Source organism: Mesoplodon densirostris, chromosome 11, assembly GCF_025265405.1.
Source record: "Mesoplodon densirostris isolate mMesDen1 chromosome 11, mMesDen1 primary haplotype, whole genome shotgun sequence".
Lineage (NCBI taxonomy): Eukaryota > Metazoa > Chordata > Mammalia > Artiodactyla > Ziphiidae > Mesoplodon > Mesoplodon densirostris.
The window spans coordinates 28,598,414-28,843,868 of record NC_082671.1 but is presented as its reverse complement, the minus strand read 5'-3'; the positions used below and the strand labels follow the sequence as shown (position 1 = coordinate 28,843,868).

General features: G+C 39.0%; 4 protein-coding genes, 2 non-coding genes and 2 pseudogenes across 8 annotated transcripts; 3 read left to right on the top strand and 5 right to left on the bottom strand.

The window, feature by feature from the left end:
• Window positions 1-3,247: 3,247 nt before the first annotated feature.
• Window positions 3,248-3,354, bottom strand: LOC132499684 (U6 spliceosomal RNA). Its single transcript, XR_009533913.1, has one exon. It is a non-coding gene; the product is annotated as a U6 spliceosomal RNA (small nuclear RNA).
• A 7,915-nt stretch (window positions 3,355-11,269) lies between these two features.
• LOC132499310 (large ribosomal subunit protein uL1-like) lies at window positions 11,270-11,916 on the bottom strand (annotated as a pseudogene).
• An 11,713-nt stretch (window positions 11,917-23,629) lies between these two features.
• On the bottom strand, window positions 23,630-224,289 carry FGD4 (FYVE, RhoGEF and PH domain containing 4). Of its 3 annotated transcripts, none has more exons than XM_060112402.1 (17): window positions 224,109-224,289; window positions 89,296-89,448; window positions 80,724-80,907; window positions 75,659-76,166; window positions 59,161-59,250; window positions 57,038-57,183; window positions 56,432-56,588; window positions 47,170-47,308; window positions 44,427-44,485; window positions 43,968-44,114; window positions 37,639-37,811; window positions 34,368-34,398; window positions 34,038-34,130; window positions 33,551-33,676; window positions 29,239-29,379; window positions 26,383-26,523; window positions 23,630-24,276 (listed from the first exon to the last, which is right to left on the bottom strand). In XM_060112402.1, exons 1-17 carry the CDS (start codon window positions 224,272-224,274, stop codon window positions 24,019-24,021), a joined length of 2,712 nt encoding a protein of 903 aa, XP_059968385.1. In that variant the 5' UTR covers window positions 224,275-224,289; the 3' UTR covers window positions 23,630-24,018. The 3 variants fall into 3 exon arrangements, with proteins under 3 accessions (XP_059968385.1, XP_059968386.1, XP_059968387.1); XM_060112403.1 differs by lacking the exon at window positions 224,109-224,289 and adding an exon at window positions 111,154-111,275; XM_060112404.1 differs by lacking the exons at window positions 23,630-24,276; window positions 26,383-26,523; window positions 29,239-29,379; ... (9 more) ...; window positions 59,161-59,250; window positions 224,109-224,289 and adding an exon at window positions 111,154-111,275 and having other exon boundaries at window positions 75,644-76,166.
• Window positions 138,925-139,639, top strand: LOC132498506 (14-3-3 protein zeta/delta-like). Its single transcript, XM_060112252.1, has one exon. The coding sequence runs from the start codon at window positions 138,977-138,979 to the stop codon at window positions 139,637-139,639; it is 663 nt and encodes a 220-aa protein (XP_059968235.1). The 5' UTR covers window positions 138,925-138,976.
• On the bottom strand, window positions 148,181-148,514 carry LOC132499170 (small nuclear ribonucleoprotein E-like). Its single transcript, XM_060113569.1, has one exon. The coding sequence runs from the start codon at window positions 148,457-148,459 to the stop codon at window positions 148,181-148,183; it is 279 nt and encodes a 92-aa protein (XP_059969552.1). The 5' UTR covers window positions 148,460-148,514.
• On the top strand, window positions 166,133-166,516 carry LOC132499114 (small ribosomal subunit protein eS12-like; annotated as a pseudogene).
• On the top strand, window positions 218,911-218,983 carry TRNAE-UUC (transfer RNA glutamic acid (anticodon UUC)). Its single transcript has one exon. It is a non-coding gene; the product is annotated as a tRNA-Glu (tRNA).
• Window positions 224,290-228,647: 4,358 nt separating the features above from the next.
• Window positions 228,648-229,592, bottom strand: LOC132499487 (uroporphyrinogen-III synthase-like). The gene has a single exon (XM_060114163.1). The coding sequence runs from the start codon at window positions 229,569-229,571 to the stop codon at window positions 228,648-228,650; it is 924 nt and encodes a 307-aa protein (XP_059970146.1). The 5' UTR covers window positions 229,572-229,592.
• Between the last annotated feature and the right edge of the window lie 15,863 nt (window positions 229,593-245,455).

Here is a 245,455-nt window from a genome sequence, read left to right as displayed (position 1 = left end):
ACTGAATGTTTGACTAAATGGATAAATGGATGTATGAATGAATGAATGAATAAATGTTTTGCATATTAAATATACTTCATCTGGGCTAGTCAGGAACTAAGAAGTGTTGTTTTAGACTTAGTATAGCATGAGGGAAGAAGTTCTGAATTTTTTTTAGAGGATATTGGGGGTAGGAGTTTATTAATTAATTAATTTATTTTTGCTGCGTTGGGTCTTCGTTTCCGTGCGAGGGCTTTCTCTAGTTGTGGCAAGCGGGGGCCACTCTTCATCGCGGTGCGTGGGCCTCTCACTATCGCGGCCTCTCTTGTTGCGGAGCACAGGCTGCAGACACGCAGGCTCAGCAGTTGTGGCTCACGGGCCCAGTCGCTCTGCAGCACGTGGGATCCTCCCAGACCAGGGCTCGAACCCGTGTCTCCTGCACCAGCAGGCAGACTCTCAACCACTGCGCCACCAGGGAAGCCCCTAGAAGTTCTGAATTAATTACCCTCTTTAAGAAGCTGTGACCTTACTCCCAACCTCAATCTATGAAATGGGAATAGTAACATAACTACTAAGGATGTGACCTACTACCAAAACAAAAGTAAGTTTTTAAGCAGCATTAGCAGTACTAGTAAACTAATGCAAAGGTAGAAAATTTTATACATCCAAATCCCTACAGCAGTCTTAAATGTGTGCCTCTGTTCACACCACTGGCAAAAACAAAAGCAAACAGAACAAAAATGAAAACAAAAGAATTAATTACTATATTAAATACTAAAGATAGAAAGGTGAACAAAACACATTCATTGACATTCCTCAAAACCCCTCAAATCTCTTCTCTTCTCATTCTTTCCTTTCAGGAAGAAAATCATCAAGTAACCAGAATTAATATGTAAGTCAGCACATAGGAGATGAACCTAGCCTGGGCTTCCTAGATTAAAGGATGAATAGGAGTTGACCTGTCAAAAAGAAGGGAAAGAACTTCCAGACCAGACAGAGGGAGCAGCCTGTGCAAAAGTGAAGAGAAAGGAAAGGACGTGAGACATTCTGGATGCTTTAAACAGTTTCATGTGGCTAAGTATAGGGCATGAGGTCTGCAAGGAAATGGTGAGTGGCAAGGCTAATAGCCGGTCAGATGGAGATGAACTCATAAGAGTGAGAAGCTAGAGATGTATCCTGAAGGTAATGAAGAAAATCAGAAGAGTGACCAAAGAGAGACATAATCTTATGAATTTTACAAAGATCACCCCCATCCCACTGAATTGGGATGAAGTAAGGGAGAACAGGAAACCAGATAGGGAGTATTGCGGTAATTCAAGTCAGAGATGATCGTAATGTATCCTGTGGATATAATATATCCGTAATATATCCTAGGGTGGTAATGATGGAGATGGAGAAACCTGAACAAATTTAGAATAGATGCACTTGTCCAGAGGACATAAAGAAGAAGAAAAACTACCAAGGGCAGAATGGGCAATAGTATTATTTAAGAGGAGACAGAAGAAGGATGTTAAAGAAATAAATCATAAAATAGTGACCAAAAAGATAAAAGGAAAAGTAAAGGAGAATAGCTTGTTCAAAATGTATTTCAACCTCTTTCTCGTGGGCTTTTTCTTTAATTTTTTTCTTTTGCTTCAGAAGCTAAAAACTAAAAGCTACATTTCCCAATATATTTGCAACAAAGTGCTCCAGATTAATTTTAGCTCCATAAAACAGATGTATTCACTTATGGCTTAAATTCTGAACTAAATCATGAGAGGATGGAGGAGTTACACAAGGCATTCATTTTGCTTGTGCAGACCCTGGGAAGCATGACGTGGCTCTGGAGTTGATGGTTCTGATACTGCTTTCCTGATTCTCAGATACTGGCTGAAGTGTAGAGATCCTGAGAGACAGCTCCTGATTGTGGTAAATATATCAGTAACCCTAGGTGTCCCAATTGTTCTGGGAGTAATTCCTGGATGTCTAGACTAGAGCCTGTTTTTCCAGTCATTCTAACAGATTCTTAAGCATCTAATTCCATGTATTAAGTCTCTTTCTGCATAAATTTGATAGATAAGTGTACTCATTCCCTAGGGCTGTTGTGGCAAAGTACCACAAACTGGTTGCTTTATGACAACAGAAATTTATTGTCTCACAGTCCTGGAAGCTAGAGTCCAAAATCAAGATGTCAGCAGGATTGGTCTCTTGTAAGGGTTGTGAGGGAGAATCTGTTCTATTCTTCTCCACTAGCTTTTAGCAACCCCAAGCATTTCTTGTTTTGTGGCAGCATAACTCCAATCTCTGCCTCTGTCTTCACATGGCAATCTGCTCCCTGCATGTGTTCACATCATCTCCCTTCTGTGCGTCTGTCTCTGTGTCCAAATGCCCTCCTTTTATAAAAGCACCAGCCTTGGGCTTCTCTGGTGGCGCAGTGGTTAAGAATCCTCCTGCCAATGCAGGGGACACAGGTTCAAGCCCTAGTCCAGGAAGATCCCACATGCCGCAGAGCAACTAAGCCTGTGTGCCACAACTACTGAGCTTGTGCTCTAGAGCCTGTGAGCCACAACTACTGAGCCTACATGCCACAACTACTGAATCCCGCACACCTAGAGCCCATGCTCCGCAGCAAGAGAAGCCACTGCAATGAGGAGCCCGTGCACCACAACGAAGAGTAGCCCCCACTCACTGCAACTAGAGAAAGCCCACGCGCAGCAACAAAGACCCAACGCAGCCTAAATAAATAAATAAATAAATAAATAAATAAATTTATTTTAAAAAAAGAAAAACTACCAGTCTTATTGAATTAGGGTTCACTCTAATGCCCCCATTTTAAGGGGAGACAGATAAAGGATTTTAACTTGAAGGCATTTTTAACTTGATTACCTCTGTAAACATTCAATTTCCAAATAAAATTATTTTCTGAGGTACTGGTAGAATAACGTTCAATCCATAACAAGGAGTATGACAGGAATATTTGGTATTCTTTAAATGTTCATGTAGTTCTCATAGTTCCCAGCTTCCTTTGCAGCTTGGTTGGGGTCACGTGACTAGCTCTGCAATAACTATGAGCAGAGGTGTTGTGTGTTTCTTCTGAGCTGGTACCTTGAACATGGACTTCTTGCCTCCAGAACTGTAAGAAAGTAAATGTCTGTTGCTCGAGCCAACCAGTCTGTGGTATCTTGTTATAACAGCTTGAGCTGGTTTCTGGTAAGACCCCTCTTTCTACATTGCAGATAGCTGTCTTCTTCATTTTGTGTGTGTGTGTTTAAGTGTTGGTCTTGTTTAAAAAAATATGGAACGCTTCACAAATTTGTGTGTTATCTTTGTGCAGGGGCCATGCTAATCTTCTCTGTATCATTCCAATTTGAGTATATGTGCTGTCAAAGTGAGCACAATGGCTGCTTTCTCAGTGTGTTCTCACGTAGCCTTTCCTCTGTACACATGTGGAAAGAGAGCTCTCTGGTGTCCCTTCCTCTTCTTATAAGGATACCAGTCCTATCGGATAAGGGCCCCACGTGTATGACCATTTAACTTTAATCAACTCTTTATAGGCCCTATCTCCAGTTACATCACACTGGGGGTTAGGGTTTCAATATATGAATTTAGAGGAGGCACAGTTCAGCCCATAACAATGTCATTAAATGAATGATAAAAAATATAAAAAAGCTCACTGCAGATCGTACTCTCCAGATGAGAACCACTGTTAATAGCTTCTTTCTGTTCATACTTTTCACTGTCCAGATGCAAACATATAATATAAATTAGATCATACTACACATACAGTTCTATTTTTTCACTTAGAGTGAAAAAGTTCCTTTTATTATAGTTTTTCTTCACTTATTACTGTATTACAGATGTTTTCCATACCAGTACATAAAAATATCAAAATATTCTTCCCAATGGCTGCATAGTAGTCTCTTATAAGGATTATTATAATTTATTTAATAGTTTTTCTCTTAGTAGATGATAGATCACTTTGAATTTTTTATTATGGACAATGTTGCAGAAAATATCCCTATACATTTGTGTATTCGTAATTATGTTAATATTTCTGCAAAGTAGACTCCTAGAAATGAAATTGCTAAGTCAAAGGCTATGCATCTTTAAAATCTAAATAGATATTATGTGCTAGTTTAAGTACGTAGGAGTACCCATTTCCTCATACTCACCCTTGGGTAGTATCAATAATTTTACTTTTGCTAATTTAATCAGGTTAAAAAAGATTAATCTCCAAAATATACAGGCAGCTTATGCAGCTCAATATCAAAAAACCAACCAACCAAAAAAAAAAACCAAACAACCAAAGAAGATGTGGCACATATATACAATGGAATATTACTCAGCCATAAAAAGAAATGAAATTGAGTTATTTGTAGTGAGGTGGATGGACCTAGAGACTGTCATACAGAGTGACGTGAGTCAGAAAGAGAAAAACAAATACCGTATGCTAACACATATATATATGGAATCTAATAAAATAAAATAAAAATGTTCTGAAGAACCGAGGGGCAAGACAGGAATAAAGATGCAGATGTAGAGAATGGACTTGAGGACACGGGGAGGGGGAACGGTAAGCTGGGACGAAGTGAGAGAATGGCATGGACATACATACACTACCAAGTGTAAAATAGATAGCTAGTGGGAAGCAGTCGCATAGCACAGGGAAATCATCTCGGTGCTTTGTGTCCACCTAGAGGGGTGGGATAGGGAGGGTGGGAAGGAGACGCAAGAGGGAAGATATATGGGGATATATGTATATGTATAGCTGATTCACTTTGTTATAAAGCAAAAAGTAACATACTATTGTAAAGCAGTTATACTCCAATAAAGATGTTAAAAAAAAAAACAAGGAAATTTTCTGTTCTTTATGTGTTTGATTAAAAATCTATCTAAAAAAGTCTTGATGCCAATAACACTATCTCCATCCCACTTGTGACAAAATGTCTCCAGACTTTGCCAAATGTCCCTGGGGAGGGAGGAGAAAGGAGATAAAAAACCAGGTTGAGAACCACTGTTCTGGAGTGTGTGGAGGCAAAGAATAGGAATACACCCTGGCCACCCTCAAATTTCCTTTCTCCTTTACAAATATTTTGCTGCTTTGGAAAGGCTTTTTATGGATACCTTAATTCCTTTCTCTCTTCCAACTGGATAGCTGTTTCTGTTTTCATTCTAGTCACCCCAGGACAGGCTGAAGACATACCCTAGAGACACTTGGTGAAGTCTGCAGCTGGGAGGAGAGCAGGAGGGTGTGAGGTCATGGGAGCAGCCCAGAGACGGAAGTCTCCTCTGGACAGCGCTTGTGGTGTCTGGCCTGAGCACAGCACTGAAGACTAATGTTCATCCCTCAATTTTGACTGTTACAGTGGTTCATAAAAGGGGGGTGGGCAGGTACAGGAAGAAGGGGAAGAATCAAAATCATTTGGGAGAAAATTATACATCCTTGTCCACCTGCCGGCACGTAGCATCAGGCACATCAAAATTGCAGCAAGGTGTGGGATAGGTGTGCATGTTTTCAACTCCACACAGAGTAGCAGTTAGGTGTTACTTCCTCCCACTCGAACCACCTGCCTAAGAAGTTTTCTGTGATAGACGAATGGATAAAGAAGATGCGGTACATATATGCGATTGAATATTGCTCAGCCATAAAAAGGAACAAAACTGGGTCATTTGTTGAGATATGGATGGATCTAGAGACTGTCATACAGAGTGAAGTAAGTCAGAAAGAGAGAAACAAATATCGTATATGTGGACCTAGAAAAATGGTACAGATGAACCAGTTTGCAGGGCAGAAATAGAGACACAGATGTAGAGAACAAACGTATGGACACCAAGTGGGGAAAGCGGCGGGGTGTGGGGGGTGTGTGTGTGTGATGAATTGGGCGATTGGGATTTACATGTATACACTGATGTGTATAAAATTGATTTAAAAAAAGAAGTTTTCTGTGATATTTAACCTATTGAGGTGTAACCCTCAATAACAAGTTAAAGATGTTTTTTGAAGCATTATTCAAACTAGTGAAAAATGATGAAAACACTAATTTGAAAAGATATAGGCACCCCTATGTTCATTGCAACATTATTTATGATAGCCAAAATATGGAAGCAACCTAAGTGCCCACTGATAAATGAATGGGTAAAGAACGTGTGGTATGATATAGATAATGGAATATTACTCAGCCATATATGCCAGTGCTTAGAGCATGATGTTAAATGAAACGAATAAAATCTCAGACTACAAACAGTGGGTCCCTATTTTATAAACAGATACCTATAATTGGGGATCAAGAATGAGTTGTGAAGGTCTATACCTTGGATTCAGGGTGGACATATTTGAGGAATTTACTCTGGTGTTTTTAAGGGAAGGAGAATAAGGGGACAGAATTGAGGGGGCAAAGGCAACTGGGAGGACCATAGAGCAGCTGCACTGTCAACTGTTATTCCCAGCAGAGCTGGATTAAGGGGTGGACCAGCAGGGGAGCTGTCCATGTTGCCACTGTAGGGGAAGCTAAGGTATCAGTGAGCACTGTTGTGGTGGAAAACAGTGATATGGAGAAAACTGTATTTACCAGAATTCCTCTTAGGAACGGAATGTGGTTAAAATCACTTGTCATGGTTCGAAACCCCCAGGGGGCACTCTTGAACAACAGTACATGGTCTCTAAGCTGCTTTTAGCGAAACTGGGTCCAGCTGATTTCCATCTTTTTATTTTGTGAATAGTAAGTATTGGGTTGGCCAGAAAGTTTGTTCGGGTTTCTGTAAGATGTTACGAAAAACCTGAACGAACTTTTTGGCCAACCCAATATATACAACTCTCTTGCCAAAACTGAAGAACCCAGAATACAGTAGAAGAGTTTGCCAGCTGCCCCAAAAGTCTTATTACTCAGCTCTTCCTTCTCTAAGTAAATGTTAAGCAAGCATTTCAGTAGCACTAATTTTAAGAGGCACGAAATTATTACTGTACCTGGGAACCTGTATATCCCATTGGGCCTTCATCCCTGGCCTCCTTCAGAGCTCATAAAGATCAGGATTATTGGCAGAAACTGGAAGAATTTTTCTTTGCTGTAAGTTGGTTGTTATGTTGGCCAAGGAAACTCTTGAATTCTAAGATCTAAGCAGCCTATGTTGTATAATTGGGGCTCAGGTGACAAATAGTGATGCAAAATGCGGGAGCTGGGGATGCTCTCTTCTGTGTGGAGCCAAGCTTAACTGCCAGATAACACCCTGCAGCTAAGAGGAAGTTTGAATCTGCCCTGCTGGCACCACGACTAGTAAATGATGGCAGGAGGTGAATGTCAGTAGTTCCTTAATAATGGCATGTTTCTTCTTAACTTCTAAATATAGTTTTTAGGCTTCAGAAAAGATGGAAAATACAGAGAAGAAAAGTTAGGAAAAAATCACCCAGGATTCCACTATTTTATTTTTAAATTTCAGACATTGATCTTTGCTTTGGCTGCTTGAAGTCTGATTTTCTGCTCTAATCTCATACTGGTTTCATGGTTTTCTTGCTTTGGGTTCTGAATTGTGAAATGTATAACTTGTTCTATTGCACCTTTTCTATTGTTGTTTGAAAACAGTAGAAGCTCAGGTCCTCTGTGGAATTTAGGACTTTTAAAATACATGAAGGTCTTCCCTGGTGGTGCAGTGGTTAAGAATCCACCTGTCAATGAAAGGGACATGGGATCAAGCCCTGGTCCGGGAAGATCCCACATGCCGTGGAACAACTAAGCCTGTGCACCACAACTACTGAGCCTGTGCTCTAGAGCCCGCAAGCCACAACTACTGAAGCCCGCGCTCCTAGAGCCCATGCTCCGCAACAAGAGAAGCCACTGCAAAGAGAAGCCTGCGCACCGTAATGAAGAGTAGACCCAGCTCGCCGCAATTAGAGAAAGCCCACAGCAACAAAGACCCAAAACAGCCAAAAATAAATAAACAAAAAATATATAAATTAAAAAAATAATAAAATAAATGAAAATACATTAATGAAGGTCACTGATGCAGACCTTGGTCTCTCTGTGAGAACACCAAATGCATGAAGGAGCTCTGGAAGTTGGAAAGGTCAGAGATTTTATCAGCTTATTATCTCTTTTATTCTCACATGATTTTTTCCTACTCGAATTCCATTAGCATATCTTGATCTCTTAAATAAACCAATCATTAATAAATATTAAAATAACCAGGAACAATCATAATACCTTTAATAAATTTGAAACAATGCGTCACTTTATAACGTTTTAGATATTGATTTGTTCAAAATTCCACTCTGATTAAAACAGGATGCTTCTCCTGTTTTTATTTCATTTTATAAGTCGTACATTAGGTTGAATCACAGATGACAAGTGTGGGATGGGTCAGAAATTCTCCTTGTGAATGTTGACATACACATATTTTGTGACAGTATGGCTAATATATTTTAAAATATCCAGAGTATTTTGTTTACAAAGAACATATCTTCTGATTAGAGGAATGACAAAATATGGGGATAGAATTATTTGTATGCTAAGAGAAATTTTAAAAGAAATTTAAAAGGAAACCTACTGTCAGCATATTCAAAGTAATCCTAGACCTTAAATATTGATACAATAAGCAACTAGCATATATACCCTGATACCAAAACCAGACAAAGATGTCACAAAAAAAGAAAACTACAGGCCAATATCACTGATGAACATAGATGCAAAAATCCTCAACAGAATACTAGCAAACAGAATCCAACAGCACATTAAAAGGATCATGTGGGGTTTATCCCAGGAGTGCAAGGATTCTTCAGTATATGCAAATCAATCAATGTGATACACCACATTAACAAATTGAAGGATAAAAACCAAATGATAGTCTCAACAGATGCAGAAAAAGCTTTTTACACTCATTTATGATAAAAACCCTCTAGAAAGTAGGCATAGAGGGAACTTACCTCAACATAATAAAGGCCATATATGACAAACCCACAGCCAATGTCATTCTCAATGGGGTAAAACTAAAACCATTTCCACTAAGATCAGGAACAAGACAAGGTTGCCCACTCTCACCACTACTATTCAACATAATTTTGGAAGTTTTAGCCACAGCAATCAAAGAAGAAAAAGAAATAAAAGGAATCTAAATTGGAAAAGAAGTAAAACTGTCACTGTTTGCAGATGATGTGATACTATACATAGAGAATCCTAAAGATGCTACCAGAAAACTACTAGAGCTAATCAGTGAATTTGGTAGAGTAGCAGGATACAAAATTAATGCACAGAAATCTCTTGCATTCCTATACACTAATGATGAAAAATCTGAAAGAGAAATTAAGGAAACACTCCCATTTACCACTGCAACAAAAAGAATAAAATACCTAGGAATAAACCTACCTAAGGAGACAAAAGACCTGTATGCAGAAAACTATAAGACACTGATGAAAACATTAAAGATGATACGAACAGATGGAGAGATATACCACGTTCTTGGATTGCAAGAATCAACATTGTGGAAATGACTATACAACACAAAGCAATCTACAGATTCATTGCAATCCCTATCAAATTACCAATGGCATTTTTCACAGAAACAAAAATTTCACAATTTGTATGGAAACACAAAAGACCCCGAATAGCCAAAGCAATCTTGAGAAAGAAAGACAGAGCTGTAGGAATCAGGGTCCCTGACTTCAGACTATACTACAAAGCTACAGTAATCAAGACAGTATGGTACTGGCACAAAAACAGAAATATAGATCAATGGAACAGGATAGAAAGCCCAGAGATAAACCCACGCACCTATGGTCAACTAATCTATGACAAAAGAGGCAAGGATTTACAGTAAGGAAAAGACAGCCTCTTCAATAAGTGGTGCTGGGAAAACTGGAGAGCTACATGTACAAGAATGAAACTAGAACACTCCCTAACACCATACACAAAAATAAAATAAAAATGGATTAAAGACCTAAATGAAAGGCCAGACACTATAAAACTCTTAGAGGAATACATAGGCAAAACACTCTGTGACATAAATCACAGCAAGATCCTTTATGACCCACCTCCTAGAGAAATGGAAATAAAAACAAAAATAAACAAATGGGACCTAATGAAACTTAAAAGCTTTTGCAAAGCAAAGGAAACCATAAACAAGACAAAAAGACAACCCTCAGAATGGGAGAAAATAAACGAAGCAACTGACAAAGGATTAATCTCCAAAATACACAAGAAGCTCATGCAGCTCAATATCAAAAGAACAAAAAACCCAATCCAAAAATGGGCAAAAGACCTAAATAGACATTTCTCCAAAGAAGATATACAGTTTGCCAACAAACACATGAAAGTATGTTCAACCTCACTAATCATTAGAGGAATGCAAATCAAAACTACAATGAGGTGTCACCTCACACCAGTCAGAATGGTTGTCATCAAAAAATCTACAAACAATAAATGCTGGAGAGGGTGTGGAGAAGAGGAAACCCTCTCGCACTGTTGGTGGGAATGTAAATTGATACAGCCACTATGGAGAACAGTATGGAGGTTCCTTAAAAAACTAAAAATAGAACTACCATACAACCCAGCAATCCCACTACTGGGCATTTACCCCGAGAAAACCATAATTCAAAAAGAGACATGTACCACAATGTTCACTGAAGCTCTATTTACAATAGCCAGGACATGGAAGCAACCTAAATGTCCATTGACAGATGAATGGATAAAGAAGATGTGGCACATACATACAATGGAATATTACTCAGCCATAAAAAGCAACAAAATTGAGTTATTTGTAGTGAGGTGGATGGACCTAGAGTCTGTCATACAGAGTGAAGTAAGTCAGAAAGAGAAAAACAAATACTGTATGCTAACACATATATATGAAATCTAAAAAAAAAAAAAAAAAGGTTCTAAAGAACCTAGGGGCAGGACAGGAATAAAACCTGGGACGAAGTGAGAGGGTGGCATTGACATAGCTAATGGGAAGGAGCCTCATAGCACAGGGAGATCAGCTCCATGCTTTGTGACTACCTAGAGGGGTGGGATAGGGAGGGTGGGAGGGAGACACATGAGGGAGGGGATATGGGGATATATGTATACGTATAGCTGATTCACTTTGTTATACAACAGAAACTAACACAACATTGTAAAGCAGTTATACTCCAACACAGATGTTAAAAATAAATAAATGCTGTAGTGCTTTACAATTTTCAAAAAAAAAACGAAACCTACTCTCAGTTTATTCAAAGTAATCCTAGACCTTAAATATTGATACAATAAGCAACCAGTATATAGGAAACACTCAATATTTATTTATTTATTTATTTTAATGGTGGGAATATGGCTTAGTAAGCTGTTCCTTAGTAAAGGCACTGGGGCTTGCCCATGGTGCTCTTAATGTACAAAGCCTGGACGTTCTGCCAAATTTTTCTTGAGCAATGACACCAGGAAGTTGACAACTAAGTGGATGCTGTACACACGCTCATCTGTCATCTTCACGTGGCCAACAGCCACTGCCAGACACAGTACCTCCTTCATCTGGAGCTTGATCATGGACTTCATCAACTTTGACCACCATGTTCTCATTGCGGGTCAGCAAGGAAGGGAACTTGCCAGCCTTTTTCAGGCCTGGGCCCAGTATTCATGGGATCTGCTTGATCAGAGACTCTGAAGCCAAAGAGGCATCGTACTTCTTGGCCAGCTTCTTGACCAGTTTCTTATACTTGTTGAGTTTCTTCAGCACCTCGATGTCCATTTGGGGGATATCCACAGTTTTGGCCTGATCACAATGCTGCTGGTCCCCCAGAACACATACGGAGAACTTGAGGCAAGGAGTGGACTTAAGCCTGACGGTGCCTGAGAAGCGTTCGTCTTACTGAGAGTCACAGTTCTTCAGGCTGATTTGAAGGGCCACTGTCTCCAAAACCTTCTGGCGCTTGCATTGGTTCCCGTGAAGGACTTCCAGCACCGCCTCGTAGAGGGCGTCGTGGGAGACTTTGCTGCTCATGGTGCCTTGTGCCACAATAACCAGAAAAGAGCAACACTCAATATTTAGATGTTGAATGAGTGAACGACTCAAGACAAACTATTTCTTTATACTATTGTTTTGTCCTGGGACAATTTAAGTTGCTTTTCTTTATATATCTTTATGAAATAATTTTTATTTGTATGAAGAGAGATGAAGTAAAGGAAAGTTGCAATTGGCTTACAAAACATCTCAGGAAAATAGCTAGGTTAAACTCCATAAAAACATTAAAAAATTTTATTTGAAATACCTGTACATGTTTTGTGGGGTTTGTTTGTTTTGTTTTTCTCGGCCACGCTGAGCGGCATGCGGGAATCTTAGTTCCCCCACCAGGGATGGAACCAGTGCCCATTTCACTGGGAGCACAGATGTACATGTAGACCTAAACAAAAGTTAGAAATATATTACAAAAACTCTAGTTTACCTTTCGTCCAGTTTCTCTATTAACATTTTACTTCATTAGCTTAATTATTCTCTCTCCCTCTTTCATCTCTGAACCATTTGACAGTAAATTGAAGATATGATGCATTTTTACCCTGAAATACTTGAATATTTTCAAGAACAAGGATATTCTCTTACATAACTACATTGCAACTGCTGAAACAAGAAAATTAACAGATACAATGTGATGCTCTAATCCAGATGTTATTAATTTCTCACCAATGGTCTCAATAAAAACTTTATAGTAGAAAAAAAATATTCTGGCTTAGGTTCGATCCAGGATTACATACACATTGCATTTAGCTGTAATGTCTCTTTAGTCATTTATTCTGGAAAAGTTCCTCAGTCTGTCTTTGTATTTCATGACCTTAACATTTTTGACGAATATAGACCAGGTATTCCGTAGAATAGTTCTCAGTTTGGGTTTGTCTGTTATTTCCTCATGATTAGGTTGAGGTTCTGCACTTTGGGCAGGATTACCCCAGAAGTGATGCTGTGTTCTTAGTGCTTCAGATCAAGAGGCCCAGGATACCAGTTTGTCCTTACTGATGATATTAACTTGGTTAAGGTGCTGTCCACCAAGTTTTTCCATTGTAAAGTTATTTTTTTCCCTTCTGTAATTAATAAGAAGTTTGTGGGTACAACTTTGAGACTATGTAGATATACTCGTCTTCAAGAATTTTTTACCCATTAGTTATAGTATCCATTGATGATTCTTACCTGAATTATTACAATGTTTTGTCAAATGCTATTTTTTTAACTTTATTATTCCTTCTACATTTACTTGTTTGCATTCTATTATAAGGAAGAGTTTTTCTTTTTAAATTTTTTTTTACTTATTGAGTGACTGATTGACTGATTTTTGGCCACCCCATGCCGCATGCGGGATCTTAGTTCCCCAACCTGGGATCGAAGCCGTGCCCCCTGCAGTGGAAGCACGGAGTCCTAACCACTGGACTGTCAGGGAATTCCAGGGAAGAGTTTTTCATTTTTCCTCATTCATTCATTCATTATCAGTTTGAATCCATGTGTTCCTATTTTATTCAACGGATTTTAATCCATTACCATCGTCCTTTCTCCTCACCCCCACTTCAGTGACATATAATTAACATATAACTACCATTTTTTTAATTTTCATGTTCAACTGTCCCAGATTTTGCCAGCTGGAGCCTCTTCAAGCTCTTTTGACATGTCCCCATCATTCTTTGGGTACTTTTTCACTTTCTGGCACAATATGATATCCCAGGCTTATCTTGAATTTTCTCTGCTCTAGCTCTAGAATCAGCTAGTTTTTCAGGGAGCTCTGGTTCCTTTTAGTGGAAATGGTATTTAGAAACCAACATAGGTATGCTCATTGCTACAGGGCTGTCATTGCTTCTAGACCCTCACAGCAGTCAGCTAGGAAATATATGCTCATGTACACACACAAACACACACACATACACATATGTCTATAAATGTATTATAACTATCTATACCCAGTTAGCTAACTTTATAAAATCATGTTTTCATACTGATACCTGTATTTCTAGTCCAACAACACAGAATTTAGTATCACGTTCCTCCTTTTCCATATTGAAACTGCCTTCTCTGACACTGAGAAATTTGGCTCCCATTATGCTCAACCTATTATTTGCTCAGTTGAACTCAGTAAAAGTAATGTTAGAAATGCTAAGTCATACCACTGGGTAAAACAAACCAATGACCTAGAATTCAGTATTTATAATTCTATTTGCCTTTAGTTTAAGCATGTATAGTCAACATATACATGCTGTGTTCAGAAGTGTGCATTAGTTCTTCTAATTTTTATCTTCAGAGTGGTTATGTTATTCATTTGCTATTATTTGACATATGTTCATTTGTATTTATATTCCATTTCAGATTTTTTTTTTTTTTTTTTTTTTTTTTTTTGGTGGAACGCGGGCCTCTCACTGCTGTGGCCTCTCCCGTTGCGGAGCACAGGCTCCAGACGCGCAGGCTCAGCGGCCATGGCTCACGGGCCTAGCCGCTCCGCGGCATGTGGGATCTTCCCGGACCGGGGCACGAACCCGTGTCCCCTGCATCGGCAGGCAGACTCAACCACTGCGCCACCAGGGAAGCCCCCATTTCAGATTTTTTCATCATTTTTTATTATGTGTGTTTGTGTCAATAAAACACTAAGATGGCTCAAAAGTCAAAACTTAACAAAAAAGGTATACTCAGAAAAGTATCAAGATTTTTTAGCAAATATTTTTTTCTTTATTGATTGTCCCTTCTCCTATATTTACAACTATGAGCCTGGACCCTTTGGTTCATTCTCCCTGTAGTCTGTGCCTGCCTGCCTTCCACTCCCGAAGCACACACACAGACATACATATACACATAATGATGGAAAAGATATTGACAAACTACAAGATGATCTTTAGGATGAGGTATGTTTCTTCCACCTTTGGACATGATTCTATATAGAAATAATATACTTAATTTTGGTCAGTGTATGATAACCATATATGTAAGCGATCTAAAAATATTTTTTCTTGTGAAAACACCATAATGGACTACATGGTCCAATCTCACTGTATAAAAGCAGAGTTTCCTTTATTAAGACAAAGCAACCTGGATTTGTTTCTACTTAAATACAAGACCAAAACAACACATGAATCATTTCCTCTATAAGAGAGTGACTCCAGACTGGGAGCTCATTATCCAAACCCTGTCAGGTCCACTCTACAGCCCCACTTCCTCAGGACGTGTATCCTTCATCACCTCTGACTCCTTCTGGAACAGTAACCAGCTGCCTCTAATTGCCTCATAGACCAGGTGTGGTGGTGGTAGTGGTGGTGAGAGTGGGCTGAGACTGATTTTTTAAAAAACAAGAATCCGGGGCTTCCCTGGTGGCGCAGTGGTTGAGAATCTGCCTGCCAATGCAGGGGACATGGGTTTGAGCCCTGGTCTGGGAAGATCCCACATGCCTCGGAGCAACTAGGCCCGAGAGCCACAGCTACTGAGCCTGCGCGTCTGGAGCCTGTGCTCCGCAACGAGAGGCCGCGATAGTGGGAGGCCCGCGCACCGCGATGAAGAGTGGCCCCCACTTGCCGCAAATAGAGAAAGCAGTCGCACAGAAATGAAGACCCAACACAGCCAAAAAAAAATTAATTAATTAATTAATTAAAAAAAAAAACAAGAATCCGTCGTGCGAAGGTTAACTAAGATTTTCACCATTGTATTTTGAAGTCCTTGACTGTTTTAAACACTATCAGGAATCTGGCTTTGTTATTAAAACAATTTAGCTATATAAAATGTTGATTTCTTTTCCTCTCAGCCTCCATTCCAAAGGTCTATACCCATAACAATTTGATGTTTTGGAAGAACAGTTCTGTTCATTTTTGTAATTTTATATAACCTAGCTTTTGTGCAGCATGCGGGATCTTAGCTCCCCGACCAGGGATGGAACCCATGCCCCCTGCAGTGGGAGCGCAGAGTCTTAACCACTGGACTGCCTGGGAAGTCCCACCACGTAAGTATTCACTGAGTGCCTACAATGTGCCAAGCAACCCCAAGTACTGGGGACTGGGGACATCAGTGGTCAAAACAGGTAAAAATCCTTACCTTTATGGAGCTTATGTTCTAGCAGGTGTAGACAGACAATAAAAAATAAACAGCTAATTATCTAATTTGTAACAAGATGTTAAGTGCTACGGGAAAAAAACAGATCAGATTAGGGCAGCATGGGGTGCTGTTGTAGCGGAGGCAGTTAAGTGAGGTGGTGGTGAGATCCGAGCAGGCTTTAATTTGCAAAAGGTGTTCATTATGCAGACATCTGGGGAAGGAGCACTGCAGGAAGAAGGAACAGTGTCTGTGATGTAAGGCTGAAGTGTACTTGGCTTGCTTCAGGAAAAGCAAAATGTATGGTATGGGGTGGGAGGGTGGGGGGCGGCAGAGATATAGAACCATGTGAGGGCAAAGTACTTTGGCTTTTATTCTGAGTGAAATGGGAGCCCCTGGAGGGACTGGGGTAAAGAAGCAACATAATTTGATTTCTGTTTTAACAGACTCCCCTGGCTGCCTATTTAATAATGGAAGGGTGGAGGGAGGACTGGAAGACTTGAGACTAATTAGAAAGCTACTGAAATAATGTAGCAAGAGATGATGATGGTTTAGGCCAGAAAAGTAGGTAGCGGTGGAACTGATGAAAGAGAATCTGATTCTAGGTATATTTTGAAGGTGAGCTAATATAAATTCCTGATGTACTGGCTGTGTAGTCTCAGAAAGAGAGGAGTCAAAGATGAAAGCTTTTGGCCTAAGCAACTTGAAAAGCAGAGTTGCAATTAACTGAGATGGAGAAAATTATGGACAGAGTAGGTTTTATGGGGAAAGATCAGTTGTTCAGCCTGACTGGGGTACATTCAGGAAAGGATGGGAAGAGAGGAACTGGAAACAGGTATAGAAAACTCAACTATTGCTCCAAAAGGGAGGGGAATATGGCTGGTAGCTGCCAGGGGAAGTGAAGTGAAGAGGTTTATTTAGGTTGGGAAAAATTATAACAGATGTGTTTGCTGATAGGCATATTTAGTTAAGAGGGAAAACTGATATCGTATAAGAAAAGGCTAATGGCTGGAGCAGCATCCTTGAGAAGGTGCATGGGGGCAGGATATGGCACACAAGTAGAGACCAGGTTTAAGCAGGAACATGGATGGGCAGGAAGATAGACTATGTGGAACCTGTGCTGGTAGATGGGTAGATTCGGTTGTGGGAGGCTGTGGAAGTCCCCTGCCAATTTAATTTTCTGAGTAAAGTAGGGAAGAAGGTCATCAGCTGGGTGGAGGATGAGGGAGAAGGTGTTGGAGGTTTGAGGAGAAAGGAGGTGTGAAATGGTAATCTAGTAATGAATTTAAAATGAGACCAATCAGTATAGTTGTTCATTTTGTCTGGCTGCGTGGCTGTAGGCATGGAGAAGACAGAGTTGAGTCAACCAGGTTTTGGTTTTGCCAAACAAGACAAAGCTAGAGAGTGAATTGAACACAAAGGAGTGACTATAATGACTGAACTGTAAGGGAGGGTAAGGGAGGAAGAGAGGACATCAAGAGCTGAGTGACAAATTACTTAACCTCTCTAAACCTGCTTACTTATATGAAAATGTTAAGAGTGCTGTTGTGAGGCTTATGTGGAATAATGTGTTTATAGAATGCTTAACATAGGACCAAGCACTGAGTAAATATGCAATCAGTTTCTCAAGTGAGGTTTCCCATCAGGATCACCTGGGGAATTTTTGAAAATACTCAAGCCCACAGCCCAACCCCCACAAATAGAATTTCTGAGGGTGAGGCTGGAGCATGGCTTGGTTTAACTACTCCCCAAGTGATTCTAATGTATAGTCAGGGTGGCAGACTTCCCTGTTAACTAAATGATCTCTATTAATAATACTAACAATCACTTACTGAATGTCTCCTATGGGCCAGACAATATACTATAGTATTATCTCATTTAAGGGCCACAACTTTTCAAGGAGTTCGTGCCTGAAGTGACAAAGAGTAAGTGACAGAGCCAGGGATTTCTAGCCAGTTGTCTATGACTAAGTCCCTTCCACTATAAGCCTGCTACTCCAAGAATGGCTTGAGGAGCATCAACACCACCAGAGACCTTGTTAACAACAAATGCCTCATCACTGACCTTGCTAAATCAGAATCTGCATTTGAGTAAGATCTTCAGGTGATTCCTATGTATATTAAAGTTTGAGAAGCTCTGAAATAGGCCACACTGGCTCTCTCCGCCACAATTTCCATTCTGGTGTAAGGTGGACACAAACAAGTCATATCGATGGACCAAGGGCAACAGCTGATGCCAACTGCTTGGAAGTATCAATAAATAGTTCTTCAAGGCCTGAAAAAGGTAATGAATGTCTAAAGAGGATTATCTCTGGAAATATTTTACTTATGAAATAATACTGAATAATATTATTCTTGAAATATTTACACAGGTTTTGGTGGGATTGGAGGTGGAAAGGAACATCAGTACATTAAGGAGTAACTTTTTTTCTGAATCAACCAAAATTTCTGACAACCAAAATCATTGTGAACTGAACATACATAATCCTAGCTCAAATAACATCTAAGTCTTTAGAATTCATTTAAAGATGTATTTATTTACAAGATACAAGTGTTTAATATTTAATAGGAATTAAAGTGCTTAATTTTACAATGTTTCCAATTCTCTGCCTTTATGACCAAATATACATATGTTACACAATATATACACTATCTGCAAGTATTTTACAGTCATATAGCTAGAAGAGAAAAATTACTTTTTGTGTACACTTTCTCACATTTGAGTTAACTCTAAAATTTTGCTAATACACATTTCAAACTGATCAGTCAACAATTCAAAAACCCAGATAACACTTATTCAAGAATATCAGTCAATTGTCACTCATAAAATGAAATGCTAGTTTGGTACAACAAACAAAAGCTTCCAAAGTTTTATATACAGACATGATTGCTAATGAAGGGAGACCACCCCCAAGCGATACATTTCAACATCCGTATAATGTGTAATATATAATGTAATTGTTATCATAATGGTCCCCATAGACTATTATCTCTCTTCCCAAACCCATATATATATATATATATATATATATATCACTCTATGTATTTGGTATTCACTTATTCAAATATGCTACAATATTTCTTGATTTAATTTCTCACTAAATCTACCTAATCTCACTAATTCAATCTATAATGAATTTTAGGAAGGGGTAAACATCATGTAACTCTGTGACCCCCAATGAGTTAAAAACTATCTTGTAGAAGCCATGTGCTATTTCATCTCAAAAGACAGAAAAGACACTATTTTCTGCCAAATGTTCAGTCCAGAAAGTAGAATACAGACCATGATTGACTTTAGAGGGATTTTTTATGTCAGTAAACAGTGCAGAAAATAGTCCAATAGAATTAATTCTTTTTTTTAGGTCTAAAGAAAAAGTCATGACAAGATACTAGTGGTATAATTTAGAGGCCAAGGTGAAAGGCCCAGGTATAATGGATCCCATCAGTGTGCAATTACATAGATTTACATCTTGTAGTTTATATCCCTCTGCAGTTTAAGTGTTTTTCATTTATCTTAGCATATATTGCTCTGATTTGGAGACCAAGGGACTCTTTCTGTCCACCTCTCTGTCTGTTCTTGCTTGTTTCAGTTCCTAATCTTATTCCTCTCTACCACATCAGTAAAGAAAGCAAAGTTACCCTTTCATGACAACATGATTACAGGGCATACATAAGAATGAATTATACTAAAAATCCATGTATATACTAAAAATCCATGTATATAATTTATGTTAAAATATTTAAGTTAAAAAGAATACTTTCTATAAAAATTTCATTCCTATGGAAAAACAGAATTGGAAATCAACAGTGCTTTTACATATATACATGTATGCATAAATTCATAGAAAGGGTTTTAAAAGTATATCTAGTGGTCTTTTATATATCATACTCCTATTTTCTAAATCTGGAGACTCTATAGTAGATAGTAATATGAAAATAAAAAGCAATCTGATTTTAGTAAAATTGGATGAGAATGAAAAAGTAACATGATCCACTACAGATGTCCAGTATAGTCCTAAGAATAAGAACAGGTTAGCCACAGATTTTATATTAATATATTCTTGAAGAATACAAAAGTTAAGAATGATGACATTACAACATTCTTGCCTTTTGAATTAATTTTAGCTTATAAATACCATGTGATTAATCTTAGACCCGCTAACAGGAACATTATGTGATGTAGAAAAATTTAATGTATGTTCTACTGTGCATTATAGCAAGGATACCTGAAAAAAAAGAAAAAAAAGAAAAAAAGAAAAAAAGACCTTTGTTCCCTAGAAGTTTATTTGCTCCTGTTGGTGTCTTTTCCTCAGGATATATCCAGCTCAGAAAGATCATTATTACATATGCTCAGAATAAGAACTTAAGGCTTTGAGTATAATCAGAAATGAGATCTAAAATTTAAAGGGGAATTTAGATCTGTTTCCTGTTTCCACAAAGAAGACAATAAAAAGTGTGGTAATTAAAAAAAACTGTTGTGGGCCTCCCTGGTGGCACAGTGGTTGAGAGTCCACCTGCCGATGCAGGGGATACGGGTTCGTGCCCCAGTCCGGGAGGATCCCATATGCCGCGGAGCGGCTGGGCCCGTGAGCCATGGCCGCTGAGCCTGCGCATCCGGAGCCTGTGCTCCGCAACGGGAGAGGGCACAACAGTGAGAGGCCCGCGTACCGCAAAAAAAAAAAAAAAAAAAACCTGTTGTTGTTTTAATTTGGGTAGCTTACCCAGTGAATATAAGTACACCAAGCTATATTAAACTTCATGGAAAATGAAATGTAACTTGATAAAGTAGTGCAGATGTGCTTTAACTGTTTTTAACCACTCATACATACCCTTTGCAAAAAAAAAAAAAAAAGGCTTTAAAAAAATTTAAAAAGAAAAAAATAAAAAGGCTTTTGATGGTTACTTGAATCCAAGGAATAATGTTGTCCCTCCCCCCCCCACCCCCCGGCCACACATACGTTCTTTTCCCTATACTGAGCAATTTGAATCACAGTATCACTCCTAGGAGTTAATTCTCTATATCCTTTTGGCTAGGAACGTTCACATTAAAAGTTCAGTGTAAAACCTACCCTGTAGAGTTTTATTGCTTGCATACATGATGGCATTATAGATGCCGTTATTACAAAAGTGGCTGGTGGCATTTTTCATTATTGGGTACCACTTAAAACCTGGAGATAAGTCTGCACTACATTTCATTGGTAGACTTTCAATAAAGCAAAATTTATGTTGAGGAAACTGGAATGTTTTATAAAAAATAGCAGTTTTATCAAAGAAGTATTTTGTTAAGTTTAGAGAAAGGGCAATTTAAAGAAAAGATGATTTAGAGAAAATAAAGACCAGAATGGAATGTTGGTTTTAATAGTAAAACAACCAATTATTTTTCTAGGTTCAATTTGTCATGACTGCTCAGGTGTCTCAGAAAGCAAAAGACAGATTATTCTTGTAACCAGCCAATCACATTTTGAGGTCTTTTGGTTGAGTGTTTCTAAATGGCTAAGAGTATTCCTTTGCCTTTCTCCAAGTAAAAGCATTCAGGATTCTTTAATAAGAAACAGGTAAGGCTGCTTCATTGCTTCTCTTTGTGCTTGGCAAAAGAACATGTGGAATGTGAAGATGGTGACTGGACAAGCAGAAATTCTCTTCTAATACTAATATTTCTATTTTTTTAAAATTAAAGATAATGTTAAGAGCATGATAATAAATATTCTCTTTACATGAGTCTTCTTTAAATAATCTAAATTAAATAACATTTGATATTTATTGAGCCAAAGCTTGAATGTGTTCATGTTACTTCCATTCCAGCAGAACTTATTTGTAGGGAAAGTGTAATCTTCTTGTTGTTGAAAATAGTTTTCAAAAATAATCTGGCTTGTAAATCTTCTAATTGGCTCTTATATTTCCATTTTTCTATCCACATTTACAGAAGTCACCTTCTCCTGATAATCATTCTACATTTTTATTGCTTCTCTTTTCTTGAGATTAAGAAAACCAAAGCATCACCTAGAGCCGTAGTTCAACTTCAATAGCCACCCCTGAACACAAACACACACACGGTTGGCAACTAGAAAAGAGAAGCAATGTAAAAAATTAAAAATTTGTCCTTAATTTAAGGGCCTAAGAAGCTACCTTTATCTCTTTTTGGCTCTAAGTATTTGGTTTAATGTTGATGGATCATGGCTGGTGTTCCTTTTACAGAGGACGGCAACCTAATCATGCCCACTATAATTAGTTTATCTGCTCCTTAGGGGTGTTGGGGGGAAAAAAAGAGATACTTCAAATATTTCTTAAAAAAAACAGGGCCTGAATAGATGTGTGGCAATCTCAAATTCTGAGTGAAGCTAATCTACATTTAAGGTGTAATACTCAAAGGCCGAGGATAGTGGGGCCATTCTTGTCGATTTCTAGCATACAGATGCATTAAAAAGTGACAATGTTTGGAAAATGACAGAGTAAATGAGAAAAAAAAAAGACAGATCCAATTTTGAGGAAAGGATTAACTTAAATAGCCAACTTAATGTGAGATTTTAATCACAATTACAATATAATAAAAAGCAGCCTTTGTGACAAGGAATCACATTTTGTCTATTAAAATTCCCCAGAGGATAAAATGGAAAAGAATGCTCAAACTCTTGTCAATCATCTTGTACCCCCCCGAAAAACCTGCCATTAAAATATTGCTTTTTTATATTGTATTTTTCCCCACTCTTCTTTAATGAGGTGGTTTAAAGAGTTGAGGATAAACTTTCTTAATTACCTATCTATCCCCCTCAATCATAGGTTATCCCATGTGAATTTTATTTCATATCTGACAAACAAATAGGCCCAAACAGTTATCTTAAGTGTTAATTATATATAGTCCTCATTTAACCACAATTAACAGTCTTATGGGAAAGAAAAACATAACAATAAATGCAGTTTCCATATGTCCCAGTTCTGTGTAAGGTCAGGTATCTTGTACATGCTGATATTAACTGCTGCAACAATTAGAGGATTGTAAAAGGTAAAATAACCTGTATGACTTGACCATCCCAGTGACCAAAATGCACTTTATCTCAGAATAATCAAGACTGAAGCATTAATTAAACCCTCATCTTATATTTAAGTAGGTATTATTAGCACCTTCAAAGAGAGGCACTGTTTTAAATAGGCACAGAACAAAGAAAAATAGTACTTTAAAAATACTGTTGGAATTCACTAATATATCCCATGCCACATAAATTACAGCTTTTTATTATAAAAATATCAAGACCCTTAGATGTCAATCAGTTAAACATAAATCACCAAAAACATTTCTTAAGTTTAGAACACTGGTCAATTCCAAGATAAAACATGCTGTATATTTAAAAAATAAATTAGAGACAAATATGAACCTAAAGCTGAAGAGAAAAGCATGTATAATGTGTGTATATATATATATATATATATTCATATTTAATACTATATATACATAATTGCTATATACTTAAGATTCTTATTTTATTCTTAGAAGTATTTCTACAAAAACAAGTATTATCTTAATAAGTTGAAAGTTTGAATACCAACAATTTTTTCTTTTTCTTTTGTTTTAAAAGAATGTACATCATATATGCAGCTTGAACTTTATAAACTAAATTAAATAAGTTAATAGCCTAAACTGTCCCTGTATTTTTTATTTTTAACGTGGATCTATTTTGGCAACATGGAGGTATATCTTTCAAACTGTTATAAATCCTACATGTGTAAGTGAAGACATTAAAGGATTTCTTAAATGAAAGTAGCCTTTTCTAACCTGAAGTGATAGAATTGATACCAGTTCTTTCCAAGACAAAAGTACATATTCAAGGAATAGCTCATTAAAAAATGCTCCATTTTTCACATTATTTCAAACTTTATGGGTAGAATGGCTCTACACATTAATTTCAGTAAGAGTACATAAACATAGGAAAATAGTCCCCCCAAAGATGCATTTATGAGCCTGTATTTTTCAACATAAAGTGCTAAGAGATGAATAAAGAGAGCTGAGAATGTCTTGAGCTGTAAATCTTGAGACCCCCCTCCATACCGCAGTAGGCCCTGGAACTCAGCATTCTGATTTTCTCTTAGGTTCAGGATGATCGTCCAAAGTGGCTGGATGCTTACTAGGACCATCTGGCGTCTCACCTGTGACAGCTAAAAGGATGATTTTCAGCCACTTCTGTTTCAGTTCCTCACTGTCTGCAGCAAAGCTGTGCACAGACTTGGACTGGGTCAGTTTGAAACTGTGTGGCAGGTCTGCACTCCTCGGCATATCATCCACAATGTAGCCCAGGAGTGGAATGGTGGCCTGGGCTCTGACATCCTAAGAAAAAAGCATGGTACATAAAGAAAAAACATGGTGAGATGTGATCCGGCGCCCACTAAACCCCCTTTCCTACCACCATTCCACAGACTTGCACTGTGAACTCTCCATGGAGAGATGGGGATCCAGTGCTTTTAGCACAGTGCTTGTGTATGAGGCCACCCGTAATGTCACCTGAGTGAACTGATGAATGAGTGCTGACACCTAAATCAGCTAGAGTTCATTGACCCCACACCTCTTTCCTTGTGAGGGAGCCCATTCAGCTCTTCATTCAGTGTAAAAGGGAAGAATAGTCATCTTATTGTACAAAACCAGCAAATGTTAATGATGATTTCATTATCAAATGCAGTTCTATTTGGTGTTTCATTTATTCATGCATCAATTTACTTATGGACAGAAAAAGAATGTAGGAAAAACAATGAAACAGAATAAAAAACCAAACAACCCAATCAAAAAATGGGCAGAAGACCTAAACAGACATTTCTTCAAAGAAGACATACAGATGGCCAAAAGGCACATGAAAAGATGCTCAACATCGCTAATTTTTAAAGAAATGTAAATCAAAATTACAATGAGGTATCACCTCACACTGGGCAGAATGGCCATCATCAAAAAGTCTACAAATAATAAATGCTGGAGAGGGTATGGAGAAATAGGAACCCACCTACACTGTTGGTAGGAATGTAAATTGGTGCAGCCACTATGGAAAACAGTACGGAGAACAGCTCTAAAAATAGAGCTACCATATGATCCAGCAATCCCACTCCTGGGCATGTATCCAGAGAAAACCACAATTCAAAAAGATACATGCACCTCAATGTTCACTGCAGCACTATTTACAGTAGCCAAGACATGGAAGCAACCTAAATGTCCATCAACAGATGAATGGATAAAGAAGATGTGGTATATATACATATAATTGAATATTACTTAGCCATAAAAAAGAACGAAATAATGCCATTTGCAGCAACATGGATGGACCTAGAGATTATCGTACTAAGTGAAATAAGCCATACAAAGACATATATCATACGATATCGCTTATGATATATATGGAATCTAAAAGAAAAAAAAAGACACTAATGAACTTATTTCCAAAACAGAAAGAGACTCACAGACACAGAAAACAAACTTTGGTTACCAAAGGGGAAAAGGGGGTGGGAGGAGGGATAAATTAGGAGGCTGGGATTAACATATATACACTACTATGTATAAAATAGATAAGCAACAAGGATCTGTATAACACAGGGAACTATACTCAATATTATGTAATAACCTATAAGGGAAAATAATCTAAAAAAGAAATATATATATATATATTCAGATATATATATATATATATATACATATATATATGAATAGCTGTGCTTTATACCTGAAACTTACCCAATATTGTAAATCAACTATACTTCAATTAAAAATACACACACACACACACCTCGGCACTTTTAGTCTATTTCTAAAATAAAGTTTTACTAGCACTTAATGTAGATATAGGCTAAAACACAACAGGTACATTAAAATTTTTATATGTTTCCAGGTGAGTGCACAATTGATTTAAGTGTTGTTGGTTTTTTAAGCACAACACAATCCATAGTGCCTGGTGCATGTCTGCTGTTCCCATATATTTATCTCAGATCCATTCACATAAGGTCTCAAAAAATTGTTATTGGATAATGTTAATCCAAGGTTGATTTAAATTCACCTTCTCACATTCCTTTCTTTTTCAAGTATCCCTCCGTGCAGGAAAAAAAAAAAAAGGCTTACTAATATTTCCCATCATTAAAAAGGCTCCTTCTTCTTGCCTCTCCCTCTGATTCAACCTCTTCTCCCCATGCCCTTTCCTAATTCAACTCACATTTTCTCAAACCCACTAAATAGGAATGAGAGAAGGGGGCAAAAGATCCACAGGCTGAAGAAATTATTGGCTATAGAAGGAATCAGTCTAAATAAACTTGAATTTTAGTTACTTATTATTTTTCAATTATAATGAAAAACAGTGAAACTGTGTGAATTTTCTTGTTTTATACAGAAGTAATGGAAGGATTTTAAGTTCAGTGTCCACTGGCCTCCCTCTGTTCCTTCAGAAAGATGAAGTTTAGATACCTGGGGGGCACCATACATGTACAGCACAAGAGGGTCTTGTTTGGGGATCACACACCAAGCTTTCTGCCAAGGTTTTGACTTTTCCATATATTGAAGAAAACTGCACACCACGCTGTTTCCAGATACTTCTGCAGATTCAATCTAGAAAATACAGTGGAAAGAAACAGTGAGAGAGAGCGAATGAACACAAAATGAACCAGATAGAGAGGTAATTCAACTTAAGGTAACATTCATAAATTACAATGTGTTTATATAAAATGTCTCCCGGGATTGTCTAGAGACGGTTCATCTGCAATTATTATTTAAACATTCATCTAGATCTATGATGAATTAAGTCAATTTTAACTGTATTACCAGACCTGTAATTTAAATAAAATTAAACATTTATTGACTGCTTACTATGAAGGCACTTTTCTTAGCTCACTACTTATATCATTTAATCCTCACACCAACACCAAAAAGTTATTACTTGCATTATTATGAGGTTTAGAGATGAAATAGCTTTCCTAAGATTTAGGAATTGGTGTGCTAGGATTTGAGTCTGGACCCAGAGTCTGAACTCTTAGCCACAATGCTATAACAATGTCACTGTGTAAGAAGAATGCAATAGCAAAAAGGCAAATACTTACCAGCAACCTTTGTCCTATACCTGAGATAATTTTAGTTTTTTAAATTGCAATAACTCTTTGTGGAGCCATGTACGGTTTTCTGCTTTGTCTCCTAATACATAAATCACTGGCTAAAAAGGGAACAAAACCCTGTGACTAAATGATGGTTTTTATTACACATATTATGGAAAGCAACTGGTTTGCATCTATTTTCTATCTCTCAAATCCAGTGTCATCCACTGAACAGTGCTGGTTTGTAAACTGCTTTGCTACCAGTTCGAGATAAGCACAGAAAGCAAGAGTAAGCATTTAGAAACTTTTATAGCAATCTGACTTGTGATGATACCCAAGCACATAATTGTCTATTTTACAAAAATACTGAGCCGTGATGGTTTAGAGAGTAAAACTGGCCCTTCATCACAGATAGTTTAAGAAGCATTGACCGGCAAACAATGGACTGCTAGTCCACCACCTGTTTTTATATGGCCTGTGAGCTAAGCAGAGTTTTTACAGATGAACAATTAAAATCAATCTGATGATTTAGAATACGAAAACTTTGGACTCCAACTAAGTGAAATGTTATCTATCTCCCCTCCCCCAAAGGAATTCCATACTTCTTATTACCATATTACAAAAATTATACTAAATTATTACTTTTAATTTTGTCAATAAAAATTTGAGAAAATTTGTTTTCTCTCTTGCTTTAGAAGTAATATTCTCAGTTTTGCCTTTCAGCCTGCAAAGACTAAAATAGTTTCTCTCTGCCCTTTTACAGAAAAAATTTGTTGATCCTTGGTCTAGAGGACATAACAAACTAGTTGGCATGAGTAAGTTTCAAATATATATGTATGTTGTGTGTGCATATGCACACATCCACACTTATCTTCTACTTATGGACTTCACACTACAAATATATTTGATTAAATGTATTAACCTAGTAAGTAATTGATTAATTTTCCTCCAAGTACAGGTTTTTCTAGAAAACTACCTAGAGAATTTTATTTCATAGATACAGCCTGAAATGCACCCCTTAAAACAAGTTATTTGACTCATTATTCTATGCCAGTCTCATCCATTGCTGCTGTTCAGTCTTTCGAGACTGTGTTTCTGGAAGCTACTGAAGCATGTCTTTCCACCCTCCCTGCCAGAGAAAGTCACTCTGGTCTGCCATACAAGCAACATCTATACCCTAGAAGAATGCAGAGTTATAGTTTGTGGGCCTGTACTTTAACCTCAAGTGGACCTTGAAGTTTATGATCCTTCTTCAGTTAACAGAAATGACTTTTTGTATGTTTATACAGTGTAGAGTTCAATAAACACTCACTGATTCTTAAATAAATTGTAGAAATTCTTAATAAACCAAGTATGTCTATGATTTTAGATACATAAGAATTTTGATCATGAGTCTATTCTTCACATATTTCCAGGCTATCTTGAACTTTCTGTCACAAAGCCCTTATTATGTAGTTTATTACTTATGTTGTTAATATCTTTGGGTATAAAACTTATTTCAGATACTAGTCGCATTACAGTTCCTAGGTTTAGGAGGTCTGAATTTATCTAAAACATGAATCAAACTTACTTGTGAGACATTTCAGTAATATTTCAACGCAGTTCTCAGATGACTGTCACTGGCCATTAAATGATTCTTTTAATACAATAAGTTGGAAGAGTTTTTCAGGTAATAAGACTTTAATCTAAATTTTAATAATATCATACAGTATTTTCAAAGCCAATATGATGAAACTGAGAGAAAAGCTTTCCTCTTAAAAAATATATATAGTATTAAGTTGGGCATTAGAAGAGATGTCAATTAACACTCTAATATTTGACCACATCTACCTTCACAAAATCAATACACAATCAGCCCTCCATATCTGTGGATGCAGAACCTGAGGATATGGAGGGCTGGCTGTATCACACCACTGTATATAAGAAACTTGAGCATCCATGGATTTTGGTATCTGTGGGGGTTCCTGGAACCAATCCCCCGCAGATGCCAAGGAAGGACTGGATTTACTCTCAAATGCACATTGGTTAACATAGCACTGTCCCTCTTCTTTCTGTACAACTGAGCATGACCCCAAGAGTCAGCTATAGAACAAAAGTATAAATCTTGCTCATCATAGTCCAAATTGTTAAATACTAAGAGAAATAACAAAATATATTATTTGTATTCTTCAGAGTTAAAAAAATTCTGTTTCTAGTATAAAAATCTGAAAGATATCCAATATTTAATATTTCATACCTCTAAAATTCCTTTTCTTTTCTTTTCTTCACTGTCTGTGAATCCACTTATTATCTGATAACAGTCTTTACAAACTTTGCTCAATTTACCACCATCATACTCAAGTTGAGCTTTATAATCAGAACACTTCCAACAAACCACCTTAAATTAAGAAAAAATAAAGAAGAGTGAATAATCATATTTAAAAAATAACAAGATTTAAGCAATAATCAGTTATAGGTAATAATAAATGAGAAAAAGTTAAATGTAAAAGGCAAATTTTTATCAGACTAACAATATCCCCATGAACACTTGGAGTATTTGTCATGTATTATAATGCTGTTTGTGATGGGCTCTGCTTGCTCAACCTTCTCTTCCTGGCCCTAAAGGTAGGAGCTCTTCAAAGGCTTGGTCTAGACCATTACACTTCATACCTCTGGACGTTTTATATCTTCCCCAAATGAATTCATGGTCTACCTTGCTCCCAGCTTTCTCCTTATCACACTTGGTCCCTCCCAACCTGTTCCCCTCTCAGAGTACTCTCTATTGCTGGAAATAGCACAGCCTTCTAAACAGTTATGGCAAGTCAGAAACCTAGGAGTCATCCCGATACCTCTCTCTACCTCACCCCATAGATTCACCATGTTATAAAGTCCTGCTGATTTTATCTCCTAGATATTTTTTCAATCTGTCCATTTTTCTACATCTTCCTTGCAAGTACCTGAGTCCAAGCTATCAATGTCCTGATTTGGACCATTATAGCCTCATGACTGGTCCTTGTTTTAGAAGATGTTGGGGGTAGGAGTTTATTAATTTTTATTTATTTATTTTTGCTGTGTTGGGTCTTCGTTTCTGTGCGAGGGCTTTCTCTAGCTGTGGCAAGTGGAGGCCACTCTTCATCGCGGTGCGTGGGCCTCTCTTGTTGAGGAGCACAGGCTTCAGACGCGCAGGCTTGGTAGTTGTGGCTCATGGGCCTAGTTGCTCCACGGCATGTGGGATCCTCCCAGACCAGGGCTCGAACCCGTGTCCCCTGCATTAGCAGGCAGATTCTCAACCACTGCGCCACCAGGGAAGACCTCCATGTGCTTTTTGCATGCACTGATCACAATTTTTAATCATATACTTGTGTGATTTTTCGATTAATGTTTGTCACCCTCACTAGGCTGTAAGCTCTATGAGAAATTGTCCTTGTGTATTTTGCTCACTATTTACAGTCACTGTTTAAAAAATAACCTTGCAGTTTAAAAAATTATCTTCTTGGGGACTTCCCTGGTAGTCCAGTGGTTAAGAATCTGCCTTCCAATACAGGGGACGTGGGTTCAATCTCTGGTGGGGGAACTACGGTTTCACCTGCTGCAGGGTGACTAAGCCTGCATGCTGCAACTACAGAACTCGCGCACTCTAGAGCCCGTGTGCCACAACTAGAGAGCCCGTGCACCGCAACTACTGAGCCTGCATGCTCTGGAGCCCACATGCCACAACTAGAGAGAAGTCTGCGTGCTGCAATGAAACATCCCACATGCCACAACAAGGATCCCGCATGGTGCAACTAAGACCTGATGCAGCCAAATAAATAAATAAATAAATAAAATTATCTTCTTGCTTCTAGAAGAATATTTTCCCTCATTTATAGTGGACAAACTATATTTAAGAAACATAAATATTAGTAAAACTTTTGGTTTAGATTCACATAATGTAAAATTCATAATAAAACATTGTTCATTGTTTTCTCATAATTTCAATGAAATTACCCTAGGATTTAAAATTAGACATGTCTGTATCTGCAAATTCATATCAACTAATATTTATTTTCAAAGTATGTCATAGTACATTCACATTTTTGTTTGTTTACTGAAAGCAAGTATGTCAATATCTGAAATCATTTCAAGCAAATTCAATGAAAGATTTTAAAAAGTTTTACACTGAGGGGGAAAAAAAAAGATGTTTGCTATCAATTTGATTTTGATTATAAAACTGTCTCACTGAGTCAAAACTTAGGTAAAAAGGAAGGGCTGCCCTGGTGGCGCAGGGGTTGAGAGTCCACCTGCCAATGCAGGGGACACGGGTTCGTGCCCCGGTCCGGGAGGATCCTACATGCCGCGGAGTGGCTGGGCCCGTGAGCCATGGCTGCTGAGCCTGCGCGTCCAGAGCCTGTGCTCCGCAATGGGAGAGGCCACAACAGTGAGAGGCCCGCGTACCATAAAAAACAAAACAAAACAAAAAACCAAAAAAACTTAGGTAAAAAGGAAGAATAAATCTGCAATGTAATTGAGAATAATCTGAAAGTACTATCAATAAAAACTGTTGCACGAAAGCATACTAATAATACATTCAGTCATGACACTACAATGCCTACCCTTCTCTATGCTTATGTATTGTTTTTTAGAAGAAAGTATTAATCTTCAACTTGGTTTACAAGGCCCTCCAAAACCTGCTGCTACTTCTCTCCAACTTCAGGTCATGCTTTGTTCCTTCTCACTCTTTCCATATGAAACAATTCAATCCCTGAAAACCTGTCAACTGCCTTAGATGGCTTGAGTTGCTGAATCTTGTGAGAGATATTTCATTCCATTAAATGGACTACTGTGTCCTTTTAAATTTATAACCATAAACCTCTAATGGGTATCTTTGTTTCGTTGGTAGGTTCACTTTTCCTGCCCAGAGACAACTATTACATACTTAGCTCTCTTTCTCAAATGTCCCCCCCCCCCTTACTTCCCCCTTCACTTTCAGATGATGACTCTTCCTCATACTTCAATGAATATGTAGATATTATCAGACCTATATTCCCTCATTTCCCACCACTAAATCAAAAACACACCTACATTTCCACTCATCTTTCCCTTTATCCTTTCCGTTATAATGGAGGGAAGTTTCCCTCTCCCCACCAAAAGTCTGAACTTCGGGGCTTCCCTGGTGGCACAGTGGTTGAGAGTCCACCTGCCGATGCAGGGGACACGGGTTCGTGCCCCAGTCCGGGAAGATCCCACAGGTCGCGGAGCGGCTGGGCCTGTGAGCCATGGCCGCTGAGCCTGCGCGTCCGGAGCCTGTGCTCCGCAACGGGAGAGGCTACAACAGTAAGAGGCCCGTGCACCGCAAAAAAAAAAAAAAAAAAAAAGTCTGAACTTCTACTTAAGCTATAGGTTCCATCTCATATTTTCTCAAAGTCATTGACTCCTTTGGTTATTATTTATCTTTCTATTTCTTAGATTGCTCATTATGCTCCAGCTACATGACCTTTTGGCAGTCTCAAGAATAGATCAGGGCTTCCCTGGTGGCACAGGGGTTGAGAATCTGCCTGCCAATGCAGGGGATACGGGTTTGAGCCCTAGCCCGGGAAGATCCCACATGCCGTGGAGCAACTAAGCCCGTGGGCCACAACTACTGAGCCTGTGCTCTAGAGCCCGTGGGCCACAACGAGTGAGCCTGCGTGCCACAACTACTGAAGCCCGCATGCCTAGAGCCCATGCTCTGCAACAAGAGAAGCCACTGCAGCGAGAAGCCCATGCACCACAACGAAGAGTAGCCCCCACTCGCTGCAAATAAATAGAAAGCCTGTGTTCAGCAATGAAGACCCAATGCAGCCAAAATTAAATAAATAAATTTATTTTAAAAAATAAAAAAAATTGGGCTTCCCTGGTGGCGCACTGGTTGAGAGTCCGCCTGCCGATGCTGGGGACATGGGTTCATGCCCCCGTCCGGGAAGATACCACATGCCACGGAGCAGCTGGGCTCGTGAGCCACGGCCACTGAGCCTGCGCGTCCGGAGCCTGTGCTCCACAACGGGAGAGGGCACAACAGTGAGAGGCCCACGTACCGCAAAATTAATTAATTAATTAATTAATAAATTAAAAAGAATAGATGAAGCTCTTTTCTACCTCAGGGCTTTTGACATACAACTCTCACTGCCTGAACGCTCTTCCTGCCTTCTTTCTTATGGTTAGCTCTTTCTCACCTTTTAGGCATCAGCTTAAATATCAACACCTCAGATAGGTCTTCATTTTTCTAACTAAAATTGGTTCCAAATCCTCTTCCATTACCATTATTCCCCATTTTAACTTCTTGATTTCTTATTGCATTTATAGTATTTGAAATGCTTGCCTGTTAATTTGGTCTGTTTTCTCCATTAGAATGTGAGCTCTGTGAAGCTGGCTACCATTTTACTTACCAGTTTTTCTCCAGGACCCAGCACAGTGTTTTGCATAAAGTTATCACCAACAAGTTTATCAACTAAGTGATTTATTGAATGATTTCTTTGTTTTTTTCCAAGTTAATGATTTTACAACACTTATATAATGACTAACAATCTTAATGACCAAGAAAGCTCACATACATGTCCACATGCTCGACAATGATGCCTTCTCCTTGTCAGGGCATTAAAAGGCTCCTTGCATTTCATACACATTGTAACTTCATTATCTCGGATCCATCTTGGGGCTCTTTTTCCTAGCTCAGCAGTCTAAAAAGGAAAGAGAGATTCAATTTTAATGGCAAAAACTGTCATTTCCATCCATCCATCCATCCATCCATCCATCCATCCATCCATCCATCCATTCATTTATTTTAAAAAGAATTTTAACAACATTGCTCATACCATGTTCTGAAACTCAAGATCCAGAAAAAGAGAAAAAAAAAAAAGGTTCAAAGACATTTAAGCAGCATGAAAAGGCACTCTATTGTATTCATCAAAGAAGAAATGAGATTCTGTCCAAATAGCCAATTTTGGCAATGCAAAGGGAAAAGACTGGGTAACAAAATAACTAGATAGATCTTCTGCAACTGCAAAGAGAAAAGAACTTAAAGAATTTAATTCAACTTACAGAAACCTCTGAGTGAATGTCATTATCCTTGGCAATTGCATTTCTGAAGGTTTCATGCCTCTGATGGAAAGCATCAATAGTCTCTTGAAGTGCCTAAAATATACATGAAATTCAAAGCACTTACTAAAGTATCACATGCAAATTAATAAAAACATTTTATTAAACAAATATCTAGGATGGAAATCACCTTAAAAATTAAATGACCGTATTCTGATGACTACAATATGTTCTGATGACTACAATATGTGTATAATACAACAATATGTGCACATCTGGGTACACATACAGAGGTTACCACAAAACAAAAATGAAAATAGAAATCAGGTTTACCTTGATCCATTCTTCTTTGTCTTGCTCAGAACTAAAACAAACAACAACAAAAAATTAAAGTGAATAAAGAGAACATTAATGAGTTATACCTGGTGCATGCAACTGTATTTACGTTATTCCAACTTTCTGGAAAATTCAGGGATGTCCAAGAAGGAGTTATAAGATATAGGCCTAGTCTTCCAATTCACCTTTATGAAAACACATGAGGCTTTGAAAGGCTGCTAGTCACAACCCATCTTAGAAAAGATTGCAATTATCCTTGAGACTATAAATTATCTGTGTAAGGCCTTAGGGAGCTACGTAACATTTCCTTTGGTAAACAATTTAATTCTATTTTGCTAGGCTTCAGGCAATACCATACCTAATTCATTACAGATAAAACACAACGAAGATTTAAATGCCTGTAGGAAGGTGGTTTCACAGATTAATGAACCCCAGTATTTAATAATTTTCTGTTGGGAAAAAATTTCCCTTTTAGTAGACTTTGGACTCAGTAAGATCTCCAAACTGAGGGACTGTGAAGAGTAGGCTCTATTTGTTTGCATGTATTTGGTAGGCTAGGGCTAAGTCTGAGTCCCTGTCCCAGCCTGAATGTCACATGCCAGAGTCCCACAGGTCTCACATATGTATAAGTCTGTGATCATACCATCCGTGTGACACCATCCATCTTTCTCACAAAAACTGAGTATCATGATGTGCCAGGAATACTGCTGGAATCCGTGCATGTCAAATGTAAGATTCTGCTTATATTTCACCTGGGGATCCTGAACCAAGAACCTTGGTGGGGGCAGGGGTTTTAATCTTGCCCCTCAAAAAAAGGTTTCTCCCGGGCTTCCCTGGTGGCACAGTGGTTGAGAGTCTGCCTGCTGATGCGGGGGACATGGGTTCGTGCCCCGGTCCGGGATGATCCCACGTGCCGTGGAGCGGCTGGGCCCGTGAGCCATGGCCGCTGGGCCTGCGCGTCCGGAGCCTGTGCTCTGCAGTGGGGGAGGCCGCAGCGGTGGGGGGCCCACGTACCGCAAAAAGAAAAAAAAAAAAAAAAAAAAGGTTTCTCCCTAATGCTATGCCCCACCCCCACAAAATCAGCTCTATTGCTCTGGAAGCATAGTTATTTGCTAGCTGCTTTTAAATGCAAAGTAACTTGACAAGTCTTTAATGCCTTTTGTTTTACTTTCTCAATCATGGCAGATTTTTAAACCATGAACCATGAGAGGCCCGCGTTCCACACACAAAAAAAAGTTTATGTTCCTTTGAATATGGAAGCGGAAGCAGAGTGTGAGAGGTCAGTCTTCAGGCTGACTTATTTAATAAGAAAAGCAGAACATTTTTTTCTGTGTTGGCTTCAGAAGTGAATTCTCTTTAAATATCACCAAATATATACCCAATTTGGGGTTCCATGTAATCCTTCAGACTTTCTGAGAATTTCAGTGTTTGTCTACATTCTTGAGAGAGACCAGAAGATAAATTATAGACCAGAAGATAAATAATCACACTTCATTCAGATCTTCAATTCATCATATAATCATAAATACAACTAAAGCAATGAGATTAGGGGAATAAGAAATTTAAGGAAAAATGAATGTGTTTTCAGTACTAACTGGAATGTATCCAATAGTGCATATTGGAACTCTACAAAATGATAACTGCCTGTACTTAAGAAAATTTTTCATGAATCAGCCCCATCCTGAAGCAAAAACAGCCCAACCTGCTAATGGAGGGGGGCTGGAGTCCCTCTCAACTCAGGCAACCCAAGAATCCTTGATAATCTCTCTTCTGCTATTCAGACACATCTCTCGGGTTTGCAGATTTGGAACTATGCTGATATTCAGAGCCAGCAGAACCTTCATTCATCTGTAATGAAGACTTCTATGATGATCAGAACAATTGATGAGTTTTCTCTGTGGCCAGGGCCAATCATTCAGGGAGTCAACCACTGAGTGAGGACTTAGGTCAGGAGCTTCCAAGTACAGTAACATAAGTTGTTCTCTTGGGTTTGATGGCTGGGGTCCAAATCCCACCATGATAAAGTAGGGAAACCATAACATCCAAAGCCAAGTCCTCCACCATTTTAACTCATGCTTGAAATGCTGCCTCCTAATCCTCAGGGCAGTCTCCTGGCAGCTCCCTAAGTAATGCAGGTTCATTATATATTTTCTGTGGGAAATCAAAGAACTGGCTAGGTATTTCTTCAAACTTTCCTAACCTGCCACATGTTCCATATCTATAATCACCAATTCCCTGGCTCCCTGGGTACAGATTCCTATTAAAATAATTTATTCTATTTTGAAAATGTGAAGTTTAAGCTTGTATATAGTTACTAAACACAAATATCCAGGATGACTTCACCTAAGCAGTCAGAACCACATGCTATTGGTGCAAAGGAATAGAAAGGAACAGAAGGGCTCTCTGATTCTCCATGGATTCTAGGGTATGAAAACCATCAGAGCTGGGATCAGTAGTTAACCTCTGATCTGTGAACTTTTGGTGTATCTCAATTTTCACCATGTTAGGTTTTTTTTTTTAATAGGATAAATGGATGACAGTTTCTTAAAGCAGATATTTTAAAACCTGACAGCACTCTGTCTTCTAGAGGTTCACGCATGAGGTAGCTGTGATCTACTACAGTGGTTCTCATGTTTTGTTTTGTTTTTTTCTTTCCAAACATGGTTATGCTAGGGGGGTGGATGCTAGGCCTCCAGCTCTTTCTCTCCCACTCAATAAACATATAAGAAGAGCCACCCCTTCCAGAAGTCCTGGTTGCTAGAGGCTACTAGAGCCCCAAATGGCCCCCTTCATGTATCCTCAACTGTGGCAGAAGAATCATCTTTTCCAAAATGCCTCCAAAATGATTGATTTCCAAAATCATCCTTTCCATCAAAGTGCCATTAAGTCCTATGAATGCAGAGTCTCTGAAGGACAGATAGTTAAAGCTTCAACATTTATCATGAAATAATAAACATCAACAAACATTTGTGGACCAAAAGGAAGGATGGCGGAAAAAAGGTTAGAGAACTTTTTCCTAGAAGACTCAAAACTTTGGCTTGAATGCAAAAATTCGGTCACTTTAATTTACTGAATGCTTACTGTCTGAAAAACCACTATCCTAGGCACTACAGAGGAACCAAAAGGGGAGACATAATTCTTGACTTTCAGGAGCTTACCTCTTTCCATTTATGTCCAACCAGACATGGGATAGATCCTCAGAATTATTTTGTCCTACAATTTATTCTGATTCTTTTGTAAAGTTGTGAGAGAGGAATGGTTCTCTTACCTGGCTTGCAGTTCCAGTGTTCTCTCTTTCCCGGATACCTGGAAAGTGTGTGGATATTCCTCATTGTGAGTCTCTACAATTTTCATTCCATCAATGCCAACCCTGGTTCGAACTGTGAATTTAGAGCCCACCAAGCTGAATCTTGGCACACAGTACAGCAACATGTTGTTGAACTGCAAGAAGGCAGAACACGTGTCAAAAAACAGGAAAACAAAGAAGACAGAGGAAAGTGACCAATATTGAAAGTAGCCCTAGACAAAAATTCCAGGGAATACCATACTTTCTATGTGAGAAAAATTACTTAAATACCAGAGAGCTTTTATGCTTGTATCAAAATTGTCATATTTTAAAATTTGTAACATATATTTCCCCCCTGTGTTGGTTCATAAATATTTTATTAATATTTAAGTAAACCAATCATCATTTTGTACTAGTAAGGAAATTAGTTAAGGAAGTTAAGCTCAGCAACAATTTTTAAGGACCTCTATATACCAGAAACTGAAGTTCTCAACCACGTAAGTTGAAGCCCTTAGAGAATAAAATTTCTAACTGTTGTGTCAGGCAACAAGTCTACAATAGCTGTTAGAGCAAAAGATTAATATTTAGCAATTATTTTTACCAATATGTTTAATGTTAAGTTTAAAAAAGTAGGCAGGGCTTCCCTGGTGGCGTAGTGGTTGAGAGTCCGCCTGCCGATGCAGGGGACACGGGTTCGTGCCCTGGTCCGGGAGGATCCCACATGCCGCGGGGCGGCTGGTCCCGTGAGCCATGGCCGCTGAGCCTGCGCGTCCGGAGCCTGTGCTCCGCAGCGGGAGAGGCCACAGCAGTGAGAGGCCCGCGTACCGCAAAAAAAAAAAAAAAAAAAAAAGTAGGCAAATTATAAGTTCAAATTTCATTAGAACATGGGTTAGCACACTAAATCCTCTGTAGAAAAACAGTCACTGTTTTATACTGTCCCACATCTTGCTTAAGAATTCATCATGTATGAATTAACAGAAAAGTCATTTATTTTAGCAAAAAGTCTTTATTTAAAATGAAGAACCTTATTTTGAAACTGAATCAAATTAGTGCCTCATTTCTAGTCAACCATGAACAGCTCCTGGACTTCCCTGGTGGTGCAGTGGTTAAGAATCCGCCTGCCAATGCAGGGGACACAGGTTCGAGCCCTGGTCCAGGAAGATCCCACATGCCACGGAGCAACTGGGCACGTGCGCCACAGCTACAGAACCTGCGCTCTAGAGCCGGTGAGCCACAACTAGTGAAGCCCGCGTGGCTAGAGCCCACGCTTGCAACAAGAGAAGCTACTGCAGTGAGAAGCCTGTACACCACAATGAAGAGCAGCCCCTGCTCAACACAACTAGAGAAAGCCCGTGCGCAGCAACAAAGGCCCAATGCAGCCCAAAGTAAATAAATAAAAAATAAGTAAATTTATAACATAACAAAACAAAACAAAACAATGAACAGCTCCTGCTAATCAGTACCAAGCAATGATTTGGGGAAGGCATTTAATTAACTTATAAATATATTAAAACATGCAAAAGGATGAAACTCAGTATGGGGGTTAATTTGTAGGCAGATTCCTAAAGAAGGTCCATATTTATCTTTCTACTTCATATTTATTGTTTCTAACACTGTTTCTAGGCTTAAATATATTTTTGTAAGACAAAAGCAACTGGGAACTTAAAACACTTATGTAACCTCTCATGTCTCAGGATCATTATCTGTAAAAGTCACAGGTTGTTGAGAGGATTAAGTGAGGAATAATGTCCTGTTTTGTCAGGTCCTCTTTTTAGCTCCAACCATGAAAGAAACGTTGATGGATATTTAAAACATTTCAACATGTTTATGTGACAATGTCCACTGTACTCATTCTGAAAGTGAATTTTTTACCAGTTTGTTCCTCATACATTATTTTGCAACTTCCTATAACCAACATCATAAATTTCATTTCCACACTAGATAATGTAGAAATAAAAGGGCACTAAATACATTTTTATCATATATATCTGAGCACCACATTTCACATTTACATTTCTAGAAGGGAACATAATCAATGCTTTATCATTAATTGTCCACTGTATTCTAAGTATGGCAATCACAGCCTCATTGTAGTACACAGAATTTAGAGATCTGAAAATACTCTTAAAGGTTCTCATCACCATCCCAACTTGATTAAGGCAACAGCTTGCTAACTGTTCATGTTAATATTTCTTCCTCTCTTCTATAAGGCCTTCTCAGGAGGGGATTTGGCCATGTCTGAACGGTACTGCAGGAGGTGCAAAGCGCCACCAAAATGGACAGGACTAGCCAATAAATACCCTTTTTCTTCTACTTAGAGGTGAAGGTGATAATGCTTACAAAGAAGATGCCATATACGTAAAGGAATTAAGTAGCTAGTCCTGTTCCCTCTGTGAACCTTGCTCCTGCGGCAAAAGCCACCATCACCTTCTCTGGGTTTTGCTGGTACTAAAAGAGGGAGTTATAACAACTGTAGCACCAAGTAGACTGACTTTCCCTTTCAGTGAAAGAAACTCCTTTTATATTCCATGCCCACTGCTCAGAAGTAGTTATTAACAAAGGAGTCTCTGGGTGGCAAGCTCTAGAAGTGCTAGGCTGTGCCAAACCCTAGAAGAAAGTCTCAACTTTATTATAAGTGTAGGGAGGTTCCTGCTTCTTGATCTCCAGGGTTCCTCGACTAGTTATTTCAAGTCTCTTTAAAATATATTATTTGATTGAAATAATTCAATTTCATGTCTCACAAGTGACAGTTCATTCAAGTTTGTTTTAGAAGGTAAAAATACATTGTTGGAGAAAATTTCCAGTGCCCAGCCTGTATTCAAAGTTTAAATAAGTCAAGAGAAAAATATATATATAACTCTGTTAAAAGGTATAAGGAAATAAGGACTAGAACTCCAAAGAGCCAAGAATAAAACCTCCTATCATGCTACGGGATAATTCAGTGATTTTTTTTTTAACTTTCAGATGTCAGGTGTGGTTATTGACTTACTCAACAGAGTACCCTACATAACATAAAAAGCATGACGTGGAGGCGAGTAAATATGCAAACACATGATGATCATCTGAAAGCTGAAATCAAATTCTAAATATAACTTGGTTTTTCAGATTTATACGTGTAATATCCCCAGAATAGGAAATAGAAAACTAGCACTCATTTTACTTCTAGAGAGAAAGGAGAAAAAATAAAAGGTACTTCTGAAGTTTCTACATATAAGAAAAAAAAAGATGCTCCATGGGAATAAATGTGTGCTGGGGAGAGGAGAGATTCTGTGACAAGTACAGTACTAGAGGGGAAGGACTGAAAGAATGAACACTACAGGAACTGCTTCTAAGATGGTCTTCAAAAGATGAATAAGGCTTTCCTAAAATTTCTGCTGTATGACTCCATTCTCCTGGAAGGCAATGACACGATATGTTTGATAGCTTATAATAACTGGAACAAGATGGGTACTTTTCTCAAAGTCACTACTGTTGTATTCCCCCAAGGCTCTTTGCCATCTGTCCTGCAAATAGCTGTTTAATTTGGCTCTGAATTAAGGCATTCAATCCAAAACTATTTCCAGAATAATTCTCAAACGTGAAAATTAAACCAAGGCCATTGGTTAGACACAGAGCTGAAAGTTTAACTACAGAAACTGTAACACTGACGTTGAAGAGGGGAAAGGAAAATTACCTAAGCACCTACAGGTAAAGACAAAGGGAAGACACTGACTCCCAGGCATTTTGCCCAGAACAGTATATTAAGCATGACTTTTTTTTTTTTTTTTTTTTTTTTTTTTTTTTCTGTATGCGGGCCTCTCACTGTTGTGGCCTCTCCCGTTGCGGAGCACAGGCCCTGGATGCGCAGGCCCAGCGGCCATGGCTCACGGGCCCAGCCGCTCCGCGGCATATGGGATCCTCCCAGACCGGGGCACGAACCCGTATCCCCTGCATCGGCAGGCGGACTCTCAACCACTGCGCCACCAGGGGGGCCCTAAGCATGACTTTTTAATCTGAATTTTTGATGCTTTGACATCTTGGGGCCTTGCTGACACTGGAGGACTGCCCCCTCTCAGGACTACTCAATTCTTTGAGATACTGAGTGGCTCACCTGCAAGCATGACTTTCATATGGAAACCAACAGATCCGGAACTCACACCCCAAGCACCTCCTCTTTTGAGCGCTTTCACTCTGAGTCAGTATTCCCCTTCCGTAAGAACCCTAAGGCTACGTGCCAGGCAACAGTCCCTGTGTGCCAGAGCCTGATGAAATTATTTAAACTAGCAAATTCTAAGCTGGTTTTCTCTGCCTTGCCTATTCCTTCTCGCAGAAACCACAGTACAGGCTCCTGCCCACATTTGCGGCTTGCTTCCTCTGCCTTCTGACCAACTCTGGTGCTTTCTCATGTAGCTCTTCCATGGTGTGGCATGCCCCCTCCTTTGGGAATCTGCGAGTATAACTATCTTTTCAGTGGCAATCATCTCCTGATGTGTTGGCCTCACCATATTTGAATAACAAAACCTACATTTCAAAATAAACAGCCCTCTGGACCCTAACATGACATCACATGTCCCTGATTTACATTTAGGTCTCTGTAAAGCTTCTGAAAGGTGAAGTTCTTCTGTTGGGCTCCAATGAAGATTTTTTTTTTTTTTTTTTTTTTTTTTTTTGCGGTACGCGGGCCTCTCACTGTTGTGGCCTCTCTCGTTGCAGAGCACAGGCTCCGGACGCACAGGCCCAGCGGCCATGGCTCATGGGCCCAGCCGCTCCGTGGCACGTGGGATCCTCCCGGACTGGGGCACGAACCCACGTCCCCTGAATTGGCAGGGGGACTCTCAACCACTGCACCACCAGGGAAGCCCTCCAATGAAGATTTTTTTATAGTTAATTTGTAAAATATCTATAAATTTTTTGAGTTACTGAGATATAATTCATATACCCTTTTAAAATGTATAATTCATGTTTTTTATATAGTTGTAAATTGTGCAGCCATCACTACTATCTAATTTTAGAACATTTCCTGACTCTAAATAGAAATCCTGTACCCATTTCCTCCTCCCCACCAGCCCTAGGCTACCACTACTTACTTCCTGCCTCTATGCATTTGCCTATTCTAGACATTTCATATAAATGGAATCATATCACACAGTGTGGCTTTTTGTGAATGGCTTCTTTCACTTTATACAACGTTTTCAAAATTCATCCACATAGCATGTATCAGTATTTTATTCCTTTTTACTGCCATATAATATTCCAGTGCATGGTTATACCACATTTTGTTTATCCATTCATCAATTGATGGACATTGATGAATGTTTGTTTGTTTCCACTTTTTGGCTATAATGAATAATTTTGCTATGAACATTCATGTATAAATTTTGTGTGGACATGTTTTCAATTTTCTTGAGTTATACAAACTTGAGGTAGAAACGCTTCAAGAGAGATACTGAACACCCTTCTGCATGACAATTAGTTCCTGTAAATCTTCCTTTCAAAGGAAGCTGTAACCAGACAACAGAAACCTCTAAGCCCCCAACAACTCATACTAAGGCTGGTGAGATGACTGCCTTGTAGCAGAAAAGTCAGATGTGAATAACATCCTGAGAATGTGTCATGTGCCAGTTACCGGGTAGCCTCTTTACCAATGTGTCTGTTTCTTTGCCTATAATAATAATCATAGTAATAGCTAACATTTACTGAGCTATTACTCAATGTTAGCTTATTGTTACTCACTGTTAGCTATTATGATTATTATCATATCATTAGATATAGAAAGGAACTGGAATTAACAGAGACTAAAATATAATGGCCTGGATGCCCCAAGGAGAGCTCCTATATTTTCGATAAGTTCTAGACTAACTGTCATTTCCCGGAAGTTAAGGAAGGGATGGAGATTGATTGCAGTGAAAAGGAACTATGTAGTAAACTCATGTACTTTTACATAGATATTTGAGGCACAAGTTTTACAACTTTGTCTATATATTTCTTCAACTAGAAGAATTAAAAATAGTGGTCCCCACATATACACTGATGGCTACGATCATCATGGAAAGGTTAAATCATCTTTACTACGTGCTACTGAAGTAAATTATACATGGTAAGTACACAGAAAAATTATAGAAAAAAATACTTCAAAAAAAGATTTGTGTCCTAGAAAGAACAAGTTTCAGTTACTAAGGACATTCCCTGATGTGGAATCCTGACAGTACTGACTAAACCAGGTTAGATATAATTGTTTTGGTGAGAGCAAGCAAGCATCCTACTTTTCCAAGATGCATATAACAATGTTTATGGGTTATTCTTATGTGACTTGCTCATACTACAAAACTCACTAAGAAAAGGTAGCGTTCTTGTGCCGATGTGTTCCGAGCAGCTAGTTTGAGGATCTGTCCTTCTTTTATTAGCTCATTTGAAGGATTTACAATGTCTTCTTCTTCTCCCAACATTTCATAAATCTCTAAGAGTTTCTTTAGGTTCTCCTAGGACATTAAAACAAAACACAGCAAGATCATATATAAGGAGGTTTCATCTTAGTTCCTTTAATCAATGACCTTAGCTAAAATATACATAATTCAGAAGGGATTGGAACTAAGCATAAATTTTGGTATAAAGTATGTCAGTTATGATCAAATTAAAACCTGGGAGAAGAGGGATAACACTAAACATTTTATAAACAATCTTTTTGTTCACTTGTGTCAATTCATATGGGTCCAAACCTGTAGATAATATCAGACTATATTATTGGCAATTATCTAACTAGAATATTCCCATTTCCTCTGGAAATCACTTACCATTTTTCTTATTGCACTATTAGAATGACTTGCTGCTGTAGATATAATTTCAAGTGACTCTAAATGGAAAAAAAGAAAAGTAAATACATTTTGTCCTTACTATGTTACTAGATAGCTGAATAATATACAGTACAACAAGAAGAAATCTGGGATGGAAGATACATGATAAAAGCAGGGGGCAATTTGCATTTACAAGCTGGATACTTTCAAAAGTTCATTTGTAAGCAGATTATTTGGAACTTGAAGGGTATTTCCTCATTAAAAGTCATATACAGTGAGTAGGCTCTCAGGTACATTTAATTGATAAGGGACCTTCAAAATAACAAACACCCTGACACTAGCTTGGTACAAGGAACTTTGTCAGGGGCTTTCATATATATTAGGTCAATTCATTCTTATGCAACCTTAAATGGAAAGTATATTAGCTTCATTTGGCAGATGAAAGACGTAGAGAGTGATGTGGCTTGGCTAAGGTCACAGATTATGATACTGAAGGGCTACATTAGAACCTAAGTCTTCTGACTCAAAGTTCTACAACATTTCAGCAGTAGTAAGTATTTCACTAGTTTTATGAGCAAATTAACCACCAAGCATAATCAGTTTTCCTTGGGAAAACACACTCACGTTTCTAGTCTAGGTGAAAGGGAATTTTCTGATGCCAATGTTGATGGAGAGTTTTGTTGCTGGGGCAGGTGGTAGCGAGAGATGGGAATGGGAACTCTGATATGGGCAAGGTAGGAGCTTAGGGACTACTGGTGAAGAGATGTGGAAGCTAAGGCTTCCTGCTGGATTAACCTGAGGGAATGTTCTCTCCTACATCATGTCCTGCTCTCTTCCTTTCTTTCCTATCTTATGAATCCTGTTTGGGTTAATTCTGTTACCACAACAACCTCATTATTCTGAACCAACTTTTCTGTCTTCTTCATTCTACTGCTGAACAAAATGCACTTTTGTTGCTTTCCCCTCTACTTTTAGGTCTCTAAAAGTACTTCTGTGATTTCCTTAGAATTTTAGTGTAAGTAGTAATGGGAAACCAAAAAGAGTAATAAAATACCCTATTATGTTGCTGACTCTCTCATTTTTGACATAGCTACCCTAGCAGGAGTCAAAGTCTTTTGAGTATAGAAGAAGCAGAATTTTTATTTATATTTTATTTTTTTTTAATTTTTATTTTTTTTTGCGGTACGTGGGCCTCTCACCGTTGTGGCCTCTCCCGTTGCAAAGCACAGGCTCCGGATGCACAGGCTCAGCGGCCATGGCTCACGGGCCCAACTGCTCCGTGGCATGTGGGATCTTCCCGGACCGGGGCACGAACCTGTGTCCCCTGCATCGGCAGGCAGACTCTCAACCACTGAGCCACCAGGGAAGCCCTTTTATTTATATTTTAGAGAAATATCCTGATTTTGGCAATTCTTTGCATTCCACATAGGATCCAAAGTAGAGGGAGACAAATTAAGATGGGCTGGGGCCACTGCCCAAGAGACTAGTTTGAAAAGTAGCAATGGTGATCCAAGCTCCAACCCTACCACTACTAAAACCAAGCACTCAGGCCAGTTGAGTGGAAAGTGGGGATAAAGTGGAAAGTGGAAGAAGACAAGTTAGGATAATTCTAAACTTTAGAGGAAGAAAGGGGAGATGAGAAGTTCCTGTGGTCACCAACTCACTTGGATGGTGGGAGAAACATCACAGATAGCCTATGTTCAGAAAAAGACCCAGTCTCTAAGACCAAAGATTGTGTTTTGTGTTCATCTCTCAACAAGGTTCACTTACAACAGCAGACAAAAAATTATTAGAGAAAGTAGCAATGCTTTAAGATTGTACACCAGTATTGTTTGTACATGTTGATTACTAATCCAAGTTAAATTTTCTCTTCACAGTTAACTGATTTTTTTTTTTTTTTTTTTTTTGGCAGTACGCAGGCCTCTCACTGTTCTGGCCTCTCCCGTTGTGGAGCACAAGCTCCGGACGCGCAGGCTCAGCGGCCAGCCGCTCCGCGGCATGTGGGATCTTCCCGGACCGGGGCACGAACCCATGTTCTCTGCATCGGCAGGCGGACTCTCAACCATTGCGCCACCAGGGAAGCCCTAACTGATTTTTTTTAAAGTACACAAGAAAACAAAATTCTTATTGAAACTTGAGCCCTAAGAAGTCTTCCAATATGATCTAATGAAAAAATAAAAGATTTTTTATTTTTTCATAAAAAAAAAAGGAGTACAGGAGTAGAGCAGGAATAAAGTTTTCTCAGGGAAAATGTTAACTAACACCAAACAGCACCACTGTCTCTTCTGTCTTACAGCAGAGAAAGGTAGAGAGATATCACTTTGCTTAGGTTATTTTTACATAGTAAATGTCATCTTAGTTTTCTTGGTATGTATCAACCTACCTAATTAACCAGCAGCACTAGTAATTCTGAATGGTTGTATTCTTCCTGTGAGAAGGTAACTGTGTATTGCTATTCCAGATGTCTCTAAGACTACAGTTTTATATTTCAGAGTTAATGATTAACATGAAACCAGCATGAGAAATGTGATTTGCATTGCTCCAAGCCTATGATTTGGGCTCAAAAGTGCTTGCCTAACTGAGGTGCTGATGACAATTTCCAGTGAGGTTATTTTCTGGCACCAATATTTTACTAAAGTGGCTATAAGACCTATCTCACTTTGAAATCACAAGCCTACTTGGCCACTAAATTATCCCATAATGGAAAGCAGGGGCGGGGCCTGGGGTGTGTGTGAGTATTTACTTTTAGCATCATTCCAGTCCGGAGAACCAGGGGGCAATTTCCTTAGGTAGTCCTTAAGGAGCATCTCATACCGGGGAATCCGCTGAACAGGTTCTAGCATGTGATGCTGCAAAGTCAAGCTCCCACAGATCTTCTGTTTCTGTAATGAGAAAGGTTTTTTAAAAAAGATTTAAAAATTAGGTTAGCCAGTCTAAAAAAATTCAACGTAACATAGAATTTTCATTAAGGGCAGCATTTCCCTACAAAGTGTGGTCTGTGCATCACCTGCATTAGATATACCTGGGATGCTATTAAAAATGGAAATTCTGGGCTTCCCTGGTGGTGCAGTGGTTAAGAATCCGCCTGCCAACGCAGGGGACACGGGTTTAAACCCTGGTCCGGGAAGATCCCACATGCCACGGAGCAACTAAGTCCATGCGCCACAACTACCGAGCCTGTGCTCTAGAGCCCGCGAGCCACAACTGCTGAGCCTGTGCGCCTAGAGTCCGTGCTCTGCAACAAGAGAAGCCACCGCAGTGAGAAGCCCACACACCTCAACAAAGAGTAGCCCCCGCTCCCCCCAACTAGAGAAAGACCGCACGCAGCAACAAAGAACCAATGCAGCCAAAAATAAATAAATAAAATAAATAAATTTATTTTAAGAAAGGGAAATTCTGAATCCCATCGCAATCTATGAAACCACAATTTTGAGGCCACAGCCTGGGCATATGCATAAAAACACCTCCAATTCTTCCATTAAAGTTTGAGGACCACCAATCTAGCGTTTAGAACAGAAAGAAAAATCAAGCAGAATTTTAAGCAAGAAAGTTCCAGATTGATGCCATCCACTTCAGTTAGTCACTACAAGGGTTTGTCAGATCACATTATTAAATCATACTCCAGAGATTTTCAAAAGAAGCATCTATTTAATGAGGTTCACTAAGTAACACTGCATTAAATGACTCTGGACTCAGCAGAAACTATTTCATAATAAGGCTACCATAAATGTCATTTCCTTTGAACTTAAAAAAGACTCCACATGTAGAAAAGTGACAAGATAAGAAATTTTTAATTTTTCATTAGGTCATGGCATTCTTTTCCACTAGAAATTAAACTCTAAACAGATCTCCTTTGCTTAGGGCAAAATTGAGTCTATAGAACATGCTTTCAGTAAGCTGTCAATGTGGAAGGAGAGAAAAAAGATTACTTGAAAAATAAGATGTGTTCCTGTTCATATTAAACAAAGCAGAAACCCCCTTACTATATTTATTGATGACCATGATCAGGGCACTGCAGGGTAAAAAATGTTGTATTAAGACATGATGTTTGCATTCAAAGCAAACAAGAAACTAAAAGCTTCATAGAGAATGGAATATTTACACATGAACTCAGGTGAGGTCAGGCTTTGGGCAGGGAAATGAGGAATACCAGGGGGTAAGTGCAGGAAGAGGGACCTTGGAGAACAGGCCCAAGACAGTGGGGCATGAAGCACGTTTAGTGAAAGGGGGCAGTTGAGTTCTGCTCAGAAATAAGATATTTATAGGGAAGTAGGGGATGAGGAAGAAAAGGTAATCTGGGGCAATAATGTTAAGCTGGGTTTAGATTTACTTCATCTAATGCAGGTTTTCATGCAGGGGAGTGACATCATTAGATATGACAGCTATTAAGATTAACCTACAGCAATGTGCCTTTAGGCAGATGTGGGGAAACTAGTTTGGAAGTTATTGTAGACCAGGAGAAAAGTAAAAAGAGCCTGAAATTAGCATGGAAGCTGAGGGTTAATGGCTTTCCTTAATAAAGTGTAAGATAGATATTAATATTATAAGTTTAGTTATTGCATTTGATTTTCTCCAGCAAGCCTATGGTATATATATATATATATATATATATATATACACACACATGTATATATATATATATATATATATATATATATATATATATATATATATATATATATATATCCAGGAAAATATTACTGATCCCCAAATTTTTACACAAAGAAACTTGCTCAGAAAAGTTAGGGGAGTTTTCTAAGGTCAAGTGGCTCTAAGTGGCAGACTAGAATCCTAAACTAGGTTAGTTGATTCTCAATCTACCATTCCTTTCACAACTCCATCCTTTCCTCATAATATGGAGAAGACAGACATTGCTGAGATAGTTTTAATATTTGATGAAACAACAATAATGACCACCATCGTGTAGTGAGCACTTACTATGCAACAAGCTCCGTGCTAAGTCCCTTGAAAATATTATCTAACGGGCAAATGAACACATACAGAGAATGAGGAAAAGTGACAAATCAAAGATAAAGCCAAGTGGTCAAATTCTGGTGAATAAAAGAATATTGGTGCTATGTGATAAATCCAATCACATAACCACAAGCTACTCTATGCAAGGCACAAAAGGTCAAGTGGAAAAAATGTTTGTAAGCTAAAGACAGGAATGGAACATGTTGACTTTGTATTGACAACAATATGTTCATACAGAATTGTGTAGCCAGCACTCAGCATTTTGTTAACTGGAGTTCAGGGGTAGAGGAGTACACTAGAAATAATGACCCGATAAGCATCTGTATGACATGATGGTTAAAGGCTTGGGAAACTATGATGTCATTGAGAGTGTGGAGAGAAAGAAGACTATGAAGGGCAAAAACCTTGTATTCTGCCCACATTTCAATATTAGCAAAAGGGGTTAGTGAAAGAACCAAAGAAGGAGCCAGTGTTCAGAAAGGTAGATGAGTGCTTAATCATGAGAGAAAAGAGATGTTCAAAAAAAGGAGTGAAGGGGAAGAGCAGGACTTTTGGCTACGGCTGAGTGAGGAGACTGGCAAAATCCTCCCTTTAAACAGCGACTTTATAATGAGAACCTACTATAGCTCTGGGAACTCTACTCAGTGCTCCGTGGTGACCTAAACGGGAAGGAAATCCAAAAAAGAGGGTATATATGTATACATATAGCTGATTCACTTTGCTGCACAGTAGAAACTAACACAATGTTGTAAAGCAACTATATTCCAATAAAAATTAAAAGAAAAATAAAAAGCAACTTTAAAGCTGGATAAAATTGATTTTAACAACAACAACAATCATTTCAGCACTTTGGAAATTGACCAAAGGCACAAAACAATCTGAAAAGTGTTTCTTTTAAAAACTGCTGAACTTTGGGTAAGAACAGCAAGAAGTTGTGGTATTCTGGCCTGGGGCTGCACCTCTTCCTCCCCCAGCTCAGTCAACGTGAAGATTCTGCAAGGGTGGGGCAGGCTGTGAGGACTGGCAGTTTCTCTGCTGAAGTTGAAGAGGGCTCATTTGATTTAGAGCGGTGAACCATATGCTCAGCAACACTGTCCGTGGAAGTGATGGTCTCTGAGGTGGGCAAGTGGGGAAGACCAATGACTTTAATAGCCTGAAGCTGTGTTGTGGTCGGACAATCATTTCCTTGGCTGAGGCTGTGTGAATAACCAGCAGAGGCAGAAGAGAGCCCAAGCCAGCAAACTCCTGGCCACTCTGAGGTTGTGGAGATGCAGAGAAAAGATACAGATAGGAGATGTGAAAGGGCCACAAGGACTTGGAAATGGCCTGATCTTTAAATAAGTGTGTGCCCCTCCACATACAATTATAGGGACATCAGCAGAGGAGAGAAGCTAACTGGATCTAGGTAGTTAAGCACCTGTGTTTAATAACTGTTTGATCTTTAACCTACACAGGTTAAAGGGGCAACCCCTATAAAGCCAAGATCACATACAAACGCAAGAATATTCAACAAAAAACTGAATAAAGACATTAGTGTCTGCATACCAGAGGAGAGATAAAGTTCATACATTTAGTCTAAGCAAGTTAATAAACAAACAAACAAAAAAACAAAAGTAACCGCAGCCACTCTCAGTAGGGAAAATCCGAATCTAGAGTTCCCACAAAATAGGTTATCTAAAATGTCCAGGGTTTCCCTGGTGGCGCAGTGGTTAAGAACCTGCCTGCCAATGCAGGGGACATGGGTTTGAGCCCTGGTCCGGGAAGATGCCACATGCAGCAGAGCAACTAAGCCCATGCACCACAACTACTGAAGCCCGCGCGCCTAGAGCCCGTGCTCTGCAACAAGAGAAGCCACCACAATGAGAAGCCCACGCACCTCAACAAAGAGTAGCTCCCGCTTGCCACAACTAGAGAAAGCCCATGCGCAGCAACAAAGACCCAACGCAACCAAAATAAAAAAATAAACAAATAAATAAATAAATACATAAATTATAATGTCCAGTATTCAGCAAAAAAAAGAGATATTCAAATAAATAGTGAAGTATTAACCTACGCTGAAGAAAAAAGGCAGTCAAATAAAATTGTTTCTGAGTGAGCTTATATATTGGATATAGCAAAGATTTCAACATAGCTATTATATGTATGTTCAAAGAAATAAAGGTAATCATATTTGAAGAACGTGAAACGTATAACAACAATACATGCATACATAGCAATTTTCAAGGAGGAATCAGACAGTATAAAAAAGAACCAAATGAAAATTCTGGAGCTGAAAAGTACAATAACTGAAATGAAAAATTCACCCCAGAGACTCAACAGCAGAAACAAGATGGCAGAAAAATCAATGAACTTGAAGGAATATTAATTGAAATTATACAGTCTAAAAAACAAAGAGAAAAAAGGAAGAAAATTGAACAGGTCTCAGAAACTTGCATAATGGGTCCTCCCTGGTGGAGCAGTGGTTAAGAATCCGCCTGCCAATGCAGGGGACACGGGTTTGAGCCCTGCTCTGGGAAGGACCCACATGCCGTGGAGCAACTAAGCCCGTGTGCCACAACTACTGAGCCTGCACTCTAGAGCCCACGAGCCACAACTACTGAGCCCACGCACCGAAGCCTGCTACTGAAGTCTGCATGCCTAGAGTCCGTGCTCCACAACGAGAAGCCACCACAATGAGAAGCCCGTGTACCTCAACGAAGAGTAGCCCCCACTCGCCACAACTAGAGAAAACCTACACACAGCAACAAAGACCCAGTGCAGCCAAAAATAAATTAAAAATTAATTAATTTTTAAAAAAAGAAAGAAACTTGGGTAATGAAAATACGAAATGCAAAGAAACAATGGCTGAAAACTTCCCAAACTGATTTTTTAAAATCTACACAATCAAGAAGCTCAATTTACTCCGAGCAGGATAAATACAAAAAAGATCCACATCATTTTCAAACTGTTAAAAGCCAAAAACAAAGAGAAAACTTTGAAAGCAGCAAGAGAAAAGTGATTCATTACATACAGGGGACTGTCAATACAATTAAGGGCTAACTTCTCATCTGACACAAGGGAGGGCAGAAAACAGTGAAATGACATTCAAAATGCTGAAAGAAAAAAGCTATCAGCCAAGAATTCTGTGTCTAGTAATGCTATCATTCAATAGTGAAGAAAAAAATATTTTCCAAATAAACAAAGCCCAAGAAAATTCATTGCTATTCACTCTGCCTCACAAGAAACACATCATTTTCATGCTGAAAGGAACTTATTCCAGAAATGGTAAATATATGGGTTAAAAACATATTTGTAGACATTTTTCTTTTTTCAAATTGAAGAATAGTTGATTTACAATGTTGTGTTAGTTTCTGGTGTACAGAAAAGTGATTCAGTTATACATATATATTCTCTGTCCATATTCTTTTCCATTATGGTTTATCACAGGATATTGAATATATTTCCTGGTGCTATACAGTAGGACCTTGTTGCTTATCTATTTTATACATAGTAGCTTGTATCTGCTAATCCTAAACTCCTAATGTATCCCTCCCACACCCCCCTTTCCTCTTTGGTAACCATAAACTTGTTTCCTATGTCTTTGAGTCTGTTTCTGTTTGTAAATAGTTCATTTGTGTCACATTTTAGATTCCACATATAAATGATGTCAGATGGTATTTGTCTTTCTCTTTCTGACTTAGTTCACTTAGTATGATAATCTCTAGGTCCATCCATGTTGTTACAAATGACATTATTTCATTCACTTTTATGGCTGAGTAGTATTCCACTGTGTATATATACTACATCCTCCTTATCCATTCAACTGTCAATGGACATTTAAGTTGCTTCCATGCCTTGGCTATTGTAAATAGTGTTGCTATGAATATTGGGGTGCATGTATCTTTTCGAATTAGAGTTTTCTCTGGATATATGCCCAGGAGTGGGATTGCTGGATCATATGGTTACTCTAAGTTTTTTAAGGAACCTCCATACTATTCTCCATAGTGGCTGCACCAATTTACATTCCCACCAACAGTGTTGGAGGGTTCCCTTTTTTCCCCATCCTCTCCAGCATTTATTTGTAGACTTTTAAATGATGGCCATTCTGACTGGTGTGAGATGATACCTCACTGTAATTTTGATTTGCATTTCTCTAATAATTAGTGATGTTGATCATCTTTTTATGTGCCTTTTGGCCATCTGTATGTCTTCTTTGGAGAAATGTCTATTTAGGTCATCTGCCCATTTTTTAATTGGGTTGTTTGCTTTTTTGTTATTGAGTTGTATGAGCCATTTGTATATTTTGGAAATTAAGCCCTTGTTGGTTGTACCATTTGCAAATATTTTCTCCCAGTCCATAGGCTGTCTCTTCCTTTTGCTTATGGTTTCCTTTGCTGTGCAAAAGCTTATGTTTGACTAGGTCCCATTTGTTTATTTTTGCTTTTATTTTTATTGCCTCAGGAGACTGACCTAAGAAAACATTGGTACAATTTCTGTCAGAGAATGTTTTGCTATATTCTCTTCTAGGAGTTTTATGGTGTCATGTCTTATATTTAAGTCTTTAAGCCATTTTGAATTTACTTTTGTGTATTGTGTGAGGGTGTGTTCTAATTTCATTGATTTACATGCAGCTGTTCAGGTTCCCCAACACCAATTGCTGAAGAGACTGTTTTTTCTCCATTGTATATTTTTGTCTCCTTTGTCGAAGATTAACTGACCACAGGTGTGTGAGTTTATTTCTGGGCTCTCTATTCTGTTCCATTGATCCACATGTCTGTTTTTATACCAATATCACACTGTTTTGATTATTGTAGCTTTACAGTATTGTCTGGAGTCTCGGAGGGTTATGCCCCCAGCTTTGTTCTTTTTCCTCAGGATTACTTTGGCAATTCTGGGTCTTTTATGGTTCCATATAAATTTTAGGATTATTTATTCTAGTTCTGTAACAAATGTCATGGGTATTTTGACAGGGATTGTATTAAACCTGTACATTACTTCCGGTAGTATGGCTATTTTAACAATATTAATTCTTCCAATCCAAGAGCATGGGATAGTTTTCCATTTCTTTGAATCATCTTCAATTTCCTTTATCAATGTTTTATAATTCTCAGCATATAAGTCTTTTACCTCCTTTGTCAGGTTTTACTCCTAAATATATATATTTTTTGCTGCAATTTTAAAAGGGATTGTTTTTTTACTTTCCCTTTTTGATATTTCATTGTTAGTGTAAAGAAATGCAACAGATTTATGTATATTAATCTTGTATCCTGCTATGTTGCTGAATTCGTTTATCAGTTTCTAGTAGTTTCTTTGTGGAGTCTTTAAGGGTTTTCTATATATAGTATCATGCCATCTGCATATAATGACAATTTTACCACTTCTCTTCCAATTTGGATACCTTCTATTTCTTTTTCTTGTCTGACTGCTGTGGCTAGGACTTCCAATACTATGTTGAATAGAAGTGGTGAGAATGGGCATCATTGTCTTGCTCCAGATTTTAGTGGGAAGGCTTTCAAGCTTTTCACTGTTGAGTGTTATGCTGGCTGTGGGTTTTTCATAAATAGTTTTTATTATGTTGAGATATGTTCCTTCAATACCCGTTTTGGTAAGAGTTTTTATCATGAATCGATGTTGCATTTTATCAAATGCTTTTTCTGCATCTATTGAGATGATCATGTGGTTTTTGTCTTTTCTTTTGTTGATGTTGTCAGCATCACATTGATCTGCATATAGATATTTTTTTAATATTCTCTTAACTTCTTTAAAAGACATAAAATTGTACAAAAAAGTAATCATATCACTATATTAATGAATTTAAAACACATAAAAATATTTATGTAACACAGGGTCTTCCCTGGTGGTGCAGTGGTTGGGATTCCGCCTGCCAATGCAGAGGACACAGGTTTGAGCCATGGTGCAGGAAGATCCCACATGCCATGGAGCAGCTGGGCCTGTGTGCTACAACTGCTGAGCCGGCACTCTAGAGCCCGCGAGCCACAACTACTAAAGCCTGTGCTCCTGGAGTCCATGCTCTGCAACAGTAGAAGCCACCGCAATGAGAAGCCCACAACCTCAACCTCAACAAAGAGTTGCCCCTGCTCACTGCAACTAGAGAAAGCCCGCGCACAGCAACGAAGACCCAATGCAGCCAAAAATAAATAAATAAAAAAAATAGATTTATAAAAAATAAATATATATATATTTATGTAACACAAAAGAAGGCAGTCAAGGAGCAAAAGAATCCCCATCCAAATAACCTTATGTGATCTAAAGAATTCCTTTTCAATATTTAAACTTCAGCAAAGAAGAAGTGATCAACAGTTTTGACTAGAGAATCAAACAGAAATTACTATGATATTATTAAAATGTATTATCCAGGTTTGATGAAATTTTAAAAGTCAGGACACATATATAACATGACCAAAAAAAAAAAAAAACCCAAAATGAAATAAAATAGAATACAGTTGATCCTTGAACATGGGTTTGAACTGCACAGGTCAACTTATATGCACATTTTTTTTTTCAGTAAATGTGTACTACAGTACTACATAATCCATGGTTGGTTGAATCCATGATGCATAACCACAGATATGGAGGGCTGACAGTAAAGTTATACTGGGATTTTCAAACACATGGGGGATCAGCACCCATAACCCTTAGGTTGTTGAAAGGTCAACTGTAATTATATTTCTAAAATGTCAGGGTTTATAGCAATCATTCTTTATATTCATTTATAGTCATTCCAACATCTCAACCTCTGAAAGCAAGCAAGGGAGACACAGAGCTGAATGGGAACTTACTTTGTAAATTAATGTGGACCCTGATAAAGCCAGGCTCTCCTTGCCTCAAAAGCAAATGGAGAATTCACTGTTCAGTATATTGCATGTGCTCAATAAATATTTTAACTTTGCAGAGATGATTTCTGCATAATTCAGACCAGAATGGAATTTGGCCAGGTGTCTCACATCTCTCAATCTAAATTTTAAATCTAGAAGACCTTATGATTTGTACAGAAAAAGTAATTACAGCCTTGAACAAAATAGTCCTATTACCTGAATTTCTTCAATTATTGATTTGAACTGGGGAATACGCTCTGTCATGTTTTTAACCAATTCCATTGCGTTATCAAATCCCTTCACATATTCTCCATACATCTTAAGGAATGGGGCCAATTTCTGAAGGATGTCACCAATTCTAGGGGTAGTTTCCCTGTATAAAACATAGAAACAAGTTGTTAAGATTTCTTATAGAATGAGTGAATTAACAGGACTCCAAATGAAGTAATCACTTTCTACACGTACCCTGCGCTTTGCAGATCCACTTTGCTGTGAGACTGATAGACAGCGAGTTTTTACAGGGAGTTTAGGAATGACACAGTAAAGAGAGATGCTTTACTCTTGGAATTCTTGAAGCTCCAGATTACCCTTAATATCTTGCCTCCACTAATCAAACTATAGTTTGGAAAGGAGAGATGAAACCTTTTTCAACTAAAGACAAAAATGTACCACAAGGGTCTTTCAGTGATCTTTAACATTGAATCTTTGTGTAAATGTTTGTTTACAGCTCTGTGTAGCATTATTATTTCAATTTAACAGCTGAATAACACAGCTTCTAGTATGACTGCCTTAGATATATTATTTGCTATCTATGCCTCTTACCATTCTTGCATTCTTTTCTCCAGCTCTGGCAATAGGAATTTACTATGGAAGGCATTTATTGATGAAATATTAGAAAAGATTTTATTCACCATCTCTGCTGGAAATGAGCCTCGATTTGCTTCTTCCAGTAGTTTGCAATAAAATACCTGAATAAGAGAATTAATGCAAACATTACTTCAAATTTATTGGTTAACCATCTAACACTGTGCTAAGGCACATAGTGGGCTCTTAGTAACCTTTTGTTGAATAAATGGAAAAGTTTGTGATTCAAGAAATCAATCATTTTTGAGATGTAGGAGTGAGTATATGCTTTAAGAAGAACCAGGAATTAGAATTAGGAAGCTTTGACTCTAACCTAGGCTATGCCTCTATCTGTGGGATGTTAATCGTTTCTGTTCCAGAGAATTTCCAGTTGAGGGTAACAGGATTTACCCTTCCTATCCATAGGTAGAGTTAAAAGATGGGAAACTACACAGGTGCATAATAACTGTGGTATTTTCCACTCCTCTTTATATTTTGAATGACTTCTATGGCACATATTACATATTGCCCTTTATTATATATGGCATGTATTTCATTTTCCCTATTAAAACTGTACACTCCTTGGGGAGGTAGAACATTGTGATTTACTTCTCACAGTAGAAAAGGTGCTTAAAAAATATGTGGTCAATGCATGAACAAAAGAGTATTTCAGTTCTCACATGTTTTTCTGCTTTAGTAAATAATAATGCATGGTAACTTAAAACTCAGAAATGAGGATAAAAAGATCTTCCCTTGTACATAATAACAGGTATCTTAAAGACAGTAAAAAACAGTTTTGCAGTCTTAGCTCTACTCCAGTAGGGCTACTATACCTCTTAATTGCCACTCTGTTAAATGTAGGCAGAAGGAGGTCTTGTTCTTTCATAATGTCCAGATGGTTGTTTATTTTCTAAATTCACCTGCATTGCATTTTCTTGAGAGGCAAAAGAATACAAAATTATGTCCTTAGAGACTGCAATAGGATATTTTAGTAATTAAGACTAAATTCTAAAAGGTCAGCAACAGTAGCTGACAAGATAATATGGCTGAAAAAAAGAAAGAAAGAAAGAAGAAAAAAAGTGTAACTTGGTAAGAGGAAAAAACACATTTCCACTATGGGAATACCTAAAAGTTTCAGGTCTGTAATCACCATGAGGAGAAACATTGTTTCAAAGGCACAAACCAACATGAATTGATTGACTTATGGTGCAATTCTTTGGAAAGTGAGTATTTGAGTCACAAACACATTATCTCAGAGAACACAAGTCTTAATCTGGCCCTTTAAGGGTCACCCTAACAGGCATGTAATCTACTCTAGGAACTGATAAAGAGGTGTGCCCAGGATGGCCTGCTCCCACAAAGTTCCATTTTTCCAACTGCAATAGCGGAACATCTTCTTGCAACTGATTTACTCAAAGTTGGCAACTTTATCTTTTAATAAGAGGAGTCTGTATTAGCAGACAATCTACCAATTATCTTGATCTTTTATCACTGAAACAGGATTAAGAAGCCATCGCGTTTAACAGTTATTCTTAATGATGCATTTTAAAACTTTCTTTGCAAATGTATATTTGAGATGATTCACAAGCATCCACCATGATTAAAGTACAAAATATTATTCACATATTCAACAAATATTTACACCTGGCACTGTTTTGAACGTTTTATGCAAGGCTGAACACGTGAACTCAAAATTCCTTCTGGCCCTATGACTGCAGCAATTCAGATCATTCACAACAGCAAGTGAGACAAGAATAAGTGATGTATTCGTGTCAACATCAGAATCTCCTATTTACTAACATGGCCTTCAGGGTCACAATAAGTGGGCAAGAAACAGAGTAGTGTTTAGGATTGAAAGACACAGATAAAGGCATTTTGCAAGTCATACAGACAGTCCTTCAATCTGTTTTTTATGAATTATGGAACCTTTATACCTAATGAATTCACTGACAGAGCTGAAAATGTTAGAGATCTCCTTGAGGAAGTAGCTTTCACTTGCCAAAAATGGCTAGGTCCTTCTTGCAGTTTCTAAAACACTTAAATTACTAAGTTAAAATGATGTTTGATGCCATAAAATAAAATACTGAAAGGGAAAATATTACCTGATCTAAGAGGTCAAGTCGGCTGACGTAAGCTCTTTCTGTAAGCAAAAGTTCATTGGCTATTTTGTGAAGTTTTTGCTCATTAGTCTCCTGAAAACAGAACAGATATTCACATATCAGGAAATAAAGCATGGACAGTATTTCTCAAGTAATAAATATTATCAAATGGTTTCATCAAGGACTTCCCTGGTGGTGCAGTGGTTAAGAATCCGACTGCCGGTGCAAGGGACACGGGTACAAGTCCTGGTCCGGGAAGATCCCACATGCCGCAGAGCAACTATGCCCGTGTGCCACCACTACTGAGCCTGCTCTCTAGAGCCCGCGATCCACAACTACTGAGCCCACGTGTCACAACTACTGAAGCCCGTGCACCTAGAGCCTGTGCTCTGCAACAAGAGAAGCCACCACAATGAGAAGCCCGGGTAACGCAATGAAGAGTAGCCCTCACTCACCGCAACTAGAGAAAGCCCGCTTGTAGCAACGAAGACCCAATGCAGCCAAAATCAAGCAAATAAATAAATAAATAAAAATTTTTAAAAATTGATTTAAAAAAATGGTTTCATCAGAAGTTTTCTTAAGCTTCTCAGGTACCCAATTCCTTTCGGTCATCAAGGAACATCCAACCAGAAATGAACAAAATTAGAAATCAGCTAGATTTAATCTATGATAACTTCTTTGATCTCTGTATAATTAACACTATCTTCCACCTTTTCTTTGAAACATCTTTTATCTTTTTACTTCCCAGACACTTTTCTTTCCTCATTTTCCCCCTACCTCTCTCAGGCTACTCTTTGGACATGTTTTTATCACACTCTCAAAGATCTTGTTTAATTACTAGCTCTATGCACAGAACTTTTTACCTTAAAAAATGTTTTTATTATGGAAAATTTCAATCATATATAAAAGTAAAGAAAATAGTAAAAACAAACCCCCATGTGTCCATCACCAAGATCCAACATCAACTCATCGTTAATCTTCTTTCACCTATGCTCGTACCCACCTCCCTCTATCTATATTATTTTTAATTAAATCTAGACTTTAATATTTCTTCAGTTTATATTTACTTAACTCTTAAATATCTTTGTATAACCTTGCTAGTGCCATGAGGATAGGAACATTTTTTCCTTGTTAACTGCTCCATCTCTTGTATCTACTGCAGTGCTTCAATAAAACACTGGCACTCAATAAAATATCACTGAATGAATGAATGAGAAGCAGTCTCACATGACTAACTATTGCTGGACATTTATTACCACTTTGACATGTTGTCAATCTAAGACCAAACTCATCATTTCTGTAAAATCTCCATTCTACCACCACCCTCCAACCTTACCATCCTAGCAATGGTTCCATTCCTTTCCAGTTAGCTGACTTAAATTACTTTAAGCTTAGTTCCCTACCACAAAATCCAGTCAGCCACCAACTCCTATTCATGGCATTTTGTCTTTAGCATCCATCTTTTAAGCTCTCATCACTGCCACCCTGTTTTGTTCATACCTTATCTCAAGCCCAGGCCAATCAATAGTTGCCCAATTAACTGAGTCCATTATTTTTTTTGGCTCTAACCCACCTTGAATACTATCGTATGAGGAATTTTTCTGAAACTCTGCTCTGGGGACTGCCCTGGTGGCACAGCAGTGGTTAAGAATCCGACTGCCAATGCAGGGGACACAGGGTCGATCCCTGGTCCAGGAAGATCCCATGTGCTGCGGAGCAGCTAAGCCTGTGCACCACAACTAATGAGCCTGCGCTCTAGAGCCCCCAAGCCACAACTACTGAAGCAAGCATGCCTAGAGCCTGTGCTCCGTAATGAAGAGTAGCCCCTGCTCGCCACAACTAGAGAAAGCCTGGGCACAGCAACGAAGACCCAACTCAGCCAAAAAATAAATAAATAAAATAAACAAAACAAAACAAAAACTCTGCTCTGCTCACCTAATCCTAATTCCCATAGGAAAAACCAAATTCTTCAATAGTCCTCTTCTCACTGACAGGATAAAATCCAGACTCTGTGCACCATCCAGAGTTGTTTCTACCTAGTTACTTTACTGAAATACTTTACTGAAGTACTTTTCTCATTCTAGGAGTCTATGAAATATAATAAGAGTTTAGTAAAAACTTTAGTACCAAAGCAGACCAAAGTGTACTTTAAACCAGTGTCTGATTTGTGTAAATGCTACATTTTAAACTATGTATAAAATGCTATTAAGTTGTATAAATGCTTCATTGTGTTAAACACATATGACATCTACTTTATGCTTTATATGCAATATATGTTCTAACATGGTAAATTACCATGTTGCTCCTTACAGAACTGAGGTATTTTTATGTGAAGTCTTTAGGGTAAAGTAACATAATAAGTTTAAATAATTTGTGGTCTCAGAAACACTGAAATAGGAACTATGTAGTAATCGGGACTTCCCTGGTGGTCCAGTGGTTAAGACTCCTCGATCTCATTGCAGAGGGCCCAGGTTTGATCCCTGGTTAGGGAACTAGATACCGCATGCCACAATTAAGAGCCCACATGCCGCAACTAAAAGATCCCGCACGCAGCAACGAAGATCCCGTGTGCCACAACTAAGACCCGGCGCAGCCAAATAAATATTAAAAAAAAAACAACTATGTAGTAGTCAAATTCCATAATTAGTTAAAGTTTTGGTTTAACTTAACCTCAGAGTAAAGTACTAGCATTGTTGCTTGCCTACCTGGCATCCCTTCCCCGCTATCTCTTAATGGTATCCAGATTTGGTTAGTGTGTCTACCCCACTACTATGTAGCCTTTCCTTAAGGAAACTGACCTTATCCACAGATCAAAAGGGGAGCCCTGAATGGTGTCACAATCAGGAGTACACAGCGATAGGTTCAGGGGCCAATGAGACACGAGGGAATATGCACTGGCAGCTTTGGAAAAGGAGGCTCCCTACTCTTAAGGAAGAACCATGAAAAAAGAGATCTCTCTTTGCTGCTCCATGTAAATGAGGGTACATGTAGTCTTGAGTGCTATAAGCAGCCATCCCATAACCACAGAGATGAAGTCAATAAACTTCCTTATTGTTTAAGCCAGGTCGAGTAATATTGGTGTTATTTGTAGCATCCTGATTAATATAAAAAACTTAAAATACTAAGAAACATATGTAGTATATTCCATGAAACTGATAAACTTTCAAGAAATTTTTAGACAATCACTATTTATAGAGAAGAAAGTAAAATACTTAATGAACTAAAAATGTGACTTTCAAAGATGTAATTAAGTGTAATAAGTAAATACATAAGAACTCTATCAACATTTCAGAAAAAGTGATATGCTGTTCTACACACTCACAGGAAATACTGACCTGCACCAACACTACAGCCATTTGTTTTGTTTTGTTTTGTTTTTGCGGTACACGGGCCTCTCACTGCTGCGGCCTCTCCCATTGCAGAGCACAGGCTCCGGACGCGCAGGCTCACCGGCCATGGCTCACGGGCCCAGCCGCTCCACGGCATGTGGGATCTTCCCGGAGCAGGGCACGAACCCACGTCCCCTGCATCGGCAGGCAGACGCTCAACGACTGCGCCACCAGGGAAGCCCTTGTTTTGGTTTTTTAAGCCAGATTTACTGAGATGAAATTTACAATTAGTAAAATTCACCCTTTTGGTGAATAGTTCTAGGAGTTTTGACAAATGGTTACAATCATGTCACCACCAGCACAATCAAGATACAGAACATTTCTATCGAAACTTTTCTTAGGTCTCTGCAGTCAACCCCACTCCTCTTCCACCACCAGCTCCTAGTAATTGTTGATCTGGCTTGCTCCAGAATGTCATGTAAATGGAATCACACAGCATGTGCCTTTTGAGTCTTGCTTTATCAAAATGCATTTGAGATATATCCAAGTTGTTATTAGTATCAGTAGTTCATTCTTTTCAAGCCCTTCATTTTATTCTAATAGTGGAGGTATCTTTTTTGACCCACTATACTCTTTTGTATATTCTAATTCTAGTTCTAGCTAATATCTCTAAAGAAAACAATCCAGCAGAATTTGTGCCGTGATAAAATAATACATCTTTTGTCAGTCAGAGAATTCATTAAACAACAAGTCATAATGTCTTTTATTGCTATGCAATGAAGTCACCCCTGAGGTCTTCCATATCCTACGAGATTTTAAATAGGAAGCTTCTAAGAAACAATCTTTTTTGCTGACCGCAAATTATACTTTAGCTGAACGTGGCAAATTGTGGGTATCCTGGTCATATTTTGCAAAATCCAAGGGTATGCCAGCAGTTATTAGTAAAAGCTATATTCCTTCCACACAGATGGTCTTCTAACATTAGGTCCCTGACCTTGCCAAAGTCAACACAAAGTAAACTTGCTGACATATGGTTTAATCACTCACATATAAGAGTTGTGAAAAGTTACTAGGGATTTTGTGGTGGAAGTGAGGACATCACAGACTCATGGAGCCTTTCTTTAGGTTAATCACAACAATAATAGCATCACCATAATGAGAACAGCTAACAATTATTCACTCATTGCTTGTTATATGCCAGACTGTTAAAAGTATTTTACACAGATTGACTGGTCCTTACAACAAGTCTATAAAATGGGTGCCATTATTATTCTTATTTTATAGGTAGTATACACACACAACAAAACAAAATTCCAGAGCTTAAAAAAAAATTCAAGGCTCAAAGAGGCCAGGAAACTTGCCCAAGGTCACACAGAACCCAAATGAATCAGATTTTATTCACATAAGAGAGTATGTGATTTTTGAGTAACTCTTCAGTAAATAGTTGGCTCTCACTCTAACCCTTCTTTGCAACAAAAAACAAGATTGTACTAAGTGCCTACAAGTGAACAGACTAACAAAATACCAACTATCCACTTAAAAATGGAATGTGCATTTTAATTTATATACTGATTAGTTTTCCAACATAAATTTTATTTAAAGCAGACTTTATAGCATTTAATAGTAATTATCAGGTATAAAAAATTCAGTCATATTTGATGTAACAATATGATGGCTTCCAAATTTTAAAAAATTAGTTTAGTTTCTGAAACTTACCTATAAGTACATTTAGGGAGAAATATATGATCTCTCTGCATGTACAGGATTCAATTACTCTATCAGACTTATGCTTAAATAATGCACAAAGTAGTTTTAAAGCTGCTGGTACATTGGGGCTGTAGCCTGATATTTTTTTAAATAGCACTTTACTAAGAAGTCATTTATTTTTGTGATTCTTTGGAAAACAATAATAGTTACCCAATACTGATTTGATGAGTAATCCCATTTGATTCTTTTGGAGCTGAATACACAGGCTTGACTTTTCCAAATAATTATAAATATGCTATTTAAAAAGTATCTTACTTTTGACATTCCTCTATAAAAGAAAGGGATTGGTTTTCTTTCTTTTTTTTACCTGCAAATATATACTATATTGAAAGCTGATTCTCAGAGTATTGCCTCAAACAAAAATACACTAGAATATACCTAAACTATCAGAACTGAAAAAGTAAGATACACTCCTCTTACACTAATAGACTATACAATTTATTTTCCCCTGCTCCTCTCTGCTTAATGCATTCCTAGGCTATTACTGTGTACCTTTACACCTCTGAGAACCTTTTCGTAGAGACCTACTCCATTTTCACTTGGGTTAGGGTCAGCCTAGTTATTAGTCACTGTACCCACTGGCACACGAAGTGTTGCATTGCCAGTTCTGCTTCCTTCCTTGCAGATGTCACCAGCTCCTGCAGGTCGTTTCAGACCTTTCGGCATGACTCTTCCATATGGCGGGAGCCGGGACAAAGAGCAGCTCTCAGAGTTCATTAACTGGATAGGCAGAAAATGCTTGTGTGGAGCCAGCAATTCACTCCTCAGAATCTTAGTGCCATACGCCCTGCACATGTCTCAAAAACCCAAGCAGGGGAGTAGATATTTTGAAAAGAATTTCACAAATGCCAATGAGTAACTGTTTCCTGAAAGATGCTTTAAGGGCAGAATCTTAAACTGTTTAAAAAGGAATCAGATATTGATCCTATGCTTTATAACTCTTCAATCCATGTTCTCATGTGATCTCATTTTAAGCAGGAAGATTTTTTCCCCTAAAAACACTGAATCAAAACTACTAAAAGTTCTTATAGCCTTTTCCATATGTATATTTAGAACATATTCCATATGTTACATTTAAAATAATATCTATATAAATTATCATGTTTTATAGGACCAGAATGGATGGTTTCTTGCTCGTGCAGAATTTCTATCCAAATCTGTCATCAGTTAATTGTATTCTACCATGCAGAAGGAAGATGTGGTTTTGTGTATGTATGTGTCTCTGCATTCCCTAAAGTCCATTCTCTCATAGCAAGATGAGTCAACTTAGGAAATAAACACTTGATTTTGTAACACAATTCATGAGATGCATCAACATTTTGATATGTCTTTTTTTTTTTTTTTTTTGCGGTTCGTGGGCCTCTCACTGTTGTGGCCTCTCCCGTTGCGGAGCACAGGCTCCAGACGCGCAGGCTCAGTGGCCATGGCTCACAGGCCCAGCCGCTCCGTGGCATGTGGGATCTTCCCGGACCGGGGCACGAACCCGTGTCCCCTGCATTGGCAGGCGGACTCTCAACCACTGCGTCACCAGGGAAGCCCCTGATATGTCATTTCTTAATGTATTTACAGACATCAAAATCTTCAGTGTGGTTCCAGGTGATAATTAAAAATTAGATCACAATGATATTTAAATGTCACATAATTAGTCTATCATCTCAAAACACAACTTAAAATCTTTAATTTTGTGTTAGACACCTTCATTCCAGTATTCTTTCTCGGTATACTAAAGAGCAAGGTAATCAAGGGAAGTTATATCATAAGTGAGTGACAGGGGCAACTCCCACTATTTATTGGCACTATTCTACGTTCTTCACATGAATTATCTAACATAACCCTCTTAATACTCCTGTGAAGCAGGTAGCGTTATCCCCTCATTTTATAGACGAGGAAGCTGTGTCCTAGTGAGGCTGGGTAACCTGCCCAAAGTCACACAGCTAGTAAGTGACTAAGCTAGGATTCAATGCAGGTCTGTGAAAACAAAGTTTGTACTCTGCTACCACCTTTTAACTAAGAGAACTCCCCCTGGATCTGGGGAACAAGAAAAAGAGAAGGTAAGGGAACAAAACACAGATTTTGTGTTCTATTAAGATCATGCAATAATGCCACAAGTAAGGTCATGTGGTCTCAGGGAAGAGTTGTAATCAGGAAGAAATTTATCACCAGGTTCACATTACAAGAAAAAGTGAACACCCACTATGACATGCAGGCATTATTCCTTTCCCTGCTGCATAATATAGTGTCACAAGCATAAACAGTCTGGTACTTTAACATGATCCTTCAGGAAGCTTTGGGAGCAAAATCCAAGCCTAATTGTGACCAGCACCAATATTTTTCGAATCTATGTCCTCTATACTGTTTATCCAATTCGAAAGAGGAGAAGAGGGAAGTGAGAGCTTTTAATCTGAAGGTTTAAATTACATCCTTTTAAGAGAGGGTGGGGAGGAGGGAGAAAGAGCCTGCACTGAGAAGGACAGTTTGGATACTTGCACAAGATCAAACAGGAAGTGACAGCAAAGAGAGAAGAACTTTGCTCTTCTTACACCCAATTTAGTATACATTAGACTAAACTGTCCTTTGGGTTTAGCAGAAATTAAAGATCAGACACCAAGAAAATGTAATATATACTCACAATCAATAACTGAATTAAACTATCCCAAGCCTAGGCAGAATATCAAAGTAATAAGGTCACATAAATATTTCTGGTGATGATTCCCCAGAGTTAAAACTTTGTACACAGGAGTGAGTGCCTCACATGGCATGAGGCATGCAAACTTATCTCTGTGTATCCTGTAAGGGAGCACCTTAGTTTAAAATAGAACTGAGAGAGAGGGGCTGGGATCTTCAGCAGGTAAGCTGTGTTGAATTTTGGTTTATTAAGGGACATCTCAGGTCATGAATCTATTCATCTAGATTTACAAATGAGGAAACAGGATTTTTATTTTATGTTTTATTTAACAAACACAGCTCACATTGTTTCAAGGCACTGTTCTATGTACTTTACAACTATTTAATGACCTACGCCTTGTAAAAATGTTATGAGGTAGGTAATATTACCTCCATTTTACAGATGAGGAAACTGAGATACAGAGATGTTTAAGTGACCTGCTCAAGGCCACATAGCTGGTAAGTAGCTGAGCTGGGATTCAAACACAGAGAGTCTGGCTCTTGAGCCTATCTTCCTGACCACCAGGTTATGGTGTATCACTCTCTGTTTTGTTTTTGTTTTTTTTTATGCCACATACAACAACCACTGTGTTTTCAAGATCTGACCTTTCCTTTTCTCTCACACCCATACTGAATCTTTGTGTACCCTGTGACCTCCAGGCACCTGACTTTCCAGATTCTGACTGAGTTCTCCATTTCTGCTAACAACAGGTAATTCATCCTCTCAGCCATGCTCCAAACCTTGGCTTTATCTTTGAGCTCTCCTTTCCCCTTTATCCCATGATATCTTAAGTAATGGTCATTTATTTATCTTAGTCTTCCTTCTTGACTGGTAGTTTCCTCTTTGAATTTACTGCAGTGACTTGAACACAGTATATGTGCAATATAGATTCACTGTATTTAATCTGAATACCCAGGTTTACTGACCTACTTAGCTCTAAGGTCACAGGGTACACAAAGATTCAGTATGGGTGTGAGAGAAAAGGAAAGGTCATAGCTTGAAAACACAGTGGTTGTTGTATGTGGCGTAAACAAAACCAAAACCAAACAAAAACGCCTTGGTCTCCAGGTTAACTTGTAGTTCCACATTCTAAATGACCATCATCCTCACAAGCTCACCAATACCCCGCTGTCTGCCACACTCTCAACCCCAGTGGTTCTCATGACACTGCTCTCTCTTCTTCTTTCCCCTCTCAGACAAATCTCTATGTTCCCCTTTCGATTATGCTTGTGCTCTCTAGGGCTCAGTTCTTGGCCTTCTTCTGGTTCCTACACATTCTATTTTGGCAATATTAATCACATGCTTATGTACATCCTTTTACATTCCTACCCTCTTTCCTGAGCTCCAGATCCATATTTCATCTGCCTAATTAATATCTCCAAATGGATGTCTTGCAGGTGCCATAAACTGAGTAGCATAAAAGTAACCTAATCAGCAGCTCTACTCCCTGCCCTCATTCCAAACACAATCACTTTCCTTCTTGTCTGTCATCTCAACCAAGGCCTGCAGAGTTATACTAAAGTGCCGTATCTGAGATCACATAGCTGGGAAGTAATGGGGCTGGGATTGGAACTCATCTCTTTTTTTTTTTTTTTTTTTTTTTGCGGTACGCGGGCCTCTCACTGCTGTGGCCTCTCCCCGTTGCGGAGCACAGGCTCCGGACATGCAGGCTCAGCGGCCATGGCTCACGGGCCCAGCCGCTCCGCGGCATGTGGGATCTTCCCGGACTGGGGCACGAACCCGTGTCCCCTGCATCGGCAGGCGGACTCTCAACCACTGCGCCACCAGGGAAGCCCTGGAACTCATCTCTTAATTCTAAAGCTTTCATCCTTAACCAATAACCCATAATGTCTCCAGAATATTCCATTTTTGTTTTAGGTATCTTTACCTGGACATCCCACAAGTCCTTTAAATTCATTATGTCTAAATCCAATTAATTTTTTTGCCCCCCAAATATGTTGTTCTTTCTATTCTCTTGTAGTTCAGTAAATGGTACACCGTCTGCCACTTCATCCAAGCTAGGAGTTGAACATGACTCATTCTCTACATCCAGTCACGCAGTTCTCAGAAATCTCTCTCCCTTGTCCTAACCCTCTGCTTCGTCCAGGACCTCTTCCTTTCACACCTGGACTATGACGGTTGCTTACTAACCATGTTCCCTGCTCCATCTGTTTTTCCTTTCATCTGAGTCATTTTTCTAAAACCCACAGATGTATAATTATGTCACTTCCATGCTTTAATTAAATGCCTTTTAGGCCAGATAGTATTAGGCTTATGGAAAGTTTGAAATAACATGGGAAAATACCTATGTTTAATCCTACAAAACAGGATGCAGAATGACCATACATTATGCTACTGACATATATTTTTTTAAAATATCAGCTGAGAAAAACAAGCTGGAATGTTAGATATGAAAGCATTTTTCTCTGGGTGGTGGAACTATGAGTGATTTTATATTCTCTACGCTTTGCTGCATTTTATTGATTTTCTATGAGGATTATTAATTTTTATTCAGACTTTTAAACATCTTTTTTAAAAAAGTCTCCATTGTTTTCAGGGGAAAAAATACAGCTTAGGCACACAAACCCATTGCAATTTATCCTAAGCTTACATTTTCTTTTTAAGCCTATCCTTCTACTCCCACACTCATTTCACTAGCCCTTCTGGCCTCTATTATGAGGCCAGAAAACCCCTAAACATGGCAGCTACCCTCTTGTTTCTACTTCTCACACCTGCTCTCAGCCTAGATGCACTCCTCTTCCCTACCTCCCTGTTCCTGCCTATTCTGGACCACCAGCACCTCCCACTCCTCCTTCAAGCCCAATTCTGCTGCTTCTCAGCAGCCTGCCCCTCACCAGCATTCCTCCAGGCACAGCTGTTTTCTCATCTGTGTTTCCCAAGCCCTTTTTGCACCATATCATGCTGATTTACTTATGTCTTTCTCCCCTCAGCAGACTGAGGCTTTGTGGAAAGGGCTTGCCTTGTTCATTTCTGTTTCCAGCACCAAGGAGAGTGAGCCTGCATACTGAATTTTTAAAGTGAACAGTAGGTGGTTTTATTCAGGTGCAGGCTCTCTGAAGCACACTTTTTCTCATTTCTTTCTTATATCTTTCCAACACACTAAACGGAGTCACCACAACATAAAGAAGTTTCTGAGTTCCCCATCAGTTCTAAGTGAATAATGAAAAGCTACCCTCAAGGCATTTATGAACTATCCACATGGTTAGTGAGGAAACTTTTCCATTATTCTACACATCATTTTAAAATGCCTACGACTTTAGTTGGAGCTTTCATTACAATACTAGCAACAATGAAAGATCGATTAGTAAAGCTGGATAATTTCTTCGCTTATGTTGCCTTTCACTTTCTTGGAATTAAAGCTGATTTGGCAAAAGGAGAAACAGAGGTGTAATTTAATATTTGCCTTCAAATCTAACAAGACCTCAACAGTTGTCCCCTTATCTTTCAAGAAGTGAACCAAAAGAAATTTTAAGCTTTATGGGAGGGGTATAAATTGGGAGACTGAGATTGACATATACACACTACTATATATAAAATAGATAACTAATAAGAACCTACCGTACAGCACAGGGAACTCTACTCAATACTCTGTAATGATCTATATGGGAACAGAATCTGAAAAAGAGTGGATATATGTATAACTGATTCACTTTGCTGTACAGCAGAAACTAACACAACATTGTAAATCAACTATACTCCAACAAAAATTAATTTAAAAAATAAAAAATAAAGCTTTATAAAAAAAGGACTTGTAGCCCATCATAAGAAATGGATAAGCAAAGTAAGCATTATGTTTTACCTCTCAGAAAACTTTGATATCTCATATTATACCCTATAAAATTAATCAACAATTTTAAGAAATACAATTAAACGTAGTGAGGAGAAATTGAAGGAAAAAGAGGAAAAGCGAGTTAACTTGTATTACACCACTGGTTTTCTGTTTGCAATTTATTTTTTTTTAAATCAAGCCTCACTTTCTTTTTTTTAAATTAATTAATTAATTAATATATATGTTTTTTTATTTTTGGCTGCGTTGGATCTTCGTTGCTGTGCATGGGCTTTCTCTAGTTGTGGCGAGTGGGGGCTACTCTTCATTGCGGTGCACAGGCTTCTCACTGCAGTGGCTTCTCTTGTGGCAGAGAACGGGCTCTAGGCATGCGGGCTTCAGTAGTTGTGGCATGTGGGCTCAGTAGTTGTGGCCCACGGGCTCTAGAGCGCAGGCTCAGTAGTTGTGCACAGGCTTAGTTGCTCTGCGGCATGTGGGATCATCCTGGACCAGGGCTCGAACCCCTGTCCTTTGCATTGGCAGGCAGATTCTTAACCACTGCACCACCAGGGAAGTCCTGAAACTTACTTCTGAATGTGCTTTTCCGTCATTTTTCCCCCTAGGAGATAATTATCTTTCTTAACTTTTGAGTATGTTCAAAAGTTATAAACCCTCAAGGCTTATATAAAAATATAATAAGTAAAATAGCAATTAAAAAACCAGAAATAAGCAGGAAATAAACATTTACTTTTTTAAAAAAATATATGTTTCTATAAGTCTCTACATTATGGACACCACCTTCATCTATCTGCCAACTTCACTACATAATTTCTTTCATTTTTGGTGAAAGGAAAGATTAACTTTTAAAAAATCTGCTTCTTTTACATTCTTGATAAAATTGCTATTATTATAGTTTTAATACATTGCTACTTTGAGCTTATGTTGGCAATAACAGAGATTCGTTATTTATATAAACGTTTAGTCTTAAAAAGTTCATATCTACACACTGATATTTGGCTTGCTGTATGAAATACAGAGGAAGGAAATACTCTGAATAAATCTCCGAAAAAACTACCAATCAACCCATGGAAATATAACCTGGATATTAAAAGACTCGTGAAAACTGTGAAGAGAAATTTTCATTTCCACGGCACAAATTGATGAATGCAGCATTCGACATAGTGCATTTCTACTAAAGCTCACCCACTGAAGCCTACAAATCTGAGAAAAAAATAACTATTTTTAATGAAATTCATTCTAACCCATTTACCTGAGTCTCCTAATATAGTTTAAGCTATTTATGATAACCCAAATTCATCATGCCAAACAAGAATTATAATACTGTTGTTATCCCCTGATGCCCTCAAGTACCATTCCTGAGCACGCACATGCACACACACTACGATAGTCATTGACCCCTACCTTTCCTGTAACTTATGGGTTTTAGTATGTTTCCTTACAATATTGTATAGATGTTATGGAAAAAACCTAACATACTTTTTGGCTCACCCAATAACATCTTCCTTTTAGTAGATTTCAATCTGTAATCTGCTGTAATACATGATTAACCTTAATTTAAAGATACTATTAACACATTGTGGTTGAAAGCTAAAGGTATCATAAGGTGCTAACATTTTTCTTTGATTCTGAGATTTTAAAGAATTATCTGCTTACTTTGAGGTGTCTGGCTATATTTAGATCACTGGTGCAAAAAGTTTAAACACTGGAAGAGTGTTGCTTTGCTAAAGTATAGTTGAGTCAACAGTTTCAATGAGGTAGGTACTATCTTTTACATGGTAAAAATAACAGTATTCCATATTCACCACTGTAAGTGATTCTTGATCAAAATACATCAGATAATCAATGAAAGAGTTACACAAGCTGAGACTATTTTCAAGTCTGTACTCAATTATTAATAATGATTGTTCAAGATATATTTTAATATGTATCTACTTTCCTGAACTATCTTTGCAGTTCTATTGTACCCCCACTTTCCATCCCCCAATCCCTCATTCTTCCACTCCTGGTGCGCAATTCAGGAAATGTCCATTAAATTTAATTCTGGCTTAAATGAAAGCTAATAAGACTATTCTGATGTAAATCTCTATATCGAGTTATATAAAGACTGAGTTAACTATTTTTCAGTTGTCTGCATAGTGAAACTCTAATACTCCATGATGTCTTAGAAGTTCAACACATTAGATGGCTTAAGAAGCAGCTGACAATCTGGAGGGCTATGCTAACAAAGGAATATACCTACATACAACAGCACAGAATTATTACATTATTATCACTAAGGAGAGACTTAAGATCAGACTCAGTTTATATTCTTCAACTAAAGAATTTTAGAACCCTTTAATTAGAGAATTTAATTGATTTGTTCAAGGTCATAATGTTGGTTAGTGGATGAACAAGAAGTAGCATCAAGATTTCCTGGTCCAATTGTTTAGTCTACTATGTACTACTAACTTAAAAATTTTTTTAAGTTTATTTTTTATTTTTAATTGTGGTAAAATACACTTAACATAAAACTTATCACCTTAACACTGCTAACATTTATGTTTGCATTTTGGAACAAGGAAAGGCAATGTAACAAGCACTAATGCTTGCTACTCTAAAGCAGCAAAAGAGAACACATTGTCACCATGAAGAAATTACATTCTAATACTCCTTTTTGGTTGGGAGACTCATGTGGTATTTGGATCAACAGCTTTGCAGAGAAAATTTCCTTTTTCTTCCCACATATAGCATGTGCCAACCAGTGCTTAAATGCCCATTAGGAGAAAGACCAGATGTATTATTCCATGTCTCACTAATTTAATAGGAAGCCCTATTAAGTCTCTCCCAAACCAAAGAAGACTCATCTATGAAAATGTATACATAATAATATATGACAGGGGAAAAGAAGTAGTACCCAGCAACCACAGGCATCATCACCAGTTAAAATATTTCCCTTAATAAAAACAGCTCTTGGGCTTCCCTAGTGGCGCAGTGGTTGAGAGTCCGCCTGTCGATGCAGGGGACACAGGTTAGTGCCCTGGTCCAGGAAGATCCCACATGCCGCGGAGCAGCTGGGCCCGTGAGCCATGGCCGCTGAGCCTGCGCGTCCGGAGCCTGTGCTCCGCAACGGGAGAGGCCACAATAGTGAGAGGCCCGCATACCGCAAAAAAAAACAAATAACAGCTCTTACTGTTTTACAGATACTTGCTGGTGGCATCATCCCAACTGTAAAAGGACAGATGTGAGTCTTGAGTTCCTTGGTTCTAAACTTCCTTTCCATTCACCGTGATTTAAACACAGAGACACTAAAATCTACTACTATATCGAGATGTAAAGAGATTCACTTTGCAAAGTCCTGTTTCTTTAATGTTTCAGATATTTTTACCAAGTATGATTCACTTTCTCCTACTCACTTCCTTATTTAAACTTTCTCTGCTTGAGTCAGCATTTAAAATTAATTCACTAACTGGAAGAAAATAAACTACTGGCTCTTTGCCTATTTGTGATTTTTTTCACTGTAAATTGAACTATAAGATAGACTTCACTTTAAAGTTCTGAACACATCAGTCAATCATCTTTTACTCTAATATTTTAGTATCAGTCCTTTTGAATTTCTGGCTATGTTAGTGCCACTTAAGATACAGCATCATAAAAAAATTCTAAATAGATTTAGGACTTGGATTTATCCTCTACAAATTTTCCTATAATTGTCCAATTTTCAATTATCAGCTCTCCTATAAAGATTGTTATTTATAATATATAAGAGAGACTAAACAATGGAAACTTTTTTCTTGTCTTCAGAATTATAAACAACTCCCCACTCCAGGGAATGCTATGATAATGCTTATATACCATCTTTGATCCAAGAAATTCCAAGTGCTTTGTAAAAGCCATATTTATTGATCTTTCCAAAGCACTATATTGACATGAAAAGAATACAAATGCAGTGGTCTTGTTACTGAAATTGTATAAAAGTTTCTGCTATAGCACAGGTAGATTATGAACATATTTCACCAGCAAATCAGCCCTTTGTTAGCTCAGAAATGCCATTCAGGTGGTTCATCAAACTGCTGCTCTGATTAGAAAGGAAATTAACTTCTAGTTTGCCACAGTCTCACCTCTCTCTAGTCTATTCCTCATGGCCGCTGAATTCATTGACATTTCCTGCAATTAGGCATTTACACTTGTGACTTCTTGCATCAGGACACAATACTGGCCTGAGAGTCAGGGTACAAGGGGTCTGAGTTTTTACTGTGAGCCTGGAAAATCACTTAAGCTTCCTGGGACTGTTTTTTCTTCTATAAATGAACTACTGAACCAAGATGATACTCAGGATTACATAATTTCCTGTTACTTAGACCATAAATATTAGGGATGCAGCCTTAACATTTGGGCAACAAATAACATTTTCTTCCGATGTAAGTAAAAACAGTATGTTTGTGGTTTTCCTATATCAAAGTCTTAACACTGTTCTGAATCTTGAAATCATAATAGAGAGATCAACAGAAATTACATAGAAGAAAAAGTGGAATATCTCCTCAGAGTAGGGGAAACATGCATCATCAGCTAGAGCTTGAAAACTATTCAACCAGTGGCGTGGGTGATCTGACTTATTCATCACATAAGTGCTATAAAATAGTTTTCAAACCATAGTGGAATAGTCAGTCAGTGCTTGAGACTTCCCTGGTGGTCCAGTAGGTAAGACTCTGTGCTCCCAGTGCAGGGGGCCTGGGTTCAATCCCTGGTCGGGGAACTAGATCCCACATGCATGCCACAACTAAGAGTTCACATGCCGCAACTAAGTCCGCATGCTGCAACTAAAGATCCTGTATGCCGCAACTAAACATACTGCCACGAAGATCCCGCGTGCCGCAACTAAGACCCGGTACAGCCTAAATAAATAAATAAATATTAAAAAAAAAAAGTCAGTGCTTCTTCCTACTTATGCTTTACCTTCACCTCTTGGTGCTGGTCCAGCTGTTCCAGTTCTAGGGGACTTTCTCCATCTTCCCTCTCTTGTACCTTGGCTTCTGTGTCTGCTCTTCCTTCTTCCAGGGGGAGCACTGGGCCGACACGTAAAGTCCTGCAGCTACTGTCAGAAGCATTTTCATCACAGTCATCTGTTGGGGGGGATGCAGGGTCTGTGGCTGTTTCCTGTCTTTCTCCATTCACTAAGTTTGTATCGGGCAAGGGTTCAGAAGTTTGAATAGGAGTATCTGGGCTAAGAGTGGCCGCTTTATCCTCCTCACATTCCATCTGGTTTTGTGCTGCTACCATACCGTTAGCCACACAAGTCTGTGCACCCTGAGATTGACCTGTATCATTTCCCTGCTTCTGTGGTGAGTGTTGGGAGAGGAGTTTTTGCTGAGGTGTGGTTGTCAATCCATGCCTTCCTGGGGTTCTAGGCGCATTTAGGTTCACAGCAGAATCTTTTTTCAAATCACTGTAATTTGATAATGAGCTAAAAGATAAAATACAAAGGAAGTATGAAAATGTTGGCACGGACAAGTTCTAGAATAAAAACAAATTTATTCTAGCTGTTTAGGGATATTTAGTGAAGACATTTATTTTCCCTCTGATGGTTTTAGAAACATAGGTAAGAATATTCCAGAGTAATTCTCAGTCTTTTAGGATGTTAAACATTTAAATAAAGATGATAAGCCTGAGCTTTACCTATAGGGTTGAAAACATTTCCTTGGGCTGTTTATTAATATAGCTAGTTAGTAAAGACTTAGATGTGTGAAATATTTAATAAGGCCATCTTATCCCAAGATTTTTACTTTCTTAACATTTTAAAAACAAGTATAGTTAGCCCTCAATTTATGAATAGGTTAGAAACAAAGGTTATTTTTCTTTGGAAAGCAGAACACATTTCTCAAAAATTTTATTGCACATGTTTCCATAGTCTCCTAACTTGTCTCTCTGCTTCCACACAGATCCCCTCCAATCGAGTCTTCCCAAGTTGGCCACAAAGATCAAACTCTCAGGGTTTTCCCAAACACTTGAAGGTAAATCTGGCATCTTGATCATGGCCTATAAGACTCTATATACTATGGCCCCCACTAGCCCTGGCCTCATTAAATGCTATTCTCTCCTCACTCACTGTGCTCTTGTCATACTAGTCACCTGCTGTTCCCATCCCCAATAAGCAAATGTGCATATCTAAGGGTATTTGTAGCTGCCATTCTCTCTGTCCAGGGCAATCTTCCCCAAGTCAATGGTGTGGTTTACTCCTTCCCATCATTCAGGTTTCTGCTCAGATGTCACCTCAAAGAGGCTTAATCCTAATAGTACATTGGAATTTAACTGCCAATATATAACAATGTTCCTATGGAAATATTTATATAGTACTTTAATCTAGGATTCCAGTGAGGACAAACACAAAACTCTGGACTTCAGCCTTGAAGAGATTCTTATGACCTAATGAGGAGAAAAAATTAAAACAGACTAATGCTCGGTGACGGTACAAAATGTGCTCATCTTGTTCTCTGCTTTATCCCCACCTCTAAGCACAGCACTTGACATGTGACCGTGCTCGATAAATAGCTGAGGAGCAATGAATAACTCATTGTGATAGTGACCATGACAGTAATTCAATAATAGCAGCTAACATTTATTAACTGCCAGAAACTACATTAAGCCCTTTACATTGATTATCTTGTTTCATACTCATAATAATTCCAAAATAGGGACCCCACAAATAGAGAAATTGAGGCTTAGAAACTTATATAATGGGGCCAATGTAACGTGGCTAACAAATAATAAAGCCCGTGTTCAAACCGTGCAGTCTGACTCTAAATCCTGTAGTCTTAACCCCACATTATAATAAAACACTAGAACAGGAAAGATGGAGTGAGAAACAGGTGAGCAGGCCACATACACAATGTGGGAAGAAAGTCCAGGGCTGGCATCTTCCTCAGCACAAGCAGAGGTTATGGGGCGAGGGCTCATGAGGGATGTGGGGAAAGGGCACAGCAGAAAGGTCCACGGACAATGCTGAGAGTGTGTTACTGTCTCCCTTCACTGTACTCCTCCCAGATACTGCTGATCTGGACTGGAGAACAGAACAGGGAATAACGACTGACAGTAAGAAAGCAATAAGAGAAGAAAAAAGACGCAGTAAAGTTTATCACCACAGGAAGGAAAGGAAAAATCTGGTAGGGGGAAATGTCATATAAAAGTTGGAGGATGGGCTTCCCTGGTGGCGCAGTGGTTGAGAGTCCGCCTGCCGATGCAGGGGACACGGGTTCGTGCTCCGGTCCAGGAAGATCCCACATGCCGTGGAGCGGCTGGGCCTGTGAGCCATGGCCGCTGAGCCTGCGCGTCCAGAGCCTGTGCTCCGCAACGGGAGAGGCCACAGCAGTGAGAGGCCCGCGTACCGGGAAAAAAAAAAAAAAAAAAAAAAGTTGGAGGTTGTCATAAGTAAATGTGACACACTCCACCGTTGATATCTGCCTTCTAGGAGCGTATACCTTAGGCCTAATTTCTCCAAAAGCCCTTGAAGATTTGAATCGAACTGTCCTCCTTTTCCTGAACACATCAGTGTCCAGCAACACAGTGGAAAGACCCTTAGCAGATCCTCTGAACCAAACTTTGGACTTACTTAGGATTTTTGGAAAGGACCACTTTGGATGACAAGTAAGAATTTCCTGTAATAAGTGACATCCAGGGGATATGTGTGTGTGTGGAGGGGTGTAGGATAAGGTGGGGAGGGAAGGTTTAGTAAAAGCAGTGGTTCAACCAATAAGTAGCAGATTCCTGTAGATGACAAACCATGGGGAGAAACAGTTGGCCTTGCAGTGTCCTTGGGAAAAAACAATGTTCAGTTTTGTGAGAAAATGTTATTTACTTCCTTCTAAAATCCTAAAGTCTTTCATAGGTCAAAAATCCTAGTTTCTCTTACTCTCAAAAAATGAAAACAAAAACAAAAAATGGAATAATAAACCACAGTAAAAAATAAATAAATAAAATTCACTTGCTCCAAATACATACTCCAAACCACTCCTATTAAAAAACCAGAGCTACTTAGATTATTGCAAAGAGCAAAACTATGACGCATGGGTAAGGTTTTAATAGTGTCATATGGTCTTACATGACCCCACTGTAACAGACATTGGGTCTTCCCGTCAATTTACTGTGGTAAATCAGAGCCTGCAGAATCTCGCTCTATTCCACCAAGTGCTAGTTTAAGCTGTAATAACTGGGGTAAAACCGGACAGCCACACTGCAGGCACACTGACCTCACTGAACAAGGAATAAAAACTTCCATTCAAGTCCTATAGATCCAATGCAACACTAACCCATACTTTTTAGGGCCTGTTCCTACTGGAAATACCTCATTAAAAACATATAATTATTTTTCATACTGGCAGTGGACTCTGCCACAGGTAACATCCCTTTACCAGATTGGCCCAAATGCTCACATTACATCCTATCTGCTCTTAGAACAATTTTGCTTAAAATGCCAAACATTACAGCACATCTCTCCTTAGCGCCAACCTTCAAGTTTTGCATCAAAAAATGACTTTGAATCTGTTAACTCTGAAAGAGTGAAAGAAACTGATTTGGAAAAATATATTGAAAAAAACTGATATGGAAAAACTGCATGTTTTGTGCATGGAGAGGAGGAATACAAACAGTGGGTTACCAAAATAGTGAGGATCAGAGGACTCAGTCTTTCGGATACTGACCCATTCGAGGCTTCCCAAAGCTACGCCCAAATCTGAGGATACAGGCTCTGGCATGCACTATGGATAGGGGTCAGGGATCCATCCCCTCCTTTTATTATTCAGTCACTGGACATGGCCCTGGGAATCTGCAAACATGCTATTGAATCAACTTGCCATGAGAAACAAAAAAATTTTCAATGGAAATAAATCATTCTAGGAAAGATTACTATAATTTAAGATATCAAAGGTATTAAAAATCCTACTTCTGAGGGGGAGATGTTGAAGTTTAAATATTTATGACTCAAGTTCCCATAACTGATTAAGAACAGAAACTACTTTTCTCTAGAACTTGTTAGTAAATACAGTCTCACAAATGAGGGACACTGCAGTTTTGTACTTGGTCACAATTTCCAGAAGATCTTAAAGTATTTCTAAGCTATGATTCATTACATAAATAACAATGCATCCTGCAAATAACTTTTGAAATCACCTAATGGGAAACCATTCCCAAATATTACACTAGAATGAATGGAAATATTTGGCTTCAAGGATGAGAGCGAAGTTATACATACTGTTTAATTATATACAGACTTTTGGTGACACATAAAAAATCCTTCTGATAAAATTTTTTTAAAATTCTATTTAAGTCAGTGATGGGAATTCTAAGGAAAAACAATTGAGGGTCATATAAGTAGAAAAGCAACTTATGTGAGCTTTTTTTAATCTTTAAGTGAGAAATCTACATTTCGGCTACCTTTGTGAACCGTCAGGACTAAAGAATATAAAATTATAGCTAATAAATACGAATGGAAATTTAGAATGAATTTTGTTATTGCCAGTATCTCTTCACAAACCCAGTACAGTACAGGGGTATGGGGAGAGGGGAAACAGGGACTGAATGGATACAGAAGACCCACATTAAATAAAATGGGTCAGAAAGAAGAGATGGGACAGGCCCACAGGAGTTAAATTCAAGCATATGAACTGAGAAGCAAAGAAACAGAGACAACTTCCTGCGTTTCCAACCCAGATATCTAGTGACCAATGGAATGACCCCAAGGAGTAACAACACACAAAGTGACATACACAGATACACAGCACACAATGTGATGAGAAGGCTGGGGCACAGAGCACTGCACACAGGTAATATATAATATAATATAATATGAATGAGAATTCATATTAGGGCAAGAGTAGCATTTTAAAAATTCACTCTTTCTAAAGGCCTACCAAACCTAATGGAATAAAATACTCTATTTTTTATTTTAAAATCTGTAACTCCATCATACTTTTTTAAAAACCAGCTTTCTTTTCCCCTCTGCCTTCTCCCATTGTAAGTTAGCTCTTACCTGCCTCCTTCAAAGCGACTGATGAGATCTGATATCTTACTGGGTTTTTCTTTTGAGACACAAGAAGCAGAGGCAGGTTTAACTTCCTCCATCCTTGGTTTTGCACTAGATAAAGCTTTATGCCTGGGGGTTTGGTGTATATTGGACGAAGGTGAATTCTGCAGGTGTAGTGGCTTTGGAGGCACTGTAGAAAAAGAATTAATAGAATTCAGTATTTCACTGATATTTGTTCCTTAACAAAAGAATTCTGGTGTCCTGGGTGTAAAAATCTTTACCATTATCAACCTTTTGTAAAGGGGTCTGTCAAATTTGTACTGAACCTTAACCAAGAGACTTTTATCTATCTTGGACATTTACTCTGTGTCCTGTAGAAATCCCATTCCAAGATTCAAGTGGTTCTTTTAATTTTAAGTGATTTTAAATATGGCTTTATTAAACATCTATGGATCTACATATGGCTATGACATTCTAAACTCTATTAGAGATAACATAGCAGTTATTTATCTATACAGAGAAAGGAAAGCACTAAATTTGAAACTAATTCCTAGACATACATTGCTTGCTATAAAACAGATTTTCTAATAACAGGGTGTTAACAGATATACCAGAAACCAGAGCTAGTAGGTTAGACATAAAAGCCAACAAAAAAACCCAACAAACAACAGTAATATAATATTGCACTACTTAGAGCATCTTCCCAGTTAAAAGCACCTTATCTCATTTGACCTTAGATGAAATTTTTTCTTTATAGTCCTCTGAGTTAGATCATTATTTGCCTCCTACGTCTATGAAGTCTCAGAGAGCTTAAGTGATTGGCCTGGCGTAACAAGGCTGATCATATTTCATAACTGGTACCCAGACTCTAGCTCCTTCCATTATTAGCACTGCTCCTCATCATAAATCTGCAAAAGGTGGTTATAGAAGTTCTATTGCTATTGTCTGTTACATTAATAGTTGCCTAGCATTAATATACCACAAATCATTTGGTTACTAATAAGTCCTCCACTCAATTAATAGAATAGTAACAGATCATTTCTAAAATACTAAAATCTACAGGTTTTCCGTAACAGATGAGAAATTCTGTAGATGAGAAAATATAATCTGTCACAAATATTTAATCAGTACAGGAATTACTTCAGTTTTGAAAACCAATACAGTATCATTTTTCTCAATTAACATTCTGGGTAAAAGAATATATAACTATACATGTTTTAACAAATCAAATAGAATCATCTCCTTTTTTCTTTTTTTAAACCCTTTTCCTAACTTCTGGAAAAAGGGTGGGGAATCATGTCTTCTTCTAATTACATGCCCCATTTTCCCAGAGCTGTTTACCCTGGTTTTCAGTAATCTCATCTCTTTTATGAACTTAGCTAGCTGACAGCTGCCTGATGCTCATTGGCCCAGATTTCATCATTTCTGTGTCAGTTATCAATTCTTACAGAGAAGGGAGAAAAAAACATATACACACACATATGTACACGTGTGTGTATGTGTGTGTGTGTGTATATATATATATATATATATATATATATATATATATATATATATACACACACACAAAATGAGCTACAGGTATAACAATTTACCTCTTTCCCTGTCAACACAAACAAGAAGAAAATTCCAGTGAAAAAATGAAATGCTTCTTTTTATGAAAATGATACTATTTTCCAAGACGTACTTGGGGGTGGGGGTGGGATGCTTAGTATAGTATCCATTGGAAAGGAAGGGGCTTACACAAGTGTGACATTTGTTCATTTTAAGGAAAAAGTTCCTGTGTAGAACAAATATATACCAAAATAGTAAACCAGGACAATATTCCACCCCCCAAATAGTTTTAATATTAGGAATAATTTCAATATTCCTAACTAGAATATTCAAAGAAGTGAATGTGTTCTTTATCATTCTGTGTGTAAAGATTGTTATAAAATAACTCTTCCATCTAGAGTTTACTCAGTGAACATTCCTTCTTTGATACTTGAAAGATGCAAATAAAATGATATGTATCAGCCAGTCAGTTTCTCAGAGATGACTCCACCGACTTTTCCCATCTCAATTATGCCTCTTTTAAACTGCATCATAGCACTGTGTACTTTTTCTCTAAAGTGCTTATAATAAATTATTGTATAATTATTAAGTAGTAATAAGCAGCATTAAATAATAGATCAGCAATAAAATATTAAATGCATTATAGAAATAAAGCTTTCTCTTCCACAAGTCTGGAGTCCTGTTAGGGTAAGGAATATGTTTGTTTTGATCATAATTATATTCACAGTAACTACCTGCACAGAGCTTGGCAAATTTGTGTCATCACAAATGTGTCATCAAGGAGCTCATATTCTAATGGGGAGACAGTTTAAAGATGTTGATAAAGCAGAGCACGGGGTACACAGTTAATTTAGAGGCACAGAGGAGACATCTATTTCAGCAAGAGAGACAATCCAAATGTGTATATTCACTGGTTTATGATACATTTTAAATAAAAGAGCACAAATGCTACATGGTATATGACAAAAATCCCAAGAGGGTCATGAATGGCTAAAGTGTCAGAAACACTGTCTTAGAGGAAAACAATGCATACTCTGATGAAAAGACATAACTGACAAGTGAAAATGATTCTTTTCTCTTGCTTTCATCATTTTTTATTTTTCTTTTACACTATGGAGGTCAACATTTCCAAATGCTCTCTGGACATCTCCTAGGTGTCCTATCAGCACCTCTGGTTCATTATGTCTGAAACTCTACTTACTACTTCTTCCCCCTGCAGCCCAAAGGATGTAAACAGAAAAAAGTGTTCTATCTAACCAATAATCAGAGAAATGCAAATTAAATCCACAATACCACTTCAGCCTCATCAGATTAACCAAAAATTTCAAAATCTGACATTACCAAATGTCACTGAGGCTGTGAAGCAATGTGAACTAATACATTGAGAGGGATTATAAATTAATACAACTGCTAAGATCTCTCCCTCCCTTCTCTCTCTCTCTCTCTCTCTCTGTATGTGTGTATATATATATATACACAAACTTACACACATATATATATATTTCCAAAATATATATCATAGAGAAATTCTTACATATCTACACAGGGTTTTTAATTTTTTTAACTTTTTTTTTATCCCAACAAATATTTATTGAATACCTATTAAGTTCTATGCACTTGACCATATCAATGAACAAAGGGAAAGATAAGAAACAAAAAATAATAATAAGTAAACCAGGTATCAGAAGGTAGTAAATGCTAAGAGGAAAGGGGAGGGGCTAAAAGAACAACACAGGGGATCTGGAGTGTAGGGAGTGGGGGAAAAGGGCATACTGCAGTATTAAGTAGGGTGTTCAGAGTGGGCCTCTTTGAGAAATTCAGATTTGAACAAAGACTTAAAGAAGTTGAGGGAATTATTTGGGGAAGAGCATTCTACCAGCTAGAGAGAAAGCTAGAGACTAGTGGAGGCCAATGTGACTGGAGCCAAAGGAACAGGCAGAGAAGGTATTGAGGTCAGAGGGAGGGCCTGAGAAGGCAGAACCTGTGGAGTGCTGTAAGGATTTAAATTCCTATAGAGCTCTGAGTTGAGGGATGATATGATATAGCTTAAATTCCAACAGCACCACACTGGCTGCTAGGTAGAGAATGTAGGGAAGTAGGGTGGGAGCAGGGTAGGAACAGGGAGAAGAGCTAGTGATGCTGAAAGTTCAGCTTCTGTTCACTGGTGCTGTATTGAATCTCAGAGACAGAGTTTGGGGTGAAGTATAAAAGAATCGCTGTATTGCTTTGACAGGCAAAGGGGGCACAGAGGGCACCTGCCCCAAAAAGCTGTGTCCCAACCTAGGAGGATTTGACAAGGAGTTTTATAGAAATGGGTCAAGGGTGGGGTTGCTGATAAGATTAGGGTGTGTGTAGGGCCTGCACTCCTCTAATCTGGTCTCAGGTAATCTTGATGAGTTTCTCTGGTTCCTTTAATGCAGCCTCAGTTGGAATTCTCTGGTATGAAGAATGCTGACATCTTAAAAAGCTTAAAGACCTAGTTCTGTGTATCCCTTGAGGTGGAACCAGGACTTTTCCCCAAGGCTGCACTATTGTTTCTCGGCTGCCTCTCCCTTGTCTTTGCATCCCTTCCCTTCCCGGATTAGCAACGGTTGGAATCTGTCCTTTGGAATACAGAGAAGGTCATGAAGGCTGGAGTCAAGAAATGGAGGACAGAAAGGCTTCAGTGCCCAGGAGCCCCATAGGGTCCTGCTTGGTTTCATTAAGAGGTTACTATATAATGGTGTTTAAAATGGGGCAGTGAGAAATAGATTCCAGATATATTTTAAAATTAGTTTTCCTGAAAAAAAAAAAAGTAGTTTTCCTGAGAGGTTAAACGTGAGGTTTGAGAGAAAGAAAGGAGAATCAAGAATGACTCAGACATTTGGCCTGCCCAACTGGCAGGATGGAACTGTCATCAACTGACACAATAGGTAAAGCAATTTTTGGAGAGATCGGTAGGCTAGTCAAGGACATTCTAAGTTTGAGATATCTAGTTGACTATAAATAAAATGGGCTCTACTATAGCCAATTTTACGGATAGTAAATAAAACCAAAAAAATTAATTATTCAAATATTTCCAAGTATGCAAAATAATTATTGAGAATGAAAAAGAAACTAATTGCCACTGTCTACTGAAAGAAAAATGCATAAGGAAAATTTATAAGTTTTATTCAGGGACCTTACTAAGGACTCAAGCCAGGGAGACAGCCTCTCAGCCCTGAAGAACTGCTCCAAAGAGGTAAGGGGAGAACCAAGATATATATGAACTTTTTTTTGCTGGGAAAAACATGTAATCAAGCACAGAATGATTACTGCTAATCACCAAGAATAGACAGACATCTCAAGTTAATGATTTTAGTGCTTTTCTATGTAGGGAAGATTCAAGAATCTGGGGTCATTGAAATTTTTCCTTAGATAGGTATCTTAACTTTCTAGGGGATGGTATATCCAAGCAAAGAATGCTTCCTGGTTTTCTCCATCCTAAATTCCCCTCAGGGTGCGCAGTGGGTGGGTTATTAGCCTGATTCCTGTAGAACTGGAATGGCAGTAACACTTTTTTTCTTTACACCAGTTTAAGTTTGGGGACTACCATTTGTAACATATTATACTTTAAGAATGAAACATTACACATAGAATGCTTTACTTTAGAAGCAGATGAAATGAATTATTCAGTTGAGTAAATTGAGTGTATTTACTTAAATTATTTGAACAATAATGTGGCTTTCAAAGTTGATGAAAATTTTTTAAACATTAAGGCTTAATGATTGAGAAGTGACACTATGTGGGCTTTATCAAAATAATTAACTATGGAGAATGTTGTGGATCAAAGCTCCTATGAGAAAAAGTACAACTATCTTTAATTGCTAAGAAGTTCTTTTGAGTTATGTCTAGCATGGCAGAAAATAGACCAATATTAAAAGTGGTGAACAAGAAAGACATATTGGAGTTGCTCAGTAATTTGTTTGACTGGTAGGATTGGTAAGAAGTGAATAAACCATTGTTTCCCAAGGCCTTAGGGTATTTTCTGAGGCAAAACAAGCCCTAACTATAGAAGGAATCCATTTCAAAAGCTACAGGCTTAGATTCAAATGAAAGCTTATCTAATCTAAAATTTAGCTCTTTTATCCTTTTGAAAAATATAATTCTTCAAAAATATCTACTTGTTAGTAATTTTTAAAATTGAGATATAATTGACATATAACGTTATATTAATTTCAGGTGTACAGCACACTGATTTGATATTGGCATATACCACAGTAAGTCTAGTTAACATTTGTCAACACACACAGTTACACGTTTTTTTTTCTTGTGATGAGAACTTTTAAGATTTCTTAGCAACTTTCAATTATATAATACAGTATTATTGACTATAGTCACTATCTAAATCCTCAGGATTTATTTACTTATTGGTAATTAATAAACACAAAAACATAAACTTGATGTTGTTCCAGACACATTACTACATAATCACCACTAATAAAAATAGTCAGTTCTCTCCTTTTAAACATCACCAAAATAAATTGTAACCATGATATTATCAGCACTCCACATGAGAAGCAAACACATAAATAAGATTCAATTATGAGCTATTTTTAGGATCTAGATCAGAGTTTCTCAAACTACTGACATTTCCAGTCAGATAATTCTTTGTTAGGGAGGTGGAAAAGGCTGGCCTGTGCACTGTAGGATGTTGAGCAGCATCCCTAGCCTCTACCCACTAAATGTCAGTAGCAACTCCCAAATGTTGTTGCAAGCAAAAAAGCCTCCAAATAATACTCATGGGGTCAAGAGGGGTACAACAGGCCTGCAAAATTATCTCCAGCTGAGAACTACTGATCTAGAATAACAGTCTTCAACTGAATGAAAATTCCATAATGGATCTTGAAGCCTCAACAGCCTCATCATGCATAACTTATAAGGGAGTTGCAAGGAAGTGGGCAGAAAGGTGTCAGTGTGATAATCCCTCACTCTGAGCAGGAAGCCTCTGATAGCATCCCCTTCATTTCTCAGCCTCAGTCACCAAAATGGTCCTAAGGATTTGGAGAAATTAAAAGTAGCTTCTCTCTACTAGAGGGTGGGAAATACTATCTGTCAGTAAGCCAATAAGTAGTGCTCAATCTATTTGGCAGCTGATCTGACAATACCAAGATGTAGCCTCATTTCAGGACGCTGCTCTCTTTATGGCACACAGTCTATGTTTTAAACAAAGAACAGCCGAAACTAAAAGAGACATGATGATGGAGCAGGATTCATTCAGTAAGTATTACTGAAGGCCTGCTATGCTGTGTGCTAGGCACAGGGAATGTAGTAGTGTAAAAGGCAGAAAAAATAACCAACATGGATGAGTTACATATATAGTAGACCAACCTGTAATGAATGAGAAAAACCAAAGCAGGGATGATCAAATATGAGATTTAAGGGGTGACGGTGGGGTTAAAATTTTAGCTAGGGGGGCCAGGGAAGGGCCAAACAATGAGTGAGAATATTTTGAGAAAGAAGTATAAAGTACTCTATGTAGTTTATTTACTATCTGGAAATACTCTGTCATTATGTAAAATTATATATATAAAACTATATATATTCAAGATAGGAAGTAATTATATATATTTAAATAGCAATACATTGACTTCAATATAACTACAAACAGCAAAAAGCAAGGTCAGTGTTTTCTCCCCTAAAGTATTTGGCACATGGCAGCTCAGGAAGGACACTGCTAGAATTTATCTCAATGAACTAAAAAAACAATGAAGTAATGCAATGCATCTTTCCAAAATAGTCTTTATAAATAATGAAATTCATGCTTTTGATCTGGGCAATTACATAAAATTGAATTGTATTTATTTCTTATATATTTTTTTACCTTATTTGAGGTCAGCTTAGGTCTAATGAGCAATATGGAATTTTGTATTGTGCAAATAAAATGGCTTAAATCATGATCAGAAAAATTTCTATTTTCATATTCACAATGTTATAAGGAATATGGCCAAAGATTAAGGTTATAAACTCATGAATGAGCTACTCATTTGAATCTCCAATTATCTGACCTTGTTTGATAGCCATATCCCATACCACCACCAATAGAGCTAGCAGTGAGAACAAAAAGAAAAATATCCCATAACCTGGAAGACTCCATTTTACCCCCATTAAAGATCTCTTTCAGAAATTCTTAAAACATAAGAACAAGAAAGAGACCAAAGTAAACACAAAATAATCCAAATAAAAATTGATTTTTCCAAAGTATAGTGATTCTGAAAATGCCTAGTACTCTTTCTTGGCTGAATGTTCAGCATTTGATATAAATGAAAATATATTAGAAAGAAACTACATATTAAGCCACAGTGTAGCATAGTTTTGTGTTTGTTACACTTCAAAAGGCCTTGCTCTCAATCATCAAAATTATAACTCTGTGCTTCTTAAAGTTAATACACAGTTTACTAGAAATTTATTATTAAAAGAAAGTGGTCACTGAACAAAGCATTCAGGGATTTCCACCATTATAATTTTTCCCCTTGTTGGATGCTCAATTCCTGGATAGAGGGACTCTTTTAATTTCTGTGGATGACTTTACTAGGAAGTCTGAAAAGCCCCAGTTCCTTAATATCGCAAAATCACATTCTTGCTAAGTACATTAAAGCACTGTTTTAGAACAATCTGTTTCACAGACCCTCTGACATCTAGCAAGTCATGATGACTTTCTGACACACACGTTAATTTGTTACATATTTATTATGCAAACAGTAAGTTAGGCTCTTGTACTATGTCACGCATAATGCATGAAGAGATCACATTTCCATTAAGGGGACATGTAAACAATTTATGCAACATGAAAAGAACCATAATAGAGAAATACATAAGGTGTTTTTTAGGAGTAGAAACCCCACCTGAGTAGGTTCACAGACTGACTTTTCTCCTGAAAAAATAAATGCACCCAGTTCCTCCCATTTAGAGCTTAAAACTCTTTCTTAGTGATCATCATTCTTCTGTGTTGCCTTCATCAATGAAGAAAGCATGCAACCTGATCAAAAAAACCCCATCACCATACCTTGTGGCTTTGGACTTGCAGCTGAGTGTTTTGCTGGAGTTTTCCCATTTATTCCCTGAGCCTCTTCATCAGATACATTCTGATCAATCAGTGTGGTTGTGCTGCTCGTCAAGCAAGGTGAAACTATAGTGATCTTTGGACAGGTACTGCTGCCTGGAAGAGTTCAAAAAGAAAGGACAGGTAAATGCAGAGGCGGAGCATAACTACATCTCGGGACTTAATTTCTTCTGACCCCATAAAACAAAAACAGTCACAGTTACAAGAGTATGCATTGAAATACTTTTCCCACGTGTGCTGGCCTTGACAAAGAGTTTTCCTGAGAAAGATCTCATTTCATGTGCTTGAGAAACCTTATAATACATGCTGACAGAGACTGCTGACTACTACACACACACACATACACACATACACACACACACACACACACTCTCTCTCTCTCTCTCTCTCTCTCTCTCTCTCTCTCTCTCTCTCCCCACCCCCTGCCCCTTTCCTTGCAGGGGCATGGAAAGGGCAGAATGCAGCTGCTATGATGCAGGTGAAGGAGAGGACCAGAGGGCCCCAGCACTAATCTGTTAAAAGCGTTCCTTTCCAGCATCCAGTCAGTCACCAGTCATTGAGTGGTTCAAAAGAACAAAGCAGGAAAGCACGAACATGACAGCTGACCTAAAGACTCTAGAAGAATGGCTTGATTAAAAATGAAGAAATCACACACACACACACACACACACACACACATACCATGCCCCTCTCTCACTAGCTTACTCAGACTCCAAATCAACGTATTATTAATACCCATGTTTTCAAAAAAAAAAAGACTGACGAGAGTATGTAGATAATATTCATATTTAGTTACAACTCAAAAATCTTTTGGGCTTCCCTGGTGGCGCAGTGGTTGAGAGTCCGCCTGCCGATGCAGGGGACACGGGTTCGTGCCCCGGTCTGGGAAGATCCCACATGCCGCGGAGCGGTTGGGCCCGTGAGCCATGGCCGTTGGGCCTGCGCGTCCGGAGCCTGTGCTCTGCAACGGGAGAGGCCACAACAGTGAGAGGCCCGCATACAGCAAAAAAAAAAAAAAAAAAAAAAAAATCTTTGAAACACTGCAGTGCTTTAAAAAACTGAAATACATCATGAGGCATAGATGGAGAACAGATCAATTCTTAGTTCAATTTCTGATGTAAGAAGTTAAATACTGAATTTCAGAGACTTTTAAAGAAATCATAAGCCTGTGTTTTCTCTTTAAACGCATGCTAAATTTTCCTTTCTTCTAGTTGACATGGTGATATTAACAACAGATTAGACCCTGTTTAGGAGAAAATAAAATTTCTACCAGGAAATTCACTATCGTTAAATAAAAGTCTGCCATTTAAGAAACTATCATTTGACTAAGAAACAGTTTCATTTTTACAGAATCCAAACATTTAAAATGAGAACTATTAGAGATAAAGGGCCTTAATAATTATTCAAAACAAGAAAAGCTAATAAAACCCAATCAACTTTTTATTGAGTAAAAAAAATCCCTTTTAGGGCTTCCCTGGTGGCGCAGTGGTTGAGAGTCCGCCTGCCGATGCAGGGGACACGGGTTCGTGCCTCAGTTGGGGAGGATCCCACATGCCGCGCGGAGCGGCTGGGCCCGTGAGCCATGGCCGCTGAGCCTGCGCGTCCGGAGCCTGTGCTCCGCAACGGGAGAGGCCACAACAGTGAGAGGCCCGCGTACTACCAAAAAAAAAAAAAAAAAAAAAAAAAAATTCCCTTTTACTTCAATTGATTGGGTAATATTGATTAAAAACTACAATATTGCTTTATTTTCTGTGCTCCCCTTAAAATATATCTAGGTAAAACAAATTTTAGAAGACATTAATAGTTCCAAGTATTGTCTGAGAAGTTATTAGAGACCCAATGCTAAAACACATTAAATGAGTTTCATCAGACACCCTTCTGCTAAAATGGTCTGCCAATTAAATAAAGCATTGTTTAGCCAAATAAAGGCCTTGAATGCAAGATTTAAGGAACATTTATTTGACAGCATATTATAAATTATAAACAGAAGAAATTATAAACAGAAGAAATAAAAGCTTAGTCTTTAAATGTGTCATCCTATCTACCTTCTTAGAAAAGCCACATGAAGTAGGCAAAGCATATTCCTAAAATCCACAGTGAACCATCCAACCACTCAGCCCCTTAGGGGCATTAGGATGTTTGTTCCACAATGATCCCAAGAATGGCTTAGTATCTGAAAGGCCACCTGCTGGGGTCTAGTGAAGGATGGCCTTGGGGCAGAAACGGTGAAAAGCCACAGCCCAACTACAAATCAGAGGCAGAAACTGTAACTTGACAGTAAAATGAGACACTGAAAGCAAGAATGCAGCTTTAGAGATGATTTATAGCAACAAAACTACAAAAGGGGGCAGCTAAGGGGTAAATGAGAAAACGAATTAAACTGAATCTTTAAAAAATAGATCACCACTGTTACATATTAAAAGATGAAACTACTTTAATAATTAACCTATTTAGAAACAAAACATGTCTTGAGTAAATAATTTTTAATTGAAAACTAGGCACTTAATTTCTGGATAGCAAGCTTGCAGGATCTGATGGGTTTACAAGATCATATTTATTAGAGAACATCTCAGATGAATGTGATGAAATGCCTGCAGTAGGAGATCAAGTACACATCTATTTTCTTTTGAATCCATTAAAGTCATGATTACAAATCTTTTGCCAGTGATAATAAATCCACAGCCAGAAACTACATTTCAGATCATTATTTAAAACCCATTTCCAAACTTCAGCCATTATCACAAGGTATGAAAATATGGTGAAAGACACAGAAAACACATTCTTAAAAGGTTGTTAAAAAAATAAAAATAAAAAAAAAGCAAAGACAAATATGCAACAGAGACCATGCAAAGCTTGAAATCTTTACTATTATTTACTATCTGGTCCTTTACAGGAAAAGTTTGCTGACCATGGTCTAGGTCAAACACATAATGGTAAAGGAAGTTTGACTAAAATTAGGCAGCACCATTTCATTAAATCATCTAACATCCTGGATATTAGCAACACAGAGGAATACTTCTTTTTGCTTGTTTATGACTGACTCAGCCTGCTCACATTTGGAGACAGTCCTTATTTGGGTACCAGTTGCATAACAGGGACTTGAAACCAAAATTGTAACCAGATGGTCTACCTATTCAAGAAATTTTATATTATAGAGGCTTTCAGATTCCAATTTACCAAGAACCAGTATGAGTGATTAAACAGGTATCTCTGGGCACAGATACAACCAGTTACATTATGTTAGCATAGGGAGAGGGGTCCTATTTACTGTCTCTTCTTGAGGATTCGTAATCTATTTAGGTACTGGTCCTAACCATTTTGCATTCCTCTGTCTTATGCTTGCTGGGTCATAACTCCTGTAAGAACTCTCTAGACAGATGTAACTGCAGGGTATCCTCAGATATTCTCAGTTAATCCAGCCTCATCTTTGACTGCATAAACCTCCCTGTTCCAACTGGAGAGGTTCCCACTATGGCTTAACTTTCATTTATGTGTCTTCTGCATAGTACTTGTGAGTGGCAGATAATCTCTCTGACTGGTTAGGGTAACTCTGTCTCCTATTTGCAAAATTTTGTGTTGGGTTGTTAACGTTTTGCCAACTTATTCTTGAATGGCTCTTTCACAAATTAAGGTTGGATTTACTCCAAGGCGAAGTCCGTTCACTTCTTGATTCTTCAGGCCTGATCCCTTGTCATGGTATCCATGACCTCAGATCACATCTTTATGGCCATGTCTATAGTGCCTCACCCAACCATAACATCTCTCCCAACTGCACCAAGTCTCTAGCCCAGAAGATCTCCATGGACTCCACCCTCAGGACAAGAGGATCTCTTGATTTAAGAGCACAGAGTAGTTTTCTAAGGGAAACAATCTTCCTAGGTGTATATTGTCCAGAACGAAAGATATACTTAAAAAAGAAAAAAGAAAAAAAAACACCAATATTTTGAAATAATCTTAGATTTACAGAAGAGTTGTACCCAGGCTCTTAGGTTAGCATCTTATGTAACTACAGTATGTTATCAAAACTAAAAATTTAATATTGGTACAATACTAGGCCACAGATTTCATTCAGATTTCACCATTTTTTTCACTAACATTCTTTTTCTGTCACAGGATCCAAACCAAGGTATCATGTTGCATTTAGTTCTCCAATCTGTGAGAGTTACTCAGTCTTTGCTCATCTTTCATGACCCTGGCAGTTTTGAAGAGTACTGGTAAGTATTTTGTAGAATGTCCCTCAAACTGGGTTTCTCTGATGTTTTCTCATGATTAGACTGGGTTTACAGGTTTGGGGGAAGAACATCACAGAGGTGATGTACCCATCTCACTGCATTACATCACTGCATGATATCAACATGATTATCATGTGGTGTTAACCTTGGTCACTGAGTAAGGTGGTGTCTGACAAGTTTCTACACTGGAAAATATTCTATTTATAAGACATTTTTCAACAGTCTTCTCCTATCATCCCTTCAAAGACTCCCCACCTGTCCCACAGTTCTGGATATGGGTCATATCTCCCATGTGCTATTTAAAATGCCTGGATTAAGAGATCAATTGCACTTTTTAAAAAAGCAATTAAAGTTATAAAACTCATGGTTTATAACTCATTTGTCAATGAGGAACAAATCCTGAGCAAGGAAATTTATTTCAGAAAACGACTTCAGTTTCCCAAACTTCAAGAACTCAATAATAGGGGCTTCCCCGCTGGCGCAGTGCTTAAGAATCTGCCTGCCAATGCAGGGGACGTGGGTTCGTGCCCCGGTCCGGGAAGATCCCACATGCCGCGGAGTGGCTGGGCCCGTGAGCCATGGCCGCTGGGCCTGCGCGTCCAGAGCCTGTGCTCCGCAACTGGAGAGGACACAACAGTGAGAGGCCCGCGTACCGCAAAAAAAAAGAACTCAATAATAAAATCCATACCCACGTCCACCCCACCCTGCCAAATAATAAGCAAACCACAAAGGATCTTAAGAAGAAAATATGATGGACAGTTTAAGAAATTTCCTTGGACCTAGAAAATCTAATTTTAGGAATCTAATCTACAGAAACAATCTTGTATGTGTAAAAGTATATGCATATGGACAGTCAATGCAACATATGCAGCTGTGAAAAACAGAAAAACAAAAATAAGACTGGGAAGATTTCCAAGATATTATTAAATAAAAGACAAAAAACTAGAAAATATGTACAATATGATCCCACTTTAAAAAAAGAAATAAGATACATACAAACGTGTATAACTGTACTGAAATGAATGTAAGGTAACATGGCAAGGGGACAGGGTAGGGTGAGAGAATGAATGAGAACTTTTATGTTTTGCTGTCCATACAGCAATATCATTTAAATCTTTTATAATGAAAATGTACTTATTAATTACTTATATAAAAAAGAGAAAAATCTATGAAAGTCGCCAAGTATATGTACTACAAAATTATTTTTAAAAGTATATCCTTTACATGTGTACACCTATGTTCATAGCAGCATTATGCATAATAGATAAGATGTGGAAGCAAACCAAGTATCTGTTGACGGATGAATGGATAAACACAAATATGGCATATACATACAATGGAATATTATTCAGCCTTAAAAAGGAAGGAAATTCTGATACATGCTATAACATGGATGGCCTTGAGGCCATTGTGCTAAGTGAAATAAGCCAGTTGAAAAACACAAATACCTTATGATTCCATTTAAATGAGGTACATAGAGTAGTCAAAATTGGAGACAGAAAGTGGAATAGTGGTTGCCAGGGAGTGGAGGGATAGGAGAATGAAGTTATTGTTTTACAAAAGTTAAGTTTTACAAGATCAAAAGAGTTCAGTGCATGGATGATTGTCACAGTAGCACAACAATGTGAATGTACTTAATGCCCATGAACAGTACACTTAAAATAGTTAAGATGGTAAATTTTGTATTATGCATTTTTAACATAAAAATTTTAATTAAAAAAGCATATCCCTTGCTTAATTAAAAAAAAAAGTAAAGAAATACTAATATATTCAATTGCCTACTTAGCATCTCTACTAGTATGTCTAAGAACTAACTCACACCCAAATCTGACACCCTTGTCTCCCAACTCTCACTCAAAATTAACTGCCTTTACCATCCTCTCCATCTCAGTTAATGGCAACCTCATCTGTGCTTAGGACAAAAAGCTTGGAGGTGTCCTAAAGTCCTCTCCTTTTCTCTCAGACTCTATAGCCTATCCATCAAGAAATTCTGTTGACTCTACCGTCTACCACTACCACCTGCTCAGCTACTATTCTGACCTAAATTACCACAATCTTTGACTGGATTACAGCAAGACCTTCCACCTGGTCTCCCTGTGCCTACCCTTCCTTGTCCTCTGTATGTGTTTTCAAACAGGCCAGAGAGATCCCTTTTAAAACCCAAGTCAGATCATGTCCCTCCTGTGCTTAAAATTCTTCCATGGCTCCACATTTCACTCACAGTTTAACATCTCAACTCTTTACAGTGGCTGACAGGCTCTACATGATCTGACCTTAGTCCCCTTGCCACTGACCTCATTGCCTAGTATTGCCCCCTTGCTCACTCCATGCTAGTCATACTGGTTCCCTGCTATTCCTCCAACGGGCCAAGCACGCTTTACAGCCTTTGATCTAGCTGTTTTCTGCTGGAATGCTCTTCCCCCAGATAACTGCTTTCTCCTCACATCTTGGCTCAAATTGCATCTTGTCAACATGGACTACACTGACCACTCCATCTAGTATTACTGTTACTCACAGGGTTTCCCTCCCACCCCCACCCCATAGCTCTTATCACCTTCTAAGAGACTACATTATCTATTTTCTTAATTGTCTGTCTCCCCTGGTTAGAATGTAAGCCCTGGGAACATCTCAGGAATACCACCTGCCACATAAGTAGATGCTCAGTAAATAATTGTTGAAGAAATGAATTCTAGATACTTCAGGAAAGTTTCTCTTCATCTGCTTACATTCTCATTTTCTATTTCATGAGAAGTGTTTTCTAAGTTCCAACAATAAAGGAGACATGTAGCTGTTTGAGAGCTTAATCTATACAAAATTTCAAACATTTCCATTCTTAGGTAAATTTTTAAACATTCCAGGTTATTTATACACAAATTCTAAATATCTAGGGGGAAAAAAAAAAACAACAAAAAACTTTACCCAAGTTATCTTCCTCACAACCCAGCAGATTTCTAAACATCTGGAATTGTAGAACTATCCAGATGCTTGTCTTGATAAAAAAAAAAGTAGCAGCCAAAAATCCCAGCAACTGACTGAAATATTTTTATTTATTAAAATCTGTAATTTTATTTACATTTATTAGAGTCACTAACTAAAATGCACTATGACTGCCAATGTTTCAGACTCAGCATCTGATGCTACCTAAAATTATAGAATAGTACAGAGTTATACTGTCAAGAAAAGCAGATTGCTTCAGGTCTTTGAAGTTCAAAAGTAATATGAACTCAAAATAAGCCTTGAAGGTAGGTAACTGTAGATATTCATTATTTTTAAAGGTCCCACTGCTGTATGATAAAATCAAATATGTAAAAAGGCAACTGTTACTATTGTATCTAAGGTATATGCAACAACATATGTAATGAGATAAGATAAATGCAGCCTCTAAAAACACAAAAATCATTTGTTTTTAAACTAGGAATATTTTATTTTCCTGAAACATGCTCCATAATTTTATTGAAATTTTTGCTACTCAAAAGTAGTGAAAAGGATAGTAAAGTTTCTGAAGAATGCTACTGTGACTGAAGAATGTTATTGTGACTGATCCTTTCAAAGGTAAAATCTATTAGATGAACTGAAACACATCTCACTAAGATTGTCAAAATTCCAGTTTTGAGTAGGAGCTCACAGATGAGGCCCACAGCCATAGTACCTGTTATGTACTAACATATGTATGTATAGCAGACTATGTATATCACTACAATTCAACCATGAGTTCTAGGGGTCTGAATCCCTGCTCCCCACTTTCAGAGTGACCATTCATTAGGTGCCATGAATACCCGCATAGAAAGTGTTGAAAGTGCACATTCCATGATGCCTTCTGGGTTGGTGCTGGGCCTGGTTGGTCAGTGTGTTTTGCTGTGCCTTGGCATGGTGTTATTTTAGGTAGAGACCAAACTTCCTCTGCATACCCCTGCGTGGGGAAGGGAGCTGGTGGCAGCTCTTCCACCCCCAACCATACACCGATGGAGGTTCCCCTTTTGGCTACAGTTAACTAAGAATGTTGGTCAAGATTACAGAAAAGTTCTTGCCATTTAAAGCACAAAAAACTACTCTATGTCTGCAGCCATGACCAGAGGGGAAGGTGGGAGTAAAGAGAAACCACAATCAATTACGTGCTGCTCCTTCTGCCTGCTTGCAAAGGGCAGTTCTAGTTGACACCATCTGAGTTGGAGAGGTTCATAGCCTGCTGTGCTTTACCCGATAAACTGATGCCAATTTATAATAACACACATTTCTTGGTTCCTTCTTTTTTATAACCAAGTGGAAGAAACTGGGCCCTAGATTTATCGAAAGAACCTGCATTACTGCTGTACTGACAATGAGAAATATCCCTGAGAAGCTGCCCATCCATGTAATCAAGTAAGTGCTGTTTTGAAGTCGTCACACTTTTTGCCAGAGCCTAAGGTTCATAACAGTTTTAAGTTTTGAAATCTATGAACATACATACTATAAAAGATCTCTAAGTATATTAATGTGCATATGGGCCTGCTAACTGGTGTTAGATTTCCCCAATATGATCATCTGTATCAAAAAGTCAGCTCAGGGACGTCCCTGGTGGTGCAGCGGTTAAGAATCCGCCTGCCAATGCAGGGGACACGGGTTCAATCCCTGGTCCAGGAGGATCCCACATGCCGTGGAGCAACTAAGCCCACGTGCCACAACTACTGAGCCAGCACTCTAGAGCCCGTGAGCCACAACTACTGAAAGCCTGCGTGCCTAGAGCCTGTGCTCTGCAACAAGAGGAGCCACCGCAGTGAGAAGCCCACGCACCGTGACGAAGAGTAGCCCCCGTTCAGCACAACTAGAGAAAGCCCACACACAGCAACGAAGACCCAACGCAGTTAGTTAGTTAGTTAGATAGATAGATATAGATAGATAGATAGATAAATAAATGTATGTATGTATGTATGTAGGTATGTAGGTATGTGTGTGTGTGTGTGGGGGGGGGGTCAGTTCAGATGCTGCGCATATGCACACCTAGGCAGCTTTCCTTGATCCCCAGAAGCGTAACACTTGGCTGTTTCCAGGCCAGTTGTACTAGTAATTGTATATACTAAATATATCCTTAGGGCAACATAAACATTCTTCAGGGCATGTCAGTCATATAACTAATTTGCCTAAGTTCAAATCCTGGCTTCACTGTTTAATAGCTGATTGACTTACTTCAATTTCCTGATCTGTAAATGAGAATTCATAGGATTCCTAACAGTACCCCTGTCATAAGGTTGTTGTGAGGATTATGATTCAATTAATTCTAGTGAAAGTACAAGAGCAGTAGCTGGCACACGGTAATTGCTATATAACTACTTGCTATTACTGTTACAACTTGTATAATACGCAATGCTGTATAATGGCCAATGCTGTATAATGCCAGGGTAGTGGATCAGGGGACCAGATCTTTACTCTCTCCTCCCTCCAGCCTCTTAAGACCCTTACCTTTTGCCTCCTTCTATGCCCGCCCTATCTGCTTATATTTGCCCTTACCACTGCCTAAATTATGATTTACTACCACCCAGCACTTGCTCATGCTGGTTTACTTTGTTAGCAGCTGCCATTTGCTTCAGTGCCTCTGCTACTTTCAGGGATTCCCAATGGGTCACTTTGGATAAATTCCGGCCAATTAATGACTCTTTTGCAAGTTAATACAATAATGAATTATTTACAAATATGTGGCCTGGTACATTAAATATGGTAACAGTATTAGTAATGACAATGTGATGTCTGACTTTTTTTTTTGTGGCCACCCTGCGCGGCTTGTGGGATCTTAGTTTCCTGACCAGGGATTGAACCCGAGTCCTCAGCAGTGAAAGCACAGGGTCCTAACCACTGGACCGCCAGGGAATTCCCTGATGCCTGACATTTGACACGGAGTAGAATTTACTACAGACCATTTAAATCCCAAACAATTTAATAATTATTCTTCACCCTTTACCATGATTGTAAATATGTGTCCTGGATTCCATAACTTTTTTCATTTTTCCTCCATCTGACATTTCTTCATTTGATATGAGGCACAACTGCTGGTTTTTAAACAATTAATCATTTTCTGAAAAGCACATTTAAGTGCTTATGACCACTTAAACTCAGTATTTAATAGCTCTCACCGTTATGCTTCCAAAGTACAAATTGTTCTTGTAAGCTCTGAGAATATCCAGTGATCAACTGCAAAATGAGTTAAGAAAACGTATCAAGCTTCTACTTTATTCTATTCTTTCTTTTTTTCTTTTTGTCCCTCCTTACATGTACTGAGTGATAACTCCCTAATTAAAAGTGCCAGGTACTCTGCTAATTACTGGGGACAGGAGGACAAATAAGACATAATTCTTACCCTAAGGTAATTCCTAGAGATATGCACAATTCCATAGGTGTCAGTCCCCCTGTCCCCAACCCCTTGCTAACCGCAACTAGGAAGCAACTGCACTATTCACCCTATCAGCAATGGCAGAGGGTGAAGAGGAGAGGAATGGATCTGAGGCTTACTGAGGAAGGAATCAGGGAGGGACAAAGAGGAGGAAAGGATAACAACACTTACTTAGGCTTCTGACTAACGTGACAGGGACACAGTGCCTTTCACTTTAAGAAGGCAAGAAGATGGGGCTTCCCTGATGGTACAGTGGTTAAGAATCCACCTGCCAATGCAGGAGACACGGGTTCAAGCCCTGGTCTAGGAAGATCCCACATGCCGTGGAGCAACTAAGCCTGTGCACCACAACTACTGAGCCTGCGCTCTAGAGCCCACGTGCCACAACTACTGAAGCCCAGGAGCTTAGAGCCCGTGCTCTGCAACAAGAGAAGCCACCGCAATGAGAAGCCCGTGCACCGCAACGGAGTAGCCCCTGCTTGCCACAACTAGAGAAAGCCCACGCGCAGCAACGAAAACCCAACGCAGCCAAAAAAAAAAAAGAATGCAAGAAGAATAGAGTAGTTTTGAGTTTTGTGTGAGATATTTTAGGAGCCTGTGAGACTGTTCAGGATGAAGAGTCTGCCCTGATGTTCATTAGGTATGGCCAATCTTAACGCTCCACTTGCCTCATTTTCCAATCTCCTTCTTAAAGTTTTCGGATATATTCCCTTTGATATTTTCTTTAAAATATCATTTTATTGACTATTAAGGGAGGGGGGGAAAAGCCTATTTGCCCCATGCAGGGCCAGCTGTAAGAGACTCTGATCCATTTTGTTGTTGTTTTTGGTCTCAGTAATTATGGGTTAAATCACCTGTCTTTCCTTCTATAAGAAGGACTGATTTCCTTAATTTTATTAATAACAGTAACAGATATCAGTTTCCCTGGAGGGAGGGAAAAGGCACTTATTGAGAGCACGGACAGGTTTCTGGGTGTTTGTGGGTTCCTTCAGGACTCCACAGGGCTCAGAACAGTCCATTAAAGAGCCCAGGTGAAAAGTCACAGCAGTCTTCACAGCAGGTGTCACATGAGCTAGGACAACTTTCCCCAAAGTGTGTTCTGTGAACAGGATTTCTCAACTCCCCCCTCCATCACCCCACCACAACCAACCAACCAACCATGATTCTATATGAAATATTTGTGACCCGCCAAATTTGACAGTTTTATCTTGTAGACTCATGATGCCAGTGGGCATACTAGAGGCCAGTGAAGAGCACTACAGTAAAACACAAAAACACAAACCTATTTAACTTTGAACCCAGTATACCTCCATGAAACCTTTCCATCATTTATTACAAATTAACATCCCATGGAGCGTGGAACACATTTTGGGACAAGTTGCCCCAGGGACTCCTCCCGTTCTAACAACTGTCGCTTGGGCTACTTCCCATACTTTCCCATCTCTACTGCTCCTGACTTCCTGATAATCATCTTGGCTGCCCTCATGACTGTGACCCTCAAATTATGAACTGAAACTCCAACCCGGCCTTGGCTTTTTAGACATGACCCTGCTGTCCCCAGCTTCAATGCTGCCCAATCCCACAACGTGCTGACCGCAAAAGCAGCATTAGGGGCGGACCCAGGATGCTTGAGTCCTGCACATGGAGTCTAAAACTGGAGTAGTGCTCAGCTTAAAAAATCGGATGAAATTACATTCTATAATCCTGCCAGTCTACTTCCTCTCCATTCTCTCCACCTCCCTCTTCCTCTCACATGCATAATCCCACAGCCTAGCAGACAAACGCATATAATTTAGTAAATACAAAAAAATCTCCAAAGGGACTTTTTCTTTTCTTAAAGTGGTTATAAAACAGGATGTAAAGTATTATAATAATTAACAATGCAGAGAACAGTAATATGTAGAATAATGCAGGCAGTTTCATTTCACTGAGACAAGTATCATGAGACCTCTGAATATAAAAGCACATCACTGGGGCTTCCCTGGTGGCTTAGGGGTTGGGAGTCTGCCTGCCAGTGCAGGGGACACGGGTTCAAGCCCTGGTCCAGGAGGATCCCAAATGCTGCGGAGCAGCTAGGTCCATGCGCCACAACTACCGAGCCCGCGTACTGCAATACTGAAGCCTGTGTGCCTAGAGCCTGTGCTCTGCAACAGGAGAGGCCACCGCAATGAAAGGTCCGTACACCGCAACGAAGAGTAGCCCCCACTCGCCACAACTAGAGAAAGCCCACGGGCAGCAACAAAGACCCAACTCAGTCAAAATAAATTAATTAATTAAAAAAAAAAAAAGGACATCACTGGCCTTTAATTTGGAGAGTGGAAAGCAGATACAACTGTTCCTTTGTTCTATGACTCCCCTGTGGGTTTAAACCCCAAGATCAGGCAAAACACTTCATTTCATAAGAAGCTTGACTTCTTCCTAAAGACTTATAACCCACATAAAACAGGGTATTAGGACAGACTGTGCTCCCTGAAAAAAACAATTTTTCAAAATAGCCTTTTCTTAACTGATTTTTTTTCTAGACATCAAGAGGAGTTTGTATAAATGCAGTGCAATGAATAGCTTCAGACAGGGATGCACTGATGTTAAGATGTCCTTCAGTAACACACACACACAACTATCTATCCTGAATGTCACAAAAAAATTAACCATCATAACTTGGGATTTCATAGTGCTTTAAAACATACACAATATACAACCAGTATGCTTGCAAATGCTAGTACTGTTCTTACTACTAGTAGTAATAATGGTAGTAATAAAATCGAACGATATTGTTTATTCTGAGCCAAGTATGAGGTACGTGAAGTACTTTATATGCATTATTTCATTTGTTCCTCTCAAGAATCCTATGATAGGATAAAGTAAGGTAGGCATTTTAATGTCCATTATAAAGATGAGTCAACTGAGGTGGTGTTAAGTGACTAGGCTGGTGTTAGATGTCATATCTACATATAGTTTGTAAGTACCTTCGGGGCTGGGACCCTAGCTCATAATCCTTTGGCTTTCACTCAGCAGGTAACAAAGTGATTACATCTCTGTTATAGTATAGCTATCTGCCATGACTCTGTGCCTCTATTTCAGCAAATACTATACAGCCAGGAGCTTCCAAATATCCAAGACATCAAAAAAAAATCATACGAGATTAAAAAAGAAGTATGAGATAAGAATGGGAATCTTATCTGGAGTCACTAAACAGCGTCCCAGACTTCATTGCCTCTTCCCAGCTTTGAACCTCCTCCTCACTTGCTCTTCAGTTCTTCCAATTTCTGATCTCTTTGCTCTAGGATGAGTCTCTCCATTACAGACGCTTAGACATTCCCTCTGGAAACTAACGGGCACAGTCCTTTAGGTTCACTCCATGCTAGTCTAGTCCTACTTAGCTCTTGGCTACACAGCTGTCGCTTCTGCTAGACCTGACCCGGACCTCTTCAAGGAGAGGTCAGAAAGACCCCATGAGGCACTTTCACATGTCATACCATATTTCACCTTCAGCATCCATAAAAGGTAGGTAGGACAGATATCTGCATATTATAGTTGAAGAAAGTAAGGTTGGTAAATAGTGGTAAATCCAAGAGTCACACCAGGTTTTTGATTCGAAGGTCAGTGCTCTTTCCACTACAACTGATGGCCCTGTTGTCAGGCTTGTTTGTATTTTGCACTGGAAATGAGCTCATGATCTGGGGCTGTATTTCCAGTATTTCTGGGGCTGTGAGGACTCATCAGTATTTGCTCTGCTTGGCCAAAGACTCCACTCACCAGATACACTATAATGATCTTAAATCCAAATGAATTGAATTGTTTTGAGAAACTAAACATACTCTTTAAATTGTTTATGACCCGCTAGTTGTCACAAAACCAAGTTTAAGAAATATTTTGAGTTTTTAAATAAAGTCTTAGAATCTACTCTAAGAAATTAGGATAATAATAAATGTCCTCAGGGAATCAGGTCTCTATTCCTTTCAAAAATTCTACTGGGCTTCCCTGGTGGCGCAGTGGTTAAGAGTCCACCTGCCGATGCAGGGGACACGGGTTCATGTCCCAGTCCAGGAAGATCTCACATGCCGCGGAGCGGCTGGGCCTGTGAGCCATGGCCGCTGAGCCTGTGCGTCCAGAGCCTGTGCTCCACACCGGGAGAGGTCACAACAGTGAGAGGCCTGCGTACCAAAAAAAAAAAAAATTCTACTAAACCCAGCAATTACAACCTGCCACAAACCTCAAAGAACTAAAGTGCGTTTCTTCTTCATAGCTGGATGGAGTATGTGCCAACTTTTCTCCTACCCAAAGACTGGTTATGAGAGTAGGCTGGAGATAAAAGAAAAAAAGTTAAGAGTGGCATGTATGCATTAATTCAGTAATCATTTATTTAGCACCTTGCTATATTGTACAATATGGGGAATACAGCCAATATCTTATAACTGTAAATGGAGTATAATCTTTAAAAACTGCAAATCACTATATTGTAAACCTATAACATATAATATTGTACTTCAACTATACTTCAATTAAAATGAAGGAAATGAAGAAAAATATTTAGCACCTTGCAAGAATCAGTTAACAGAATCAGTGTCAGGCACTGTATAGGATCAGTAAGACCTTCAACCTGCTTTCAAGTAGGAAGATTAAAATGCCCTTCAATCAGGGAACTGCAAACTACAGCCTGTGAGTCCCTCAGAGATCTACAATCCACAGTTCACAGGCCAAATCTGGTCCGCCACTTATTTTTGTTAATGAAGTTTTATTGGAATACAGCCACATTCTTTCTTGTACATACTGCATATGATGTTTTTCGCTAGGTTGGCAGTTAAGTAGTTACAACAGAAATTATACGGCCCACAGAGCCTAAAATATTTATCATCTGGCCCTTTACAGAAAAGATTTGCAGACCCTGACCTAAATAATCAAGGCAACAAACCATGGATTAGTACTATAAATGATACAATGTTATCACACTATTATTATAGCACTATGTTATAATACATTTGTACTTTAATTATCCAGAATCAATCTTGGTTCTGTCCCCAGCTAGCAATGTGACCTTGGGCAAGGAAAACCCTCTAGGTTTCAGGGAACTCACTGGCAGCATCATAGCACAATTGATCTAGCACAGCTGGGGTTACAGATGACTCTGGGATGTATTTGGTAAATTAACAGTGTTATGGGGTATAATCTTTAGTTTGTTATTGGTCTAAATCCCACATGCCTAGCATCCTAGTGATTCTTTTGTCTTCCAAACATTTTTCACAAGAATTCTCTTCCCCAGCTATCTATTGCATGTGAACAAATAAGCCAACAGGTCATGCTTCTGGGTCAGTGCTGCTCAACCATGAATCACCTGTGGAGCTTTAAAAAAGAAAACTATAAATACCTGGGCTGAAACCCAAGCCAATGAAATCACTATCTCTAGGGAGTGGGACCCAGGTATCAGTGTGTTTTAAAGCTTCCCAGGGGATTCCAATGTGCAGTTGAGATTGAGAACCACCATTCCTGGTATCCTGGTAACAGGCTTGGATCAAATTAGTATTTTCAGTAGAAGCTGTATAAAATAGATTTCATAATTTTAAGCTGTTAAACTAAAGTTCCACCGAACTTATATCATAAAATGGGGATTCCATGAAGACTCTGAAATTTTAATAGAAATGATTTAGGGTTGCAGCATCAATTGACTCCTGTTTAAGTCATAGCCAATAATTATATGCTGAGCGTGAGGCCCTCTTCAACATCTGGTTGATAAAGATTATCTGATTTTAGAATCTACTACTGAAAAAAAAATAGACATCCCCTGGTTTATATGAAAAGCTACTAATTAGGAACCATGAGAATTCAAAAGAGAGATTATTTCTGGCCGATGGAGAGTATGGCAAGCTTTGCTTTGAAAGAAGAGACTTCTGAAAACAATAAAATTTAAAAGTTTATTGACTTTATAAACTCCGAAAGAAATAAAAACAGATGTAAGAAATGAACTTGAAGGGCAAAAGTTAGTTTTTCTCCTAACAGCTATAGCCAACTCATTTATTCAAGATGTCTGGTTTATAAATTAACCAGAATCTTGGCTTTTCCTCTTCCTTTTACCCACTGCCAAACTATTTTCCATTTATTCACAGTAAATTTATCTGCAGGTCCAGAGAGAAGAAGAAAATCAAACTGGCCAAAATGTTTCATAAGGTTTGACAAGGATGTTGTTAAAACCAAATAGAATTGTTTTTCATAATGTCAATCACAGCAACCAAGAATGGACTACTATTTCTCTTCACAAAGGGAAAAATACACCCTTTTCATAAGCAAATCCTTCCTGACCTAGCTCGATTTTCACTAATTTTGTATCTGCTTTTCTGGTTTATTTTTCTGAACTTGATTTCTCTAAACCTGGTTCCCAATGGCCAAAACATTCTAGCTTAACGCTCTCTATAAACTTAAGTTCTATGAGCTCCTGCCTACTTCACGTTGCCTACTTAAAATTACTGGCTGACTTATGCTTCTCAGCCCACTTTGTTTTGCAGTTATTGACACTGTTCATTCATTTTTCAAACCTAATTTGGCTTCATGGTAGTAATGGATAAAATGAACTCTACCAAGTAGGAAAATCTCCTTAGGGCCAGCCAGTCCTTCAACCTGAACTGCTATTTCAAATGCACCAATCCTATCACTGTAGTCCAAGGCCGGGATCAGCCAGGCCTGGGAAGGAAGGCTATGTTTATCTGGGAAGTGCATTCCCCCCCCCCCCCGCCCCAGGAGAAAACAGGGTGGATTAGGAAAACTAGAGGTTGAAAGGTCAAAATTTTGACATGGTTATTTATTTACTTTATGACCATGAGAAAGTTACTTAAGTTCCTCATAAATTAGAGAAATTTTTACTGCTCTAGTCTCATTGCTTAGGCACAGGTCACAGGTAGATGCAGACCTTGATTATTGGTAGTTTTTAAAAAATCTGACAAGGTAGGTGGTTTTAGAAAAAGGGCTTGGTGACAATCTCTAATCTATCCCAACTCTCCTTTTTATTTTGATACTCTTTTAAGACAAACATTAATATAAATCTCATTTTACTAAAATTTAATATTTAACAGCTTACATAGATATTTGCTCTCCTTACTCGCTGCTGTGTAATCAGACCAGCAGGCCTCATATTTTTCTCCTGGCTACATTTCTAGACCAGGAGCACAATAGCATTTGTGTTTAGCTTCTAACAGTGTAGGGGATTGTTTCAAGTCATGCAAAACTTAAAAAGCAAATACTGATCTAGCTTATCGTTTATTTCCTATATATATTTTTTGGCTGACAGAGGAAGGAAATTAGGAAGAAAAATAATTCAATTTATCAAATATAACCATTTTTCTAATTCTGACTTTTAAAACTGCATTATATAACTCATGTTTAGTTATGTCTAACATGACTGCTCCTACAAAGAAAAAGTTTGTTTTATTCACTGAAACCAATCTTATTACTCCCTTGCTTAAAATCCTTTAATGGGACTGCAAGATCCGTAGGAAAAACTCTAATTTCCATACAGGACCCTTTACCATCAGACATAAGCCTGTAAATGCTTCATATCTATCTTCTCACAGCCATGCACCCCTAATGCTCTAGCCACATTCTGATCTTTGCGGTTCCTGTAACACATTATACTCTTTTCATGCCTGTATGTTTTTGCATATGTTGGTTCCCTTAGCTCAATAGGGTATCTTTAAACACATTAATCTAGTTCCAATGTCACCTTTTTGAGGAAATTTCCTTGAGTCAAATAAACAGTCAGTTGCTCCTCTTTTTCTGTTCTCCAAACACGCATTTTGTACCTATACTAATACTACGACATCTGTCATGCAGTCACTGCTTTTACTGGTTTCCTACCCTTTCAAATCAAGTTTTACAAGAACTGTTAAAGAGGAAACATTTCTAGATTGTTACATTTTATTCTGCGTCCTTTCTTTTCCTATCATCCTCATAACAGGAGAGTCTCAAAGAATTAAATGTCTTAAACACAGGAGGGAAAAAAAAGAAAAACAAAAAAGGAAGGAAGTATACCCTTAGACCAGAACAAAATATCTTAAATGTTTTCTCTTCATCGTGCCACAATTTTCTCCATGCAAACTATTCCCCAAATTTCTTGGTGTCCCACTCCGAAACGTCTCCCATCTACTTCCTCTCTCAACAGAACCCCGTAATACAAAACCAATTATGGAGCCCTCCACAGGCTGCATTTTCATTACCCATGCCCAGCCCACCCCCAAAACTTTGTCTCAGTTCTTTATAATTGGGATCAACTTGGCCTCTCAGACTTCATGGACAGATCAGAATGAGCAGGGAACACATTGAGGTCAGAGAGTTAACAGAGTAGAGGCTGGCATCAGGACAGGCAGGGCCTTGCACGTCACTGAGAGGACACAGGCTTTTCCTCTGAGAGAGATGGGAATCCACTGAAAGGTTCTGAACAGAGGAGAGACAATTTCTGTTTTCCATTTTTAAAGGAGCACTCAGGCTGCTGGGTGGAGAACAGACTTCAAGAGGCCAAAGGTGGATAGGAAGGTACTGGAATAATCCAAGGAGAAGTTGAGTGTGAACTGAACCAGGGTAGTAGCAATGGAGGCATTAAGACATGGTTAGTTTGATATCTTTCAAAGCAGGACTGATTGACAGATTGGATTGGCAGACTGGTAAGAGAAAAAAGATTCAGGAAGACTAAGGTTTTTAGTCGGAGCGCAAGAAATAACTGTTGCTACATTATGACATGGAGACGACCAGGCTCCAATGGCTTAGTGGTTTTTTTAAGAGGAGAAAGAGGTTTTCTCCAGGCCAAGTTTTAATATAACCATTATGTAGAATGACCAGCTTCCATGACTAACATTATTTTTCTTCTCAGAGGCACTTTCCTTCGGTCTGCTTCAATATATGACCGACCAACTATAGACCCTGGGTCAATTAGTAGAGGAAAAACCCTTAGAAGGATCTGATCTAAACAGGGCTTAACAGGGACTGTGGGAGGAAATAAGTTTGAGAACACACTTAAATGAGGGTAAAGACCTTTAAAAATGTATTTCAGACCAATAAAAATTAGCTTCCTATTTTATATATAAGAAATAGCACAGAGAGTAAAGATGACTACCAGAGGGTAGATCAGAAAGGTGGTAGGGATGGATAAGCCTATAAGCACCTAGGAAAAGGCCTTTTTATTTTTTGAATGAATGGTATATTCCAGTGTCTAAGGAAAACTGTTCAAGTTTAAATCTTAATCTTGAACTACAACTTAATTTACCTATAGTTTGGATGAATATCAAATGAAGACCATGTTATCATCCCTGCAAAGACTGAAGAATACTTCCCATTGAGTCATTCCTCACATTCCATTTTTCTCTTCAATTTTTATGTGAGTTTGTCTACAAGCATAAGTTTTTGTTTGTTTGTTTGTTTGTTTTTTCAGTATGCGGGCTTCTAGCTGTTGTGGCCTCTCCCATTGCGGAGCACAGGCTCCGGACGCGCAGGCCCAGCGGCCATGGCTCATGGGCTCAGCCGCTCCACGGCATGTGGGATCTTCCCAGACCGGGGCACGAACCCGTGTCCCCTGCATTGGCAGGCGGACTCTCAACCACTGCGCCACCAGGGAAGCCCCAAGCATAAGTTTTAAAAAGGAAAGTTTCTTCAAGTCATAAAAAGAGAAAATGTTTACAAATAACATGTACACTAAATGCACATATTTACAAATTTTCTTGGACAACTTAATAGCAATAAACTAACCCAGTAGTGTGGGCAAGAAGTGCTACATTACTGTCTTTTCAGTTTAAAAACCGTAAAAGGAACTTCTAAAGCCTACATTATTGTAGTGGCCACTCACTATAGGGAGTTGTCCATTAGAGCAGAAAATTCGAGTAGCCCTTCTCTCTCCATTTGAGGCTGCCTTTCAGGAAGGAATACTACTTCTCTCCAATCATCCCTAACTATTTAAAGGTGGAATGAGAAGGGACGGAAGTTGTTCTAGGGAAAGAAAGAACTCACTAACGGAGAGTGAGTTCATCCCTTTTGCAGCTTTTTAAAAAAGTTTCATATTTAGAGTGTGATGGTAAACCACACAACACACAAACCTTGGGGAGATCACACAAACCTTGAACTTAGAACCCCTGCAAAGAAACTGAGGTTTTTTCCTGGATAATGGAGGGAGCCAAGGCAGACATGGGCTGGGCTACTCAATCTCTAGCAACTACTGGAACCTGGGAACAGAGCCAGTCAAGGCTGCCTAGCTGCGGGAAGGAGCCTCAGCTTCCCAGCTGCAGTATTGTGACGGGCCCCGCCCCTGGGCTTCCAAGCTCAGTGCAACTCCCGTCACCCCCTCCGCTGCCCCCCAGGCAAAAAGAAGGAAACAGTGACACCACAAGGAAGAGAATCTTGGTAACTATGAAGACTTGCCTGTTCTAAGGATCAGTTCATTTTATTTAATTAACGGTGTAGACAGCAGGGTAGACATTCTCCAGGAAGGTTAATATCCATGCACAAACAATGGGAAAATAGCATCACAAAATGAACCCATTTCAGCTTTAAAAAATATTTTTAGCAGAAATTTCCTGTCACATGATTACATTTCTACCACACAGTATTTCATGCCTCTTTGAAAGAATCAACTTCTCATTAATATACTCTCTAGAATATTGGAGGAAAAAAACGGTGTCTTAATACCACTAACAACAACAACAAAAAATCCATGCCTGTCTCTATGATGTTATCTTATACTGAAAAACAAGTAATATTCACTCTTCTGAACTTTGCTGAAACAAGAAGACTGGGATGGTGGGGATGTGTGTGTGTGTTTGCTTGAACAGAACAGTATTCCACGCAGTAATAATAGAAAAGGATTAGTGGTAAACATTTCTTAGCTTTGTTCACACCAGAAATGGAAGAAAAAACTTTTGCTTTCTTTGTCTGTATTCTCCCGTCAGTGACTAACTTTTCAAACTTCTAATGTTAGTAAGAATGAGTCAGAGAAACAGAACTATTAAATTTGTATTTCGCTAAACCCAGAAGCAGCCTCCTGGAAGAGGCAGAAACCATGAATGCAGTACATACTTTAACATTAAAGTTGAAAAATAATGTGAACCTTATTCTTAACTTAAAACCAAACTCTGCAACTTTCATGTCCCTCGGCATGCTGTTATAAATTGACCCACAGAAACCGGGTGAAAAAAACAAAACAAAAACGAGAAAGATACACCAGAAAATGAAACTACTTACCTTGATCAGTGGACATGATTTCACACATACTGATAATTAGTCTACTTTGGTTTGATAAGAAAATATTTGGCTTTACTCTTTAAAAGTTTATGTGATAATATCTCACTCCTGGCTCTAAAGCCTCTCACAGCTTGGAGACCCACAGGTTAGCCGGGAGCTCTGATGGTGCACTGCTTACTTCAGGGCCTTCTTAGACCTTAACTGCTCAAAGACAACCTCATGCATAATATGCCACACCTCCCCAGAGGAGGGCTGCTGCAGTGCTTTTCATGAGACCAACTTTATGAGGATGGAGAGAAAATAAACAACAACGGAGGCCCATGGAAGCAACAAATGCACTAGAAATACATTTGGGAATAGGACAGTTTATAAACTGACTAATTCCTTAACGATTAGTAATGCTCTAAAAAAGCCAACATGAAAACAGTTTGTTTCCACTTGAACTGGGTCCATGCTCTGGACCAAAGAGGTTACAGATTCAGGATTCACAGGCTTAAGATGTTAAAACGTCATTTTAAATGATCTCAAATGCTTTTTGTGACACTTAATACTTTCCATTTTAGCATAGTTCATTGATCTTAGTGCAGAGTGAATAAATACTACTCATAAATTTCCTAAGGAAGTCAAGTTTTATGTTATTTCGGAGCATTGTTTACAATCACAACGAAGTAATGGGCTACAGACATCACGCTCAGTTGAAAGTAGCCTCTCCAAACCCCTCCTCGGTGTGTCCAGATGCAGTGGTTCTCACATACCAGATCATCTGGATGGCATTTTAAAACACACACTGCCTGGTCCCATCCCAGGAGTTAAATTCAACCAATCTGTGGTACAACCCCAGAACCTGCACTTCTAACAAGCTCCCAGGTGACGCGGACACTGCTGGTCTGGGACTGCACTGCAGGGACCATATACATAGAGAACCACGGGGGCAGAGACTTGACACTCACTGGTGGCCTGAAGCTCTGGCTCACTTGCACCTGCTTAGGAATTGCTTAATGTCAGGGCAGGGGGGCAACACTCAAGATACAGTATGGGGGACTATGTATTATACATTCAGGTAAGACACAGTAACATCCCTCTGCATATCAGGAAATGGACTTATCAACTTAATCCTTTTTTTTTTTTTTTGCGGTATGTGGGCCTCTCACTGTTGTGGCCTCTCCCGTTGCGGAGCACAGGCTCCGGACACACAGGCTCAACGGCCACGGCTCACGGGCCCAGCCACTGCGCAGCATGTGGGATCTTCTCAGACCGGGGCACGAACCCGTGTCCCCTGCATCGGCAGGCGGACTCTCAACCACTGCGCCACCAGGGAAGCCCCAATTTAATTCTTAATAAGATAAATTTGCATACTAGGTATGAATAGGTCTTAATCTAAAAAGAATAGACAATTAGAACATGTAGAAAAGGAAGAGAAGAAACCTGAATTGTCCTTTATGTCCGTCAGGAACTCCACCGGTGTTTAAAATCCACTGTGACAGGAAAACTATTTAAATTTGATTCCAAAGACCACTTAGCCTTGGCAAATTTCAGTACCATAAAAAGTAGAATGTTTCCCTGTCATAAAAATGCACCAATTCAGTGCTTCCTGAATTTTGATAGCAATGTTTAAATTATAATCTCAGGTTAGGTTTCCAAAGAAATACCTTTTCTTTTTTTTTTTTTAACATCTTTATTGGAGTATAATTGCTTAACATTGTTGTCTTAGTTGCTGCCGTATAACAAAGTGAATCAGCTATACGAAAACATATATCCCCATATCCCCCCTCCTTGCGTCTCCCTCCCACCCTCCATATCCCACCCCTCTAGGTGGTCACAAAGCACCCAGCTGATCTCCCTGTGCTATGCGGCTGCTTCCCACTAGTTATCTATTTTACATTTGGTAGTGTATATATGTCCATGCCACTCTCTCACTTCTTCCCAGCTTACCCTTGCCCCTCTCCATGTCCTCAAGTCCATTCCCTACATCTGCGTCTTTATTCCTGTCCTGCCCCTAGGTTCTTCAGAACCTTTTATTTTTTTTTTAAGATTCCATATACATGGGTTAGCATACGGTATTTGTTTTTCTCTTTCTGACTTACTTCACTCTGTATGACAGACTCTAGGTCCATCCACCTCAATACAAATAACTCAATTTTGTTTCTTTTTATGGCTGAGTAATATTCCATTGCATATATGTGCCACATCTTCTTTATCCATTCATCTGTCGTTGGATACTTAGGCTGCTTCCATGTCCTGGCTATTGTAAATAGTGCTGCAATGAACACTGTGGTACATGTCTCTTTTTGAATGATGGTTTTCTCAGGGTATATGCCCAGTAGTGGGATTGCTGTGTCATATGGTAGTTCTATTTTTAGTATTTTAAAGAACCTTCATACTGTTCTCCATAGTGCCTGTATCAATTTACATTCCCAACAACAGTGCAAGAGGGTTCCCTTTTCTCCACACCCTCTCCAGCATTTATTGTTTGTAGATTTTTTGATGACAGCCATTCTGACCGGTGTGATGTCACACCTCATAGTTTTGATTTTCATTTCTCTAGCGATTAGTGATGTTGAACATCCTTTCATGTGTTTGTTGGCAATCTGTATATCTTCTTTGGAGAAATGTCTATTTAAGTCATCTGCCCATTTATGGACTGGGTTTTTCATTCTTTTGATATTGAGCTGCTTGAGCCGCTTGTATATTTTGGAGATTAATCCTTTGTCAGTTGCTTCATTTGCAAATATTTTCTGCCATTCTGAGGGTTGTCTTTTTACCTTGTTTATGGTTGCCTTTGCTGTGCAAAAGCTTTGAAGTTTCATTAGGACCCATTTGTATATTTTTGTTTTTATTTCCATTTCTCTAGGAGGTGGGTGAAAAAGGATCTTGCTGTGATTCATGTCGTAGAGTGTTTTCCCTATGTTTTCCTCTAAGAGTTTTATAGTGTCTCGCCTTACATTTAGGTCCTTAATCCATTTGAGTTTATTTTAGTGGTGGCGCAGTGGTTGAGAGTCCGCCTGCCGATGCAGGGGATACGGGTTCGTGCCCCAGTCTGGGAGGATCCCATATGCCGCGGAGCGGCTGGGCCCGTGAGCCATGGCCGCTGGGCCTGCGCGTCCGGAGCCTGTGCTCCGCAATGGGAGAGGCCACAATAGTGAGAGGCCCACGTACCGCAAAAAAAAAAAAAAAAAAAAAAAAAATTTTAGTATACAGTGTTAGGGAGTGTTCTAATTTCATTCTTTTACATGTAGCTGTCCAGTCTTCCCAGCACCACTTATTGAAGAGGCTGTCTCTTCTCCATTGTATATTCTTGCCTTCTTTATCAAAGATAAGGTGACCATATGTGTGTGGGTTTATCTCTGGGGTTTCTACCCTGTTCCACTGATCCATATTTCTGTTTTGGTGCCAGTACCAAACTGTCTTGATTACTGTAGTTTTGTAGTATAGTCTGAAGTCAGGGAGCCTGATTCCTCCAGGTCTGTTTTTCTTTCTCAAGATTGCTTTGGCTATTTGGGGTCTTTTGTTTCCATACAAATTGTGAAATTTTTTGTTCTGCTTCTGTGAAAAATGACATTGGTAGTTTGATAGGGATTGCATTGAATCTGTAGATTGCTTTGGGTAGTAGAGTCATTTTCACAATGTTTATTATTCCAATTGAAGAACATGGTATATCTCTCCATCTGTTTGTATCATCTTTAATTTCTTTCATCAGTGTCTTACAGTTTTCTGCATACAGGTCTTTTGTGTCCTTAGGTAGGTTTATTCCTAGGCATTTTATTCTTTTTGTTGCAATGGTAAATGGGAGTGTGTCCTTAATTTCTCTTTCAGATTTTTCATCATTAGTGTATAGGAATGCAAGAGATTTCTGTGCATTAATTTTGTATCCTGCTACTTTACCAAATTTATTGATTAGTTCTAGTAGTTTTCTGGTAGCATCTTTAGGATTCTCTCTATATAGTATCATATCATCTGCAAACAGTGACAGTTTTTCTTCTTTTCCGATTTGGATTCCTTTTATTTCCTTTTCTTCTCTGACTGCTGTGGCTAATACTTCCAAAACTATGTTGCAATAATAGTGGGGACAGTGGGCAACTTTGTCTTGTACCTGATCTTAGTGGAAATGGTTTCATTTTTTCACCATTGAGAATGATGTTGGCTGTGGGTTTGTCATACATGGCCTTTATTATGTTGAGGTAAGTTCCCTCTATGCCTAGTTTCTGGAGGGTTTTTATCATAAATGAGTGTAAAAAGCTTTTTCTGCATCTATGAGATTATCATATTGTTTTTATCCTTCAATTTGTTAATGTAGTGTATCACATCAATTGGTCTTTGTATATTGAAGAATCCTTGCATTCCTGGGATAAACCCCACATGATCCTTTTAATGTGCTGTTGGATTCTGTTTGCTAGTATTTTGTTGAGGATTTTTGCATCTGTGTTCATCAGTGATATGGGCCTGTAGTTTTCTTTTTTTGTAACATCTTTGTCTGGTTTTCATATCAGGGTGATAGTGGCCTCGTAGAATGAGTTTGGGAGTGTTCCTCCCTCTGGTATGTTTTGGAAGAGTTTGAGAACGCTAGGTGTTAGCACTTCTCAAAAAGTTTGATAGAATTAGCCTGTGAAGCCATCTGGTCCTGGACTTTTGTTTGTTGGAAGATTTTTTATCACAGTTTCTATTTCAGTGCTTGTGATTGGTCTGTTTCTATTTTCTATTTCTTCCTGGTTCAGTCTTGGTAGGTTGTGCTTTTCTAAGAATTTGTCCATTTCTTCCAGGTTGTCCATTTTATTGTCACATAGTTGCTTTTAGTAATCTCTCATGATCCTTTGTATTTTTGCAGTCTCAGTTGTTACTTCTCCTTTTCCATTTCTAATTCTGTTGATTTGAGTCTTCTTTTTTTTTTTTTTGATGAGTCTGGCTAATGGTTTATCACTTTTGTTTATCTTCTCAAAGAACCAGCTTTTAGTTTTATTGATCTTTGCTATCATTTCCTGCATTGCTTTTTCATTTATTTCTGATCTGATCTTTATGATTTCTTTCCTTCTGCTAACTTTGGGAGTTTTTCATTCTTCTTTTTCTAATTGCTTTAGGTGTAAGGTTAGGTTGTTTATTTGAGATTCTTTTTCATTGTCATTTGTTTCTAGGTATTTTTTGATTTCCTCTTTTATTTCTTCAGTGATCTCTTGGTTACTTAGTAGCATAGTATTTAGCCTCCATGTGTTTGAATTTTTTACAGTTTTCTTCCTGTAATTGACATCTAGTCTCATAGCATTGTGGTCGGGAAAGATACTTGATATGATTTTCAATTTTCTTAAATTTACCAAGGCTTCATTTGTGACCCAAGATATGATCTATCCGGGAGAATGTTTCATGAGCACTTGAGAGGAAAGTGTATTTTGTTGCTTTTGGATGGAATGACCTATACACATCAATTAAGTTCATCTTGTTTAATGTATAATTTAAAGCTTGTGTTTCCTTAATTATTTTCATTTTGGATAATCTGTGCACCGGTGAAATTGGGGTGTTAAATCCCCTACTATTACTGTGTTACTGTCGATTTCCTCTTTTCTGGCTATTAGCAATTTGCCTTATGTATTGAGGTGCTCCTATGTTGGATGCATAAATATTTACAATTGTCGTATCTTCTTCTTGGATTGATCCCTTAATCATTATGTAGTGTCCTTCTTTGTCTCTTGTAATAGTCTTTATTTTAAAGTCTATTTTGCCTGATATAAGAATTGCTACTCCAGCTTTCTTTTGGTTTCCATTTGCATGGAATATGTTTCCATCCCCTCACTTTCAGTCTGTATGTGTCGCTAGGTCTGAAGTGGGTCTCTTGTAGACAGCATATATATGTCTTGTTTTCGTATTCATTTAGCCAGTCTATGTCTTTTGGTTGGAGCATTTAATCCATTTACATTTAAGGTAATTATCGATATGTATGTTCCTATTACCATTTTCTTAATTGTTTTGGGTTTGTTGTTGTAGGTCTTTTCCTTCTCTTGTGTTTCCTGCCTAGAGAAGTTCCTTTAGCATTTGTTGTAAAGCTGGTTTGGTGGTGCTGAATTCTCTTAGATTTTGCTTGTCTGTAAAGGTTTTAATTTCTCTGTTGAATCTGAATGAGATCCTTGCTGGGTAGAGTAATCTTGGTTGTAGGTTTTTCCCTTTCATTACTTTAAATATGTCCTGCCACTCCCATGTGGCTTGCAGAGTTTCTACTGAAAGATCAGCTGTTAACCTTATGGGGATTCCCTTGTATGTTATTTGTTGCTTTTCCCTTGCTGCTTTTAATTTCTTTGTTTTTAATTTTTGATAGTTTGATTAATATGTGTCTTGGCATGTTTCTCCTTGGATTTATCCTGTATGGGACTCTCTGTGCTTCCTGGACTTGACTATTTCCTTTCCCATATTAGGGAAGTTTTCAACTATAATGTCTTCAAATATTTTCTCAGTCCCTTTCTTTTTCTCTTCTTCTTCTGGGACCCCTATAATTCGAACGTTGGTGCATTTAATGTTGTCCCAGAGGTCTCTGAGACTGTCCTCAATTCTTTTCATTCTTTTTTCTTTATTCTGCTCTGCAGTAGTTATTTGCACTATTTTATCTTCCAGGTCACTTCTCCGTTCTTCTGCCTCAGTTATTCTGCTACTGATTCCTTCTAGAGAGTTTTTTAATTTCATTTATTGTGTTGTTCATCATTGTTTGTTTGCTCTTTAGTTCTCCTAGGTCCTTGTTAAACATTTCTTGTATTTCCTCCATTCTATTTCCAAGATTTTGGATGATCTTTACTATCATTACTCTGAATTCTTTTTCAGGCAGACTGACTATTTCCTCTTCATTTGTTTGGTCTGGTGAGTTTTTACCTTGTTCCTTCATCTGCTGCATATTTCTCTGCCTTCTCATTTTTCTTAACTTACTGTGTTTGGGGTCTTCTTTTCACAGTCTTCAGGTTCGTAGTTCCTGTTCCTTTTGGTGTCTGCCCCCAGCGGATAAGGTTGGTTCACAGGGTTGTGTAGGCTTCCTGGGGAAGGGGACTGGTACCTGTGGATAAGGCTGGATCTTGTCTTTCTGGTGGGCAGGATCGCATGCTGTGCCATGTTTTGGGAACTTAGTATGATTTTAGGCAGCCTCTATGCTAATGGGTGGGGCTGTGTTCCTGTCTTGCTAGTTGTTTGGCATGGGGTGTCCAGCACTGGAGCTTGCTGGTCATTGAGTGGCACTGGGTCTTAGCGTTGAGATGGAGATCTCTGCGAGAGCTCTCACCAATTGATATTACGTGGGGCCAGGAGGTCTCTGGTGGTCCAAAGTCCTGAACTTGGCTCTCCCACCTGAGGCTCAGGCCGGACACTCAGCTGGAGCACCAGGACCCTGTCAGCCACATGGCGTCTTGACCCCTAAGAAAGCTGCTCACTGGACGTACCACCACAGTGGGGATCTGAGGGGCTCACTGGGAACAGGAAACGATGCCACTGCTCAGCCTCAGGCACCTGAGGGATGACCTGGATGCCCCAGGGGCACCGTCTAGGGCAGGGCAAGAAGAGCTCCTGCACCAAGGGACGCCCCCCCTCTTTTTTTTTATAGCTAATGTTTACTTTGTGCCAGGTGCTCTGGTAAGCACTTTCCATGCAGCATTTCTTTAAATCCTCACTGTGAGGTAATAATTTATCACTATATTACAGAAGAGAACACTTTCCTACAAAAGGAATAAATGATACAGGTAAGATAAGCAATAATAATTACCATTTTGTACAAGAGAAAACTAGGTTTAAGATGTTAAAAATCTTGGCCAGTAACACAAGTAAAATGATAACCTTTAAGAAATTCAATTCTCTTTTGCACAATAAATTAAGATATAATGGAATCTACATTTGAATCTATATAGTGAAAACCAAAATATGATTTGCAGCTAAGAAGTGATAATTAAAGTGAGAAATAAAATATCATTGACTCTGATTGTTCACTGTGGATAATCTGAAATTATATTTGGAATCTACCACAAACTTGTGACTTAATTTAAGCTACCCAATAGGAGCCATGGCACTTTCTTATAAAGTTAAACAAGCACTTCCATATGACCCAGCAATGACACTCCTAAGTACTTACCCAAGTGAAGTGAATACTTACATTCACACAAAAAGCTGTACATGAATGTTTACAGAGGCTTTATTCATAGTTATCAAAAGCTAGAAAATACCCAAATGACTTTCAATCAGTGAATGGATAAGCAAACTGTGGTAAATCCATACAATGGCATAACACTCAAGAAATGAACTAAGGACACTTGCATGTGCATTAGAAGGCAGCCAACGTAAAAGGCTACATATATAAGATTCCATATGACATTCTGGAAAAGGCAAGCACACAGGGACAGAAAATAGATCCCAGGTTGCAGGGCAGGGAGCTGGAAGAACTGACTGATTACAAAAGGGTATGACAGAATTTTCAAAGGTAATGGGACTGTTTCTTATCTGCATTGCTGTGGTGGTTATATAACTGTATGCATTGTCAAAACTCAGAATTATACCCTCAAGAGGGTGAATTTTACTCTATCCCTTAATTTTAAAAAAATAATGATTTTTGGTACAACTATCGCCTTTCTTGTAATCAATAGTAGAGATAATCACTGGTTCATTGTATCTGTTTCCTGTGATTTTTAAAAAATATTGAAAAATTGAAAAGTGACTTAATTAGCTCCCCACACAAAGTCTATTTGTGGACAATGAAGTTTATGATAGTGTATTTAAAAGCATCTTTCAAATTAATGTTTAGATAATTTAGTTAATCAGATCATTTGTCATAGACATCAGTCCTGAAAAATACCTAAAATCCATGCTAACCAACTCAGTTATTCACAAAATACCCTGTGCACTGAAGACTTAATGGGCTCTTTCCCTGCTGTTAGGCTTCTCCTCCTTGTAGAGAGATTATTTCTTTACAAATTGTGTTGAGTGAGTAAGGAACATAGAAAGTTCTGCCAAACGTTCCATTGGTATTTCATAACCACCTGCTTTTTCATTATATTAAACTTAGTTTTACTTTTTATTAAAGGCTACCTGCATTATTTTCAATAGCTTACCATTTCTAAAGGAAATTATCTAAAACAAAAATTTCACCATGTAACCTGTGCTTCCTGAATTAAAATTTATTAATTTTTAATGCTAAGGGGTGGGGAGAGACTGAGTTGGTCTGCCCCAGCTTTATTATTATTATTTTTTTTTGGCCAAGCCACGTGGCATGTGGGATCTTAGTTCCCTGACCAGGGGTCAAACCCATGCCCCCTGCAGTGGAAGTATGGAGTCTTAACCACTGGACCACCAGGGAAGTCCCTGCCCAGCATTTTTATTTAAAGGTACCTAGCACATCATCTATCATATAATTAAAACTTCCATGTATTGATACTAATGGCAAAGTTGGCTTAAATAATTATTTACTAATAAATATATTTTGGCAGTATAATAACAGGACAATTATACCAAGTGAATATTCAAACAGAACGAGGAGTAGGAAAACACAATTGAAGTCCTTCTGACTTTCAGTTATCACACCTAAGGAGTAAAATCCTCAGACTGATTCTCCAATGATATTTAACTGGGGGGCAATCTCCATTTTCATAGAATGAAATCTGAATCTTAACCCATTTTGCACACTTTAGTATTCTAATAATAATCTAATAAAATCAAACAATTTGGTATTAAACTGATTTCCTCAGTGGCTTTAAAAAGCCACATTTTAATTTAAAAATCCAATCAAATGATGTATAATTTCCATTTTGTATGTCTGTGAGTCTTAATGAAGTAAGGCCTGTAAGTTCTTGAATACATGCCAGGTAAGTCGTGTTTCTTTTTTTTTTTTTTTAATTTTTGGCCACACCATGCAGCATGTGGGATCTTACTTCCCCAACCAGGGATCGAACCTGTGCCCCCTGCATTGGAAGCATGGAATCTTAACCACTGGACCAGCAGGGAAGTCCCTAAATCCTGTTTCTTGAATATTTCGTTCCAAACTATTTTTATACAGATCTTCAAAGCAAGCCTATTATCCCTGAATCAATATTCTTTAAAAAAATTTTTTTTAATTTAACATATGTTAAATGTTAAAGCTTAATATATGTTAATGTTTTATATTAATTCTTTGGTTAAATGTTCAGTTAAAGTCCCAACCACACAGTACCGTTAAAGTAGACAGTGACCCCAAACCAGGGTTTCCATATGGATGACAACACAATCCTAGATTAAACTGTTGCCCATTCTGGGTTTTAACTCAATTCTATTACTCTTCTACTTTGGAAGCCCATGATGAGAAGCTATACATGTTCTTAATGACATGTGGATCGGGAGAGTTTGTATATTTTAGGTATGCAGTTTAGGAGAAGAAACCTTATATCTGAAGTGTCATCTCACCTTAATAATTCTCTTCTAGTTAAAAATATTTAATCCTAGAGAATAAAACCACTCCTTCTTAACTTAAATTATGGAATTGATCCTCACCCCAACTTATAGTTTGTCTGACCTTATCTGTAAGGATTTCCTGCATCACACCACTCATTTCAGCTGTTCACATACATAGCTCAGCAGTAAACACACTTTTAGGTTGGTGATATTTCAGCATTTCCCCCCATTGTGGTCCACTCTTTAAAATAAAGGCATACTTTTTATCTTATTTTGCTTTTGTACTAATCCTAGTTCATTGATATTACCTAAATTCAAAGCAGAAACAAAGTTAATTGATAAATACGGTGTTTCTTCTTTAATTATGATCATTATATTCTTATTTTTTAATTTATTTTTTTTGCAGTACGCAGGCCTCTCACTGTTGTGGCCTCTCCCGTTGCAGAGCACAGGCTCCAGACATGCAGGCTCAGTGGCAATGGCTCACGGGCCTAGCCGCTCCATGGCACGTGGGATCTTCCCGGACCGGGGCACGAACCCATGTCCCCTGCATCGGCAGGCGGACTCTCAACCACTGCGCCACCAGGGAAGCCCGATCATTATTATTTTTATAGAACTTCTTTGGATTCCACTTGAATACCAAGCAACTACCCTAGACTGGATGAGCTATGTATTTCCTGTTAAGTAAGTCACATCACTTCATCAAGTAGTTAATTCCGAGATTTCCCATGTTGCCACCAGCTAGATTTCTACCTTTCCTACTTTAAATTCTTGAATGAAACCATTCTTAGCTCTCACATTAGCTTCATTAAAGAACGTACACAAAGCACTTAGTATCATGCTGGGCACGTAACAGGGGTTCATTTCTCTTCTTTGTTCAATCCCTCCCTATCCTTCTGCCTCACCCATCTCACAACAGTCACTCTTTACAAATGCTCTCTCTAGCAGTTTAGTGTCCTTTACGTGCATCTCTTTCATCTATACCTACCATGACAATGTCCACCTATAGGGTTCTAGCACTGTGGTTGCCATGTATTGCAAACAAAATACGATTGCAACTATTAAATGGGTTTAGAATTTCAGTTGGGAATAACAAAAGAATTCTAGAGATGAATAGTGGTGATGGTGGTAAAACAATGTGAATGCACTGATGCCAGAGAACTGTACACCTAAAAATGGCTCAAATGGTAAATTTTATGTTACGTGTATTTTACATATACATATATGCTGTGCCTCAATCTATGTGTTCATGCTTATGAATTCCCTATCATAGACTCTCTACTGCTTGTACTGTCCCTTTGCGTGCTTTCCTTTCTTCAGTATCTACCCTGGACAACCAATTCACTCAAGGGTTGCAACTCCTCTACTTCGCAGAAGATTCTAAAACATCTACTTCCAGTACCAACCTCTCTCAAACTACCTCTTTCACTGGAGAAGGGAAGTGTGAACTTTATCTTGAGGGATAAGTAATATTTCATTAGGCAGCAGAGAGAGGGAAAAGACCTTATTTCGGGCTCTGAAGTGAGGAACTCTGTAGCAGATTCGCAAACTTCATAGTGGCGTGCAGAGCTGTTCCTCACTCGCTGGCTGATACCCTCAATGGCTGCTTACGGCGTTGAGAATGAAATCCAAACTCCTTCTAAGGCCTGAAGGCACTGTCCCTTGCTTACCTTTCTAGTCTCATCTCTTGCCACCTTGCTTTCAAAATATGTTCTCAAACCATGTTTCCTCTATCAATAATGGGTTTTGAGAAGGAAGTCAAGAAAAATGTTTTCTTTTCATAAATTTCCACAGGAACTTTGAAATAGCCATGCAGCTTCCAGAAAAGGCTCCTCTGAGGCTTTAAGAAAATAAAACTTAGGCTTTGCCCTTGCCAGGTCAGATAAAGGGTAAATAAAGTACAGCCAGTTACTTGCTACTAACTTGGGAGAAAAAAGGGAGAGCTTTCATTTCTCTTTTTTTGATCAGCTGCCTTATCCAGATTTCTTTTAAGTACTGTCTTCCTTTCCCCAAGACCCTAATGCACAGCTTACTGGTGTTAAGAGCAGCTGCTTAGGCCTTTGGTGTTGGCCCAAATATTCGTAAAGGACAAACTCAGAATGGAAAGAAAAGATAAATATAACTCTAAATATAACCAGCACCATCCCATTTTTGCAAATCATCCTACTTATTTCTTCCCTCTTATCCCACAGATAATATGGCACAATTAAACATGCAGTTTCATTTTTGATGCAATCTCAGAAGTACAATATTACAGAAATAAAGAAAATTCCAAAGAAAGATAGAAAGAATATTAGCTGATCTAGATTTCAATAAGCTTTTAGATAACTTTTCTAAATTACTGTCTTTGTGGTAGGAAAGAATATCAAGGATAAAAAGGGAACTAATTTTTTTTAATTAAAAAATTTTTCTTAAAGCCCATTTCCATCATATGGGTCTTAACTGACGAACTGGTACTTGATAAATTATAAATGTACTTGTTTCAAGTTTTCAAATTATTATCCTAGCAATCTATATATTGTGAACTTTATAAATAATGCTGAAACAGATTTTCAATATTACACTAAGGATTTATCCATATAGTCTCTTTTTTTTGGCTGTGTTGGGTCTTTGTTGATACGTGCTGGCTTTCTCTAGTTGCGGCGAGCAGGGGCTACTCTTTGTTGCAGTGCACTGGCTTCTCATTGCGTTGGCTTCTCTTGTTGCTGAGCACGGGCTGTAGGCGCACAGGCTACAGTAGTTGTGGCACGTGGGCTCAATAGTTGTGGTTTGCGGGCCCTAGAGCACAGGCTCAGTAGTTGTGGTGCACAGGCTTAGTTGCTCCGTGGCATGTGGGATCTTCCCGGACCAGGGCTCGAACCCATGTCCCCTGCACTGGCAGGTGGATTCTTAACCACTGTGCCACCAGGGAAGTCCCCATATAGTCTTTTAGACACAATACTTTAGTTTGAGCATTACTCACTAGTAGAACTCAAGATAAATTACCTTATATTGGTCAACAGCTCACTGTCTATGAGGTATGGCATATTTTTATTCTCTACACAAGGTAACAAAGACAAATGTATTTAGCATCTAGGCAGATAACTCAAATGGGTAAGCATACAGGTTTAAAACAGTATGAATTAGTTATTTGGCAAATAGAGAATGATTTTTTTATTTTAAATTTTAAAACAAAAAAAAACCCTTGTGTGAGTCAAAGAAAACTTTGAGCCAACAATTTGAGATCCCTTCTAAAATTGTTTTACCCATTTATGGTCTCTTCTAAGAAGTCAAAGAGAGAGCAGACAAGTAAAATGGTGATTGACAAGTTTGCCTGGCACCCTGTTACTGTTACAGGTGCATAGAGGAGGGTCAGAAAAGATCTTTTAGAACAATTATCTCCAAACTTTTTGCTTTTTTGTTTTTGCGGTACGTGGGCCTCTCACTGTTGTGGCCTCTCCTGTTGCGGAGCACAGGCTCTGGACGCGCAGGCTCAGCAGCCATGGCTCACGGGCCCAGCCGCTCCGCGGCATGTGGGATCTTCCCGGACCGGGGTACGAACTCGTGTCCCCTGCATCGGCAGGTGAACTCTCAACCACTGCGCCACCAGGGAAGCCCCTCTCCAAACTTTTTGATGGCATGTCCTCTCAGTATGGAATCTGGGCACTGCACTCCCAAATATGTATGTATGCATACACACACGCGTGAATGTATATAAGTTAAATACAAGTATGACGGCACTAAAATGAATACTGTAAAACACAAAAATAGAAACTAAAATAGGATGAGGTAAAGATAAAATACTGTTTTTGAGAAAACAGTAAGATTCAATCTGCTTTGCTTTTTTAAAATGTCTTGGTTAAATATTTCATGATACAGACATTTGAAAGAGTGGATCTAAGTCAATTTACTTCCATACATGGTTTTAATGATTGCCCCAGCTGAGAAAGATTCACTGTTCTAAAGGGAAGAAGTACATCATCAGCTGCACTTACTAAATCATGTTATACATTTTTCAATCCTATCTACCAATTATGCAAAGGTTTTCCTTGAAATTCCTCTAATAAACTTCCACCTTCCCAGATGTCTTGAAAGGTGTTACATTTCTTAATTTTGAAAATATGGTCTAAAATCTACTAAAACTATTTCCAAAATCTTAAAACAAGGTTAAAAAGATCTATATTTAATACACACTACTATATATAAAATAAATAACTAGTAAGAACCTGCTGTAATAGCACAGGGAACTCTACTCAATACTCTGTAATGGCCTATATGGGAAAAGAATCTTAAAAAAAAAAAAAAAGAGTGGATATATGTATATGTATAACTGATTCACTTTGCTGTACACCTGAAACTAACACATTGTAAATCAACTATACGCCAATAAAAATTAAAATAAGAAAATCATGTATTTAAGTTTGTATGTGTGCACAGAAATTAGTTTGCTTTTTTGTTTCTGTTTTTTCAACTTTAAAAAGGAAAAGATACACATATCAATTTTGGTGGTAAAATGACACAGTAATGGAAACATTTCCAAACAATCATTTAAAAAATGCTCTGTCCACAGAGCACTTTCCCTCTGCTGAATGCAGTTACTTTCTCACTGATTCAAATGTCACCTTTACCTGAAAAAGATACCTGAAAAAGATAGGTTGTGTTTATTTTTGTCAAATATATCTGTTGGGTAAGAACCTGCTAAATATGTACTGTGTCTACTTCTCTTCACATGAAAGGCTAGTAAATGGGGATCATTTGTGGTTTCTGTTAAAAAAAAGAAGATACACTGTCTTTGGTCTGACAACTCATTTAAGCACTATGTCATCTATAACTCGCAAATCTCTGGGTGGTACAAAAGATGTTTATGGTCACTTATTACTAAGTCACTTATTACTAATTGCCAGAATTCCACCATCTAAGATAATGTAATCTCAGTCTATTTAACCAGCAATGCCTAAAATGTCACGGCAGAAAGAAGACAGATGAACCTGTCACTGCTCACCCCCCACTTTTCCCTCAGAATTCCTCACCTGTACCTGAAACACTAGGTGTATTTGACACATGGACTGAATGAAAGTGCAAGAGTAAGCCTATACATATTTGGAATGTTAAAGTGTTTTTTTTAAACTCCTTAGGCAAAATGTTCCAAGTTCTAGGATCTGCTTCCCACACTGCAATGGTTAATTTTTTTGTACCACGGGGGCACATAACCCTTTATAGACAATTGCTCTGGAGAAGGAAACTTCTGGAAGACAAGTAGTATTTATATTCCTAGGTAGTTTTTCACAGGATCTTTCATCTAAGAACCCTTCAATCTTCAGGTTATTCCTGAAATTAAGATAAGTCATAACATTGACATAAATGTACTGTACCAATGTTAAAATTATGACTTTAGAAAGTAGGCAGCACAAACAGTAAATGCATTATAGTAAAGTTAAAAGTAAATACATGAAAGTAATTTGAAAACAAAAAATCTCCAGAACAATTTTAAGTTGAATTCTTCCAAAATTTTAATCATATTCTCTAGATCAGTCTAGGTAATATGAAGACCACCTAACCCTATGGTTTGATTCTAAGGATATTATGATAATGAAAAATTAAGAAAATTCCATGATTATATTTTCATCTAAAAGTAACTGCGAATAATATTGGTAAAGAAATATTTGAAAAAGAATGTCATCACCATAATAAAAAGAAAAAAATTCAAATAGGGCTTCCCTGGTGGCCCAGTGGTTGGGAGTCCGCCTGCCGGTGCAGGGGACACGGGTTCGTGCCCCAGTCCGGGAGGATCCCGCATGCCGCGGAGCGGCTGGGCCCGTGAGCCATGGCCGCTGGGCCTTCGCGTCTGGAGCCTGTGCTCCGTGGCGGGAGGGGCCTCGGCAGTGAGAGGCCCGCGTACCGCAAAAAAAAAAAAAAATTTCAAAGAATACAATTTTTTAGCCCTGGATTAGAATAAATGCAATTGAATTATAAGATCCAATCGTAAGGAAACCGTCACCTCAAGCACACCCAGTGGCAGGTAAAATGAAACGGGCATTGAGGAGGCAAAACAGTAATGCATATCAAATGCTAGAAAACTGCACATCACCTAGCTCTGCCACTTTGGGCAAGCTATCCTAAACAAAGTATACACATAAAGATGAATGCATATGCTTTGCGATAACCTAAAGAGGTGGGATAGGGAGGGTGGGAGGGAGACTCAAGAGGGAGGGGATATGGGGGTATATGTATGCATATGGCTGATTCACTTTGTTGTACAACAGAAACTACCACAGTACTGTGAAGCAATTATACTCCAATAAAGACTATTTAAAAAAATAAGAAAGAAACTATATATATAAAAAGAAAAGATGAATGCATAACATCATTTAGAAAAGGAGAAAATTAGAAGCAACCTAATAGTTTAATAAATTAACTTTATAACTTTAGTCCTTCCCCCAAGACAAGGTCAGTTCAAAGTAGAAAGAGGCCCCACAATATTTGTTTATTTGCTAATCTGAATGAGTTAATAAAGAAGCTTTACTACACACTTAAGCACTTTTTGGGGTACTCACTAAAAACATACTAGACCTGAAATTATGGTAATTTCCAGGCCTACTACAGTATTATGTAGTAATATTCCCAATATTATGTCATAGATACGTATTCATTAGATAAATTACCATCTCAAACCAAAGTGCTAAGTTTCCCATTCTTTTCTTCATTTAAATAATGAATTAAAATTTTGGTATGCCCAAAACAGTCTATTAGAAAAGAATTTTTACTCTTATCATTTATATATAAATTATTTAATAACTACCCTGGAATTTGAAGTGAGAGATTTTATTCTATTAAAATAAACTTTATTATATTTTAAATGTAAGAGTTCATGTTAAAAGATCACTTTATAATTTACACATTTCGCAGTTTATGGTATGCATCAATGTAAGCAAGCATACATGTTTAGAATAGATAACCTTTGTCAGTTTCACCATAATCACTATTAACCAGGATGGTGTCTAAAAGATCTTGCAAATGAAGTGTAAATAGAAAATGCTAACGGGGTTTCCCTGGTGGCGCAGTGGTTGAGAATCTGCCTGCCAATGCAGGGGACACAGGTTCGAGCCCTGGTCTGGGAAGATCCCACATGCCGCGGAGCAACTAGGCCCGTGAGCCACAACTACTGAGCCTGCGCGTTTGGAGCCTGTGCTCCGCAACAAGAGAGACCGCAATAGTGAGAGGCCCGTGCACCGCAATGAAGAGTGGCCCCCACTTGCCACAACTGGAGAAAGCCCTCGCACAGAAACGAAGACCCAACACAGCCATAAATAAATAAATAAATAAATTTAAAAAAAAAAAAGAAAGAAAATGCTAACGATATTAACCCCAGCTCTAGATAGGGAAATTAGTTCCACACCCTATAACTTTTCAAAGGGCTTTTTTTCCTGATTACCATTGTTATTTTTCTTCTGGTTTCTGAGAGAGTTTAGGTTTTGATTTTGACACTTTTAATTATTACATCATATACTAATTTGGCATTAACAGCACATTATTTATTAAAATCAAGTTACTGGTTGTAGACACATTTCTTGCCTCAACATTCACCAGTATTTTATTACTGAAATATATAGAACTAATTTCCTGCTTGAATATATTTAGACATTTTGCATAAACATTAGTTTTTCCAAGTTACACTGTGAACTCAGAAGAATCCTGTGTTAATTTGGCTTTCACTTCACAGCATGTGTTTAATCACCTGTTGATAGGCAAAAATTAATTTTAAATGGTAGAAAGTGCTAGAATTTGATGTATGATACACGAAGAAAAATTAGGAGCCACTTAAAAACATCTGATTATTTTCCTTTTGCTGTCATAGTTCCCTTTTTTAAAAATGGAAACATACATTTTATCATACTAAGAATTTGTGGCATGTTTTTAAAATTGTAAAAAATATAAAGTTCACCCATAGATTTAAATCAGCTAGACATGTAATGAAGCTATCTAATACAGTTCCTGAATCAAAAATAGGATTCAAGCCTGCTTCCCCCATGGCTAACGATGTAACATCTAGGCAGCTATCCAAGCTGGACACTTCAGAGCTGTCCCTGACACTTCGCACTCCTTCATCCCATCCACACATCCAGTTAATCACCAAGTCCTAACAATTCTACTCCTATATACTTTTCAGTTCCTTATCTCTTCTACATCTTTGTGCCACTGTCTTAATTCAAGAAGCTCATCATCTATTTAGCATCTATTGCAGATGTATTTATTATTGCAGATTGTACTTGCTTTATCAATGTCTTTGCTTTGGTAATCAAAAAATAAAATAAAATATGGGCTCCCCTGGTGGCGCAGTGGTTGAGAGTCTGCCTGACAATGCAGGGGACACGGGTTCGTGCCCTAGTCTGGGAAGATCCCACATACCGCGGAGCAGCTGGGCCCGTGAGCCATGGCCGCTGAGCCTGCGCGTCCAGAGCCTGTGCTCCGCAACGGGAGAGGCCACAACAGTGAGAGGCCCGCGTACCACAAAAAAAAAAAAAAATAAATAAAATAAAAATGCCACGGCTCCTGCACCTTGCTACACTAGCCCTTCCTCTATAGTGCTATTAAGGTCTTTTTTCCAAGATGTATAAAGGACCTCCTGCTTGCCAGTTTAAAAATCCTGAAGAGCTTTCTCCACTGCCAACAGGATAAAGTCCCACCAAGACATGGTTAACACTAACACAATCTGATGCCATTTATCTTACAAATCCTAACCACTCCACTCCTGTACCCAATCCCAATTCCCAATACTCTAGTTACATCAACTTTCTTGTATTGCAAATGTGTATTGTTCTTTTGGTGGGTTTATTATTATTTTTTTAAAACAGTTGTTAAAGCTGTTCCCTTGATAGGAAATGCCCTTCCTTCTCCACCTGGCAAATCCCTCCCTTCACCTTTAAGATGCAGTGCAGAGCTGGCTCCAAAGTGACATCTTTCAGATTCTCTGGCCTGGGCATGAGTCTTTCCTCTCTGTGAAATCACAGCACTTTGCACACACCTTTGTATATAGTCTTAGGACCTTGCATTATACTTAGTTACTCAAGTGAGCTTACTGAGAGCAAGACCATTGCTAGACACTAAGAAAAACACTTAAATGTTTATGAAATGAATGCCTGGGAAGCCTGGACCAGGAGATAAACCTATCTAACTTTTTCAAAAGGAGATTCCATTTGATCTGTTCTCCACTAGAAATTTTATGCAAATATCATGCCCTTCCCCCTTTCTGCGAGTGTTCACAAACAATAGAATAACTTTTGTGAAAATGTATTATACCTATGGGCAATCAAAAGGGATAGTTCTGGATGGCTGAAAAAATGCAGGAAAAGTAGGGAGCCATTGCATATACTTCAAATCATCCTCCTTTACTCTGTTCTCTTGTCATTTCCACCTAGTCAAAATCAGTCAATTTTTACTCCTGTTAAAATGTATATTCTCCCTGGAAGGCAAAGAGCTCAGTCTTTCACAAAGTCAAACTATTGAATTAGCTAGTGGCTGTTTTACATGGTACAGAACTGGTTCTTCTGAAAGAAGAAGCAACTATTCTGGTAATTCTCTGTGACAAGAAAGCAGTAACAAACTCTAATAGGGAATGGGAGTGCTAATCTGAAAAGTCCCAAATATTGTAGCACCAATAGATACCTGAAGGTTGAAGCTAAGTGAGCTTAAACATAAGTATGCCACTCCTCGAGCCCTCAAAGTGGCCATGACCTTGAGTTTAGGATGTACTCATCAAAATTAGTCTAGAAGCTGTTAATCATCACAGAAGAGACTTAATGTATACAATGATCAGAAAGCAGAAAAATAAATCAAGGAAGAGCTATATTATTGATCATTTTACAGCAATAATTTTATGTCTATTCCAATTTTTTTTTTTTTTTTTTTTTTGCTGTACGCGGGCCTCTCACTGCTGTGGCCTCTCCCGTTGCGGAGCACAGGCTCCGGACACACAGGCTCTGCGGCCATGGCTCGCGGGCCCAGCCGCTCCGCGGCATGTGGGATCCTCCGGGATCGGGGCACGAACCCGTGTCCCCTGCATCGGCAGGCGGACTCCCAACCACTGCGCCACCAGGGAAGCCCTATTCCAATTTTTTAGAGAGGGAAAATCAGCTTTACAGAAAAGGCTAAACTAAGTTTCAACCCTGAGATCAACTTACTCTTTAAGGAGCTATGCCTTTTTGTAATAAACAGAAAGAATATACCTTTAGTATTACTTTACTTTGGCAAAAAGATGACAGCAACAACAACACATACACACACACCTCAGTAAAATTAAAAGTCTTTGGCTCCTGTGCAGTTCTTTGTAATTGCAAAGACTTCTAATGTCTGAGAGTTAAACAAGCAGGTTCAATTTATGGAATAGCTGTTAATGTATCACTGCCATAATTTAACATAACCACCAAAACATAAAAATCATGGCGGCTAATCCTAAAGTTTCTTTTCTAGAATGCAGTTAGGCCCACAAACAAGCAGACTGGCTTGACTTTGCTCTCTTTTTCAAAAGTGTAAGTTTTGTACCACTTCACTCACTAGAGGATGAACAAGGAAAATGCTCTCCCATTTGTCAAGTCAACTTGGGTACTCTCCCTTATCCATAAATGGCCAGTGGAATCGTAATTCTGCCTTAGTATCAATCACTGTAGACCTTAAAAGAACTTCCATCACATAATCCAATCCCTGCATATCACCTCTTTCAAGATGTGACTGAAATTCATTTCCTTCTGCTTAATGCCACAGACTCTGGCATCTCCTATATGAGAATTTCATATCTCTTTCACAAAAGCTACTTGCTTTGTATACCTTCCCCTAACATCTAATTGAATTTTTTAAAACAATCATTCCAGAGTAAATCTGTTTTCCTAACAGAACATGGGGGTTGAAAAGGACTTTAGAAGTCATCTAATTCTTCATACCTGATAGATGAATCTTTTCTAGAGTATCTCTTATAAATGCTTGTCTAATTTCTATTTGAACAACACCAGTGATAGGAAAATAGCTCATGAATAGACCATTCTACTTTTAAAAAGTCTATTAGGAAATCCATCCTTAATTTTTTTTTTTTTTTAAATGCCATCCATTACCTGGCCCTTGATTACTTCTCCATCCTTAATGCTTGGCAGGTACCCTCCACAGCCCATAGCAAACCTATTTCTTTCTTTCTTTTTTTTTTTCTTATAAAGGTGTCACATTTTATTTATTATCTTTGGCTGTGTTGGGTCTTCGTTTCTGTGTGAGGGCTTTCTCTAGTTGTGGCGAGTGGGGTCCACTCTTCATCGCAGTGTGCAGGCCTCTCAGTGTTGTGGCCTCTCCTGTTGCGGAGCACAGGCTCCAGATGCACAGGCTCAGTAGTTGTGGCTCACGGGTCCAGTTGCTCCGTGGCATGTGGGATCTTCCCAGACCAGGGCTCGAACCCGCGTCCCCTGCATTAGCAGGCAGACTCTCAACCACTGCGCCACCAGGGAAGCCCCCATCCTTAATTTTTTATTACACGATCTGTAACACTAATACGTACTAGCTCATACTGGTTACTATTACTTTACCTAGAACAAGTTTATCTTCCTACCGGATTGTAATTTGCTTTTTTGAGTATTTTTTATAAGTATGAAATTACTATATGGGCTTCCCTGGTGGCGCAGCGGTTAAGAATCCGCCTGCCAGTGCAGGGGACACAGATTCGAGCCCTAGTCCGGGAAGATCCCACATGCCGCGGAGCAACTAAGTCCATGCACCACAACTACTGAGCCTGCGCTCTAGAGTCCGCAAGCCACAACTACTGAAGCCGGCACGCCTAGAGCCCGTGCCCCGCAACAAGAGAAGCCACTGCAATGACAAGCCCACGCACCACAGTTAAAGAGTAGCCCCCACTCTCCGCAACTAGAGAAAGCGCACGTACAGCAACGAAGACCCAATGCAGCCAAAAATAAATAAATAAAATTTGATAAATAAGCAAATAAATAAAATTACTACGTGGCCTTTGTTAATCATTTAAAATCTATAGAAAAATTATAAGACAAAAAAAGTGATTCTAAAATCTAGTAATAATGTTTGATGTAATTCCCTCTAGTATTTTTTCTATGTATTATATAAAATGTAACCTAGTACAGCATAAATACAACATGTATATACATTTACATTTCATTGTAAGCATCTTCCTATATATTTTGAGAACATGTTTTTAATATTTGCATAATTTACAATCTCATGAACAAATCATAATCCATTTAGCCATTTTTCTATTGTTGAACATGTTAGTGGTTTCCCATTTCTTCCCATTCCCACTGGAGCACCTGATGTGATGTGATAAATCATTCACTAGATCACTTAATAACTTCCTACTGGTAGATTTCTAAAACTGGAACTGTGAGATCAAAGGACATAAACATCTTTAGCTCTACTGACACACGGAGCAAGTGTGTTCTTCTATTTCCTTGTTTTAATTATTCCCCTTTCAAAGAGTTCCTGTTTCACGGGACATTCTGAGTAGGTAGTTAAGTCAAGTGACCTTGTGTTCCTCTAATGGGACCAAGGGTAAGTGCTGACCAAAGCTTAGCCCATCAGAGTCTAGCTCCAAGGAATCAGTAATTGGAACTTCTGCGTTTCTGCTAGGCACTGGTACTAAGAACTGGTATAACTGAGATTTGTGGTAGCCATGTTTTTTTGCCATCCACACACAGATGCAGAAGAGGCCGGTCTGAAGGACATGGAGTTGTAACTGTCCTGGTTCCAGGCTCCTGAGAGGCCTGGATGAACTTACTGTCCCTTGGCTCCTAGAGACACCTTTTTATTGTTTCTATATATCCCCCTTTTCTCTTGAGTTATAGTGGGATTCTTCTATTCCTTGCAACAAAATGTTCTCTAATTCAAATAATACATATTACTACATTGTTTCCCCCAAAATTATATCAATTTACACTGTCATCTGAAGTTATGTCATTGTTATCTGATGTATATAAGGGCGCCAATCCAAAATATAACCATTCAGGAAATTTTTCCCAATGTAATAAAAGAATATTTTGTATATTTCTTTGACTGCCAGTTATATAAAACTTTTTTCTCATTTATTAGGCATTTGTGTTTCTTCTTTTTTGAAATATTTGTTCATGTTCCTGGACAACTACTAACTACCTAAAGGCTTCTTAAAGACAGTAGTTATTAATTCTCTCCCTTCATCTCTTTGGAATCTTGTTTCTATATAACTCTGCTACTATGATGTTTAAGTTTCTTATATTTTTTGGCCTAGGTTAATGCAATGGCTTTCTAATTGAAACTGAGCTTTTAAGAATATGAGATTGAAGCAGAATAGATCAGGGTTTTAATCATTTAATTACTAGTGAACTTGAAAATAGTATGTATCTAATAGCAAGTTTTATTTGTTCAATGAGGATAAATTCCAATTATCTCAAATGTTTGTTAAAGATTAAATGAGATGATAAATGTACTTTGCATTGTCTGACATACAGAAAACACTGAAAGTTGGTATCGCAATTATAGCAGTTGTTATAAGTGTATTTAAACTGGCTCGAATTGAACTACATATGCTTTGCAAATATAAAACAGCTGCACAAGAGAGCGCACAATCACAGGTGCAATAGTTTGTCATTCAGGCAACGATGCTCATGTGCTCTGTTGTAGGAGTGAGACCGAGAGATCATGAACCTGCTGCTCCCTCATACTGCATACAGCATGACCCCGAAATACAAAAGGAATTATTCCTTCTGGTGCCAAAGCAAAGAAGCAGCAATCTATTCCAATCCTGAAAAAAACACACATACTGGATTGGTCTTAACGAGAGAGTTGATCTCCAAAGCTATGCCTTCCTAAGGGAATTCTCAAGGACTTTTTGGACTCTATACAAGTTTTACTTAATGTGCTGACTTTAGAATCTAAATATCAAGAATAAGATATGACTTAATTATATTGTGGTGGTAATGATAGAAGAAGAAAAATTCTGGCCTGCTATGGATGAAGATGATGAGAAAAAGAACAACTAAGGCTGCCTTGGATGTTGTTCTCTCCAACGTTTCCATCATTTTAACTGCCAGTTATCTTTTTAGATGACAAAACTGAAGATCTATTCCTTGAATGTTTAAAACTATTCAAAGGTTCCTCATTCTTTACAGGATACAGTAAAAATTTCTATGCAACCAAGGTCTCCATTCTCAAATCCTGCCCTACCTTAGCTCAAATTCTACTCAGCTACCAGCAGTTCCCAGGCCCATCATGCCTCCTTGCTTTTGCTGCCTCAGACTATAATTCCCAGCCCACTTCACCTGTAGTCAATCACCTGTTCCTGTCTCCTACACCCCTCCACTGTGTCACCAATCATACTGAATGCAACTGAACGGTTAACAGATTGTTAGTCGAGCACCATGTGAGTACAGACCATTTCTAATCATGTTCTTTATCCAGAACCTAGCAAGGGCAGATGGACATGCAAAAAGTCTTCTTTTGGAGGTGATGAATATGTTTATGGCATAGATTAGGGTGATGGTTTTACAAGTGTATACTTATCTCCAAAGCTAGTCAAGCTATATACATTAAATATGTTCAGTCTTTTGTATGTCAATCATGCCTCAATAAAGTGTTGTTTTCTTTTAATCACTTGTTGAATAAATGAATGTGAGGAGTGAGAGAGTGAATGGAAGAGATCAAAGAAAAATTTATCCTATAGAGAGAAGGCAAATAGTACTCCCAGGTTTTCACTGCCAACAGTAGAAATTACACTGTTCATTTATTTAATTGTGTATTATCTATCTCCCCCTCTATTATGTAAGTTCACTAAAGACCCTGGCACCCATTGTGTTCCATGCCCTGTCCTCCACACATGCAACACTGCCCAGCATAGAGTACATGTTCAATAAATATTTGATAAGTGAATGCAAGGTTAACACTGATAATAGTAACACAGCCGAAGAAGCAATGTCTCAATAGGCAGGAGGGTGGTCCCGAGCAAGGTGAAGCAGATGGGTGGGGTGAGCAGAGTAGAGCGGAAGGGAGGCTGGATAAGCAAACACAGGTTGTGTGTCTCCAGCAATGTCCACAGAAGAAAGTGCATTAACTCACAACAGAAATATACTAACCAGGGGACAAGTGTGCCCTAGAATGGAACTGTATTTGTCCTTCAGGCTGTCCTTCCTCAGTGCTCCACCCCTACCTGCTCTGGGCTCCATAATCACCAAGCAACATCCTGATCATGATTTTACTTCTATAGATACAGATACAAGGGCGAGACCCTGCAAACTAAAAAACACAAACATCTAGGTGGCTTGGCAGTTACATTTTTTAAAAAAGTTTAGGCAGTTATGAAAAATATATGTTTCTTATGACCTTGGTTACTGAGGGAATCATCTTTCAAAGCTGCCCTCCCCCTGGGCACATTGAAAATTGCATCTGTGAGACTTTAGGGTGATACTCCAATGTTCTGTTCCTCATCAAGGTAACAATGTAGGAAGTCAGTTGGCTTTACCCATATCTTGGTATTCCTCATGCAATACTCAACATTAGCTGTTTTTGCAACTCAAGTTCTGTGACCTTGGACAAGCTGCTTAATCTTTATGGACCTCAGATTCTTCTCTGACAGATCCTCCCAATCTCTAAATTATGTGAAAATAAACATCTAGCGATGTATAATAGGGATCTAAAAAATCTCTAATAGATTCCATCTGTTTGCCTTATGGAAATACATCTTTATGGAAATAAATCTGGGTTCAGGATCAGGAAATTGGTAAAAATTTTAAAAGAGCACAGGGTTTAAGCAGACATGGAGGAAGGAAACAACTGCTTACAGGGGAAGTAAGTAACTCAACACCTTTATTACAATAGAACAATTACAGCCCCCACAGAGTAGGGGTTATTTGTAAAAATATGGAATTTTTCTAAGGATAAGGTATTGCTAGATACCCTCATACAACTCTATCAAGCCATCACTGGGCTTAAAGTGGCAACAACTGAATGAGAAAGGTGTGAGTGTGTTACACAAAACTGTTCCAAGGATCTGCTGCTGCCTACATAGACCCATTGCCAATTTATAGAAAGTTTGCCTTTTTATTTTACAGAAGCATAGGAGCAGGTATAAAAACAGAAGAAGAAATATCTCAGAAGAAACTGATGATAATCAAATATATGGCACACTCCCAGAAAGAAAAATCCTGCCAAATGCAACCACCTTTGAGCCATAGCTTTTGGGTGAGTTTACAACATTCATGTGCACATTGTATACAGGTGTCACACCCTGTAGCTCTATATCTAACACAGCAATGCAAAATTCTTACTGATGCACAAAATTAACTCATTCTAAGCGTTTCTTGAAACCATGGCAATATGGAACTGTAGGAGAGGGCAAAAGAAGGCAATTTTTACTACATCTATTTTAAAAAGTCACATTTTTATGCAAACAGCTTCAATACCAGGGACATGTGAACAAAGCAGCATCAGCAATGACAGCATCAACAGGTACTCCCTTCCTTCAAATCCCTAGTGTTCCATCATCTCAGCGCAAGGGCCAAATGGACCACCATGGCCGAAAATAGTGAACGGCAAAAATGAATTATAAATCTGTATCCCAAAAGCAAAAAAGACTCAATTTAGAAGTTAGACAGAATGTGGCGATAACAGGAAGAAAAATGTAATAATTTAACTGCTGTTTATGAGCTCTGTGGTCTATTTATTCAAATAGTTAAGTCAGGCAGCATTCCAGCATAATGTGTCAAAGAAGCAGAAAGACTTGACTGTTTGTACCGAACTAGTGGTGGGTTGACATGCTGTCCACTCAGACTGTTATGGATTTGAATCATTCCAGGCACTTTATTCAGAGTTTCCAATTTGTCATCTATATAATACATTTATAAGAAATAACTCTCAATAAGGATTGCTTTACATATTTACAAACATAAAGCTAAACTTGCCATTTAGTAAAATCTTAAGTTGCACTGAAGGACTGAAAAGCGTCATGCCATCAGAGCCTGAAGAGTTGGAAGAAGGGTCACAAAGCACTGAAATCTAGCACCTCCCTCCACCCTCAGAGACAAGGACAGTGGGAACCAGGAAGCAGTGCTTCACAGCTGACCTGACATTCTCAACTTGTTACCACAAGACTGTGGACATGGTGGTGGGTCTCACCACTGACAATGTTTGTGAATCGAAGTGAACACATCACCATGAGCAATAAGAGATACCAGGTCCAAAAACCACACCCCCTCGAGGGACCTAACGTCATGGGACTCACAGGTGCTTCAGGGACTGTCCCACTGCCCATTCCTCTTCAATTTCAGAAAGTGTAACCCTAAGCTTCTTGTCTTGTCAGTGGCTGATGGAACAAAGTTTTTCAACACATTTTGAACACCCCTGTGGCTTTATTCTTTATTACTCAGAAAAATCATGCAAGAAACACATTAATAGGAGACTGCTGAGCCCCGTCCGTCCGTCGCCACCCACTCCGGACACAGAACATCCAGTCATGGATAAAAATGAGCCAGTGCAGAAGGCCAAACTGGCCGAGCAGGCTGAGCGGTATGACGACATGGCGGCCTGCATGAAGTCTGTAACTGAGCAAGGAGCTGAATTATCCAATGAGGAGAGGAATCTTCTCTCAGTTGCTTATAAAAATGTTGTAGGAGCCCGTAGGTCATCTTGGAGGGTCGTCTCAAGTATTGAGCAGAAGACGGAAGGTGCTGAGAAAAAACAGCAGATGGCTCGAGAATACAGAGAGAAAATTGAGACCGAGCTAAGAGGTATCTGCAATGATGTACTGTCTCTTTTGGAAAAGTTCTTGATCCCCAATGCTTCACAAGCAGAGAGCAAAGTCTTCTATTTGAAAATGAAAGGAGACTACTACTGCTATTTGGCTGAGGTTGCTGCTGATGATGACAAGAAAGGGACTGTGGATCAATCACAGCAAGCATACCAAGAAGCTTTTGAAATCAGCAAAAAGGAAACGCAGCCAACGCATCCTATCAGATTGGGTCTGGCCCTTAACTTCTCTGTGTTCTATTATGAGATTCTGAACTCCCCTGAGAAAGCCTGCTCTCTTGCAAAAACAGCATTTGATGAAGCCATTGCTGAACTTGATACATTAAGTGAAGAGTCATACAAAGACAGCACACTCATAATAATGCAGTAACGGAGAGACAACTTGACATTGTGGATATCGGATACCCAAGGAGACGAAGCTGAAGAAGGAGGAGGGGAAAATTAAAAGGCCTTCCAACTTTTGTCTGCCTCATTCTAAAATTTACACAGTAGACCGTTTGTCATCCATGCTGTCCCACAAATAGTTTTTTGTTTATGATTTATGGCAGGTTTATGTTACTTCTATTTGAATTTCTGTATTTCCCATGTGGTTTTTATGTTTAAGGTTAGGGGAGCAGAACCAGTTAACATTTAGGGAGTTACCTGTTTCCATCTTGAGGTGGCCGATATGGGGATGTGGAATTGTTATACAAGTTATAAATGTCTGGCAGAGTACTTTTGGTACATTGTGGCTTCACAAGGGCCAGGGTTAAAACTGCTTCCATGTCTAAGCAAAGAAAACTGCCTCGTATTGGTTTGTCCTGGTGGGGAATAAAAGGGATAACTGGTTCCAGTCACAGGTGTAGCTGTGGGTACTTTAAGGTTTGGAGCACTTACAAGGCTATAGTAGAAATAGATATCCCATGGATATTACATGTTAAACCATGTGTTATCTGTGGAATACTCAGTCTCAATGTGCACACCATTGACTACAGCTACAGAAGTGTTCCCTTAGTTGTGACCCAATTTACTCTGGATAAGGGCAGAAACGGTTCACATTCCATTATTTGTAAAGTTACCTGCTGTTTGCTTTCATTATTTTTGCTACACTCATTTTATTTGTATTTAAATGTTTTAGGCAACCTAAGAACAAATGTACAAGTAAAGATGCAGTAAAAATGAATTGCTTGATATTCATTACTTCATGTATATCAAGCGCAGCAGTAAAACAAAAAACCCATATATTTAACATTTTTAGGGTTTTTTTTTTGCTTTTGTGGGGTTTTTTTTGTTTTGTTTTGTTTTTGTTTTGTTTTTTGGGTTTTGTGTGTGTGTGTTTTTTTGATACTTGCCTAACATGCATGTGCTGTAAAAATAGTTAACAGGGAAATAACTTGAGATGATGGCTAGCTTTGTTTAATGTCTTATGAGATTTTCATGAACAATCCAAGCATAATTGTTAAGAACACGTGTATTAAGTTCATGTAAGTGGAATAAAAGTTTTATGAATAGACTTTTCAAAAAAAAAGAAACATATTAATAAACATATTTACAAGTGAAAACAAATGATTAAATGCCTGCCAATACCTATAAAATACTGGGATACATTCTGACATAAATACCCACTTAAAAAAACACAATCTTATAACTTTAACTTAGTAACAATCAAAATAGTAAGGAAATTCACAAACACTTAGAGAACTTGAGAAGTGTACTAATTTGCCCAGCTCACCTCAACTGCATCCCAGGCACACAGATGCTCACACACTTCATACCCATTCACTCATAGGCTTTTTCAGGTTTCTACGACACAAGGTAATTAAGGCAACATAAACAGCCTAATGTTCTTAAATTATCTCATTTCCTCCCCAAACTTATATTGCTTATGAACAATTGTTTTTATGGGTGAAAATTTCATCCAAATATTACAACATTCACTTAAAATTTTTTACAGATGCTGCCAAGGAAATTTTCAGGCAGATACATGTCTATTATTACTGAAAAAGATGCTTTTTTAGAGCTAGTATGCACCTAATCTAATTTTGCATATTAAAAAACTTTAGAATAATAAGAATAATATAATGTATTAATTAGACCAGTAAGCACAAAAGAAAGTAAGAATTTTAGCTACAATAAGTCAACTACAATAAATACCAAGAACCCACAATTAGCAGTCAGGCCTGAAAACCTGTTCTTGAAGTAAGAACATGAGTCCTTGACCAATACAAGGTTATCTAATTTTATATTATAATAATAAAAAAAAGAGAAAATCAAACAAGTAGGGCCTGTTGGCAATGACCTTTTCTAGCTCTCTGGGCAGCCACTGACCCACTGGCATGAATGTCCAAGATGACAGCAGAATTAGAGGAACTAAAGCTGCATTAGCAAATCCTCTCCTTGCAACCCCTTCCTATATCAAATAAAAATGGCAGACCCAGCTAGACTCACAGATCCCTGGCGCTACGGTTTAAATGATAGGAAAACTTACACAAAAGAAGTATCCAGAGTATAGACAGCACTCTTTTTGTTTTTCACTTTCATGTTTTAGGGCACAGTTTTGGGGAAGGGGATACAATGCTGCTTTACAAAGGACATAGAAGTCCCTTGTTTGAGCTACCAACCTCTTAGCCACACAGAAAAATGTCAGTCATCCATTTGTTAGCACCAAAATCTCCTTCTACTGCTTACAATATGCACCACACATTTTAAGGGGCTGTTCAAACAGAAAAACAAAGGCAGCCCTTGAAATAGAAGCAGATCTTCCTAGCTTTGCCCCTTCCTTTATCACTTATGCCTACATGCCTGCCGTTAAAGCACTGTCACATTGTTTCCACATGCTCAGGCCCTTGAAACTTGTGCAAAAGCATTGCAAAATAAAACTGCATAAACATCACATTACAAAACATGAGCTAGTAATAGTAGGTCAGTCATGTGGGCCAGAATAATGATTAATAAAATCATAACTTACAAATGTCCCTGACCTGAGACGTTTTTTTACTTGAAGAAGACATTGAACACGTTGTGGTCATGGGTGTTTTTCAAAAAGCATATTGGTACAATTCACTCTGAGAAACCATTTAAAATGATGGTCTTTTTGCCAATTTCAGTGGTCATAATACAATTTCACAGGCATGGAAAAATTTTAAAGATTAAAGAACAATTCTTTCATTTTTCCAACATCAACTTGTAATTGTATAGGTATAACTGAGCTGCTTAAAATCAATCAACAGAAGTGTGTAATGCTGGAGGCTCCTTCCAGAAAAGCTTATAGCTCCCTCTCCTTGGACCACATAGAGATAATGCCCCACACCAAATGTAGCACAAACTGGATACACAGTACTAGGATTACTTACCTTATAAAAAGCTGAATTTATTCCTCTTGGTTAGAAGTCACAAATGGTTAAGAAGTAAAACTCCCTTCATTTGTTCTTCTAGTGAGCCAAATCTAGCCTCCCATTAACCCAGTCCATTGCAGATAATTTCACACAGCACACGCTCCCAGTTTCCAGCCCAGCAAGGATAATCACATTCCGGCGGGGAGTGAACAGATGGTGGATGCCATGGTAACCAGCCCTCCTAAGGCGATTGGTAGAAGTGTGTGACTACTGCTTATTGGGTAACAATCGCTGTCTTTGTGCTCCAGCCTTGCAAATCCTAAAGGAAGGAACAACATATAGCCACTCACATGCGCAGGGGCTTGCCTAGCAGGTGTTTGGCTATTTAAACAAGGCAATACAGGCCAATTAAAAGCTGTCCTGTAAATCTACCCTTGGAGGTACAAAGTCCTAACATGTCAGATAGCGTCCACTGCTCATTCAGGGAGAAAGGTCACATGAGGCTTAACTTGACAAAGAGAAAATAAAACTTGAAAGTTAACTTGAAAATTCAAGATAACGCATTCCAGAAATCTAAGCTGTATCAGTAAATTCTTTTCTGATTTACAATCCACATCAGAAGTGAAACTGGTTTTGTATTTAGATCTTCTTAAATAAAATTTTCAAATTTGCCAAACTTAGTTTGAAAATAAAGTTTTCAAAATCAATTGTCTTACAAATGTACACATAATAATTTTTTTAAACTTATATAAATTCATTTTTACTGTTTTTGTTGATTTGGAAGGAGAGGGAGAGGCTACTAAACTTCAAATTTTCATTAGGGCCTTATGCAATTATAGGATTGAAATCTCTTGGTTACATACTCTCCACTGGGTTTAATTTGTTTCTGCATCCATGAAAGCTAAGTGTCAATTCAGCAGGAAAAGAGCTTTCCCCCAATCCGTGGTGCTCAAGGAATCAGAGAATACGTCCTTGGAAGAGCAAAATGGCTGAAAACCAAATATATACCACACCTAAACCAACTACTGGAAATAATGCATAAATCTAAAACAGATAAACTCTAAGCACTCAAAATAAATCCATCAGAAATAAATTTTTTAAAGGCAAGGAAAAGAAATAATTAGGATATAAGCTTAAAGCAAAAACTAAATAAAACAAAAATTGTGAGCTGTGACTAGACCTTTAGGTCTTAATTACCTCATTACTCTATGGTTACCCACTATCCTAAATTTAGGACTTCTTTTCTTGGTATGAACAGAAATGAGACACAAATGTTGAAAGGAAAAAGACAAGATTATTATTTGCAAATGATACAGTTCTATTGTAGAAAAATAAATTCAAAGAAATCAAGGATATTAGTTATAATACCCGAAATTTAGTGATGTGGCCAAATATATCAATATAATTCCTTTATAAGGCAAAAACTATCAGAATACTGGTGAAATTTACTAACAAGGGCACACAACACTGGGGAATAATATTATCAAGAACTGTGTATGAACTATTTGGGGAACAAAGAAATGAACTCTTATCAGAAGAAATAAAACTAAATGGAGAGAAATAATGCATTGCTAGATGCAAAGATCCATTTTAAAGATGCCAATTCTTCTCAAATTACCAGATAGTCAGTCTTCTAGTAAATTTGTATATATATATATATAACATATATATGTATATATGTGTGTGTATATATATATATAGTCTTCCAGTAAAATTTCCAACATACTTTAGGAAATAAATTTAACAAAGTGACTCTAAAGTTTATGTGGATTAAAAAAATGAAAATACCAATGAAAATTCTATGAGAGGAGTAAAAATGGGTAAAATAACTGTACCAAGTTTTTTAAACATGTTAAAAATACTATAAATATACAGCTATCTCCCAAATTTATAACTCCAGGACAAATCTCTTTCCCCATGAACTGCAGACTCCTACATCTAACTACTTACTGAACATCTCTGCCTGATTAATGTTTAATAAATATCTCGAACATAACATCCCAAAACTCAACTCCCAATTTCTCACCCAAACCTGCTCCTCCTGAATCCTTCCTTGTTTTTGGAAACAGCAACTCCAACATTCCAGTCACTCGAGCTGAAAGCCTGAGAGCCCATCTTTGACTTTTCCCTTTCACTGACATCTTCACATACAACCTGACAGCTCATGACATGGGCTATTTCTTCCAATATGGCCACTTCTAATATGGCCCCTCCACCACTTCCACCTGGTCTAGGGCATACCACCTCTCACCTGGATTCCTTAATAATTTCCTAATTAAACTCTCTGCTTCCACTTTGCTCTGTACAGGCTATAAAACCTAAGCGGATAATGAGAATTCTCTTCTCAAAACTGACTTTCCCCTTGCACTGAGGCTGGAAGTTCCATTCTGTATGAGGGCTTAAAAAGCCCTTAATAACCTGCACCTCACCCCCATTAACTCACTTGATTCGTCTCCCACAACCCTCTCCTCCCTTCCGTGAGCTCTCCAGGCAGAGTCTGACACTGTCCCTTCTCCTCAGCACCTTTTCAGTAACTTAGACAGTGACAGTGTTTACTACAGCCCAGAGTTCTCTGCACACATCTCCACTTACAAACCGAGAGCCCCTCAAAGCCAGGGACTGCGCCACTTTGATCTTTGTGCTCCTGGTGGCAAGCAAAGGTCCTTATACACAGTGAGTACTTAGTGAATCTGCTGAATGAATAACAGCTTGCTGAAGAATTTTTTATTCTAGGGCAAATTTAGAGGCAACTTAAGAATCTAATAATAGATGAATGGTTATGCAAATAATGTATTCAACTTGATAGAATATCATGCAGTTATTAAAAATATGGTCATGGACTTCCCCGGTGGTCCAGTGGTTAACACTCCGCCTTCCAGTGCAGGGGGAGTGGGTTTGATCCCTGGTCGAAGAACTAAGGTGCTACCTGCTGCAGGGTGCAGCCAAAAAGTTTTAAAAATAAAATAAAAATATGGTCACAAAGACTATATGGCATAAGGGAAATGTGAATGGTATAATAACAATGGGGACTTCCCTGGTATTGCAGTGGTTAAGAATCCACCTGCCAGTGCAGGGGACACGGGTTCGAGCCCTGGTCGGGGAAGATCCCACATGCCGCGGAGCAACTAAGCCCGTGCGCCACAACTGCCGAGCCTGCGCTCTAGAACCCGCGAGCCACAACTACTGAAGCCTGCGCGCCTAGAGCCCGTGCTCCGCAACAAGAGAAGCCACCCCAGTGAGAAGTCTGTGCACCACAATGAGGAGTAGCCCCTGCTCACCACAACTAGAGAAAGCTTGCACGCAGCCAACAAAGACCCAACGCGGCCAAAAATAAATACATTTATAAAAAATAAATAATAAAGTGTTCTATTTACTGAGTCCCTAGTATGTGCTAGGAACTATAATAAGCACTTTACATATATGTTATTTAAACCTCACAGAGATTATGAAGTAGGTATTACTATCCTCATTTTTCAGGTATGGAAACAGACTCAGAAACTAAGTTCTCTGCCCTACATCTCATTGCTGAGACTAGAACCTCATGTAAGACCAAAGCTTGGGCCTGTTCATTAAGCCACACTACCTCCTGGAAGTAGAGGGGAAAAAAAATACATAACTGAGTACTCACTCTGAACAACTACATAAAAAAGAAAAGATTCTTAGGAAGAAAAGTCTAAGCCTCCGTATCTCAAAATTATAAGAGCAGCTGTGAGGAAGAAATGTTGGTGATGTTTTCCTTTCTCTGTTTTCCAAAATTTTTAATGTCATAAATGATAATTTTCTAAAAATAATATTTATTCTTCCTACACATATTTTTCAATGTTCACCCCACTATGTTCTTGGGTGGATCTACTAACTATCAAGACAATAAAAAAAAACTAAAAAGAATCTGGCTTATAGTTTCTAGGAAATTGATTCTGTAAGAATTACTCAGAAAGAAAAAAAAGGCAGATCTAAGAAAGGCAAATAAGTAGTAGTGTCCTCTTTAGCTCCAGGTTCACCTCTGGCTGTTCCAACATTGTCTCCACAACAGCACCTCAAGCCACACTGCTCAGAATCTAATAATAGGGTCCCCAAACTTAAGCTGTAGGCCACGTGTCAAATAGCCAATAATCCCCATAAAGGTTCTCGAGATAAAAAGGTGTTGGAAGCAGAGACGCCTGATAATTTATCTTCTTCAAATACTGGGCAGTCCGCAGTGTTGCCTAAAACTTGTTATAAGTAGCCACTGTGCCAGCTGAGCAGTGATCAAATAACCTTGGGAGTATTCCTCTATCTCCCTTCACTATTGAATGTATACCTAGGCATATATTTTTGGAATGTTTTTAAGCCCTTAGCTTTTACAAAGCTCAATGACAGAAAGACTCCCTAATTAGAAATTCAGAAACCTGGACCCTAGTCCCTGCTTAACCACTGGTATGATATGGCAAGCCATTGCCCTCTCTGGTCCTGTGCACTTCAGTCACAGAAAGAGAGCACTAGGTTAGATCATCTTCAAAGATCTCTTCTATTCTAAACTAATGAGAATGAATGTTGGAGGAAGGAGGATCCCTCCTCATTCTTACTGGTTTCAGCAGAAAAGGAGAAAGGGGCTAGAGCAGCAAGGACAGGAACAAATATTTATTTGTTTTCCAAAATGAAATGGCATACTAAAAATTTCTGGGTACGACCCTTAGGTGTAGTATGACTGAAAGGTCTGAGCAGGAGGTATTACTAAAGTACCAGGTGAGATGGCAATTGTACCCACAACAAAGATGCCCTGTGCAGGTGCACTTCGAGTAACATTACCACCAGCTCAGTTCTCACCACATTCTCTTTTTCTTGCTGAAAAGTGGCTGGATATTGTTAGGGTTTTGTCCGTGAATATGAAACAGACTCAAGTTACCTATCCTAATTGGAGATAAATTTATCATGTGAGCCTAAGAAGCACCAGGTTAAACAACAGATTTAACCAGTCACAGACACTGAAACACAAAATGCAACGTCTGTAAAAAGGTGACATTTTCTTAGATATTTTCAGTGTGTACCAAGAATTTTGTATTTTTGCTTAACATTCTATGTAAGATTTTTTTTATTTGACTGTTTTGCAATTAGTTCTATTAGTTCTATGAAGATGATTTAGAGCAAACATATATTTGCAAGGTACGAAGTACCTAGCAAGCAAAAGAAAACACTGAAATAAATGGAACTTCTCTGCCCAGTTTGCAAGGTGTTAACAACGACGGAGTAACAAATTCCCTGGCAGTCCAGTGGTTAGGACTTGGCGCTTTCACTGCTGTGGCCTAGATTCAATCCCAGGTAGGGAACTAATGTCCCTCAAGCCACGTGGTGCGGCCAAAAACAAAACAAAAAACAAACAAAAACAAAAAACAATGATGGAGTAAAAAGTCCAGCCTGATTTGATGGAAGCATTTTTTTTTAAGGAAACAATGTAAATATTTTAATAAAAACAATCCCACAGCATTTATTGTCATCTGGTAACAACATAAAGGTGAGCAAAACAATATGAATAAATGCTTTAGAACTACACTCCTAACAAAGGACACCTAAAAAAACTGTATTGCCTTCTCAACAATTTCTCACTTCATTGATCATTTCTAGTTGGAGACACTCTGGAGCAGAGTAATGTTCTCTCCTTTTAGCATGATCGGACCCAGTTGTTTTCTTGACTTTGTTTTAGAATGAATCTCTTCTGCATCATCTAATACGAGGTTCATATACTCATCAAAACCAATGATACAGCCCTCTATCCACATATTCACTTGCTCATAAAGCCACATCTGAATCCGAGATCTATTTTGCAAGTATCTGAAGATGAGATTGACTGGCTGCACCATCACCTTCTGCACCTTCTGGCCCTGGCCCCGGTACGTCATGGTGGAAGCTCACAAAGACCACACTATCCCGCACATTACCTCAAAAAGCAACTTCCAGAATCGGAAGCATTTTTTTTTAATTGCCCATCATTCCTCTGATATGGTTAGCATATCAGGGAAGTACTTTCCTTTCCCGGCTACCACAATGCAAAGAAAACAAGTGTTGAAGATAAGTCTATGTCAGAGGGTCTCTAGTCCTTTTTTGTCAAAGTCCAACCATTGGGACTCTAACCCAGTTCTACCAATGCCCCTGGGATATTTTTTTATTAAAATCAGAAAGATAATGTATCCTAGTCAAATGAGAATAATGGGATCCAATTCTTCACATCATGAGATCATTGTTCTCTTCATTAGGGTAATATTCCCTCTCTTTCCATATATTTAATGTTGACTCTAGAACAGAGGCTGGAGGAAAGTATACAAATATCTGTGTCCTAGTCTGTTGCCTTCCCCATTCTTCATTCTTATCCACATTCTTTTAAGAAGTGATGCATCTAAATCAGAATCTAGATGTTTTAATTCTTTTTTCTAAGAAACTTTCTGAAATATATGAAAGTGAAGACTCTCTTTGGGGAGTACATATATATAACATAATATATATTTATGTTAATACATTAATTATATTAGTAACTATCTTTTTACAAATATTTGTGACAAGTGGAAAAAGGATTAAGAACAAAGAATGTTCTATAAACAAGACTTATTGCAGATCTACAATTTGCAAAGTTCCAACCTAAACTCTACAGACAAAAAAAGGAGACACTGGTTCCTTTCTCTTGATGAGTTTTTAATATGTTCACACAACAAACACTTTCACCTCTTTGAGAGGTGAGGGGTGGAAATGTGTTAACAACTGTTATAGATGTCTAGCACTAGGTAAGTGAAAAAGATAAACCGCACAAACATCACTCTGTAAAAATTATCAAAATATCAACATTATGAACCTTCTATTTTATACTTTAGGTGCTGAGATCAGGCCACAATGAAAATTATGTCAATCCCAGTTTTGTGCTCATAAAATCCAATGCTGAACAGTTAATCCCCACAACTCAAAAATTATCCTGAAGGACCAAAACATACAAACATCTATTGCTCTAGATCAAAGCTATGCAAAAACTGTTTAGCATAAGTTCTACAGGGTTTCCTTTGGGAACGAAAGCAAATTCAGCAAAAACTGAATGATCAACTGAATCCTTACAGTTGAAACCTACGGATTTATAGGCATGCCTCTAAGATAGTGCAGGTTTGGCTCCAGACCACCGCAATAAAGCAAATATTGCAATAAAGCAAATCACATGAATTTTTTGGTTTCCCAATGTATATAAAAGTTATGGTTACACTATAGTCTGTTAAGTGTGCAATAGCATTATGTCTTAAAAAAACAATGTACATACCTTAATTAAAAAATACTTTATTGCTAAACACTGTTAACCATCATCTGACAATGCAGGGTTGCCACAAACGTTCAGTTTGTAAAAAATGCAATATCTGCAAAACTCAATGAAGTGAAGCACAAGAAAACAAGGTATGCCTGTATTTATGGTCTCTCATCTGATCTCATAAAATCAATTCTTTCTAACCTAACTTTACCTTTTTATCCCAAATCCAACCCCAGAAAGAGGAAAGGAGTCTAGTTTTGTGGGCAAGGGTCCTTTGAGACTAGGATTAAGGTGTATCTAGCTGTAAACATTTGAGGCTGTGTGTGTGGCAGAGATATGTATGCGGGATGAGTGGTGTGTGTGTATATATGAGGGTGCACAGGTGGGTGAGAAGGGTGTGTGTGCAGGGGGATTTGGGAAAGCTTCTTAATTTGCCTTATGAATTATATCTAAACACCCTGGATTTTCTTTTGGGGTAACCAGAGGATAACCACTTGAATACGGGGCAAATCATGGTCAGTTAATGCTGCAAATACAGATTTCCAAACTCTGGGCAAGATAGGGTATACTTAAAAAATTCTTGCCCCACAACTTATCAGTGGGGAATGACTTCTCAGCTACAACTTCTGAGCTTTGAGGCTTTCATCTAAGAAACAGGTAGATGAATATTTGGTACCTCCCTCTCAAGAAGATCAGTCAGACCACATAGGTGAATCCCCTATGAATACCTAGAAAACTATATAGTTGTAAGAAGTTTTAAACATGTTTAAAGGGGCAGGGGGGAAGGGAGACACAACTGTCTACTCTGAGACAAGAATAGCAAAGGATGACTTCCTGTTATGGGGAAAAAAAAAAAAAAAACGTAAGTCTCTTTCAACCCCCCCGCCCAAAACCCAAAATATCAATAAAACAAAAAAGTTCTTTCTTGGCTCCATTTATATTCTTGTCAAGCTATCTAATCGTGTCCCTTTTCTTGTTGACAGTTCTCAAAAAGTGGGAACTCCAAGGTCACTGCCTCCACTTTCTCACCAGTTAGTTGCTCCTTAGCCTACCAGTCTAACATGCACCTGATCCTACTCCCACCAAGGCCACACTGCAATCAGCAAATCCACAGGTCACCATTCAGTTCTTTTTTTTTTAATTTATTTATTTATGTATTTATTTTTGGCTGTGTTGGGTTTTCGTTGCTGCGCGTGGGCTTTCTCTAGTTGCGGCGAGCGGGGACTACTCTTCGTTGCCGTGTGCGGGCTTCTCACTGTGGTGGCTTCTCTTGTTGCAAAGCACGGGCTCTAGGCGCGCAGGCTTCAGTAGTTGTGGCACGTGGGCTCTAGAGCGCAGGCTCAGGAGTTGTGGCACACGGGCTTAGTTGCTTCGTGGCATGTAGGATCTTCCTGGACCAGGGCTCGAACCCATGTCCCCTGCATTGGCAGGCGGATTCTCAACCACTGCGCCACCAGGGAAGTCCCGCCATTCAGTTCTTGAACCCCTGTACTTCTCTGGGAGCGCCTGACAGTGCTGACCTCATTCTCCTTCTTCTTTTTTTTTTTTTTGCGGTACGCGGGCCTCTCACTGTTGTGGCCTCTCCCGTTGCGGAGCACAGGCTCCGGACGCGCAGGCTCAGCGGCCATGGCTCACCAGCCCAGCCGCTCCGCGGCACGTGGGATCTTCCCGGACCGGGGCACGAACCCATGTCCCCTGCATCGGCAGGCGGACTCTCAACCACTGCGCCACCAGGGAAGCCCTCTTGTTATTTTTAAATTTTTGTTTTCTAACTTCTATACCTACTCACAAAATGCTGCCTTTGTTCTTAGTCAAAATATAGACTGAAGAAGATGCTTTTATAAGTAATTTCTTTGATTCCAAAATTGATTAAACTCTTCAGTCTATATGGTTAAAATGTCCTTAAACTCCATCTTCCAATTGCTTGCTTTCTTAAGCCCTTATCCTCTCTTAATTACTAAGGTACAGAATCCTCTTTCTACTACTCCATGCAGTCTTACTTAAGTCTAGGTCAGTTCTAGGTCATTTCTGCCCTAGGTGCCTTGTTAACCCATTCTCCTTGCTTTTGGGGACCTTCATTCTGTTGTCAATATATTTCATGTGTCTCTGACCGTTTCCTCACACTTTCCTTACTTGTTTTATTCAATTAATTTAATTCAATTTTGTATGCTTTTATTGAGTAGTTACTGTAGTCAAACCATTCTTTGAGGAGGAGGCTGTTTGTCTTTGCTTCATCTTGCTACTAGGTACTTCCAAATTGTTGTGTTGCCATCACTCTGTAGTCTCTTCTTTTAACTTTCATTCTATCAATTTATATAATCCTCAATCTGTTCTTGTTATTATCACCTAACTTCACTTTCCCACCTTCCTAAAGACTTTAACATAAACCTCAAATATCCTACAAGTCTGCATTTCTTTTGAGAATTAGAAACAGATATTTATCAAATGACTCATTTTTATCTTGATTAAAAACTGTGAGGTAACCATTGTGTCTCCCTCTCTCTCTTTTTTTTTTTTTTTTTTTGCGGTATGCGGGCCTCTCACTGTTGTGGCCTCCCCCGTTGCGGAGCACAGGCTCCGGACGCGCAGGCTCAGCGGCCATGGCTCACGGGCCCAGCCGCTCCGCGGCATATGGGATCCTCCCAGACGGGGGCAAAAACCCGTATCCCCTGCATCGGCAGGCGGACTCTCAACCACTTGCGCCACCAGGGAGGCCCTCATTCTCCTTCTTGACATTCTTTCCTCCTGGGCCCCCTCACAACCAACTCTCCTGGTTCCCTAGGACTCTCTCCAGTAACTCCTTTCTTCTTTGCTTTAATCAGCAACTCTTTCTCCACCTTCTCCCTCCTCCATACATCCAATCAATCAGGTCTGTTCAATAAATGTTCACTGAATAAACATTCATAAAACATCACCAGTAAATGTGTTTAGATATTATACAGCAATTAGTTGGCCAAATATGAAGTTATTAGTTCAAACATGGAACCCCACTGACTGAATAGAAGCCTTTGATCTTTATAAATAAGAAAAAAAGCCAAATAATATCTTACTGAGTGTATGGTTGGAGGCGGGTAAAAGTAAAGACCTTCCCTTTCCTCATAAACTGAACAGTTGTGTAGGAATTTAAAAACTTACTTCCCTGCCAAGTTCTTACTGCCAAACCTCATTCCTGCCTCAAGTCCCTTGCACTTGCAGTTCCCTCTGCCTAGAACGTTTCATCTAGATTTTCCTCTTGCTTCTGTAACACAATTCATGCAAATCTGCACTTCGATGCCGCTTTCTCAGGTAGGTCTTTCCTTCCTCACAACCCCATCTCTGTCCCTTTCTATCGATCCTAGTACCTTGTTCTTTGTTATTTAATAGCACTTATCACTGCCCAACTTTATATTAAATGTTTCTTTTTCACTCTTTTTACTTTCGGCTCCCACCCTATTTTTTAATGGACAAAAGCTTCGATTGGGAACCTCACAAAAGGTCTCCAATAAGCATATAAAAATCATTAATCAGAGATGTGCAAATTAAAATCACAAAATGATACCACTAGATACCTGCTACAGGGCTAAAATTTATTTAGACAAGCAAAGTATTGGCTAGGAAGGGGAACTAGAATATTCACACCCTAAAACCACTATGGAAAACCTTTAGGCAACGTCTCCTAAAGCTGAACATATGCATACACAATAATTCCACTAAAAGATGTACAGTAATGTTCATAGAACCTTTCATTACATAATAATTGATGTTCATCAACAGCAAAATGGAAATAAAATACTATTCATACACACAAGAAATTGCTGTACAGTGTGTAATGGATAGGCTACAATCTTTGGGAACAGATGATCTTGGACTTGAATTCCAGTTCTGCTATTTACCATGTAATACTGAATATGTAGATATGGGGATATAACCTCACTGAGTCTGCTTTCTCCACCTGAAAAATATGGTCATATCAGCTATCTTACAAGATTATTCTAAGGATTAGAAATAATGTGCATATAACACAAAGCACTGTGTCTAATAGGTACTCAGTAAACAATAAGACTAGGATTTAGGAGATATAAATTATATCACTCAGTATCAATTACCAATACTTTTTATACATAAACTTTCTTCCTGTAAAATAAAGATAATGTTTCACCTGACCTGCCAGCATTTCTGAGTTACCAACACAGTCATCATTGAAACTATACAAGAACCAGGTCATAGCATTTTATTATTCAGCTACTTTACAGACCCCATGTGCAACTGCAGCTGTTGGTCCTAATGCCAAAGGAGCAAATGAGTTGGAAGGATGAAAACAAATGTGCAGGAGAAATGCCAAGAAGTGTGTAAACGGCTGGACATGAGTCCAATTGGTTCAGTGACAAAGCTGATCCTGAGAACACTGTGTGCACTGTATGCATGCGCTGAAGAAGCATACACAGGTTGGGATGCCTAAAAAACAATGGGGGCAAAAAAAAAAACCCCTTGAACTACTGTGGTTTTCAGCCTAATTCTGAGTCTCCTTTGGTCTTGTAAATAACTCTATTCATACTTGTCATTAGAGAATAAAACCTACAGGTCCTATAATAAATCCTATTTTGACTTCTTTTTAATATAAAATATATATGTATACATATAATCTGGCATTTAATAGCAACCAGATCTTAAATTTTAAAGTTACAATAAAAATTAGGAGAAATGACTATTTCTAAGTATAATACATGTTCAATAAAATTTTACTCATTATAATAAAGAAAAGTCGGGTAGTAACTTATATTACCATCTAAAGTAGTGAGGAGGACGCAGAGCAGGGCAAAGAAAAAATAAATCCCCTAAAATCTTGAAATCAAATTTTCCGATCCAAAATAATTACTTGAAGAATAAGACTCCAAACTTCCATATTTTGATTGTATATTCACATTACTCCAGCTATTTGTATTCTATTAAAATTTATCATCATGCCTATAAAGTTTTAAATGCAAGACACATTTAAGAATTTATAAGTAACTCAAAGTACTCTAAACTCAGTTCCATTCATTCCACAAGGTAGGTCAGTACTCCACGTTGGTGCAAGTCTGTGACATAGGGGCCTCTATACAATGGGAATGAAAAACAACAAGCTTTTTCTTTCTTTTGTGACTGAATTATTGGGAGAATCTCAGGCCATTTCTAACCTAGTGAAACAAAGAAAAACCAAAGGCTTTGGCTAAAGTCTTATGAATCTGTGTTTTTCCCAGCACCAGTATTTTCATAGCCCATGCTTGTACGCATAGATCTAGTTTTCCATTCACATGAGGCCTGTGGCACAGAAGAACCTGCCTTAGTTAGGGAAGTTCTCTTTCAATGTTCCTCAGTGATCACCTATTTGCAAATATTCTATAGAAACCACTCCAGTTTTTCTCTATGAAGAAAGCAATGTCATCTACATTTGAAAAATAGCTAGCACGTAGGCTCCGTACCACACAGAAGTAAAAGTTTTTAAAATGTGTGATTCGTAAGTTTAAACAAACATGGAACCTAACACGTTTGTTTAAAATCCTAATTAATGTCCTTAAAATTCTAAGGTATAGCTATTATTAATATCTTAAATCAAGAATACAAACACAATGGGATTTTTCCTCCCCAAGCCACCTTGCAAAGACAGTCTTTAAAAAATGGTGGTGTTCTCTCAGTTATTTATAATCCAAAATCTTGAAAGATGTTAAATATCTAACAATGAAGGACATATTAACTAAATTAAAGTACTACTTTTTAACAGAATATCATACAGCTATAGAATTTTTACTAAGTTTTGTAATGTGAAACGTCTAATGTTACGTGGGAAGGGGAAAGCATGATTTTAAAAATCCATGTAAATTATGACCTCAGCTTTGCCAAACAACAGATACAAAGAGGAAAAACACATCAAAATGTTATCAGTAGTTACACCTAAATGTTTATTTTCTTTCTCCTTACTACAAATCAAAAATCTGTTTAAAAATGTTTTTCTGAACAAAACATTCATCTAACGTTTTTCAGTTAAATAGAAAAAGACCATGAGAACATTAAAGCTACAAAGCTAGGAGGATCTAGGCAAGTCAACTGACTTCAGAGTCCAATAAATCATATGTAATTTCAAGAAATCCTTAACCTTGTGCGTTACCAATGTACCTTGCTGATGTTTTAGAAGTAGAGGGAATCTTATCCCCAAATAACTGATGAATGAGAGAAAATTAAGTGCACAAATAAGTTCTAATAAACTTGAAGTGTAGCTTTTACATATTAGAAACAGAAGGAAGGAGGAGAAATAGAAACTAGAAACAGAAGGAATGAGGTTATAATAAAAAGGCTCAGCTAAGAAAGGTCAACAGTGATTGCACTTAAAGCACAGCTCACTTTCACTGCTCTCAGGGAACACTGCTATGCTATGAATCCTCAGGAAGAAATGCCATTACCTCAAGTAATCGTACTTGGGCCATGAAAATAAGAAAAAGTGTACCTTTGTGCTAAAATCACAGTATGAAACCATTCTAGACAAGAGCCAGGATAATTTTTCAATAATGAGACAAATTACTTATAATTTAGTAGTAAACAAAGAGACAAATACCAGTTACTTCATCTACTCATATACTTTGCATACTCAAAAATTTCAGATGTTTTTAACCTAAGATATTTCAAAAATGGAAACTGCAAAAACAATACTCACAGCCCCCCATAAAGGATTCCTTTCAAACAACATCCAGCAGTGCCTTTTATTCTTCTGATTAATCATACTTATCTGCTGCTTGTGGAGGAATTCGTTGGATATACAACTTGTAGGTACAATCTATGGGCATTCTGTATTTCGACACCAAACACGCACACATCTTCTGTTCAACATGGTAAAGAACTAACTAAGGGGAAGTGCACAGCTATGTTTCAAAACTCCTCTTCCAGCACTGATGCAGCCTCAAAGAACTACGCAAGTAACGGATTTCAAAATTCCACGAAGGTATTTCAAAATGTGGTGAGAGAACTCTAGAATACTGTGGTAAAATGGGAAGGATGGGGCCAACGACCTGCGATTTTATTGTAGTTAGAGTCTTTAAATTTATAACAAACTATCCTTTAAAACTAGGTCATAAAGAATCTTAGCATATGTTTTCATGGTCATAAGAAAGTCATAAGAAATGCTGAATAGCAAAACCGTATCCATCTCCCCCCAAGCAAAGGGAGCTTCTGTTTCCTTCCCAGGTTACTAGCAATCCCAAATGACTTCTTCATTTAAAAAAAAAAATCAGGCTTTTAAAGGAGAGGCACCAATGAGCAAATTTTCCATCCCTGCCATGCTTGAAGAGAAAATTACTAATTAAAGTCAATGTTTTAGATAATGTATCACATAACATAGACTTCTCAAAACATCTAGGGTTTATCACCACATGGATTTAACATTTACATAATAACCCAAATTCTAATTTCCCTTTCATGTGATATTTAGATGGTGTAGTCAGAATCAAACTATAATATCTAGACTCAGTACAACTTTGCAACAGCACTTCTTCAAATTATTGTGTTTCTGAAAGAATAACAAACTGAAAATAGTGTATTACCTTAAAGTACTTGACAGTGCTTGAGGAAATTTTGACAGGTAGAATAAAATAAACATTAATGAAATGAACCAAGAAGTGGAAACATGGAGAAAACTACTTGGAGAAACACATGCTAAAATCACAAAGCCTTAGAAATTTAGAAATCCTCCCTTTGTATGGATAAGAAAACTGAGGCCAGGAGTGTTAAGGTAGGATGGATACGGACATACTGATATTAGGGACACAAGATATATACATTTTAGATATTCTGATAGATTTTTTTCAGTTCAATTTCCATAGCATTGTATTTCTAAATTAGCTCTTTCGTAAACGTGCTGTCATCCAGTATACTGCTTTCACAGGGTGGTGGTCTTGAGAGCTACTAACTGGCCTGTAACAATCACTTACTATCAATGAATATTGTTATTATAAGCTTTGAAAGCTTACCTCTAGGAAATGAAAGGTATAGTAACGAGACATGGCATGTTCATACAGCGTGAGGTATCCAACCGAGGGCTAACGCTTTCCAAACTTCACCAACCCAAGGCAGCATCCCCACCCAGATCAGCTGAGGGCTGAGAGTGTCCTCTGCAGAGTCAGGGTAGGTTTTGCACAGGAAGTGTTGGTGTATGTGCTCAGGCATGAGTGATGAAGTCAAATGAGGACGTCAGCATTTTTGGTTCCTTCTCTCTAGTTCAGAGGAGTACAGCAGGAAACTTCAAACTGACCACACGCCAGTGAACGACTGGCTGAAACTGGAACTGTTCTGCTCTGCTACAGTGTACCAGGGCTGGAGGGATCCACATAAGTATGTTGGCTCTGGTCCTTGACCTCTTTTTCAATGTTTTAGCAGTTTAGCAGGCAAAGAAAAAGAAAATTCATAGGGAACATTTTCTGATAATTTGACATTGTACATTGTAGATTTTTAATATATCTTTATAATTAAGTAAACCCTTTCGTTGTTCCTTCAGATATTATGTGAATATAGCTGTAGAAACATGTTACAGGTATTGCACTGAAATAAAATATCATAAATGTGTGCTTTTATTTTTCTTAGTTTTCTGCTTATACTTTGGTCTGCTAGATTTTACAAAAACAGACTTATCCCTCTTGGCTTTAAATCAAGTGATTTTGATCAATTTAGCCACAAATTAAGAACAGCTTTAGGAACCACAATATCAACCAATTTGTTATAAAGCCAAAATTAGTACCCCCCCAAAAAAACCCATTATTATGTGGCTAAAAATAAATCTTCATAAAAGAGTAAACAAAGCTATTTGTTTGCTCTTAACACCACCGTCATTCCATTCCATGTCTTGATAAAATTAATATTATCATCAGTAATTACAGCTCTGTATTATTAGATACCCTTCTCATAACAACCCTAACAAAAAGGCATCAATTAGCCCCATTGTATAGATGGTAAAACTGAGAACTAAAGTTAAATAACTTAGACAGTAACTGGCAGAGCTGCAATTCAAACCCTGGACTTTTAAACTTCAAAACCTGATCTCTGAAATGCAAACTGCCTGCCATTCTCCCAAAGTTTTCCCAAAATTACTAACCTGTGAAAGGATAAGAAAAACTTTTACCCTATGTCTGAGTTTTCTTGACTTTAACTCCCAAACTTGAATACTAAAACTGTTCATGCCTGCTAAAGCAAACTTCCTCTTTCTACTTCATGTGACTCTTGCCATAACTAAATTCCTCAAAACTCTGTATTTAATCTACTTGTAAGTGAAGAGTTTTATACATAGCCTAAAACATTACAATAATTTTAGAATAACTTATCCTATAGTCCACCAGAGCAATAGTCAGTTTTATCTTAATTTGCTTATTAGTTATGAGAATGAGAAGAGTCACTTCCCTCAAGGTCACTTTGAACCAGAAATAGAATTCTGGTTTAAGGTCTGGTCGCTAAACCATGCTTCCTCTGCAATAGTAAGCTACCATTGCTAAACTGGTCACTAAGAAACAGAAAATAACAAAAAATATGGGACGTTTAAAGTATTTTTCCTGCTGATACCTCTTTCCCCTACCTGTCCACCCCTTCTATTTTGCCCATTGCCTATATATTCTATATTGTGATTATGGAAAGAAAGTGCAACTGCCTTGGCAGATAAGGAAAAAAAATCTATTCCTATTTCAAACATGAAGCAAATGTTTCATTCCCTTTTCTTATTAAAATATGGGATATAGCCTCAAAGATCATGGTAGCTTTTAAAAGCATCACATTAAATCCATTTTTTTTCTATTTAAATTTTGCTGGTACATACTAATGTCTTTTGATTTATAAATTTAAGATAGTTCACTAAGAAATGTGTAGGTGCCCACACGTATGGCAAATGGCATTATTGTTTTGTCTAAAGTAGTTGTGCCAATTGAACTTCCTGTGTCGATGGAAATGTTCTATATTTGTGCTATAGTATAAGGTGGCCACATGAGCATTTGAAACATGACTTGTGTGATCAAGGAACTAAAATTTTATTTTAGTTAATTTTAATTTTAAAAGCAACTTGGGGCTAGTGGACCACACATGGCTAAGTCTGGGTATATGTATATATATTTTGAATAAAATACATAAAGTACATAAGTTTATTTTGAAATAATTATTGACTCAGAGGAAGTTGTAAAAATACTACAGAGAAGCCCAGTTTCCCCTAATCATTATGTCATATTATATAACCATAAATACAATACCAAAACCAAGAAATTGACATTTGTACAATGTGTATGTTTAGCTCTATGCCATTTTATCACTTGAGTAGACTTGTGTAACCTCCGCCACAATCAAGATACTGAACAATTCCATCATCATGAAGAGCTCCCTCATGCAACCCCTTTCTAGTCATACCCAACACCATTCTCCTCACCGTCCCTAACCCCTGACAGCCACTAATCTGTTCTCCATATCATGCTGTCATTTACAGAACGCTTTGTAAGTGGAATCATACAGTATGTGACTTTTTGAGATTGGCTTTTTTCACTCAACCTAATGCCCTTGAGATCCATTCAAGTTCTTGTATGCATCAATAGTGTGTTCCTTTATATTGCTGTGCTGAATTCCATAATGTGGATGTTCCACAATTTAGCCATTCATGTTAATGAACATGAGGTTGTTCACAACTTCGGGCTATTACAAATAAAACTGCCATGAACATTTTTGCACAGGTTTTAGTGTGGATCTAAGTTTTCATTTCCCTGGGATAAATGCTCCAAATTGCAAATGCTAGATTATATGATGAGTGTCCACATGTGCTTATTTTCATTTGTCATCTGTATATCTTTTCTTGGTGAAATGTGTCTTCATGTTGTTTGCCCATTTTCTAATTAGACTGTTTGGGTTGTTTCTGTTGAGGTTTTTTTGGCAGTACGCGGGCCTCTCACTGTTGTGGCCTCTCCCGTTGCGGAGCACAGGCTCCGGACACGCAGGCTCAGCGGCCATGGCTCACGGGCCCAACCGCTCCGCGGCATGTGGGATCTTCCCGGACCAGGGGCACGAACCCGTGTGCCCTGCATCGGCAGGCAGACTCTCAACCACTGTGTCACCAGGGAAGCCCTATGTTTTGCATTTAAATTGATAACCTATTTTGAGTTAATTTATGGATATATTCTAAGGTTTAGGGTTTTTGGGTTTTCTTTTTTTTTTTTGGTCTATAGATATCCAATTGCTCTAGCACTATTTGTTGAAGAGACAAACTGTATTACTCTTGCAGCTTTGTCAAAAATCAGCTGGCTCTACCTGTGTGAGGCTACTTCTAAGTTCCCTATTCTATTGCATTTATCTATTTGTCTATCCCTCTGGCAATACCATAGTCTTGATTGCTGTAGCCACATAATGTCTTAAAACTGGATAGAGTGATTCTCCCAACATTGTTGTTCTTTCTCAAAACTGTTTTAGCTATTCTAGTTACTCTGTCTTTCTATGTAAATTTTAGAATAATCTTATCAACACCTACAAAAATTTTCCTAGAATTTTGATAAGAATTGTGTTAAACCTTTATATTAATTGGGGAGATCATCTTTACTATATTGAGAGTTTTCTAATCCATGAACACAGTATGTCTCTCCGTTTATTTAGATCTTTGATATAATTCATCAGCACTTTATAGATTTCATGGGTATATTTTTTAAAAGCAACCCAAATGAAGAACTAGAAATAGCTTGTAAACGCTACCAAAATAAAAAGTGGTAGTTCAAACAAGTTCCGGGACTCAAAATGATCTTGGTTAACTAGAGTTAAAAATCAAGAATAACACAAGCACAACAAATAAACCCATTGGGGCAAATAAGCAGATTTTGTTGAAAGACTGGCTTGATATAATTTACAAAGAAATGAAAGGGCACCATAGGGCATTTTGCAATTAAAACAATAAACAAGGCAGATTGAAGGTATAAAACAGATAAAGTATCCTCCAATTACATGCAGTACTGTCTTCCTCCCTTTTTTGATTATATTAATTCTATGTATCAAACCTGTGCATTACTTACGCAACAACAGAAGAGAAGGGCTCTAAATTACATAATTTCAAAGGTCCCTTCCAAGTCCTACATTAAATTATTTAACGAATTATATTTTTAAAGAGTTCGTGGTTAAAAAGGTTTTATGAATTTTGCTGCTTAGGTATCTATGGAGGGCAGGTCAAGTGGAAAAATAATTCTGTTGAATGTAAATGTATGTAACTATTTGGACAATTTTCTAAAGCTATGGTGAAAAGCGGGATATGAGAAAATCTGAAGGGGATTAAAATTAGTTAGTCCAGAAATGAGTATTCTATGAAAATACCTGGAAGGTAATCAGGAACTTATGTACCTACCCAAGGGAAATAAAGGACAATTTTTAAATACATACAAAAATACATTCTTAACAATTGGAGTTCAAAATAGTGAGACTACAGGAGGCTGTATAAACCCTGAAATAAGTAAGGTCCTATTTAATGACTAGTGAAGTACAGTTGTGAAGACAGGAGAGTACCAAAATAACTCAGCAACCTCCCCCCGCACCCCCCACCAACATTCTACAGGTGTCTAATCCAAGCCTTCAGAAAACCATGCCAAGCTTTCAAATCTGACTGGGAAGGAAGAATTTGAAGACTAGAGAATAAGAAGCAAAAAATAACAGTGACCATTTCCTATTCACCTAAGTGTCCCCAGAATGCTTTACTCGTTCTCACACTCACACTAATTGCTTAATGGATTGATGAGTACCTAAGACACCCCAAAACAAATGGAACTTTAATTTGTAAAGAAACAGAAGATGATATTTTCTGACAACGAAGAGCATAGGCATCATTTTCTAAACTGTTGGTAATGATATCATGCCAGGGAAGTTTGACGCTGAAGAGTATCAAGGAGAAGTTAGGAACTTCCCTGGTGGCCCAGTGGTTAAGAATCCACCTGCCAATGCAGGGGACAGGGGTTCGAGCCCTGGTCTGGTAAGATCCCACGTGCCACAGAGCAACTGAGCCCGTGTGTCACAACTACTGAGCCTGCACTCTAGAGCCCGTGAGCCACAACTACTAAGCCCACATGCTGCAACTACTGAAGCCTGCGCACCGAGAGCTCATGCTCCACAACAAGAGAAACCACAGCAATAAGAAGCCTGTGCACCGCAACGAAGAGTAGCGCCTGCTTGCCACAACTAGAGAAAACCCGCACGCAGCAAAGAAGACCCAATGCAGCCAAAAATAAATTAATTAAAATAAATAAATTTTAAAAAGAAAAAAAGAATGGTGGACCTTCTGGGCTGGAAAAAAAAATTTTTTAAAAAAGAAGACGCTAGAAGGATTCCTCATTCAGAATCATAAATACATGTATAATAATCATCTCATCCACACCACCCATTATCTCATTCCTGAATATGTGATTGCACCAGACTTCATAGGGTAGTAGGAGAATAAAGAAGAAAAACATAAAAAGAAGAACAAAGGAGAGACAGAAAGAGGAAGCAAATTATTAGTCACACTTGACAACTACTGTGGAAGAGTAAAACTAAAAGCAAGTGAGGGAAACCAATGTTGCCCCAAACATTTTTTTTTTTTTTTTTTTTTGCGGTACGCGGGCCTCTCACTGTTGTGGCCTCTCCCATTGCGGAGCACAGGCTCCGGACGCGCAGGCTCAGCGGCCATGGCTCAAGGGCCCAGCCGCTCCGCGGCATGTGGGATCTTCCCGGACCGGGGCACGAACCCGTGTCCCCTGCATCGGCAGGCGGACTCTCAACCACTGCACCACCAGGGAAGCCCTGCCCCAAACATTTTTATAAACAATCAAATTAAAGAAAACATGCTCAAATTATTTCAATATTTAACAACTTATCAGTGCTATCAAGATAACGTATAACGAAACCCAAAAGCATGAAATCAAAGCTAAAAAAGGAACTAAAGTTAAAGGTCAAAGATTTAATACCAGTCAGATTATACAAATTTTAAAGTTACAAGATGTATATAAACTCTTTTGAATCACTATTGTAATAGAGCATTAATTTGATTTTAAGAGCTCCAAATTGGATAGTGAAAAATTTACTAATGTAAGCGCTTAACAATTTCAGGAAGTCATTTACTAGCCTGTATGAGCTTACCTAATAGATGATTTGGGTGAATAAGCAAAAGCTTGGGCAACCATCGTCTGTTTTGTCCTCTCTTGCCAATCTGGAAAGAGCTGCACACAAAAGTTCCAAATGATAGAAAACCTTGGGATCCTTTCATCCCATTATTCACCCTCTGCTTTACCACAATCACTTCAACAAAGCATCCAGAGTCCCCCTTTCATTGCACACAACTCTTAAAAAGCATTTTGTCCTTATTTCAAGATGGGGAATCTTTGGAAGGGGACAATTTCTCTACATGTGGTAACACAGAAGGCAACCTTTACTAAAAATAAACAGGTCAGTGTTAAGACCAAGTAAGATACATAAGTGCATTCAGACATCCCTGTCGCATACAAATCCTGATACCAAAGGTGCTTAAGAGTAAATAAATAAATAAATATTGGCTACCCAATGCCTAGTGCAGTGCCTGGCACAGAGTTCATAATTAATAAATATTTGTTAAATGAAAAAAAAAGTATTATTCTGATAAGAAGGAATTTTTTTTAAAAATCATTATTGGAGTATAATTGCTTTACAATGGTGTGTTAGTTTCTGCTGTATAACAAAGTGAATCAGCTATATGTATACATATATCCCCATATCCCCTCCCTCTTGCGTCTCCCTCCCACCCTCCCTATCTCACCCCTCTAGGTGGTCACAAAGCACCAAGCTGATCTCTCTGTGGATGAGAAGGATAATTAATTAAAAATTAATTCTACCCCCCAAAAATGACTTTTCTCCACCAGTAAAATATAACATTTAAAATTTTCACAGATATTGAAATGCTCTTTATATATAAAAGTTTTCGGGCTTCCCTGGTGGCGCAGTGGTTGAGAGTCCACCTCTGATGCAGGGGACACGGGTTCGTGCCCCGGTCCGGGAAGATCCCACATGCCGCGGAGTGGCTAGGCCCGTGAGCCATGCCGCTGAGCCTGTGCATCCGGAGCCTGTGCTCCGCAACGTGAGAGGCCCGCGTACCGAAAAAAAAAAAAAAAGTTTTCTTTTAACCTTCTTCCAGAGCTTACAACCTTACTTCAAATAATAAACAATTACTTTTCACCATCTCATAACTTGAGCCAAGAGTGCCTTTTCAGTACTGTCAAAAAAAACCCTAACAGAGTAGAGTGGATTCATGACAGCCACATATTCTCTGTCACTACTCCCACCAAGAGATGGGGTCTATTTTGCCACCTCCTTGATTCTGGATTGGGCCTATGACTGTCCAAAGGAAAAAGGGCAGAAATGACATTGTACCAATCCTGTGCTAAATCTTTAAGAGGGCTGGCAACTTCTGCCTCCTTCATTTTGGAGTCCAGCTGCCATGCTGTGAGCAGGTCCAAAAGCCACATGAAATGAGAAAGACCTACATGGAAAAGAAGAAATGCCCAGCTGACAGCACCTACTTGCCAGGCATGAAAATGAGCTATCTTGAAAATAAATCCTACAGCCCTAATCAAGTTCTCTCAGCTGACAGCACACAGACTGTGAGATAAGGTGAGCTGCCCTTATCAAACCCTACCAAATCCCAAAACTGTGAGCAAAAACACCACTGTTGTTTTAAGCCACTAAATTTGGAGGTGATTTGTTATGCAGCAATAGATAACTGAAACAAAATTTGGTACCAGAAGTGGGGTTCTGCTGTAACAAAAACCTAAAATATGTACTGGCTTTGGATCCACGTGGTGGGCAGAAGCTGGAAGAGTTTTGAGGAGATTGCTAATAAAGATTTGAAAAAGTGAAGAAATTTATCAGTGCCTGAAGAAAAGGGACCCAAGTTACATACTGTGAGAACAATTAGCAAACCATTGCATGCAGTGATGTGGAAGGTGGAAATGGTACCTAATGAACTCAATGATCTGACTAAGGAAACTTCAAGGAAGAAAGTTCAAAGTATCAACTGATTCATTTTAACTGCCTATGTAGTGAGATGAACTAAAACAGGCACTGTTTGGTTCCTTTTCAAACAGAATTTAGAGGAAATATAAAGGGGTCAGATTTGATGGGTTCAAAAATAAAACCATTGCTCATTTCAACATCTTAGCAAAAAATAAGCTCAAAGTAAGAAATGGCTCCAGGCAGCTCTTTCCCTGCTGTGGCAGAGTCCGGCAGAGGTGGAGGCTCGGGTGCATTCAAGATTCAGCTCCACCCGTAAGCCACTGACATAGCCACCACCATAGCCGAGAAGAGCACTGCTGCCAGAGGCGTAATGGATGTTAAATCTGCTCTGCAAGAGATGCTGTAAGACGCCCTCATCCACGATGGCCTAGCATGTGGAATTCGTGAAGCTGCCAAAGCCTCAGACAAGCTCCAAGCTCATCTTTGTGTTGTTTGCATCCAACTGTGATGAGCCTATGTAAGTCAAGTTGGTGGAGGCCCTTTGCGCTGAGCACCAAATCAACCTGATTAAGGTTGATGACAACAAGAAACTAGGGGAATGGGTAGGTCTCTGTAAAACTGACAGGGAAAACCCCGTAAAGTGGTTGGTTGTGTGGTGCTTAGGGACTATGGCAAACAGTCTCAGGCCAAGGATGTCATCGAGAAGTACTTCATATGCAAGAAATGATCAAATTAAAAAAAAGGGCTCTTGGGATTTCCTGGTGGTCCGGTGGTAAAGAATCTGCCTTACAATGCAGGGCATGTGGGTTCGATCCCTGGTCACGGAACTAAGATCCCACATGCCATGGGGCAACTGAGCCAGCGCTCCACAACTACTGAGCTCGCAAGGCTCAACTATAGAACCCGTGTACCGCAACAAAAGATCCCGTAGGCCTCAACGAAGATTCCGTGTTCCACAACACCAATGCAGCCAAAAAGACCCGATGCAGCCAAAAATATAAAAATAAATAAATAAATAAATAATACATCTAAAAAAACAAAACAAAACAAAAAAAAAACAAAAAAACTGGGCTCTTGTGGGAGGGAGGGAGGGAGGAATGGCTCAGGGCAAAGATCAAATCCTGCATTGTCAGTAAAATGTGGCCTTGAGGATGTGGTTGTACAACCCTTTGTTGACCCCTCATAAAGATTTTAGGTTCCTCATAGACTTTTTCCTTTAGACCAGTGGTTCTAAAATTTTGTGTACACACTTCTAGGTACTCATGTCCTTGTTGATAGAGTCCCTTCCCACATTGACTCTGGGCTGAGCCTATTACTGCTTAGACCATTAGAATAGGACAGAAATGATGCAGTGCCAATTCTGGGCCCAGACCTTATTTGGTTGGGCAGCATCTATTTCTTCCATTTTGGAACCCAGACACCTCAGGTGACCCAAGCAGCCACTGGGTCCTAGCTGAGCTCCTATCCAAACCTCAGAGGACCACAGCCTTTCTAGCAACCAGCTGACAGGACATGAAAGCAGACTGCCTGGTCAACCCACTGAACCACAAATAACAAACTGCTGCTTTAAGCTACTAAGTTTTGGAGTGGTTTATTACACTACAATAAATAACCAAAACACAGGTCCCTTTTAGTGGTATTTTAAACTTCACTTCTCTCTAGTCATGATAGACTAGAAAATTATGAAGAAATGTAACGGAAACTTTTTGTTCTAAAAATTTAATGTCCAGCATGGATAGACCTAGAGATTATAATACTAAGTGAAATAAGCCAGACAAAGACAAATATCATATGGTATCATTTATATGAAGAATCTAAAAAAAAAAAAAAAAAAAAGATACAAATGAACTTATATACAAAACAGAAATAGACCCACAGACATAGAAAACAAACTTATGGTTACCAAAGGGGAAAGGGGGGAGATGATAAATTAGGAGTTTGGGATTAACATATGCACACTACTATATATAAAATAGATAACCAACAAGGACTTACTATATGGCACAAGGAAGTATACTCAATATTTTGTAGTAACCTATAAGGGAAATGAATCTGAAAAAGAACACATGTGTATATATACACATGTGTATATATATATATGCATATATATATGTGTATATATACATATACATATGTGTATATATATATATAACTGAATCACTTCGCTGTACACCTTAAAATAACACATTGCAAATCAACTATATTTCAATTTAAAAAATATATATATTATACCTAGGATCAATTTAACCATCATTTAAGCAAATGAAACATACCTTCTAAGTCTCAGGAAACTTTTTTTAGAGTCTATCTTACAGACAGGTCTTAGAGTCTAAGCCACTAATAATGACAAAAACTTAATAGCTTCCATTTTCAGTAGAAAACAATAAGCACCTACACAAGCCATCAGGGAGGACTGACCAGGGAAGGAGATCTTAGCAAGGCATACCAGGGGTACAGACAAAGCTGAGGAAGGGCCCTGTGTATCAGATAAATTCACTATAGGAATTCGGAAATCAGCAGGGGATACACAGACACCAAACAATCTGTGGTAACAGCCAGGGAATCCTCATGGCACAGTCACAAGAGTGAAGATGGCAGGTCTTCCAAAGCCTGTTGTTATGGCAACCAGCAAAGATTTTTAACATCAGAAACTCCAATAAGAATTTGTAAGCTCTGCTTTCCCTTGTGTTGATGCAGTTGCTACCCGTCTGCTTAGCTCCTTTGGATTTAAAGAGCCCTAAATGTCTGAGCCATCACCACTCCTTCAGTCCACCCTATGGATGACCATGATGGCATATAGGGAGCCTAGAGGCTTTCTGCATCTTGAGAATAGGGACAATAATAGTAAATCCCTCATAAGATGGTAGCATTATTCTTCTAATTTTCACAGAACAGTGCTTAGAAGAGTTCTAGGCACATAGTAAACTCTCAATATGTTACACTATCAACAAATTACATTTGGTAAATTTGTTCAATTACAAGTGCATCTGCCCTAAAAACAATAACTTTCAAAGAAAAAAAATTAAAAGAATATCAACTCGTAAGCCTATTAATAGGGAACTGGTTTAAACAAATTGTAGTACAGCTATAAAGTGAAACACTATGCTGCTTTAAAAGAGATAATAAATAAAATAAAGGAAGAGGATTTTTAAAGATTTGATGTGGGAAATTTCTAATATAAGTGAAAAATCAAGTTAAAAAAACATATAATTCCACTTTTAAAGTAAGTATGTACTGTTGTATATGCACAGAAAAGAATCTGTTAGAAGCCACCAGACTAAACAGACACCACAATCTGGGTGGGAATTCCACTTTCTACACAATATATCACTATAACATTTGTTGCTGTTGCTGTCTTTTAACAGTAAGCACAAATGACTCTTATAATCAGAAAAACATTAATGTAAAGGCACACAGATCCTTCTTAAAACAAAGAATGCTTTTACCTGAATTTGTTCACAAGTTTTCAGTGCTCATTCTTATTCAGCACACAAGCAGCTCAGGTCTGTTTTTAGAACTGTGTCAGAAGCTGCTATATGAGCTGTTTCCTGTACTGGGCAGCTATTTTTAATTAATGAACATTTTGTTGTTAAGAGTTCACTGGAAAAATAGAAACACCACCATTGCTGCAAGTTAAACTAAAGAAAGGCTTATTCTCTAAAATAAAATGAAAGGTTTAAGTTATAAAAAAAGTATTCCACTTTAAAAAGTATTAAGGTATACAGTATTTAGTATTAAATATTTCCACTGTGATACTGAGATAAATTAGTTTCATTTAAAAATTCCTGAAGGAGATCTAATTCTATTTACTTAGTTTCTCCTAAAAAATAATATAGCATTCTTCATATAGTGGGGACTCAAATCTGAGCTGTGGAAAAATCAGAGGTAAGAGAAAAGAGGATGAATACAGAAATAGAATAAGATTTCTTTCAAACCAAATATTTATTAAGCAACAATATGCAAAATGCTGCCCTATACTGACTAGAGAAAGTAAAATTGTGGTTACTCTGTCAGTATGAACAGCAACAAAATCACCCTGTCCGTTTTATTATTTTCTCCCAAGGTTTATATGAGATAATATGGCTCAAAAGATAGCTGCTATGTAAACAAATAATATTTTTCATCTATTCAGTTGTTCAACCCATGGGTCACATAGCACCACAAGGAGTCCTCTGGAGAGCAGCAGTGAGAGTTGGTGAGAATTCAATGGCTGGGTAGCAGAACAAGAATTCCCAGGTCCCACCCAAGCCATCCTCCCATAGGATGAAGATGGGATTTTCCTGTAAACCTAAGAGAAGGTTCTAAGAAGGCCTCACTGCACTGGGTATGATTATGTGCAGCCCAGTCACAAAAAGAAAGGTTTATTGTTCTCTTGCCAACCTATAATCCTCACGACAGGTGGCAATCTACCCAATTATGCTAAACTCTACACACACCCTCTTCACTCACCACATCCCTAAATTCCGTGCATTTGTAAACTGCTTCAGAATTTTTTAAGTGCTTTCTTATCCATTAATTTGATTCAGAAAGGTTATAAGATTTCTTCCTAGTGTGTTTAGTTAAAATTGCTTGCATTTGAGAAAAGTTCTGAGAATGGGATAGGTTCAACATCTGGCTCCGAAGGGGTGGTGAGGGCTCCCAATATCCTCTAAGGAGGCCTTGCTTTAGTATGTCCCATGGCGGGGTGGGGGTGGGGGGGTATTAATACTATGCATCAACTTAGAGGGTGTTTTGGATAACATAAACATTTAAACCAGTGAACTGTGAGTAAGTAGACTGACTTCCATAATGTGGGTGGGCCTCTTCCAATCAGCTGACAGCCTGAATAGAACAAAAAGACTGGCCTCGGGCTTCCCTGGTGGCGCAGTGGTTGGGAGTCCGCCCGCCGGTGCAGGGGACATGGGTTCGTGCCCCGGTCCGGGAGGATCCCACGTGCCACGGAGCGGCTGGGCCCGTGAACCATGGCCACTGAGCCTGCGCGTCCGGAGCCTGTGCTCCGCAACGGGAGAGGCCACAACGGTGAGAGGCCCACGTACCGCAAAAAAAAAAAAAAAAGACTGGCCTCCCTGAGCAAAAGAGAATTCTTCAGCAGACTGCCTATGGACTCCATCTGCACCACTGGCTCTCCTGGGTCTCTGCCTATTGGCCTTTGGACTGGAGCTGCAGCACCAGCTCTTCTGGGTCCCAAGCCTGCCAACCGACACGGCAGACTTGGACTTGCCAGCCTCCATAAACACATGAGCCAATTCCTTATAATATATATGTGTATACACACAACCTATTAGTTCTGTCTTTCTAAAGACTCCTGACTAACACAGAGGGTCCTGTAGTTTAATAACTACACAGGAAGATTCACTAAATGAGGGACAAGTGCCTTCTCCTGACTAGGGGATGCCTGACCTTTCTCCCTACCATGGTGCTCTCCAGAAAACCATACTATTTAGGGATGCATGAATATGCCTGTAATGGATACACACCTTACTATTCCTTACTTACTAGATTCCTGAGAAATGAGTCCTGAAAGCAGTTCACACTCTGCTCAAAGCTTAAAAACACAAATATAATATAAAAATCACATAATTAGGGCTTCCCTGGTGGCGCAGTGGTTGAGAGTCGCCCTGTCGATGCAGGGGACGCAGGTTCGTGCCCCGGTCCGGGAGGATCCCACGTGCCGCGGAGCGGCTGGGCCCGTGAGCCATGGCTGCTAAGCCTGCGCGTCTGGAGCCTGTGCTCCGCAACGGGAGAGGCCACAGCAGTGAGAGACCCGCGTACCGCAAAAAAAAAAAAAAAAAAAAAATCACATAATTAGCTAGACAAGTCTCAGCAATGACCTGCTGAGGTCATTGTGGGAATGAGAGTAAAAGAAAAAAGGTAAAGGTGACAGTGTAGGAAGTGTACAGTGATGTCTGATTCGAGGCAACACACACATTACTCTCCCTTATAAGTGACTGAATTATTCATGCCTGCCTCAAAACACCTCAATATTATCAAATATCTACCTAAATAGTCATGGAACTTCTCTATCCAGTTCTCAAACCTTCACCAACATTTACCATGGGTCACTTGCTTAGCTAGACAAATGTACCACTTGTGGTTACGCTTCATCCTAACTTCCCGGATCCTCCTGAGGCTGTCTAGTCTGGCCCACCCTCTGCAGGCAGCAGCACCACAGAGGAGCCCTTTACCTCAGTCCTCTGATCTCTGACAGAGCTACTTCTACTTCTTGAGCTCTACTTCTGGCCGTCCCACTCATCGTTCCATGAAGGTAGTTCTTACAGCCTACCCTGACAATTTACGTATTTGCACTTACTTTTCCCTCATCAAACCAATATTTTGAAATATTTTTGCATATAAGCTTTTAAAAAATATACTTTCTTTCACTTTCTATTGTCTTTACCTCCTTGTCTTTGCCTCTCGTTTCACAATGTATCCTTCCCCATGGCCACTATACCTCTCCAGCTTTAATTCCCTCCACAAAGTAGAGCTGTAGGTAGAACAGATATTATCACACAATTTAGAGGTGAGGACATAGGCAAAAAGAGATGAAATGACTGGTACAAGTTCAGACTGTAAATTAATGGTAAAACTACAATCAGGACCCATTTTCTATTAACTCTTAGCTTAATGTCTGTTACACAGGATGGCAATACCACAGTTATTAAAAGCACCAGATCTCAAGTCAGATTATACCTGCTCCACTACTTATCAAACTGTGATCCTCACTATTTTTTTATTTATTTATTTATTTATTTTGGCTGTGCTGGGTCTTCGTTGCTGCACGTGGGCTTTCTCTAGTTATGGCGAGCGGGAGCTACCCTTCATTGCTGTGCGCGGGCTTCTCACTGCAGCGGCTTCTCTTGTTGCGGAGCACGGGCTCTAGGTGTGCGGGCTTCAGTAGTTGTGGCACACAGGCTCAGCAGTTGCAGCTTGCAGGCTCTAGAGTGCAAGCTCAGTAGTTGTGGTGCACATGTTTAGTTGCTCCGCGGCATGTGGGATCTTCCCGGACCAGGAATCGAACCCGTGTCCCCTGCATTGGCAGGCGGATTCTTAACCACTGCACCACCAGGGAAGCCCCGACCCTCACTATTAAGCTAAACTATTAGTGGTTTGGTTTCCTCACCTATAAAAACTGAAATAATAATGTTACTACCTTCACTGGGGTTTTGAGAAGATTTCATGACATAAAATGGGTAAAATACTTTGAACACTGCCTAGCACACAGGAAACTCTCAGTACACTTTATCCATTCTTCTTCTTATTATTATTTTATCAGCTTTTCAATGGGTATATAATATTAATGCTCTCCTCAAAACTGTCCTTTTTCTTTAATCTTTTGTAGAGTCATGAATTTCAGCTGGATGAGACCAAACACACATAAAAACCAAGGCTAATCCACTGTTTACTTACATAGCATGTTTCACTGGGTCCCATGCAAAATTTTAAGTGTTTAGCAAAAACTTTAAAAGAAACTTGGGGGGCTTCCCTGGTGGTGCAGTGGTTGAGAGTCCGCCTGCCGATGCAGGGGACACGGGTTCGTGCCCCGGTCTGGGAAGATCCCACATGCCGCGGGGTGGCTGGGCCCGTGAGCCATGGCCACTGAGCCTGCGCATCCGGAGCCTGTGTTCCGCAACGGGAGAGGCCACAACAGTGAGAGGCCTGCATACCGCAAAAAAAAAAAAAGAAAAAGAAAGAAAAAGAAACTCGGGGCAGAAGGGAAAATCACAACTTAAAGAATATTTCTACCTGTTATTGGCTATGTGAAAAAGCTGGTAAGTGCAGAACTTTAACCTTTCCCTCATGGGATTACTTTACTGAACACTGACAAAACAGTCTTGACATGGCTACATTCTAAACCCAAGTAACAAATGCAATGTGAGGTCCTCTTCCTCTGTCATTTTTAACCTTGGGTCTTTACCCAAAACACTCAATTACTCTGCCCACATGGATTAATGCCTCTGCAAAGAAGTGAGCAGGTGGTCAGAAGACCAGAGTTCTTATTTAAATTTCCACACAATCTTTTCAGATCTTAGTGTTGCCAACAATATCATCACCACATGCCCCCTTACTTCACAGGCTTTTCAGAACAAAAACAGGAAAGATGACAAACCATAAAACATGGGCATTTACCACAGGTTTCCAGGTTTGCTGCACAGAGGAAAAAAAATGTATTTATGGGGATAGTATCAACGTTCCTCCAAATGAAAGGCATCTTAAATATCTGAAGTACAAAGTTGAGAAGAATGGTTATTTACCTTTAAACAATGATAGTTGAATAATTCTTTCTTGTGCTATACTCTTTTAACTAATTTGTCTCCCAAAGAGTTAGTATTTTAATTAGTACTTAATACACAACAAAGGTACTCCTGACATTAACATTTTTAATTAAGAAGGGTTTTGGTATCAAGGTTTTTAGTAATAAGGCAGACCTGGTTGAAGCTTTACTCTCCCCTATAGCTATGTGACTTTGAACAAGCTAGCTAACCTCTTGAATCCTTGGATTTTATTTGCTTGTTTGTTTTTCAGTGGTAATGGTGGTTTTGAATAAAGAAGACGATTTCTTCTCTCACAGGGCTATGGGGAGCAAATGAGATCACACACCCCAGGTTATGAACAAGGAGGCACCAGTCAACACTGCTGCCATAGTCCATCAGCAGCTGAGGCAGCAATCTGTTTTACTCAACAGTTCACACCTTATAGCACAGGGAACTATATTCAATATCCTAGGATAAACCATAATAGAAAAGAATATAAAAAACAATGTATATATGTGTATAACTGAGTCATTCTGCTGGATAGCAGAAATTAACACAACATTGTAAATCAACTACACTTCAACTAAAAAATTAAAAAAAAAAAATTCACACCTGAATTTCCTTAAGCTGTCTCAAGTGGGTTTGATAGGTGATATGAGTTAACACAAGCCCACTGATCCAAGAACTGAAAGAAATAAGGTTAAAATCGACCCATGAAAGAAAAACAGGGTGAGTAAAAGTTTTAGCAAAAATGTTGGCTGTGATTCACAGTACCTACGTTGCATTTTCTTTCTGTTCTCACTGCCTTTAATCATGGCTATGGCACAACTAAGTGTGAGGTGAGCTAATGGAAATGTCAATACCCCTCAAGTACTAATGGAAGCACCAAGGTCTAGGATCCAAACTTACATGTTCTAAGAGGTATAACCTTCTCATTTTGAACTTGACCCTGGATTTGCCAACCTGAAAGGTCTTTGGTTAAGATAGAAAAACAAGCCGAAAATGAATGTTTTCTTATCTTTCTCTAAGGCAGATTTTTTAAACTGTGGTCACATCTCCTTAGTGGATCTGATAGAAAATAGCAGTGTATATAAACACACAGAAAGGATTAAGTTTTATTTCAAACACAAATACACATGCACATGGACACATAGAGTGTTGTACTGGGTTGTGGTTAAAATGTTTGAAAGCCACTCTTAAGAAGCATAGTTATGGACTGTTCACCTTCTGAAAATAAGTGGGAAAGCATTATGTACTCAGTTTCCACAGTAACACTACTTTTTTCAAAGTCCATTGCTGTGACAAAGAAAAGGAAGACAATTTAAAAGGCTGGACTCTTGAGAAGAAAGTTTTCCCCGACTTCAGCATGTTGGTTCCAACTAATCATTAATATGCCCACATAACTAATATATTTTCAAAACAAGAGACAAACATGGGGGGAGAGGCAACTACAGAGGGAAAAACATTTTATTAATTTCAGGTATTATGCTAGGTTATATGCCAGGCACACGTATAGGCTTCCTCCCTCAATCTTCACAATTCTGTAAGCATCACAATGTGGTAGCTGCTATGAATTCATAGGTTTGCATTTTAAGCGACAATCTAATGAAGGTTGTTTTCTTATACTCAAAGGACTGGCAACTCTGGTCATTACTACCTGTTGACCAGCCTGGTTTGAGTTGCATCGGGGCCTACATTCAGGACTATGGAAAACCAGAAGGTAGAATCCAGAACGTCTTCTAGTCTCTACTTTTTCCCATAAATAGACTGCACTTAAAAGAATAGCTTAGGGGCTTCCCTGGTGGCACACTGGTTACGAGTCCACCTGCCGATGCAGGGGACACGGATTCGTGTCCCGGTCCAGGAAGATCCCACATGCCGCAGAGCGGCTAGGCCCGTGAGCCATGGCCAATGAGCCTGCGCGTCCGCAGCCTGTGCTCCACAACGGGAGAGGCCACAACAGTGAGAGGCCCGCGTAGAGCAAAAAAAAACAAAAAAAGAATAGCTTAACTGGCACAGAACTGTAATTCAAACAAGACGAGCCAGTGACTTACTGGGAGATCCTGTAAAAACCAACTTCTATGGACATCTATTTGTGCATCTATAAAATAGGGATAAAACACACTCACTTAAACTTCGGTTAGTGTATGTCGAAGAAACCTGGCTACGACCTGAGGAGACCAGTGAAGAGGGACCACTGAGCCTCGCGAAAGGTCCGCTGAGTGGGCTCGCATCCAGAGCCACTCCAGGCTGCCAAGCACCCAGTGGAGCCCACACCTGGCACAGGTGTGGGACCCCAACCTTACTGACTTCGCAGGGGAGTCCTCGCGTGAAACAAAATTTCTGCAAAGATATACAGATTGCCAACGAACACATGAAAGGATGCTCAACATCACTAATTAGAGAAATGCAAATCAAAACTACAATGAGGTATCACCTCACACCAGTCAAAATGGCCATCATCAAAAAATCTACAAACAATAAATGCTGGAGAGGGTGTGGAGAAAAGGGAACCCTCTTGTACTGTTGGTGGGAATGTAAATTGATACAGCCACTATGGAGAACAGTATGGAGGCTCTTAAAAAACTGAAAAAAAAAAAAAAAGAAAAAAAGAAAAAACCTAAAACTAGAACTACCATACAACCCAGCAATCCCACTACTGGGCATATACCCTGAGAAAACCATAATTCACCTCCTCTTTTTTTTTTTTTTTTTTTTTGCGGTACGCGGGCCTCTCACTGTTGTGGCCTCTCCCGTTGCGGAGCACAGGCTCCGGACGCGCAGGCTCAGCGGCCACGGCTCACGGGCCCAGCCGCTCCACGGCATGTGGGATCTTCCTGGACCAGGGCACGAACCAGTGTCCCCTGCATCGGCAGGCGAACTCTCAACCACTGCGCCACCAGGGAAGCCCCAGAAAACCATAATTCAAAAAGAGTCATGTACCACAATATTCACTGCAGCTCTACAGAACATGGAAGCAACCTGAGTGTCCATCGACAGACGAATGGCTAAAGAAGATGTGGCACATATATACAATGGAATATTACTCAGCCATAAAAGGAAATGAAATTGAGTTATTTGTAGTGAGGTGGATGGACGTAGAGTCTGTCATACAGAGTGAAGTAAGTCAGAAAGAGAAAAACAAATACTGTATGCTAACACATACATAAGAAACCTAAAAAAAAAAAGGTTCTGAAGAACATAGGGGTAGGACAGGAATAAAGATGCAGACGTAGAGAACGGACTTGAGGACAAGAGGAAGGGGAAGGGGAAGCTAGGACGAAGTGAGGGAGTGGCATGGACATATATACACTACCAAATGTAAAATACCTAGTGGGAAACAGCCGCATAGTACAGGGAGATCAGCTCAGTGCTTTGTGACCACCTAGCGGTGTGGGATAGGGAGGATGGGAGGGAGACGCAAGAGGGAGGAGATATGGGGATATATGTATATGTATAGTTGATTCACTTCATTATAAAGCAGAAACGAACACACCATTGTAAAGCAATTATACTCCAATAAAGATGTTAAAAATAAATTAATTAAATTTAAAAAAATAGGGGTAACAGTGCCTTACCAACCTGATGGTAGAGCTTTTTTTTTTTTTTTTTTTTGCGGTACGCGGGCCTCTCACTGTTGTGGCCTCTCCCGTTGCGGAGCACAGCCTCCAGACGCACAGACTCAGCAGCCGTGGCTCACGGGCCTAGCCACTCCATGGCATGTGGGATCTTCCCGGCTCAGGGCACGAACCCATGTCCCCTGCATCGGCAGGAGGACTCTCAACCACTGCGCCACCAGGGAAGCCCTGACAGTACAGCTTTGCAAAGTTTCTAAAAACTAAGATTTTATGATTTATGCTTTTTAAAAAATTAATTAACTAATTTATTATTTGTCTGCGTAAGGTCTTAGCTGCGGCAAGTGGGATCTTTGTTGTTGCAGGCGGGCTCAGTAGCTGTAGTGTGCAGGCTTAGTTTCCCCACGGCATGTGGGATCTTAGTTCCCCAACTACGGATCAAATCCATGTCCCTCACATTGGAAGGCAGATTCTTAACCACTGGACTACCAGGGAAGTCCCATGATTCATGCTTTTAAGATGACACATTCTAAACTCTAAATTCCATCACCAGAAAATTCATTACCAGGGGTAAAATTAAAATTAGTAGTAGAGAAATAAACTCTAGGGCACAAGTTCTTTCCCTGTGGCACCCTGACTGGCCACACCTTTCCTCCCAAGCCTGAAGTATGGCTAACCAGGCTTGCTAATCTTATGTATCTGCCTAGAATTTTTGCCTCTATCTTGCCACCTAGTGGCAGCAGGATTCACACCACTATACCAAATGTTGACTCCTGGTGCTCAAGAGAAAGAAGGGTTTGGGCCATTCCCTGAGCCAACAAATTCTTTCCTCAGTCACCAGGCAGGAGCCACAAGCCTGGAGGCCCCGCTCTCCCTTCTGGAGTCTAGCCTTCAGATGCCTCCACCTTCCAAAGCTTGTCTTCATTAAGAGAAACTTCATTGTTAGATAGCCTCATCCACCAGAGGGCAGAGAGCAGAAGCAAGAACAACTACAATCCTGCAGCCTGTGGAACAAAAACCACATGCACAGAAAGATAGACAAGATGGAATGGCAGAGGGCTATGTACCAGATGAAGGAACAAGATAAAACCCCAGAAGAACAACTAAATCAAGTGGACATAGGAAACCTTCCAGAAAAAGAATTCAGAATAATGATAGTGAAGATGATACAGGACCTCGGAAAAAGAATGGAGGCAAAGATGGAGAAGATGCAAGAAATGTTTAACAAATACTTAGAAGAATTAAAAAAAGAATAAATAGAGATGAACAATACGATAACTGAAATGAAAACTAAACTAGAAGGAATCAATAGGAGAATAACTGAGGCAGAAGAACTGATAAGTGACCTGGAAGACAGAATGGTAGAATTCACTGCTGTGAAACAAAACAAAGAAAAAAGAATGAAAAGAAATGAAGACACCCTAAGAAACCTCTGGGAAAACATTAAATGCAACAACATTTGCATTATAAAGGTCCCAAAGGAGAAGAGAGAGAGAAAGGACCAGAGAAAATATTTGAAGAGATTATAATCGAAAACTTCCCTAACATGGGAATGGAAATAGCCACCCAAGTCCAGGAAGCACAGCAAGTCGTATACAGGATAAACCCAAGGAGAAACACACCAAGACACATAGTAATCAAACTGGCAAAAATTAAAGACAAAGAAAAATTATTGAAAGCAGCAAGGGAAAAAAGACAAATAACATACAAGGGAACTCCCATAAGGTTAACAGCTGATTTCTCAGAAGAAACTCTACAAGCCAGAAAGGAGTGGCATGATATACTTAAAGAGATGAAAGGGAAGAACCTACAGCCAAGATTACTCTACCCAGCAAGGATCTCATTCAGATTCGATGGAGAAATCAAAAGCTTTACAGACAAGCAAAAGCTAAGAGAATTCAGCACCACCAAACCAGCTATAAAACAAATGCTAAAGGAACTTCTCTGAGTGGGAAACACAAGAGAAGAAAAGGGCCTACAAAAACAAACCCAAAACAATTAAGAAAATGGTCACAGGAACATACATATCAATAATTACCTTAAACGTGAATGGATTAAATGCTCCAACCAAAAGATACAGGCTTGCTGAACGGATACAAAACCAAGACCCATATATATGCTGTCTACAAGAGACCCACTTCAGACCTAGGGACACATACAGACTGAGAGTGAGGGGAAGGAAAAAGATATTCCATGCAAATGGAAATCAAAAGAAAGCTGGAGTAGCTATATTCATATCAGATCAAATAGAGTTTAAAATAAAGAATGTTACAAGAGACAAGGAAGGACACTACATAATGATCAAGGGATCAATCCAAGAAGAAGATAAAACAATTACAAATATATATGCACCAATACAGGAGCACCTCAATACATAAGGCAACTGCTAACAGCTATAAAAGAGGAAATTGACAGTAACACAATAATAGTGGGGGACTTTAACACCTCACTTACACCAATGGACAGATCATCCAAAATGAAAATAAATAAGGAAACAGAAGCTTTAAATGACACAACAGACCAGATAGATTTAATCGATATTTATAGGACATTCCACCCCAAAACAGCAGATTACACTTTCTTCTCAAGTGCACATGGAACATTCTCCAGGGTAGATCACATCTTGGGTCACAAATCAAGCCTCAGTAAATTTAAGAAAATTGAAATCATATCAAGCATCTTTTCTGACCACAACGCTATGAGATTAGAAATGAATTACAGGGAAAAAAAAGTAAAAAACACAAACACATGGAGGCTAAACAATACTTTACTAAATAACCAAGACATCACTGAAGAAATCAAAGAGGAAATCAAAAAATACCTAGAGACAAATGACAATGAAAACACAACGATCCAAAACCTATGGGATGCAACAAAAGCAGTTCTAAGAGGGAAGTTTATAGCTATACAAGCCTACCTCAAGAAACAAGAAAAATCTCAAATAAACAATATAAACTTACACCTAAAGGAACTAGAGAAAGAAGAACAAACAAAACCCAAAGTTAGCAGAAGGAAAGAAATCATAAAGATGAGAGCAGAAATAAATGAAAGAGAAACAAAGAAAACAATAGCAAAGATCAGTAAAACTAAAAGCTGGTTCTTTAAGAAAATAAACAAAATTGATAAACCATTAGCCAGACTCATCAAGAAAAAGAGGGAGAGGACTCAAATCAATAAAATTAGAAATGAAAAAGGAGAAGTTACAACAGACACCGCAGAAATACAAAGGATCCTAAGAGACTACTACAAGCAACTCTATGCCAATAAAATGGACAACCTGGAAGAAATGGACAAATTCTTAGAAAGGTATAACCTTCCAAGACTGAACCAGGAAGAAATAGAAAATATGAACAGACCAATCACAAGTAATGAAATTGAAACTGTGATTAAAAATCTTCCAACAAACAAAAGTCTAGGACCAGATGGCTTCACAGGTGAATTCTATCAAACATTTAGAGAAGCGCTAACACCAATCCTTCTCAAACTCTTCCAAAAAATTACGGAGGAAGGAACACAATACGGTACTGGCACAAAAACAGAAATATAGATCAATGGAACAGGATAGAAAGCCCAGAGATAAACCCACGCACCTATGGTCAACTAATCTATGACAAAAGAGGCAAGGATATACAGCGGAGAAAAGACAGCCTCTTCAATAAGTGGTGCTGGGAAAACTAGACAGGTACATGAAAAAGAATGAAATTAGAACACTCCCTAACACCATACACAAAAATAAACTCAAAATGGATTAGAGACCTAAATGTAAAACCAGACCCTATAAAACTCTTAGAGGAAAACATAGGAAGAACACTCTTTGACATAAATCACAGCAAGATCTTTTTTGATCCACCTCCTAGAGTAATGGAAATAAAAACAAAAATAGGGCTTCCCTGGTGGCACAGTGGTTGAGAGTCCGCCTGCTGATGCAGGGGACACGGGTTCGTGCCCCGGTCCGGGAAGATCCCACACGCCGCGGAGCAGCTGGGCCCGTGAGCCATGGCCGCTGGGCCTGCGCGTCCGGAGCCTGTGCTCCGCAACGGGAGAGGCCGCAACAGTAAGAGGCCTGCATACCACAAAAAAAAATAAAATAAAATAAACAAAAATAAACAAATGGGACCTAATGAAACTTAAAAGCTTTTGCACAGCAAAGGAAACCATAAATAAGACAAAAAGACAACCCTCAGAATGGGAGAAAATATTTGCAAACGAATCAATGGATAATGGATTTATCTCCAAAATATATAAACAGCTCATGCAGCTCAATACTAAAAAAAAGAAACCCAATACAAAAATGGGCAGAAGACCTAAACAGACATTTCTCCAAAGAAGACATACAGATGGCCAAGAAGCACATGAAAAGCTGCTCAACATCACTTATTATTAGAGAAATGCAAATCAAAACTACAATGAGGTATCACCTTACACCAGTTAGAATGGGCATCATCAGAAAATCTACAAACAACAAATGCTGGAGAGGGTGCGGAGAAAAGGGAACCCTCTTGCACTGTTGGTGGGAATGTAAATTGATACAGCCACTATGGAGAACAGTATGGAGGTTCCTTACAAAACTAAATATAGAATTACCATATGATCCAGCAATCCCACTACTGGGCATATACCCAGAGAAAACCATAATTCAAAAAGACACACGCAGGCTTCTCTGGTGGCGCAGTGGTTGAGAGTCTGCCTGCCGATGCAGGGGACATGGGTTCGTGCCATCCAGGAGGATCCCACATGCCACGGAGCGGCTGGGCCCATGGGCCATGGCTGCTGAGCCTGCGCATCCGGAGCCTGTGCTCTGCAACGGGAGGGGCCACAGCAGTGAGAGGCCCGCGTACCGCAAAAAAAAAAAAAAAAAAAAAAAAAGGCACATGCACCCCAATGTTCATTGCAGCACTGTTTACAATAGCCAGTTCATGGAAGCAACCTAAATGCCCATAGACAGACGAATGGATAAAGAAGATGTGGCACATATATACAATGGAATATTACTCAGCCATGAAAAGGAATGAAATTGGGTCATTTGTTGAGACATGGATGGATCTAGAGACTGTCATACAGAGTGAAGTAAGTCAGAAAGAGAAAAACAACTATCATATATTAACGCATATACGTGGAACCTAGAAAAATGGTACAGATGAACCGGTTTGCAGGGCAGAAACTGAGACACAGATGTAGAGAACAAACATATGGACACCATGGGGGCAAAGTGGCGGGGGGCGGGGGTGTGTGATGAATTGGGCGATTGGGGTTGACATGTATACACTGATGTGTATAAAATTGATGAATAATAAGAATCTGCTGTATAAAAAAATAAATAAAATAAAATTCAAAAATTAAAAACATAAATGTACAAGACAAAGTTACAAGAGCTTACAGTTCCTTGATAAAATATATGTATATGTGCATATATACACATATGTATATACATACATACAAAAAAAAGGAGAAACTTCATTATCCGAGAAGCCATCAATTTGCAAACATTTTTTAATGGTAAAATATAACATATAGATGCGGTCTTAAAGAGACTTAAAGACCCGTACAACTAGAAAGTGAACTCTTCTTAGAATTTATCCATCTATTAGACTCAAGGCCACTGTGCTACACAACTCTGGGGGGCATGATGGAGCATTCATACTTAGTTTATGTGAACGGCACCCCACCCTGATGAGACTCGCTACTAATCAATACATCTCTTCATTTACTAAGCAAAACCTGTCAGGGCTCCCCCTTAACTGCTTTCTTTGTATTAGGAGGCTCCTTGCCTTAAAAGCTAATATCTAGAAATGCTTGCTTATTAAAAAAAAAAAAAAATTCTTCAAACAAACTTCTAATAGAACCCTTGTTACTAAAGTGTCAAACTGGCTCTAGCTTTCTACAGCTCTCAGTTGGCTCCCACTTAACACTCAAAATAGAAAAGCTCTCTGTGAGCAGTCCCCCCATGGTTAGCCAAAAACGGATAAAGCAGCATAGGGTTATGTAGGACATTTCATTTCCTCAAGTTGCCCCTTCTACCAAAGGAGGAAAGGAAACACAGCAGCTATCCCCTTTGCATCTTTTTAAATTAACTGCTTCACTGAGAGGCAGAAAGTTCAGAAAAAGAGAAAGAGAGGAAAAGGGAATCTACTGTTATTAAGAATCTATATCAACTATATTTCAATTTAAAAAGCCAACTACATTAAAAAAAAAAAGAATCTAATATGTGACAGACACCAAGCTAAGGCTTTTTTATATTGTATATAGGTTATCTTTTTCAAGAAAAAGTACAGCAATGGTACCAGAGTCAGAGATCAATCCCCTCTTTGTCAGTTACAAGGGGTACAACCTTGAAAAGCCTGTTATTTATATTCTCTGAAGCCTAGCTTTCGCCAGTGTAAAATGGGGATTAATACATTCTATTTTTACTAAACAGCAAAGCACTGTGCCAGGCAAGTGTTGACTGCATTCTCTCCCTTACTATCGCCCTGCTTCTACTTAAAACAATGGGGAAGGGGTGGGGGTTGGAGAGTCCCAAGCATTTTTGCACTGATAAACTGCCTCCAGCCTTTTGTCTATTTTTAGAAATATTTGGAATTAAGTTTCATTTAAAATAAAAGTACATAGTAGCTTCCTCAAAGATCAAAAAGAAGGCAAATGTTAGTGCATGGTTGGAGCTCAATGGCATTGATTTAAAAGGTAAGCAAACCCTGCAGAGAAAGTATAAGCAAATAGTGAAAATTAATGGCCTTGAACCAGAAAAGGGAGAGAGTCAAATACAGGAGAAAACAATGTAATAATAGCAATTAATTACTGAGCACTTAAAAGTTTTGCATGCACACTGTATTTGATACTCACCAGAAAAGGCCAACCATGGAACAAGCTGTGAAGGCTTTTAAAGCTGCCACATTGGAAATGGAAAAGTAACTTATCTACCAATTTTCCTATGACAAATATGTGGTGTTTACTTGTTATTAACCACCTGATATAATGCAGAAACCAAACCAAATCCATAACTAAAATAGTCACAGTGAAAACCTTTAAAAAGCCCAAAAGGAAGGATAACAGTCACAGGGCAAAGGGCAAAAACTGGAAACAAGAGAAGCAGATATTTCCATTTTAAATGCACAACATTCTTGAAATTGCCCCAGGAAGGTGTCTGTTTCCTTTATAGCATCTCTCAGTGCTCTGTGCAAATATGTGGATTCAAATTCCACTCTGCTAGTTGTATAAATTTACAGCAGATAAATAAACTACCTGGCAAAAAGACATCAGAAGAATCAGAGAAACAGATGAATAAATTGAACTATTACTATTAAACTCAACAGGTAAAAGCCTCTTATGCATTGTGGCATTTTTCTGCATCTTGTTAGCTTCTAAGACTGCAGAAAGAAAATCTTTTGAAAGCTTTTGTTACAAGCCTGGAGATACATGAATCATAAGTGGCCGTGAAAATCTTTACCTGAAAAGGGCAAAAAAAAAAAAAATCAGTAAATTTGTATTAATACAAGTTTTAATTGCTTGAATAGTTATAGTTTTTCCCACATGATCCTGATTCAAAATATGATAATTTCCCAAGAGTAAAATATTTTTTCCTAACTGAATATTTTATTATCAAACACAAAGTTAGAAGAATCAGTATTAACTTTGAACATGATGAATAAGTTATGGACCCTCAGACGCAGAAACAACACACATCCTGTATGGATTAGATGTCTCATCTAATAGGTAGGGTAATATGATAGGTAGGGTTACTATACATATAACTTCATTAAAAATTCACTAGTAATCTACTGGAGAAAATCAGTTACTTATATTCTTTATCTCAGCTAACAGCATTTTCAAATGCCCAGTTATTCAATAGAAACAATATGTAGAAAGGTTGTGGGGTTTTTTTTAGTTATTTTTTTATTGAAGTATAGTTGACTTACAATATTATATTAGTTTCAGGTGTACAACATAGTAATTTGATATTTTTATAGATTATATTCTGATAGAATAATTTTTCACATATTGAGGTTTGAGAAGTCATTCTGACTTATACATGATTTAACTTAAACTTTATGCTAATTGGTACAGCCTGTTTTGGAGCATGGGTTTTAAAGTAAGAGACCTAGGCTGAAATACTGAATCTGAAACACAGTAATTGTGATCTTGGGCAAGGTATTGAACTTCTCTGAGCCTCCGTTTTGCCATCTATAAAATGGCAATATCTACTTCACAGGAAAACCGTTATCATTATATCACATGATATATGCAAAAGAAACTACATAGTCTATGAATACCTAGTGGAATCTAAATAGATCCTTACATGACCTCTTTGCCTTAGTTTTTCAGCATCTTTCTCTAAGCCAGTCATCTCAAATTTTTTTCATCATACAACCCATTAAAACTTTTGACTCTGCACCCTAGGAAGGTACATTTATAAATTCTGTACTGTGTACTATTGTGCTATTACAAAATACACAAAAATAGAACTTTTAACAAGATGATACAGATGAAAAGCAGTTTTAAATATTGGCCTCATAGTATTAGTTAATACTATCTCAAGGCATGATAAAACTTAAGCCAAAATTCATACTTAACAAAAGTAGATGTAAATTCAGACTTCAAAGAATCTTCGTGGTAATTCTGATTTTTTTTGGGGGGGGGGTCACCTTCTTGTCTTATTTGGTTAGACAGTCTGATTGTTTTTACATCATAATATGACTCAGAGTTACAAGAAGTATTGTTTATTTATTTTTCATGTGTCTTGTATTCTTAGGCTTATCTTCAAACTGTGGTTTCTTTAAGAGAGGCTTTGAATTTGATATCATGTATCATTTTATGAGAGTTTAGTTAAAGCTAAACAATATATCCTGTAATCCTGTAAGTCCACTAAACCAAGCACATATAAACTACAGTGTTTAGCAAAATGCTAAAAAGAAAGGGCAAAAAAGGCCTGCCATCCCTCTGAGTCATGCAATTGCCATTCTCCTTTCAGGAAGCCTTCCCTACCATATGGGATGTGACATGTGGCACTGTGACATTCAGACTAGGAAGTCATCATCCATATATAAAATTATGATTTTTCAACATGTATAACAGATGTTAGTAAGGCTTATTTTTTTAAACAATAAACAGAAGTTCTAATATTTTCTCCCAACACCTAGATTGTCTTACACACATTGTGTATATACATCCTACACCCCACTTGGCCTTCAAATCTTAAAACAGCCTCCTGACCAATGTCAGCCTCTCCCCTCCTCCAGTCTATCTTCTACACTGCTTACAACTGTTCCTTTCTAAATTATAAATCTGATCATTACCCACTCCCTCTCAGAAATCCTCAATGGCACTACTCTTTAGCACGGCATAAAAAGTCTAGCTCCTAACTCATGTACATACAGCTTCATCTCTTATCAGTGCTCACACTATGCCTTATTCTGGAGCCCCACCAAAAGGTTAGATGTTTTTCCCAAACATGGTCTCACACACCTTCCTTCATTCAGCAAGCATTTATTGGCTACCTACTATATACCAAGCACTGGGGAAGATAAGACTAGTCGTTGCCCTTGAAGGCACCAGTCTCCCAACACGACAATCAAGTAAATAAAATTACAGCATAATGTAAAAAGTACTCTGATGGAGATTTACACCAAGTATGTACTGTGGAAGTCGGGGGTCAGGAACGCTTCTTGGTGTTGTCAGAGCTGTGCCAGGTCTTTGCTCAAAACCTGCCAACACCCACCTTTAGCAGGAGTTAACACAAATCTTGAAGTCAAAGGATCCAGAGAGGGCTCCCCTGGTGGCGCAGTGGTTGAGAGTCCGCCTGCCGATGCGGGGGACACGGGTTCGTGCCCCGGTCCAGGAAGATCCCACATGCCGCGGAGCAGCTGGGCCCGTGAGCCATGGCCACTGAGCCTGCGCGTCCGGAGCCTGTGCTCCGCAGCGGGAGAGGCCACAACAGTGAGAGGCCCGCGTACAACAACAACAACAACAACAAACAGGATCCAGAGATTAAAAAAAAAAAAGAAAAAAAAGGAAGCTACAAACAAAAAAACAGACAGAGCCATCTGGAACCAAGAAGGTGAGGAACCTGACGTGCAACAGACCCCAAGTCTCCTTATATGCTGATTTTACTACCGGCAGCCATGACAGGCCATTAAGGACCCAAAAACGGGGGTGGCACTCTACTCCCTCAAAAAGCCCTGCCCCTTCCCCTGGGAGACTAAAGCATAATGTCTCCCCATCATTAGCCTCACTCCACTTCCCTCTGTCTTTACTCTTTACAATTAAATCCCTCTCGCCTAGTAGGTTGATCTGTGAACAGTTCCCGCTTCTCTGTTCTTTGGTCACTGAACAAAGCTTGTGCTGCATCAATCTCAGCTTCAGTTTTGTTATTCGGCTGCTCGAACCCAATGTGAAAAAGAACCATCCCCTGCCGCCTCCGCTGCGGAGACATTTGCTCCTTGTATCCTGTAGGTGCTATTCCTTCCCCCAGAGTATACTTACCTACCTTATTCCTTGTATGATAACCTCTTACTAACCCTTCAAAAATGTAAATTTTTACTTCATAAACTGCCCTGGAAAGATGTGGTCTCTTCTTCCCAGAAGCTCCTGTATCACTCTGTCATGCTGTTATAACACCTACTGCTATTTCATAATGACATCTTCAAAACAAGTTTTGTACAAAGGAAATCTTCAAATGTTAGTTAGGGGAAACCTGCAAAATAATAACTCCACTTAATGACAATTATCAAATTTTTAAAGATAAGATTAACCATTCAAGAAATATACTTGCTCCTCAGGGGTTTTACGTTTCCAACCTTCAATGAAAGTACAACATACACAGAGAAAAGTGCTCATATAATGCTCAATGGATTTTCACACACTGAACACACTCCACCAGCCTTGCACCCATCCTTAGGTCTTTATGAGTTCCAGCAACTATCTGACCATCCATCTTTAGACACTATGAAACTGATGATCTAGTTTTTAATCATTGGAGCTTCTTTAAAATAAGAACTCTTTTCGGCCTTAGCGCCATCTTCGGAGAAACCTCCGCGCCATGAGAGCAAAGTGGAGGAAGAAGCAAATGTGTACGCTGAAGCGCAAAAGAAGAAAGATGAGGCAGAGGTCCAAGTAAACTTGTACACCCATGGAAGCCACAGGAGCAGAAACAAGGGAAGCCAGAGGCCAGGGACGCTGGTACAAATTGTTGGACTGCTTGCCTACTGTCTAGAACTTGTCTCAGTGGATCTGGAACATCGATGGCCATTTTGATCGCCTCGACCGCCTTTGAGAGACCCACGTTGCTCGTATCAAAACGGTCCCTTTTGGTCCTTTGCCCTAGACCTTTGACACACTGGACTAGTTCTATTCTCAGTTGTGGCTGAATGTAACATGTAACAATAAATCATCTCTTTTGCTGTCTTAGCTGAAGAAAAAAAAAAACAACTTTCTTTTAAATATCAAATTGAGACTTCAAAGAACAGAAAAATTATAGCAGGAAAATATTTTGTGAATAAATATGATACTTTAAGTAAGCTGCATAATCAATGTTTTCATTTCTCATATTCATCTAAGATAGTATAATTTATTTCAAAATAAGTATCTTTTTTCTTGAAAATACTTTGATTTTTAAATGCATATGCTTCCTTTTTCAAATCTTTACTTTTGTTGAAGGAGATAAATCCAAATGTAGAAGTGTCTTTAAGTGCCTTAAAAATATTTTTTATGATCCTTATAATAGCAATAGTCAAACATTCTCAAATAGCCACAATTTACCAACCAAACTGATAACCTCTTTCAAAGAACCATCTGCTGGCCCAGCTCTTCCTGCCATCTAAATCCTTGAAAATTTTTAATTTTAATAAGTCGGTGACTCAAGAGATTTCTGAAAGTATCATCCCTCCTGTTGATCATTTCTAGCCAATTATATGAAGAAAGGACCAGCAATTTCAGTACAAGACCTGACTTCTTTAACTAGCAGAGAAACTTTAGCAAACTTAAGCAAATCCCTTAAACTCTATGAGCCTGTTTCATTGTAAAAATGAAAATTACATTAGTGAAGAATAAGTAAACGCTTCTCAAACAAAAAAGCTCCCTCCAAATTCAGTTATACTGTCTGTGAAGTACTGCTGTTAAATCTAGAACAACGAATATAAAGTTAGAAGCGGTATGACAGCGCCATTGATTTTTTGCGTGACCTTAAATAGAGTCATTAAATCTCTCCGGGCCTCATTGGTAAGTAAGAACACTGGACCAGATCACCAGTTGTAGTTAACTATTGCGTAATGGAGTACTTAAAATTCATGATGCTCTTTGCAGAACATGTTCTTGTAAAATATTGATTTACCAGCTCAGTTCAGTTTTATCATACACAAGGGACTTATTAGCAGAAAATACAATTATACCTATTAGAAATTTAAAAAATTACAGCCACAGCAAACAAGGTCACAAAAAATAAGCTGTTTGAATACAAATTAATTTTCCCATTAATTTGTATTCATTTGTACAAGTACAAATTTCACCTTGAATTCAGTTAGTGTTCCCAAGCAGACTGATAAAAACGGCAGGAAATGATTTAAAAAAAAAATTGAGTGAAAGAAATGTAAATGAAGAAATTCTACTAATTATCTAATTAACAGAAAGGAAAGCAATCCTGTCATTATTTAATTTAATTATTAATCATTTAGTTATTTAATTTCAATAGCAGAACTCCTGACTCCAGCTCCTGGGAACAGAGCTAGAGGAAGGAAGCACCAGATGCTCTCCAAGGTCCCTTTCAGACCTAGGACTCTTGTTTCCACTGAAATTTGCATTCTATTTGTATATGCTACATGCTGTTCTGGGTGTAAATAACGATATAATACTTTTTTTTTTTTTTTTTTTTTTTTTCTGTACGTGGGCCTCTCACTGTTGTGGCTTCTCCCGTTGCGGAGCACAGGCTCCGGACGCACAGGCTCAGCAGCCACAGCTCACGGGCCCAGCCGCTCCGCGGCATGTGGGATCTTCCCAGACTGGGGCACGAACCTGTGTCCCCTGCATCGGCAGGCGGACTCTCAACCACTGCGCCACCAGGGAAGCCCCGATATAATACTTTTAATAGTGCCTAATAAGCTGATAATTTTTAAGGAAATAGCCCAGCACACTCATACATAAACACATACCCACAAAACTCAACCCTTGAGTGCTGGGTCCACTGAAGACATCTTGAAGCTCAGTGAATACTGTACCAGTGCATATTATTCCATATTAATTTGACAGACCAAGACAGACTGTCTTTTCTTGCAAAAGACCCTAGCGATTAGATGTTAGAAATTTCCCTCCACAATCTATACACACTATGGCGTATTTATGATGTATACTACTTGTGACACTGGATAGACTAGTTCCAAAATGAGGACAGTTTTTTCGGGGTTGGGGGGGGCACTGCTGAGCATGCAGAATCTTAGTTCCCTGACCAGGGATCGAATCTGCGCCCCCTGCATTGGAAGCATGGAGTCCTAACCACTGGACTGCCAGGAATTCCCAAGGACTACCGGAAGTTGATTTTTTTTTTTTTTGGCTGCGTCACATGGCATGTGGGATCTAGTTCCCTGACCAGGGACCAACGATCGAACCTGTGGCCCCTGCAATGGAAGTGCGGAGTCTTAACAACTGGACCACCACGGACGCCCCGAGGACAGTTTTAAGTGATAAGAAAAGTAATCTAGTTACTGCAGTTCCCCATCTTAAGATGATCGTGACACCTTCAGGCATTATTATTTCAGTGGTAGTGGTCCTGAATTAAGTTAATGGACAAAAATAACCCTAGACACACTTTGGCTAAAATATAAAATATTTCACAATAATTCTCCTTCACGTAACTCTGATTTCTAGTTAAAAACAGAAAAGAAAACTTATGGTTATCCAAGGGGAGAGGGAGAGTGGGAGGGACAAATTAAGAGGATGGTATTGACAGATACAAACTACTATACATAAAATATATAAGCAACAAAGATTTACTGTATAGTATAGGGAATTATATTCACTATCTTCTAATAACCTATAATGGAATATAATCTGAAAAAAAAATAACTGAATCACTACACTGTACACTTGAAACTAACACAATATTGTACATCAACTACACTTCAATTTAAAAAATCTAAAAACAAACCAAAAAAAATTATAAACAATATTGGAATAGAATACTTTTTTAAATTACACTGTTTTTCTTGTTAGAAATTACATGTTTACCTAAAAGTAACTTTCTAATGACATAATGTAGAATACATGAAAAGTAGAGAATAGAAGCCCTGTTTTGCTTTTTAAAATCCAAAGGTTTCCAAATAATTTAATTCCTTCATCAAGTACATGCCTACTCATTACAGAAATCAGAACAGGTTATACCAGTTCATGTTCTTCGTTTCCATTTTGTCCCAAATATCACCCAGTCAATATAGAAACAATGCACATTTATTTATTTATTTATTTTAAAGCAAAAGCAGCCCAGCTCATTAGCTGACTGAAGACCTTTGTGTCTCAAATACAAAAGGGGAGGCGGAAGTCTCAGACCATTCAAACAAGAAAATGTCAGATTATTTGTTCACAGAGACTTCCATTTTACAGCACCCCATCCTTTTTTGGAAACAGAAGTAGTGAACTTCTTTAGAATATATGGCACTCTAATTTTTCTTAACATTTATCACTTCTTTCAGTATAACTTTTTATTACTTTGGTTAATTCTTTCTGGATTAAGCACATTCAAAGGTAAAAGAGCACGCTGAACTTTACGAGGTTTTGGTTGAAAACAGATCTAAAATTAAATTAATGATAAAAACAATATCAATCTCATAAATAAGGTTATAAATAAATCCTCCCACCAGTGCCTTTGCCTTCTGAATACCTTTGAATTTTGAGCAGAACAAATTCTTCTACAAGTGGTAATTCCAGGAGAACCAAGGGGCATTATCCTTTTACCACAATACTCTCAGCCAAGTCACTAAATAGCCATTATTCAGGTGTTGTGAAAACAGGAAAAGGAAGGAAAATAGACTAAAGGACTACTGCTCTCACATTGTCCTCATACAACACATTCACAATCCCTGTTCTCCTGAAGCCAGCAAGTCACATGTCACAGTATATTTTGATCACATGCAAAAGTATCTAATTACAATGAAGAAATTGGCATAATGTATCTCCTGAATTTCAACCAATGTTAGACAGCTTTTAATAATAGCTGTAGAACTACACTTGCTAAGTAGGAGAGCTATAACATTTGCTAATTTAAATATGATTATTCAAATTTTATATAGGGGACTTCCCTGGTGGCTCAGTGGTTAAGACACCACACTCCCAATGCAGGGGGCCCGGGTTTGATCCCTGGTCGGGCAACTAGATCCCACAGACATGCTGCAACTGAGAGTTCGCATGTCGCAACTAAGGAGCCCACAAGCTGCAACTAAGGAGCCCACAAGCTGCAACTAAGGAGCCCGTCTGCCACAATTAAGGAGTCCGCCTGCTGCAACTAAGCAGCCCGCCTGCCCCAACTAAGACCTGGTGCAACTGAATAAATAAATAAATATTTTTTAAAAATAAAACAAATTATATTTAAATCAACACTTAACATAGTACTTTAGCAAAAACACCAGCTAGAAATGAGAGCCCTGAACTGTTAATGACAGTAATGCTCATAGAGCATTTACACAAGAGAACTGTGGTCTGCAAATGGAAAAGTACCTATCCATTAAAGTTATTAATTCCTTTACTTTCTCAATCATTAGGCTACTGCTATGGCAGTCACAGTAATTCCTTTTTCAAGTAATCACAAAGTGAATGACATATTCACCAATTCTCCTTCTCTAGGACTCTATCAGCTGTTATTTTATTCATTCCCAGTGTAACGTTATGATTCAGAGGGCAAATAATTTCATATAGGAAAATTCTTCAAATGACGAAAGACCAAGTTTCCTTATTCAGGATCCAGAAATTTTACACTGGATCATGCTGCCTCCTAGAGGCCAAGGTACATAAAAACACCTCTACATTCATCATATTGTCTTAACAAACATCACATATCTTTGAATTCAAATCTTGATGATGACCGAAGGGAACATGCCCCACTTATTTTATTATTTTAAGTGACTCTTTTTCTAATTTCTATATCTACTTGCATTTAAAACCCTGAAACGATTAGGAAAAAAGTCTACTGCAAATGACCCAACCCTAAAGAAAGCAAATGACATAGATATTCTGTCAATCAAAACATCAAATATTAATAAGTACAAACATTTTAAAATGTATACAAACATTTAAAAATGTATACAGTATACATTTTTAAATGTGTACTGTAAGTTAAATACAATTATCTTTATAGTTTATCTTTAAATATCTAAAAGGACTACACTGCTATATTCTTTAAAATGGCAATTTTAAGCATAGAGCCATATGCCTTAAAAAGATCTAAGTACAAAGTAAAATTTTCTCTATATGCATAATGTCCTATTAAACAAAATGCATAAAGATGTTTCTCAAAACAGCAATCATATTGAGATGGAACACATGTAAGCAACTGCTGCTGTGAAATCCTCGTTCAAAATATTATTCTTAGAATCTGTAGAACTGAGATGAATAAAACTTCTTAATTTAAGGAAGTCAAGTACAATGCAATCTTCCTCACTTCTTTTTGGCTGCATGAAGCTTCATTGTGTTTGTGTAATAAAAAGACTTTGCAAATTGGGAAGTTTCAATGCATTCACACGGGGCAATTCTGTAGCAGTTACCCTGGGGATAAACATGCTCTCCAACACAAAGAACCATTCTAAGTAGGTCAAAGCACCCCCAAAGAGTATTGAGATCACCAGGACCTTCATAAAAGACTTTAATACTCTGTTACTTAAGCCAGAAAGGAAGAAAATTACAAAGAATCACAAAATACATTGTTAGAAACAAGAACATAGAGGAATTTTTTTAAAAGGCAACTATTAAAAGAATTTTCTGAGATTCTAAATTGGAGTCTAGTGAATTTAAGATATTAACCAGCAAAATATTTGGTCAAAAGCATGCTTATGATCTTATCGAATTAAATACAAATTTTGTTTTTTTCTTAACTATTAGGTTAGAGATACAGACAAACAGCAATCAAAACTTGTTTAAGGGCTTCCCTGCTGGAACAGTGGTTAAGAAATCCGCCTGCCAATGCAGGGAACACGGGTTCGAGCCCTGGTCCGGGAAGATCCCACATGCCGCGGAGCAACTAAGCCCATGCGCCACAACTACTGTGCCTGTACTCCAGAGCCCGTGAGCCACAACTACTGAGCCCACATGCCACAACTACTGAAGCCCACGCGCCTAGAGCCTGTGCTCCGCAACAAGAGAAGCCACTGCAATGAGAAGCCCATGCACCACAACAAAGAGTAGCCTCCGCTCGCCGCAACTAGAGAAAGCCCGCGTGCAGCAATGAAGACTCAACACAGCCATAAATAAATAAATGTATTTAAAAAAAAAAAAAAACTTGTTTAAAACAAGGACTTCGCTGGTGGTCCAGTGGGTAAGGCTCCACGCTCCCAATGCAGGGAGTCCAGGTTCGACCCCTGGTGGGGGAACTAGCTCCCACATGCCACAACTAAAAAAGATCCTGCACGGGGCAATGAATATCCTGCGTGCCGCAACTAAGACCTGGTGCAGCCAAAATAAATACATATTAAAAAAACAAAAAACAGGGCTTCCCTGGTGGCGCAGTGGTTGAGAGTCCGCTTGCCGATGCAGGGGTCGCGGGTTCGTGCCCCAGTCCGGGAAGATCCCACATGCCGCAGAGTGGCTGGGCCTATGAGCCATGGCCGCTGAGCCTGCGCGTCCAGAGCCTGTGCTCCGCAACGGGAGAGGCCACAACAGTGAGAGGCCCGAATACCGCAAAGAAAAACAACAAAAAAAAACCACTAGTGATTTTAAAAGGATTAAAAAGGCTTATAAAAGACTAGTGATTAATGAAAAGGCAAAATCAAAGATGCTATCTAATAACAATCAAAACATAGGGCATTTTGTAGAGAATGCTAGAAAAGCAAATAGTGCATATACAAAACCCTAATTTTTCTGGTACACTCACACCAACATTGACATTGAGGCACTTGCCACTGTTTTCCTCATTTCTTCAACAATTTCTGGCTGCCTGGGCACTCTAGATAGTGAGAAAAGGAACTAACTTTAAAAGCTATAGCATCTTTTTCCTCTATGACTTAACAGAAACCCAGGGCCTTAAAGTTCCCTGAGAAAACGTGTTGAGTATCCCAAAGATGATGGGCCTACAACGGCTAAATACTCACAATTGATTGTTATTTCTGTTCTTATGTCTAGATTTGACAACCTCATCATTTATATTTACCCTAAAATAAACAAGAAAGAAAATTTGGAACTTTTTTTTTTTGGTGACAAGTTCCAAGAACATGTAGAGCTAGCTTAAAAAGAGCTAAGTCTACTTTAAAGATGAAATGTTTTCTCACAGAAACCAAATGCAGGGCTGCAACTCAGTCTCAGGAAAGACTATAACAGGGAATTAGAAGACCTCCAGAAACCAAGGGAGGTTTCTGGCCTCACCTTTGTATCTCATTTCATGGTCTGGTCTTCCTCTGCTCACAACCAACCTTCTGTCATTCAGTCCCCTTGGCTTACCAAATGTAGGCCCCAATTTCATACAGTAATATGATTTTATCAGTCCAAGTTCCTCATTCCTAGAAACACATTCTGAATGACCAAGCTAAGGTCTGACTGTTTATGATCAAATCATCTCTGCCCAATCAAATAGGGAACCTGAAAGCCCATCCATTTGGTGATGAATTCTTTAGGCTTTTGTGTGTCTGAAAATGTTTAAAATGTCCTTATTTCACCTTTATTTGTGAAAAATATTTTCAATGGGTATAGAATTCTGAGTTAATAGTTTTTTTCTTTGAGTACTTCAAAGATGTTGCTCCTTTGTTTTCTTGCTTACGTTGTTTCAGGAGAAATCTGCTGACAAAGATCCTTATCTCTATTACTCTATATGTAACACATCTTTTTTTCCTCTGGCTGCTTACTTCCACTTATGATAAAAACTCTCAACAAAGTGAGCACAGAGGGAATATACCTCAACATAATAAAGGCTATATAACAAGCACACAGCTAACATCATACTCAACCATGAAAAGCTGAAAGCATTTCCTCTAAGATCAGGAACAAGACAAGGATGCTCTCACCACTTGTATTCAACATAGTATTGGAAGTCCTAGCCACGGCAACCAGACAAGAAAAAGCAATAAAAGGAATCCAAATTGGAAAGGAAAAGTAAAACTGTCACTGCCTGTTGATATGATGCTATACACAGAAAATCCTACAGACACCACCAAAAAAATACTAGGTAGGACTCATCGATAAAATCGGTTAAGTTACAGGACACAAAATTAATATACAGAAATCTGTTGAATTTCTATACACTAACAACAAACCATCAGAAAGAGAAATTAAGAAAACAATCCCACTTACAATCACATGAAAAAGAATAAAATACCTAGGAATGAATCAAACTAAGGAGGTAAAAGACCCATACCTGGAAAACTATAATACACTAATGAAAGTACATGAAGACAACACAAACAGATGGAAAGACAGACTGTGTTCTTAGATTAGAAGAATTATCACTGAAATGACCATACTCCCCAAGGCAATCTACAGATTTGATGCAAGCCCTATCAAAATGCCAATGCCATTTTTCACAGAACTAGAAAAAATACTTCTAAAATTTGTATGGAAACACAAAAGACATCAAATAGGCAATACAATCTTAAGAAAGAGGAACAAAGCTAGAGGTATTATGCTCCCTGATTTCACACTATATTACAAAGCTACAGTCATCAAAACAGTATGGTGGTGGCACAGGAACAGACACATAGACCAAAGGAACAGAAAAGAGAGCCCAGAAATGAATCTACAGTTATATGGTCAATTAATCTATGACAAAGGAGGCAAAAATATACAGTGGGGAAAACTTAGCCTCTTCAGTAAATGGTGTTCAAACTGGACAGCTACATACAAAAGAATCAAACTGGACTACTTTCTCACACCATGCACAAAAATAAATTCAAAATGAATTAAAGACTTAAATATAAGACCTGAAACCATAAAACTTCTAGAAGAAAACAGAGGCAGTATGCTCTTTAGCATCAGTCTTAGCAGTATTTTTTTGGATATGTCTCCTCAGCCAGGGGAAGCAAAAGCAAAAGCAAAACAAGTGGGACTATATCAAACTAAAAAACTTTTGAAAGCTATCAACAAAACAAAAAGGCCACTTACTGAATGGTAAAAGATATTTGCAAACGATATACCCAACAATAGTATTATGAAGACTAAATTACATAAAAATATAATACTTAGTGTACTTTTGGGGAGAAATATAACATAAAATATATTAATTTATAATCCTACTTTAGAAATATTCTGTCTCAGGAGATGTCTTATGGTTTCAGGTTTTCCCCAGTTTTTCTTCATATCCCTCTTGCACATCCTCTCCTATAATTCAGCCTACAGGAGGTGATCAGTCTGCTCCTATGTCCCCCATGATCTGCCATTCTCTTCCTTTCAATTTCCTTCCCTTCCCCTTGCTGAATACACATTAATATTTCAAGACCAAGCTCAAAACACTCATTTTTCTATGAGCCCATCTGACTCTGCTCCATCTGCTCAGACAGAAATGAGGTCTCTCTTATTTGTATTTCTACTATACCTTCTACATACATTCATCACAATACTTCTAACACCATATAGCGCTGTGATCTGCTTCTATTCACTGTTCTACTACGATGATGGCATGGGCCCAAATTCATCATGCTTAAACCAGGGCTTGGCACCTAGTAGGTGCTCAATAAGTGAATTCTGACTGAATGAATCAACCAAAGTGAATGAGCAAGTGAGGGCAAAATGAAAGGCCCCAAGGTTACAATTTGAGGAACCTGAAGATCTGAGGACAGATCAGGCAGGCATTCACTTCTCATTTTGCCAAACAGTTTTTTGTCTTATACCTGTGTTCTTTCCCTCTTAATGAGTGGTTTGGGGGGGGGGGGTGTTATTTCTTTGTTTTTGTTTTGTTCCCCCCCCCAACACCACAGGGGGGAAAAAGACGATTTCTCTTCTACATTGATTTTAACCAACAAATACCTGAGTGCCTGTTACGTGTGAAGATTCCACAGTGAACATATCAGACAGTGTCCTGGGGGAAGGGACAGCATTTTTGTTTGTGTATTCCAAACCTTGCCTTATTAAGTATTTAGCCAGGTTACATTCTACTTAACAGGTGAAAAACTAAGCAAGTCATTCAAGGTAAGTGATATGCCCTGTCACTGGGCAAGTTAATGGATGACCCAGGACTAGAATGTTAAGCCTTTCACTGTAGATTTAATTATTAGTTGTGTCAGATATCTCTCATATTTCAAATGGACAGTCTCATTTAATACAGCACAACTGTGTACATATAATAGTGTCACCTTAAATCAAAAATCTAATGCTTAAAGGACAATAAACTTTAACTCTGGGAAGGTGAAAGAATAACTTTAATAGCCTTTGAGTCATTCCAACCATACCCCAGAGACTACTCCTTGAGAAACATAAAGGTAATTCTAAAACATGAAAATATAGTGAAGGAAAACGAATTTTAAGAGACCGAAGATTTAAATTCTTCTAGTACTGAGCCAATATCTTCTTTACTTAAAGATGTGTGAAGTTTTTATTTTCAGTCCTGTGACTCCTCAGATGAAAACTGGGTGACTACTTATAGAACAGTAGACCAAACAGCAGCTCCCGAATAGAAAAGTGCATGATTCATCTGGGGAGGTTTTGGGGGGTTTTTTGCTTTTGTTTTTGTTTTTGGTGGGAGAGGTGGCTTATGCAGATTATGGGAAGGGCTTTGCTTTATCCTTTACTTAGAATATCTCTACAGCCCAGGGCTGGTGGCTAACTAAACTAACTGCGCTCACCATAACCAGCCTGTGCTTTCCCACTCTAGGCAGGGCAAACGTCCCTCACTGATCCAAGGCTAAATCCCACCTTCAGGGCTGGGATTGGTGCCACCTCCTCCTCTGTGGACTGTTCCCTGTGGCCCCTGCTGCAGATTTTTGGCACCTCTATGCATTCTAGGTTGATCACTTTCTAGTTTGTGTAACAGGTATTGATGTTCTCTCCATTGAGGGCAGAACCATGCCCCACACTGCCTAGGCTAGGGAGTGCACATGGGCAAGACAAAACAACATTTTAAAATTAGTTGCAACCACTAAAAACTTTTACACAGCCTTTAGGCTTCCCTAGAAAAATTGTAAGTTCTACAAGCATGAAGTCCTTACAGAAGCTGTTTGAATCTGTGTTTAACAGATAAATTTTAGACTCTTGGAAATAATATGTATCTTATTCACAACTCAAATTATGCCTCATTCTCAAAACGATTGTTTGCATGAAATGTGTAAGTTCATTTCCAAAATAACCAATGCATAAAGACCTATTGATAATGCAATAAATATGTTTTCCGACTGCCATTTTCAGCACTCACAGAAACAACAGTTTTTATTCAGTATCCTAGCATGGGATGTTTCCTTCAGTTCTTACCCATATAAAAAGCCATTGTACTATAGGCACCCCCCAATTTGCAATCTAATCATTCCTAAGCAATGGTCAAAGGGTAAGAATTATGTAAGTCAAAGTCAAATTTCCTAAATACCTATTTTATACCACAGAAATAGCAAAAAGAAGAAAATTTCAACATGGGCTTTTACAAATATTAAGCATGTAAAAACTTATGTTTAACGAGCCATATTATAAATATTGTATATTTTTAAAGGATTTTTTTCTTGTAACAACTAGACAAGACTGAGTTTTACTAAAAACTTCACTGAGGACCAACTTCTTTTTCTAACAGATCTTATTATAGCAACTGCAGGCTTTCCTATCTCTTAAAGGACGTTTGAATCATCTTTTCACTTCATTCACCTCACATTCTTTCATGGCCAATTATGAACACACCCAAAAGTCTTCAACTGGTAAATGCTAGAGGAAGGTACATATTTCCATAGGTGCTTACTCATCAGTGACCCTTGCTCTTCTATCCCACTTTGCTAAGCTTCTGTGCAAGATAGCACAGTAAGTCAACGTATCTATTTACATTATCAATCACCATTTCAATGTTACACAATTTGGTAGAAAGCATTAAATGGTTACAAATTTGAGACAGAGTATCTTCTTAAAGGTTGCCAAACCTTTCCGAATTCTGAAGAAATGCCCCTCATCCTTTGTTTGATCTTTACCTCAGCTCTTACCTTGCCAGGATTAAGCACCTTTGAAGAGAAGAAATTCCTCTGTCAAAAATCATCACCTAATTCAGAGTTCTATGGGACAGTATTGAAACAATTCAAAGTTTTTCCATCTCAGAAGTCAGCCTGTCTACTTTATTTTTTATTTATTTATTTATTTATTTTGGCTGCGTTGGGTCTTTGTTGCTGTGCACGGGCTTCTCATTGTGATAGCTTCTTTTGTTGCCCAGCACGGGCTCTAGGTACGCTCTAGGTACGCGGGCTTCAGTAGTTGTGGCTCGTAAGCTCTAGAGCGCAGCCTCAGTGGCTTAGTTGCTCTGCAGCATGTGGGATCTTCCTGGACCAGGGCTCGAACCCATGTCCCCTGAATTGGCAGGCAGATTCTTAACCACTGCGCCACCAGGGAAGTCCCAGCTTATCTACTTTATTTATTTATTATTTTTTTGGTATATCTCTGTTGGCTTTTTTTTTTTTTTTTTGGATTGATTGATTGATTGGCTGTGTTGGGTCTTCGTTGCTGTGCACAGGCTTTCTCTAGTTGCGGCGAGCGGGGGCTACTCTTCATTGCGGTGCGCGGGCTTCTCACTGCGGTGGCTTCTCTTGTTGTGGAGCACGGGTTCTAGGCACACAGGCTTCAGTAGTTGTGCAGCCTGTCTACTTTAAATGACTAAATTGTATGGTATCTGAACTCTACCTCAAAAAACCTTTTTTTTTTTAAAGTCAGCCTGTCAACTTTTTTTTTTAATCACAATGTATTACTTTAATTTTTTTAGGTCCTTTTTAAATACTGTTCCTTCTTCAAAACTGTCATCACAGTCAAATGCAAACAAACTGAACTTGAAAGCTGTATCATTCATTTTCACCTGGCCTTTTGATCACTATCAGTACTATGCTCTCCTAGGATAAAAGATTTTCTTGACTTGACATTCTGTTTCTCACAAACTCTTTTCTTAGTCATAAAGAAAAGGAAAAACTTTTGAGGAATGGGACAATTTACAAACAAGAGCTTTAAAGATAAAACTTTTTTTTTAGGAACAGTTGGGGACAGGAATGAGCTGAGCCACTGTGACCAGATCCCAGGGCTGATGGTTCAGTGAACTTTGGTTAACTAGAGGGACAGAGGAATTTATTTATCATAAAACATATCGTAAAACCAGAGGGCTACTAGCCTATTGTTCATAAATTGGGATCACCTGAAGTAATTCTCTAAGAAAAGAATGATGCAGAGATTTTATTTAAGTAGATGACAGTGGGCAGGAACAATGGTCTGAGATATGTCTAGATGATTTATAGATTTATCTTATCATAAATCAACAGTTAACAGTGCATGTAATCTCCTTTCTAGCCTTAAAAATATCTATCCAAAAATATTTTTAAATCTACCTAAATATCCACCTAGATTAATAAGCTACCAACCAGGAAGCCATGTACACACACACAAGGAGGAAAGGAGTTAAGAGTGGTATTCTGCTAGAAGACATGGGCTCTCACAAGGCCAGAGAGCACTCTATTTCTCTTCTCAGTGGTCTGATAAATGGAATATTGCCTGCCATATCAGTAAACAAAGGATGTCACAGTCATCAGTGACTGCAACCACTGCCATAGGTGAGCTGCCATAGGTGAGCCCTGAGGGAACTCAGGAAGGAAAAGAATACTTGCCATCTAGCAGTAATCAGACTGCAGCCACTCCCCACAGTGAGCCCTGAGGAAACTCAGGATATGAAAACACAGGATACAGGCCCAAGATAGCTGAGACGCACATCAAAGGAATGATTTCAGTGAGCCCAGACTCTTGCATGAACCATACATAGAAAAGTGCTAAGCCTGTGATTTCTAGTTTTCTTTAACTAACAGTAATCTTTTGTTCCTACTACCTGCCCTTTGTTGCAAAACTCCTATATATCCTAGCTCCCCCCCTTCGCCTGTTTGGAGCAGTTCTCTCAGGGTTACTTGAGATGTTGCCTCCCGTAAAAATTCCCACCAAATAAAACATAACTCTCCGGGCTTCCCTGGTGGTGCAGTGGTTAAGAACCCGCCTGCCAATGCAGGGGACACAGGTTCGAGCCCTGGTCCAGGAAGATCCCACATGCCACGGAGCAACTAAGCCCGTGTGCAACAACTACTGAGCCCACATGCCACAACTACTGAAGCCTGCACGCCTAGAGGCCGTGCTCCACAACAAAAGAAGCCACCGCAATGAGAAGCCCGAGCACCGCAACAAAAGAGCAGCCCCTGCTCGCCACAACTAAAGAAAGCCTGCGTGCAGCAACGAAGACCCAACGTAGCCAAAAATAAAAATTAATTAATTAATTTTTTAAAAAAACGTAACTCTCAACTTCTAGGTTGCACATATTTTTTAAGCTGACAGGTCCAAAGTATTTTAGTGTCTTTTTATTTAATTAGAATAAAAGGTAAGTTTCCACTATTTGTGTCTCTAAATCTCACAAATTAGAAATGTAGTATCTAGCAGCATATTAACTGAATAATGCTGTGGTTACGACTGCAGGCTTCATACCTGGACCAGCCTGGATGTGTCCTGGTTCTACCACTTAGTAGCTGTGAGCCTTTGGGCCAGTCAATCACCTTTCTGAGGCCTTGGCCTCCTCATCAGTTAAATAAATATAACAGTACATGCCTCAGAAAATTGGTGGGAGAACTAAATGAAACTGTGTATATAAAACTCTTTGCTTAGCACCTGGCATGTAGAAGGCCTTCAAATATGAATATGAATAAAATGTCCACTCTAGCAACATCTCAAATCCCCTCTGATCGGCCGTGCACTTCTCACATTCTGCCATTATTTGTGGGCCTATTTAAAACTCCCTCAAAGCATTCCCATAGCTCTAGCCTCCTCTGGTGCTTTTACCCATCCCCTTATCTGGTTCATGCTACTGCAAAACCAATATGGAAATGATAAAACTCTTGATGGAATGAGAAAGAGGAGAAAGTGAGATAGCAAGGCCAGCAGCACCCTCTCTGGCCAGGGCAACAAAGGCTGGCAACACTCATCTCTCTCATACATTCTCTGGTGCTCTCTCCCGCTGCGTTCAGCATATCCAGAGACTGAATTCAAGAGCACCAGCTACTTGAGGGCACCAGGTAAAATTAGGCAAGTTGCAAGTGCTCTTCCCTTCAACCAGCACTTGGCACTCTACCAGGAATTATATGGCCCACCAAAAAGTCTAGAAGCTCCTATAATGTGAAGTTAAAACAATGATGTACACTTCCCTGTGAGTCACAGAAATCTTTTTCAGTACTTTCAAGTTACAATATGGACAATGTGAAAAAGAAAGAAACACAGGCAGTTCTCTCCTCCATTCAACAACAAAAAAAAGTGAGACCAGAAGGTACCCAAAATGACCAACCAGAAATGATGGTAACTGGATGTTCTGCATAGCTAAAATGACTAATGATGCATTTGGTTCATACCTAATTTATTTTTTTAAATATTTATTCATTTTTATTTATTTATTTTGGCAGCGCCGGGTCTTAGTTGCAGCACACGGGATCTTCATTGCAGCATGGGGGCTTCTTAGTTGCGGTATGCATGCGGGATCTAGTTCCCTGAAGGGATCAAACCCAGGCCCCCTGCATTGGGAGCACCAGGGAAGTCCCTGGTTCGTATCTAATTTAAATTTAATTTAAATTTAAGTTCACACCCAACTTAAACGCATTTACACTAAACCAATAGTTCTCAACCTGGGGCAATTTTGGCTCTCTAGGTATATTTGGCAATGTCTAGAGCTACTGGTATCTAGTGAATTGAGGCCAGGGATGCTGCTAAACATCCCACGATGCACAGAACAGCCCCTCACAACAAAGAATTATCGAGCCCAAAACGTTAACAGTGCTGACCTGAGAAATCCTGCACTAACCAAATACCTTATTGATGGTCATCTTAAACATCATAATCAGTATCAAAAAAGAAAATTCTTTGTTAACCAACCACATTCATTTGTAGAGAATTTTAAGACCCTTTAATTAAACACTTTGTTTTGATCTCACAAAGACTTAAGATGTGGGGTCAATGGAAACCAAAGAAGAAAAAAAATGCCTGGTTGTGATATAATGGTCAGAATGCTATTTCTAATTATGCTACACTGTATGTGTAGTCTGGTATATGAAGGTATAATTGAAAATATTTCAGTTGAAATATCTAGGAAATTATATACTATCTTGCTTTCTACAATGCTGAATATTATTTAACATTGTTTTTGATGACAAGGATATAATTATGACTGTCCATTACTGAAATGTTGGGTGGAATTGTGAGTTTTTTTCTACTTTTTTTTTTTAATTTAATTTTTTTATTAGTTTCTGCTTTATAACAAAGTGAATCAGTCATACATATACATCTGTTCCCACATCCCTTCCCTCATGCATCTCCCTCCCTCCCACCCTCCCCATCCCACCCCTCCATTTTTCTACTCTTGATATCAGATTGTCAGACAATTTCCACTGTCATGTCTAAAAGCATACTCCTGTAGCCACTTCCCATCAGATCAACTCTCATCCCTTTCCTCATTTGTGGCATTTTATTTGCCATGCATGAGCAGTGAAAAATTAAAACCAAGCTTATTAAAGAATTTGCTGAGTGAAGGCTAACATGAATAAAGCACAGAGCTTTCAACATTATTTTAAAAGCAGATACTTTTTTCTTTTTCCTTTTTCAAGTTGGGCTGATGTTCTAGGGGTTAATACTGTTATGCCAAGAATGACCTATGGAAGTGCAGTGTTATTAGATACTATAATTTCCAAACCATTTCTATAACAAGTGAGATATTAATGTTTTCTAAGATGTGAAGAAATGGTTCAAGGACACATTCCTACCTGCCACAATAGAGAACAATAACATTGTGAAAAGTAATTTTTACAGTGACAAAGGGTACATATGTGGTATACAGAATGTATATGTGGTGGGGTGAAATAATGTGCAATAGTAGGGTTGTGTGTCTAGAAAAGATATTTCACTTTTACCAAAAATGAAAAGACTCTGGTCAAATGGGAAATATCCAAAAGGGTAAAGGGGAATTCATATGACATGTTAATGTAATTTCACTTTGTAAAATTTTAAGAGCAAATAAAGACATCTGCTAGTGTGAATTCAGCTGATTGTACTCACTTAAATAACATGGGTATCTGCCTAGAAGTTTTGCTACATTCGTTTTATGAGACCTCTTCAAAAGGGCCTGGCCCAATTCCAGTATACATACCACACATACACAAAATATATATATATATAATTTATAGTTAGCATTTATTGCATACTGATTATGGAAATGTATCAAGCTTTGCATGCATTATTTCATTTAATCCTTCACAACCTTATGAAATAAATACTTTTTCATTATCCCAGTTTTATAAAGGAATGGCCTTAGGGAGGTTATGCAACCCTCCCAAAGCTGTAAAGTGGCAGAGGCAGGATTTAAGCTAAGGCCAGTCTGATAACTGAGCCAGATCTCTCAACGACTTTTACCCCAGTTTCAAGAAACGAAGTTACTCCTCTCAGAACAGAAATTTCTATCATTCACCATTACATTTGATTTTTTTTTTTTTTTTTTTTTTTTTTTTGCGGTACACGGGCCTCTCAGTGTTGTGGCCTCTCCCGTTGTGGAGCACAGGCTCCGGACACGCAGGCTCAGCGGCCATGGCCCACGGGCCCAGCCGCTCCGCGGCATGTGGGATCTTCCCGGACCGGGGCACGAACCCGTATCCCCTGCATCGGCAGGCGGACTCCCAACCACTGCACCAACAGGGAAGCCCCTACATTTGATTTTATCTTGTGCATATTCCATGACTTACATACAGGCACGAAATTCAGTCAAACACCATATTGTGCCTCATCATATTGTGCAGATTTTTGCATTAGAATAAAGTTGAACCTTGTTCACAAGTTTAATCATTTTAAATGTCAATACCTACAAAAGTTTAAAGTAGTTCCCATTTTCCTATCATAAAGAACTGAGAAGGCAATTAAGTTAATTATACCTATACAGAAACCACAAAGTGGGGCTTCCCTGGTGGCGCAGTGGTTGAGAGTCTGCCTGCCGATGCAGGGGACATGGGTTCGTGCCCCGGTCCGGGAGGATCCCACATGCCGCGGAGCGGCTGGGCCCGTGGGCCATGGCCGCTGAGCCTGTGCGTCCGGAGCCTGTGCTCCGCAACGGGAGAGGCCACAACTGTGAGAAGCCCGCGTATCGCAAAAAAAAAAAAAAAAAAAGAAAGAAAAGAAACCACAGAGTGGACCCAGATGCAAAAATATCCTAATTTACATGAAGGAAGTGACCTTTTGTAAGGAAGACAGTATGATTAAAGCCTTCTTTTTTGAAAAGGGCAGACTATTTCAAAGGAGCTAAGAAATGAATTTAACCTACAAATTTAAAATTATTTTCATGTGCATGAAGTTTACCCATGGAGGGAGGGAACAAAACTATTTTAAATATTCCAGCTGTAAAAAGTTATTTGTATTTAAACTATTACTGCTCACCTGAGCCTCATATTTTAGTTACAGTATAACCAACTTTTCTGTGGCTAAGGAACATCTAATGCAAGCTAATAACACAGAACATATTACTGTGGTTTAAGGTTCTCCTCCATCTTGTAAGTGTAGACAGAAAGTCTGAGAATATAGCATTAATTAAAAGAGCTGAAAAGGAACAGAGTGTGTGAAGAACCTTAGAAAACCAAAGGAAAAGGCTCAGCTTGTTATGCAGTTCAGGTTAAATTTACAATCAGAGAGCCAGTCCCTTTGCTTTGCCAAAGAATTTTTTTTCGTTGCACCCCACCCCCAACCCATGATAGAGATTCTCACAGATGTAACTTTGTCTCAAAGAAACAACAGTAATGTAACTCCAACAGCTATAATTAGAGAATACTTTGTTACATAAAACATATAGTTTTGAAAGTTATATAGTTAATGCACTTTTAAATTGAATCATCTCTCAAAAATACCAAGGAAACTTATTTAAAGGAATGCTATGTTGGAAAAAATAAAGAAACTGAGTAAAGAAAAAATTGAGATAAGATGGTGATAAAGCTTGCATATTAACTAGATTTTTATATATTGGGCATAAAATATGCACTTTGAATTTTTTTTTAATTGAAGTATAGCTTATTTACAATGTTTCTGTTAGTTTCTGGTGTACAGCAAAGTGATTCAGATATATATACATATATATATTTTTCATATCCTTTTTCATTATAGGTTATTACAAGATACTGAATATAGTTCCCTGTGCTATACAGTAAGACTTTGTTGTTTATCTATCTTATCTTTTTTTTATTGGAGTATAGTTGCTTTACAATATTGTGTTAGTTTATACTGTACAGCAAAGTGAATCAGCTATACGTATACATATATCCCCTCTTTTTTGGATTTCCTTCTCATTTAGGTCACCACAGGGCACAGAGTAGAGTTCCCTATGCTATACAATAGGTTTTCATTAGTTATCTATTTTATAAATAGTATCAATAGTGTACATATGTCAATCCCAATCTCCCAATTCATCCCACCCCCCTCTCTTTTATATATAGTAGTTCGTATCTGCTAATCCCAAACTCCTAATTTACCCCTCCCAGCCCTTTTCCCCTTTGAAAACCATGTTTATTTTCTGTCTGAGACTGTTTCTGTTTTGTAAATGAGCTCATTTGTACCATATTTTATATTCCACAAATAAGTGATAACATATGATATTTGTCTTTCTCTGGCTTACTTCACTTAGTATGATAATCTCTAGGTCCATCCATGTTGCTGCAAATGGCATTATTCCATTCTTTTTTATGGTTCAGTAATATTCCATTGTATACATATACCACATCTTCTTTACCCATTCATCTGTCGATGGACATTTAGGCTACTTCCATGTCTTGGCTATTATAAATAATGCTGCTACGAACGTTGGGGTGTGTGTGTCTTTTTGAATTAGAGTTTTTGTCTTTTCTGGGTATATGCCCAGGAGTGTTGGATCATATGGTAACTCTGCTTTTAGAGAAACCTCCATATTTTTCTCCGTAGTGGCTGCACCAGTTTATATTCCCACCAACAATGTAGGAGGGTTCCTTCTCTCCACACCCTTTCCCGCATAAAATATGCACTTTGAAATGTAGCACTCAACATGGGATTTCATTCACTCACTCACTCAGTTAGAATTTCACAAACACCTAACATGAACCAGAACTCTGCTAAGTGCTGGACAAACAGCAGGGAACAAGACAAGTATGGCTACTGCTCTCATGATGCTAATGGAAAGTTTCATCTTCATGTTAAAATTATTCAACAAATTACTAAAAGAGGTGATGAAAAAAGCTCCTCTGCATACACAGCTCAACTTGATGAACTGAAGGCCTCCTATGTCTACCTTATTCTCAGCTCGGTTTGTTCCCACACTGACTCCACCTATTCCTGTTAAAACACCAGCCCATGGTGTCTCTGTTGCTGTGGCTGCTGGTGCTTTGGTGCAAAGGGCCCAGACTTGGCACTTTACCTCTAAGATGTGTCAAATGCTCACCTTCACCCCAAACACAAACACCTGCCACCTCCTTCCCTGTCTCACAGACCAGCCGCTGAGAACAAGTCCTTAGGCCCAAGCTCAGCAGCATCCATACTGAACATCCTGACTGTACCCTGCCTTTGGAAAAGAGAATGCAACAGACAAAAACTCCTGCTCTCATGGGATTTAGTGTATATTGGGGTGGGGATGGAGGGACAGAAAATAAGATTTAAAAAAATTAAGAGTTAGTGGTAAGTGTTGTAGAGAAAAATAAAACAAGTAAAGGAGTATAGGAGTGGGGCTTCCAATTTTAAATAAGGTGGCCAAGGAAAGGCCTCAGTGAGGTGTACTTAACTAAAGATGTGAAGCAGATGAACTTAATACTTTTTAAACATTGCAAGTAAGGTTTCAACTGACTAAAATTTTGTATTACTCAAGCCTTTCAGGTCTACAATAAAAAGTTGTGTCATTTAACACACGAGCAAAAGGAAAATACTAAAAGAAAAAATGTAATAAAGAGAAATTATTCCCTTTTAATCTATTCTGAGGGGGGCGGTTTCTGGATAAAGGAAAATAAGCAGACACAAACTATTCAACTTTTCCAAATGTCCATAACAAAGCCTATTTTCTCAATGAGCCACTATAGCATTTGCAGGAACTAATGGTAAGGAGCTAGCTTTAAGACCCAAAATAAGGAGGTTAAAAATCCCTTTTCTAGGGCCTCCCTGGTGGCGCAAGTGGTTGGGAGTCCGCCTGCCGATGCAGGGGATACGGGTTCGTGCCCCGGTCTGGGAGGATCCCATATGCCGCGGAGCGGCTGGGCCCGTGAGCCATGGCCGCTGAGCCTGCGCGTCCGGAGCCTGCGCGTCCGGAGCCTGTGCTCCGCAACGGGGGAGGCCACAGCAGTGGGGGGCCCGCATACCGCAAAAAAAAAAAAAAAAATCCCTTTTCTAGATGCAAAAGTATAAACTGTAGTGACCCAGGAATCTATGCCAGAAATGAACAATTAACAAAAGATATGCAGGAATGACTATTCTGAAATAAGTACATTTACTGCAGCAGTGATAGATGGAATTGCCAGTACAATTTTTTTAAGTTTACAGAAATGAGCCACCATCAAGACAATGAGGAAAAGAAGCACCTCCCCCACCCCTGCCAGCTGGTTCATCAAAGGCCTTCAGACATTGTATGATGACAGCTGCCCACTGAAGGTGGGGATTATGTGTATATCTTTTAATTTTCTGTTTCTTTTTTCTACCTCCCCAATGCCCACAATGTGGTTAAGGCAAATCTCCCAGGTTAACAAAAACATACAAGTTGGTCATTCAGTTCCAAAACTCAGAAACGGGCATTAGTTCTCAATGAGAATGAGCTTATACTGGGCACCACACCGACTTCAGAACAATGACTGCCATCATTGGCAGTTTCCTCCCTGCTTCCTCCTGAATCCTTCTCTTCCCTTCTTTTCACTGTTTTCATAACCAGTGGCATGAGTTTACCGCTTCCTGTAAAAGGACTATAAAGGGTTCTAATTAGCACCCTAGTCAGTTCCCTAGTTCTTCCATGGGGGACAGCCTGTCTGAGTGTAACTACTCACATCCAGGTTTTTATTACACTACGATGTTAAAAGAGTGAAAAAAGCTATGCATAATTCTCTTAATTAGAAAAATTAAAGTGGTTTGCCAACATATATCAATAGGATCATGGTATTGATATATTAATACTATATATACATATGTACCTGTATATATAATAGTATTAATATATATTAGGTTAATATATACATTCTATATTATTCTATGCATTGTTAACTGGCTGTCCATTATAGTTTTTTTTAATGGAATAAAAGAGGCAGTTTTGCCTGTTTTTGCAGAACATCTCAAATTTAACAGGATTCTTGAAAATTAATACTATTTACATAATTTCAAAGTTTAGTACATAACCATCACGCTAATAATGAGATATGACAAGAAATCAGTAGAAGCCTGAATTAGGTGAGTATTCCCAAGAGGTCTGGTTGCACAGCAAAGACCAGAAAGCTACTTTTTGTTTCCATCTTCAGAATCTTTTTTAAGAATATGTTTCTCCTTTTCCTTGAAATGTCTTTTTTTCCCCTTCCTCACTAGCTGCAGTTGACCAGAATTACTCTTTTTTTTTTTTTTTCCTTTTTGCGTTATGTGGGCCTCTCACTGTTGTGGCCTCTCCCGTTGCGGAGCACAGGCTCCGGATGCGCAGGCCCAGCGGCCATGGCTCACGGGCCCAGCCGCTCCGCGGCATATGGGATCCTCCCAGACCGGGGCACGAACCCGTATCCCCTGCATCGGCAGGCGGACTCTCAACCACTTGCGCCACCAGGGAGGCCCTAGAATTACTCTTTTTAATACTCTGGATAAACTAGACAAAAATATCAGAGACAGTATCTTCCCCATTACTAAAGATCAATAATTACTATCCTTATAGTCAGAGATGTTAAAAAAAACTGGCAATAAGGGACTTCCCTGGTAGCACAGTGGTTAAGAATCTGCTTGCCAATGCAGCGGACACGAGTTCAAACCCTGGTCCGGGAAGATCCCACATGCCGCAGAGCAACTAAGCCTGTGTGCCACAACTACTGAGCCTGCACCTTAGAGCTCACGAGCCACAACTACTGAAGCCCGTGGCCTAGCTCTGCAACAAGAGAAGCCACCGCAACGAGAAGCCAGCGCACCACAACAAAAAGTAACACCTGCTTAGGGCAACTAGAGAAAGCCTGTGTGCAGAACAAAGACGCAATGCAGCCAAAAAAAAAAAAAAAAAAACTGGCAATAAGAAATTTATGGGAGGTAGGAAAGTACATGGGTTAAGAGCCTGAGTTTAAAATCCTGGCTCCCCAGCCAGGTAAACTTGGACAAACTTTTTAATCTGTCTGGACTTCTGGTTCCTCTTCTGTATAATGTGGATTACAGATCTTACTAGTGATGATTGAGTTTATGCATGTAAAGCACTTAGGACAATGTCTGACCAAAAAAGTAATTGCTCAATAAATGATAGCTATTATTGTTTTGACCCTTATGATTGTTACTTATAATTAAGAGGCTGAAGAAGTAGTCACAGATATAGAAGATATAATCACACATAGTATGTTTGGGTTTAGAGAAGGGGGGTGGGGATGTTAGTCAATGTTTTCAGTTATATATTCCACAAATTCATAATCTTTGCTACTATTCAGAGGCAGTAAATATTTTACAGTTATGTTTTAAAATCTAGGCCAGTCTACATTTCAATGTCTCACAATTTTTTAACCAGCACCAATTGAAAAAAGCATCCCAATTTCAGAGATGTTGAAATGTTAAAAAGATTTGATAAAATATTTTAGATTTTATGAAATACATTAAGAGACGGAAAACAATACAGTGATGCTTCAGGTCTCAGATGTTCTACAATCTCATCTTTTTGTATGAGAGCTAGAAATTAAAATCTTGCTTCTGATCATGACTAGTTTCTACTTGTCAGATTGCTTTTTAAAGTATGCCCTTTAGAGATGGGCAGAAGAAAGGAGCACTATTAGAAGTTTTGACCTTAAAAGCCAAGTCCTAATAGTGAGAAATAACAGGCAAAGAAAAAAAAAGACTGTTCAAGGAGAGGACACCTGGAATGGTAAGTGATAGATATAAGATAATGAAACTCCTGACAACATGACAAAGCATTCTGAGGCCTTTCAGTGGAGGAGCAACCCAGGGCCTACAAACTCCAGTATACTCTCGAATCAAGACATATCACAGCATCAGAAAGGATGCCAGGAATAATCTGAGCTGTTACACTAAAAGGGATATCTAGTCCATTAAATCTCAAGGAGAACAAAGTATACTATTCCCATGCCTTTCCTCATAACACACCGCTGCACAAAACTAGTACATATTGCTGATAGGAGAACATGAATGGTGCAGACACAGGACAGCTGAGACCACTGACAGAATATTTTAGTGTGCAAGCTGGGATTACTGGTCAGAAAAGGTTACATCTGACATTCTGTCTCCTCTATAGCCACAAAGCCATCTTGCCTCTCCTTGAATATCCTCATTAATAAGGAACTCACAACCACCAAAAGAAACCAATTCCATATTCTTTCAGCGTTGCCAGAAAATTCTTATGTTGAAGCAAGATATGCCAAGCTAGTTTGGGGTTCCTCTGTTGACAATATTTACTGAGCCCTTGAGTGGACTCTGAGGGGCCCTTGAGGAGCAATGGCAATGGATGACTCAAGTTAGGGACTGGTGGGACAGGCACAGGAAAAACAAGGAGAAATTCAGTGAAGAAGTTGAGGTGGCTGGCAAGAGTGAATGCAGGAGGATTTTTTTCCAGGAGGGTAGAAGATAAATATCAGGAAAAGCTAAGAGAGAGCTGACCATAGGTCCTGACCAGCAGCTATGTGGACCATGGAAGATCAACTGCCACTTGAGTCATCAGGGAACCAGCATTAAAGGTGAAAGCCAGGCTTCAGTCAGGAAACAGAGGCAGGGTGTGGTTCTGTGATGCAATTCAGGCTTTATGGAAGTCTGACATAAAAGTGGGGCTCAAGACAGCACAGGAGGAAATACTGAGGAGAAAGGCCAGCAGTAAAAGGCAGTTTTGGCAGGAACTAAGGGGAGGAAAGGACTAAGCAGGAAGTGGATAAAAGGGGGTGGGAAAATATGTGCCTAAAAGAGCTTGTACCTTGGGCAGTAACTTGTACTCAGTAGGTACAAGTGTAAACAACCAATCACAATCCAGAGAGACAGCGCTAGATCAGAGATACACATAAGATGCAAAAAGAAGCCCAAACTGTGAGAGTAGTATTTGTGTTAATCCTAACAAAAATACCGGAAAAAGGGCTTCCCTGTTGGCGCAGTGGTTGAGAATCCGCCTGCCGATGCAGGGGACACGGGTTCGTGCCCCGGTCCGGGAAGATCCCACATGCCGCGGAGCGGCTGGGCCTGTGAGCCATGGCCGCTGAGCCTGCACGTCCGGAGCCTGTGCTCCGCAACGGGAGAGGCCACAACAGTGAGAGGCCCGCATACCGCAAAAAAAACAAAACAAAAAAACGTGCCTTCTTCTGAAATATGATCACTCTGATCACTGTTCTCACACCCAATGTGACCTTATACCCTGGTGTTTATTATACATCATATCCCCCTTCTAGGATGGAAATTTGTCCCATTCATCTTTGGATTCCCAACATCATTTATCAATATCGGTTCATCATCAATATGACATCATTAAGGTAAGGTAGCATGTTTTAGGAAAAGAAATGTTACATGTTAGTCAATTTTCTGCAGAGGAAGTAAAGATGACTTTGTTTAAAAGTTGTATTTTTCTACAAGTGGTTTTTAGCAATTAGTTTTAACTGAATTTGTCTATAATTTGATAACTTCCCATACATTATACTACATTGCACTTGAAACTATAAGCGTATTCTTCGGCTGGGGTATCTTATAATTTATTTGGCTCTACATACTGACTTTTCACCTCCTAAACATATTCACTAGCATATATTTTAAAAATACAAATAACATATGGTAAAGTCATGGCACTTTTAAAGGCTACTTATTAACATGTGTCCTAACACAAAATTCTGCCAGAGGCCCCAGGGAACAACCCAGCCTTGCAGAGCAGACAAGATACCTGTCTGCAGCAAGGCTTCACTGTACCTCTGTGCAGTCCCCAGAATGGAAGCAGCTCCCTGGTTTCTGCAGATGCAGCAGCTGGTGAAGTTGACAGTTTAATTCCAGTGAGTGGGTATGTGTATGAGAGAGGCACAGCAGTTGGGTTTGTGTTCACTCTATTCCTGCATAAGTGAAGCAATAATACAAAACAGATTATGGGCTCTCAGGGTACTTGCTGGTGCTAATGTCCACCCACTATTAACTGCATTCCAAGGACAGATGACTAATTCTGGACAATGCTCTACAAACAATGCCAAATTTATTCCTGAAAACACACACACATACACAACTCCTAAAGCGTGACTAATGCATGATTATTCTAGGTTTAATATTGAATAGTTCAAATAAGATTAAATGTTTGTATGAATTTTGAAAGGTCCATTTCTATACTGAGGGTTACTGGTAAAGGTTTAACCAAAGTCACTAACGTGGATATAGAGTACTCCATTATAAACATCAATAACAGGCAGTTAGGAGCCATAGAAAGCTTTGACCATGGGAAGGAGATGAACAATACCCAGATTTAAGAAAATTAATTGGGGGAGGGGGGCGATGTACCGTGGATAGCTGGTGGGAGAAGTGCCCTGAAATAAGACAAAGGCCACCATCATGAAATGAAGAAGAATCAATAACAACTGGGTGGCTAACTCGGTAGCAAGTAGATAAGAGGGAAGAGCAGATTTAAAAAAAACTTTGAAGTCTAACAAAAGCAAGGTTAATAATTCCTCCAAGAAAGTCAGGAGGCGGGGCTCGACTGCAGCAGAAAAAGGAGCTGCAATTTGGTACCCTTAGGACATTTACATTTATTCAGCAGTAAAGATTAAGAGAAAGAAGCCCAGAGGGTGGATGACACCACCAAATAAGAAGTGGCAGGAAATAATGGGAATGCTGGAGGAGAGAAAGGAGAAAAACGACCTAGTCAAAGGAATAAACTTGGAGATCCAGTTGAAGTATGAAAATCAGGACCAAGAAAAGAGCTTTAAAAAGAAGCAAATACCGGGAATTCCCTGGCGGTCCAGTGGTTAGGACTCTGCCCTTTCACTGCCAACATAGCGGGTTCGATCCCTGGTTGGGGAACTAAGATCCCACAAGTCACGTGGCATGGCCAAAAAAAGAAAAAAACAAGGAAATACCACCCAGAAATTAAGAATAAGGACCGCAGAATTCCCTGGCGGTCCAGTGGTTAGGACTTGGCGCTTTCACTGGTCAGGGAAGCCTCGCCGCAGGGCCAAAAACAAAAACAAAAACAAACAATAAGGACTACAAACCGGCTACTGGATGATACGTAGGAATTCACTGCTCACTTAGAACACTGATCAAGTTTAGAACAGAAGCCAGCCTAGAACAAGGAAAGGAAGTAGGGAGAAGGATGGGCTGAGGGGATGAAGAAGCAGAGGCAGCAATGGAAGTATATGCAGCAGTTTAAGGAAGAAAGCTCCAGAGAATATCCAAGTTTAAAGTCTAGGAAGACCTCATTTTGAGAGAAGTGGAGGTGTAGGACAAGGAGCCTGTGAAATGCGGAGTGGATTCATCCTCCAGATTAGGAAAGAAACAGAGGGCAGCAATAAAGGACACTAAGAAACCAAGACTGAATGAAAGGTCACTTGTGTTCACGTCAGATACTCCACTTGGATATAAATTGTCTATCAGCATAAATTAAAGTCTACTTCAACTTAACGGGTTAAGTTGAGAAAAAAGAACAAAGCAAAAAAGTACACCAAATGTAAAAAATACAATTAGAAATCAACTGGAAATGGGCAAAAAATTTGCCAAAAATACAGAGGGCCAATATGACGTGTTAGTTGAGGGACAATCTATATCATTCTTTGCCTTGCACCTAAAAAATATTGGTTGCCTGGGCTCAGGACCAAAGGTGGGGTTCACCCTAGCTTGGAAATGCACAGTAGTTGATGAAGTTGGTTGCACATCAGAATCACCTGGGGCTCTTGTCAAAAATACAGCTGGGCTTCCCTGGTGGCGCAGTGGTTGAGAGTCCGCCTGCCGCTGCAGGGGACGCAGGTTCATGCCCTGGTCCGGGAAGATCCCACATGCCGCGGAGCGGCTGGGCCCGTGAGCCATGGCCGCTGAGCCTGCATGTCCAGAGCCTGTGCTCCGCAAAGGGAGAGGCCGCAACAGTGAGAAGCCCGCGTACCGCAAAAAAAAAAAAAAAAAAAAAAAAAAAAATACAGCTAACCCTACCCCCTGGAGATTCGGACTCATTCTATCTAAGGTACTCCAAGTAATTTTGATGCAGTTGGTAGGATGGCATTTGGAAACCAAGCTGATTATCAGAATTACCTGATATACTTTTAAAAAATACAGATTCATGAGCTTGTGTCTAAACCTACTGAATCTCGCACACTATACTCGCATCCATAAAATTAAATGCATTATGTTTAAATCCTTTTTCAATCAACTTTCCAGCAAATGCACGTAGAAAAGAATTTTCAGGCAAACCTTGGAGATACTGCGGTTCAGTTCCAGGTCACCACACTAAAGTGAATATTGTAATAAAGCAAGTCACAATTTTTTGGTTCTCCAGTACATATAAAACTATGCCTACAGTACACTATAGTCTATTAACTGTGCACCAGTATTACATTTCCAAACGCTGTACATACCTTACTTTAAAAATACATTATTGGACTTCCCTGGTGGCGCAGTGGTTAAGAATCCGCCTGCCAATGCAGGGGACACGGGTTCGAGCCCTGGTCCGGGAAGATCCCACATGCTCCGGAGCAACTAAGCCCATGCGCCACAACTACTGCCCTGTACTCTAGAGCTCACAAGCCACAACTGCTGAAGCCCACTCGCCCGAGAGCCCACGTGTCGCAACTATTGAGCCCACACATCACAACTACTGAAGTCCGTGTGCTCTAGGGCCCACGTGATGCAACTACTGAGCCCGCGTGCTGCAACTACTGAAGCCCATGCACCTAGAGCCTGTGCTCCACAAGAAGAGAAGCCACCACAATGAGAAGCCTGCGCACCGCAGCAAAGAGTAGCCCCTGCTCACTGCAACTAGAGAAAGCCAGCGCGGAGCAACAAAGACCCAACGCAACCAAAAAATAAATAAAAATTTAAAAAATACTTTATTTCTAAAAAATGCTAACCATCATCTGAGCCTTCAGCAAGTTGTAATCATTTTGCAAGGTCGAGGGTCTTGCCTCGATGCTGATGGCTTCTGACTGATCAGGGTGAGGCTGGAGTGGCTGTGACAATTTCTTAAAGACAAGACAATGAAGTGTGCTGACTTCAACTGACTCTTCCTTTCGTAAAAGATTTCTCCGTAGCATGCAACGCTGTTTGATAGCATTTTACCCACAGTGGAAGTTCTTTCAAAACTGGAGTCGATCTCAAACCCTACCACTGCTTTATCAACTCAGTCTACGTACTGATCATATTCTAACTCTTTGTTGTCATTTCAACAATCTTCACAGCATCTTCACTGGGACTAGAGTCCATCTCAAGAAACCACTTTCTTTAGTCATCCATAAGAAGCGATTCCTCATCCATTCAAGTTTTACTATGAGACTGCAGCAACTCAGTCACATCTCCAGGCTCAATTTCTATTCTAATGCTCTTGTTATTTCCACTGAAGTCTTGAACCCCTCAAAGTCATCCGTGAGGGCTGGAATCAAGTTCTCCCAAACTCCTATGAAAGTTCGTATTCTGACCTCTTCTCATGAATCACAAATGTCCTTAATGGCATCTAAAATGGTGAAACCTTTCCAGAAGATTTTCAATTGACTTTACCCAGATCCATCAGAGGAATCACTATCTATGATAGCTATAGCCTTATAAAATGCATTTCTTAAATAATAAGACTTGAAAGTTGACATGACTCCTTGGGGAATTCCCTGGTGGTCCAGTGGTTAGGACTCCGCACTTTCACTGCTGAGGGCTCAGGTTCAATCCCTGGTCGGGGAACTAAGATCCCACAAGCCACACTGCACAACCAATTAATTAAATTAAATTAATTAATTTGAAAAGAAGAAGAAATGACTCCTTGATCCATGGGCTGCAGAATGGATGTTGTGGCAGCAGGCATGAAAACATTAATATGGTTGTACGTCTCCATCAGAGCTCTTGCGTGACCAGGTGCCTTGTCAATGAGCAGTGATATTTTGAAAGGAATTTTTTTTTTGGAGCAGTAGGGCTTAAAATATTCAGTAAACCATGTTGTAAACAAACGTACTGTCACCAGGCTCTGTTGTTCCATTTATAGATCACAGACAGTAGATTTAGCATAATTCTAAAGGGCCCTAGGATTTTCAGAATGGTAAATGAGCACTGGCTTCAACTTCAACTCACCAGCTGCATTAATTCCTAACTACACCAAGATTAAATCCACGTGCCCTTTAAGTACAGAGGTAATGGCCTTGGGCCAACCCCTAATTCCTACCCCAATAAGTCCAGGTCCTCTTCTCTGTCACCAGTTAGATCCATGACCCTGAGTTTTTCTCAATAGAGGAAAGGAATGCAAGCAAATAGGTGATTGTGGATTAAAAGTCTCTCAATGTTCCTAGGTTCACAAGTTTACATGGCTATTCATTGAAAGACAACTGACTACTCTTTAAACTGCTCTTGGCCTTCCAAGAAATAAGAAAACTTCCTGGTTCCTGATCCTCTGAAGGACTTTCCTATTTCAAAGTCCATCTTAAGCAGCTTCTAGGAATCATTGATGAAATTAACATCACCATTTTATTATAAATCTTTAGATAAACTGTGTGTTTAGATCACTGTTTCAAATATAATATGCATTCATTAATGTTACAAACAATATTAGCCCTAACATATATGAAACACAGTAACTGTATTGCACTTTGCCTCCAAAGCCCTGGGAAACCTTAAGAACTAGTATTATAAGCATGTGAGTACTGAAGCCAGAGAGACCTGGTTCAAATCCTATCTCAGAAGCTTAGGCTGGTTGTAGAGCACTGCAACTTGGTTTTTCGTTTTCTCTAAAATGATAATACCATCTACCTTGCAGCGTTGTCATAAGAATAAGTAATACACATACAGTCCTGGTTCAGAATCAGCATTCAATAAACAGTAATCACTCTTATCAGTATAACCCAAATCTTCATCCCTCCTCCTCCAACAAAGGTAAAATTAGTCCTCAAAAAGTGCTCAGGATATTGGAGTATGTGTTGAAAATCGAGTATTCTAACCATGGTGAGCATTGGAAAAAGGAATTCTACTTATAGAAAGTCTGCACAAATAGTGTAAAAAGTCCTTCACCACAAAGCATCCAGATGCTGAATAAATTACAACAGATATACTTTTAAATGTACTGCTGAAATCATAAGAAAATAAAGAAGATTCCCAAGAACAAGAGAAAAAAAGAAAAAGAACAATAAACCTAAACTCTAGTGGGGGAACCTAGAGCCCAGGAACTGCAGCTCTTGCAGCGGAAGGGGAGACATGAGCCTTGAGCTTGTGAAATGGGAAAGGACTGAACCTGGGACCTATACTGAAGAGGCTACACCTTGGATAAAAGGATGATGTAGGAAAAATCTGCCTTCCATCCAAGCCAACTGATAAGAAAGTCTGCAGACCTACACTAAGCCTAAGTGGAAAAATTAATGACAACAATGCTGATCTCCCCTTAGCAAACCTGAACTAAATTTACACCTTCTTCAAGTCAGAGAAATGACTGGCTAATCAAAGTGGTCATGGGTTGGAAGTAGAAACAAACATATTTTATAAAGAAAGGCATCTTCAATAAAGATCCTTCAGGATTCCCATAAAACTAAATAATAACTGAGGAAATAAGCTACCTTCAGTGATATTCAATAGACAAACTCTGCCCCCCGCCCAAGGGTTTCAGATATTCAGACTATAGAAAAGAACAAAGGGAAAGGGACAGAAAAAAGCTGGACCAAAAAAAAAAAAAAAAAACGCACACACAAAGTAAGAAAATTTTCATCCTACTGTGTGTGTATAAAATATCCCTTTAAATGTATGTTCTTACCATAATGGAATTATATGCTTTATGTGATGTGTGGTAAGAGCACTGCCTTTAATGCCAGGCACACCTGAATTTGAATCTAGCTAAACAAGTACCAGTTTACGATTCCAAGCAAGTTAGTAAAACTTTCTGTGCCTCAATTTCTTTAGCTGGAAAATGGGCATAATACTACCTACCTATTAAAATTGTTGTGAAATAAATTCATACACATACATTCAGGTGTGTATGTATTCAGGTGTGTATGTATCACAAAGCACAGTTCTTAGATAGAGAAAATGCACTCAATAAACAGTAGCTATTATGAACACCATAGGGGAAGGATTTTCATTCATCCAACAAGTATTTACAGTGTCTCTTATGTGCCAGTCCTAGTGCCAGACATTTTGGGAAACAAATGGATAATGACTCCTTGTTGTGATTCTAACCTGCATACTTGTTTTGGGCCCGCCATCTATCTATATAATCTTACTTTATTCTCCCCACAATCTTATAAAATACTCTCCTGTCCAGATTATCTCCACTGTCCAGATGAAAAAATTGAGAAATTAAGAGACTTGATTCAATTCATAAAACCAGTAGTATAAGGTCTTGAACTTGGGCACTATATGACCCCAAAGCCTATGTCTTAATTTAATTACCTCACCTAGATGAGGACATTGCTACTCAGATATATATGGAGGATGTGGTTGGTAGACTTTTTTCTTTGTCTTTCCCTTTCTTTCTGTTTTTTTTTTTTTGAGAAAAAGCAGAGAACGCTAAAAATAATGGATTTCACAGTCATGGAATATAACACACCACCACTAAACTGAATTCTTAGTTTTTGTTCCCTCTTCAAGAGGGAAAGTAACACTTCAATTATGAGTAACATCCACTATACATGTAATGGGTCTAAATGTTGTAGTTTCCATCTATAAATACTTTTCTAGGTACTACAGAGTAAATTGGCACTTCTTGGGAATTTAAACCTGGTTTACTTTTTGATGAGGGGAGGATCCTACTTATATAATGATAAACAGTTGGATGAAACTTAATAGGCAGGCAGATTAGATTCAAAGAAGGAAGCAATTTCTAAAATATTTTTACCTCACCAAATTGAATGGGGTGTGGTCACCCAATAGTGTCAGACTACTTTTCAAAACATTAGGTCACTCTCCAACAGATACTATAGATTACATCATGGTAAAGAGGAACAATCATACCTAGGAAGATCCAGTAATTAATTTTCAAGCCTGAAAATAATGGCAACAAGAACTTTGAGTTCTTTTAAACAATACTGAGACACCCTAACAGATTAGAAAAGTTATTGCTAGGTCCTCCATCTTGTTAAAAAAAAAAAAAGAAAGTATTCTGGATTTTCTCTGTAGAAAAAAGAGAATAGAAAAGAAAAAAGGACTCTTCCATAAGCACAGCTGCCTTGTAGAAATGATTTATACTGCTCACTCCTACTTCTAGGAGGCAATTCATCTTTTGCTCACCTACTCAAAGAGTTTGAAACTAAGCACGAGATTTTCAGTAAAATAATGATGTAAAGAAACTGGATCCCTTTACCCTCCAACTGAAAACTGCTGATGATTAAGAAATCGAGTAGGGCTTCCCTGGTGGCGCAGTGGTTGAGAGTCCGCCTGCCGATGCAGGGGACACGAGTTTGTGCCCCGGTCCGGGAAGATCCCACATGCCTCGGAGCGGCTGGGCCCGTGAGCCATGGCCGCTGAGCCTGCGCGTCCGGAGCCTGTGCTCTGCAACGGGAGAGGCCACAACAGTGAGAGGCCCGCGTACCACAAAAAAAAAAAAAAAGAAAGAAAGAAAGAAATAGACCAGCTCAAACAATTAAAAAATTCATAAATAACTTCAAAACAAAGTAACGAATTTTCACTTAAAAGGAAGAAAACGCCCCTCTACTCATTTTAGAGTGAATCTGGAAGAGATTTTATAGGTTATTTCACCAGAGTCTTCATTTCGAAGATGAGGAAATTGAGACCTAAAGCATTGTGATTCGATTACTTGTTTATATATTTTCTCACATCACTATTTCTGCCCTTACCTAATTTGGCTATAAATTTGTAATTCATCACCCACCATGCTTTTCTGTCCTATGAGTAAATACTACAGCTTCAGGATGGAACAGAGAAAAATTCTAAAGCTCCAAGACTTCACAGTTAAACCATCATAAAAGCTTTGCTTAATAAGAATAAAATGAGTGTAAGTGAATAAAAGCATTTGTACTTCTGCTACTCAAATAAGGTTTCTACCTCATAACTGGTCTATATACAAGCCATCTCTGCTTATGGCACAATAGGAGCTCAAAAGCCGTGGGTGGGGGTTAAAGAAAAGTTTTGCAGTTCAAGAAAAAAAATCCCTAATGTGTTCTACCTAGCTTCAAGCCCGCCTAGGGAGAACAGAATGCATTTAAAGAGCGAAGGAGAAGTTGTGAGCTGCAACAGATCATTTTGAGGATTTCTTCCAAGGCTAAGAGTCGATGGAGAATTCAGAATTCCAAATACCGCATTACTGATATCTTAATTTATCAATACAAAACCACACAAAAAAACTGAATTTCTTGATAGTAGGAACATGTTTCCTTCTGAGAGACCTGCAGCTTTTCACACTTAAGCGTCTTTTTCCAAAGGGAAAACCGGAGCACTCAGGACTGCTGGTCCGAGGTCACTCAACAGGTAGGCGGCCGGACCAGGACGAACATCAGCCTCCCGCATTTATTGCACTAGTCCTTCACAAGGTCTGCCGAAAGCAACTTAGCGAAAAATCTTAAACTTCAATATCTAGAAAACATGTTATTAATTCCTAATCAAACTTAAAAAAAAAAAGAGTTATCCTTTACTTCCGGAATTCCCTGGTAAGTGACCTCCAGGACTGATAAGTTCAGCCTCAGGCGCGCTCCCGCCAACGACCTTTGGGGGAAGGGACAAAATAGGTAAAGTGGGTGGGCGGTCCGGCGCAGCCCTCTGGGAAGGTTTCCGAACTGGCTCCCACCGCTGCGGTGGACGGGGCGCACCTGCAGGGCGCTCGGCGGTCCATCACCTGCGACAACACCCCCGCCCACCCCTTACCTCCCGAGGCGCTTACCTGGGGCGTCTGCGGGGGCCTGGCCCCTGAACGTGGCCGTCTCGACCCATTCCAGGTGCGACGAGGGCCGACTCCACGGCCGGGGGGTCCCAGGCGGCAGGTAGGAGGGGTTGGACTTACGCCGGATCGCCACCCGTCTGAAGTTGTAGTCGCCCTCGCCGCTCATTTTGCTGCGTTCGCTCGCGGCTCGGCACCCTCGCCCGCCCTCGTCCGGCCGCAAGCGCGCGCTCGGCGGGCTCCTGAGGGGCGACCGGACCCCCGGGGGCGTCGCTTGCATGCCCAGGCTCGGCGCGACTCGACAGAGACAACTTCGGGGCTGCTCGGCGCCGGCGCCCTTCTGCTCCGGCGTCTCCTCTGCAAGTGCTTCCTCACCCCTTCCTCCCGGGACTCCCAGGGCCGCGCCGTGAGTTTGGCCCCGACTCCCTGTGCGGCAGCCGCCACGCCCGGTCTCTGCGGCTCGCGCTCTCACCTGACGCCGCCACTGCAGCGGCTGACTTGGGCTGCCACCACCCCCTCCTCTCTGGACCAATCGCCAGCCAGCCCCCGAGAGCGCCGAGAGTTCGGCCTGTGGTCGCCGCTGCCGCTACCGCAGCCGCCGCGCCCTGGTCCCGCCGGGGCAGCAGCGCAGCACGCTCGCGCGGTGCCGCCGGGAGCGTGCGCGCGGTGCCGCCGGGAGCGTTCCGGGCAGCTCCTCCCCTCCCCTCCCCCCTCTCCCCTCCCCCTCTCCTCCTTCTCCCCTCCTCTCCTCCTCTCCTCCTCTCCTCCCCTGCCTCTTCCCTCTCTCCTCCCCCGCCTCTTCCCTCTCTCCTCCCCCATCCCCAGCGAGCCCCGGCTCGCCCTCGGGTCTCGACCGGAACCACGCATATCTGGGGTGCTCCGAAGGTCAGCCGCGCTCACCTGTGGGCCACGCCCTGGACTCGGGGAGAAAGAAGAGATCATTACAGCTACTCCGGACTCTGTACAGGGCCTGCCATTCTCGCAGAGCCACACGGCAAGGGTCACACGTATGTCTCAAGCTGCTTCTGAGCCCTTGATAATGATCTTACCAGTGAGGTATTTCAGATAAGGAAACCAAGGTGCGGAACCTACACAGAGTCACACAGTACTGCAGAGCTAGAATGCTTACCCGAGACTCTGCCCCAAAGTCTGTCCTTATCTCACTGAACTAAAAAATCTTGCCAGGAGCTTCGAGCCAGAGAAAGATGAAGAGGTGCGTGGAAGTAAAAGAGAAGGTGGAGCTGACTGTGCACAGGTTTCCTGCAGAGCATCAGCCCCTCCATCACCACAAACACTTTCGGGACTTCATTAATAATGCACTTCAGAGTCCTTTAATTTGTTAAGTCATTTTTTTTAACTTCAGCTAAATATTAAGTTGAAAATTTTTTAATTGGTTTGCTTACCTGCATTGTAAAACTCTAATAATGAAGAGGCTGTGTCCCAAAACCACAGAGGTAGGAGGGGAAAGAGCAGCGTTCCGAGTATCCCAGCTCAAGCAGAAAGAATTGCCCAGCCATCACTCCCACCTTAGAAGCCACCCCACATTTTTTCAGATGGACTTTCATCCAGGTAACGTCTTCTCCAGCTCCCTGAAGTGTATCCCATAACCCAGTCCTCCTCAAGAAACCTTTCGGAAGGCAGTTCAACCGTCTCAGTCTCCTTGGCTGTTACTCCAATAAATATACCCCTTAGGAGAAGGAACTACCCCCATAATTTCTAATGCATCCTTTCAAACCTTGTTAAAAGGAGCTTTTGCTCCCTTTGAATTTCTTATCCCTGTATCACTGTATTGTACCTAATTATTGTTTCTCTTTCTCTGTAATTGTGGTGTTATCTACTATGCTATATAGTATCAGAAATAATTTAAACAGGTGGTTTCAATAAATTAATAATGAAAGGGGTTTTACCTCCATATGCATAAGCTAACTATAATTTAAGTGCAGGTTTTTGACATAATTTATTTGGTTCAATAAAAAAGGTGGTGTTGCAATCAAAAACACCATACTAGGGCTTCCCTGGTGGCACAGTGGTTGAGAGTCCGCCTACCGATTCTGGGGACACGGGTTCGTGCCCCGGTCCGGGAAGATCCCACATGCCTCCGAGCGGCTGGGCCCGTGAGCCATGGCCGCTGAGCCTGCGCGTCCGGAGCCTGTGCTCCGCAACGGGAGAGGCCACAGCAGTGAGAGGCCCGCGTGCCGCAAAAAAAAACAAAAAAAAACCACACCATGCTAGCAATCTAGCTCAGAGCTATCTATTTTTAAGTAAGAAGATGATGGCAATCTTCTCTTTTAGAGAACTGGTTACTCATGAAACTTAAAGGTACCCCCCTACTGCCCCCTCTCCCACTATCTCAGTAGATGCTTACTCTTTCTGTAGAGAACTGCAGTAAACATACCTGTATGGGGCAAAAAGGTATCTTACCCCAAGTATTTGCAGCAGCAGTTTAATGTATTTTGACTTGTTTACATTATATGTATTTCTGTTTCTTTCATGGCTCAAGTTGTTCACATTACCTAATATAATGTTAGTTCACATCAGTGGATGTCTGTATTTTCAGACATCATCTGACATTTCCTCTCTCAACGTTATGATGCTTAATATTTTCTGATAGAAACCATTTCTCAGGGACTTTGCATTTGATGACTATGTTTTTGCAACACTAAATGAATGGATCAACAGAACTTTATTTGATCTCAATTTACCATAGGTTAGAGTAGAACAAATTTTTTGGGTATCATCTTATACATATAGTCCTTATATAATATTTTATTTGCTTATATAGCTAATAGAAAGTTTGGTAGTAATTCACTTAACACATATTGAGTGAGAACTGTGCTGGGTCCTGAAATACAGAGATGCATGCAATACACAGGTGCTTATACTCCATGTCTCTGTGACTGAAACAATGCTGAATGCTGACTAAGGTATCATTTTCCTTGGGCACACAAGGAGACATTTAAACCTTCCCTTGCAGTTAGGTGAAGCCATGTAACTGGATTCTTCAAAATTTTGTGGGCAGAAGTAATATGTGTCACCTCCAGGCCTGGCTTTTGCACCCTGGCCATAAAACTCTACTTCTCTCCTCCAACTGCCAGTTAGAATGCAGAGGAGCCCGTGGAAGGACCTGAGCCCTAGACCATGTGGAGCCACTGTATGGAGAGGAGCTGGCAGTCCAGAATCACCCCTTTCCTATGAATTAACATACAAGATCAGACTAGCAAAATGCATAGGAAGGCTATGAACTAATTCATATTCCTTAAATTTTGTCTTTATATTTTCCAGTGTAGCAAAAATTATAGACATTAATATGTCTTTTTATTCTAATTAAAATGTTTTAAACAAACATTCAATTTAATTTTAACAACAGAACCAGTCTCAGACTGATCTAGTCCCTAATAAATAAGATAAAACCAAAAAAGAATACTCAGGTGAAAAATTATGAATCAATAAACTGCTTCAACTGCTGAGAGAACATCACTTCCAAAACTAGAGTTTGAGAGAAATCAAGGGGCTTCCCTGGTGGCGCAGTGGTTAAGAATCTGCCTGCCAATGCAGGGGACACGGGTACACACCCTGGTCTGGGAAGATCCCACATACTGTGGAGCAACTAAGCCCACGTGCCACAACTACTGAGCCTGCGCGCTAGAGCCCGCGAGCCACAACTACTGAGCCCACGTGCCACAACTACTGAAGCCCGAGTGCCTACAGCTCGTGCTCCGCAACAAGAGAAACCACCACGTTGAGAAGCGCATGCACCGCAATGAAGAGTAGCCCCCACTCACCACAACTAGAGAAAGCCCGCGCGCAACATCGAAGACCCAATGCAGCCAAAAATAAATAAATAATATATATATTTTTTAAAAAAGGGAAATCAACACTTTGCAGCAGATTCACTCATTTTAATCTCACTAGAGAAAGAAAAAATTTCTCGTGCTTTAAAATAGTGTTATTTCCTCAGTAAATGAATTATAAATTTATTAATTATTTACTTTGATGTCACTGGGTAGTAATTTATATATCATTAAAGTAGTAAAGGCCAGTAAAAGGCATGAATTACGCTGACTTTATGCAGTAGTATTAGGGGCTGACAAACTTTTGACTTAAAGAAGAACCCACAACATGAGTGTTAAGGGTTTTAAGTTTTACTCAGGGTCTTGCTGAGGACTATAGCCAGAAGCAACCTCTCAGCAGCGCTGAAGAAACTGCTCTGAAGAGGTAGAGAAGGAGTCAGCCAGAATTTTTTGCCTAGGAAATACGTGTACTCATGCATACATCCTGGCAAAAGATTACTACTACAGTAGTCACAGTGAACAGATATCTTCTTTTTTTTTTTTTAATGTATCGCTGATTCACTCTATTATACAGCAGAAACCAACACAACAATGTAAAGCAATTATACTCCAATAAAAATGTTAAAAAAAAAAAGAAAGAAACTCCCTGAGATTGGGAACCAGCAAACAGCAGACATAATTTTAGGAGAAGCACTTTTGTCACAAGATGACTTTTCCCCGTGAGCCTTTTATTCCCTCTGAAATCGTCTGGTCACAGGAGAGAGGGCGTCTGGAGAGCTCCACTCTCGGACTCACCACCACGGGCCTGGCCGGGCCAACGGAGCTTTCCTGCAAGGCTGGACCCGGGCTGCAGACAGTGTCCCGGAGCAGCGCCCCGGACGGCCCAGTGCTGATGCCCGTGCTCCGTCCCTGGGCACCAACCGGAGTGAGCGTGCCAGCCGGGGTGGAGGGAGGGGCCGTCAGTGTCTATACAACTGAGACAGTCCCGACCCCCCAGGGGTGCTGTGAGCCGCACCTTAATCTGGTCAATGTTGTCACCAGATAACTCTTGAATATGCTTGAGACTGTGTGTCAGGCCAGAGAGACTGAAAAACGTGATGCTGGCTGGAATGCCCTGCTGGGAATAGTAGCTGTTGAGGTTCCCCTGGATTCCTGGGTGTGGGATCGTCTGGTAGACGGTTAAGCTCTCCACGGGAATCCCTTTGTCCTTGAGCATTTTCGGCAGCATTTCTCTTTTGAGGGTTCCACGGGGAAACAGAAGAGGCAGTGCTGACGACTCCCTAGAACAAATGCACTCTGCAAGCTTTTCGGCATTTCCACCGTTTTCTCCTTCTGTATACAGGCCGATTTTACTCACTAGAGAAGCAGTAGCATTTCCCACCACGACCACTGACGTAGCATTCCATTTTTCTTTCAGAGACTTTCTCCAGACTTCGGTATTATTGTCTTTCTCCAAACACAGCTCCACTGCTTCCACTGCTCTGGGGCTGGTAAAAATGAGGCCCCCGTAACCTTCAGGGTGAGACAGCTTCTCCAAAAAACTGGGCAGAGACAAAAACTCAAATGATAAAACAGGGATCAAAGTGGCTTCAAGTCCATATAATCCTAATTCCCTGAGGTAGGGATCCTGGCCACAGGCGTCCTCCTTAGGGTCTTCCAGAAAAAGAACCTTCATTATTGCCTGACAGTCTTTACAGGGTGCTCGTCTGGCTGGTGAGGCACTCGGCAGGCCCCCAGTCAGGGGCGGAATCTCACGGTTCCCACCAGCAGGCAGCGAGGCTGCGGGAGCGACCAGCCGGGAGGGCGGTCCCCTCACCGCGTGGCCGGCGCTGCCATGGCGACGGCCCTCCCCGGGCCCCAAGCACCAGCACTTGCGCCGGGGGTCGCAGAGCCCCGCCGCGCTCAGCTGGAGCTCACGCATGCGCACCGACACCCCGAACAAATAAGATTACTACTACAGTAGTCACAGTAAACAGATATCTTAAGTTAATGATTTTAGGGCTTTTCTATGTATGGGAAGATGCAAGAATCTGGGATAATTTAAATTCTTCCTGATATATACATCTAACTATCTAAGGGCCTGTTTAGCCAAAGAACAGAGTGCCTTATCCTTTTTTTTCATCCTGAATATATCTCAAGGTGTACTGTCAGTGGGCAACTGCAGTGGGTTGTGACTTAACCCTTGTATAACTGGTTAGTGAATGATGCTTTTTGTTTTTTGTTTTTGTTGTTCACAATACAGAAGATAACCTCCCGAAGACCTAATTGAAGAAGATGGTACATTTATTTTAACAGAAATTTAGTAAATAGTATGATATTTTGAGTTGGTACAAGTTGAGATTCCAATTGTTCTATGTATATATAAACTGCATAATTTATAACATGTTAATTTAATTTCTATGTCTATATTTTGACCAGGTATTGCATATATTAATGACATTTGTAAGGAAGTATATATATACACCTCTTAGAAGATTTGCACAAATTTGAGGTGTCACCTGAAAGTGTCATGGTACAAGTTTGGCCTTGTACTTAAATTGACAACTATTGCTTCTTAAAGGGAAGTGATCGGTCAATATCTTTTTAAAATCATTTGGAAACTGGAAAGAAAGCAGTTACTTTCTAAAAAACACAGTACGTGCCATAATGGAGCCTGGAGTTCCATGAGATTAGGAGAGAGGCACCCAGCTTGAACCTGGCCTACCAGGAGAAGTTTCCTAAAGGACTTGAAATTAAAAGAGACCTGATGGGCTTCCCTGGTGGCGCAGTGGTTAAGAATCCGCCTGCCAATGCAGGGGACACGGGTTCGAGCCCTGGTCTGGGAAGATCCCACATGCCATGGAGCAACTAGGCCCGTGAGCCACAACTACTGAGCCTGCACGTCTGGAGCCTGCGCTCCGCAACAAGAGAGGCCGCGATAGTGAGAGGCCCGCGCACCGTGATGAAGAGTGGCCCCCGCTCTCCGCAACTGGAGAAAGCCCTTGCACAGAAACGAGGACCCAACTCAGCCAAAAATAAATAAATAAATAAATTGATTAATTAATTAAAAAAAAAAAAAAGAGAGACCTGAAAGTGAGGAGTTGGCCTGGTGGAGGAGATAAGTAGTTACCCTAGTGTAAGAAGCAGGACACACAAGGAAGAAAGGCAGAAGGGGCAGGGTTCAGGGGAGAGAGAGACAAAGTTGCACTTACAGGGCATGGGAAGAGAGAAATGAAGCTGGAGAAAAAGTAGGGTCAGATCATAAGAACCATGTATGTCATGGTAAAGAGTTAGGACTTTAAACGAAATAATACCATTTGCAGCAACATGGATGCAATATGAGATTATCATACTAAGTGAAGTAAGTCAGAAGGAGAAAGACAAATACCATATGATATCACTTATATGTGGAATCTAAAACATGACCTATTGATAAAGCAGAAACAGTCTCACAGACATAGAGAACAGACTTGTGATTGCCAAGGAGCAGGGGGAGGGGAGGGATGGACTGGGAGTTTGGGGTTAGTAGAAGCAAACTATTACATATAGAATGGATGGACAAAAAGGTCCTACTGTATAGCACAGAGAACTATATTCACTGTCCCGGGATAAACCATGATGGAAAAGAATATAAAAAATATAACTGAGTCACTTTGCTGTACAGCAGGAATTAACACAACATTGTAAATCAACTACACTTCATTTAAAAAAAAAAAAGAGTTAGGACTTTATTCTGATGCCAGGGGAATGATTTTTAACTTTTAAGCAAGAAGTGATGTTATCAGATTTGCATTTTAGCAATCACTTTAGCTGTCCACATCCCTCATTTTTAGCCCATTAGATAAAAAAATACTGATCAATACTGAAATGTTTCATCTCAAATGATATACCACCTCCAAGAATGAATGAATGAATGAATGAATGAAATATTGGGGAAATTTACTTAAATCTGGCACATATAGGAAGTTTTAAAACTGCTACCTACATCATGGGTTTTGTTTTGTTTTGTTTAATTTAGTTTTTGTTGTAGTGGTTTGGTTATGATTTGTTAAACATCTCATACATGAATGCTGCCGAACTATCACTGGTTGCCAGGACAGTTAGAGCATGGAATAACAGAATTCAATTCTATACTACTACATTCCTCTTTCCTGACCAGGAAACACAACTCTAAGATTCTGAATACTCAGGCTTTCCATATGTTATTGACTATTTTGGTAGATTAAATTGCATAACAGAATGCAATTCTATACTACTACACTCCTCTTTCCTGACCAGGAAACACAACTCTAAGATTCTGAATACTCAAGATTTCCATATGTTATTGACTATTTTGGTAGTTTAAATAGCAGTAGGTATTGATGTACATGCTTTCCAAAGACTAGTGCTATGAAACAGTAACCCATGAAGTGGGCAGGTCCAGAATATATAGATAAATTTATTAGTTCCAGGAGCTACATCCCATAAAATGTTTGGGTTTTTTTCAAGGAAATACAGAAATGCAGTCATTCCTCTGACAAATATTTGCTAATATCACATTTGCACCCATTACTAATGTTATTAATATCACATTTATACCTGTTGCTCTGTTTCTGTATCTTTCTAAATACATTCTAAGATTTTTTTTTAAATTCCACATTATAGTGGAATCTCTTTGGAGACATTTTAAATGCATTTAAACCCACCATGCAGATATCTACAATGCACAAACTCAATGATCATGAGGTATTTAAAGTGGTCAAGGGACTTCCCTCGTGGCACAGTGGTTGAGAATCGGCCTGCCAACGCAGGGGACACAGGTCCGTTCCCTGGTCTGGGAAGATCCCACATGCCGCGGAGCAACTAAGCCCGTGGGCCAGAACTACTGAAGTCCACACGCCTCAATGAGAAGTCTGTGCACCGCAACTAGAGAAAGCTGGTGTGCAGCAACGAAGACCCAATGCAGCCAAAAAAATAATAAATAAAGAGTAATAATAATAAAGTAGTCAAACTCTTAGAAACAGAAAGTAGGATGGCGGTTGCCAGGTGTTGGGAGGGGTGGAAAGGGGAGCGATAGTTCAATGGGTATAGAGCTTTGGTTTTGCAAGAGGAAAAATCTCTAGAGTCTGTTGTGCAATAATGTGCAGAGAGTTAACACTACTGAACTGTACACTTAAGATGGTAAATTTCATGCTATGTATTTTTACCATTATTACAAAAAAACCCCTCAATGACCAAGTTTACAACACATGCACAATGATATATTTTATCAGGAGCTATTTGGTTTTCAGCAATTATATGATGCCATAGATTATAAGATGCAACCCAATTTTGGAGACGTTAAAAAGTAAAAAAAAGAAAAATGTGTCTTAAGATGGATGAAATGTGGTGTACATATATTTGTGTATAAATACCTTTTTTGCACTTTTATAAATTAAAATAACATTCTGGTAGACTTCTTCTAAAGCTTCCTATATGTGCCTGATTTAAATAAATTTCCTTTATCAAAATTTATTTATTTATTTTTATTTACTTACTTATTGCTGGAAGAGGTATATTCTTTGAGCTGAAATATTCCAGGATTGATCAAGAGTGAATTAGTGGTGGAGTATATAAAGATGTCAGAAAATTTATTACAGAGTTACAAAAGCCCCATATCCAATAAAGTGTGTTTTTTCCTATTTGGTTTTATACACCTTAAATACATCACTTCAAAAACTAATTACAGGGGCTTCCCTGGTGGTGCAGTGGTTGAGAGTCCGCCTGTCGATGCAGGGGACACGGGTTTGTGCCCCGGTCCGGGAAGATCCCACATGCCGTGGAGCGGCTAGGCCCGTGAGCCATGGCCGCTGAGCCTGCGCGTCCAGAGCCTGTGCTCCGCAATGGGAGAGGCCACAACAGTAAGAGGCCCGCGTACCACAAAAAAAAAAAAAATTAATTACAAATTAAAAGAATGTGACAAGTACTCTTGGTTACCTACTCAACTGCCATCCCCACTTTTCCTTGTTAACAAAACCCAGTTTCATTCAAATGTTGGCATCAATGTGGTCAGGCAAGTTGTGCTTCTTCGTAGAAAAACTGGATGAGGTCAGGCGATCATGGTGATGTTATTTTCTTGGCCAGCTGTTGATTTAGGGGAGCATATGATCTGATTCTGGGTCTAGAGCGGAAATATGCTGCGGGTTTCTGGGAAGGATTTTCTTCCTCAAAAGGAGAAGAACTTATTAAAAGGAACCCACTCCATACCCACCTTCTCCTTACCCTCCTGCTTTTAGATGTGGTTTTGTAAAGAGACAGACATAAGTTCTGAACTGCTGTAGCCATCTCGTGACCAAGAGGTAAGATGATACTGATCTACTGAGGGTGGCAGAACAGAATGTTGGAAAGAGTCCTGGGCATTGCTATGTTTAATACGCTACTGAATCAACCCTGAAACTTCCTGCCTCTTGAATCCTTGATAAGGGACAAGATAAACTGTCCTAATTTTTAAGCCACTGTTAGTCAGGCTTTTTTGTTACCTGTAGCCAAAAGCAAACATATGAACCTTCAAGTTGCAAACTTTCAAAGATGCGAACGTGTGTTTGAATGTCGAATCACATAAGTTAGTTCACGTGTCTGGCGTACATTGTCACGTGCATGCATCCTCTACAAGTGGTTGTGCTTTTGTGTACTTTACTATACGGTACTGTATAGAGTACAGTAGTACAGTATCTTTATTTCAAGCCCAGAATGTCCAAAAGCAGTGGTGATGTAGCTGGTACTGAGAAGAAGCACCAAGAGATAACGATGGAAACAAAAGTGAAAATAATTGAGAGAGTGGAGTGAGGCAAAAAGATGGTAGACGTTGCTCATTATAACCGTGAATCATTCAACCATCAGCACGATTCTAAAGAAGAAGGACAAGATCATGGAACATGTGAAGTCTGCTGTGCCTTGTCAACAATAATATCGAAGAAGAGTGGAAAAGTGATGGAGGAGATGGAGAAACTTCTCAGTGTGTGGATGCAGATCAGCGTCAGCGTCGATTCCTGCTCAGCTTAATGCTGATTAATGAGAAAGCTAAAAGCCTTTATGAAGACTTGAAGAAGAAACAGGGGAAAGAATCAGAGGGTGCATCTTTTAATGCCAGCCATGGATGGTTTCATTGGTTCAAGGCTAGAGCCAACCTTCACAATGTAAAAGTAAGTGGAGAGGCAGTGACTGCAGATAGGGTAGCTGCCTGGGAATTTCCTGAAATGCTTCGAGAAATTATTGATGAAGGAACATACTGTACTAATGAAGACCTGATGGAATTGGAGGCCCAGAGAAAGGACAAAGAGAGACAAGAGGAAGAAGAAGTAACTGAAGAACCAAAGAGATTCATGACACAGTAAATGGCAAGGGAATTTTCTTTATTTGAGGAGGCACTGTTCGTTTTTGAGGCACAGGACCTGAAGGTAGAACGGTACATGAAGGCTGCAGCAGCCATTCAATCTGGTGCAATCAGGTGCTACCGTGTCATCTATGCTGAGAAAGAAAGAGAGATACTACCCAGATATAACTGGATCGTTTTCTCAAGAGGGTAGATAGAATTGAACCCAGCAAGGAACCAGAACCTGTGCCAGCAACGTCAGGTGTGAGTGAAATTGCAGCTTGCCCTCCATCTCCTATTGCTGACGATCCTTCAGCTCTACCATCTCCCACCTCCCATCCCTCTTCCAGTCAGTAACTCTTCTTGCCTGTTCACTCAATAAAAGCCCCTGTATGCCAGCTGTTGCACTGTACTACTGTACTTTTCAAGATATTGTACCATAAGATAAAAAATATTTTATTTATTTTTGTGTTTGTTTTTTATGTATTATTTGTGTGAAAAGTATTGTAAACCTATTACAGTACACTATTTTATGGCCGATTGTGTTAGTTGGGTACCTAGGCTAACTTTGTTGGACTTAAAGAACAAATTGGACTTACAAATGTGCTTTCAGAATGGAACTCTTTCGTATGTAGGGGACTTTCTGTACCGATACAGGAAAAATGGTTTATCCAAATTTTAAGAAAAACTCCTGAGAGACTTCCCTGGTGGTCCAGTGGTAAAGACTCCACAATTTCTTTTTTCTTTTTTTTTTTTTTTGAATTTTTGAATTTTATTATTTGTACTTTTTGTACAACAGCTTCTTATTAGTTATCTATTTTGGACATATTAGTGTATATATGTCAATCTCAAACTCCCAATTCATCCCACCACCACCAACACCCCCCACCGCTTTCCCCACTTGGTGTCCAAACATTTGTTCTCTACATCTGTGTCTCTATTTCTTCCCTGCAAACCAGTTAATCTGTACCATTTTCCTAGGTTCCACATATATGCGTTAATATATGATATTTGTTTTTCTCTTTCTGACTTACTTCGCTCTCTGTATGACAGTCTCTAGATCCATCCACGTCTCTACAAATGACCCAATTCCATTCCTTTTTCTGGCTGAGTAATATTCCATTGTATATATGTACCACTACTTCTTTATCCATTCATCTGTCAATGGGCATTTAGGTTGCTTCGATGACCTGGCTATTGTAAATAGTCCTGAAATGAACATTGGGTGCATGTGTCTTTTTGAATTATGGTTTTCTCTGGGTATATGCCCAGTAGTGGGATTGCTGGATCATATGGTAATTCTATTTTTAGTTTTGTAAGGAACCTCCTTAGTGGCTGTATCAATTTACATTGCCACCAACAGTGCAAGAGGGTTCCCTTTTCTCCACACCTTCTCCAGCATTTGTTGTTTGTAGATTTTCTGATGATGCCCATTCTAATTGGTGTGAGGTGATACCTCATTGTAGTTTTGATTTGCATTTCTCTAATAATTAGTGATGTTGAGCAGATTTTCATGTGCTTCTTGGCCATCTGTATGTCTTCTTTGGAGAAATGTCTATTTAGGTATTCAGCCCATTTCTTGATTGGGTTTGTTTTTTTTTTAATATTGAGGTGCATGAGCTGTTTATATATTTTGGAGATTAATCCTTTGTCCGTTGATTCATTTGCAAATATTTTCTCCCATTCTGAGGGTTGTCTTTTTGTCTTGTTTGTAGTTTCCTTTGCTTTGAGAAAGCTTTTAAGTTTCATTAGGTCCCATTTGTTTATTTTTGTTTTTATTTCCATTACTCTAAGAGGTGGATCAAAAAAGATCTTGCTGTGGTTTATGTCAAAAATGTTCTTCCTATGTTTTCCTCTAAGAGTTTAATAGTGTCTGGTCTTACACTTAGGTCTCTAATCCATTTTGAGTTCTTTTTTTTTTTTTTTTTTTTCTTTTTACGGTATGCGGGCCTCTCACTGTTGTGGCCTCTCCCGTTGCGGAGCACAGGCTCCGGATGCGCAGGCCCAGCAGCCATGGCTCACGGGCCCAGCCGCTCCGCGGCATATGGGATCCTCCCAGACCGGGGCACGAACCCGTATCCCCTGCATCGGCAGGCGGACTCTTAACCACTGCGCCACCAGGGAGGCCCTTGAGTTCATTTTTGTGTATGGTGTTAGGGAGTGTTCTAATTTCATTCTTTTACATGTAGCTGTCCAGTTTTCCCAGCACCACTTATTGAAGAGGCTGTCTTTTCTCCGCTGTATGTCCTTGCCTCTTTTGTCATAGAGTAGTTGACCATAGGTGCATGGGTTTATCTCTGGGCTTTCTATCCTGTTCCATTGATCTATATTTCTGTTTTTGTGCCAGTACCATATTGTCTTGATTACTGTAGCTTTGTAATATAGTCTGAAGTCAGAGAGCCTGATTCCTCCAGCTCTGTTATTTTCCCCTCAAGACTGCTTTGGGATAGCTAGTGGGAAGCAGCCACACAGCACAGGGAGATCAGCTAGGTGGTTTGTGACCGCCTAGAGGGGTGCGATAGGGAGGATGGGAGGGAGGGAGACGCAGGAGGGAAGACATATGGGAACATGTGTATATGTATAACTGATTCACTTTGTTATAAAGCCAAAACTAACACACCATTGTAAAGCAATTATACGCCAATAAAGATATTTAAAAAAAAAAGACTGCTTTGGCTATTCGGGGTCTTTTGTGTCTCTGTACAAATATTAAGATGTTTTGTTCTAGTTCTGTAAAAAATGCCACTGGTAATTTGATAGGGGTTGCATTGAATCTGTAGATTGCTTTGGGTAGTACATTCATTTTCACAATAGTGATTCTTCCAATCCAAGAACATGGTATCTCTCCATCTGTTTGTGTCATCTTTGATATCTTTCAGCAGTCTCTTATAGTTTTCTCAGTACAGGTCTTTTACCTCCTTATGTAGGTCTGTTCCTAGGTATTTTATTCTTTTTGTTTCAATGGTTAATGGGATTGTTTCCTTAATTTCTCTTTCTGATCTTTCATTGTTAGTGTATAGGAATGCAAGAGATTACTGTGCATTAACTTTGTATTCTGCAACTTTATCAAATTCATTGATTAGCTCTAGTAATTTTCTGGTGGCATCTTTAGGATTCTCTATGTATAGTATCATGTCATCTGCAAACAGTGACAGTTTTACTTCTTTTTTTCCAATTTGTATTATTTTTATTTCTTTATCTTCTCTGATTACTGTGGCTAGGACTTCCAAAACTATATTGAATAATACTGGTGAGAGTGGACATCCTTGTCTTGTTCCTGATCTTAGAGGAAATGCCTTCATTTTTTCACCATTGAGATTGATGTTTGCTGTGGGTTTGTCATGTATGGCCTTTATTATGCTGAGGTAGTTTCCCTCTATGCCCACTTTCTGGAGAGTTTTTATCATAAACAGGTGTTGAATTTTGTCAAAAGCTTTTTCTGCATCTATTGAGATGATCATATGGTTTTATTCTTCAATTTGTTAATATGGTCTATCACATTGACTGATTTGCTATGTTGAAGAATCCTTGCATCCCTGGGATAAATCCCACTTGATCATGGGGTATGATCCTTTTAATGTGTTGTTGGATTCTGTTTGCTAGTATTTTGTTGAGGATTTTTGCGTCTATATTCATCAGTGATATTGGTCTGTAATTTTCTTTTGTTGTAGTATCTCTGTCTGGTTTTGGTATCAGGGTGATGGTGGCCTCATAGAATGAGTTTGGGAGTGTTCCTTCCTCTGCAATTTTTTGGAAGAGTTTGAGAAGGATGGGTGTTAGCTCTTCTCTAAATGTTTGATAGAATTCACCTGTGAAGCCATCTGGTTTGGACTTTTGTTTGTTGGAAGATTTTTAATCACAGTTTCAATTTCATTACTTGTGATTGGTCTGTTCATATTTTCTATTTCTTCCTGGTTCAGTCTTGGAAGGTTATAACTTTCTAAGAATTTGTCCATTTCTTCCAGGTTGTCCATTTTATTGCCATAGAGCTGCTTGTAGTAGTCTCTTAGGATGCTTTGTATTTCTGCAGTGTCTGTTGTAACTTCTCCTTTTTTCATTTCTAAGTTTATTGATTTTTCTCTCCCTCCTTTTCTTGACAAATCTCACTAAATGTTTATCAATTTTATTTTCTCAAAGAACCAGCTTTTAGTTTTATTGATCTTTGCTATTGTTTTCTTTGTTTCTATTTCATTTATTTCTGCTCTGATCTTTATGATTTCTTTCCTTCTGCTAACTTTGGGTTTTGTTGTTCTTCTTTCTCTAGTTCCTTTAGGTGTAAGTTTATATTGTTTATTTGAGATTTTTCTTGTTTCTTGAGGTAGGCTTGTATAGCTATAAACTTCCCTCTTAGAACTGCTTTTGTTGCATCCCATAGGTTTTGGATTGTCGTGTTTTCATTGTCATTTGTCTCTAGGTATTTTTTGATTTCCTCTTTGATTTCTTCAGTGATCTCTTGGTTATTTACTAACATATTGTTTAGCCTCCATGTGTTTGTGTTTTTTACTTTTTTTCCCCTGTAATTCATTTCTAATCTCATAGCATTGTGGTCAGAAAAGAGGCTTGATATGATTTCGATTTTCTTAAATTTACTGAGACTTGATTTGTGACCTAAGATGTGATCTATCCTGGAGAATGTTCCGTGTGCACTTGAGAAGAAAGTGTAATCTGCTGTTTTTGGATGGAATGTCCTATAAATATCAATTAAATCTCTCAGGTCTACTGTGTCATTTAAAGCTTCTCTTTCCTTATTTATTTTCATTTTGGATGATCTGTCCATTGGTGTAAGTGAGGTGTTAAAGTCCCCCACTCTTATTGTGTTACTGTCTATTTCCTCTTTTATAGCTGTTAGCAGTTGCCTTATATATTGAGATGCTCCTATGTTGGGTGCATATATATTTGTAATTGTTTTATCTTCTTCTTGGATTGATCCCTTGATCATTATGTAGTGTCCTTCCATGTCTCTTGTAACATTCTTTATTTTAAACTGTATTTTATCTAATATGAGTAGAGCTACTCCAGCTTTCTTTTGATTTCCATTTGCATGGAATATCTTTTTCCTTCCCCTCACTCTCAGTCTGTATGTGTCCCTAGGTCTGAAGTGGGTCTCTTGTAGACAGCATATATATGGGTCTTGGTTTTGTATCCATTCAGCAAGCCTGTATCTTTTGGTTGGAGCATTTAATCCATTCACATTTAAGGTAATTATCAATATTTATGTTCCTATGACAATTTTCTTAATTGTTTTGGGTTTGTTTTTGTAGGTTCTTTTCTTCTCTTGTGTTTCCCACTTAGTGAAGTTCCTTTAGCATTTGTTGTAGAGCTGGTTTTGTGGTGCTGAATTCTCTTAGCTTTTGCTTGTCTGTAAACCTTTTGATTTCTCCATCGAATCTGAGTGAGATCCTTGCCGGGTAGAGTAATCTTGGTTGTAGGTTCTTCCCTTTCATCACTTTAAGTATATCATGCCTCTCCCTTCTGGCTTGTAGAGTTTCTGCTGAGAAATCATCTGTTAACCTTATGGGAGTTCCCTTGTATGTTATTTGTCGTTTTTCCCTCGCTGCTTTCAATAATTTTTCTTTGTCTTTAATTTTTTGCCAATTTTATTACTATATGTCTTGGCGTGTTTCTCCTTGGGTTTATCCTGTATGGGACTGGCTACGCTTCTTGGACTTGGGTAGCTATTTCCTTTCCCATGTTAGGGAAGTTTTTGACTATAACCTCTTCAAATATTTTCTCTGGTCCTTTCTCTCTCTCTTCTCCTTCTGGGGCCCCTATAATGCGAATGTTGTTGTGTTTAGTGTTGCTCCAGAGGTCTCTTAGGCTGTCTTCATTTCTTTTCATTCTTTTTTCTTTAGTCTGTTCTGCAACTGTGAATTCCACCATTCTGTCTTCCAGGTCACTTATCCATTCTTCTGCCTCAGTTATTCTGCTATTGATTCTTTCTAGCGTATATTTCATTTCAGTTATTGCCTTGTTCATATCTGTTTGTTAGTTCTTTAATCCTTCTAGGTCTTTGTTCTTTAATTCTTCTAGGTCTTTGTTAAATATTTCTTGCGGGCTTCCCTGGTGGCGCAGTGGTTGAGAGTCCACCTGCCAATGCAGGGTACACGTGTTTGGGCTCCGGTCCAGGAAGATCCCACATGCTGCAGCGTGGCTGCGCCCGTGAGCCATAGCCACTGGGCCTGTGCATCCAGAGCCTGTGCTCCTCAATGGGAGAGGCCACAACAGTGAGAGGCACGAGTACCGCAAAAAAAAAAAAAAAATTTCTTGCATCTTATCGATCTTTGCCTCCATTCTTTTTCCGAGGTCCTGGAGCATCTTCACTATCATTATTCTGAATTCTTTTTCTGGAAGGTTGCCTACCTCCACTTCACTTAGTTGTTTTTCTGGGGTTTTATCTTGTTCCTTCATCTGGTACAAAGTCCTCTGCCCTTTCATTTTGTCTATCTCTCTGTGAATGTGATTTTCCTTCCGTAGGCTTCAGAATTGTAGTTTTTCTTGCTTATTTTTTTTCCTTAATTAACCATTTTATTTAATTTTTGTTGTTGTTTATTTTTAGCTGTGTTGGGTCTTCATTGCTGCATGTGGGCTTCATCTAGCTTCAGCGAGCAGGGGTTACTCTTTGTTGTGGTGCACACACTTCTCATTGAGGTGGCTTCTCTTTTTTTGTTTTTTTTTTTTTTGCGGTACGTGGGTCTCTCACTGTTGTGGCCTCTCCTGTTGCGGAGCACAGGCTCCAGACATGCAGGCTCAGCGGCCATGGCTCACAGGCCCAGCCGCTCCGTGGCATGTGGGATCTTCCTGGACCGGGGCACAAACCTGTGTCCCCTGCATCAGCAGGTGGACTCTCAACCACTGCGCCACCAGGGAAGCCCAAGGTGGCTTCTCTTGTTGAGGATCATGGGCTCTAGGTGAACAGGCTTCCATAGTTGTAGCACACAGACTCAGTAGTTGTGGTACATGGGCCCTAGATTGCATGGGTTTCAGTAGTTGTGGTGCATTTGCTTATCTGCTCCATGGCATGTGGGATCTTCTTGGACCAGGGATCAATCCTGAGTCCGCTGCATTTTCAAGCATAGTCTCAACCACTGTGCCATCAGGGAAGTCCCCAAGGCTAGTGCAGGGGGCATGGGTTCGACCCCTGCTCTGGGAACTAAGATCCCACATGCCACATGGCGAGCAGCCAAAAAAAAAAAGCACTTGATATTGTAACATTGCAAAGCCGTACATTTAATGTTTTTATTATTATTGCTTGGAAAGCTTTTATTTCAGGATTTATGCATATCTCTTTGTTGTTGTTTTTAAACTTTTTATTTTATATTAGAATATAACCGATTAGGAATGTTGTGATAGCTCCACCTTTGTTGTTTTTGAATGATATCATCTAGATAAGAGGTCAGTGAACTGTGACCTGTGGGCCAAACCCAGCCCACAGACTGTTAATTTTGTATGGACCATGAACTAACAACGTTTTTTTTTTTTTGTAGTATTTTTTTTGGCCCCACTGAGCAGCCTGTAGGATCTTAGTTCCCCCTCCAGGGATCGAACCCACACCCCCTGCTGTGAAAGTGCAGAGTCTTAACCACTGGACTGCCAGGGATGTTCCCTAACAATAGGTTTTAAATTTTTTAATGGTTGGGGGAAAATCAAAAGAAGAATATTTCATAATATATAGAAATTATGTAAAGCACTAATTTCTATGTCCAAAAATAAAGTTTCATTGAAGCCCAGCCAACAATTTATGGCTGCTTTTATATTACAACAGCAGAGTTGAGTAGTTTAGACAGAGACCAGATGAAGAGCAAATCTGAAAATATTTACTATCTGGTCCTTTACAGAGAAAGTTTGTTGACTTTTGATGTAGATGGAAATAAAAGACATATAAAAGTTCCATTTAATTTTGAAAAATGATCAAAATATTATCAAAACTTATAATTTAAGCTCTGCTCTATTTTGCCTTTGTATATGCCATAACAATGTTAATAGAAAGTGACACACACAGGCTATAAGACTAGTACCAATCTATAATTATAAATTTATATCTTTCGCCAATGACACCATTGCTTTATTACAAGGCTCACACCTCTATAGGCATTTGCAGTAGTCCACATAGCTCTGAATCATTAGAATACAAAATAACCATATTCAAGACATCCTAAAATTTCCATTGAAAGAGATAAAGTATAAACTTGAAATCAGTGATGTTATTTACGTGATACTTCCAATAGAAGGTTTTTTCAAAGTAGACACAAATAGATATATGATAACATTTTAATGAGAATACTGGGCAATCAGAAATATTTTTAAAGCAGGGAATTAACATTTTCATGTGGATGATTTTCAGTTCATTGTGAGAAAGCAGACTCCTAATTTTTGAGTCTCCAAAGCACAAATCAAAACCTTTGCTCATGGAATGTATCACTTTCCACCATGTATTATAGTTATATATACTTTGTCCGATTTTCCTTTCTAGATTGTAAGCTCCTTGATGGCAATTCATCTAATTCATATTTGTATCCTCTGTAGCATCTTGCACAGTGACTTCCACATAGTAAAATACACAGTGAAATTTACTGAAGAAAAATGCATGAAAGGAAAAATATTCATGACCATTAACAGTATTCCTCCTAAAGGAATGGTCTGTAGGTAGTCAGAAATTTAGATGACAATTTCTGTATAAAGATTTTAATGGCATCATTATTTAAAATAGTCTGGAAAGGGCTTCCCTGGTGGCGCAGTGGTTGAGAATCTGCCTGCCAATGCAGGGGACACGGGTTCGAGCCCTGGTCTGGGAAGATCCCACATGCTGCAGAGCAACTAGGCCCGTGAGCCACAACTGCTGAGCCTGCGCGTCTGGAGCCTGTGCTCCGCAACAAGAAAGGCCGTGATAGAGAGAGGCCCACGCACTGCGATGAAGAGTGGCTCCCACTTGCCACAACTAGAGAAAGCCCTCGCACAGAAACGAAGACCCAATACAGCAAAAATAAATAAATAAATTAATAAAAAAAAAAAGTCTGGAAGTAACTTAAATATCCAATAATAGGAGAGTATTTTCTTTTTTAAAAGTATCATTTATCCATCCCATAGAATATTATGCCAGACTTAAAAATAATATAGTTGAGGACTTTCCTGGTGGTCCACTGGTTAAGACTCCGTGCTTCCACTGCACAGGGCATGGGTTTGATCCCTGGTCAGGGAACTGAGATCTGAAATGGCACACGGTGCAGCCAAAAAAAAAAATAAATAAATAGAATAATAATAATAATAATGTAGTTGAAAACTTTTGATAACTTAGGGAAAAAATCGCCATAAAAATGTTCAGAGAAAATTGCAGGCTTCAGAATTAGGTGTTCAGTATGATTTCAAGGAAAGTCACCAAAATGTTAACAGCAGTTTTCACTGAGAGATAAGATTGTGGGTGAATTTATTGTCTTCTTTGCTACAATAAGCATGTGTTGCTTTTATGCCTAGGAAAAGAGAAATAAACATTTGGAAAATAAATGAGTGGGGTTGGCAGAAACTCATCAATGACTAATCTGAAGGAAAATAATCTGATTTGGTTTTTTTTTATCCTGAACTGAGCAGGTTTTCCCAAACTTGCTGGCAGTGAGGGAGAGATGAAACTCCCATCCAAGTAAAGAGAAGCTCTGCCAGGGACAAGTATAATGAGCAAGGCTGGGCTGTGAACAGGATCTTGAACTTAAAAAGCTGACACTGCCTCCACAGCCTCACTGGTGTGATCATCACTTACCCAGCCAGTTATCACCCTGTGTCGTTGCTGATTACAGAATATTTAAGAACACAATCAGTTCTTGAATAATTTGTTCAATATCTTAGATGCCATTTTTCCACCTGAAAATAGATGCAGTCGTAGGCTCTCTGTGCTTGTTTTTAAACTTTATCAGATGTATTCTGGTACATATTATAAGTATATTATGTTGCAGTCATATGTCCTAAATAATAGGACTGCTCTAGAAGCATCGGTATTGTTCAGTGTAGGGTTGCAAACGACAGGAGAATGCCATTATTTCAGTACATGTTCTAGTTTTTAATGTTTGGTAGCTGTTATAATTTTGCTCAGTTGCAATCTTAAAGAAATCTTTGAGGTTCTATTGATGTATGTAGTATGCAGTCAATAAATGTTCATCTACTAACTGCCATAAGAACTTTTAGTAGTAACTAAATTGTTTATAAGAGAAAACTGCAGTTTTAATGTTCATACACAAAGTTATTATCAAGAGAACATAAGAGAA

What these genes read in the sequence shown, in the direction of transcription:
- LOC132499170 (XM_060113569.1), bottom strand. Translation starts at nt 148,459, where the DNA reads ATGACGTACCGGGGCCAGGGCCAGAAGGTGCAGAAGGTGATGGTGCAG.
- FGD4 (XM_060112402.1), bottom strand. Translation starts at nt 224,274, where the DNA reads ATGAGCGGCGAGGGCGACTACAACTTCAGACGGGTGGCGATCCGGCGT. An exon ending in GGCCCCCGCAGACGCCCCAG is followed by an intron (nt 89,449 to 224,108) that starts GTAAGCGCCTCG and finishes GAACTCTTCCAG; the next exon opens with GCAGCAGTACCTGTCCAAAG. An exon ending in ACCAGCACCAAGAGGTGAAG is followed by an intron (nt 59,251 to 75,658) that starts GTAAAGCATAAG and finishes TTCTGTTTTCAG; the next exon opens with GAGACTAATGAGCAAAAACT.
- LOC132498506 (XM_060112252.1), top strand. Translation starts at nt 138,977, where the DNA reads ATGGATAAAAATGAGCCAGTGCAGAAGGCCAAACTGGCCGAGCAGGCT.
- LOC132499487 (XM_060114163.1), bottom strand. Translation starts at nt 229,571, where the DNA reads ATGAAGGTTCTTTTTCTGGAAGACCCTAAGGAGGACGCCTGTGGCCAG.